The sequence below is a fragment of the Capricornis sumatraensis genome, chromosome 1 (assembly GCF_032405125.1).
Source record: "Capricornis sumatraensis isolate serow.1 chromosome 1, serow.2, whole genome shotgun sequence".
Lineage (NCBI taxonomy): Eukaryota > Metazoa > Chordata > Mammalia > Artiodactyla > Bovidae > Capricornis > Capricornis sumatraensis.
The window spans coordinates 80,109,166-80,350,415 of record NC_091069.1 but is presented as its reverse complement, the minus strand read 5'-3'; the positions used below and the strand labels follow the sequence as shown (position 1 = coordinate 80,350,415).

At 39.8% G+C, this 241,250-nt stretch overlaps 4 protein-coding genes and 1 pseudogene across 7 annotated transcripts; 3 read left to right on the top strand and 2 right to left on the bottom strand.

The window, feature by feature from the left end:
- Nucleotides 1–1,830: 1,830 nt before the first annotated feature.
- DYNC2LI1 (dynein cytoplasmic 2 light intermediate chain 1) lies at nt 1,831–46,573 on the top strand. 2 transcript variants are annotated; one of them, XM_068977286.1, is made up of 13 exons: nt 1,831–1,900; nt 3,657–3,774; nt 13,977–14,011; nt 14,980–15,049; nt 17,155–17,243; nt 22,793–22,979; nt 23,883–23,951; nt 24,552–24,629; nt 28,263–28,339; nt 28,924–28,994; nt 32,828–32,925; nt 33,553–33,645; nt 46,526–46,573. In XM_068977286.1, exons 1-13 carry the CDS (start codon nt 1,893–1,895, stop codon nt 46,571–46,573), a joined length of 1,041 nt encoding a protein of 346 aa, XP_068833387.1. In that variant the 5' UTR covers nt 1,831–1,892. The 2 variants fall into 2 exon arrangements, with proteins under 2 accessions (XP_068833387.1, XP_068833378.1); XM_068977277.1 differs by lacking the exon at nt 46,526–46,573 and adding an exon at nt 38,625–38,764.
- Nucleotides 46,574–48,379: 1,806 nt separating this feature from the next.
- Nucleotides 48,380–80,926, bottom strand: ABCG5 (ATP binding cassette subfamily G member 5). Its single transcript, XM_068975455.1, has 13 exons — nt 80,615–80,926; nt 79,849–79,970; nt 70,554–70,690; nt 70,373–70,471; nt 65,750–65,882; nt 63,914–64,053; nt 62,767–62,896; nt 62,082–62,295; nt 61,794–61,999; nt 60,545–60,683; nt 53,715–53,900; nt 49,627–49,739; nt 48,380–48,807 (listed from the first exon to the last, which is right to left on the bottom strand). Exons 1-13 carry the CDS (start codon nt 80,749–80,751, stop codon nt 48,614–48,616), a joined length of 1,950 nt encoding a protein of 649 aa, XP_068831556.1. The 5' UTR covers nt 80,752–80,926; the 3' UTR covers nt 48,380–48,613.
- A 121-nt stretch (nt 80,927–81,047) lies between these two features.
- On the top strand, nt 81,048–99,665 carry ABCG8 (ATP binding cassette subfamily G member 8). Of its 3 annotated transcripts, none has more exons than XM_068969964.1 (13): nt 81,048–81,171; nt 86,443–86,547; nt 87,988–88,138; nt 92,084–92,322; nt 92,777–92,909; nt 93,002–93,271; nt 94,785–94,947; nt 95,037–95,114; nt 95,964–96,163; nt 96,580–96,656; nt 97,290–97,557; nt 98,715–98,842; nt 98,927–99,665. In XM_068969964.1, the coding sequence occupies exons 1-13, from the start codon at nt 81,109–81,111 to the stop codon at nt 99,062–99,064; spliced, it is 2,013 nt and encodes a 670-aa protein (XP_068826065.1). In that variant the 5' UTR covers nt 81,048–81,108; the 3' UTR covers nt 99,065–99,665. The 3 variants fall into 3 exon arrangements, with proteins under 3 accessions (XP_068826065.1, XP_068826084.1, XP_068826074.1); XM_068969973.1 differs by having other exon boundaries at nt 81,063–81,171; nt 86,446–86,547; XM_068969983.1 differs by lacking the exon at nt 86,443–86,547 and having other exon boundaries at nt 81,060–81,171; nt 98,927–99,664.
- Nucleotides 99,666–108,916: 9,251 nt separating this feature from the next.
- Nucleotides 108,917–209,411, bottom strand: LRPPRC (leucine rich pentatricopeptide repeat containing). The gene is made up of 38 exons (XM_068963900.1): nt 209,263–209,411; nt 199,849–200,048; nt 198,399–198,521; nt 194,698–194,819; nt 194,534–194,592; nt 193,768–193,854; nt 192,974–193,100; nt 192,295–192,439; nt 191,837–191,982; nt 191,463–191,568; nt 191,274–191,381; nt 183,876–183,994; nt 182,217–182,310; nt 178,987–179,053; nt 170,220–170,247; nt 167,699–167,756; nt 166,508–166,614; nt 166,210–166,287; nt 165,627–165,671; nt 165,180–165,284; nt 164,067–164,197; nt 163,286–163,371; nt 161,654–161,861; nt 154,309–154,433; nt 153,700–153,806; nt 142,545–142,613; nt 141,659–141,749; nt 135,610–135,752; nt 135,368–135,473; nt 130,625–130,751; nt 124,950–125,038; nt 121,154–121,358; nt 119,252–119,391; nt 118,997–119,112; nt 116,508–116,582; nt 115,300–115,384; nt 112,926–113,068; nt 108,917–110,827 (listed from the first exon to the last, which is right to left on the bottom strand). Exons 1-38 carry the CDS (start codon nt 209,409–209,411, stop codon nt 110,771–110,773), a joined length of 4,176 nt encoding a protein of 1,391 aa, XP_068820001.1. The 3' UTR covers nt 108,917–110,770.
- Nucleotides 132,697–133,596, top strand: LOC138090162 (heterogeneous nuclear ribonucleoprotein A1-like; annotated as a pseudogene).
- Nucleotides 209,412–241,250: the final 31,839 nt, after the last annotated feature.

The following is a 241,250-nucleotide window of genomic DNA, read 5'->3' as shown; positions in this document are numbered from 1 at the left end:
TCTCGCCGAGTCAGACACAACTGAGCAACTGAACTGAACTGATGAAGCCTCAGGAAGCAAAAAGATAGAAAACAGAATTCATCTTAATTAGATCAAGGTGAATCAAGTGACTCACTCCTGAATCAATGCTAGTGATTAGGGCCCAGCCAGATAACCTTCACCTGGTTACCATACTCACTACTTCAACCACCTGTCCCAGTTATCCAAATCGTTATAACTTTAACTTGCTAATACTGTGCCTAGTCCACAGAAAAAATGTTAGCTGCCATTATTGTTATCCATAGCAATAGGGCTTCCCAACTAACATGCAAAAGGCATATAAAGTTCCAGAACCCCAGCCATCATGATTTATCACAATTTGCCCCACATCAGTTTGTGAGTTTATAGGTGGGCTAGCTCCAGGATATATAATAGATGCTGACTCCATGATGTATCAGCCTCCCTTGCTACCATTCTTTCTCTGTTGAACTCCCCTCCATTACTTCCCTTCCTATTTGTAACTGTAGTCTTCTGTGTCTCCAAAATGCACCTAAATATTGGGAGAAGTTTGTCCCCAAAGATTTTATCAGAAGTTAATGCCTTTTATTTCCATCTGCTTCATTTCCTTGTGTTTCTTCAAAGCTGCTGATCAGCCACTTCCCTTACCATAACAGGTATTAAGCACTTAAAACAGTGTTTCAGACACACATAAGTTATGTTTTACATATATTTATCTCATTTAAAAGTCACATTTTTTTTTCTTGCTTTACCGGATTGGAAGCAAAGGCTCAGAGAAATTGAGTAATTTATCCCTAGTGGCAACTGAGTGTGGCTGAGTCAGGACTTCAAACTATCTTACTCCAAAATTCAGATTCTTGAACATCACACAATAGAGACTAAGCAAATGGCAGAACAGTAGAGGGAAATTTCTCCTTCCAACAGTCAGCTCATCTTGGGCTAGAGAGCCTGGGTCAGCATTCGAGACAGATCAAACACTGCCACTGCCGTGCAAGTTTCATCAACTCCTTTAGGCCGAGTCACTTGTAAATTGTACCTCTCTGCAATAGTTTATACCTTTGGCTTCCTTTAATTAGTGTGTCATATAGTAATATTAATAACTCAGAGTTTGTTATTGACTTGGATATAAGTAAATGAAGTATTACAGTGATGCATTTGCTTTATTAACTTATTAATAAACAATGTGCTGGGCTTCCCTTGTGCTCAGATGGTAAAGAATCCACCTGCCATGCAGGAGGCCTGGGTTTGATCCCTGAGTCAGGAAGATCCCGTGGAGAAAGGAATGGCTACCCATTCCAGTTTTCTTGCCTGGAGAATTCCATGGACAGAGGAGGCTGGCGGGCTAGAGTCCGTGGGGTCCCAAAGAGTCGAAGACGACTAAGCGACTAATATTTTCTCTCACTTTCAAACGATGTGCTATTCTACAAAATCTGAAACAACCAACCAAACAGAAGGCTGGAAAATACTAAAATGTTTGTCTCTAGTAAATCACTAGAAAACCGCTCAGGAGATTGTTTCCTCCTCCACTCCCAAATCACTGTTACTGGGGAGAGAAAAGTAATTCAAGACAGAAACCCCTGGCATATAAATAGTCGGTACTCAGGAGAATATTTTTTAAATAAAAGAACACTTCCGGCCCAGAGTTTTTTAAGTCCCAGATTTACTGCCACGAGTCTCCTCTCCCATCCAAAACGGCTGAAGCCGAGACGAGAAAAGAACGCTAAAAACTACCTTTCCCATGATGCCTCTACCCTGCACGCAACCCATGAGTGTGACGTAGCTACCATGGCAACGCAATACTCTGCTTTAACCCGGCCTGTCTCCGAGTTCGCCGTGCGGCTGATTCTAGGCTGGGCCTCACGCGGCGATCAGGACACTGGGGCGGCCAAGCCACGATGCCCAGGTATCCCTGCAACCCTGCTTGAGCCTGGTTTATTCAACCCACGAGAGCCTCCCTTCTTTCCCAACTCAGCCTGGATGGGGTGGAGGCGGGGAGCGGCGGTGGAGGGAGAGGCCGCTGGCAGTATATGTGGGGAGAGGAGTTACAGCGAGTCCCGTAGTGGGTTTGTCAAGATACTATCCTTAACAGTATGCATTCTGCCAAAAGCAAGTGGGAAAGTTCCAGAGGTGGAAAAGTTAAGAGATGTTGAAAGATGATTCAACTCCAATCATTCATTTCTTCAAAAAGTTTTTTGAGGGCCCAGAAATGTTCTAGGAACAGGGTTTCAGGCGGTGAGCCAGACCACAAACCCACTTCCTCGGGGACCTCCTGTCCGAGTGCAGGGGTTTACGACAAAGATAAAAGAGGGGAAACTAGTGAAGACACTGAAAAATCCAAGGTCACATTTTAAGGGGAGGGGGTGGGATTTTAATCACCTATCAGATACATTTTAACTCTTCTCTGATGTTTATTTTAGTTGCTTGTTCTCAAGATCATGCTTAAAACTTCCCTGAACGACTTGTAAAGACATGAGGGAGAGAGTGGGGTACTGGACTACATCACAGAGCAAGCTTTCTGGTTTTTTTTTTTTTTTGTATTGTGGATGGGCTGTGTGATCGCTGTTGAGTTTATGAACCTTAAGTTTCCCATCACCGTAAATGGTTACACCACCTTTTTCTCTTTACTGCTGGGAACTTGGAAAGGAGATAATCACCTTATGAAGAAATGGGTGTAACTGAAGAGCAAACAGGCTCAGACTGAGTTCTTAGGGGCTCGCCTGTGAAGTAAATGTGTGAATTTTAGTGCAGACCCCCCTTTTCCATTCCTAGTTCTTGAAAAATAATAATTATAAACACTCACTAATTTTAGGTGATTATATATAGGCCAGGCCCTAACCTAAATGAATTATCACATTTTACAATCATGGCAGTCCTATGAAGTTGATTGTGTTTTTTAGTCCGTAGTTAGAGGAGAAGAAAGAAAAGTGAGCCTGGGGACTAGCACAGAAATGTGAGTATACTAGGTGCTCAATAAATATCTGTTGAATGAAGGATTCAGAGAGGTTAGGTAATTTACTCAAGTTGGCATACTCTCTATGAAGAAAGTAGTAGATTCAGGTGGATAAAACATGAAATCTTACTCATATTTTCTAGCTCAGTACTCCATAATTTATTTAGACTTTACTTTAAAAAAAAATCTTATCTGTGTAGAGAGGTGAATGAAAGGATGATTTTCAAAAGGAATTTTAGGTGATTTTCTCCCTTCTTTTATATTGTAAAAAAGGAATCTTGAGCCAAAAAATGTATAATTTTAAAAAACTAAAACTATTTCAGGTAGCAAAGGTTATGTGGTAAACTAGATTTACATGTTTCCCCCTTTTGCTAGATGTTGGTGGTTTTCCAGTTGTATGTTTCCAAAAGGCATGATACCTTCATGTGTGTCTGAGAGGCTAACACATACAGCTTTCAGCCCTGGCCAGGAGTCCAAAAATAAGACAACTTCAGATCTTGGCAGTAGCTCTGTTTATCATTTTCTTCTTCCATCTAGTACACAGAAAATGACTAATCCTCCAAAGTTTTACCAGCTCATTGTCCTCCCCCACAAATGATATTGGTTTGTTTTATAAATCTGATTGAAATGAAATTTCTGTGGGCTGGAGAGAAATTTTGTAAGGATTCTTTTTGTTTTTCTGAATTTTGGTTATCTTTCTCTCATATAGTGAAACTCTCTGGGAAATTGCAAAAGCTGAAGTGGAAGAACGGAGAAGTGGTGGAAGTGAAGGTGATGGAGTTGAAATTGGAGAAAAGTCTGTATTCTTCATTGGCAGTAAAAATGGGGTAATGCATTTGCTCGTACTTTTTTCACCGCAAGCATTGTGATGATTTAATAGCCAGTGGTAACATTTACTTTAATACTTTGGTAAAAATGTAGGTATTTCAACTCTTTAACCAGATGACCAAGCTCCAGCCTGCTGGTTACTTTAAGTCTGGTTGGGCCCTGCTCATGGAAGGGTGGGAACTAACACACCCAACCTGCCTCTTCTTGTCAAGTGGTGTGTCCTGACCTGAGCCACAGGAACCCAGAGGAAGGGGTACTTGTTTCTGACTAGACAGCCCAGAGGAGTCATCTTTTCCCAGTTTGCACAAAAGCACCATAAATACTATTCTAATGGTCATATTTATAGATAACTTGTATAGCTAAAACAAGCACATATAAAAAACATGAACCATATAGAGTATAATGCATTTACTTTCACTTATCTTAAACTAGTGTCACAGAAATGGAAAGAACCCTGGAGATAGTCTGGTCTTCTGCAATAGGGATTCTTACCCTGGAATCCATGGAATTACTTTTTGGGGTCCATGAGCTCCCTAGAAATGTATGCAGAATTGTGTGTGTGCACTGGTGTTTTTTAATGGGAAATCAGGTTTCCCAAGGGTTCTAGTACCTCATCAAAATGTTGAGAGCCATTCTAGACAGTGGTTGTATAGTCTAGGTTTGAATATTTCCAACCATGGGGATGCTCTCTTTCACAAGGCAGCCTGTCTTAGGTAACCTCTCACTTTTGATCTTTCACTTTGGAGGAAGCAAGCTGCCATGTTGTATGCAGGTCCAGTCCACATGGCAAAGAACTGAAGCCTGTGGCCAAGAGCTAGCAAGGAACTGATTGCCTTTTGCCAGCAACCATGTTAAGGAGCTTGGAAAATGATTCCCCAGTTCAGTTGAGCCAAGAGATAACTTTCGTCCCAAATGACATCTTGACTACAACTTTATGAAAATTCTTAAGCCAGAACCATCCAACTAAGGTACTCTCAGATTCCAGATTCTGAGAAACTGGCTGAAATAATGGCTGTTGTTTTAAAACTTGACAAATTTGGGATTAATTTACTATGTAGCAATAGATAACTAATGCACATAAAAGCTACAGGAAATTCCCTGGCAGTCCAGTGGTTGTGACTTTCTGCTTTCACTGCCAACAGGATGAGTTAATCCCTGGGCTGGAATTGGCATCCTGCAGGCCGCATGGCTATGGCCAAAAAAAGAAAGGGGGGGGATACATATAAAGACTTAGCAAATAAAATACAAAGACGTTTTAAACTTTGGGGAAAAGTTATTTGAGAAAGGAAACGATCATACTCCTGCACTTGGCATGACAGAAAAATAAAATACACTTAACATTTTTTTTTAAAGATTATCCAAAGGTGTGTAAAGCAAAATAACCTCTGTTCACAGTTCAGAATCTCTCCTCGAAGCCACCATTTTCATATCTTTTACTGTTTCTTCTATAATTGTACTTCTTTACTTCTGAATAATGTGTTTATGGGCTATTTTCATAAACACAATGTTAGACATTACCTGTTGAGTCTCTGATAGAAGACTATATACTTCCGCATCTCTCTCACACTTGCACTTCCAGTAACGTTGTGGTTATCATTTAGGGTTAACTTAAGTATCTCTTTCACAGGTAGCTGCATGGCTACTGTCCCTCCCTAACGTCTTGGGGATTCCCTTTGCATCTTTGTGTTGGAGCTCCAATTCCCTGGATCCTGTGTCTTCTTTTTTCTTGGTTTGCTCAAGTATGTCTTTGTGGAGTACATTCTTTTGTAGTTTCCTGGGAAAGTATACATGGGAAGTAAAATTTTTGAGACCTTGCACATGTGAAATATCTTTATTTCACCCTCACCCTGGGTTGAAAGTTTATCTAGGTATAGAATTCTAGGTTGGAATGAGTCACTTAACCTCTCTCTAACCCTAGTTTCTGTGTGAGTCTGTTATTATCTCTTTTAGGAGTGACTGAAAACTCAATTCAAACTGAGTTAGACACTATCTTGAATAGTTGATGTCCCCTACACTGTTATACTTTATCTGTATTCCTCTTGTGATGTGTGCAATCAGATAGCATATGGTCAGGCTGCAGTCTCCTGTATACTGTCACAAGTTTCATGTGTTCCTTTATTTTCATCCAAATGCATTTGTTTATGCTGCCACCCCCTGCATATTTGTCAGTTACCATACAAATACACAAAGTGTGCTGCAGTTTTCCTCCTTTTTTAATTCTTTACAGTGATATATTACACTTACTCATGCCACAGGCCTTGGTAATATATATGAGGTCATTTTGTTTTTCTGTGATAATGTTGCACTTATTATTACTTGCACGGTTTTGCATCTGTGGCTGTAATGTAGTATTCTAAGGCCTTGTCTCAGCTGCTTTGTTCTGTGAATTACATGGACCCTCTTCCATTATTCTCTTAAAAACTTTTTTCTTAATGTCATACCAAATGACATCTCCGTTTATCTGGACCTTTCTCTCTTGTTTTCTCTAATCTCATTTGATTGTCAAGTTTTTAGGCATGATCTTCTGATCCTCCTGACATATGTTTCACTTCTTATCAAGGTACAGTCATTCTGTGTAAACTATTATATGCAGAATGGATCAACAAGATCCTAGTGTATCACACAGGAACTGTATTCAGTGTCCCATGATAAACCATAATGGAAAAGGAAAAAAATAAAGGTTGCAGAAAAATTTTTTTCAAAGGGTTAATCATGCTAGTATTCTTAGACTGTGGCTCAGAAAACTTTATCACTGACTAGTCTTTCACTTCCCAGAGCTTATTTTCTCACCCTAAACCTCAATCTCTAGGTGGCAGAAAAGAGGAAAGGAAGCTGTTTAGACCTCCACGCTTTTGCTTTTCCAGTTCTCCATTGTCTAAGATCTGGTTATCATCAGATCCTTTCCATGGTTCTGTAAGGGACAGAAAATAGTAGGCACACATCTTCCCCACACATTTTATCAATTATGTTCCCCTTTTCTGCTGATCCTGAAGATGACATCTGATCTATAGTATTCCAGGAAAGTGTTGGCAGTTGAGATAAAATCTGTTTGTCATTTCTTCCTCTAGCAATGTCAGTTATCTCCACACAGATTAGCAGAAGTCAGCCAAAATCCATGGGTTGATGTGTGCACAGGTTTAGCAAACTCTTAAGATCAACAGAGAGATAATTTCACATAGAATACCACATTATATCTTTTGAGAAATTTAAGTATTGTGTACCATAAGGGGAAGTTAGTTAAGAAGAATGTGGACTATAACATTAATGTTCTCACTGAGACATGATTGGAAAATACCCAGGTGAAAGAATTTTACATATAAAATAAGTTATTATTGTTTTTATCATCTAATATTACGATAATTACATTTTGAAAATAATATTTAGACATTTTGTGCAAATTCATGGCCATGGAACCATTGAACTTGAAGTTAATGAGCTAAATTTATACTTAGCTAATACCATATTTCAACATTCAGAAAACTAAGATAATGGCATCTGATCCATGGTAAATAGATGGGGAAAAAGTGGAAGCAGTGACAGATTTTATTTTCTTGGGCTCCAAAATCACTACAGATGGTGACAGCAGCCATTGAAATTAAAAGACACTTGCTCCTTGGAAGGAAAGCTATAATAAACTTAGCATATTAAAAAGCAAAGATGTCACTTTGCCTACAAAGGTCTATATAATCAAAGCTATGATTTTTGCAATAGTTGTGTATAGATGTGAGAGTTGGACCATAAAGAATGCTGAGCGCCAAAAAATTGATGCTTTCAAATTGTGGTACTGGAGAAAATCTTGAGAGTCTTTTGTACGGCAAGGAGATCCAACCAGTCAATCCTACAGGCAATCAACCCTGAATATTCATTGGAAGGACTGATACTGAAGGTCCAATACTTTGCCCATGTGATATGAAGAGCCAGCTCAGGGAACACTGAGCTGGTACTGGGAATACAGACCCTGATACTGGGAAAGATTGAGGCCAGGAGGAAAAGGGAGCAACAGAGGATGAGATGGTTGGATGGCATCACCAACTCAATGGACATGAGTTTGAGCAAACTCCAAGAGATAGTGAAGGACAGGGAAGCCTGGTACACTGCAGTCCATGGGGTCACAAGGTTGAACATGACTTAGCAACTGAACAACAATACCATATTTAGCGTGAATTGATCTAGGAAAAATTATAGTAGTAAATATAATTTAAAATATTTTAATTATATTTTTATTTCATAATTTGACAATATTAAGGTCTTCCACCTCAACTGAGTATAAAAGCCAGGATCCATTTAAATATCTAACTCAGCATCTAAGTCAATAGGCATTATCTTAAATAATATTCATTTTTTAAATTCAGTTACTTCACTTTTAGGAATTTCATTTAAGGAATAATTGAATTGTGGTAGCTCAGATGGTAAAGAATCTTCCTGCAGTCCAGGAGACCAGGGTTCAATCTCTGGATCGGGAAGATCCCCTGGTGAAGGGAATAGCAGCCCACTCCAGTATTCTTGCCTGGAGAATTCCATGGAGAGGAGCCTGGTGGGCTACAGCCTGTGGGGTTGCAAAGAGTCATACATGACTGAGCGACTAACACACGCAATGATGTCTGTCACAGGGTTTCAAAGGGTTATTTATTGTTGTGAAAAATAAGGGGGAAAAGGACAGCATATCCATCAGAACACTTTAGTAGCCAGAGACCCTGGACCACTCACTGTAAGTTTCTGTTGTTTAGCCAGGGATGCAAAAAGGGTTTGGAAGTAGCCATACAGAGCAGGAACAGATGTATCATATCTTCATGCAGCTTTGCTTGGATTACAAAGTTCTGGCCAGAGACACAGAACTGCTGGTGACACTGTCTAAAAAAGGCCAATACTTGCAGATCCAAGATGCTGATATTCATCCTATTTGGGGTTTATATTACAGACCTTCCTTGACTTATGGTGGGGTTACATCCCCATAAATACTGTCAGTCAAAAAGTGCATTTAACACATCTGACCTAACCTATGCCATAGCTCAGCTTACATGCTTGTGTGCTAAGTCACTTCAGTCATGTCCAACTTTTTGCAACCCCATGGACTATAGCCCACGAGGCTACTCTGTCCATGGGATTCTCCAGGCAAGAATACTGGAGTGAGTTGCCATGCCCTCCTCCAGGGAATCTTCCTGATAGCTTAGCCTAGCCTACCTTAAATGTGCTCAGAATATTTACCTCAGCCTACAGTTGAGCCAAGTTATCTAGCACACAGCCTATTTTATAATAAAGTGTTGAATATCTTGTGCAATTTATTGAATAACATACTGAAAGTGAAAAACAGAATGGTTATAAGTGTACTGGTGGTTCCCCTCATGATCGGGGGGCTGACTGGGAGCTGCGGCTCACTGCTGCTGCCCACCATCACAGGAGGAGTTTATTAGTACGTATCACTAGCCCGGGAAAAGTGCGGTTTCTACTGAGTGTATATCAATTTTGCACTTTCATGAAGTCAAAATATCATAAATGGAACAATCCTAAGTTGGGGACTATCTTATGATATATATAATCTTATATAATAGAGATAGTTGTTGTATATATGATACTATTTTATTTTTGTGCTTCATGTTAAGGGCATGAAGGGGCATGTTAAAGGCATGTTAACAGAAGTTAGTCAGGAACTAACTTCTGTGTCAATGAGGCCACATCTTTACCAGGCAGCGTCAGTGCCCAGGTAGCCAGAGCACCCTGCTGTGTCTGGCCTGTGTCCCAGAAGGATGCATGGACTTTGGAGGCCTCTCAGTAAAGCTGAAAAAAGTAAAGTTCTGAAAAAAGTGCTTAGAGAATGTGTTGTTTGTGCATGTGATTTTGGAAGTGGTACAGTTTCCAGGAGTGAAATGGTTCAAGATAGAACCCCGAAAGTGACATGTGGCAGAAGTGGAGTGAAGGAAAGAGTCTCTTGAGGCAAAGGGCACCTTGAGGTCGGGGTCATAGGTGGGTTGCCCATGCCCACGTAGGGGTGAGGTGAACAAGACTAATGACAGTAGCTGAGAGGGGAAGGTAGACTGAGCCGAAAGAGATGACAACCAAGAGGGTAGGCTGATACAAGCCTCTTAAGATTCCTGCAAGAGGAGAGAAGTAGAGTAATAGCCTCTAGGTGGCACTGGAGAGCAGGGAGGGCCCTGAAGTGTGTGGGGGTGATGAACAAATAGCCTTCTTTAGTAGGACGGCAGAGGAAGTGTTCAAGAGATAGTCATATGTTAGTGCAGGCCAACAGAGAGAAAGCTCTGAAGAGGAAGTTGAGGATTCAGGGCAGCTGGGTTTTAGAAGGGAGGAGATTATTATGCCCAATGAAGGGATATGTAGAGGATTATGGAATTAGAGTTGCAAGGATGACAAGTCAGAGGGAGGCTGGACTTCTGCTGTGATGGACGTAACGGAAGGGAATGTGGGATTCATTCTGATAGTCACTCAGTGAACTTGTACTATGTCAGTGCTTCTTGGACTTGGAAACCCAGGAGTCTGTGGATGCCTTCTCAAAGGGCAAGAGTTTACTAGTGAATTTTTAAAATTTGGGTTGTTATTTTAATGATAATCTAAAAGTTGATTTCAGTGCCCAGAGTTGAGTTTTGTTTTTATTTGAAATTCCACCAGGTAGTCTTATACATTAATGTGAAATTATAATGAAAATAATTTAAATCACCGCTACAGAACCATGAGAATTTGAGAAGATTAGCTAGATAGATATTATCTAAGATTCCTACCAATTCTAAAATACAGTAATTCTGTATACTTTCCTGCACATTGAATACATTTATATTTAGGTGTCACAGTCCTCATTATTTTAAAAAGTTAAAAATACACTACATGTGATACATGTAAAGTGTAGGATAATTAGAAAATCCTGATTTTCTTTAGAAAATAAATTACCTATAAAGTTGTCACCTGGAAACATTCACTATTAACATGTGATGTCTCTCTGGATTTCTGTTTTTTTCTCTGTATGTGTGTGTATATGCATCTCAAGGAAGAGGTGATTTTTAACTGAAAATAGGGTCATGGTAATCTATTATGCATGTCTTACTCTGTCAGTGTGTCTCAGTTCAATTCAGTTCAGTTCAGTTGCTCAGTGTGTCTGACTCTTCGCAGCCTCATGGACCACAGCACGCCAGGCCTCCCTGTCCATCACCAACTCCCGGAGTTTACTCAAACTCATCTCCATTAAGTTGGTGATGCCATCCAACCATCTCATCCTCTGTCATCCGCTTCTCCTCCTGCCTTCAATGTTTCCCAGCATCAGGGTCTTTTCAAATGAGTCAGTTCTTTGCATCAGGTGGCCACAGTATTGGAGTTTCAGCTTCAACATCAGTCCTCCCAGTGAACACCCAGGACTGATTTCCTTTAGGATGGACTGGTTGGATCTCCTTGCAGTACAAGGGACTCTCAAGAGTCTTCTCCAACAGTTCTAAAGCGTCAATTCTTTGGCACTCAGCTTTCTTCACAGTCCAACTCTCACATCCTACATGACCACTGGAAAAACCATAGCCTTCACTAGACAGACCTTTGTTGGCAAAGTAATGTCTCTGCTTTTTAATACATCATGTAGGTTGGTCACAACTTTTCCTCCAAGGAGCAAGCGTCTTTTAATTTCATGGCTCTAGTCATCATCTGCAGTGATTTGGAGCCCAAAAAAATAAAGTCAGCCACTGTTTCCACTGTTTCCCCATCTATTCGCCATGAAGTGATGGGACTGGATGCCATGATCTTCGTTTTCTGAATGTTGAGCTTTAAGCCAACTTTTTCACTCTCCTCTTTCACTTTCATCAAGTGCCTCTTTAGTTCTTCTTTGCTTTCTGCCATAAGGGTGGTGTCATCTGCATATCTGAGGTTATTAATATTTCTCCTGGGAATCTTGATTCCAGCTTGTGCTTCATCCAGCCAAGCGTTTCTCATGATGTACTCTGCGTATAAGTTAAATAATCATGGTGACAATATACAGCCTTGACATACTCCCTTTCCTATTTGGAACCAGTCTGTTGTTCCATGTTCAGTTCTAACTGTTGCTTCCTGACCTACATACAGATTTCTCAAGAGGCAGGTCAAGTGGTCTGGTATTCCCATCTCTTTCAGAATTTTCCACAGTTTATTGTGATCCACACAGTCAAAGGCTTTGGCATAGTCAATGAAGCAGAAATAGATGTTTTTTCTGGAACTCTCTTGCTTTTTCGATGATCCAGCAGATGTTGGCAATTTGATCTCTGGTTCCTCTGCCTTTTCTAAATCCAGCTTGAACATCTGGAAGTTCACGGTTCACATATTATTGAAGCCTGGCTTGGAGAATTTGAGCATTACTTTACTAGCGTGTGAGATGAGTGCAATTGTGCAGTAGTTTGAGCATTCTTTGGCATTGCCTTTCTTTGGGATTGGAATGAAAACTGACCTTTTCCAGTCCTGTGGCCACTGCTGAGTTTTCCAAATTTGCTGGCATATTGAGTGCAGCACTTTCACAGCATCATCTCTTAGGATTTGAGAGAGCTCAACTGGAATTCCATCACCTCCACTAGCTTTGTTCATAGTGATGCTTCCTAAGGCCCATTTGACTTCACAATCCAGGATGTCTGGCTCTAGGTGAATGATCACACCATTATGATTATCTGGGTCATGAAGATCTTTTCTGTACAGTTCTTCTGTGTATTCTTGCCACCTCTTCTTAATATCTTCTGCTTCTGTTAGGTCCATACCATTTCTGTCCTTTATTGAGTCCATCTTTGCATGAAATGTTCCCTTGGTATCTCTAATTTTCTTGAAGAGATCTCTAGTCTTTCCCATTCTGTTGTTTTCGTCTGTTTCTTTGCACTGATCACTGAGGAAGGCTTTCTTATCCCTCCATGCTATTCTTTGGAAGTCTGCATTCAAATGGGAATATCTTTCCTCTCCTCCTTTGCTTTTTGCTTCTCTTCTTTTCACAGATATTTGTAAGGCCTCCTCACACAGCCATTTTGCTTTTTTGCATTTCTTTTTCTTGGGGACGGTCTTGATCCCTGTCTCCTGTACCGTGTCACAAACGTCCACCCATAGTTCATCAGGCACTCTGTCTATCAGATCTAGTCCCTTAAATATATTTCTCACTTCCACGGTATAATCATAAGGGATTTGATTTAGGTCAATATGTCTATTCCTACATTATTCCTATGATCTGCATGTTATTCATTATATTGATGGTCATAATTTAGTCAGTTCCCTATTTGGAAAATTTAGATTGTTTCTGATCTTTCACTTTGATATAACACCTACCAGTAAATATCTTTCAATTATGTATTTTAGTACTATTCCAATTATTTATTTATATATCTTACTACCAAAAAAGTCATTCAATTTAATCATAGCCCAGATGTAATTTGGAGTCACAATTATCTTTTTGGGGGTAAGTATTGTAGGTTCCTTGGCTTTGAAAGACACATATATAGTGAAATAATCTGTGTCTTTGGTAGTCCAGAGTTTTCTAAACTGCTTTCTTTGAATCCTAAAGGTCTCCTTTGGTAAACTTTCCCTGCTGCTCTTTTATTTATATTCCTGTAAAAAATTGTCTTAAAAAAGTAAAGCTTCACTGTTAAAAAAAAAACACACACCAGTGACTTAAACCACTAAACCAGTTCCTGGCTCAGATGTGAGGTTAAGTTTCATGATTAGTGGCTGAGATGGGACCAGAACCTCTATTTCCTGACTCCTAAAAAGAAATTTGAAGTCCATCTTCTAGAAATAAGAAAAACCAAAAAAAGTATTCTAACCGTTATCTGGATTGCTTACTTGGAATATATCTTCAACATGTCCTATATTTGTGTGTTATCCTTTTTTATTTCCACTTCAACAAATTGGAATTAAAACATTTTAAAAGACACTAATCATCAGCTTAACCAGTAATTAGCATTAACGAGTAGAGAGAAAATTTAAGACAGCTGCCAAGTTGACCACTAAAATAAGGTTTGATTTTCTAGTATTTGTCATCTGTGGTACTTTATAATTATAATAATAGCAGTGTAGTTACACTCTGATGGAAAGTTGACAGTTAACTTTTTCCACTTATCAAACTTAGGAGCAATTCTGAAAGTTTCTAGTTTCCAGGTAATTTATCATTCAAGTGATTAAAAGCTATTTTGGGCCACAATTATGAACAATAATAAAATTTTACATGTGGATGACATTAACATAGTATTCTTTCTTTTTGAATTTCTAGGGAAAGACTACTATTATTCTAAGGTGTCTTGACAGGTAAGTGTCATATTAAACTTTAGAATACATTTTTGCTTATTCTTGTTGTGTAAGGCAAGTTAGAATCTAAAAGACATATTTCCATTTTGCGACCTAAACAAAATATTCTTTCTTGTGAATCCATATTATGGCTTTTCAGTCTTCCTTTAAAGATGAAACCAACAATAAGCAGAAAAAAAATTATATAGGATTAATAATGGATTTCCTTACTTGGGGGAAGAAATTAACATAATTACTCAATCTATAATAGATAGTACTTACTTGTTTTGGCTATGCTACTCTGCTATTTAAACTTTTTAATTTTATCTAGTTCATGATCATTTGAACATTATAATCTTTGAATTGCTCATGGGTATGCTTTTGAAGCACGTTATTGGTCATCAAACTGTACCTGTTGCCATTTATTTTATGTACTTCCTAGCCTTCTTTACCGTGGAAGCATGCCACCAGGTTAAGGTACATGTTTCAGGAAGCTTTGGTAAGGAAAGTCTTGTTGGTTTGCGGCTCTCATTAGCTAAATGATGCCCAGGTTTGAGCTATGATTTCAGTTGAGAACTGTATAAAAAATCTTTTATTGATGTCTCCATTAAATTGAAAGTCATTACGTTCCCAGCTCCCCACATTGAGGCTGAGCATAAGCCTATTGTCTTTGCTTCCCACGCGGCCTGGATGCCGAGCGCTTATGCCCTGACACAGCCACCAACACTGCCAGCTCCTTCTCTGCTCCCCGAGTGGTGTCGCTAGGCGCTGCCACTACATGCAGGTGCCATTACTCACCTCTGCAGTTGCTGCTAAAGTCTGTTAAGGTGTTTTTTTGAAGGCTTATTTTTGTATAAATTCTTAATCATCTTTGTCTCAATGTGTTATACACAGTGTAACTTCTTTGCTAATAGTTTTTAAGAAGCAAAAATAAGGTAAGATGATAGCTTAAGAAAATGATGGTAATAATACTTGTCTTCACTGTGCAGGGATGAGCCACCAAAACCAACCTTAGCTTTGGAATATACGTATGGAAGAAGAGCAAAAGGACATAACATAGTGAGTGTCTTTTTGGTGATGTTGCTCTACACATGTATGGAGAAGTAAGGATGCTGACATTGTTTTACATTTTCCATCTTTTCCACAATCAATAAATATATCCAGGAGTACACTTCTTAGCTATGTAATACTTTTAAAGTCAAATGCAACTCAGCACAGAGGAAGCCACCCAAACTGTGAAAATATTTTGGCCTTCTCATTTGTTATGTCTTAAGGTGCTTGAATAGGATTACTCTGTAACTTCAGTGTACAGGCTTTGGGAATATTTTCTTCTTTCAAATGAGAATAACATTGTGAGTTATCTTGTCTCCCAAAAAAATCTGCTAAAAATATACATTTGACCTGTTGGATATTTATGAAAATATACTGCTTAAAATCCAAATTATTAGCATTTTTACAAATACATCTTAAAGTTGGTAATCCTATTTGAGACCACAGGCCCTAACTGGCCATAATCCTATTTTCACTTGTGTTAGTTTATCTGTAGAGGATAGTTAGAAATTGTTCAGGATGGAGGGAGAACTTAAGAGTGTATGTTAGGAGAATAAAAAATTCTAAGTAGAATTCTCTTTTGGTGCTCCCATAAGGAAGAGGTCATTTCTTAAATAAAGTTAGGTGTGTGGAGAACAATCTAGAATAAAGAAGGTCCCGTATCTCCCATAACTCCCATAACACAGGCAAATTTTTATAGATTGATCCAGTCTAAGTGTTTGATCATTAGACAGTGTATAGAGAGTTAAAATTGTCTGTTGCTGCTTCCTGGATTCACCGGTGCAACTTGGTTATTAAAACTATGAAATTGAAAAGAAAAAACAATATATTGAGATGTGGGAGAATTTTATTTTTGTGAATCACATAAATTTTTGCATGAATGATAAGCCTAGAAATAGGCTTAACCTTGTTGTGGGAGACTCTGAGTCAACTTTCATAAGCTTAATTTTTGAGAAAAGCTCTAAAAGCTTTTCTTCATCCAGTTGTGAATCAAGGGAGATTGTCCATTGAAAACTTATTTCTCCCCACAAACATTAGAGATTCAAATACCAACTGCAAAACAGTTTCAATGGTTGAGATGATAACCTGTCAAAAAGCAAAATATATTTATCTAAAACTGCTGTAATGACATTGCCTCTTTCAAGTTCATGGTATTGGGCACATAAAAACTCATGTGGTTTCTTTTTCACCTGTTTGTTTCTGCTAAACTTTACACTATCAAGTTGGGCTTTTCTGTATTCATTCTAGAAGATTCACATCTTTCTCAGATTGAAGGTCTCCTAAGAGTTCTAAATGGAAGAACTTTATCAGCTCCTCACGCAATCATATCTTGAAGGCTCTCAGTGTCTGGTGGAAGGAGCAATGCCATCAGCTAGCCAGCAGTCTAGGACAGTTGCCGTGGAATAGATGGTCTTTTTTCCAAGCTACTTGGCTCCCCAGCCCTTTTAGTCCCCCTGTAGTTTGAGTTCTCTGCAAAGGGATGCAGTTGTAGAGAGTCCGTGTCCCCCACCTACCGCTTGTATTGCCAGTGCCAGCCGGTCACTGTCCCCATGGATGTCAGGCCCAGACCAGCTGCTTATACTTCTGCCCAGGCGATCCTGATCTGCAGGTCGGACTCCCATCTGTTCTCCCCGCTTCCTCTTGTCTTGTCTTTATGTCTGATTTGTTATGTGAGCTTCCATCTTCTCCCTCAATTAGGATGTTTTCCCGTTCAGTTGTTTTATTTCTACCTAAAATTATAACTGTTTTCACAAAGATAATTCCAAATGTGTTCAATTTGTTGATTTTATTTCTAATGTGAGTGTTTGCTGTCTGTGATGTTTACAGAGTTGGGGTGCTGTTTAATGTCTTCTATTAAATTAGGGTAGAATCAGGGCATTTAGTACCCGTGTATATTCTTAATGTTTCATCTTTGTTCTTTGGAATAGATGTTTTAGTGTATTTTGAGGGATGGGATCAATAAAGGAGAAAATTTTGACTGCCACAAAGGGTCTTGAGGACTGTAATATCTTGTATCCATAATTATTACTGGCTGGTGCTAATGAACTATAAGAACTATTTAAAATGTAAAAACATCAAAGAATATTAATATGAAAAAAACCTGTTTTTTTCAGCCAAAAGATATTGCTCACTTTTGGGAGCTAGGTGGAGGAACATCTTTACTGGATTTAATCAGCATACCAATCACAAGTGACACCTTACGGTAAGTGGGGCCAGTGAGAAATAGCGGTTAGTAAGTATCCAGTGGAGGCCACAGGATGAATGTGAGTTTTTTGCGAATCAAAATTCTCGGGGACAGTTTTATGTTGCTGAAGGTTTACCTTCACTTCCTTTCTATGTGCCTAAACTGTAATGCTCTGATTTTAAAAGAACCAAGGTTCTGGTTCCAAATCAGGAAAAGAATACATCAAGGCTGTATATTGTCACCCTGCTCATTTAACTTATATGCAGAGTACATCATAAGAAACTCTGGACTGGATGAAGCACAAGCTGGAATCAAGATTGTTGGGAGAAATACCAATAACCTCAGATATGCAGATGACACCACAAGTGAAGAAGAAGTAAAGAACCTCTTGATGTAAGTGAAAGAGGAGAGTGAAAAAGTTGGCTTAAAACTCAACTCTTAGAAAACTAAGATGATCTTGGCATCTGGTCCCATCACTTCATGGCATATAGGAAAACAGTGGAAACAGTCACAGACTGTTTTTCTGGGCTCCAAAATCACTGCAGATGGTGACTGCAGTCATGAAATTAAAAGACACTTGCTCCTTGGAAGAAAAGTTATGACCAACCTAGATAGCATATTAAAAAGCAGAGACATTACTTTGCCAACAAAGGTCTGTTTAGTCAAAGCTATGGTATTTCCAATAGTCATATATGGATGTGAGAGTTGGACTATAAAGAAATCTGAGTGCCAAAGAATGGTGCTTTTGAACTGTGGTGTTGGAGAAGACTCTTGAGAGTCCCTTGGACAGCAAGGAGATCAAACCAGTTCATCCTAAAGGAAATCAGTCCTGAATATTCATTGGAAGGACTGATGGTGAAGCTGATATTCCAATACTCTGGCCACCTGACACAAAGAACTGACCCATTGGAAAAGACCCTGATGCTGGAAAAGATTGAAGGTGGGAGAAGAAGGGGACAACAGAGGATGAGATGGTTGGATGGCATCACCTACTCAATGGACATGAGTTTGAGTAAACTTCAGGAGTTGGTGATGGACAGGGATGCCTGGCATGCTGCAGTCTGTGGGGTCGCAAAGAGTCGGATATGACTGAGTGACTGTATTGAACTGAACTGAAGGTTCTGGCCTATGCTGAAGTGAGATAGTTGGCATCTGACTAGTAACATATTTTGCAAGCCTACAAACAAAATATGTCAAATAACACTTGGGCAATATATTCACTTGGCAAAAAAAAAAAAACAAAAAAACCTTCAAAAATTAAATTTGAAAACTCAGTTCTTTTTAATACCCATCCAAGCATGAGCTGATTCAGCCCCTGAGTTTTTCCTGCAACTGGATATTATGTCTCCTTTAAATGTAATGGCTTCCTTGGTGGCTCAGGTGCCTGCAATACAGGAAACCTGAATTCAGTCCCTGGGTCAGGAAGATCCCCTGCAGAAGGGAATGGCTGCCCACTCCAGTATTCTTTCTTGCCTGGAGAATTCCATGGACAGAGGAACCTGGCAGGCTGCAGTCCATGGGGTCACAAAGAGTCAGACATGACTGAGTGACTAACTCACACTTGAATTTAATACTAATTTAATACTAATGTTAATATCACTGAGGGGCTTCCCAGGTGGCTCTTGTGGTAAAGAACCCACCTGCCAGTGTTGGAGACAGAAGAGACACGGATTAGATCCCTGGGTTAAGAAAATCCCCTGGAGAAGGGCATGGCAACCCACTCCGGTATTCTTGCCTGGAGAATCCCCATGGACAGGGGAGCCTGGAGGGCTACAGCCCATAGGGTCACAAAGAGTTGGACACAACTGAAGCGACTTAGCACGCACACACGCCAGTAAAGCCTCATGCAGTGAAAGTTTATGAGTTAGAAGAGGAAGAAAGTGTCTATTTGCTGACCTTAAAGAAAAAGAACCTGGGGGAAAACCTCAAGCTCTTTGGCGGTATTTTCCTGAGAATGATTCCAACATGTTGGCCAAATCAGATGTGGAAAATTGTGACATTTCTCACAATGTTCCTGGGAACCCATCTTAGCCAAAGAAAACAAAATTTAAAAATCTGAAATATCTTACTGTTGTCAGAGTTTAACACACACCATTGCTGCTGGACCAGATACAAAGGGCTTGACAATTATTTGTCAAATTCCAACCATTAAGATCGTTAGAATTTTTTCTTGTTAACAGGATAATTGTTTTTCCATAACTAGCTAGTAATGTTGGCTTTCTTTGTCCAGTGATTTTTTTTTTCTTTTAAAGAAATAAAATTTAGTGTCTTTTACTTATCACAAAAAAGTTTTATGCTCATAAGGAAAACTTGGAAAAATAGTGAAACGTACGTGAAAAGTAAAAGCATCTGCGATCACATGAGAAAGGACTATTCTCAACATACAGAGGTATCTCTTTCAGTGTTTTCAGTGTTGTCAATATACCTTGTACAGGTATGAGATATTGGGTATACACATTTAGAGCCTGCTTTTCACTTAAAACCACCATTTCCCCCAACATTATTTTTTAGAATCATGGGACTTAACAGCTGTGTAGTTCTCATTTGTCCTCCTTTAACAGAGACAAATAATTGAAGCTGCCTGGGAATTAGGGCAACTCATGGTCGTATGGCTGAGGGGAGATGACGGGGCGGGGAGCAGCTGAAGGAACGAGAGCTGCCGGCCAGCCTGGCCTGAGGCAGACAGGAGTGAAAAGGCTGGGAGCAGCTCTTCCCAGACTGTGAGCTGCCGCATCACCTTTCTGTATTACCTCACTTCCCTTCTCTAGACCTTATGGGCTTGTAGAAATTCTGGTTTCTGCAGGGAGCCAAATCTTTCCACAGTTTCTTCACTGCCTTGCTTTGTGAGTTTCTGGTCTTCTTTCCATGGAATCCCAGAGCAGCTGGAGCCTGCCTTAGGAAAGAGGGGTCAGGGTGATGATGAACCGAGGGCAGGGGCGCCGCAGGCCTGGGTCCAAAGCAGCTTGCTGAGTGGCTGACGAATTCATGGGAAACGTTTCACTCCTCATTAGTCGCAAATCTCAGAGTGTTTTGTGACTGGAATTAATTCGACATGTAATTTCCTTGAGTTGGACAGAGCCCAGCAACCTTACCAAATGCTGTTAGATACTGTTTTTCTTTAAAATGACTGTTCATAGAATAATTATAGATGCATTGAACATTTCCATAGACCTTAGATAATTTGTAAGAGAGCATTTCCTGTGGTCCACTTCCCTGTTTTCAGAGGTAGTATTTTATAAAAGAATTTTTTAGCTGTCATTTGCTGTGAAGGCAAAAGTAACAGAAGTATTTACAGTGCAGTGGAAACATAAATTTTAACCTTAGAAAAAAGTTGAATAATCCATTTTCCCTTTGGTTAAAACAAAGTTATTTTCATTTGGAAACAATGATACACTTATATATATATTACCACAGTAAAAAAAAAAAAAAGCTAAACCATGGTCTTTTTTTTTAACATTAATCATGCTAAAACTCTGAAAATAAAATTAGTTTCCTTTATATATATATACACACATGCACATACATTATAATTAAGAAAAGCTGTTTCCGAGCTTATTCAAATGAAAGATATGGTTGGCTAGACAATTTAATGGCATAACTTTATAGAAAATCTTAGGTAATGTCTAAAAAGACTACTTTCTGGATTTAGACCTATAGTATAGAATTTGTTTTGCTTCACACAAAATAGCTGATTTGCTCAAACTAAACAAAATAATTGTTGTTAGTCACTAATTTGTCCAACTCTTCTGCGACCCCATGGACTGCAGCCCACCAGGCACCTCTTTCCATGGGATTTCCCAGGCAAGAATACTGGAGTGGGTTGCCATTTCCTTCTCCAGGGGATCTTCCCGGCCCAGGGATTGAACCTGCATCTCCTGCCTTGACAGGCGGATTCTTTAGCTCTGAGTCACCAGGAAAGCCCAGATAGCTTGACTATATTATAGCCAGCATCTATTATAATTCCTTGCTATTTCTGCTAGCAGAATGTTGATCAAAGATATATTGGCCCATGATTATGGCTGTACAGACTTATTACAACCGTTCTCTGTAACTCTCCTAGATTTGTGTTTGTTTTTTGTAAAATAACAAAATCCACCATTTTAGCCATTTTTAAGTGTACAGTTTAGTGACATTCCATATCACTCACATTGTTTAGGCACCATCGCCACCACCCCTCTCCAGAGCGTTTCATCTTCCCAAACTGAACCCGTACCCAGTAAACGATAACTTCCTACTTGCCCCTCTGCCAACCCTTGGCAACTACCATTCTAGTTTCTGTCTCTCTGATTTGACTACTCTAGCTACCTCGTGTAAATGAAATCATCCTTTTGGGTCTAGTTTATTTCACTCAGCATAATGTCTTCAAGATTCATCCATGCTGTAGCGTGTGTCAAAATTTCCTTCCTTTTTAAGGCTGAATAATATTTCATTGTATTCATATACCCCATTTTGTTTAGCCGTTAACCTATTGATGAACACTCGGGTCATTTCCACTCTTTTGCAGTTGTGAATAATGCTGCTATGGACATTGGTATACAAATACCTGTGTGAGTCCCTGATGTCAAAACACCGAGAAGTGGAATTGCTGGACCCTCCTATAATTTTTTCAGGAACAACTGTACTGCTTTCCACATTGTCTGCTCTGCTGTTTTATATTCCCATTGGCAATGCCCCAGGGTTTCAACTTCTATTCTTTCCAACACTTATTGTTTTCTGGATTTTTTATTTTTATTTTTTATTGTAGCTATCCTAGTGGGCAAGAAGTGGTATCGCATTGTAGTTTTGATTTGCATGTCTCTAGTGATAATACCGGACATCTTTTCCTGCGTTTACTGGCCGTATGTATGTCTTTAAATACAGAAATGTGTATTGGAGTTCTTTGCCCATTTTTAAATTGGGTTGTTTGTTGCTGAGTTTAGATTTACGTTTGATATACATGAGCATGTGCGTATGGTCCCGGTGGTGGAGTGTGTGGTGGCCTGGAGGGAGATAGCAAGGCCTTTCAGAGAGGTGGCAGGGTACAAGCAGAAAACCGTGTGGCTCTGGGTCTCAATACCAGCTCTACAGTTCACTAGGTATATGAGTCTGTGCCTCAGATTTCTAACCCAGAGAATGGCCATCGTAACCTTTTCTAGGAAGTCTTGTTGGGTTAGGAAGAAATAAGCTAGATAGACTCCAGGCAAGGTCCATCAGTAAATGTTTTCTTCTCCTTCACCACATTGTTGTATTGCTGCTGCTGCTGCTGTGATTATTATTTTTGCTTCCCTTCTTTGGAACACACAGCAAAATTGAATCTAAACACGGCACTGTTGGATCCAATTGCACGTTGTATGAACTGGATTATTATTAGTTCAAACAAAAAGTTTGGTTGTAACACTTAAATATTGCTAGGGAAAAGCACTGGAATAAATAAGGCTATAATTTTGGCATATTTTTCTTAGAAGATTGCCATGTTTTTTTCTTATAGTGTTATTCTTAGAAAATACATTTCAGTATAGTAGGGTTTCAAATGGTAATTATTTTGAGTCTTTTTTTTTTTTTTCTGAAAGGTGTTTTTATTTCTTTAGGACGTTTTCTATTGTCCTTGTTTTGGATCTTTCAAAACCTAATGACCTTTGGCCCACCATGGAAAATCTGTTGCAAGCCACAAAACTGAATGTAGATAAAGTGATGATGAAACTGGGGAAGAAGAATTCTAAAGCAGCTTCTGAAATGAGACAGAAGATGTGGAGCAACATGCAGAAGGACCATCCAGTGAGTTGCTGCTGGGGTTATTCTTGGAATTCTCAGCCCCACACACAGTTAAAGATGACATCACAAACAGTTTCTTTAGGTTTTATGCATGAGTTGAAATTCACTTGATGTGGATGAACCTGTTCACTGGAAAATTACAGCAATTTAATAAAACCTCAGAGCAAAACAAGGAAAAAGATTTCATATGTCTTCTCGTTAGACATCTTCCGTGATTGTTATGGCATATTACACCAATCAAAAGGAACAGAGTTTTAAGGTAGTAGTTTGATACTGATTTTATAATCTCTGTGAAATGAAGATACAAAACCAGGTTGTACAAATGTCACCTGGCAAAGACCAGATAAGAATTCAGTTTTAAGCAAGGAATAGAGTTTCAACGGCCTTTACTGTCATTCTATGCATTCATTTATTGTCTGTCACATAATCAGTATCTTTTTATCATCTGATAATTAAACTATCAAGCTGCAGTATGGTAACACAAGTCTTTTATGTACAATCAGGAATGTCATCATCTAGAAAACTAAGAAAGGTATTTTATATTGCCCAAAGTTTATATGAGTGTGTTTTACAAAAGGAATATCAAACAAAACTGGTAGTTATGGTTCCCATATATGCAGTATAAAAGTTATTATAACAAACAGTTAATACAAGTAACTTTAAAAAAGGAAGGCAACATATAAGAAAATAACAGAACATGAAGAATAAATATGGTAGCTTAGGGAATTGTCATTTCTAGTTTTATGCTTGAGAAATGTAGCTTCAAAAATTAAACACTGGAGCAACCTCTGTCAAGCCAACAATGTTAACACTGTGGGCAGATTTAAAACGACCTAAGTCATAGAAATTGCTGAATACATAGTAGTAAACAATTACAGTGAATCAATGAAATATGTTTCTTAACAGGATCGTGAACTAATTGACCCATTTCCAATTCCTCTGGTCATAATCGGAAGTAAATACGATATTTTTCAGGTGAGCTCTTCCACTTCTAGTTGAGCTTGTGGTACACGCTTGTCTAGCCTTTATAGGAGAGAAACAAAAGTAATAATGAAATGAGAAAAATGACTCGGGGCAAGGGAGAAGTCAAGGAGTCACACTTTTTAAAGATTTTGGAAAAGAGACTATAGTTGGGAAAGAGAAAATAAGTGAAGAACAGTAAGTACAGTGGAATGATGGGGATAAGGCAGAGGATTTAGAAACTGAATCCAGTCCAGCCACCCAGGGACAGGACTTATGTCCCAACTTTTAAATTGAAGAAAGTAGAAAATTGGTTTCTTCTTATCTTTGCTTGTCAGAGAATCCCTTGGGGTATTCCACTTGATAAAATGTGTGCTTGTATCTAAATTCTGTTGGGCTAAGTGTTTAAACAAGGAAAGATCTGACAGTGTAGCTCTAGAAGGCTGCAGCTATTGTTCAGCTTCTCCAGAACCAAATGCCAAGGTAATGGAATTCTACTCAAGGTACATTTCAAAAAAGAAGAAAGAATCTATTTCTGTATTTAATAATTTGTACTTTTCTGCTACAGATACTAGTTCTCTCAACTTTTTTCTTTTTAATAACATACGTCTTTAGGATTTTGACTCTGAGAAGAGGAAGGTAATATGCAAGACACTTCGATTTGTTGCACATTATTACGGAGCATCATTAATGGTTTGTATGTTTCCTATCCTTTGGGTTTGAACAGACAGTAACAAATTTGGAAAGATTACCAGCTTCATGCACAATAATGAATGCGGTTGCTTCTACTAATGCATGTCATTCTCTCCTTTCCATTCCCATTGCCCTCAAAGCCTCTTGTTACAGAGCGTTTATAATGTATTTCTGGAACACACACTGCTAGATAGCCTACCATTTCCTTGAAGTGAAAGTTCTACATTTTTAATAGCCATAAATCCCCATCCGTCTTAGAGATAAATTGGTTATTTATCTATTCATCTTTTAGTTTTCCTTTGAGAATTAGAATCTATATTCACTTAAAAAAAAAAAGACTGACACTTTTTTTTTTTTTCAAAAAAGCTTGAAAAATGCTATTTGTTGTAGAGGTTAAAAATAATGAACTTGGGAGTCATGCTGCCTGGATTCAAATCTCAGGGCAACCATTTACTAGATATGGAGTCTCAGATAAGTCATTTAACCTCACTGAAGCCTTAGTCTCCTCCAGGGTAAAATGGACAAAAATAGTCCTACCTTCATAGGGTTGTTGTAAGGGTTAGTACCAGGAATATACCTGAAACCCTGAAACCCTTAGCACAGGGCCTGACACAAATCTCAATAAAGGCTGTTTCTTGTAACTGTTAGCATTATCTCTTCCACAGCAGGACCAAATGTTGCTAGATATCCTCTAATGCAATAAAATATTAAAAAAAGCATTTTTATTTCTTTAAAAATTCTTCCCATTTGAATGCTCTCTTTTGCCCTCTAAAGCAAAGTGCTCAGAGGAACCTGTAGACAACATGGCCCAGTCCCCAGCTTTCATGGCTAGTATATTAAGACTGAAAGTAATAAGTATGATCTGTATTTAAAATTCTTATACTTTCCAGAATACTCCAAATATGTTTTATTATGTATTTTCTTAAAAATCATCACCTTTTATGTTTGTACTGTATCTACCTATTTGCATATTAGGTTGACAAGTATTTTGGAAATATTCTTTCTTAAAAAATTATTCTTCATTTTTTTTTCCATTATGGTTTATTACAGGATAGTGAATATAGTTCCCTGTGCTATACAGTAGGACCTTGTCTATCCGTTCTGTGTATAATAGTTTGCATCTGCTATTTCCAAACTCTCAATCCAACTTTCCCTCACCCTCTCTACTCTGCCTTGGCAACGACGGAAATATTCTTTACTGTTTTGAAAAGATATGGAGAATTCAAACTAGCTTACTCATTCAGGGTACAGAAGCAAAGATCATGGACCTTGTAGTTTCTTACTTTCGCTTCGAGATAAAGCTCCGCATTTACTTCTGTTTAGTTAGCTGAGGAAAATCCCTCTCTTTGTTTAGAAACAGATCACATTTGATGACCCGTCAGTGCCCAGGCTGGCCTTATCAGTAAGAATGTAATAATAGGTGAAGTCAGATCAACCCAGGCCACAGCAGACCTGCAGTTAATCATGGCTCACAAGACCCTAGAAGTCCAGGGACTAGGGAAAGGATCTGAGAATCTTTCATCTCATCTGTCAGTAAATCAGAGGTTGGTTGTAGAAAAGCACTCTGGACCACCGTGGAAACCATACAGCTTTTCTAGCTTCCCAAATCCAGAAGAGAGCGGCCAGAGCTAACAAAGCCCCACCTTTGAGTTTCACTTCCACTCTGACCCTAGAGTCCAGACTTTGGTACTTCCTGCTTTCCAAGGTTCAGTGATATGCAGCAGTTGTGTTTTGTTTTTTTTTTAACATAGTTTATCCTTTATAATTCAGTCAAGAATACTAATTCAGTAATATGAGCAATCTGATCAAGTTAATAAAAAAGAGAAAAACATTGGTAAGTAGGACCAGATTCAGTGGAGAGACCCCAGGATGGTAGGGAACTTAAAATTATGATATATGAGGAACAGCATAAAATGATATTCTAGCATTTGGAATGTGATAACAGTCTTTAAATATTTGAAGGACTGATCCATGGGAAAGGGGTTAAATGTATGCTTTCTTAGAGTCAAGAACAAGGAATCAATGGGGTTTAATTCAAATTAAGAAATTTCTAATACTGCCATTATCTGAAAATGCAATGAGTTGCTTTTGGAGATCATTAATTCCCAGGCATTGAGTTCATAAGTAGAACTCTACATATATTTGTGGAGGATATTTTCAAGGCAATTGATGCAGCAGATAGGGGTAGGGATGGGGTTGAGTTAGGAAAACTTCTCATGTCCTCCCAGCCCTGCAGTCCTATGAAATACACTTGTGATGAGGTTTTTTTTTTCCTCACCATATAGGGAACATAATAGAGAATACAATGATGATGATAAAAAGTTGTGTTTTTAAAACTCAACTGAAGTTTTCATATTAGAATATTGTCTCAATAGAAGCATAAAATTGTTTTAATTGTTTAAATGTATCAAATCTTATATATTCACATGAGTTCTCCCTTGAATAGTTTCACCCCGGGAAGTTAAGTGTTAGTCACTCAGTCGTGTCCGACTATTTGCGATCCCATGGACTGTAACCCGCCAGGTTCCTCTGTCCATGGAATTTTCCAGATAAGAATACTGGAGTGGGTTGCCATTCCCTTCTCCAGAGGATCATCCCAATCCAGGAATTGAACCCAGGTCTCCTACATTGCAGGCAGATTCTTAACCTTCTGAGCCACCAGGGAGGCCCTTTCCCTGGGAGCCTATTCTTAATCTGAAAAGTGAAAGTGAAACTCAGTTCTGTCCGACTCTTTGCCACCACCACCCCCCCGCCATGGACTGTGGAATTTTCCAGGCCAGAATACTGGAGTGAATAGCCTTTCCCTTCTCCAGGGTATCTTCCCAACCCAGGGATCAAACCCAGGTCTTGAACGAATCTTATTCTGAACACTGATCTTTTTACCTTATAATTACATATCATTTTGGTTCAAGGTTGTTTTTCCTACTTTCATACATCTTAGTCATTCTGATTTGGCTGGGTGACCTTGGTATTTCCAAACATTCAAAATTAGTCGTAAAAGGTTTTGTAGGGTAGCCATATGTCCTGGTTTTCATCTGATTTCTCAGCTTAATGATTAATAGTACCCATGCAGTTTCATTCTTCTAAAATATTCTGGTTATGATTACTTGGTTATAGACCACCACTGAGAATAGTCGGTAGCTTACTTTGCAAATTCTAAAGGCAAATCTGAAGAGATGTTTTAAAGTTGTTTTAGTGAGTATCAGTATTGTTAGACTAGTCTGCAGCTCCCATATTAACTGCTTTGAGGACAGGACGCAGTATGCGTTTGGATGGAAAAGTTATTTATGATACACACCTCCTGTTTTTTAACCAACCAGATTGCATTTTGGTAATGATTACAGTCCATTTGTGGGAGTAGCTGAAATGATTAGTGCATAAACACAAGTACATACAATAAATATATCATGCATGTGAAATTTGAAGAGTGAGTTAAAACAAATTTATCGAGATTTCTTTCTTTTTTTCTTTATTTGGGTTTTGTTTTGCTTACTCAAACAGGAGATTTTGTTGGGCAAATAAATAGTAATTCTCTCTGCAGTCTGTACTTGTTGAAAGCCATGTTTATTTTACCTCTTTCTGTGATTTGAAAGCCGAGCATGTAATTTATTGTCCTGATTTTTTTCTTTTTAGTTTACCAGTAAATCAGAAGCTCTATTACTAAAAATACGTGGAGTTATTAACCAATTGGCATTTGGCATCAACAAAAGGTACTATTAAAATATTTTTAATTACTTTTTATTTTGGTATTCTCTCATCTGATTATTGTTCTCACACGTCTCTTGTTTCTTGACTGGGAAAAATGCCTCAGATGACTGTTCTTAGATAATTTCATATTATCTCTTATATTATATATATCTTCTTATATTAATTAAATATTTGTCATAGTTTACAACTAAAATGTTATACAATAGTTGGAAACTAGAATAAAATAATCATACTGTTATACTTGTTTCCTTGATCCTGTTACTTCTTTCCCCTTATTTTAGTAGCTCTCCCACTATTATCACTTTTTTATATTAGAAATAGAATTGATCATTTTAGTAAGTGTTTTTCTTAACCTTGCTATCTTTCTTGGTTTTGATTTGAGGTAGTTTGGGTCTTTTTTTTAAATATCTTTATTAGAGCTATACTTTATTTTTTGAATTGGTTACATTAATAATCATTCATTCATTTTGAGAAATGCTTTCTTAGGGGGTAGATATAAAACTTGGCTCTTGTATTTACAGTAGGGAATGGCAGGATATTTGATCGCTAAACTAAATTAGATTCTTTTTTCTTCTTATCCGTGTAGCAAATCAATATGTGTGGATCAGAATAAACCTCTGTTTATCACAGCAGGATTGGATTCTTTAAGTCAGATAGGTTGGTGAACTTATTAAGATTGTTCCATTTGTTTTAATTGCTTATTGATTTTATCCTACTGCCTGTTCACTTCATCTCCAACATCTCCTAACCCTAACCACCATTTCTGGTTTCATTATTATTGTCGTTATAGCTTGTGCTTATTTGTATACCTTGTATTGATGCAGAATGTATCACATTGATATATTTGTGATGAAAGGGATGTTGACATATGAGCAACTGATTTCTGATCTCTATACCACTAAAAAAAAATTGCATGTACTTTCTTTCCCTCACTGATTTCCAGGTACTTTTAAATTTTAGCTCCTTGGTTTTAGAAGAAAATCAGAAGAATAGAGTAGTCAGGAAATTCAAAGCTATATATTATAAGCAATGATGAAAAATATAAGAGATTCAAGTGTTGGAATAACTCAAAAAGAACACAGTTGCATTAACTAGGTATGCCTTAATTTTTTGTTATGTAAATACTTTATCTAATGGGATGTTTCCTATACTTATTCCTAGACTCACGAAGCAAAAGAAATTTCAAGGGTTTATATGGTCGAGCTCCCTCTCTTCTCACAGAAGTAATTTCATTGTAGAGATTTTGGGGCCTAGCAACTCTGTACTCTGGGGTTGGCATAGTTTGGTTTTAACACTAATGGACAGTGGTTTTCTTTTTTCCCACCCCCCATTACTCTTAAATGCTGAAGTTGACTTCAAATGTAGAGATCTTTGTCATGAGATTATAGATTGAGTTGGAATTATAGATTGAATTGTTCTTGAATGAAAAGAACAGAGGTGTTAATGAGTGATTATAAAGACTGATTTTTATAATTATAATTATTATAATTGCCAACTTAATTTCATTAGCAGTGAGAATCACTGTGTGTAATGATAGAAATGCTGATGGAAATCTTTTGCCCCTGTAAGTAGTTGGAGGTCAGAGAAGGGTCAAAAAATACTGAATTTAAAAAATCATGGAGCTTGGACCTCATCAAAGTTAAAAACTTTTGCTCTTAAAAGCCCATGTGAAAAGAATAAAAAGATATGCTACAATCTGGGAGAAATTTCGAACTACATGCTTTACAAAGGACTAGTATCTTGAATATATAACAGTAAAAAAAAATCCAATTCAAAAATATGTAAAAGATATGGCCAGATATTTCATTATGGATATACAATAATGCCAAATAAGCACACGAAAAGATATTTAATACATTTTTTACATGAAGGAAATGCAAACTGAAACTACATTGAGATATTACCACACACTTACCAGAATAGTTAAAATATAGTGGTAATACCAAATGCTGGTGAGAGGATGTGGAGAAATTGAATCACTCATACTTTGCTGGTAGGAATGTAAAATAGACACTCTTTTTTTTTTTCCTTTTGAATTTTTTATTTTGTATTTTGGAGGAAGGCATGACAACCCACTCCAGTATTCTTTCTTGGAAAATCACATGGACAGAGGAGCCTGGTGGGCTACAGTCCATGGGGTCACAACGAGTTGGACATGACTGAAGTGACTTAACATACGTTAACATACATTTTGTATTGGAGCATAGCTGATTAACAATGTTGTGATAGTTTCAGGTGAACAGCAAAGGGACTCAGCCATACATATACATGTATCCATTCTCCCCCAAACCCCACTCCCATCCAGGCTGCCACATGACACTGAGTAGAGTTCCATGTACTAGACAATAGGTCCTTGTTGGTTATCCATTTTAAATATAGCAGTGTGTACATGACCTTGCCAGACTCCCTAACTGTCCCCTTCTCCCAGCAATCATAAGTTCATTCAAGTCTGTGAGTCTCTTTCTGTTTTGTAAGTTCATTTGCATTATTTATTTTTAGATTCCACATATAAGGGATATCATACAATATTTCTCCTTCTCTGACTTACTTTACTTAGTATGACGATATTCTCTGGGTCCATCCATGTTGCTGCAAATGACCTTGTTTCATTCTTTTTAATGGCTGAGTAATATACCATTGTGTATATATATATATATATATATATATATATATATATATACACACCACATCTTTATCCATCCCTCTTTGATGGACGTTAGGTTGCTTCCATGTCTTGGCTTTTGTAAACAGTGCTGGGGTGCATGTATCCTTTCAGATCATGTTTTTCTCCAGATAAATGCCCAGGAGCGGGATTGCAGGTCATATGATAGCTCTATTTTTAGTTTTTTAAGGAACCTCCATAGCAGCTGGTCAACCACTCTTGAAAACAGTTTGATGGTTTCTTATAAAACTAATCGTGCAGCTACCATATGACCTAGAAATTGCACTACTTGACATTTATTTGGAGAAATGAAAATGTATGTTCACATAAAAATCTGTACATAAATGTTCATGATATCTTTATTTGTAATAGCCCCAAAGTGGAAACAACCCAGACATCATTCAACAGGTAAATGGATAAACTGTGGTATATCCATACCATGGAATACTTACTACTCAGCAATAAAAAGGAACAAACTATTCATATATACAGCAACTTGGTTTCCTCTCCAGAGAATTATACTGAGTTTTAAAAGCCAGTCAGAAAATGTTACATACGATTCTATTTATATAAAACTCTGGAATGAAGAAATTTTAGAAATAAAGGAAAGATGAATGGTTGTCAGAGGTTAGGGACAGAACTGTAGGTGGGGAGGGAGGGAGGGAGAGGGATCGAGAAGGAGGTGGGTTTGGTTATAAAAGAGCAACACGAGGGATCTTTCTGGGAATGAAACTGTTCAGTTTCTTGACTGTGGTAGTGGATATATGAACCTACAAAGGTGATAAACTTGTGCACAACTTACTACACACACAAGTGAGGACAAGGAAGAAATTGGGAAATCTGGATAAGAGGGGTGGATTTGATCACTATCTTACCCACCAAAGTCTAAGGGGGCCCTGAAAGATAGAGTGAAACAGTGAACAGTGTAGATGCTAGCATAGAAAGAATGAGAAATCTCAGACTATGCATTGAAAATGTCCAAGAAGTGGCAGCGTATTTTCAAATTTTTCACATTGATTTTTAAATTATACAGGCAATGCATAAAGACATTCTCCTTATAAATCTTGAAATAGTATATATATGATCAAGTTTAATATTCCATTTTCTATACATGTGAATGTGGTATAGAAAAAAAACTATTTGTTTTAATACAGTTGTATTATTCTGTGTCATTCTGAAGTTTTCCTTTTTCACTCAGCACACCTTAGTGCCTTCTCCACATTAATGCTACATTTGGTCTGTTTGGAACTTTGACTGCTGGATAGCGCTACAGAGCATGGCTATGCATAGGCGTTTAGTTCACTGTGCCTCTATTGATGGACATTTCAGCTGTGGCCGTTTCTTCACTAATACAAATAATGCGGCTCTGTGAAATCCTTAGTGCATGTATGCAGGTATTTCCAAGATAAACACTCAAAACTAGAATTTCTGGTTAATAGGATGTGATTTTTTTAGTATTTTAATAGTATTTACTAGTGCCCTATTACCCTCCAGTATAGCTGTTGCAATTTGCATTCTCTTCAACAGCACATAAGAACATCTGCTTCCTTAAACATTCACAAACACATGAGAATGTCATACTTTCTATTTTTCCTGAACATCTACTTAAGTGCATGGAAAGAGAATTCCAGTTTACTCATTACTCTGTCTCCTCTCCCTCTGGTACTAGACCCTGTCCCAGTGGCCTTGTTACACTGGGTTGAGGTAAATTTTAACAGTGATTATAGAAGAAAAGGAAATGAGTGATCTAAGTATCCTCTGTTTTATTGATAGTAATAGTTTATGTTTTAGTCAATGCAGTCATTTGAATTAAAACTTCCAATTCTAGGATCCCCGCCTCTTCCTGATAATGACATTGGAAAGTTTCATGCCCGTTCACCAATGGATCTATGGAAAAAAGTGTATGAAAAGCTCTTTCCACCAAAGGTATCTATTTCTCATTCTTTTAAAGCAAGAATTTTCAGCACTATTCGACAGTTGGGCTTGCCCTTGTGACTCAGCTGGTAAAGAATCTACCTGCAATGCGGGAGACCTGGGTTCGATCCCTGGGCTGGGAAGATCCCCTGGAGAAGGGAAAGGCTACTGTTCTAGCCTGGAGAATTCCATGAACCAAATAGTCTATGGGGTTGCAGAGAGTTGGACATGACTGAGCAACTTTCGCTTTTTCGCTTTGCTGTTATTCATCAGTTATTGGGAAATGTTCAAACAGGCCTATTATAGTAACTTTGTTTCCTACTTACATGCTCAAATCAATTAAACACTTGCTTAAAATCTCCTGTATGTCTGACCCCATGGGGCTGAAACATGGGTAAGACACTTTTCTCACTCTGCTTCCAAACAGAGCTCTTTCTGGTTGTTAGAGAAGGGAGAAACAGTATCCAAGAGGGAGAGAGAACCTGGGGAAGTTGAATTGGCCTTCAGTGGTGATGAAGGCTCAAAAGATCAGCCTTCACTGGCTGCCCAAGAAATAGGAACTTAGCTTGTGAGGTAGATGATGGTCATTGAAGGTTTTTGGTTATGGGCATGAAATGACATAACAAATTGTGATTTCAGAGTATCAACACACTAAAAGATGTCAAGGACCCTGCACAAGACCCTCAGTATGCTGAAAGTGAAGTTGATGAGATGAGAATTCAGAAGGATCAGGTATTATCCTAAACATTTATTTCATCTTGAGTTTTATCACAGAAATATACTTGGAATTCTGTTTTTCTCAACTTATTTACTTTTTCCTTTCAAAATTATTTAAATAGTATGTCTTCACTATATATATATATAAATTCTGATATAAATGAGGAACTAAAGATCATATAACATTCTACCACCCAGAGATGACTTAGTGTTCACATATGCTTTTTGGACTTTCCAGTATACTTTATGTTGAAGATGGGTAGTGATTCTTACCTCGCTGTTGGGAAGACACTTCCATAATATTCTTTTTTTTGTGGGATTGTTTAGAAGGTTTTGTTTTTTATTAGGACATTTAGATACATCCATACCTTTCATGGTAGCTCAGACAGTAAAGAAGCTGCCTGCAATGCAGCAGACCTGGGTTCGATCCCTGGGTTGGGAAGATCCCCTGGAGGAGGACATGGCAGCTCATTCCAGTATTCTTGCCTGAAGAATCCCCATGGACAGAGGAACCTGGCAGGTACAGTCCATGGGATTGCAAAGAGACGGACATGACTGAGCAACTAAGCACAGCAGCACACATACTTTTCTCATATCAGAAAGATGAAGGACTGCCTAATCTGAAAGCACACAGTTGACAAAACCCGGGAACTCTCAGGAAAGTGATTAAAAGTGGAGACTGCTTTCCATGTATGTGCCCAGATAGCATCATTTGTGATACACAGCCTGATATAAGAATGTAAGAGTTGGTAAATTTTTATCATGATCCAATATTGAGATTTTCCCGGATCTCCTTTTAGTTTGATAAAATGAGTCATTGTGAAGAATATAACCTTACATAAAATAAGCACAGTAAATGAAATGCCCTGACCACCTCTCAGGTGGGATTTGTAGAGCTGTGTAACTGTTGCTAGGATAAGCTGAACACAACCACCCACTGTGAGCAGGGACCAGGGTCTTTTTCTCAGCAGTCGCCTTTCACCCTCTGGAGCCCAAGAATAAGTAAGCAGAACATTTTAAGTACAGAAGACTTCTGGAAAACCATGTCATGAAAATTTAGAGGGTGTTGTAGCTGTAGCAAAGTCAGAGGCACGTTGCAGGAACACTAAAATGACCCCATGTAACCCTTATTGTGTTTTGCAGCTTGGCTATAGAGATTAGTTGGAAGTCATCTCTGAATTAATATTTATCTAGGAGTTAGTGACTAACTGCCATTGTTGATAAGATTATCTGTTTATATTATACAGTGATCCCTTTTATACACTTATTATTAAAGGGCAAGAGTATTTCTGAGCATCTTAAGGTTTCACATTCAAATCCATCATCCCTAACTGACCTAAAACCATATGAGTTTTGAGTAGAACTGGAAAGCAGCCCCACAATACCTGTATCATTCTTCCCTTGTACCTCACTAATTACCACATTCTCTGGACAAATTTTTTTTAGACTCACTTGAAAAGTTATAATGTCCTAATTTTGCCTCTAAAGCAGTTTCATTCATGGTATTTTAGTAGATGAATTGATTTTAGTCTGCACATGTAGTACCCACCTCTGCTTTAAAAGTCATGCTAATGATTAGCAGTGGATACTCAATTATTTTATAGATGTTCACTTCCAAATTTTGATGTTCTAATATCCAAAACTTTATATATTCTTTCACGTTCTTCCAAAGCCGTTTCAGGGCCTTACATTGTTTCCAGTTGTCTACTGATAAACACAGAAGCTGGCTTATGTGTGAGAAAACTCTCTGTTGATTAATTTTGAAAAACCCCTATTTCCTACTAAACATTTAACAATACATTTTCATTTTTTATATGGGCAAGATAGTCAATGCCACTTTTATTAACATAGCCTATAAAAGAATTCATCTGCCGTAGGTGAAAATCTAGTCTACAGCTCTTTCTAACAACACTGCCTTCTTGATCTTTTAATGATTATTGCTACACTGACATTTTTCAGTGAAAATAGCATTATAATCTTTAGATTTGATTTGCCTTTTAGAAGAAAAATATCCATCTAAAAGAAATGTCTCATTTAAAGTTTTCCATAATCACACAAAATTATGTCCCTACCTAAAAGCAACTGGTAAATACTTGACGTCTATACTGTGTACTATGTGTCTGCATACCTTCAACTCAAATAGTTACTGATTATTGTACTTCTTAGGAAGAGAGATGACATCCTATTTCACTGAAAATAATCCAGTTGCATATGAGTGGAGGGCTGGCCCTGGGCCTGTCTGAGACCAGATGTGATCCTCCACACCCAGTCACCAGATGTGACTCCCTCCCACCCCCATGTCTCATTATTAGTGGCTTAAATAATCAGGCATCAAACAAAGAGTTTGGTACCCTTAAGCTTTGGCAATGAAATCAGAGCACACCACTTCTAAGATAGGCTAATTCATGAGTCCCGTTCAGTTCCTCTAATACTGAGCCTTTCACAAAGCCCAAGTCATGTAGAATCATCAGGCAAGAAAGATGTGTCCCTTTAAACCACACTTTACTTAAACCATACTTCTGTTACATTATCCTGCCAGTGAGGGGGGAGGCACTGAGACACAGTATTCCGTAATGCTTCAAGTTCTTGATAGTAGAACATGGCATTGATGATCACTGTCCAGAATCCCTTTTGCTCCCAGTCCCCATTGATGCATGAAGATCCTCACAGAGACTGAAATTAGTCCCCCTGGTTTGAGGATCAACCTTAAGACCCCTTTTCACCTTTTCTGCAGACTAAATGTCTTTCCTAATTAGCTCTCTTTTGTCAGACTTCACACAAGCACCAGAAAATATTTCCTTGCTATTTACTATTTTTTAAAAGTCTTCCAGTTTTAAAGCACTCCTGATTTTAAGGGAGTCAAGTATAGAAAGCACTTGCTGAACCCTTCTACCTCTTTTCTATATTTTTATTGTCAAAGCAAAAAAAAAAAATGGAAAAGGTTTGGGTAAATAGTTGTTTTTAAGGTCTTCTTGGTTCAACCATACTTATGCATTTTGAATCCTGTTTTCAAAAAACTCTATAATCCCTAGGCCTATAATTTAAACACAGACACACACTGATTGATTTACATTGATTGATTTACATGTTGGGGGGAAATGTTTTTTACTGTCCTCTATTGAAGATGGTGTTTTAAGCATTGTATATATTTATATTTGAAAACTAGAAGCTTTTAAGAAGCAGCATGGAAACCCTTTTTGGTTTTGCTTTCTCTTTTAAAGTGACTCTAGAGTGGCCATGAAGAACTGTAGTGCAGATTGAGCCCTCTTAGTTGCTGTTCCTTTAAAACATCATCACATAATGTTGAGGTCGCATGAGAGCAGTACTGAAGAGCTAGTGAACACAGTGAGTTCTGTATCACACCAGTTACTCTCCATCCTCCTTCTGGCATGGCTGGGGTCCAGCCCAGTTCTGTCACTTTACAGCTTGCAGAAGGGAGAAACTACTAGCCCAGAATCTCAAAGCAATGCCCTCACCATTACCATTGGTAAAAAAATAATAATAATTCAGCACTTCCCATTAAAGGCAACGTTTGTGATAACTGATTACTGTTTATTCTTTATGAGCTAACAATCCTTGAAACCATAAGTTACAGGTAAGATAACTGGTGAACTGAGTTAATGTCATTAAAAATAAACCAAGCTATAAAGACTACTTTGGAGTTAATACTATGGGAAAAAAATTTCTTCAAAGTCAGTATAGTGTTTTGAAACTTTCAACATTTAAATTTTAATAACTTAGAATATACGTACGAAAGAGATTCTGAAAATGAGAATGCAGTTTTCTTTTCCTAGCAACTATGAACTTCAGTTTTACATTAGGCAAAGGGCAGGGGTTGCCTTATCTTGCAGAGTAACCACTTTTTGCTTATCTGAAACAGTGATACACTTTGTGCACTTAGACACTGAATAACATATAAGAAGCCAAGAGACAATCTCCTTAGATGGTCCCTTTTGCATGTTAGTTGTCTCATGCAGGTTTTCCCACCTCCATAAAGTTTATCTTTATTTTATGAATTATAAAAGTAACATATACTCATGGTGAAAAAAAATCAAGACATAAAACTATATAATATAGAAAATGGAAGTGTCCTGCCCTCTCTCCACCTAGTTGCCTTTCTCATTTGGCACATACAGCACTATTATTTTTGTTGGCTGCCTACAAATTCAGGCGTCAGTGAGCACTGAGGTATTTAATCAGTCCTTACCGTGAGATATCTAAGCCATTTCCAATTGCATGCCAATAGTGCAGTGAATATCCTTCTGCTCTTCTCTATTGTGCTGTATGATGAATGTCTAAAGGTATAATCACTGGGTCAAAAGATATGTACATTTTAAATATTGATACTTTGCTAACTTCAAGCACAATCTGACAAGAGCTGAACAGCAAATGTTTAAAAATAAGATCATTTTTATATTCTTAAAGCATGCATGAATGTGAAAGTCACTCAGTCATGTCTGACTCTTTGTGACCCCATGGACTATACAGTCCATGGAATTCCTCAAGCCAGAATACTGCAGTGGGTCGCTGTTCCCTTCTCCAAGGGATATGGAATTCCTCAAGCCAGAATACTGCAGTGGGTAGCTGTTCCCTTCTCCAAGGGACCTCCCAATCCAGGAATCAAACCCAGCTCTCCCGCATTGCAGGCATATTCTGTACCAGCTGAGTCACCAGGGAAGCCCAAAGCATGCATATAACAATGCCTAATTCTGTTACTTGAAAAACAATGTGTATGCACTATTTAGAATATAATTTTGCCTAAAATTTTAATTCATCTCCAAGTGCTACTTCGGCTACATAGATACTCTGAAAACTACATTTCTAGAAAATACATCCCGAGTATAGTCATTTATAAAGTAGTTGTCAAGAAATTTTGAGAGTGTTAATACTTTTATAAAGGATACACTGTTACACCCCAAAGATGCTAAGGCAGTTTTAAGGCTCCTAGTTTAAATTTTAAGGTTTTTTACCAGTAAAACATGTTTTTGTTTTAGGAACTGGAACAGTACAAAAGAAGTTCTTCCAAGTCTTGGAAACAAATTGAGCTTGATTCCTGAACCTAATTCAACTGTAATGTAACCTATTTCTTCTTTTCCAAATATAAGTACTATTTTATTAGTTACTATTACAGTAATAAGGGAGGAAAGTTTAGATGTGTAATTTATTAAAGGAAAAGTGGAATTGTTTGTCTTAGTGCAACTCCTGAGATACTTTTAAGTCTCTTAATAAAATTGTATAATTACATGTAATATTTTTTAAATAAAAAGAATCTTTCAGGACCTACCTTTAACATGTTTTTAAGTAGTGTATACTTAAAGCATCTATAAGTTTCTGCTTATGTTTTCAGGAATATGAAATTAGGAACAGTTAGTAACAGTTGTAGGTATAAGGTTAAGCATTTATATTAGACACATTCCTTCTCTAAGGCATTCTTAGCTATGTCTGGTAAGAAAGTGGAATTGGGGTCACTTTCACAGGTATCATCATTTTACTCTAATTAATGGTGAGGCACGAGAAGCATCTGAAGTATTTATTTAAAAGGCTCATACCTGAGAGCAGTTATGATGGTGGAGTGGTAGGACGTGAAGCTCCCCTTTTCCCACAAATGCAAAAATACATTTACATGTGGAAGGGTTCTTACAGAATATCTACTGAACACTGGCAGAGCACCTCAGACTGCTGAAAGAGCAAGAAAATCTCCAGGTAACCGGATAGGGAAAAAGATTAAAAGGAATCAGGATGGGACCTGCACCCCTGGGAGGGAGCTGTGGAAGAGGAAGGGTTCCTGCACCCTGGGAAGCCCTCTCACCAGCGAGATCTGCCCGGACAGAAGGGGAGCCTCAGAGCCTCAAAGGAGAATGCAGCAGCCAGAGGAGAAGAAAAACTGCATAGATGGTCATGGTGGCAACCTGAAACACCGGTCTGCTGGTGTGGGCAGGGAGGGTATTAGAACTCAGGCTTTCAGACATCAGACCTGGAGAGAGGACTAAGATTGGCTATGCAGAAACAGCCTGGGAGTTGGTGTGACCACAACTGAGGGTGTACATGGAGGAAGCCCAGGCCATCTTAGAGGCCAAGTGTCATTCTCTGGGGGCGAGATCCACCATGGTAGCCTTTTTCTTAGTGCACAGACTCACCGAGGGCAGGCCCCCCCGCCCCGCACTGGTTCCAGGATTGGTTACAAACCACCACCACCTCCCTTGCAAACTCTAGCAGTGATCATGAACTGCCTCCATGCCCGTTGCATGCTCCAGGGGTACATCTAAGCCACCACCACCACCAAGACCCCCAGGACTGGGCACCGGCTGAAGCATCTGCACACTCCCTATCAAGGTGATAACAACCAGCACATGCTGAGGAAAGGCACGACAGGCATCCACACTAAAAACAGCCCTCGTACCAAATATAGGAAATCCACACAAGCTAGACAAGGACAGGCCAACATATAAATAGCCCTTCAAGACAACAGTAGATAATTGTTTCTTCTAAACTCAGAGTAAAAGAAATACAAGTAAAATGAAGACATAGAGGAACCACTCCCAGGTGAAAGACCAAGAGAATTCTCCTGAAAGAATAAATAATGAAACAGGCCTCTGCAGTCTAATAGACACCAATTTCAAAAAGGAGATAATGAAAATACTAAAGGCACCAAGAGAAAAACAGAAAAAGAGTTACAAGGGAACCCTTATAAGGCTATTAGCTGATTTCTGTACAGAAATATTGCAAGCCAAAATCAAAGCTACAATGAACTATCATCTCACACTGGTCAGAATGCCCATCATCAAAAAGTCTACAAGCAATAAATGCTGGAGAGGATGTGGAGAAAAGGGAACCCTCTTTCACTGTTGGTGGGAATGCAGATTGATAACAACCACTGTGGAGTACATTATGGAGATTTCTTTAAAAACTAGAATAAAACTACCATATGACCCAGCAATCCCACTACTGGGCATAAACCCTGAGGAAACCATAATTGAAAAAGACACATGTACCCCAATGTTCATTCCTGCACTATTTACAATACCTAGGACATGGAAGAAATCTCGATGTCTGTGGACAGATGAATGGTTAATGAAGTTGTGGTACATATACACAATGGAATATTACCTTGCTATGAAAAGGAACACATTTGAGTCAGTTCTAGTGAGGTGGATGAACCTAGAGTCTGTTATACAAAGTGAAGTAAGTTAGAGAAAGACAAATACTGTATATTAACACATGTATATGGAATCTAGACAAGATAGTACCTATTATCCTACTTGCAGGGCAGCAAAGGAGACTCAGACATAAAGGACAGACTTCTGGATACATTGAGGGAAGGAGAGGGTGGGGTAATTTGAGAGAATAGCATTAAAACATATACATTTCATATGTAAAATAGCCAGTGGGAGTTTGATGTATGACACAGGAAACCCAAAGCTCATGCTCTGTGACAACCTAGAGGGATGGGGTGGGGAGGAAAGTGGGAGGAGGGTTCAAGAGGGAAGACACATATGGCTGATTCATGATGATGCATGGCAAAAACCATCACAATATTGTAAAGTAATTATCCTCCAATTAAAAATTTAAAAAATATTGCAGGCCAGAGGGGCATGGCAAGATACATTCAAAATACTGAAAGAGAAAAATCTGTAATCTAGAATACTCTGCTCAGCAAGATTATTATTTAAAATAGAAGGAGAGAAAGAATTTCTCAGACAAGCAAAAACTAAAAGAATACAGCAATACTAAGCCTATCTTAAAGGAAATATTGAAAGGTCTTCTTTAAATAGAAAAGAAGTAAGAATCTGTAGGAAAGAGAAAATCACAGTTGGAAAGTAAATCACTTAAATAATCCAGTACACAATTTTAAAATTCTATGAAAATAATGATAACCACAATGAACAGCAAAAGGATGAACATGAAGATATAAAAGAGGACATCAAAATCATAAAATGTGGGGAAGGAGAATAAGAACATACAGTTTTGTTCTCCCCTAGAATGTGTTTGAGTCTATATGACTACCAGTCCAAAGCAAGTAGATAGAGAAAGGGATTGACATACTTGAAGAACGGGGTAGCCACAAATTAGAAACATACAACAGATTCATAAAATACCAAAAAGAAGAGCACATAAGTATCATACAAAAGAAATAAAAGGAAAAAGGGAAAAGAAGAAATATAGTCAAGAACAGTTTTAAATGGCAATAAATACATAGCTTGAATACATATGCGTCAATAATTACCTTAAATGCCAATGGACTAAATGCTTCAATCAAATGGCACAGGGTGGCAAACTGAATAAAAAACATGAGCCTACAATATGCTGCCTATAAGAGTCCCACTTTAGGGCAACAAACACACATAGATTCAAAGTGAAGGGATGGGAAAAGACTTCATGCAAATGGAAAAGACAAGAAAACAGGGGTCTCAATACTCATATCATAATAGACTTTAAAACAAGGGCCATAAAGAAAAAGAAGGACACCAGATAATGATAAAAGGATCAGTACAACAAGAGGATTTTACACTTGTCACCCTAGATGCACCTAATGTAGGAGTACCCTAATACATAAATACTAACAGACATAATGGGAGAAATAGACATGAATACAATAAGTAGGACACTTCAACACCTCACTCACATCAATGGACAGATCTTCTAGACAGAATAAGTAATAAAGATCTTAAGTGATACAATAGAACAGTTAGACTTAATTGACATTATCAGGACATTACATCCCAAAAAACCCACAGAATATATAATCTTTTCTAGTGCACATGGAACTTTCTCTAGGACTGACCACATACTGGGCTTCCCTGGTGGCTCAGCTGGTAAAGAATCTGCCTGCAATGCAGGAGACCTGGGTTCCATTCCTGGGTTGGGAAGATCCCCTGGAGAAGGGAAAGGCTACCCACTCCAGTATTTTGGCCACATGCTAGGGCACAAAACAAGCCTCAATAAACTTAAGGGTATAGAAATTATCTCAGGCATCTTTTCTGACCACAAAAACATAGAACTAGAAATTAGCCACAGAAAAAGAAATGAGAAAAAAAGATTACATGGAGATTAAACAACATGCTACTAAAAAACCAATGGGTCGTCAATGAAAGCAATTAAAAAATATCTTGAGACAAATGACAATGAAAACACAGCTATACAAAGTCAATAGGATGCGGCAAAACCAGTTCTGAGACAAGTTCATGGTAATACAGGCCTTCCAAAGGAAAAAAAGAAAAATCTCAAGTAACCTAATCTACCATTTAAAAGGATCAAAAAGGAAGAACAAACAAAACCTAAAGTCAGAGGTAGGAAATAATAAAGATCAGAGAGGAAATAAAAGATCTTAACAAGTAGGAAAAAAAATCAATAAAACCAACAGCAAGTTCTTTGAAAGGATAAATAAGATGAATACATCTCTGGCCAGGCTCACCAAGATAAAAAGAGAGAGAACCCAAATAAGCACGTTAAGAAATCAAAAAGGAAACATAACAGCTGATTCCACAAAAACAGAAATATGGATCATTGGCACAAAATAGCCCAGAAATAAACCCATACACCTATGGCAAATTAATCTTGACAAAGGAGGCGTGTGTATATGCTAAGTCATTTTAGTCCTGTCTGACTCTTTGCAACCCTATGGACTGTAGCCCATCAGGCTCCTCTGTCCATGGAATTCTCCAGGCAAGAATACTAGAGTGGGTACTATGCTCTCCTCCAGGAGAAGCCATACAATGGGAAAAAGTGTCTTCAGCAAGTGGTGTTGAGGAAGTTGGACAACCACATGTAAGTTAACGTAGTTACAATGCACCCTCTCACCATACACACACACACGCACAAATCAAAATGGCTTAAAGACTTAAACATAAGACATGACACCATAAAACTCCTAGAAAAGATCACAGGCAAAACATTCTCTGGCATAAATCATACCAATGTTTTCTTAGGTCAGTCTCCCAAAGCAATAGAAATAAAAACAAAAATAAACAAATGGGACCTAATCAAAGTTACAAGCTTTTGAATAGTAAAAGAAACCACAAACAAAATGAAAAGACAGCCTACAAGATGGGAGAAAAATTTGCAAAAGATGTAACCAACAAGGGCCTAATTTCCAAAATATATAAACAACTCACACAACTGAACAACAACAAAAAAAAACTAATCCAAAAAATGGGCAAAAAATATAGACATTTCTCCAAAGAAAAAATACAGATGGCAAATAGGCACATAAATAGATGCTTAGTTCAGTTCAGTCGCACAGTCGCATCCGACTCTTTGCGACCCCATGGACTGCAGCACGCCACGCTTCGCTATTCATCACCAACTCCCAGAGCTTACTCAAACTCAGTTCCATTGAGTCGGTGATGCCATCCAACCATCTCATCATCTGTCGTCCACTTCTCCCACCTTCAGTCTTTCCCAGCATCCAGTCTTTTCAAATGAGTCAGTTGTTTGCATCAGGTGGCCAAAGTATTGGAGATTCAGCTTCAACATCAGCCCTTCCAATGAATATTCAGGACTGATTTCCTTTAGGATGGACTGGTTGGAGATCGCCTTGCAGTCCAAGGGACTCTCAAGAATTTTCTCCAACACCACAGTTCAAAAGCATCAATTCTTCAGTGCTCAGCTTTCTTTATAGTCCAACTCTCACATCCATACATGACTACTGGAAAAACCATAGCTTTGACTAGACAGACCTTTGTTGGCAAAGTAATGTCTCTGCTTTTTAATATACTGTCTAGGTTGGTCGTAACTTTTCTTCCAAGGAGCAAGCGTCTTTTAATTTCATGGCTGCAATCACCATCTGCAGTGATTTTGGAGCCCAAAAAAATAGTCTGTCACTGTTTCCACTGTTTCCCCATCTATTTACATGAAGTGATGGGACCAGATGCCATTTTAGTTTTCTGAATGTTGAGTTTTAAGCCAACTTTTTCACTCTTCTCTTTCCATTTCATCAAGAAGCTGTTTAGTTCTTCTTCTCTTTCTGCCATAAGTGTGACGTCATCTGCATATCTGAGGTTATTGATATTTCTCCTGGCTAGCTTGATTCCAGCTTGTGCTTCACCCAGCCCAGCATTTCTCATGATGCACTCTGCTTATAGAGTGACAATATACAGCCTTGACATACTTCTTTCCTGATTTGGAACCCATCCATTGTTCCATGTCCAGTTCTAACTGTTGCCTCTTGACCTGCACACAGATTTCTCAGGAGGCAGGCAGGTGGTTTGGTATTCCCATCTCTTTTAGAATTTTCCACAGTGTTGTGATCCACACAGTCAAAGGCTTTGGCATAGTCAATAATGCAGAAGTAGATGTTTTTCTGGAACTCTCTTGCTTTTTCGACGATCCAGTGGATGTTGGCAATTGATCTCTGGTTCCTCTGGCTTTTCTAAAACCAGCTTGAACATCTGGAAGTTCACAGTTCACGTATTGCTGAAGCCTGACTTGCAGAATTTTGAGCATTACTTTACTAGCGTGTGAGATGAGTGCAGTTGTGCAGTAGTTTGAGTGTTCTTTGGCAGTGCCTTTCTTTGGTATTGGAATGAAAACTGACCTTTTCCAGTCCTGTGGCCACTGCTGAGTTTTACAAATTTGCTGGCATATTGAGTGCAGCACTTTCACAGCATCATCTTTTAGGATTTGAAATAGCTCAACTGGAATTCCATCACCTCTGCTAGCTTTGTTCATAGTGATGCTTCCTAAGGCCCATTTGACTTCACATTCCAGGATGTCTGGCTCTAGGTGAGCAATCACACCACTGTGATTATATCTGGGTCATGAAGATCTTTTCTGTACAGTTCTTCTGTGTAATCTTGCTACCTCTTCTTAATATCTTCTGCTTCTGTTAGGTGCATACCAATTCTGTCCTTTAGTGAGCCCATCTTTGCATGAAATATTCCCTTGGTGTATCTAATTTTCTTGAAGAGATCTCTAGTCTTTCTCATTCTATTGTTTTCCTCTATTTCTTTGCACTGATCACTGAGGAAAGCTTTCTTATCTCTCCTTGCTATTGTTTTGAACTCTGCATTCAAATGGATCTATCTGTCCTTTTCTCCTTTGCTTTTCACTTCTCTTTTTCACAGCTATTTGTAAGATGCTCAATATTACAAATAATAGATGTTCAGTATTGCTAATTTTTAGAGAAATGCAAATAAAAACAATGAAGTAACATTTCACACTGATCAGAATAACCATTATTAAAAAGTCTACAAATAACAAATGCTGGAGAGGGTGTGGAGACAAGGGAACCTTCCTACACCGTTGGTGGGAATGTAAGTTGGTGCAGCCATTGTGGAGAACAGCATGGAGGTTCCTTAGAAAACTAAAAACAAAATTCCCATATGATTCAGCAATCCTATCCCTGAGCATATACCCAGACAAAACTATGATTAGGAAGATACATGCACCATATCTAATATATATATGTATATACATACACACACAACTGAATCACTTTGCTCTACAACAGAAACTAACAACATTGTAAGTCAACTATACTTCAGTCAAAAAAAAAAAAAATTGGGCTCCCTGGTAGGCCAGTGGTTAAGAATTTGCCAAACAATGCAAGGGACACAGGTTCTAGATCCTACACGCTGCAGAGCAGCTAAACCTGTGTGCCACAGCTACTGAGCCCACGTGCCCTGCAGCCCCTGCTCCGCAAGGAGAAACCTGCACACCATAATGAAGAGCAGCCCCTGCTCACCACAACTGGAGAAGGCCCGTGTGCAGCAACGAAGACCCACCCCAGCCAAAAAATGAAACAAATCTTTTTTTAAAAAAAGAAAATACATTCCTGAATCCCCACAGCCCGAGATCCTCAATCAGTGGGTCTGGAAGGCAGCTTAGTAATCTGCATTTTTCATCAGTACCTCTGGTGATTCTGACATACTTAAGAGTACAACTTTTTGAAGAACAGACAAATTTAAGGAAATATTCTATCAATAAGCAGGCCAAAACTGTATGAGTTGGTAATAACCAAGATCATTTCCAAGGTGGGATAGCCTTTAAGATGCCTTCTAACTTCTGGAGACGTATCTGCTAGCCAAGTTCAGTTGGAGTAAGCATAACTGCTGTCATTAAACAGGAAAGTAAGTTATCCCATGTTCTTCCATTTCCACTATAAAATATGTTAACTTTATTATGCTATGCACCCAGCTTTAAATGAGCATTTATTAACTTTAAGAACACAAAGATTGACAAGCGGTATCAGAGTGGATAGCAGACTACCCTGTTATAGCAATGAAATATAAGTTCCTAAACTAGTGACAGTCGGTGCATATGGTTCCAGTCCTCTGGAAAACAGAATTGTCACCATGTCTCCAAGGAACTACAGTCATAGAAACAGACAGGCGCCTTTCTTGAGTGCTGCAAAGAGCTCCCTTTAACACCGAATGTTATGATCTCAAAAATATTACTGACTTGGTGGAAGCAGGATTTTGTATTATTTGATTTTCTTACACATCACTGTCCATTTTTAACTTGAGAAACTGTCACGTGTTGAAAGTCATTGTGTTTTTCTAAGATAGTATCACTAACATTTAATAGCTTAAAGTCACGTGCTATGTCAGTTTTCCAAATGTTTCTGCGCTAGAATGAAATTCCATCTGCATATGAATAGTAGAAAAATGTTTCCACTTAGATTGTACACCCATATCTTTAGTAAGTTGAAATCAGTGATTTCAAAAGAGGTTCCTGTGGGACTCTCTTTGGACTGCTTTAATAGATTATCATCTCTAGAACTGTCTATAACTGGTGTGACATATATAATCTGTAAGGCATTATGTAACTATTATACCATAATCATCAGTGTCAAAGACCTTTTATAAAAATTGACAATACTATTTTGGTAATTTACCAATGCCTCCAGATTCTTGAATACTGTTCTGAGAAATGGAATTTTACCATGGTTTCCTGAATAAAATGATCTTTCTCACTATAATGTGAGATATTTCAAATACTATAATTTATCATTCTTTACAAGTTAGGTTACAATAACTGAACAAGTTCATGTACTCTGTAAGATAGTCTCATTCGAAGTTACCATGGTAACATGGAGACAGTTTCATTTCAGACTTGTACATGAATTACTTGAAGATCAGAAAGATAATCCATCAGTTAGTCCAGAACCCACTTTTAATAATCTATATACATCATTTGATCCTAAAAATACGTACTGATCAGCATTCTTTTAATTCAAGAACATGAATCCCTAGCATGTAACTCTGCTCTTCTTAGTGAAAATGTCATGTCAGTTGGGCATCTTTTCTATGTGGAGTTTAAATAACAGCTGCTCTCTAACCTTAAAAAGGTCATTTCTCAGTTCATGCATACACTTTATCTAGTAACATTTAATTTTGTAAGTAAACTAAGTTGACAGTGAAAAATAGCGAACTATTTTTGTCTAGTGTGCTGTTTTCAGTTCAGCCATTCCTGCCGTTTTTTATTTTTAACCCTCCATAAAGTCAGCAGATGCTCTGTGTCAGGGGTCTTCACTCACTGTCTATCCAACATCCTCTCCATGTGACTAGGTAACTTATCTGGACTTGGACACATAAATATGGGCTTTGAAATGATAGTGAAACCATTCTTACCCAATTCTGTGTGATGCTTTGCTTCAGTGAAACAACTCTTTTTCTGTTACTTACAGCTGATAATATTCAAATATTTTCTTTTTTACCAAGCCCTTTATCAAATATAAGCATAATCTTTGACCTATTTTTTTCTGTCTAGAACAAAGACAAATAGTCACACTAGTCTCCCATAACTTTATGAATTATTATTTACATCTTTGAACTTGCTCCATCACAATTTCCAAATAACACATGTCCCTCCAAGTTGGAATAGCATTCCAGGCCTGCATGGATCCAATGGGCACAGATGGCGTTCTTAATGGTTAAAAGACTTAAATGTACTACTGAGAATCATGTGGCATTCTTACTTCAGAAATTCAAAGAGGTCATGTATATCTAGGAGCTTAAGTTCCATTTTGTAGCAGTGTCCTTTACTATCTGCTAATGAGATAATCCCTTATTTTAAAAACAATTATTCCTAGGATGACAAGAGCTGGGATAAATGAATACAAAATGAGAAAGTTTGCTGTGAATCTGGATGTTGCACCTGGGCAGTTTCTCTCAATGAACTGAGCTCCTTGAGTGATGGTACACATTGGGTTAGTTGACACAGAAGCATTTGAGTTGCCTGCCAGGGAAAAGATTGACAGTGTCAGATATGGTACTTCCAAGATAATTTAATCCACATGTGTTTACCAAATGCCCACTAAATGCTTAGTATTCTGCTAAGTACCCTTCTTCATAAAGATACACAGGACTTTTTAGAGAGCCCAGAATTCATTATTAGATGAAGCAATAGTGAGTGTTCTGAGCCTTGAAGATGGAAATGTGCTTGTTCCCATTTTGGGTATATATCCATTACCCAAATGAATGAATAGTACTGATAAAAATTATGATCACTTAGCACTGAGTATCCCAAGGTTACTAATGTTATCACCTAGAGAGATTTAAAACAAGTATGACATTCTGTCTTGTTCTTTTGTTGACTTCACAGAGTGGCCTGGGATTTCCAATGGCTAAGAGGGCCTTGCTGTATTCCCACTGCCCTCTCGCAGGACTAGGGAACACTTGTGCCAAATATGGCTTCACTCAGCTACATACTCTGTACATTTGGGGGAACAGGAAGCCACTGCATCCTGTTTCAACCTGTTCAGTAGGTATAGAAACTGATTCCATCCAGAATATATTAGAGTTTACTTCAGTGTATGTTAAATCTGTCATTTTCTAAAAACATCAGAATGCCCCTAAGCTGATGGCCTTTGACAAGTGATTAGCTTGATGAATGCTTACTATTTTAAAAATCAGAGAAAATGTTAGACTCTTCAAAACAAAGTTTTAAATCTATTTTACATTTTACAATAGTTTTTTACTTAAAAAATACATTTCCCTCAAGAAATTGTATTTTCAAATGAATATATAAAAATAAATTCCAAAATAGAATACTTACCACAAGTGAAATTCTGTCCATAGAACTCATTGACTACGAGAATCTCAGAGCAATATTTTTGGAATGTAAAATAGCCAAGGATTTTAAAAGGAATGGGCATTTCTTGTATGTTTCTTAAGAAAAAGCAAAAAGAAAGAAAGAAAAACTTCAGTAGGCTTTGGTAACAGTCCTACCAAATGAAAAGAAAGGCAACCCTTATATTTCCCAAAAGGAATGTACATAGGTTTTCAACTCTCATGATAAAAATTATGCTTACTACAAAAAGTTCAAACAACATTGAAAAGTATGGAGAAATACCACTGCCCAGAAATAACTGCTGTTAACATTTTAGTGATATATGTAATACATATAGTTATGACATTTTACGTAAATGGAATCAAACTACTCATCCTCTTTCCTAACCGGCTTTTTCAAACAAACATGTATCTCAGATAGCCTTTCAAGTCAGTAAGCATAGCACTGCATCATTTTAAATCACAACTTGGTGGTCCACTATTGAAGAAACCTTAATGTAACACACCCCTGACAATGGACTCTATTTAATTTTATTGTTAGGCACCATTGATATAAACATAAAAGAAAATAACGTTAACGCATCACATTAGAGGAGGTTTGTGATTAAATAGACTTGAGCGTGCTAGAGTATGAAGTGAGAACTGGACTGTAACACAAGGGATGGGGAGAACCAGCAGACACTCATTGTGAAACCTGTTTCAGGAGGAACCTCATGCCGGCCTTGTGCCCTTCTCGGTTCACTCTATAGCTTTTATCAATCAATAAACATGCACTAAATTCTTTCTGTTTGCAAGGCACTAATTCAGGGTGCTTAAGGAATTCAAAAGAAGTACCCTACCCTTAAGGACTCATAATGGAGTTGGGAGACATAGATTATATATCCTTAAGACTATAAAAAGACACAGTGGTGAACCATTTGTGCTTAGAAAGTATAGAAAAACAGTACCAACTGTCCATGATTTTCTTGTATTTAGTATTTACGGTTTCACCACGTGATCCCAAAACTGCATGACTTTCAGTTATTGACAGTGTTCTGAGGTACAAAATTGACTTAGCCACACTGAGAGGCGGCTAACTGGAAAAGGCAGATGGGAGTCTGGGGAAGAGGAAGACCACTAGGACGGCAGAACAGTATGAGCACAGGCCTGTGCGGCTGGATGGGCCATAAAGGCTCGAGCGGAGGGTCTGATCTGGGAGCAGTGGGAGGTGAGTTGAGAATGGCAGCTGGGACCAGCTGTTTTCAGGGCCTCGTAGGGGCTTGCCATTGAAGGACCATGAAAACGATCACGTCAATCAGTGTTTTAAGGGTATTAATGTGGCACCAGCAAGTAGGATGGACCAGAGTAAGGACAGAGGAGGAACAGCAAGAAAGGGAGCAGGCTACAGCAGCAGTGCAAGGGTGAGATGACAAAGGCCTGGGGCAGGATGGTGGCCAGGAGCAGACGGCTGCCCAGCTGGCTGGAGGGTGACGAGGTAGGAACTGTGTGTCTTTGTCCCGTACTGCACCCCACAGGGCAAACACAAAGGCCCCACATGCATTTGTGATTTGACAGCGGGGAAGAAAACCAATGTGATCTGGTCACTGATCCAGTGTACAGGTAAGTCCAAGAAGAGAGCAGTCATTCATTTATTTTGTGAATTTGTTTTGTGAAGTCGCTCAGTCGTGTCCGACTCTTAGCGACCCCATGGACCGCAGCCCACCAGGCTCCTCCCTCCATGGGATTCTCCAGGCAAGAATACTGGAGTGGGTTGCTATTTCCTTCTCCAGGGGATCTTCCCGACCCAGGGAACGAACCTGGGTCTCCCGCATTGCAGGTAGACGCTTTAACCTCTGAGCCACCAGGGAAGCCCTCAGTCCAAATATTTTTTGCAAACCTAATTGGTTAAAGGCCTTGGGCCAGCCGCTGAGAGAAGCTGTAATGCTTCTCTCAAGATTCTGACAGTCTATCTAAGGAAGACTGCAACATGAGCAGTGAGACCTAACAAAGGGGCCTGTCAGAGACAGCTTGTCCTGCCAAGGCAACAGCAGGCAGGCTTTGTGCAGGCACAGAGGGGGATGAATTGATCAGTGAAAGACACAGGAGGAAAACCAGGCAGTGACACAGAAATCCTCACAATACATCCAAGAGGGAGGAACCACAGACCCAAATTTATTGACGTGGGACCTTCCACAAGGGGGAGAAAAGCATGTATACCTTACTCTTTCACAACAGTATGAGCTTATTTAAAGATTACATAAGAGTCTAGCAAAATACACAACAAAATTTAACTCTGGGATGTGATACTTCAGGTAAATAACTTACTTAATATGTTTCTACATTGTGTATATTTTTTCCCCAAAGAACCTGCATTCTTTTGTAAGGAGAAAGAACAAAGCTATTTCCACTTGAGTTTAAAGGAAGATGGACCCAAAAGGGCAAATGTTGTAGGCAGTCAGTCAGGAAACGTGAGTTGAAGGAAAAATATAAACCCAATGACTGCGACGTTGATGTGGGCTTCAGGAGTAGTTTCACCCCAGTGATAGGAATGGAACCCAGGTGAAGCCTTGGGATACTGAGGTTTTACAAAGAACCCAAGAGCATTTTGGTAATGTTGGCCACTGCCTCCCTCTTAAGGACAACCAATCCCTTCTTCCTATAAACCAAACATATAACGATTCAAATAAGAAAGAGGAAATGCTGCTGAAGGTTGGGTCCGTAAGCTGCGGTCTTGATTTCATGCCACTGGGGTGACTGGATCCTGTGCGTTTTTCATAGACGCAAACAAGCCACTTCAGCCACATAGGCCAATACAATGTCATGGTGTCACTGTACAGAAATATCTCCTTGACTGCCCAAAACCTAGCTCACTTTGCTTAATAGTATCTCACCTTTTATAAGTCACTACAGTTCATGAAGTGTTTCCCCACTGATGACCTCATTCGAGTCTCATGTTCCCTTGAGACAGAGGGGGCTGAGATCATTATCTCCATCTTATAAACGAAACTAATTAAGATGGAAAAGCGACTTGCCAATGGTCACTTGGCAGCTGAGCGGTAGGAGGAAGACTCTGACTTCAGGGAGCCACATGCTTCCTGAGAGGCTCCTCACAGTGTGAGCAGAACAAAGTCAAGTCTGAGCTTAGTTTTCTTACCTGAACATCGATTGCTCTGAGTTAAATAAGTAAACAAAGACATATGATTACATGTAATAGCTGCTCAGGAGCTTATTTGACTGGTTTTTAAGTCAAAGAAATAGCCGTCTTCACATTTTCTCAGGGACCCATAGTTTGCTTACTGGATCCAACTCACATCACCCACCAGGAACCACTTTCACCCTCCTAAAATTTTCCACCCTTCTTGCTACTACTTTTTTAAAATATATGTATGTGTGCATGTGTATTTTTTTCTTGGTTATAAAATAATGCTTGCCCATTATAGAAAGTTCACAAAATAGAGGAAAATATAAAGAGAAATGAAAATGAATGTCACCCAGAGATAATACTGTTAACATTTGGTGCATGTCCTTCTGGTCCTGATACTTTCTTCAGCAGTCTCTTACCTTCTCTTACCTCTTTTCTTATCTGACTATGCTAACTTCCTTGAAATACCCAGGAATTGAGAGCTGGAATAGAAACTCAACAGTGCCAGGGGAAGAAGTGGACTAAATGCATGCTGCTACTGCTCAGTCGCTTCAGTCGTGTCCGACTCTGTGCGACCCCATAGACGGCAGCCCACCAGGCTCCCCCGTCCCTGGGATTCTCCATGCATGCTAGTTAGCCTGTAATAGGCTGTGCTTCTGGACAATAGCTTGGCTTTTCTCCTTTTGCTGTAATGGCTTATGACATATGAATCATATTGATAACATACCTAAATCATCATTTCCTGAATCTCACTCTGAAGACCTTTTATTGAATAAACTGTAAACAGTTCAGAGTCTGAGCAATACTGATTAGTAAGCACTACAAACACTCTGGACTGTGAGGTGATAAGAGTATCACCACGCTCCTCTGGAATGCCTTACAATCATCATCCTTAGGTGATCATTAACATCAAACCACACCAGCCTAAACCTGTTGGTGTTGTTAGATCTTACCTCACGAAGCCAGAGCCCATAAGCACCCCAGCAATGGAGAGCAGGGCCACCACGCTGTTGACCACATTTGGGTTTTGGATCACGCCAAGCAGCACAAGGCTCAGAAATTCACCAATTAAGTGGGGGGCCAAGAGAGCAACCGAGAAATATGCAAATCTGGCAGCCTCGGGGTATAAGGCCAGAGTCCTAGAAAAACATAAGGTCTTTAGTTCCTCTCCAAGGTTTATCATATAAGAAAAACTGCACAGTTGCCTTCTAGGAATAAATCCATGGTAGTTAATGAGTGGGAAGAGTCTGCAAGGCAAGCCAAACCCCCCCTTTGAAAGGCCTTTTTGGAACAGGGCCCGCATTTGAGGCCATTTTGTCCTGCGAACTGTACTGTTGGCCCCAAGTCAACTGAGCCCCCTTTTCCTGTTTTACAGCTCCTCAGCTCTCCCAGAAAAATACCAACACTTAGAGGATGGTCACAACTCGCTGCAGTGAGTACGGCTGAGGTGTCCAGGCGTCTCCATAAGCAGCCACATTCTGCCTGGCCCATGCTGCTCCCACCCTAATGCCAAGGACTCACAAAACCTGGTTCTCAGCCCCTCCTCTGGGCGCCTCATTCCTATATCTTGGGGTTATTGACAGTATGAGAATCCTTCTCCGCTTTTCTAGGGAGGGAATTAGCCCTCCCCAGGCCCATTCCATTCCATTCTTGTCTTATTCTACCAAACCCTTCCACTGATTTGACCTTCATGTTCTTGTAAACAAGCTACCCTTATAACCCCTTATATTCCTTTCGCCAAATAACATTTCCCTGGTGATAGCATGTGCTCAACAGCCCTCAGACATGGCTGCTCTTTCTTCCATTTGTAAAGTAAGGAGGAGGAGTTAGCATGTCTTAACATCCCTATGCCCCAACCAGTAATGCTGAAGAAGCTGAGGTTGAACAGTTCTATGAAGACCTACAAGACCTTTTAGAACTAACACCCAAAAAAAGATATCCTTTTCATCATAGGGGACTGGAATGCAAAAGTAGGAAGTCAAGACACACTTGGCTGCTGCTGCTGCTAAGTCACTTCAGTCGTGTCCAACTCTGTGAGACCCCATAGACAGAAGCCCACCAGGCTCCTCCACTCATGGGATTTTCCACTTGGAGTAACAGGCAAATTTGGCCTTGGAGTATGGAATGAAGCAGGGCAGAGGCTAATAGAGTTTTGCCAAGAGAACGCACTGGTCGTAACAAACACTCTCTTCCAACAACACAAGAGAAGACTCTACACATGGACATCACCAGATGGTCAACACTGAAATCAGATTGATTATATTCTTTGTAGCCAAAGATGGAGAAGCTCTATACAGTCAGCAAAAGCAAGACCGGGAGCTGACTGTGGCTCAGATCATGAACTCCTTATTGCCAAATTCAGACTTAAATGGAACAAAGTGGGGGAAACCACTAGACCATTCAGGAATGACCTGAATGAATCAAATCCCTTATGATTATACAGTGGAAGTGAGGAATAGATTTAAGGGACTAGATCTGATAGAGTGACTGATGAACTATGGACAGAGGTTCGTGACATTGTACAGGAGACAGGGATCAAGACCATCCCCAAGAAAAAGAAATGCAAAAAAGCAAAATGGCTGTCTGAGGAGGCCTTACAAATAACTGTGAAAGGAGAAGTGAAAAACAAAGGAGAAAAGGAAAGATACAAGCATCTGAATACAGAGTTCCAAAGAATAGCAAGAAGAGATAAGAAAGCCTTCCTCAGTGATCAATGCAGAGAAATAGAGGAAAACAACAGAATGGGGAAGACTAGAGATCTATCTCTTCAAGAAAATTAGAGATACCAAGGAAACATTTCATGCAAAGATGGGCTCAATAAAGGACAGAAATGGTATGGATCTAACAGAAGCAGAAGATATTAAGAAGAGGTGGCAAGAATACACATAAGAATGGTACAAAAAAGAGCTTCACAACCCAGATAATCATGGTGGTGTGATCACTCACCTAGAGCCAGACATCCTGGAATGTGAAGTCAAGTGGGCCTTAGAAAGCATCACTATGAACAAAGCCAGTGGAGGTGATGGAATTCCAGTTGAGCTATTTCAAATCCTAAAAGATGATACTGTGAAAGTGCTGCACTCAATATGCCAGCAAATTTGGAAAACTCCAGTGGCCACAGGACTGGAAAAGGTCAGTTTTCATTCCAATCCCAAAGAAAGGCAATGCCAAAGAATGCTCAAACTACCTCACAATTGCACTCATCCCACATGCTAGTAAAGTAATGCTCAAAATTCTCTGAGCCAGGTTTCAGCAGTACATGAACCATGAACTTCCAGATGTTCAAGCTGATTTTAGAAAAGGCAGAGGAACCAGAGATCAAATTGCCAACATCCGCTGAATCATGGAAAAAGCAAGAGTTCCAGAAAAACATCTACTTCTGCTTCATTGACTATGCCAAAGTCTTTGACTGTGTGGATCAGAATAAACTGTGGAAAATTCTTCAAGAGATGGAAATACCAGACCACCTGACCTGCCTCTTGAGAAACCTATATGCAGGTCAGGAAGCAACAGTTAGAACTGGATATGGAACAACAGACTGGTTCCAAATAGGAAAAGGAGTACGTCAAGGCTGTATATTGTCACCCTGCTTATTTAACTTCTATGCAGAGTACATCATGAGAAATGCTGGGCTGGAAGAAGCACAAGCTGGAATCAAGATTGCCAGGAGAAACATCAATAACCTCAGATATGCAGATGACACCACCCTTATGGCAGAAAGTGGAGGAACTAAAAAGCCTCTTGTTGAAAGTGAAAGAGGAGAGTGAAAAAGTTGGCTTAAAGCTCAACATTCAGAAAACTAAGATCATGGCACCTGGGCCCATCACTTCATGGCAAATAGATGGGGAAACAGTGGAAACAGTGACAGACTTTATTTTGGGGGGCTCAAAATCACTGCAGATGGTGACTGCAGCCATGAAATTAAAAGACGCTTGCTCCTTGGAAGAAAAGTTATGAACAACCTAGACAGTATATTGAAAAGCAGAGATATTACTTACCCAACAAACGTCCATCTAGTCAAGGCTATGGTTTTTCCAGTGGTCATGTATGGATGTGAGAGTTGGACTGTGAAGAAAGCTTAGTGCCAAAGAATTGATGCTTTTGAATTGTGGTTTTGGAGAAGGCTCTTGAGAGTCCCTTGGACTGCAAGGAGATCCAACCAGTGCATCCTAAAGGAGATCAGTCCTGGGTTTTCCTTGGAAGGACTGATGCTGAAGCTGAAACTCCAATACTTTGGCCACCTCATGTGAAGAGTTGGCTTATTGGAAAAGACCCTGATGCTGGAAGGGGTTGGGGGCAGGAGGAGAAGGGGACGACAGAGGATGAGATGGCTGGATGGCATCACTGACTTGATGGACATGAGTTTAGGTGAACTCGGAGAGTTGGTGATGGACAGGGAGGCCTGGTGTGCTGTGATTCATGGGGTCGCAAAAGAGTCAGACACGACTGAGCAACTGAACTGAACATCCACACCTCCCTACCACTCTTCAAGGTCATCTGCCTTTCCTCCTATACAAATCATGAAGTTTGCTTATACTGTCACTTTTATGCCCCTTATAAGGCACTGCCTCACCTTTCATGCTTTCATAGCTTCTGGATCAGGGTCAGTTTTGCACTCCTGTCCATTATTATTATCCTCAAGGTCTTTAATCTTGATAATTCATCAACATCAGTGCCTCCTAATTACATAACCTGATCAATTACATTGACTCCACACATTTAATCTTGATCACTCACCAGGTCTTGTATTTAAATGTTACTTGTTACTTAAAACTGTTCTATGTTAACCTGATTTCCCTGTTTCTGGTCTAATCTGGAAACTTGATCTGTGAACTATCCAATTTTTCTATAGTTTCATCTACTCTCAATCTAGTGGTTTTTCTCAATGGTCTTACTTAACATGTCATAAAATAACCATTCCTTGAGTCTGCTAACCTTTTAAGCAACTTCCCCCTCTTCATTCTATCCTATACCAGCAAGCTTCTCAAACAGCATCTCCTTCCATCTCACTCCTTCTTCTCTTGTAAACCTCCCTTGCACCCCCACCACTCTGCTAAAGCTCTTCTTAGGCAGAGCACCAACACCTCCTTAATCTTATGATACGCCCCCTTGAACATCTGCAGCACTGTCAGATTTATTATATGCCCTTGAAACTCTGTCCTCTCTTGGTGTCTCTGATGCTACCTGATCCTGCTTCTCCTTCCACCTCTGACCACCTCTCTGCCTCTCTCACTGAGTCACTTGCCTCTTCCCACTCTCTGAATGATCTTCTTAAGATATTATACTCAGATTGCTTCCTCCCTTTCTAACATTCTCTCCTAAAGAATCCATTTCCAGGTCTTGACTCTTACTCCTCTCGCCTTTTTTTTTCCTACACCAACCTGTCACCCAGACCTCAGACTGACATCTCCAGTTGGGTGTCCTGTAGCATCTCAGATGTAGCAGTGTGTTCAAATCCAAATCAATTCTCTTTCCTGGCAAACTCGATAAGGAGGTTGTCACCTTCCCATGGTCTCAGGCTGAAAATGCGGCTAAAATGCAGGCATCATCCATGATTTTATTCCCCCCCCAACAAATCCATTTCATTTGAGTTCGTTCAATTCTACTTTCCCAAATTCTCAAAGTGATCCCCCCCACTTTCCATTGCCACTGATACTCTCCTTACCAGGGCCTCTGCCTTCCCAGACAGTTGCCACGGCTCCTCACTGGGCTGGCCAGTGCCGCTGCCCTAGCTCCAATCTGCAACCAAAGTGATGTGGACCTCAGCCTCCTGAGTCAACCAGATGTGAGTCACTCCCTGAGGTCTGAAATCCTCCACTATGTCCCAGTATCTCATCTGCCTCAGCCCCTCGCCTGGCATCAGCACCTCGCCAGCAGGCTCCAGGGCCTTCAGTCATATTTTCCACTACTCCTTCCAACTCTCCTTTGCCCACAGCACAGCTGAACCTTTTCTCTGAAAAGGTCTCATGTGTTTTTGCTTCTAAACTTATGCTCTTTCTCTCTCTTCCCCTGGATTACCCTTGCTCCTTTTCCATCTGTTCAAATGTTGCTCATCTCTCAAGTTCTCCTTTATAAAGCCTCCAAGAGGCCCTCTCCCTGCCCAACCAAATGGACCCTTGGTCTCCTTTGGGTAATTCCCTAGGATAATGATGGGGAAGAGACATATCCCATTGGTGCCTCAGCTTCCTCATCTTCAAACAAGAATAATGAATAATGCCATCTTTATAGAATGGTGACCAGGATTACATGAAATGATATATTTAAACCTCTTAGTGCCTGACATAAAAGCAAGCACTAAATATGTTAGTCATTATTATTGTCATTATATGCCTCAACACAGTGGGTTTTTTATAATAATAATATTTTATTAACATTGCTTATATTAATCTTATGCTTTCTTGAATTAAAGTCATGTGGAGATTTGCTTATGTCCACAATCCATCATCTGAAACACTTTAGGGGCAGATGTGTTTTGGAATGCGGCAATTGACAGATTTGTGGAAGGCGTCATACTGCATAGACCATGCTTGCCAAAGTGAGGTTCAGGATTTTACCTGCATTCAAGCACATTAGTATTTCCACGAAACAGAAGGGTTACTGTTAGGAAAGTACAAAGAACCTCATGTTGGTTCCGATCAGATTTTGCTACTGAGTGAGTTCAGGTCTGATATGCTGCTAAGAGTCAGAAAAAACTCCAGCTTTCAGTCCCCACAGAGAGTCAGACGTGACTGAGGACGCACACGTGGGTTGGGCCTGTAGTTTACATCACAGATCAGAGATTCAGCGTGTTCCTGAGTGTCAGAGGATAAAGAGGCTTCCTCAGGACCAGCAAGGAGGGCCATGTGGTCCCTGGCACACCCTCAGCTGTGAGAGGCCGCCCTCCTGCTCGCCAGAACAAGCAGCGTTGCCTCTGTCACTCTCCAGGTTGACACCGACATCTAAGAGCCTGCAGCAAGCCTTTCCAACTCCTCACCTTAGAGCTCAAGCTAACCAGGCTGTTGCTTACCCTCTGCCTATATTTCACTCGATTCGTAATAATTATTCACATGGCATATCATGGGTCTCTCTGCTAGTAGGAGCACAGCATAGGAATGCAGCGGCCTGAAGACAGTGTCTCCAGGACCGCCTGAAGCCATCTCTCGGGATGACAAGCTGGGCGCCTCTCACTGCTGGAGTCACAGAATACCACATGATTCCCCCATCTTAGGGGAAAGCCACAGGGATTAAGGAGGATACATCTCTCTGTCACACCAAATCAACAAATGACTCTCTACATACTTTCGGATTATATCTGTTAAAAGTTCTATGAAATAAAAAGCATCATCTGCAAACCATCCATCAAAAGCATCAGGGATGCTTCATGGTTTTTCAAAGCCTTCTTCCCATAGTCACTCTTGATTCCTCAAGCCCCCATCACCCCCAACCAACTGCGATGCCCCAGGTCGGTCATTGAAACCTCAGGCAGTACTGCTGCTCCAGCTCACAGCGGCCTGGGAGGCCTGGTCCCAGCTACTCCTGAGCCCTCTGCTTGGGTCAGTGAATGTGTGACAGGCTATTCCCTGGTATGTGTAGCCTTACTGGTCTGCTCTCAAATCCTATGTGGCCCCCAGAGGAGTTCTTGTATTTGCCCTGAAGGACAGAACGTTGTACAAGGCTTTAGTGGGCAAAGAGACCCTGCAGAGCGGAGAGCGGTTTATCCTTGGCCTCTTGCTCCACTGGTCCCACTGGCCATGGGAGGCATGACCTGGGAGAACTGAAGGCCTCTGGACAGCCTCTTCCTTACCAGTAGCACACACCGCAGCATATGAGGATGGCGATGACGCTGAAGGGAAGCACGTGCAGCATGTAGGCCAGCAGCATCTGCCACTTGTGGTACAGGCCATCCTGGCTCTCCTGGTCACTGACGGCACGCAGCACAGGAACTGGGCACAGAAGGCAGGTTTCAGAAGAGCTGGTCACCACACAGCTGGTGGAGCCAGGGTGGAAGGGCAGGGGGTGGTGCTAGCCCAGGCTGAACTTGAGGTCTATCAGCACTGGGTGGTGAGGACCAGCTGGAGCCCCCCAGTGATGCAGAGAAGGGACTGCCATCCATAGAACTGTGGACACCCCTCCCCACCGGAAACGTACATTCTACCTGAACTATAGTAGGACTACAGTAAGATCATTTATTTCCATGTCTCTAAAGTGGAGGAGGGGTGTCACCAATTCAAGAATACACATGCAAAAGAGACACAAACAAGTGGCGTGAGGCCCTGTGTCCTCTTTTTGTGCAGGGCCTTAGCACTGAACATCAGGCTAGGTATTGCTTCTGGACTCCCACTGAGTTTGAAAACCATATGCTGGCTGTCCTAAATAAGGCTCCATTAAAAAACGTTAACAGAGCAAAGTTGGCCAGGCATCCGGGCCCCAGTGAGCTGTGCCTCCTCATGGCTAAGATAGGATACCAGGGCTGATCTTCTAAAACCACCACCATCAGCTGCCCCATCAGCTCCTCATAACTTCCTGTTTTGCCTGGATCCTCAGAAAGCCTCAAGGAGATCCATGTGGTGACCTAATTCTCACTGCTGCTGCTGCTAAGTTGCCTCAGTTGTATCCAACTCTGTGCGACCCCATAGATGGCAGCCCACTAGGCTCCCCTGTCCCTGGGATTCTCCATGCAAGAATACTGGAGTGGGTTGCTATTTCCTTCTCCAATGTATGAAAGTGAAAAGTCAAAGTGAAGTCACTCAGTTGTGTCCGACTCTTAGCTACCTCATGGACTGCAGCCTACCAGGCTCCTCCATCCACAGGATTTTCCAGGCAAGAGTACTGGAGTGGGGTGCCACTGCCTTCTCTGAATTCTCACTGAGGTGTTAGCAATTCACAAGTTACCTTTTCCCAGAGAAAGAACCTGGAGAGGGCCAGGTTGGCTCAGAGGAATACCCTTATGTTGGTGCAGTCTCGCAAGGTGTCAGCTGGAGAAAGGAGATATTCAGGGAGAGAGAAGCCCCTATCCTCACTCTGGGGGCACACCTCCTGGGCAAGGCACTCACACAGGGTCACAGCGTTGAGCATGCCTGTGTATGGCATGGCACCCACAAACTGGTACAGGAGACCCACGCGATCCTGGATGGCACCCTTCAGCACATCCTTCCCGAGTCGTAGAAGGAAGAAAATGACGAACAGACCCATGATCAGATTCTGAGTGAGACGCATCGTCACCGCCAGCTTATTTCTCAGTAAGTTTCTCATCACTCTCCTGAAAGCCAAACAACCCCATTTCAATTGCTTTTCTTTTATGGGTGGATGTCTATCCATCTAAAATGGGGTGAGGCTCTTACCTCAAGAGAACACACAGTTTAGAAAGGGCTCCAGGAGAATCTCTGGTTTTGAAAGGAATCTTTGGTAATGTTTTCAGATGCTTTGTTCTTTCAATAGCCTCCAAGGTTTTGTGATACATTGCTGATTCTTTGTAGGCAAATTCAATCATCTGGACTCTCTTGTAGGTTTCTATTTCTCGTTCTTTGCTTTGGGTATCCACTGATGTCAGGTCCACTGAAATTTTTTTGCCACACAAAAAACACATGTGCTTTTAAATGCATATATATATACACACAATGGCTAATATATGTTTCATCATTGATTTAGGAGTTCTAGCCATAATACTTCATCTCATCAAAATAATACCTGTTATTAATGCCCACCTATAAAAATCTTTTTGAGTATTTTAAAGCTATCAGCAGGGCCATGAGGATCCCCATAAGCCTGTCTGGGAGAATCCAGAAGTTCAGCTAGTTTTCCTCTGATCAAGTAGAAGGGCGCCATTTCAAGAGAGATCCCCCACCTCATTCTGACAGGTCACCTATGGCAAGTTAATTGACTCGGCCAAATTAATATTTTGAAGAGTAAAAACACCAGAACAAAAGCAGAAATAAAATCCACTTGTACAGGTGTCATTTAAGCAGGAAGCTTAGATGAGAACGTTTTAAAAACATTTATGATCAGGAATGTGAAAGAAAAACTTACTATAAAAATCAAAAGGATTTGAATGTTCGGGACAAGGGTAACCACAGCCACTGAAGAAATCAAGCATTTCCACCGGTGTCCCACAGAAAACCAGCTCTCCGCAGCTCAGGATGGCGATTTTGTCAAAGAGCTGATCGAACGACAGACAGTCTCAGTGTGTAATCAGCTAACTTCATCCTTACGGAAAACAAGTCTCAAGCAGTCAGTCCTTCGAGCGTCTCAGCCATTCATGAGTACTCTTACTGCGGCCATCGGAGCCACTCAAAACACATCCCTACTCTTTCCAGCCTGGCTCGCCACTGTGGATCCTGCAGCCTCCCAGCTTGCACCCAGCATCATGTCTAGGATAGAAAGCAACTCATGGACCTGGTCAGACAACCAGGGTTTGAGTCCCAACCGTGCCCCTAAGTGAGAGACCTTGGACAAAGTTTTTTTAAAATCTCAGATCTTCATCTATAAAAGTCAAATAATACCTCCCTGAAAGGATCCTGAGAGATTAAGGTGAGATTTCTGGATAGGAAATCTGTATGATTTAGAGGAAAAACACAGACTTGAAAGCCAACTATTACTAGAATGTGAAGGCCAGTTCCAGCTTTTTATTAACTGTGATGTTGGCTCCATTATGTATCATTTCTAAGTCTCACTCTTTCCCTCTGTAAAGTGAAAATACCGGTATCCACCTCAAAGCGTTGTGATGTGGATTAAATGAGCTAGTGCATAGAAGCTGTCTGGAACGTGGTAGTTGTTTCAGCACCTTATGGTAGGTGCTGAAAGAACTAAGTTTCCAACCTCTGCCCTTCCCAAATCCAGAGCTATTGGCTTCAGTTGCTCTGGTTTAGGTAGATCCCTGCTTCCCGGTGACACTAGTGGTAAAGAACCTGCCTGCCAATGAAGGTAGATGTAAGAGACGTGGGTTCGATCCCTGGGGTGGGAAGATCTCCTGGAGGAGGGCATGGCCACACACTCCAGTGTTCTTGCCTGGAGAATCCCATGGACAGAGGAGCCTGGCGGGCTACAGTCCATGGGGTCGCAAAGAGTCGGACATGACTGAAGTGACTTAGCACACCTGCATGCAGGTAGATCTCAGCCCAGCACACGTATACCCACCTGTGACGAGTTGAGCTGGAACAAGAGACATTGCCCTCACCTGGAAGAGCTCAGAGCGGGGCTGGTGGATGGTGAGGATCACGATGCGGTCCCTGCGAGCCAGCTCTGCTAGGAGGACGACGATCTGATTTGCAGTCATGCAGTCCAGACCGGTGGTTGGCTCATCAAACAGCATGACCTCTGCAGGCAAAGAAAGGCCAAACATCTGAGTCACTGCCAAGCCTGCACTCTGTGCTCTAGATTCAGAAAGTTGAATAGTTTCTTACTGAGCTGTCTTGTCCCACCCAGACAAATGCAGCCAGAGCCCAAGAGAAAACAACTGATCTGGGAGGGCCCAACTCCCAACTCCTGAGCACATTTCAGCCTCAGTCCTTGTGGGGTCAAGGCAGCAACCAGATCAGTCCTCTCACCTGGCACTATGGACCGTTTTGGCTTCATCTGAGGTTAGGGTATCCCAGAAACCACAGACGGCAGCCCACCAGGCTCCCCCCTCCCTGGGATTCTCCAGGCAAGAACACTGGAGTGGGTTGCCATTTCCTTCTCCAATGCATGAAAGCGAAAAGTGAAAGTGAAGTCGCTCAGTCCTGTCTGACTTTTAACGACCCCATAGACTGCAGCCTACCAGGCTCCTCCATCCATGGGATTTTCCAGGCAAGAGTACTGGAGTGGGGTGCTATTGCCTTCTCTGAAAGGCTGAGAAGAGGCTGGTTAAAAGGACACAATCTCAAAATTATAGTAAGTGAAGTAAGTCAGAGGAAGACAGATACTATGTGGTATCACTTATACATGGAATTTAAAATATGACACAAATGCACTAATCTACAAAACAGACCCACAGATATAGACCGGTGGTTGCCAAGGGGGAGGGGATGTAAGAAGCGATGGATTGGGAGTTTGGGATGAGCAGATGCAAAGTATTATATATACATGGATAAACAACAAGGTCTACCTGTATAATACAGGGAACTATGTTCAATATCCTGTGATAAATCATAATGGAAAAGAATACAAAGAAGAATGTATATATGTAATACTGAACCATTTTCAGGTATAGCATAAATTAACATTGTAAAGCAACTATACTTGAATAAAATAAATTTTAAAAAAGACACAATCTCACTTCGTGTCTAGCACTTCCCAATACCAACTGGGTTTTTGCACTGCCAAGAAACTCTGACCCATGAAACAAAGTCCAAGATGGGGCAGGGATTTGAGTTCTTTAGAGGGTTTAATTGTAGCTTATATCTACCCAAGAAGTATGGGGGCTCTTAAGAATGTCCCTCTTATTTGCTCTGAAGAGCAGGCAGTCTTGATCTACCCCAGTGTAAAGAAAGTATGCAGATCTATTATATCTTCTTCCATGGGTACAGAAGTGACAAAGTTTCCGCAGGTATTGGGGGAAATGACCAAGGCAGGAAGGAAAGATGGCCACCTCATCTTGGTGGCCCTTCCTCCAGTACACATACTTTCTCATATATCACTCAAAGTTCTACTTTAATTCCTACCATTTCATAAATACTTCTAGTCATACCCAAACTCATTGCCTCTCCAGAGCAGACACAATGGCACTACCCTAGTAAGAAGTGAGGATGGATAGGGCAGCGTCCATATTCACGGAAGACCTTAACTGAGCATCAACACAGAAGCAGTGCTTCCAAGCAAGTCTATGAGCTGTTTTATACTTAGATGATGGAATCACCTTAGGAACTATATAGTATTTCCAAAGAAACTGGCTCCCCAGTTTGAAAACCTCAGTGGCTTCAGTTCAACACAACCCACTTTCCAAATGGAGACTTGTGAAGAAAGGGCTGAAAATGTCTGTAGACATGTGGAAGAGGCCAGGCAGCAGCCAGTAGCAGTTCTGGGTCCCACTTACTGGGATCCTGGAGGAGCTGGGCTGCAATGGAGACCCGGCGCCTCTCGCCATGGGAAATTCCCCCAAAGCTGTAGTTGCCAATCAGTTGATCTGCCACGTGGCTCAAACTCAGCTCCGTCATGACTGCCTCTACCTGTAAGACACAACATCCAGGAAGGCTGATCACTGCTGGGTTGCTGTTCCAATTCATAGGCTGAGGATGGCAGGGGAGAGGCAACACACTTCTCTTGAGTACTTGGGCCACTTTTAGACTCACCACATCCTAGGAAAAGCACCCTTAGTACAGAAGAATCCAATTTGGTTTAAATCACAATGGGTTTCCCAGTGGCTCATTAGTAAAGAATTTGCCTGTCAAGCAGGAGACGTGGGCTCACTCCTTGAGTTGGGAAGATCCCCTGGAGAAGGAAACGGCAAGCCACTCCAGTATTCTTGCCTGGGAAATCCCATGGACAGAGAAGCCTGGTAAGCTACAGTCCACGGGGTCTCAAAGAGTCAGACACAACTTATCAACTAAACAACAAAAAATTGGATTAAAATAAATAATGTGAATTTGTTTTCCCCGAAAGACCTTGGAGCAACAAAAACTGCTTCTATTAGTTTCAGGGAAATTCAGTAGGAAACAATGGAGATTTTGTTGAACTCCTGTTTTCAGATGCTACAGTTAGTCCAGCCCATAAGAAAACCCCCAAAGGCGTAGTTATGATATAGCTTAATTTTTTAATCTTTGGTTTTTGAAACTTTATTATAATAAATGTTTCATATGTTTAAGAAAAGATTCAATTTCGTTTGAACTAAACCTCACTTTTCCTCTGTAACCCAAATAAGTCCTGGAGTCCCATGTGATCCACTCTCACTGTGGCTTTGGATCAAATATAATCCAGCTATCAAAAATAATTAAAAACAAAGCCAATCTTTATTTGAATCTCTTTAAGGACTTTAAAAGGGACCTAGTTTATAATCTCCAACCACAAGGACTTTAAAAGGGACCTAGTTTATAATCTCCAGCCACACTTTAAAAAATTCCTTTTTCCCAATTCTTGTCACCCTGCTTATCTTATACCCTACAGCTCCCTGAAACCCTCTCCTTACTCAACTCCCTAAAAAAATAACCAGTAAAAAAATTCTTCACTGACTCTCAAATCAAGAAGGTTGACCTTTTCCCTCCCTCTCCCTCTTTTCTTCCTCAGCTTATCCCCTCTCCAGAGACCCTTCAAAAATCTCTATTTCTGGCTCCCCCTCGATTGAGTACCCTTTTCTGCATTAGACCCTGGGGAAAGCAGATAGAGACTGAGAATACTTATATATAAGGCAATGAGTTTTGTTCCCATACATCTGTAATGAGATTGTGTTTCTTTTACAATGAAAAAAGAAACAAAATACCACATTAAAAAATAACAACAATGAACTAAGCTGGAGTAAGGGAGGCAATAACTTATGGAACAAAGCTCCAGAGGAAACAGGGAGTCAGAGCAACACAGGAAGCTTTCACCAAAAGAAAAGACACATCTGAAACAGACACAAAGGAATAATGAGGTGGTCAAAAACGCGTAAGCAAGCCAGTATGATCTGTACTGGAAAAAAGAAGGGTGTTCTCTTGCCATCAGAGTGGAAGGATCCTGGAATTGAGTTTCACTTGACATGGCAGGGTTTACACGTGCACCTGCCAGGGCAAATTTCTGAGCATCACTTTCATCTGCTCTGCAACAGCAAGAAAGGAGTAAAGCTTGCCCCTTCTGGCTCAGAAGGGATGGAGAGAGGAGACATTTACTAAATCTGTTTCACATGTCTCTGGCTAGAAGCCTCTCCTATGTTTTGCAAACTGCACTGAGAACAGAATAATTCTCAGAGTCTTGGAAGGGACCCACGAGGATCACTGGGATCATCAATCCTCTCCATGCTACGTGATTTCACATAAACTGATTCATTCTTCATATCAGCTCCAGGAAAGATGAATCATTACTCTATCTATTACAGGGAAGAAAAGTCCATAGATTGCCAAAGGTCACAGAATTAACAAATGGGAGAGCTGGGACTGAGAGCAAACCATGTGGGTTCTCAAGTGGTCCAAGAAGTATAAGAACAGGCACAATCTGCCCACACTAATCACGGCTTTAAGTTTGGATTTGCGGAGGACAGAAGCAGATTTGTCACACTTTCTGCTCTGTCTAGTCAACGCTATGGTTTTTCCAGTGGTCATGTATGGATGTGAGAGTTGGACTATTAAGAAAGCTGAGCACCGAAGAATTGATCTTTTGAACAATGGTGTTGGAGAAGACTCTTGAGAATCCCTTGGACTGCAAGATCAAACCAGTCAATACTAACGGAAATCAGTCCTGAATATTCATTGGAAGGACTGATGCTGAAGCTGAAACTCCAATACTTTGGCCACCTGATGCGAAGAACTGACTTATCGGAAAAGACCCTCATGCTGGGAAAGATTGAAGGCAGGAGGAGAAGGGGATGACAGATGATGAGATGGTTGAGTGGCATCACCAACTCGATGGACATGAGTTTGAGCAAGCTCTTGGAGTTGGTGTTGGACAGGGAAGCCTGGCATGTTGCAGTCCATGGGGTCACAAAGAGTCAGACACAACTGAGTGACTGAACTGACTGACTGCTCTGTTTATCATAGATAATTCCTTCTCCCTAAACTACTTTGTCAAGATTTTACATCCTATAGACTGTATCTGCTTAGAAAGTAGGCTCAGGCAGGGAGAATAATACGATAGGAAAGTTTGAAGGACATTTAGGGGCTGCAAGTGCCAGGAAGAGGGACCATTCACAGGAAGTGAATTTGCCATCGACCAATTTCGGATACCCTTGAATTTTCTGAGTATCTGCGCAAGTATATGCATTTTCAGGAGGGAAAGCTCAGTGGCTTTTTCAGATTCTCTCCCTGGGGTATGTGATGTAAATGGATCACCATCTCAAAAGAACCTGCTTATGACTTCCTTTCTCCAGCTCAAATACCAATGAGATCTTCTCCTATCCGTTTTAGAGAAAAAAAATACTAAAGCAGGGAGACAAGCCTACAGAGGGCTCGTCTGCCACTGTCAGGGGGGGCTAAGTCACGGGAACATGCCTGTGGCTCCCCGTGGAGCGAACTCTAACTTCCAACTTTTCTGACCACAATGGGGCCAAGGGAGGCAGGATGGAGCCAGAGAACCTGGTTCGTGTCCCAATTCTGCCAGTCTGAGATGCCTGATCTCAGTCTCCTTGGGGATCAGTTTCTTGAGCTTAAAGACAGAGGTAATGCCTCCTTCATAGAGCTGATGCCAGAATGAAATCAGATACTGTGTGTGATCAAGGTCTGATGGATGTCAGCCGAGGGTGAGAGTACCAAGTATACGCTGGGAGAGTAACAGGAACCTTACAATGCCTTCTGAGCACTCTAATGTTCCAGGGAGGAACAGGGCTAGCCCTCACTCTGTGGGGCTGATGGCTCTTCTTGAAGGTTCCTCTGGTGTGAAAGCTATGCACCAGGACATCCGGGACAGCATGTCTAGGACTCTGAAACAGAAGAATGCCCTTTCCTGACCCAGCATTATAACAGCAAGCCTGCTGGTACTCCAGACACCATTCAGACCTAGCTCCACTCACTAAGCCCTGTCTGAGAGTCCAGCACTTGGGTCAAGAGGAGTAACTTCCTGATGACAGGTTCAAAGGGGCCTGATAAAAATGGTGTGACTGCTGCCCCTTTAGCTGAGATGGAGGATTCCCTCAGAGCCTCAATGGCATTGAAGAAAGATCAGCTTTGGCAACTTAATGTGTGTGCCCAGGGGGAACCTCGTTGAGCCTTAGGGTGGTGAAGTCTCTGAGGCAGATATCGTGGGCAGGAACCTCTTTCCCAGGGAACTGTGCCTGCTCTGCCGGTGGTGCATTGACCTGTTCTTGGTTCCCTGTATGTTTCCAGTCCAGACAGAAATGAGACAATATTGTTAGGTGAGGTCCCTGCGAGTTTACCTGCAACTGCTTCCAAACTGGGTCCACTTAAGGAAACACTGAAACCTAGGAAGAGCTGACAATTCAGTCTGGATGAGGCACATTGAAGATGTCTCAAAGAAAGCTGAGAAAAATCTCAACAGGACTGCAGGGCAGTGAATGAGGAAAACAAGCATATCCGTTCAAATAGAGAGCTCCCAGGACAGCACCATCCAATAAAAATATAATGCAAGCCACATTTAGCATTTAAACATTTTGCTGGCCATATTTTAGAGAGTGAAAAGAAACAAGAGAAATGAATTTTAGTGGTATAATTTCTTTAATCCTATACAACCAAAATAATACCATTGCAACCAATAATCAATATTTTAAAAATTACTAATGAGATATTTTATGCTCTGTGATTCCAGACTAATTTTCTAAAATCTGGTGTGTATTTTACACTCACAGTACATCTCAATTAGGTCTAGTCATGTTTCAAGTGCCCCAAAGCCACATGACTAAAGCCACCTTTCAAGTGCCACATGTGAAGCCACATTAAGTGCCCCGAAGCCACAGTGTACAGAGCAGCTCTGGACTCAGACGGTGACGACTGATGGGGAGGAATGGGCAAATGGAGGGACGAGGGGGTATGAGGCCACAGCGAGGTGATGCCCTGGGGGGCCCCAGGGCGGTACCCACCTTGTTCTGGAAGAAGCCCTGGGAACCACGGCGGATGGCCAGCAGCGCCGTGTAGTTCAGCGTCTCGCGGACAGTGAGGTTGCTCAGCAGAGTGTCGCTCTGCGGGGAGGAACCTGTCAGCATCTTCCAAGGCGCCCCCCGCCACCTCCCAACTCCTGCGGGCGGGCCAGGACGCGGGCACCTGCAGGACGTAGGAGAAGCAGTCCTGGAACTGCTCCCGGTGCAGCTCCTGGCCGTTCACGAACACCTCCCCAACCAGGGTCCCTGTGCGCCGCAGCCTCCCGGACATGGCGTCCAGCAGCGTGGTTTTCCCTGAGCCTGGGAGGCGACAAGAGAGGGCCTGGAGGAGGCCGTGCATGAGGCCTCACAGGACCTTCCCAAGACCCTCGGTGAACCCTCTGTCCAGCCCTGACTTGCTCTCCCTTTGGCTTCGTGGGCCAGACTCATGGCTGGAATGAGTCCTTCCAGCTTGTCCCCTTTCAATGAGAGGGGATGAGCTGTCTCTCTCCTCCAGGTCTGAGCTGGAGGAGCTCTGTCTGCCTGTTGATTCTCTTTAAAGCTGCTTGAGGCTGAAAAAGAAAACACAGGATCAGACTCAAATGAAAACCATGGCTCTTAGAAGCATTTGAATTCTAGGGCATTTGAATTTGTTTCTGTTTGTGACTCCCTGGGGTACTCTGCTGGTTCCTGGATGTAAAGGACTCGGCCCAGAGCCTCGCTAGTGTGGTTGAGTGCCAGCAGCATCAGCACCATCTGAGAGCTTGTCAGGAATGCAAAATCTCAGGCTCCAACTCCTAGCTCAGATTCTGCATTCTAACAAGATGCCTGGGTAGTTGTCATGCATATTCAAGTGTGAGAAGCACTAGCTTAGTGAGTCCTTCAGTAAAAACCAAGTTGGCCTCAGCCTACACTGAGAGCCTTGAGCATAACCCAGCAGGTTGTTGCTAAGAACTTTCCCACGAGATGGGATGAACTAACTTCCCTGTACTGGAGTGATTGGAAGGTGAGGTTTCTCCTGGTTTGCTTTGTCTAGGGTTAGACTGATCTCTTAGGGTAAGATGCCAGCTGGCCCTTCCCATTCTTGTTGGACACAAGCTTACATGGGCCCAGTTAATAGGGACAGGAAGAGGAGTCACCAGGCCTTTCCCGAGTAAGGCTGTTAAGAAGTTAGAATGAGTAAGAGAGGAAATTATCAGGAGGCTCTGGGCTCTCTGAGAAAACGGCAAGAGAATTCTACTGAGGATGTGACGACCTGTGCGAAACAAAAGAAAGGATCTTTTGTTCAAATATTTTAAAGAAACTGCTGGTTGCTCTGAGGGGTGCAAAGATGAAAAGCCAAGCTCCTGGAGCAGTGGTTTTCTTATCTGACCCACGACTGACAAAGCTCAGAATCAGCCCCAGGGTGCTCAGCGTGGGGAAGCGGGCAGAGTAATTGAAAAGAAACAAAACGAGACTCACTGGGGCTGTCTTTCAGAATGTGCCCTGAAGTTTCTCAGCCACAGCATTAAGCTTTGTCTGTGGTTCTTCTAACTAGGAGCTCCCTTAGCCTTACATTTCTAGCATCCCGTCTCAACCCTAATAGACCCTCCAACAGCCTACAGCCTGGATTCCAGGTCCACCACTACCTCAGAGCTAGCCTCCTCCTTGGGGCTCGTTTCTCCGTGTGTTGTTTGACCTCTCAGCTGCATGTGATGCTGTTGCTTGCCCTTTTCTGTGAATCTCTCTCGGCGCGAGTGCCACCTCATCCTCTTGGTTTGATCTTGTCCGTCTGGCTGCTCCTTCTCAGCCTCCTATGGGTGACCCTCAGGGTTCCTCTCATGTCACACATCCTCAGTGAGCAATGGTGAGCAGCTACTTGCTTCTCAGCACGTGAGGGAACCGCTTTAGGTGGAGCTTCTCCAGCTCCATTCAAGCCTTCAGATGACTGCGGCCCCAGCTGACATCCGGCTACACCTCATGAGAGAGCGCAGACAGAAGTATCCAACCAAGGCATACCAAATTTCTGACTTGTAGAAACACTGAGAGATAACACCTGATTTTTATTATTTTAAGTCACTTAGTTTGGGTATTTTTTAAACATGAAAATAGGTAACTAATACTGTCTTTTGTTTAAACATGTGTTAAATAGTTATTAACTCATTTCTGGGGGTACCAGGAGGATAACAAAGCTCAAGCAGAAAAGGGGATGAGAAAGTAACATGCATAATCAGGGAAGAAAAGAAGATTGGAGTAAATTGCAAAGTTACATGGTTAATCCCTCAGGATGTGACACCAAACGTACAGGGAACAGAAGAAGAAATAGACAAACTGGACTTCATGAAAATTTTAAACCTGCGTTTTTCAACAAAGACATTATTCACCGTGTACAAAGGTAGTCCACAGAATGACAGAAAAACATTTGCAGATCTTATATCTGATAAGGGGTTAACATTACAGAGAGAACTTCTAAAATTCAACAACAACAAACAAACCAACCAACCACCTGATTCAAGACTGGGTAAAGGACTTAGGGAAACAGAGATCAAAACTGTGAGATATCCCCTCGCACCTAATAGCTACTATCAAAACAAACAAACAAAACAGAAAATGACAAGTGTTGGCTAAGATGTGGAAAAATTGGAACCCTTGTGCACTGTGGCTGGGAATATAAGACGGTACAGCCACTGTGGGAAACAGTATGGTGCTTTCTGTAAAAACTGAAAATAGAATATGATCTAGCAATTCCACTTCTGGGTATATACCCTAAAGAACAGAAAAACAGGGTCTTGAAGAAATATTTGTACACCCTTTTTCACAGCAGCATTAATCATGATAACTAAAATGAGGAAGGAAAGTGTCCATTAATGGATGAATGGATAAGCAAACTATGGTCTGCACATACAATGGAATGTTATTCAACCTTAAAAATTAAGGAGACTCTGCAATATGCTGCAACATGGATAGACACTGCACACACTATGGTAACTGAAATAAGCTAGTCACAAAAAGATAAACATTGCATGATTCCACATATTCGAGGTACTTAGAGTAGTATGGGACATAAGTACACTTTCATAAGGACAGAAAGTGTAGTGATGGTTGCCAGGACTGAGAGAAGGGCAGAAAGGGAGTTATTCTTTAATGGGAATATAGTTTCCACTTTACAAGATGAAAAGTTGTGGGGATGGATGTCAGCGATGTTTGTACAACTATGTGAATGCATTTAATGCCACTGAACTGTATACTTAAAAATGGTTAACATGGTACACAAAAAAATACTCAAAATGGCTTAACAACTTATATATGAGACAGGACACCATAAAATTCCTAGAAGACAATATAGGCAAAACATTTCCTAACATAGATTACAACAATGTTTTCTTAGGTCAGTTTCCCAAGGCAAAAGAAAAGCAAAAATAAACAAATAAACCTAATCAAACTTATAAGCTTTTTCATGGCAAAGGAAACCATAAACAAAATGAAAAGACAATCTATTGACTAGGAGAAAATATTTGCAAACATGTGACCAACCAGGGCTTAATTTCCAAGATATACAAACAGCTCATACAGCTCAATTAAAAAAAAAAATTTTAAAATGGGTGCAAGACCTAAATAAACATTTCTCCAAAGAAAACATACAGATGGCCAACAGGCACATGGAAAGATGCTCAACATAACTAATTTTTAAAGAAATGCAACTCAAAGCTACAATGAGGTATCACCTCACACCAGTCAGAATGGCCATCATGAGAAAGTCTGTGTAATAAATGACAATCAAGGGGGTGTGGCAAAAAGGGGACCGTCCTACAATGTTGGTGGAAATGCAAATGCTACAGCTACAGTAGAAAACAGTTATGGAAGCTCATTTAAAAACTAACAACAACAACAACAACAACAAAACTAATAACAGCTATCACATAATCCAGCAGTCCCACTCTTGGGCATATGTCCAGAAAAGATGAAAACTCTAGTTCAATAAGATTTACACATCCCAATGTTCATAGTGGCACTATTTATAATAACAAAGACATGGAAGCAACCTATGTGTCCACAGACAGATGAATGGATAAAATGAGGTATGTATAGATATTTATATATGTTTACACATATCCATGTATACACACACACACAGGAATATTACTCAGCCATAAAAAATGAATGAAATAATGCCATCTGCAGCAATAGGAACTGAGAGATTATCATACTAATTAAACCAGAATTAAATACAGAATTCAGTCAGACAGAGAAAGACAAATATCATGTGATACCACTAATATGTGGAATCTAGAAAAATGACAAAAATGAACTTATTTACAAAATAGATAACAGACTCACAGACATAGAAAATTAAACTTATGGTTACCAAAGGGGAAATGGGGGCAAGGGAGGGATACATTTAGGATCTGGGATTAAACACACACTCTATACCTCATGCGAAGAGTTGACTCATTGGAAAAGACTCTGATGCTGGGAGGGATTGGGGGCAGGAGGAGAAGGGGACGACAGAGGATGAGATGGCTGGATGGCATCACTGACTCGATGGACGTGAGTCTGAGTGAACTCCGGAAGTTGGTGATGGATAGGGAGGCCTGGAGTGCTGCGATTCATGGGGTTGCAAACAGTCGGACACGACTGAGCGATTGAACTGAACTGAACTACTTATATAAAATATATAAATAACAAGAATGTACTGTATGGCACAAGAAACTATACTCAGTATCTTATAATAGCCTACAATGAAAAAGAATCTGAAAAAGAACATATATATAATTGAATCTCCTTGCTTCACTCTTGAAACTAACACAACATTGTCAACTGTACCTCAATAAAAAATTGACAAATAAAATGGATAAAATGGCAAAGTTTATATTATGCATATTTTACCACAAAAAGGAAAAGGGGAAAAAAAAGGTTAATGCCCTCCAGGGCAATAAAACCATGACCTTTGGGATTATCTCTTCTAGGACAAAAGTCATCTGTAACTAGTCTCCTGCAAAGGAGCATGCAGCCTAGAGTCTAAGAATTACATGATAGATAATAATGAGTTGAATAAAATTACCTTCCCCCAGAGAGTGGCTGACTATGGGCAGGCTTACATTAGACCATTCTCTAGTGAGACTGTGAACACCTAAGTCATCTTCTGCCTCACTAGTAAAGATTTGATAAAAATACCACTTTAGATAAGACACCAATGAAATCATGTTATGAAATACTAAAAGTAATTCATAGAATTAATTCATTTGCTTAATCATTTATTCAGCATATACTTATTAAGCACATACTATGTGGCAAGCCCTGTCCTAGATATTGAGGATCCATCAGGGGAAAAAAAAGACCAAGCTCCCACCCTCATGGAACTTGAAGTCTACCAAGAATTCATGTTTAGTACAAAAGGATGGACAGTCATAAAACCACGGTAAGCAATCATCAGAAACCAGCCCATGAGCCCCTAGAACAGAGGGTCCCACCCTGTTCTGCTGAGATGTGTATGAAGTGTGATACTGGCCTGTGGGACACACTTCCAAGAAGTGGGTTCAGTTCCTTGTTGGGCTACATGCCACCCCTTTTATCCTACACAGAAAAGGCAGCAAGTGACACAATATTATAGGGATAACTCAGCTCTTCTCTTTAAAGAAGTATGATTATCAAAAGGAAAATTAGGATGACCCTGGGTGTTATGGTACATGCACACAATTAGAAATGGTTAAAAACTGAAAAAAGAAAATGAAAGGAGGGACTTTCTTAGTGGTTCAGTAGTTAGGAGTCTGCATTTTTCAGTGCTGAGGGCAAGGGTTCAATCCCTCATTGGGGAACTAAGATCCCATGAGCTATGTGGCATGGGCCAAGAGAAAACAAAATGAACAGAAATCTCAGGAAAGTGTAACCCTTCTCATCAATGAATTCCTTTCACCTCATCTTAACAGCACTACTGCTACCATCCAGCTGTTCTCCCCAGCCCCTGACTGTAGCAGGAGAGTGGCTGTGAATGTAACTCCCTGAGTCAAAAGAGGCTGACCATGCTTAACTTCTATCACAGAATGACACTGCCCACCTCTATCGAAAAGAGCAGTGCAAGTGGAGAGTAGCTGAAAGTGTCAACAATTTGCAAGCAAGAACCCAATCAAAACAGGCTCCTGGGAAGCAAATTTGTCAGAATCTTTCAACCTTAAAATGTGCAGGAAAACCTAGTGTAGTGGAACCTGTGACGTGCCACATGGATGCCCTCTTCAGGGCCAACACACCCTTTCCCCCACAGCCGTGCATCCTCAGCTGTGACCCTCACAGCGTTGCCCCAGCCCCAAAGGGCTGCACCCTCCCCCACAGTGACTGGCTGATGCGGGGAAAGAGGAGGGGAAGAAGAAGGTAGAGAAAGGGCATGTAAATAGCCTCAGGAGAATCTGTAATGTTTAGGGTGGTTTTTTTTTCCAAAAAAAAAAAAAAAGGATTCAAAGTAAATATGGTATAAAGCTAAGATTTGATAAAGCTAGTTGTTAAGACAGAAGTATTATTAACTATCTTGTCTGTGTGTTTAAGTGAAGTGAGTGAAAGTCGCTCAGTCATGTCCGACTCCTTGCAACTCCATGGAATAGTGTATAGAATTCTCTAGGCCAGAATACTGGAGTGGGTAGCCTTTCCCCCTCTCCAGGAGATCTCCCCAATCTGTGTGTTTAAAGTACATCATAATTTTTAAAAGACCAGTGCACATGGGGGGTAAACAGCATCTTTGTGCTTATTCAATTCCTATTCCCATCTCCAGAAAGGAAAACTGTGTTTACTGAGCACTCTATATGCCAAGCATTATGTTAGGTGCTTTTCTCTGAAACAGGAATTAATTTTTTTCAAGGATCTTTCTAAAGATTCTTTAAACCTTTAGATGGTTCTCTGAAGACCTATAAGACTTTCTAGAACTAACACCAAAAAAAGATGTCCTTTTCATCATAGAGGATTGGAATGCAAAAATAGAAAGTCAGGAAATACCTGGAGTAAGAGGCAAGTTTGGCCTTGGAGTACAAAATGAAGCAGGGCAACGGCTAACAGAGTTTTGCAAACAGAATGAAATGATCATACCAAACACCCTCTTCCAACAACACAAAAGGCGACTCTACACGTGGACAGCACCAGATGGTCAATACTGAAATCAGATTGGTTGATTATATTCTTTGTAGCCAAAGATGGAGAAGCTCCTTACAGTCAGAAAAAAACAAGACCAGGAGCTAATTGTGGCTGAGATCATGAGTCCCTAATTGCAAAATTCAGGCTTAAATCAAGCTTAAATTAAAGAAAGTAGGGAGAAACACTAGACCATTAAGATACGACTAAAATCAAATCCCTTATGATCATACAGTGGAGGTGACAAATAGATTCAAGGGATTAGATCTGGTAGACAGAGTGCCTGAAGAACTACAGATGGAGATTCATAACACTGTACAGGAGGTGGTGACCAAAACCACCCCCAAGAAAAAGAAATGCAAGAAGGCAAAGCGGTTGTCTGAGGAGGCCTTACAAATAGCTGAAAAGGAAGAGAAGGGAAAGGCAAAGGAGAAAGGGAAAGATATACCCAACTGAATGCAGAGTTCCAGAGAATAGCATGGAGAGATAAAAAGCCTTCTTAAGTGAACAATGCAAAGAAATAGAGGAAAACAATAGACTAGGAAAGCCTAGAGATCTCTTCAAGAAAACTGGAGATACCAAGGGAATATTTCATGCAAAGACGGGCACAATAAAGGACAGAAATGGCAAGGACCTAACAGAAGCAGAAGAGATTAAGAAGGGATGGCAAGAATACACAGAAGAACTATAAAAAGGTCTTTATGACACAGATAACCACTATGGCGTGGTCACTTACCTAGAGCCAAACATCCTTAAATGTGAAGTCAAATGGGCCTTAGGAAGCAATACTACAAACAAAGCTAGTGGAGGTGATGGAATTCCAGCTGAGTTATTTCAAATTCTAAAAGATGATGCTGCACAACAAATTTGGAAAACTCAGAACTAGCCATAGGACTAGAAAAGGTCAGTTTTCATTCTAATCCCAAAGAAAGGCAATGCCAAAGAATGTTCAAACTACTGTACAATTGCACTCAGTTCACATTCTAGCAAGGTAATGCTCGAGAGCCTACAAGCTAGGCTTTAGCAGTATGTGAACTGAGAACTTCCAGATGTACAAGCTGGGTTTAGAAAAGTCAGAGGAACTAGAGATACAATTGCCAACATTTGTTGGGTCATACAAAAAGCAAGGGAATTCCAAAAAACATCTACTTCTGCTTCATTGACTATACTAAAGCCTTTGACTATGTGGATCACAACAAACTATGGAAAATTCTGAAAGAGACAGGAATACAAGACCACCTTTCCTGCCTCCTGAGAAACTGTATGCAGGTCAAGAAGCAACAGTTAGAATCTTACATGGAAGAACTGAGAAATTAAAAATTGAGAAAGGAGTATATTGTCACCCTGCTTATTTAACTTACATGAGAGTATATCATGCAAAATGCAAGGCTGGATAACTCACAAGCTGGAATAAAGATTTCTGGGAGAAATGTCAACAACTTCAGATATGCAAATGAGACCACTCTAATGGCAGAAAGTGAAGAGAAACTAAAGAGCCTCTTGAGGAGGGTGAAAAAGAAGAGTGAGAAATCTGGCTTAAAACTCAACATTCAAAAACTGAGATCATGGTACCTGGTCCCATCACTTCATGGCAAATAGATGGGGAAAAATGGAAACACTGAAAGACTTTATTTTCTTGGGCTCCAAAATCACTGCAGATGGTGACTACAGCCATGCAATTAACAGACACTTGCTCCTTGGAAGAAAACTTATGACAAACCTAGACAGCATATTAAAAAGCAGAGACATCACTTTGCTGGCACAGGTCAAAGCTATGGTTTTTCCAGTAGTTGTGTATGGATGTGAGAGTTGGACCATAAAGAAGACTGAAGGTTGAAGAACTGATGCTTTTGAACCATGGTGTTGGAGAAGACTCTTAAGGGTCCCTTGGACAGCAAGGAGATCCAACCAGTCCATCCTAAAGGAAATCAACCCTGAATATCCACTGGAAGGACTGAAGCTGGAGCTCCAATCCTTTGGTCACCTGATGCAAAGAGCCTACTCATTGAAAAAGACCCTACTCATTGGAAAAGACCTTGATGCTAGGAAAGATTGAGGACAGGAGGGAAAGGGGGTGTTAGTGGATGAGACGGTTGGGTGGCATCACTGACTCAATGAACATGAGTGTGAGCAAACTCCAGGAGATAACGAAGGAAAGGGCAACCTGGAGTGCTGCAGTCCGTGGGATCGCAAAGAGCTGGACATGACTTAGCAACTCAACAACAACAACCAGGTTCTATTCATAGTCAGACAGGCCATCAGATTTCATTCTAATGTCAGACTTCTGGCCATCCTGCTACAACTTAAACCCGTCTCCTTAGTGTGGTGTTCAAAACAAGCCAAAGCCTCTTCTGAGAAAAATGCAGGGCACTCCCTCTGCAGCTTACCTGAGCTCCCTAAGATGCACATGACCTGCCCGCTCTCGACGTACAAGGAGACATCTTTGAGGATCTGCCTGGTCCACTTCTGTCGGCGAGATGCGATGTCCCACCAGGGCCCCACATGGTGGCTTTGAAGGAAACCACATAGGGGAAAGGCAGCATAGAAGATTCCAGACCCTTGTCCCCCAGCACCAGTCCCAGCTCTGCCCAGCCCAAGTTCTCTCTGGACAGGCTCCTAAGTGTGGCTTAGCCTCGGTGTCCTCTGTAGAGCCTGGCAGGTAGTGACAGATCACCTCTGTAAAGACTTTTCTGGCAGCTGCTCTGAATGCCAGCTCTCTTTGACTGGATGACAGACGGCAAACAGGACACTGTGTATTCCTTCAATTGACCCTGCGTTCCTTCACCCAGTTCCCTTACAACTCGTATTCCCAGTAGCCCCATTTCCAAGCCCTGACCATCTGAATAGGGCCAGGGAGACACGAGGGGAAGGGGCAAGGGGCAAAATGCAGGGGCAGGAGGCCGAGCACAGCTTCCAGTCCCGCTGTGGGGCTGGAGGAGGGGGGGCCGTTCACAGCGGCGCCTACGTTCCCTGCGGCAGCCCTTCCCCTCTACTCTCTCCACCTCCACCCACTGAAGAGGAAGCCCGAGCCTCCGTGCATGCCCCCCATTCGTGAGGAAAGCCAGCAGAGGGCCGAGGCCCACTCCCCTCAGGCCACAGCTGCCCCTGACCACAGCTCAAAGCTCCTGGGAGATGAAAGAGGCACCTCCTTACCTGACACTGTACGAGGCATGGAAAATGCCCAGGCTGTGTCGAGGCTTTGCAGGAACCTCCTCTAGGGAGCACTGGGAGCTTCTGTTGACTTGGAGTTCTGAGGACTCCCCAAGAGTCAAAAAGGGGAGTTCGCCCATGGCCAACAAGAAGCAGAGACTGGTGGATTTTCTGGCCTGACCCTCCCTGGAGTGGCCTCCGCCAAGAAGCTAGTGGCAGACTGCCCTGCCTGCTTCTCACCTGGCCCTGGAGCCCCTCCTCAGGACTTCCCAGTGGCGGGCCTGGGCTTGGTCGTGGATGCCATTATCTGATGTACCTTTAGCCAGTGTGTGTCTGTGTGTTATCTCAGCAGCGGGCAGAACACACAGCCCGTGTTTGTGGGAGGGCTTGCCAGAGAGGAATGCTGGGAGCCAGACCAGAGGTTGCCCAGCTCTGGGAAGCAGACAACATTGGCCCTGGTCGGCAGCAGCTAAGCCCCAAGGAAACTGCAGGGCCCCATGGCAGAGGAGGCCCCAAAGAAGACAAGGCTAGAGAGACGCGCTGCTCCCCAGGATGACTTGGTGAGTGATGGTGGGTCACAAGAGTCCTGGTGGGTGGAGGGCGAATCACACGCTTCTCTCCTCCTTAAGGAACTTTCGTTCCTAACTCACCACCAGGTCGACAAGCAGCAGGACTCTGCTTCCTGGGCATCGAAGGGCTGAGGGAAGTGGGGTCAGGGGTCGGTGGGGGCCTCTGAGGTCACTTCCTGCCTGAAGGTGGCTCCTGCAGGGAAATAATGTCGTGTCTGTGACTTGGGCCGATCTGGCTCTTTTCCAACACAACAGAAGGGCTTCCCTAGTGGCTCAATTGGTAAAGAGTCTGCCTGCAATGCAAGAAAGCTGGGTTCAACCCCTGGATTGGGAAGATCCCCTGGAGAAGGAAATTGCAACCCACTCCAGTATTCCTGTCTGGAGAATTCCATGGACAGAGGAGCCTGGTGGGCTACAGTCCATGGGGTCACAAAGAGTCGAATACGACTAAGTGGCTGACACTTCCACTTTTTCCAACACAGAAACGTACTCACATGGCCTGGGACACTGCAGTGTCTCCTCTGTCCCTGTGGCTATCAAGTTCAGAGACTCAGTGGCAACAAACTGATGAGACAGGGTGGCAGAGAACCTTGTGAGAACATCAGAACGTATGCCCCAAATGCAGCTGCAGCAGGCAGTCGTAAGACCCTGGAGAGAGCTGGAAGAACAGAGGACCGCCAGGGGACCAATAGGTCCAGGGTTTCTGTCCTCATTTAACATAAGAAATGTTTGCCTAAAAAGAAAAAAAAAAAAAAATGGCCTTTGACTGAAATCAGGATGTGGGCAGGGTTTGAAGCAAGAGGTGAAATCAGAACACAGAGAGGAAGCAGGTCCCCACCTTCCATCCCCACCCACCCCACTGTTCGATCAGTCTTTGGTTGCCTGTGAAGGGGTGAGAGGTGGAGACAGAAAGACGGAAGGACTGAGGACTCCACACCACAGGAAGGGCCTCGGGCCACCCAGACTGGCCTTGAGTTGCTAGCACCTGACTTCAGCCAGGCCCCAGGAACCCACCCTCTCAGTCAGCTCTCAGCCACAGCAGGTAACCACTGTGCTCTGGGAATACCCCAGGGAGCCAACGTCTGCCAGGAAAGGATTCCTGGGAGCCGTGACTGCAGTGTGCACAGCCTGAATAGGAGACAAAATCTCCAATGATTTTGAAAAGGACACTTTCTAGAAGGTCTGATAATTCAGATACCACAGCTTGGGATGCAAAGAACTGCCCGAATATAACATCCAGGAAGTGGTACAGGCCCTGCCATTTCCAATTTCCTTCTCTTCACTCCTGTTCCTCAAGGTGCCGAGTGACAGTCTAACGTTTATGGTGCCCAGAACAAAAGGCCAAGGGCTATGTATCTTATGTCTTTGTCGTTGTTCAGTTGCTCAGTCGTGTCCAACTCTTTGCAACCCCATGGACTGCACCACGCCAGGCTTCCCTGTCCTTCACCATCTCCTGGAGCTTGCTCAAACTCACATCCATTGAGTCAGTGATGCCATCCAACCATCTCATCCTCTGTTGCCCCCTTCTCCTGCCCTCAATCTTTTGGGTCTTTTCCAGTGGAACTGTATCCTATGTCTAGATATTTAAAAATTATCAGTCAAGTTAAAATCTATTAAATAAAATAGTTTCTATCCTCCTAAGTTGACATACATTCTTCATAACATGGAAGGCCAGATGTAAACCAAGAAATTCTAGGACTTGTGGCTTCCAGCACAAGCCACAGCCTGTCTCCCTTCTCTGTCCACGCTCAGCCCACACATGATCTCACACACCCGTGCATGGCCACCCCACCCTGCCCACCCACATCACATCCACCCCTCCACAGACAAATGCCCCTCTGACCTGAGGTGCCCCAAGGGATGGGCACACAAGGTTCACACAGCCCTGGGAGTGGGCCTGAGGCCATCTGGGAATTTGGGGGTAGTGAGTACCCAGAGTGACAAGTGCCCTCGGCCCACAGACTCCTCAGTCCATGGGCAAAAGCCTGGCCAGAGGAAGACAGGAGAGCCCAGGCCTTGGTGCAGAGTCTTCAGCACATCACTGCTTTCCCAGGGCACAGCCTCTGCATCTGAGAACAAGGAACTTGGGCTCTGCACTCCCTGAGTTTCCTTCTACTCTATGCTTCTGACTCAGGAATTTGATCAGAAGTTAATACAAGGAGAAATTACAATGTAGCCCAGCAGGAGCTGAGCTGGTTACCTACAAATAAACCTGCTTTTGCTTTTTTCCATGTCACCTGTCAGAAATTCAAGTGATGATCTGACAGTCACACTGATTAAGGTGTCAGCTGAATAGATATTTAAGCATTTGAAAAATACAGAGAGTTTGTCAAAACCTCAGGAAGAGTCTAACAAATCCTTCCTAGGAGCCAAGGAAAATATTTCAAAATGGAACAGAGGCAGCCCCCGCCCAGCCACGAGTTCTCTTCTGAACGCTGAGCTGCCTGTGGTGGCTGGGACCCCGGCCTGGCCTGTGCCTGCCTACTGTGCCCAGGGTGAGAGGGGTTGGAGGAGCCCAGGAGCGGGCAGCACACGCCTCTCTCCTTTCTTTTATTTGTCTTCTCATCCTGATGCCTCTTTCCCTAGGGCCCCATCACCCTTCACCTTCTCCAAGCTCCCGCCTGGAGAGTAGAACCCCCTAGGCTTAAGGTCACCACCACAACTTGCTCCAGACTCCAACACGTCCAACCCTTTCTCAGCAACTCTTCCACCTCCAAAATCTAACCTGGTGCGCTTCTGGCCCAGGTGTTCGTTGCAGAGTTAACTCATTCCTTATACCAACTAACATCCCTTCTGCAGACATTTACCTTTTAAAAACAAGCAAGTAGGGACTTCCCTGGTGGTCCAGTGGCTAAGACTCCGCACTCCGAATTCAGGGGTGCAGGTTTGATCCCTGGTCAGAGAGCTAAGATCCCACATGCCTTGAGGCCAAAAAATATCCAAAACATGAAACAGAAGCAATATTGTCCAATAAAGACTTTTAAAAATGCTCCACATTTTAAAAAATCTGCAAAAGAAAAAAAAAAGCAGAATGCATGTTAGCCCAAGTGAGTTTCTCAGTAATGGATCAACTTTCAGATGGTTTAACCAAATAAAATGGGAAAACTAGGCGGTGGGAATGCTGGTGGCGGAGGTGAGGAGGGAGGGTCAGGACTGACCTGCCAGAACCCAGAGCTGCCGTGACTTCCCCAGGAGCTTCATTCTCCATCTCCGAGGGCACAACCCCCTCACCTCCTCCACCTCCAGCTCGGAGGACTCTGGACTTCCCCTCATGGACACCCTCTCTCAGCTTTAAAACATATTTTGAAATATTTCAGACAAAGCAGTTTAAAGAACAGTGATTTCCCACACCCATCCATAAACTTACCAAGAGCTTTGAAAGTCATCCCCCCTTCTCTCCCCCAGGACCTTCTCTCCCCGCCTCAGTGACCTCTCCCCGCTGTATTCCTTCCTATACCCCAAAAACAATCCTTCTGCTGACTTAGCTGTTCATCTTCCAATGTTTTTCTGTATAATATACGACCTTGACTGTACTGGTTCAAACATTAAACAAGGTAAGTAGATCTGGTTGGCTGTTTCCACACTCTCCCAGAACTCTGGGGGCCACTCACAGTGGGCTTGCAGCCGACCATCACCCATATTTATTTCCCTCACCTCCACTGGGCTCAATGTCATTTTTCAGGGCCTCTTACCTCTTACCTGCAGGGGTGCTTTAAAAAAGACTGTTGGGCATTATTTTCACGGAAGTCCCAAGCTATGTTATGTTCACATAAAGCACATGTGGACACTGTGTGTGCAGTGAAAATACACGTTGATCAGGCATGTCAAGGACATCATGCCTCTGTATCCGGTCCGTGTTGCTCCATCCTCAGTGTCTCGTCCTCTAAACTCTAAGCTTCCCAAAGACTGTCTTTTGCACAGTCACACCCCAAATTCCAAGCCTAAAGCATATTGTGGGCCTCCTTGTGTTTGCTGGATGCTTGATTGACTGATCGAAAGAATGTGTCAGTGGGGGAATAGCAGCCCTGAGGGGAGAAGATCAGAATCAACAGGAACTGGTTAATGCATGCATACTTTCCCTGCACGACCTCGAGGAAACAAATATTGAATGCATTTTTAAGAAGCGGAAATCTTTTAAGGCAAGTTTTCTCTTGTTTGGGCCTCAGCTATTTAAATGATTGAACTGATAAAACAGAAGGAATTCAGATCGGCAGATAGTGAGTATCATTCACATTATCAGCTGATACCATGAATCACTGATTTATTTGATATATGTTCAAATAAAGCAGGCTTCCCTGATAGCTCAGTTGGTAAAGAATCTGCCTGCGATGCAGGATACCCCAGTTCTATTCCTGGGTCAGGAAGATCCCCTGGAGAACGGATAGGCTACCCACTCCAGTATTCATGGGTTTCCCTGGTGGCTCACACAGTAAAGAATCCACCTGCAATGCAGAAGAGCTGGGTTCGATCCCTGGGTTGGGAAGATCCCCTGGAGGAGGACATGGCAACCCACTCCAGTATTCTGGCCTGGAGAATCCCATGGACAGAGGAGCCTGGCGGGCTACAGTGCGTGGGGTCGCAAAGAGTCGAACACGCCTGAGTGACTAAGCACAGCACAGCTAAAGCAGCCATGTTTATGTGAACACAACATGGCTTGTGACTTACGTAAAATAACATCATCAGCAAGATGACAACGGAGAGGATGATGGTAACAGTGACAACAGGGACTTACTCCAAAATCTCCCAACTGCATTTTGAAGAGCTTTGTTGTGCAAAATCCTTATCAAGATAAGATGCAACTTTTCTAAGAGCAATGTCTTCACAAGTATTGAGCACTAGCTTGTTGACAGCTGTTTTCCTCTCATGTTAGGTACAAAAAGTCTGTTTGGGATGAGATACTAAGCCAGATTCAGGAAAGGGAAAGTTAAAAGGCCTTTTCCGAACACAGGCTCACAGAGCTCTCTCCAGTCCAGGGTCTGGGTCTTGCTCATGACAGGTTACTTGGATCAGGTTCCAGCACCTGTGACTGAGCTTCTCTGGGTCAGGAGCTGGAGGGAAGCCCCACAGTTTTCTCTGCAGAGAAGAGAAGCCCTGCCCTCATGGGCGCTCCCGTTTCCTCAGAGCCCTTGAGCTCCTCCTGCCTAAATCCATCTTTTGCCCACTTGGGATCCCATCCACACTAGCTCCTGCTCTCACCTCTCCGGATCCCCTCCCTCCCAAGTCCTCCTTCTAAAGAAGCTCCTCACCGGCCGTATCTCCCAGCAGGGCCTCCAGGACAGCGTGTTCTCCTCCGAAAGCGACAACAGCCTGTACTTCACCTACAGTGGCCAGCCCAACACCTTGGAAGTCCGAGATCTCAGCTACCAGGTAGAGACAAAGCTGAGGACAGGTGGGAGGAGCAGAGAGGGCCAAACAATCCCCCAAGCAGAAGGGAAGGGTGAGTCCCAGCTGGGGGCCCTCCGCCCCTAAGGACAGAGTTCAGGCTGCACAGATGCCTCATGTGTTGGGTGCAAGCACCATGGAGACTTCCCTCAATGACATGTACTGGAGCTGAGGTTGACAGGCATGAAAAAGAGAATGAGACCTTTGTTAAAACACAAAGCCAACCATGTGACTCTGTGTGAAAAAAAATCTCTAAAACTTATTTTTAAACTTTATATTTTGAAATAATTTTAGACTTCTGAAAAAGCTGCAAAAATAGTGCAGAGTTCTTATATACCCTTTGTCCACCGTCCCCTAATGTTAACATCTTGCTTACCCATAGCACAGTAAGCAAAACTGAGAGATTAACCACAGTATAATACTATTAACTATTTGGAGAAGGAAATGGCAACCCACTCCAGTACTCTTGCCTGGAGAATCCCAGAACGGAGGAGCCTGGTGGGCTGCCATTTATGGGGTCGCACAGAGTCGGACACGACTGAAGCAACTTAGCAGCAGCAGCAGCAGTCTCATTTTAAGTGGTTCATTTGTCTCTGAACACGGCTCTCATCGCAGAGGAAGCCCTGGTGTGGCTTTGGGGCTAGGAATAAAGGCTGGTGGCGCTGCTTTGTCCTGTGAGCTCCCACATGTGTCACCAAGTGCAAAACACAGGAGGCCTGCAGTGTGACCATCTCCTGAGCAGGCTCGAGGCTCTTTCCCTGACACCTCGGGCACCTGACATTTAACTAGCCTCCTGGAAAATATTTTGTATCAAATATGGGCATGGAAAAATTAACCATGTTCTTTACTATTTACTGATATTTGTAAACTGTATACCAATGTTCTTTTTGACATTGATTTTCTCACCATGAGAGATATTTAAGTGAAACCTGTAAATAAAAGAGGCAAAATGAGAAAAAAACAAAAAACAAAAAATAATAATACTATTAACCAAACTACAGACTTGTAGAAGATGTTATGGAAAAGCCCAAATGAAATTTTCAGCCACTCTAATAATAGTACACGTTATAGGTCTGCAGTGAGGATTGAATGAGATAAGGGACATAATAAACAGATGAACACAATGCCTTGCACACAGTAAACACTTGATAAGTTATTAGTAAATCACTGTTGAGTGAAAACATCATTTTGCCCCATGTTGTGTTTTTATTTCTCTTCTGCTATTACACATGCTTCCCAACTGTTCTCTTCAGACTTGGAAATGGCAGCTTCAGGTTCTCAGCATGGTGGAGCCCGCCTCCATATCTGACAAAACCTGGGTGGGGGACCCCTCAAGCCTGTTGTGTTTTGGCAGGAGGATTTCTCTTGGAGGGAGCTGAACAGAAGGTGAAGCTTTCTGAGGAACCTTTCTATGTCTCCCCACAGGTGGATACGGCCTCCCAGGTACCTTGGTTTAAGCAGCTGGCTCACTTCAAGATGCCCTGGATGTCTCACAAGGACTCCTGTGAGCAGGGCATTCAAAACCTGAGCTTCAAAATGAGGAGTGGACAGATGCTGGCTGTCATAGGGAGCTCAGGTATCACTAGGGGCAAATAGTGCGGCAATGGGTTCTCTCTCTCCTGGGATGCAGGGCAGTCCCTCGAACAAATGGACGCTCCTCACAGAGCTTTGCTGAGCAACAGAACAATACAGCAGAGTTGTGAGAGCACAACTTTCAGGTCCCACACAGCTGGGCTCAAATCTCAGCTCCTCTATTTACTAGCTTTCATGAATCACAAGCAGGCTTCTTGCAGCTGCAGCCAGAGCTCTGATCCATCATTAATATAGGATGAAGGCATCAGGCAGCTTTGGAATTGAATGCTCTTTCCAGGGGACTCCTCCCCCATAAGGAACACTCATCACTGTCTTCCTCTCCCCATCAGATTCCTATTTCAGTCAGACAGTGGGTAGGCACAGCCCCTGCCACAACTCACGTCTTGGATACCCCAGGTCTTAGTTCAACCTTCTACCATTGACAAAAATTCACATTTCTGGAGTGCTTCAAAAAGTCATTTCCACAGGCCAGACTTAGAAGTGTAGAACGAGCTGGAAGGGGGCCTGGAGAATCGAGTTCTGTTCCCTTCACAGTATACCTTTCCTTCTCCTGACCACCGTGAAAACATCTTTAGATGAGGTCTGCCTGCCCCAGCATCATTCCCCGTTCATTTAACAGTGAGACCAAAGTTTAGAAAAGAGGAATGATTTACCTAAGGACATATATTTAATGCAGAATAAGAACTAGAACTCTGGTCTCCTGGTTCTCAGATGTTTAAAAAAAAATTCAACTGATTAAATTTTAAAGATCTTATTGGTTTTATTCAACAATTCATGAATTGGGCAGCATCCCACCTGGCAGAAAGTATCGTGTGGACCAGAAAGTTTATTTGGATTTTTCCATAAGATGTTAGCTCCAGCCCAATAGCTTTGGTGTGCGTGCTAAGTTGTTTCAGTCGTGTCTGACTCTTTTTGCAACGCTATGAACCACAGCCCGCCAGGCTCCTCTGTCCATTGGGTTCTCCAGGCAAGAATACTGGAGTGGGTTGCCATGCCCTCCTCCAGGGGACCTTCCCAACCCAGGGATCCAACCCACGTCTCCCATATCTCCTATATTGGCAGGTGGGTTCTTTACCACTAGTGCCACCTGGGAAGCCCAAAAGCTCTGGAGAGCTGCACAAAATGAAAGATTTTTACAGGCAGAACGAAGTAGGACGAGGAAGTTATTCTAGCAAAGGGCTGATTATTTTAGGCATGATCACCTTTCTCTGGGGGACAGTAGGGGTCTATCAGTGCTGACCAGGCAACTTCAGATGGGCTGGTTTAAGATTCTATTCCCAGGAGAGATTGAAACTATAATTAAATTAGGTATTACATCTCAGGCTGGGGACATGAGGCTTAGCACAAGCTGACTCCACTTGGGGTTTGTTTATTTTTTAAACACATATCAAAGGCATTTCTCCCTTACACAGTGTCAGAGGGAGCACTTTGTACCTTCCAATTAATCATTTCCAGAAGTAGAGATTACTCAACTTTTTGACCATCTGCTCCACACTTTTAGTCTTCTGCTGGGGAAGTTCTGTTTACTGTCTAACCAGAGATCAAATGAGAGGATATGTGCAAATGAACTTTGTCACTGAAACAACACCCACAGGTCAAGTCCTGCCAACTGCTGGCCCTGGCCCTGCAGTTCTGATCTAACAAGAAAAATGTGGAAACTTCAAGGGCCAATTTTGTTTGTTAACACCTGGTGGCTTTTCTGGTTACACCTGCTTTTTCTTCATGAACTGAGGATCTAGGGAACACATGGGCCTAACTAGGCACTTCAGGCTAAGAGTCATCACAGTTAATCCTGACCACCACAGCCCTGTAGCTGTTAGAATCCCTGATTTGTGGTTGAAGAAAGGGAAGTCAGGAAAGGCCAAGCAGGAATCACACTGAGTGTGTGATTTTCGACTCTAGGCTAGTGTTGTTTAGCTACAGGTTTACTTGGGTTCGATCCCTGGGTGGGGAAGATCCCCTGGAGAAGGAAATGGCAACCCACTCCAGTACTCTTGCCTGGAGAATCCCATGGAGGGAGGAGCCTGGTAGGCTACAGTCCATGGGGTTGCAAAGAGTTGGACACGGCTGAGCGACTTCACTTCACTTCACTTGGCTGAAATTACTTAAATGATTTTTTAGAAAGGTTATCAATTATACCACCTGTGATTTATATTCTACCATGCATGCGATTTTCCAGGCAAGAATACTGGAGAGGATTGCCATTCGCTTCTCCAGGGGATCTTCCCCACCCAGGGATCAAACCCATGTCCCCTGTATTGCAGGCAGATTTTTTACCATCTGATCCAGGAGGGAAGCATACTCTGCTCACCAAAATTATAACAGTAAAATAAAATTAATTCAAACAGCCCCAGGCATTTAAGCTTCTATAGAATCAGCAGTGGTGCTTTTCCAATGAATAGGCAAAGAGTCTTGAATGCCTGTGGGTGTTTTCTCCTAATTCACAGAGGATCTCCCCAAACATACCCTGACAATCTCCCCTAGAAAGACCACCCACACCTCTCACAGTTTTGTTCAGGAAACGTGGTCTTTCTGCCCCTTGATTGAGATTCCTAAGGTCCCTGTGTTGTGAAAGTCCCCTGTGCTTTCAGAGCCTGGATCCAATGATGTCCAAGCTGAGCCAGGAGTAGGGCCAGAACCCTCCCTCTGGCTTCCCCCCTGGCTATTTTGTGCCTCCTAAGTTCTCTTGAATGAGGTGCACCAGGAGGCAGTAGACCGGTCCCTTTCCACACTGAAAGCCTCTGGTCCATAAGCAGAAGGATGACTGAAGAGGCTACTTGATTTTTGCTTTTATGCACAAATAAAAGGGGATGTGGGGCTGTGGGCAGGGGGCTGCTTGCAGAAGGCCTGGGAATGTGGCAAGGAAGAGTCGTTACATCTGTGTGTTGGCACTTTCCCTGTTTAAAAACTACTTGGAAATTTTGCACTCCAAAAGGAATTTACAATAAGGAAACCAAAACCCTGCCTGGGGGAATTGGACTGAGCTGTTCCTGGTAGCTTTGTTTAAGAACGCCTTCCTAGACCCTAAGCCCTATTTGACTCGCAGTTTAAATGGCCATCAAAGAGTCTCACAGAATCTCATGGAACCTGATCCAATTGGACATTTCCCCAAACTGATAGCAATTACTATGTCATTCAGAAGTGGATGGTGTTAATTTGTATGTAATAGATCTATTTTTTTTTTTAAAGAGAAAGTGAAAATACTGATAAAAATAAGAGTGCAGAGAAATTCAGAACTACTGTGCTACAGTTTAAAAATCATTTCCACATCTATTACTTCTCTATTTTTTTTATCCCTTTCTGAAAACAGGTTCCAGTTTTGCCTTTTTAAAAGATACCTTATTAATTCTCCAAAACTAGTCTTTCCCACAATGCCAGCTTCTGAGCCAAATGATGAAATGTTGCTGGCAGGTTTGCCAGGCATACATAGTTAAGCTTCCTAGTGCAATCAACACCAGCCCTGCTTGGGGGAGGGGACATACACTCTGGGCACAGGCAGTCCTGTGACAACCAGGACTCCAGCCTTCTATCACGTAGCCACAGGCCAGCCTGACCTGAACACCCCAGATTCCCAAGGATGTTCAAGTTGGCTGCTCCATGCAGGTCAGAGGGCTGTGCCACCTTCCCTAGGGAAGGACAGAGCAGAAGGTGGTGGCTGGAGGGTGCGTGGGCAGCAGAAGCTTCCAACCTGGTCCCTGCAGAAGCTCCGTTCTTGGGAATATATTTTCTCTTTAATATTTATCTATTTGGCTGGGTCAGGGAGGGGGGAGGTTGTGAGGGTGGGGAGAGTGGGGAGTGTTCCTAGTTCTGGGTCAGGATTTAGTTCTCCGACCAGGGACTGAACCTGGGTCCCTTGCATTGGAAGGCAGATTCTTAACCACTGGACCACCAGGGAAGCCCCTCAGGGATATTTCTGGTGGTTTCTCAGGTTGTGGGAGAGCCTCTTTGCTGGATGTGATCACTGGGCGAGGCCCTGGCGGCAAGATTAAGTCAGGCCAAATCTGGATCAATGGGCAGCCCAGCACAGCGCAGCTGGTGAGGAAGTGTGTGGCCCACGTGCGCCAGCATGATCAGCTGCTCCCCAACCTGACCGTCCGGGAGACCCTGGCTTTCGTTGCCCAGCTGCGTCTGCCCAGAAACTTCTCCCAGGCCCAGCGCAACAAAAGGGTAACTAACTAATCCCAGTGACCCCAGGAAGCTATGACACCCTTCCTCTGCCCATCCTTCCCTTCCTCCCTCAGGGTCCAGCCATTCCAGGCCAACTGTGAGCAAGCCTTAAACTCACCATCTGTCCATCAGGAAAAGTCCACCAAATGCTCATCCCTGCCTTCCTTCCCACGTTGTCCCATCTTAGCCCCAAATGTGGGATAAATATTTGCTTGTTTTCCGGTTCTCCATGCTGGCCGGGAGCCGGGACATGGCCACAGTCCCAGCAAGTGGTGCCTTGCTCAGCAGTGGGAACTGCTCCGGATGCGTGGAAAGAATCCGGGAACAAACATTGCATCAGGGAAATGTAGGCCACAACCTTAAGCTCAGGCGTCTTTGGAGCCCGATCTGCCTGGCCCAGAGCAGGCCCGCGCAGCGTCTCTAAAGCCCCAGGACCGCCCGCCCTCTCACCCAGGTGGACGATGTGATCGCGGAGCTGCGGCTGCGACAATGCGCCAACACGCGCGTGGGCAACATCTATGTGCGGGGCGTGTCGGGGGGCGAGCGGCGCAGAGTCAGCATCGGAGTGCAGCTGCTGTGGAACCCAGGTGAGGCCGGAGGGGCCCGCGGTCAGCCGCCTGGCTTAATCCGGCCCAGCTGGAGTCCTGCCCATTAAACCAGGCTTCTCTCTGTTGGGAAGGAATCCTTATCCTGGATGAACCCACCTCTGGGCTCGACAGCTTCACGGCCCACAACCTGGTGAAAACACTGTCCAGGCTGGCCAGAGGCAACAGACTAGTGCTCATCTCCATCCACCAGCCGCGCTCCGATATCTTCGGGCTGTTCGATTTGGTCCTGCTGATGACGTCTGGAACCACCATCTACCTCGGGGCAGCCCAGCACATGGTTCAGTATTTCACCGCAGTCGGCCACCCCTGTCCCCGGTACAGCAACCCTGCCGACTACTATGGTGAGTCAGCCAGGCCAGAGGCATGGAACAGGGCTCCCCTCGACCCCAACCCTGCCAGGAGAGAAACTCTCAGGGGCTTCAGGGGAATAGGACCAAGGATGGAGGCAGGGGAGGAGATGGGGTGTATTACAGGCTTCAGTTTACCCAGCATCAAATGCTAGGAATGACACACCCTTGTGCGCATGACTATTAAGAACCTCACGAGAGCTCCAAACCAGAGGAGATACAATCCAAGAGTTTAGATCAGTTTCTGGAATTATGGTCTTTATTCAGGTTCCGTAGGAAGAACAGGAAATTTGGAGTTGGAAGCCACTAGGAAATCTTAAAGCCTCCCCCTGGTTCCCCCACAAAGGCAGGAAACCCAGAGGCTGTGGATGGGAGGCCCAAGGCACAGACCAGTTCAGTGCCTTTTGGGGGGTCTTGACCCGTGAATCTCTAGATATGAAAATTGCTGTCAGCACCAGAGATGCCTTCCTGCTTGGGGTCCTGAGACCTCAGCATATGGCCCTCAATTCTTGCGGGGACAGTTGCCTTTCCGGGTGCCCACCTTGACAGCAGGCCCTGGGTCCTGAGTGCTGAGCAGTACCATGGTTGCTGGACAGCCTGTGTGGCTGTACCAGGGCCAGAAGAGCAGCAGCTGTGGTTTGTCCCAAACATAGATCACCTGGAGCCCAGCCTTCCTCCCAGGATGGCCTGGTGTAGCGAGGCCAATACACACGTGGGTAAGGACCAGTTCCTTGAGGGCAGACACTGCAGAGGTGTCCCTTTGCCCCTTGCAGCCCTGCCAGGCCACGGTCGTCTTCGTCCTTACAGATGAGAAGACGAGTCCTTGCAGTCAGGGGCAGAATGGGCCTCCCGAGCCCAGGAGGGAACACCCTTCTCCCAGTATCCACCCTCTAAGAGGCCACTCTTTTTGGCCCACCAGCTCTCGCCCTCTGCACTCACTCACACTGTGAACTCACCTGGAGGTCATCCATCTCCCTGCGCTCAGATATCAGCTTGGCTTCCTGCCAGTGTGTCATCCTCTGGTTGGTCATCCCCAGATAAGGGGGCAGAGGGCACCTGCCAGCCTGGCCACTGAAAGCCACATACTGTAACCCTAGAGAGAAGTTGCCAGAAATCAGGTGCCCACATGTGGAAACACAAATCTTTTTCTTAATTTTGTATTATTCATGCCTCACAAATCCGAGGGCATGGCCTGGCAGTGCCCAGAGAATCTGACACTTGAAGTTATGGCCCCACACAGTGAGGGGACCCTTCATGATTTACAAGGCCCCTCTGAGATGTTTTTCTGCCTTGAGATGTGTCATGAAAATGGGGAAAGGAAAGAGGCAGAGAGGTGAAGAGTGATTTCCCCCTGGGCATCTCTCTGCCTCTGTCTGTTCTGATCATCACTTTGTGGTCCACTCTCAGAGGGTGGGGAGTGTGTCCCAGGGTCCCCTCTGACAGCATTGTGGGCCATGAGCACCTGTGGGACCCAGGTCACCCATGGCCCCGCTCCCGCTGCTTACAGTGGACTTGACCAGCATTGACAGACGAAGCAAAGAACAGGAAGTGGCCACCAGGGAGAAGGCTCGGTCCCTTGCGGCGTTGTTTAAAGAAAAAGTGTGTGGCTTTGATGACTTTCTATGGACAGCGGAGTCAGGGAAGCAGGGTGTGGACACTTGTGTACAGAGGTAAGGCAGTGGGTGGCCCTGGGGGGAGAGCACCCTGCAGAAAGTGGCCGTCCCTACACGTCCTCATGACACTCTCTATCTCCTGACAGCCCGGCTCCTGACACCAACCTATTCCAGGCTCCCACTAAGCTACCCGGCCCCCTACAGCAGTTTGCCATACTGATACGGTAATTATTTGCCATTTCATCACCCCCTTGGCCCCCAAAAGTCTTAGTTGTATCAAATTAAGCCCTTTAAAGCTAAAGTGAATTTGAAGGAGGAATTTAATTTGAAGAGGTAGGGTCATTTGAAAAAATCAGCACCAGCCCTCCATGTGATACAGAGAACTCCTGTTCCTTTGATTCTTTAAACAAAATCAACATTTCCTTGCTAGCCAGATGCTCGTAGAAGTCACCCAGAATCATTGTAAAGAATTAAATCAATACAGGAGACCCTCAAGTGGACAAGGGAAGTTTCCCTGCTATGTGAGCCCTCACAGAAAACCAGATCTGGGTGTTTGGTGTGAGTCCAAGATGTTTCCATGCACATAAATATTTTAATATATAAATGAGATCATGCTAAGTCGTGTTGGCTGTGTCTTACTCTTTGTGACCCTGTGGACTGTAGCCTGCCAGGCTCCTCTGTCCATGGGATTTTCTAGGCAAGAATACTAGAGTGGGTTGCCACTTCCTCTAAGGTATCTTCCTGACCCAGGGAGAGAAGTCTTATGTCTTATGTCTCCTTATACATACACTGTTCTACTTCTGATTGGCTATTTCCTCAGGATGACTGCTTTAAATAAAATTGCAAGGTAATACAGCGTTGGTAAAAGTCACAATCATTTCCTGAGTACCGACTCTGAGACAGATGGGCTCATCAGTCACCTCACTTGAACCTCACAGTAACTCTGAGGTGGGCACCACTCTTCCCATTTTACAGAGGAGAAAAATGAGGCTTACAGAGATTACAGGACATTGCCAAGGTCACAGGGCTGGGGTCTGGTGTTCGCTTGGCACCTCTTTCTTCTGTTTTTTAAGTCGTCAGATTTCCAACGACTTCCGAGACCTGCCAACCCTCCTCATCCACGGGGCGGAGGCCTGCCTGATGTCCCTGATCATAGGGTTCCTCTACTACGGCCACGGGGCTGTCCAGCTCTCCTTGACGGACACGGCAGCCCTCTTGTTCATGATCGGAGCTCTTGTCCCTTTCAACGTGATCCTGGATGTCATCTCCAAATGTGAGTGTGGCCTGCTCTCTGTGACCCACATGCAGAGCCGTGTCAGCCATGCTCTGAACTGGACTAGGGCTGGCCTGAGTTCCGCATAGCTCCTGGAGGAGACAGGTCTGCTGAACAATTTCACCATGACTGCTAAATCAAAGCTGAGGGTTGTTTTTAAACTTCATATATTAATATCAGTATGCAAATAAGAACAAATTACCTAGGAGTCTGAGGCTTTTCTCTCCTAGCAGGAGTTATATTGACAGCAATGCGCAAGTCACAGAATTATAAACATCTAAATTAGGATCAAAAATTGCCTTTTTTAAAAAATATATGACATTGAGGCAATAAAACTAGTTTTAATTATACAAAGAGAGACTCAAGCAGCAACACTGTAATCTCATTTTTTCATTCTCCTTTTCTCACCTTTTTAGGTCACTCAGAGAGGGCACTGCTCTACTATGAACTAGAAGATGGGCTGTACACGGCGGGGCCGTATTTCTTTGCCAAGGTGACTGGTCAGGCTTCAGAGTGCCGCATGGAAGAGTGGGCAGAAGTTACAGGGAAGCATTTTGCTCAGCAGTGGGGCTGAGCATCATCTGTGGTTGCAGATGCCACAATCCTTAGGAGAGTTTCAGAGACTTGATGAGTCTCTGATAAATTTTTCAAACGTTTATCAGAAGGCCAGGATTGTGGACCAGGAATGACATTTTTCTGGCCTTCAGAAACCTAACAGAGAAGAGGTGGGAAACACCTACACCTAGCGTCCTTCACCTCTCCAGTCTCTCCACGTCCCTGGAAAGCAGGTTGGAAGGTTTAATGGTCCTCATTTCAAAGAAGTGGAGGCTCAGAGAAGTTAAGTGGCTACCTCCAGGCCACACAGCTACCATGTCTGGGTAGGCAGAGTGGGGATTTGAAACCAGGTCTCCAGAGCTCTGAACTGCCCCAGAGGGCACATACAGCACCTGCAGGGGGAAGTCAGCAGTGAGTTCATGCTTCTGGGTCCCACACACCTGTGCCCACTAACCCTCCGGTGGCAGCCCTGGTCAGCACCAGGAGGGAAGGCTGGGGACATTGGGGGCTGCTGCCTTTGAACACTGAAAGATCAGCAGCAAATAAAGGCGCTGGCTCACATCCTTTGCAGATCCTGGGGGAGTTTCCTGAGCACTGTGTCTACATCATCACCTACGGAATGCCCATCTACTGGCTGGCCAACCTGCGCCCAGGCCTCGAGCCCTTCCTGCTGCACTTCCTGCTGGTGTGGCTGGTGGTCTTCTGCTGCCGGGTCATGGCCCTGGCCGCCGCTGCCCTGCTCCCCACTTTTCACATGTCCTCCTTCTTCGGCAACGCTCTCTACAACTCCTTCTACCTCACCGGGGGCTTCATGATAAGCTTGGACAATCTGTGGACAGGTGAGGCCGGCTCTCCTCACCTGCTCAAGCTTTTTGAGGGCTTCTGTGGCTAGATCAGTCTGCTTTCCCCTGGCATTGTGAGTTCATCCCTTCGGTCCAACTCAGAGTTGGGAGCAGATTTGAAGGAAGGGCTCCATGGCAGGGTGGGGCAGATGGCACCTTCTCATACAGCCCAGCTGACACCCAGGGGCCACCTTTGACTCTCTCTCCCTACATCACCAGTGAGCCAAATTGCTTCTTCCGCCCATGTCTTTCTGAAATGTCCTCTTGCCTTATCCCCTGCCCTGGCTCCTATCAGCTGATCTTGGGCCAACTGTGATAGTCTGGTGTCTATGACCCTGGTTCCTCCACGTCTGAACCCTCACCCCTGCAGCACTAGCTCCCCAAGGTGCAGAGCCAGTCACTGCTCTGTCCCAGTGGGCCTGGGGCTGCTCACTCCTGGCTGCCTCCACCTGACTTCTGAAACCCCCAGTACGCTCCACGCCCTCACAACTGAGCCTGTGGATCACCGCTCTTCACCTTCCATGGGCCTTTCCTGATGAGCCGGGCAGGGTTCACTGCTTCCTCCTCCTCCCTGAGCCAGGATGCCTCCATGGGGTCAGGGTACGGACTCAGTCATCTCTGTAATCTCTGGTGTGGGGCTGCTGAGACTCCAGAGTCCAGAGGTTCTGTGAAGCTGAGCACGTGCTGGACTTAATCAATTACTCTCTGGAGTTACTATAGGCCAAGCACGTGCTGGACACCTAATGAAATTACTCTCTGGGGTTACTATAGGCCAAGCACGTGCTGGACACCTAATGAAATTACTCTGTGGAGTAGTTACTATAGGCCAACCACATGCTGGACACCTAATGAAATTACCCTCTGGGGTTACTATAGGCCAAGCATGTGCTGGACACCTAATGAGGTTGCTCTGTGGAGTAGTTACTGTAGGCCAAGTGCACGGTGATCCTGCAGCCACTCAGCCCCTCTGTCCCAGCAGTCCATGTCTCCAGCTTCCCCTCTGCCCTTTCACCCTTTTGTTCTCTCCCCCGCTCTCAGCTCCCTCGGGGGACTTGCTGCCCCTGGGTCAGAGCCACCACGGCATCTCTACAGACTCATTTCCTAGGAGGCAGGTGGTTAGACCCTGTGAATAACATGAATCTCACTCTCTGCAGTGCCCGCGTTGATTTCCAAGGTGTCCTTCCTCCGATGGTGTTTTGAAGGGCTGATGAAGATCCAGTTTGGTGGGCACGCTTATTACATGGAAGCTGGCAACATCACCATCCGTATCCCGGGAGACCTGGTAAGTAGCCCAGGCCTTGGCTGTACATAGACAGCAGCGCTCTGAGCGTGTTCTTAACGAGCTCACCGATGTCTCTGTCCCCAGATCCTCAATTCCATGGGCCTGAACTCTTATCCACTCTACGCCATCTACTTCTTTGTCATTGGCATCAGTTGTGGCTTCGTGATCCTGTACTATCTGTCCTTAAGGTTCATCAAACAGAAATCAAGTCAGGACTGGTGATTCATGCCCAGACTCCTGCCTGCTGGTGAGGGACTCGAGAAGACCATTCAGCTGCTCTCCTTCCTCCCAAGGAGCCCCTTCCCAGGCACAGGGAGGATCAGGACAAAGCTCCGCTACATCCGGTCCACACTGCTGCAGTGGCACAGGCTGGCCACAGGATGGCAGTAGAATAAAGACAGTCAAAAGGGATTTCTACTCACCAGCTGGAGGTTAAGATTACTGGGAACCTGAAAACCATACCTGGGGGACACCTTCAATGTCATTAATTTATTTCCTTTTGATGTATATATTTGTATAGGCAACTAATACAAGATGGGAACAAATTAGGTATGAATCGAGGTGTTAGGCCATGTGGAAAAAGTAACGTAATAGCTAGTGGAGTATTTGGCCTCATCTTCCAGGGTCCCCAAACTCTGAGCCATTCTCAATATAGAAAATGACCTAAAACATACCAGCGAGATGCCATCTCTTCTTTTTGTGTGAGGTCATGCTCCAAAAGCTAAACTGAACAATTAAATATTTATTGAGCAATTGCTCTGCACCAGATTCAGGGCAGAACACTTTTTTATGTGGATCACGTTATTCAGTTCTCTGTCAAAACAACCCTTTGTGGTAGGCGGTATCCCATTTTATAGATGAAGAAACAGAGGCACAGACTAGCCGTTTACTAAGTAAGGTCACAGGCCTAATATGTGGTGGAGTCACGCGAGGTCAGAAAGGCCTATAGGAGTTAGCGGGCAGAAGTCAAGTCCTGGGCCACTGTAAGGCTTGGAAGCCCAGGAAGATGAAAAGGTCTAAGGACACTGTGTCAGGCTGCTCACGGTGCATCTCACCTCTCTGGCTGAGTCTCAGACCAGCCTGGAACCTTTTGCAGTGACTGGTATGGCCCTGTCATGCGTTTCCTGTCTGAGCTTTGAGGACCAGGTGACCCAAAACAGGTACACAGAAAGTACAGAGGAAGTTATCCTCAAAGGAAAACCAGAGTCTGAAACAACAAGAAGGGGGACGGTAGATGGTTAGGAGGCAAACAGTGAATGTTCTCCTCGGGTTTCCTAGACCATCACTACTTGAACTGTGAGCCCTGGGCCAGCAGCATGGGTCCTGCCTGGGAGCTGGTTAGACTGTCAGTATCTCAGGCACCATCCAGACCCACTGAATCAGAATCTGTATTGGAAAGATCCCCCGGGCTGCCCTGGTAGTCCAGTGGCTAAGAATCCTCCTGCCAATGCAGGGGACTTGCGTTTGATTCCTGGTTCAGGAAGCTCCCACATTCTGAGGGGCAGCTAAGCCCATGCGCCGCAACCACTGGGTCCACATGCTGCAACTACGGCAGACCGTGCAGCTAGAGCCCGCTCTGCAACAGGAGAAGCCGCTGCGTGAGAAAGCCTGTGCACTCCCGACAAAAGCAGTGCCTGCGCGCTGCAGCTGGAGAAGGCCCACATGTGGAAACCAAGACCCAGCGCAGCCCCAAGTAAACTAAAAAACATGTATATCGCCGGCCAAAAAGCAAGTAAGTAGATCCCCAGGTGATCTGCATGTACATCCAGGCTTGAAGAGCAGTGCCTAGCACACTTCCCTTATATAAGACATCCAACTTGGGATATTCATGTTACACTGTAACACTTCACATGCATCATTGTTACATTGCCACCATCCAAAGGGCAGACCCCACTCAAGACTCATTTACTGTTCTGACAATGTCCTGCATAGCAAAAGGAGCCAGGTCAGGATCAAGTACTGGATCTAGGCGTCAATTCACTTTGGTCTCTTTTAGTTTAGAATAATCCTCAACTTTCCTTAACACCATGACCTTGACACGTGAGCGTTTTGTAGAATGTCTTTAGATGTGGTTTGTCTGATACGTTTTTATGATTGAATTCAGGTCATGCCCCTTTGGCAGGAGTCACAGAGGACTGTGCCCTTCTCATTGCATCCTCTCAGTGGCACACAATTTCAGTTTGTCCTGAACTGATGTTAACTTTGATCACCTGATCAAAGGAGTACTTGCCAGGCTTCACATAGTCAACAGTTTTCCCTCCTTTTGTAATTATTAATAAGCATTTGTAGGTAGGTATTTTGAAACTGCTCCTCAAACTTTCCATTAATTCATTTTAAAAGTTGTATCAGTATAAACTTGTAGTTTTCTATTTTATTCAGTGGGCTTTTACTATCATTTTACAATCTTTTACTATCTTTTACTATCACTCTTAATTTAGATGTTCAAACTGTCCCTGATGTGGCCCTGAGAGCCTCTTCAAGCTGGCTTCTGCCTCCTTGTGATAAGTCCCCCTCATTCTCTGAACTCTTTTGCAACTGTTTCAGACTCATCTTGTACTTTCCCACCTCCCACCCTAATCATGGAAGCAGACATTTCTTTAAAGAATCTTGGTTCCTTTCAGGGGAAAATGGCATTTAGAAGCCAAGATATGAGTGGTAAGTATGCTCATTGCCATTGGGGCGTCACTGTTTCCAGGCCCTCTCAGTGGGAACATATACATGGGTATAGATGTGCACATGTATATGTGTGTACACACATGCACACACCAGTGAACCAGGGAAGTTGCTCAGTCGTGTCCGACTCTGCGACCCCAGGGATTGTAGCCTACCAGGCTCCATCCATGGAGTTTTCCAGGCAAGAGTACGGGGAATGGGTTGCCATTTCTTTCTCTAGGGGATTTTCCCGACCCAGTGATTGAACCCAGGTCTCCTGCATTACAGGCAGACACTTTACCGTCTGAGCCACCAGGGAAGCCTCTGTCCAAATTTTTATATATATTAATATTCTCCTCCCACACCGATACATCCAATTCCAGTCTACCACCACAGAGCGGATTCTTCTTCTCTTTTCACAATTGTAACTCCCTCCTCCTCTTGTAAGAAACCTGGCTTTCACTAACCTTAATATTTTCGCTCCTATATATAACCAGTCTCCCAACTACACTGCACTCTTTTGGCTGTGTGGATACCCTGCTAAGACTCTAAATCCCAAATCAAGCTGTCTCCAAGTCAGCAGAGATGCCCTTCTCACCCTACTCTGGCCCATCACACATCTCTCCCACCCCCATTCACAGCCCACACCCCCCAACCCCCAGGCTGTGGTCACCCAGTGGCTTTAGGCCTGACTGGAGAAGGGGGAAGACCACTGGATTTTTTCTTTAACTCCCCAATGATTGTGGCATGTAGGGAGAGTTGACAGTCACTAAGGTACATCATGTGATTTCATTCTGTAAAAGGTTTTAATAACTCAGTGGGCTATGGAGTGCAGGACTGCGGGGTCACGGAACAAGGGGCAAGGTGCCAAGGCAGGAGAGATGCAGAAACTCCAGCAGAACTTTCTTTTTTTTTCTCTCTCTCTCTCTCTGTATCCTGGAGCTTTACTAAATACCAATGTGGATGTACCTCCTCAGAGATTCGTTCCACTGGTCTGTTTTAAAAAATGCTCTTCAGGGAATGGGAGACCAGGGGGAAGAACCACTGTTCTAGAGGCATGCACCCAGTTCAGTGAGCCCTCCCTGCTCTAAAAGGGTAGAGATCTGCTTCTGTATATTATTAAAAGCAGGGGTTGTGACAAGAACATAGAAAACATTCCTGGACATAAATAGAAGCAGTATTTTCTTAGGTCAGCCTCCCAAGGCGAAAGAAAGAAAAACAAAAATAAACAAATGGGACCCAGTCAAACTTAAAACCTTTTGGACAACAAAGGAAACCATCAACAGAAGGAAAAAAACAACTTACGGGAGGAAATATTTGCAAATGATGCTATCGACAGGGTGTTAATATCCAAAATATACAAACAATTTATACAACTCACCAGCAATTTAAAAAACCCAAGCAAAAAAATAGGCTGAAGATATGCAGATGGTCAACAGGCACATGAAAATATGCTCAGTATCACTAGTTTTTAGGAAAATGCAAATAAAAAATACAATGAGGTAGCACCTCAAATCAGTCAGAATGGCTATTATCAAAAAGTCTGCAAATTATAAATGCTGGAGAGGGTGTGGAGAAGAGGGAGCCCTCCTACACTTGTTCATGGAAATGTAAATTGGTGCAGCCACTATGGAAACGTGTGGTGCCGTGTGGAGGCTTCTCAAAAAACTAAAAATAGAGCCACAGGACGGCCCACCAGTCCCACTCCTGGGCATATATCTAGAAAAGATAAAACTCTAATCTGAAAAGAGAGATCCACTCCAGTGTTCACAGCAGCACTGTTTACAACACTGAAGACATGAAAATAACTGACGTGCTCATCAACAGACCATTGGTGTAAGAATATGTGGGGTAGTGAAGAGGAGCTAAAAAGCCTCTTGATGAAAGTGAAAGAGGAGAGTGAAAAAGTTGGCTTAAAGCTCAACATTCAGAAAACGAACATCATGGCATCTGGTCCCATCACTTCATGGGAAATAGATGGGGAAACAGTGGAAACAGTGTCAGACTTTATTTTTTTGGGCTCCAAAATCACTGCAGATGGTGACTGCAGCCATGAAATTAAAAGACGCTTACTTCTTGGAAGAAAAGTTATGACCAATCTAGATAGTTATTCAAAAGCAGAGACATTACTTTGCCGACTAAGGTCCGTCTAGTCAAGGCTATGGTTTTTCCTGTGGTCATGTATGGATGTGAGAGTTGGACTGTGAAGAAGGCTGAGCACTGAAGAATTGATGCTTTTGAACTATGGTGTTGGAGAAGACTCTTGAGGGTCCCTTGGACTGCAAGGAGATCCAACCAGTCCATTCTGAAGGATATCAACCCTAGGATTTCTTTGGAAGGAATGATGCTAAAGCTGAAGCTCCAGTACTTTGGCCACCTCATGCGAAGAGTTGACTCATTGGAAAAGACTCTGATGCTGGGAGAGATTGGGGGCAGGAGGAGAAGGGGACGACCGAGGATGAGATGGCTGGATGGCATCACGGACTCGACGGACGTAAGTTTGAGTGAACTCCAGGAGATGGTGATGGACAGGGAGGCCTGGCGTGCTGCGATTCATGGGGTCGCAAAGAGTGGGACAGGACTGACTGAGCGACTGAACTGACTGAACTAACTGACATACATACACTAAACAGAATATTCAGTTCAGTTCAGCTCAGTCGCGTCCCACTCTTTGCGACCCCATGACTCGCAGCACGCCAGGCCTCCCTGTCCATCACCAACTCCCGGAGTTCACTCAAACTCACGTCCATCGAGTCGGTGATGCCATCCAGCCATCTCATCCTCTGTTGTCTCCTTCTCCTCCTGCCCCCAATCCCTCAAATCATCAGGGTCTTTTCCAATGAGCCAGCTCTTCGCATGAGGTGGCCAAAGTATTTTACTCAGCCATATAAAAGAGTGAAATACACATGTGCTAGGAAACTGTCGAGTGAAACCGCCTGGCTTGGCCAGGCATGATAATAACCACTTGCATGAGTTGTCTCACAACAGGAGGTCCTGATAAGAAACATTAGTACTACCATGAAAAACTGAGGAGAATTCAGGAGGGGCCAAAAGGAGGGAGGAGATGCCAGCCCATAATATGTCCTGCCAACCTCCCAGAAACCCTCACTCTGGAATCCATCCTGGCTGACACATGCACACACTACCAGAAAGGACCCCAAGGCACAGGACCAAATATAGGCACAGGAAGGATGATTGGCCAAGACAACTTGGAAGGCTCACCCATCACTGTCAAACCTGACACTGAGCCACACAGCAGAGCTGCCCCCTTACCCTGCTGCTCTTCACGTAGGTGCCGCTTTCCAATGAAGCCTTTTGCTTGGTCAGCCCATGTGTCTCCTCAGTTTACTTCCTAGTGTTAAACAAGAGTCCACCCTCTGGCCTTGGACAGAGTCCCACTCCAGTACCATCTGCAGCAACATGGATAGACTTAGAGAATATCATACTAAGTCAAGTCAGGCAGACAGAAAAAGATAAATATTATGTGAAAGCACACACGTGGAATCTAAAGTATGGGACTATAAGGAAGCTGAGTGCCGAAGAATTGCTGCTTTTGAACTGTGGTGTTGGAGAAGACTCTTAAGAGCCCCTTAGACTGCTAGGAGATCCAACCAGTCCATCCTAAAGGAAATCAGTCCTGAATATTCATTGGAAGCACTGGTGCTGAAGCTGAAACTCCAATACTTTGGCCACCTGATGTGAAGAACTCATTTGAAAAGATCCTGATACTGGGAAAGATTGAAGGTGGGAGGAGAAGGGGATAACAGAGGATGAGGTGGTTGGATGGCATCCCTGACTCAATGGACATGAGTTTGAATAAACTCCCAGAGTTGGTGATGGACAGGGAGGCCTGGTGTGTTGTGGTCCATGGGGTCTCAAAGAGTCGGATGTGACTGAGTGACTGAACTGAACTGATGGGATTAGCAGATACAAACTAGTACACATAAAATAGAGACGCAACAAGAATTTACTAGACAGCCCAGGGAACTATCTTTGTTATCTTGTAATAACTTACAATCCAGGTTCTATCCCTGGGTCGGGAAGTTCCCCCGGAGAAGGAAATGGCAACCCACTCCAGTACTCTTACCTGAAAAACTCCATGGACTGTCGCCTGAGGACCCTGATAGGCGACAGTCCATGGAGTTGCAGAGTTGGACACGACTGAGCGACTTCATGACGACGAATAACTTACAATGGAAAATAAACTTAAAATGTATACATGTAACTGAATCACTTTGCTGTACACCTGAAACTAACATAATATTGTAAATCAGCTATAATTAAAAAAAAATAAGCAGGGGTTGCAGTCTTTCCCCTTTAAGGGTCGGATAGCAAACAGTTGTCTTTGTGGGTCATACAGTCTGTTGCAACTACTTAAATTGGCTGTCACAGTGCAAAGGCGCCACAGACGTCTCTGAAGTCTGGGTGGTGTGGCTGTGTTCCAATGAAACTATTTACGAAAACAGGCAGCGTGCAGATTTGACCTGAGGCTGTAGTTTGCAGACCTTTGATCAAAAGGTAAAGGGTTTGAAATTTGCATTTTTTAAGCCCTCTGATTTCAACTTGTGCTATTGACAGGGAAATTTTAATTAAGCAGAAAATAATTACCTTTATATTGACTGAAATGTTTCCTGATGAGATTTGTAAAAACTGCTTTCATTCCTATAAAGATTATTTAAGAGGCAATCATTCCCTCGGTCAAGCTGATCTCCTCGGTCAGGCTCATAGAAGTAGATCTTGCATTTCTTTCCTCCCACTTTCTTCTTGTTTTGATCCCAGATTAAACAGCTAGCAGCAGTGATATTTAAATCTGTACCAAATCCAAGTGTGAACTACAAACCTGGGGCTAGGGGGTTCTACTGAGATGTAAATTAGTCACTGGGCAGAGTTTAGCACAGCTGCCCTGGGCCCCTCTCCTTTAGGCCCAGTCAGGGAGCTGGAACACCAAGCAGGCTCCGAAGGAGAGCAAGGGCTTGAGATGCTGGTATGCAGGAGTAAGGAAGCATCTTGCTGGCTGATCTCTGCTTACTTACATCCAGTTCTCATGCCTGAAATCATCCTGATTTGCAAATAGTCTAAACTAGGTAATTCAAATCTCAAATCATCTGTCATCTGTGTTGATAAAATGACTGGTTCTTCTAAAGTGGCCAGGGTATGGAGCCTGTCTTTATCCCATAGTCCACCTGGGTAGGGCAGGAAGCAGGCAGATGGAGCACAGCCCATTTTCCAGTGGGAGCCTGGAAATAGCCGTGCATGTGGTGTTAGCAGCCAATAATTTAAACAATCGTGTCTTGAGCACGGGGTTGAGATTTTTAAATACTTACCAACTCAAAGACTGGATACTTCTCAGCTTTCCAGGTGATAGTGCTGTTATCGTTGTGTCGTGTCCCCCCAAACTGCTAAAAGCTTTGTTAAAAACAAAGCTCTTTGAGTCCACTCCTGCACTGTGCTTGTGCTCAGCTGGAGATTGTCTGATTTCATCACACATTTGAGAGCTGTCTTCCTCCTGGCAGCAAACCTGGAAATGCTTACCTGCAGGCACACAGGGTTTGAGAGAATTCCTTGGGCGTCAACCCCAAGATCCTAGTTCTGAGCTAAAAGGTGGTGCCTCTATCTCCTATGAAAAGGTGTGTGAAGAATGCGCACCCCCCAGCACACTGAAACTATAAACCTCAAAAGCAACATGCCTTGGAAACGGGGACAAGTGAGGTACCCGTTGATTTCATTCAATGATGCTTACTGGGCACCTACCACTGCCAGAATGGTGATGCCCCAGAGCACTGGGAGAGGTCGAGTTCTTGGGGGGAAAAACCACAAGAACCAGTAAATGATTAAGAGAATCTCAGCAAGTGCAGGGCAGTGGCAGGGTTGGTGAGATCTGTTATTGATCTCTTGAAGATCCAACGAGTCCAAACGCATGTGCAGGGGGGTAGATCTGAAGCCGGTTAAGTGCTCTTGCTCTACTTGGACCTGATGACGTTGCTTTTCTTCATGCAAAAAAACCCTGATAAGTGCCTATGTTCAATTTGCTAATACAGCCATTTTCCTTATTAATACTAAAGCTGCATAATGTGGGCTATGTAAGTCTGCAGGCCTGAAAACAGGGTGTGTTTCTGATGCAAACACTCACATGTATGACTGCATAATAGCCAACAGATAAATGATCATGATTTGTAACCCCCTGCTGCTGTTAGTTTGACCATACTTCAGGCATGTTGCTTTCACTTACAGAAACTCTACAAGGTTGGTTTGTCAAAAAGACAAATATTAAATGAAAACTGTTTGCTTGAAGACGTGAGAAAAAGTGTGCAAAGCACACATTGCAGACTGAATAAAATGTTCCAGGAAGAATAATCTACAATATAAAGCTTAATAATTTATTGCAACGTGAAAATCTGATTAAATGGAACATTAGATGGAAGAAAACACCTTTATAGTGCAAGCTGTCCAGTCTGGGAACACTTATATGGATGTGAAAGGTTTTAAAAATATATTGAGAGATTCTGATTTGATTTTTAATTGAGTCTAAGCTGCACTGCATTTTTTTTTTGTATTCTTAGTAATAAGTACACGTCTGTCCAGGGTCCTGGCTATATATCACTGATTCCGGGCAAATTAACTTCTGTAAGCACCTCACTGTGGGTATCAGGCAGGAGGGGCGTGTGACACATGGGAGAACCCACAAAACTGACTACTGACAACTGGGGAATGTGCTAGGTTGGGGATACAGACAGGAGACAAGGCACTGACTCTCAGGGAGTTCACAACCTGTGTGCTGGCATCTGCGCTGCTTTCCAGCAGCTGCGGGGGCCCTGGAGAGCAGGGAGGCGGGCAGGGACACTGAAGCCTCCTCAGAGAGCACTCACAAACAAGGCACAGGAGAGGGAAGGCAGAAGACAGGAGTGTGCACAGCCCTGGGGGAGTGGAGCCCACTCCGCTGTACAGCTTTAAAATGCTTCATCTGACACTTAAAAGTCCCCCTTGTTTTGTCATTTACCACACATCCAACTCTAATTCTCACCAACCACGGACCTCGGAGATCTCAAGTATCTTGCTCATCCTTAAAAGAGATAAGCAGTGACTTCATACGCACAACCTGTGCATCATTTGACAAGGAAATTCCGGCCACAACAGAGGCCACCACACAATTTTTAATTAAAAATTTTAAGACTCAAGTCCTTGAAATGGCTTAAAGTGGTTATATAAAAATTTGATAAGATAAAAATGAACAAGCACACAGTTTGCTGGAATACAATTTATTCAAAGCAATTCACATTAAAATATTAGGTTTAAATACACATACAATTGTATTATAAAACACTATACTTTTCCAAGGTTTATGACATTTACTTTTTAGCATCACCTGTATGCTTCTAATTTGAGTCTAAAAGATACCAGTGAGTGTTGCTATAATTGTATTTATATTCCCATTTATTTCAACTTTCCTAATAGATTATTTAGAAAGTATTCATAAGCTCATCTAGAATATACATGGTTATATGTTAAATATTTACATTTAAAAGGGGAAGCCAATACAGTGCTACAGATACATGACTTGATAGTTAACATATGAAATATATTTAATGGTTCAGCTTGCTAGAAATGTTATTAAGCAGGAAAAGCTCATCAAGTGGTTTGTCTACGTCCTCTGCACTAGACCCCCATTCTACCAGAGTCCATATACAAGGCTGGCTTGGAGTCACTTCATGTAAATGAGATTGTACTCTGAGTTTCTGTAAAAATGACTGGGAAGTTCAGATTTTGCCCCAAGGTTGTTCCTCATCTTAGAGATCTATGTCAATCACTATTAATAAAATTTAGTTCAACTAACCTATGATTGGCGTAACTACAAAATACAGAGCCTATTTCAGTGGAATCCCAAATGGAGTGAGGCTCATGGCAAATCAGGTATCATCAAAACAACACGCATAGGTCCTGCACCTGAAAAGTGCACAAAAGGAAGCTTAGGACTAAGTTCTGGAGGCTGGGACTCAGCACTGAGCGAGCCCCACTCCTTAGGTCTAATTCTGCAGAGCAGAGATGAAGAAAAGTATGGCTGGTGCCACCATAACATTATTCCTTGGCTTCCCTCCGTCAACCCTCCCTTCTCATGACACCTGCAGGCCCTAGATGCAGGATGGTTGGTCCCAACGACACACAAGTTAGCAGCATAAACAGCGGGGGGCTGGCTTATTTCCCACCAAGGCAAGGTCCCCCTTCTTGTACATGGTGGGAACCAAGAAACCTCATGGAAACCAAAACAGTAGCTAATCACTGATTTCAAATGAACAAGGAATACACCAAATGGGAATAAGTCTCAATTAAAGCATTTTCAACTTTTAAATAATACCATAATCCCCAAGTAGGCCTTACATTACATAGTAAGATGAGACTATCTTGACTACCCTGCCTTAGAATCTTTTATAGTAATGACTTACAGTGTAGATATTAACAGGCATGAAGGCCTATTTGAGGACAACTTTGGTAAAACTGAATACAAACCAAGATTTCACTCCTTCATATACTTATTTACGTATTCATTGGGTGTGAGTATGAAGTAACAAGTCCAGCGTAGGGTAGAGCTTATGCTGATGAAGACCTGCAACTGTGATGAACAGAAATGTACTGCTCTACTTCATGATCAAACTCATGACTCAGATGCAGATTGGAGACTTCAGTGAACAGAGGTCTGTGGGAGCACCGTGGTAGAAGGCAAGGCTTGGAGGGCGCACCCTGAACCAGCAAGTCTCTTTGAGTCTTAGCGTCTCACTGGAAATGACAAGCGATGGATCTGATCACACGTCAGATGCCTTCTGGCGCCAACATTTTACAAACTGGAAAGTATGTGGGGTGTGTAAGTAAAGAATTTCATAGTATATTAAGCATCAGAGGGCCCACTGAGCATCATTTTGTCTGGCTCCAAAATTTTTCAGATAAACAATACTGACAACCAGGTCAACTAAAGGAACAAAACAGCAGAGGATCTGAAAAGTTAATGGGGAGAAGAACCCCGAAAAACTACGGCCTCCTACACCAGGAGCTTCAGAGAAAATGGCACAGATTTACAGTGTAGGCAAAACCCAGAAATGTCCAGTGACTTGATATACACAGTTATGGTCAGTAAGACGGTGAACATTATCAACATTATGAATAAATAAAAGTACATAAACAAAGTCACTTTTTATTTGTTTATTTTGTCCTCTAAAACACATTTAAAAAATAATATTTAGACACAGAATCACAAATACACACAAAATAAAATAGTGCTGGCTTGCTTCACAAATGGGTTTCCTTTGACTCCTTTAGCTGCTTTGCATAAAATTCAAAGCTCTCCTGTAGACAAGAAAAAAGCAAGGGAAGTTACAGATAAGAGTTACCAGCAAGAGATGATGGCACAAAACTTGGAAATCATAAAGTACTGCCAACGGGCAGGACAGACTGCTGGGCCCATGATAGCTGCCGTCCCCTCAAGGCTTCAGCACCCTGCTCTGTTTCATGAAATCACCTATCCAATAGCCCCCAAGTCAGAGTCAAGCACCAGGAGCCCCTCCTCTGTGTGTGCAGGTGTTAACACTTGGGAGACTCTGCAGTCTCCCTTGGGAAGGTTAAGAGGTTTGAAATAAACATGTTTTAGCCACTTCCAGTTCAGTGAAACAGTAAAAAGGAATTCTGCACATATGATTTCTCTCATTAAACAAAGCCAAGAAAACAAAATTTCCCAGGCAACCTACTGAATGGGAGAAAATATTTGCAAAGGTATTTATCTGATGAAGGTTAACTGTCATACAAAAAATTTATAACAACAGTGGAACTGAACAGACATGTTTCCAGAAATGAACTACAGATGGCCAAGAGGTATGTGAAAAGCTGCTCAACATCACCAATCAGGGAAATACAAACAAAAAACACCCTGAGATGGATCTCCCTTCATACCTGTTAGAATGGCTACTGTAAAAATATGACTAGAAATAACAAGTGTTGGTGAAGATACGGAGAAAAAGGAGCCCACGTGCACTGTTGGTGGGAACATACATGGTGTAGCCACTAAGTAAAACTATGGCGGCTCCTCACGAAATCCAAAATAAAACTAACATATGATCTAGCAATTCCACTTCTGGGTATTTATCCAAAAAAATGAAAACATTAATTTAAAAAGATATATGCTCCCCGCATATTCACTGCAGAGTTAACAGGAGCCAAGACAAGGAAACAAGCTAAACACCCATCGATGGATCGATGAATAAAGAAAATGTCACACACAGACACAGGAATATTATTCTGCCATAAAAAGAATGCAATCTTGCCACTTGCAACAACAAGCAAGGATGGACCTCGAGAGTATTGTGCTAAGTGAAATAAGCCAGACAGAAAAAGATAAAACACTGTGTGATTTCACTTATATCTAGAATCTGAAAAACACAAAGATCATGGATAGAGACTAGATTAGTGGTTGCCTAAACGTTGCCTGCGGAGAAGGCAATGGCACCCCACTCCAGTACTGTCGCCTGGAAAGTCCCATGGATGGAGGAGCCTGGTAGGCTGCAGTCCATGGGGTCGCTAAGAGTCAGACATGACTGAGCGACTTCACTTTCACTTTTCCCTTTCATGCATTGGAGAAGGAAATGGCAACCCACTCCAGTGTTTTTGCCTGGAGAATCCCAGGGATGGGGGAGCCTGATGGGCTGCCATGTATGGGGTCGCACAGAGTCAGACACAACTGATGCGACTTAGCGGCAGCAGCAGCAGCAAAGGTTGCCTGAGGCAGGCAGGGGTGTGGGTTGGGGAGGATGAAGATGGGTAAGCCATGCGGAGATAATATACATATATATATAGTTAATAATACTGTACTGCACATTCGACAGCAGCTAAGAGAGCAGATCTTGAAAGTTTTCACACGAAAAAATATTTGACTATGTATTGTGGCCAGTGTTAACTGGACTTACTGTGATGATCATTCTGCAGTATCTACAAATATCAAATTTATTTTGTACACTTGAAATTAATATAATGCTATGTCAATTATACTTCAATTAAAAACCTTAGATAAAGAAATAAAAACCAACTTATTTAAAAATGGAAATGAACAAGTAATTAACAGTGACATAATATGCTTAGTTATTGAAATGCAGGCCATTAAATCCTATTTCAAGTTGAAATGAAGAGAGAACTGCCCCAAGGACATTTGATAAATTCATACCTACAGCTGAAGGTCTGAGAGTGACCTTGTATTTTAAACCTAGGTATCAGAGGGCTGTTCTGCAGCAGCCAGACCCATAGCATAACTTTAGTTCCTGAAGCCCTCCCTGGAGGGTCCTTCACAGAGATCTAATCCTCATGTAATTAAGTATTCACCTTATTCTTCACACATTATGATGAAGCATACACAAATCTGTAGAGGTATTTTCCCCCCTCTTAATTAAGAAACACTCACAGGAGGTTCAGTGAAAGGGACAGACTCTCCAGCATTCTTCAGCAAAACTGCGTAACGCTTTAGAAACAGATCATTCAATTTTACATTCTTTGCAGTCAAACTTTCATATAGTGCTTTAGCAGATGCGACATCACTGTCGAAGACTAGAAAAAAATATATTAATCATAGATAGAGTCAACCTCTCTTCTTGATTTTCCCAAACACTTAGCCATTCATCGATACCTGGATCCCTTCATCCTAAATGAAACCAATACTCAACTACCTTCAACAAAAAAACCATACCCGGGATCTACAACCCAGTCTTCCTTCCCCACACCTCTCACTCAGCATTAACCACTATGAAAGAGAAGGGAAATGGCAACACAGCCATTTAAAAGGCCCATGCTAGTTCAACTGACCAGACAGAAGTCTTCAATCACAGAGTAAGCACGTGCCATTCAATCTTCTCTGTAAAACCACACTTTGAAATCAGGCTAATTCAGTGACTTTTGTGATGAGGGGCATGTAAGATAAGTAATGTGGAAGTCTGTATCTACATCAAGATCAGCTGCTAAGCTGCTAAACAACACCAGAAGACTTTCAATATATTCTCCTATTCTAAAATATGCAAGTGAGGCATATAGTTAGCTAGTGATCCCCCCAAATTTATATACATTATTAATATACATTAAAAAACTACATACATCTGTGTAACAAGCTACACTAATATTTCATGTAATTGGATGATGCAGCAGCCCAGGAGCTAAGTTTAGCTGGCTCTCTACTTGTGGCTGACATGCAAATATTTTTAAGTTCACTGTTGAAATTATACAGGCTCTGCTAAGAACTGTTAGTGATCTGACTCTCTGATCTTGCATTAGATTGTTAACATCTACCCTACATTGATGCTGAATAATTAACCCCAACTCTACCAGCACCAAGGTGAGCCTTCAGGATGATGTGGGATGTTCAGTGATCAATCAAGGATCTCCCTAAAGGGACTGAGGATGACTGCACCTCTCACTGAAGCTGAACAGACCTTTAGTTTGGATGAAGCCAGTTTCCTCTGTGTGAATCCTTTGCTCCCGTCCCTAAGAGACCAAAGGCTTCTCCTTCCACTGCCAAGGGCTCAACCCAAGCTCTACCATCTTCTAGGGAGCTGCTCCCAAAACACTCCTATCTTCTCTTTCCTTATTTCCCTGCTCTTCTCCCTCCCAACTGTCACGGTAGGATAGTCATGCTGTTTTACACTACTTCATCTTACATACTACTAACACCTGCCAATTCTGCAAATGTAACCTTAAGAAAGTTTATGACTATAGCACTATTTCAAAATATATCATATTCCGCTCATAACGGTGTAATAATGGAGAATTCTGATTGCTAAGTCTGGTGTCCTGCCAACAATCAAATCCACAAAGCAACTCTTTATTTACCCTTTGGCTCAAGTGAACAAAAATCAGCGGGGGTCAGATGGACAGCTGATCATAACTTACAAATGCTGACATTCATTTTAATTACTGAGGAAACTTTAGACTGGTTCCCTTCCACGTGTGGTCGCCTGGCAACCAGGGAAGAAAACTGCTTAAAAGACTACAATTTCAAAGCTGTGACTTCAGGCAAAAGCTTGGGGCCCACTTTTTAATGAAGGTGTTTGCTATTTCCAAGAGGAGGTCGGTAGGCCGCTGAGGGAGCAAACAGGCAAGTGAAGTCTTAAACATATAGCCATTCTACACTCTATTTCAGGCGCCAGGCCCTTGGAGGGGCAGGACTGGTTCCCAGAATGTACACCCAAGTGGACTTCTAAGTCTTTCCAGGAAGCTGGATTGTAACTCAACAAAGCAGGGCCCCTCAGAAGATGCTCAGAGGTGGTTTACATTAACCTGCAAGAATAATTTCAGACTTTTTTTTAAACACGGGGTTTCTTTTTTTTCTTTTTTGGCTGTGCTGGGTCTTTGCTGATGCATGGGCTTTCTTCTAGTTGTGGCGAGCAGAGGCTACTCTCCGGCGGTGGTGCCCAAGCTTCTCGTTGCAGCGGCTTCCCGTGTTGCAGAGCACGGGCCCTATGGCACATGGGCTTCAGCAGCTGCAGCTCCTGGGCTCTAGAGTACAGGCCCAACAGTTGTGGCGCATAGGGTTAATCCCCATGGCATGTGGGGAGCTTCCCAGACCTGGGATCAAACCCACACCTTCTGAACTGGCTGGCAAATCCTATACCACTGAGCCACCAGGGAACCCCCTTAAATATAGTTTTAAAACATATCCCAAGGCTAAATAATTTATACCATAAGCAATTATCTGATATTTAGGATTACTGCTTTTGAGCTGAAGACTTGTTGACTATACTACAAATATTTAAATCACTTAAATAATGCAGTTAAATGAGACTTATTACCATAGCTTTTCATGAGGCAAGTGTATGCTTCTTCCTTGTCAATTAATTCAGGAATCAATTCTAACAAAGACTTCATAACTGGTGCCTAGGAAATTAAATATAGGTAACATCACCACAACTCAAAAGAACAGTGAAATATGACACTGATATATGGACATTATATCACAGAAATTTAACAATAATATAGTAGAACTGCCTACTCAATTTAATGGACTATTTCCCTTTTGTATCTCTTAGTATAGTCAGCCCCTCTGGAACCTGTGGGTTCCAAGTCTGTGGATTTAACCAACCCTGAACAAAAAATATTCAGAAAAAAAAAAAAAAATTCTAGAAAGTCCAAAAATGCAAATGTTGAATTTTATGGGGGCCAGCAAATAGCATTTACACTGTACTAGGTATTGTCAGTAATCTAGGGATGATTTAACATTTACAGGTAATGAGTGGTAGGTTATATGTAAATATACATCATTTTATATAATCTCATAGAAAGGAAAAAAAGGGCAACTGAATACTTCCTAAATGATGCCTGATGTAAATATTTTTCTAAGTGTGTTTATGTGAAAATTAAGGAAAATTAGTTTCCAGAGTTGGAAATAACCTAAATGTTTCATATAAAACAAACATTACAATTGGTGCTCCGTTTAGAACGTCATAATGTGCCCAAATAACCTAAAAACAGGGTTTCTGGGGCCCACTCACAGGTAAAATCGAATCTAAAAGGACAGTTTTGAAATATGCTTTTATTCTTTTTTTTTTTTTAATAAACATCAATAAGATTTGGTTCTGTTTCATACACACACACACACACTTTTAGTATAAATAAGCTAAAGAGCTCCTCCACCTCGCGGTTTCTCCCTGAGTGACCTGACAGGAGGCGCTCTGGAGCAGGCAGCTCCCTCAGGCTCTGCACTCTGAAACTCACCCAGCGACCCAAGCAATGGGATTTGTATCTTACATTCCTAAGGGTCCTTTCTTGGGGCTCAATGCATTGCATGAACCTGTTTTGCATTTCCAATACAACCAAGGAGCCAGAATTGACTTTGCATCAGTATCTTAAAAAAGTAAACAAGTTCAGGCCAGCAAGTGTTCAATCTCTGTAGCATTTTTAGAAAAGGTCCTGAATCAAAAAGCTCTTCTATGATACTCAATACTTTTGAACAAGACTAGCTCATAGCATTATTGCCTTGGCAGCAAGTACAGCACCTTACCTTTCCTGGTCTCTGAGAATTCCTAATACAGAACACCAAGAGAATCGGCATTTGTTCGGCAATTGCACCACACCTCTAAAAATCGAAACATTATTCAGTAAGTGACGGTTTTGATAAACAAGGGGACCAAGGTGAATATTTCCAATTAAGAAAGTTCACAATAATATAGTAATGTATCATTACTAACGGGAAGGCCTAACAGTCAACCAATTTTTTCAAAGCAAAAAAAGAAAACAAGTGCAAGCTCTGCCAAGCTTTTGTGAATGTTGTCCTTGGCACTGCAAGTATAAAGTTTGTTTAAAAAGAAAAGGGAAAAATTAAACTAATGCTTCAACAACCACAGAATAAGGTTTAGGACTGCAAAGAAAGAGGGAAAAAAGAAACACTATGCCTCTCCAATTATACTGCCAAGCATTCACAAGTGAGCTAGGGATCATAAGGTTAATTATACATTTAATAAGGTGTCAGGGAGATAACTGCTCGTTTCTTTATAAAAATTAAAATGTACAAAGCAAGTTCTCTTTAAAGTATAATTACCTACACTTATGCATACAAAGGGACTGATTTCAATCTCTCTATTTTATAAAAGGCTTTCATTGCAACAGACAGCCAGTGCTTGAGAAAGAGACAAAAGTTAAACTCAAAAAAAAAAAGTTTATATGACAGACCAGATAAATCAAGTGTCTATCCCATCTTAGATGCTATAGTAAAATCAAATATGGCAAGACAATATTTTAGTTTACATTCATCGCAGATGTCATTCTCTTAAGTTTCTAAAAGCACATTGCTCTGTCAAAGCTTTAAAACACTGTCAATACTAAAACGACTAGCATAAAAAGAACTTTGGGGGACACACAGAACATTCACACTATAGACGGATGCTTTCAACATCTGTGAATGAGGTATTCTTCACTACACTAAGAATACTCTTTAACTGTTTGGCAAGCAGGTAAAGAATGGGTGAAGGGTTTACCATCTGAAACCACAGTCTACTGAAGGAATAAACGTGCAAAGACGATGCTGCTGCAGCAGCACTTGGCTGCCATAAAGCGCTGTGGACAGGCTGCTGCGGGCACAGGCAGCTCTGAGGGCAGCCATCACATCCCCAGTGCCTCCCACCCTGGGCCACTAAGAAGAGCCTTGATGACCATGGCTCGGAAAAAGCTTGTAAATGAAATACCAAATGCATCTTTCTAAAGAGCTATTGTAGTAATGTGTCACAGCTGAATGAATACTCAGCTAGACATGCATATACCTGAGTAGGTACACTTAGGTATGTACCATACAAAGATAAAACATGAGAATTTATTCTTTTCAAGATAAAGCTTTTAACACAGAAGGCAAGAAGATAGAACAATGAAAAGATTCCTGAATCCCCATTATAAATTGCCATTTCTGTTTCAAAAAAACATTTTTAAAGGGGAAAAAAAAGTAAACAAGAAAATTCTCAAGTAATTGGCATTTCTCTCTCTCCAGGAACAAAAGTAAAAAAAGCTTTAGAGGCAGTGCCAACTTACACTTTTCACAAAACTGTTAACACAGAGAAATTTCTCAGGAACTCCTTTTACAAATGGCTTAGATTCCACTCTCGAACTGGATGGCCTTTCAGGATCACAAGCAGGTGAATTCACTTTCCCCTCTCTATCTGCTACCTAAGATGTGTCACAGCTAGCAAAAACCTAAGTGAATGTAATACTATTTACTATCAGAAACTGGTCCCAGGCCTCAATTTGACACAGGGAGTCTACACAAACACAGCCGTTGGCGGGATCACGGTGACTGTTTGACTGCCACCTGCTGGGAAGGGGCTCCCTGGCGGTGCCTGTTTGTGTACATTACCAGTGGCAGCTCCGATCACCCACCGTTCTGTCGGCACTTGGCGCGGCTTTATATTTAGTGGTGTTAAAATGGCATGAATGCAGTTGTCTCCTTCCCTGAAGATTGCTAATTTAACTGAGAGTGCGGGCTACAGAGACCTGCATTTGTCATTTAATGTGTCTGTGACACACAGGTGAATAGAAAGCAAATCTGACTCTTAATAAATCTTGAATAAGGCACCAAGAGTGATTGAGTATTCAAGAGAAGCAGTACTTGAAAAGCAAACATTTCCTACTTTTTGTTTGCAAACTGTGTTGCCATGGTGATGCGTGGTATTTAGAGCGCTAGAGAAATTAAACTAGCAAATCAAAGGAATTGTTTGCAATACCTATTTGCACGGAAACATTGGTCTTTAAATCATTTTGGCAAAACATGTCTCTTTCCACCCCCATTTAACTCTAAAGACATTTCTAGTCCAATTTGGCATCTTTAAAACCAGCAACCTGTAACATACAATCCAGTCCTTGTCATGTAACCTTGACTTACACTGAATTTAAATGTGCTAGCAGTGCTGCCCTTGGTCTTCCACCACATACCTAACCCTAGTCATTTCTCAGCTGACTTCACACAAGTCACAAAGCCTCAGTGCTCCACATGTGGTGGGTCATTACCTGTAGGAGAGCTCTGGCAGCATCCACCTTGCCTGAATCCACAAGCTGAAGGAAAAGATCAGTTACAGGTTTGTAAACTGCAAACTGATTGGCCAATCTCTCCACCATGATGCTTACTAAAAAAAAAAAAAAAAGAAAGACAAGTAAGAAAAATCTTTCATTTAAACAACGGTATAACTAACTCACCAAAGACAGTCAGTCCACACAGGCTAGAGAAAGTGCTTCTTTGCTCTTCGACCAGAAGAGCTAACTTACTCTTTTCAAGTGCTGGTTCCAACTGTCCCTCTATGACTTTTCGGAATAAGTATGCCAAGCCAAAGTACTGAGGGTCCATAGTTTGGTTCTCTGAAGTAAGCATATTTTCAATGCTTTCTATTGCAACATCTATGTTATTACTATAAAAGAAAGTAAAATAAATTGTAAAGAAATATTTGCTTTTATATTAACATTGCAGGCAGTTTCAGTACAGGTAATTTAGTATTTATACATGCAAGCACTTTAGGGGGAAAAAAGACAATATATTTATAATTAACCAGATAAAAAACATTATACAAGTTGAACCAAATTACATTTATGTGGCAAAGGCAATCACTGGGTGCTTTATGGTGCAACAAACAACTGAAGTAGCTGCTTATTTTAAAACACTGGTCTAGAGAAAAGAACAAACAACTATATACAGAAGAATTAAAGACGGTAACTTAAAAAATTATTGTATTTCAAAATTTTGTTTTTGCAGCTGTTTGGATATAAAATGAAATCTTTTATAACTTTGGCATTATAATCTACAACTGCTCACTACTGCAGAAGTAATAAAGATAATGTTAATCTCAGGATTCTTAAAAATGCTGATAATGTCTGCAAAAAGTACATTTTCACGTCTCTCAACCCACAGTCACAACAATTTGTTCTTGTCAGGTGATATATAACATTTGAAAAATATTCAATTTATATCAAAGTTCTCTGAACAAAGTATCTTCATACTTCATTCTTAAAAAATTAATTACATGGCCTTATTAAACAACTTATGATGAAAATTATCTTTCTGACTAACTTTCTGGCTAAGGTGCTCTTTAACTGATACTTTACAGTTATGGTATGGTACTCCAAATCCAAATAATCAATTTTATGTTGGAATTATCACCTGAAACAAGAATTCTCTAAAAATGAACCCCATTACAATCAATTTTTCTTAAGGGTTTTAGTTAGAGAATTATTTAATAGTCAACCATATTTGATAGTTAATAAAAACATCTCCGTATCATATAAAACTCTGATTATATGGTAACATTTAAAATTCATCCGGATCTTTCCTGAATAATTTTCTGGAATCTCCTAACTTAAAATAATAATCACATTTTCTTACTGAAAGGGAAGTTAGAAGTTCTATATGGGGAAACAGTTTTAAAAGGGGGAAAAACCAAACAACTTCTGTCCAAAGAAAGAGGAAAAAACAAAAACCCCGTAAAAGCCAATAAGACATTTTAGTATCACAACCCATTACATGTACGTAAGAGTAATTGCTAACGAACATTTTTTTCCCTAAAAGCATGAAGAATGTCAATTTCATAATTACCAACATGAATCTTTAACTTCACCAGTGAGGCTAATAAAAATCAAGTTCTTATTTATTTCTAGAACAGTGATTCTCAATAAGGAATCTAGAAATGGGGGTAAGAGAATCACCTGTAAATACCTCCCTTTGTGTGGGTGTGTGTTGACACGGGTGGATAAACAGGAGAGTGGACAAAATAGAAAGGCGTATTTTTCACAAGCTTGTTGGGCCCCCCATTTCATGGTGTTCTGGCAAAGTGTCACCTCCAAGTGTTGCTGACATTCAAATGAACTTATTTTTCAGTTTCGTAAAGAAGTGTTTCAACAAGGGCCTGGCATGTATGAACAAGAAAAGTTATCAACTGTGGGGCAAATTTTATGAATTTGAAAACTTTGATTAAATTACGATTTAATTTGCAGCTAAAACATATTTTGCAACACAAAATTATTCCCTGACAATTATAAAATAGGCAGCAACTGGCATCACTATTTTCTCTACAGTTGATACGGTTTCTAATAGCCTGCCTAGTTTTTAAAAGGTGGTATTTGAGATAACGTTCCTTCCAGTGTGTACAGTGAAAGAAAAGCAAGTTTGAAGATACTCACTTCTTTATTTGTGCTAAAGCAATGTTATTGATGAAAACCATACGGGAAAGTCCAATTGAGTCCTCGAGTCCATTTACCAACTTCTGAATGTCATGTATGCTTTCTGTATCACCCTTCAAAGCACAGGCCTGAATAAGGCGGGTCACTGCTAATCGAGAAGGTATCTGGTCCAGATCTAAGGCTGTTTTTAGTGTTGTCAGAGCATCTATAACAGAAAAGCAGGCGACAGTTTTTCTTATATGAAATGTACTGACAATGCATTTTGAGAACTAGCTTTTAAATATGAGCACCAAATGACTATACACAAAAAGCTATGAATACTTTTATTATATATTATAGAAAATATTAATGTTTATGTGAAGCCTGAAAAAAAATTATTTATTTGACTATATCAGAGACCAGAAAAATGTCTTAGGTCACACAGAAATGCAAATGTTACTGATAGAAAGCAGGTTCCATTCAAGGACAACATAGTGACAAATTTCAACGAAGTTGACAAGTTTAGAGAAATATAAATAAGGAAGAATTTAAAAAATTAAAGACTTTCCAAAACTATGTAACTTTTACCTGCATTCATACTTCCCCAGATTTTATTACACTCAAAAGATTCATGATTATCAAAATCTTCTAATATCCCAAAGATTCTTTCTTGAAAACAGTATCTCTTTCTAATCCAAAAAGGTTTGATCATCCAAGATGAACAGCCTACCTGGAACATTCAGCTCACACAGAGACAAATTTATTTTACATGATTAAATACCATGCAGATATTTTCTTGCACTGATTTTTCAGAGAAAAGAAAGCTCATCAGGTTCCCAGAGAGACTCTCCACGGAGTTTTTTTAATATCAAACTTACAAGTATTCGATTATGGATAAATATGGAATATCCTTCTGAGTTACTGACTTAAGTGCTAGAGTAGCAAAATCATTAAACTAAATACAGTGGTGGACTGGAGGGAACATGTAACACTTAACAATCACTGCTACCAAAGAAAACTTCATGGCTCTCTAGCAATTAAGGCAATGCAACCTACACAAAACTAAGACTCTCAAAGCAGCTTTCCAAATAAGAACAGTCCATCATTAACAGAAGAACAGGGAAAGGGTAATCATTAAACACACTATTAGAAGTGATACAAAAAAGACATCACGAATTTAGTATTTATTACTGAATAAAAAATTTATTATTACTCCAAATCTACACTTTAAATGAGTGATTCTTAAATGGGGAAAAGGGAAAAAAAGGTTAAAAGGTATATTCAGTAAAATTTTACATATGAACATACAGGAAATAAAAAATTTTATCTATAGAAAATAGGCTTGATAAAATCTTCTTAACTGCTGGTCATACACAGATAATCAACTTTGGAATATTCTTATTAGCCAGCAATACTGCCAGCTAAGGAGGATCTTCCTACAAGTAGATCAAATAACAATTACGATAATCATGTTGAAGATAGTAACTAGCATTTATCAAGCTTTTACTACGTGTGTTGAGCACTTTCTACACTCCAGACACAGATTAAGCAGTCACACAACTAACCTTCTGAGGTACCAAATTTATATGAGGGAAACTAAGGTACAGATAATTTAAATAATTTCCTTCATTTTTTTAAGGTCATACTGTTAGACACCAACCCAAGAACTTAACCACACTTGCATCTACAGGCCAATGTGTGTGTCAAAGCGTGAAGGATCGAAAACAGATCACCTATGTCTACCCAAAGGAAGCAGGGGACCTTGGAACTGAAATCATATTCCCATACAGAATTTGCCTTCTGTACAATTCATGACTTATGAGACATCAAAAGTGGTTCCCACCCACACCGTCCGCCCCGAGTAATACTCATCATATGGCCAAGTTGTGATGTATCAGCTATTAATATTCCACAACAGCATAAGCTAGTTAAATTAGATTAAGAACTGAATCGGCTTTATTTTTCTTCCTGCTTCAGATGGAACTGAGAAAAAGAAACCTGAAGTTTTTTTTTTTTAATTGGGAGCTCTAGTCAGCCATGGGGCACAAACAGGGTAATATGGATAGTGCCAATACCATCTTGCCCTCGACAACGACCACCAGAGGTTACTAGTCAGTGGGAGGCATGGAAAGTGGGCTCATGACTTCTGCTCTCAATCAGTCTCCAATGAACAGATGAAAACAGATGTGAAATTAGATCAGTTTCTTGTTGTTTTCACAGGATAACCTAACATACAAGTAGGGTAGCAGTCAATTAAACAATGATCAGATTCAGCTCAAAAAGCAACCTCTTGAAATTAAAAAATCATGTAGACATGATCTCCATGTCTACAGAAATATAAGCGTTTCACAAAAATGAGCTTACTGATATGAGAAGCAAATTTAATTTTTTGATGCTTTAAAACTGTGTATCAGGGACTTTCCTGGTGGTCCAGTGGTTAAGACTCCACACTCCCACTGCAGCAGGCATGGGGTTCGATCCCTGGTTGGGAACTTAAGAGTCCACATGCTGGGTGTAAGGGCCAAAAAAATAAAATAAAAATACAAGAAGTAGAAAAAATTTGTTTATCATTTCTGCATTTAAAAAGCAACTTGCCCAAAAGCCTTTGCTACTGAAAGTGAAAGCTTTTAAAGTTTTAATAGCAAACCTTACAACACTCCGTTATGACTAAAGGCTGGGCTGTTTAATGTGCTGGTCCTGCCTATAGAATACTGAAGCAGCAATTCTGCGAAGGCGGAAATCAACACTTACATACTCAGTCCTCACTAATTAGGAAGACATCCATTGTCTACTATCTCCAGGCATTACAGGTAACATTAAAGCTGCACAATTAGCAACTTTCAGAGATGTGAAATTCTATTATAAGCATGCAAGTGAGGAATAACACCATTCTCACAGACTGAAGAAAAAACTAGGTAATATACATATTCAACAGTTAAAAAGCTGTTTCAACCTTCCTTAAAGAGTTCTTAAGTAGGTTTTGTTACATCGGCAAAAACTGTGGTGTTACTGTATTGACTAAAATTCAAATGTAAAATTAAATATGAACAGATGCTTATCTAAATTTAAGAGAATCATCATTCTTCCCCCTTGGGAGCTCATTCATAAGCCCATCCCATCCATATCCATCCCTCTGCAAACCCATAAACAGCCTCTGCCAAGCAAATGGCCCCATGTCCCAATCCTCCCCAAAGTCATCTCCAATTTCTCTGGTGTTATCCTCTTAATATTCATTTAAAAACTCCAAACTCCAAATAAACATGGCATCTTACTGCTGTTGGTATTACGAACTATTAAAAAAGTATTAGATTAAGTTTTAAAAATCAATATTATAATCATTTGGTGCACAATCCCACATATTTAACACTCAATTTAACTCATTTGCTATCTCACACACAACCAACACAATATGCAAGAAACAACTGCTGGGAATTGTTTCAGATGCTCTAAAGTATGTTAATTTCCAAAGCAAAAAATGACTTGTGCTGTGAATTTTAACGCACTTGAAAGCCTGTACTTTCTCTCGTTCTGGAACACAAATTTTGCATGTCTGAAGAGCTGTGATTCATCTTAAGAAAACCCATCTTGTGTTAAATGGAATGGAAACTGGACTAAGTGGTCAAATGACAAGTACATTCATATTCAAGCTGTATTATAAATGCATGTACAGTAATTTACGTCTCTCAGCTACCACAAAAGGCTCTTGATAAGCAGGTAATTTGCTAAATGGACTCCTTTATCCAAGTATTCGAAGGGCGTTACAAGAAAAATCTGCAGAGGCATTAATGTGACGTAAAGGTCAAGCATTGTGACATACCTTTCAAATAATCCCGCCTAACTTGCGTTATGATGAGGAGGCTGTTGGCAGCATCGTTCAGTGTGAAGCCCTTGATGTGGGTCTCAGCGCTAAAAGAAGCAGACATTTAGAAAGGAATTACTGACATGCTTCTGATACGATAATAAATGGTTGAGCACCAAGGTGAAATTATAAAAACTACTGTTCGTATGTTAAAAATATTGCTGCAAAATATCGACCTGGAGACAGCTTTTGTGTTATCCTGTCAATGGTTATAGAAGGATAATTTTTTTTTGCATTCTGACAGATGACAAAGTTGGAAATGAGCAACAAAAGAAACAAAGTACAAGATTTTTTTTAAACAATCGGTTCAGATTCTTGAATGCTGACATATTAGATGACTAAAATAACTGCATGCCCTGCATTGTTCTGCTGTATCCTAAGCGGGATACTTTTTCCTTTTTTCCCTACACTCACCGTAATTTATAAAATGTAAAACTAGTCTTTCAGCAACAAAAATGAGCATTTATTTTTAGCACTTTATATTTTAAATATAAACTAAAGCATATTACTAACACCATCTCATTCAGTTGATTAATTTTCAAATTTCTGTCATCTACACACATAGTTTTTAAAGGTGAACCTACTGCAGAACTAAACCCACGGTTACAGTAAAATGTAAAATTTCACACAATCTTGTCCCAGCCTTAAATTTGTAATCCCCCAACTTTTTAAAACTCAAGAGCAAAAACTTGCTTATGACTAAAACCTACATGATTTATTAAAAAGAAGGAAAAAAACCCTAGCCAGAGATGATCTGTTTGCTATACTGTGTATCACCTGTATTGAAATTTCAGCATCCTTAATGCCCCTGGGGTTCATTTCCTGATTAGGAAATCTCCAAAGGTCAGAAGGAACAAAAGCAATTGCTGCCATTCGCCTTCTCAAGCTCAGTGATGGTCTGGCTGCTAACAACCTTGGCCTGCCAACATGACCATCTAAGCTGAGCAGATTGCGAGAAAAGCAGGGTCACTGCTAAATTATTCTCATCAATCCCAAGAAAATCCTCCCAAACACCGTGATGTGCCCATCCTCTCAGTCACTTCCAGCCTCTGGGGATCCCCCCTGCAGTTCCCGGGTGCAGGATTTTCTTATTCCCCCGACGATCCTCTTAATCCCACCAAAGCACCCACTGCTCAGTTCTACTTGTTTCCTTTGTCCCATCTGTCAAAGCTCTTAAGTCAACAACTCATGCATGAGACTATAAACTGCAGAAAATAAAGGATTTACGTTCTCAATCTCTAGCATGATTAAATAAACAAGGAGACACTATTAAAAGTAACCTCACTTCTTATGCCCACATTATTAAATGTATTATATGATACTTACTTGAAAATATTAACTAAAATTCATTAAAACCACAAGGTAACAAAACTTCTGACACCACACTTGATGTCAAACCTTTTGAAAATTTCAAAACACAGAATATTTTTCTTTTAACAATTTCTTCCTATCTCAAGAAGGTATGTATTCAATACAGATTTGAAATTGAGGATAAACGGAAGAAAATCCTCCCCAGGTCTATTATATGCTGAATACATACACGTTTTACATATAGAAACTGACCAATCACAACCAAAATGTTTCAAACTGACAAAGGGAGAAAAGCTACAAACGGTACTGGTAACTTTGTGCTGGATTCACTAATACAATAAAACAGGAGAAGCTTACTTCTGATTCTTAACTTTGATCTTTCCTTTTGGAAAAAAAAAATCTAGTACAGAGATGTCAGATCAAACTTACTGTGATGATGTGGATATTTTTTATTCATGTCGCCCAATAGGGTAGCCACAAGCTACATGGTGGCTACCTGGCTACTGTGGTGGAGAAATGGAAACTTTAATTATATTTAATTTTAGTAATTTAAATTTAAGTGGGCAGTTATAGCTACTGGCTACTGGATTGGACAGCACAGAATTCTAGATATTTTCATTTTTAAAGCTGCCAAAATAAAGGAAAAAAAAACACAGAGAGAAAGGGGTATCAATCTTTTAACTTACAATCAACTGCAAAAGTTAATCTGTCTTAACCAAAGAAGATAATATGACAGGGAAAGTTTCATCTTAGAGATTTCAAAGCAATGACTGGTCTATGGATTGTACTTACATAACATGCACATGGGGCATTAGGCAGTGATCAGAATTTATCTTACTTCGGATAACAAAAACTGGCCAATCCAGTAAAAAGCATCAGTGATTGATTTAACATTATTTTTAGACAGAATAAATAAGCTAGTAGGAACAAAAGAAAATAAAGTGCTAGTCTCCAAAGATAAAGCAGTTATCACCACACGATTCTCAAATTTCATAACTATACAGTTCAGTGTTAACAAAGATTTAAAATAACAATTTATATAACCCTTACTGTTTTATGAATAACTAGCTCTCCTCCCCTGAAAAAATTCACTATACCTAAATTTTTTTTTTTGAAAGATGAAGAAATGTATTTCTAACTAAAAATGAAAGAACATCATTCTTTCAAAAATTTTAAAGGCATTTGTTACTTTTGAGCTTTCATTACTTGTTGGGAAGGTTAAATAACCTTCTTAACAAAACTGAAGAAATCTCATTAGTAAGTAGTCAAGTGAATCTGTAACACATTAGAGACACCAAAGGTATAGCAAAAACAATGACTGCATTAGTTCAAAGGGGAAACAACTGCTCTTAAGAATGAACAAGTGGCATCATGTAGGTAACTGTAACAGGCTGCTATTTATGGAGTAAAATGAGAGTAATAGTGCCAGAAAAATCCTAGGGGTACAGCCACTTGCTACAGTGGCTCATTTGGTCATACCGTATTAAAATAATGATGGCTCTTAAAAAAAAAGCAGCAATTATTTTTCATTCTGATCACTGATGCAGAGCTGGAAGTGGAAAAGATGACCTAGTGGAATGTTGGTAATAAACCAGGAAACCAATCGAGGGAAGTTACAGGACATTCCTTTGGTAACAGAGAACTGGAACTCTAACTTCCACTTCTGAATTCCCAGTCCAGAGGTATTTTCAAAATTACCCAATGCAGGTCTAACCCAAGATACAATTCTTACCATTATTCATAGTTAGATACAACATTTTATTGGTTCAAGGAAAAGGATGTGCGCAGATTCCTACATTAAGTGCCTCTGGGCATTCGAAAGCTTTGCACCTAGGATTCTCTTTGGCTCACACAACTACATGGGGAAGCCATCTACAAAACACTCCCCAAACGGTAACACAGGAGTACAGCAAGGCTTTGTGAAGATTGACAGAGGGACGGGAGGAAAGAAGATAAACCTACATTTTACAGGCTGTGGACATAAGTGGAAATAGATGGGTTGTGCTTATAACCACCTTCTAGGTAAACAGCTTTCACACTTGTTTGATGGAGATTCTCCGTCAGACATAGTAAACAATGATGTGTTAACACTACAAACCAGCACACTAATATACACACACACATATAACAGAGAGCAAACGTTCACAAAGTATCTTTACTACATGGAGTGCTTTGATGTTTTCTACTGGAGTGGGTTGCCATTGCCTTCTCCATTCATTAAAAAAGATGTTGATTCTGCCCCATTGAATAAAATTAATAATTTACTAACTGGTTACAAACACATTTGAAAAATGATTCTAGACCAGGGGACTTCAATAAGAGGTATGCACACTGTGAGAATGCTCTAGGGTGAGGCAAGAAAATGCTTGCTTCTATTTTCTTATCCTCTGAAAAATTTCTAATTTTGGAATATGTTTTATAACATACTTACGTATCATACAGTAGTGGAGCTCACTGAGAATGGTATGTGATCAAAATGTTTAAGACACAAGATTCTTGAATCAGCTGGGATGTCTAGTAAAATGCAGATTCTTGGGCCCTACTGTAGATCAGGTGAGTCAGAACTTCTGGGGTGGGTGGAGAGGAACCTGTGCTACCAGAATGTGAGGTTCACCATTCAAGAAGAAGCCAAATTAAAATGAAAGAATTATAATCTGTGCTTTGGGGAAGTATTGGTCCTTGTGGCCAACCTCACGATTAAAAGACTTTTGAAAAAGTTTTGTTTCCATCTCCTCAGATAATCTCAACACAAAATTCTCAATATCCAATTCTCAACACAAAATGTCCCTCTTTTTTCCCTGCTGTCCCTTCCTCCCAAATCCCTGTTGCCTCAAAAATACCTTTGATAATTGAGCATAGTGTTTAGTCAATACCTTTTTGAGAAAAGTAGGAAAAAAATCTACACCTCCTGGATGACTTCAATGGTTGTAGATGACAGGATGCTGTTCAATGTTAAATTTTTCAAGTCACTAATTGAGCATATACTGAGTATTCCTGAGATAGATAATTTAATTATTAACAGCAACTGAGTAAACACACAAATGAGACATAAAATTCATTCAGAATCTAAACTTAAGTCTTAGTGTGACTGTTCAATATCAAGATATACACATGATTCAAGATCATAGATATATATGATATATGGATATATCCATATATGAGCACTTATATGTACATATCATGAATATATATATATATACACGGCATGTGTGTATATACAGAGATATAGATATATTTCCATAGACAAGTACAATCACACACAACATATTTTTCAAAATGTATCAAAACATGAACAATAAATATGGCCCTATGGTGCATAACTTTAACGTAACACTAATGTTAACATCAGGTTTTCCAGTGAACTCCAAGAATGGCAAAGAACCATCTTCTATTCAGGAATCTGATATTCCAAAAGTGCTGCAACTTAAAAATTTTGAAGGCCAAAAATTAGCCAGGAAACATCATTTCAAAACTTACAATATACTAGGAAAATACTGACTTTTTCCATTGAAAAATAAAGCTACTGACTCATTAACAGGACAGGTCTACACGTAACCTTGATCCACTCCTTTTCCTTAACTTCTGAAGTTACCTCCTTGGGAATCAGACAACTGAGTCAGTTAACTAACACATCAGGGAAGAAAGCTTTACTTTTGTTCTGATTTTAGAAGTATTTTACTCTAGAGAACTAGTCAAGAGAGATAAAACCATTACCACAAAACAGGTTACAAAACAAGAAGGGACAGAGAAAAGGCATTTAAAATGTGCTGAGTACCATATATTTTTTCCTACTTTACCCTATGTCTTTCAATGCCTAGAAGAAACAATTAATGTAAGATTTATTATCATTTCATTACAGAGAAGAAAAACTGAGGTTCAGAGATAGGAATAAATTTTCCAAAGGGCTTTCAACTACGATTCAAAGGCTTGCCTAAGTTCAAAACCCTTGATGCCTTCACATATTAGGCTGTTTCCACCATAAAAGGTACACAGATCAAGCTGCTAAACAAGAAATAAAACAGACACCTATAAAACAAAACAGAACCCTCCCCTCGAAAAACCAGACTACTTTTCTGTCTATGAATAACATACATGAGCTGTGAAGTTCTGTAAGGTAAAATAAAACATACTGCAGTGTGCAAGACAAATAAAAGTTTTATCTTTTGTAGTTTAAAAACCCCCTTAAAACTAGAAAACCATTTCATATAATTTCTATGGGTAGTTGAAGACAATTAGGCAACCGTTACTATAATACATCATTAGAAAAATCCTAATGATAGGTTTTTCTGAGTGTGAAGTTTAATAAATGAACTGATACTTACAAATCTTTCACTTGCATTGCCTGCATAGAGTTATCCTTCATCAAAAGTAAGTTTATAAGCCTGGCATAAGCTTCATTGTCAAACACAATGTTTTGCTTTTTTGCTGTCAGGAAAATATTAAATGCATCTATGAAGGAAAACAAAAAATGAGATGACATTATTCTGAAATGGCAAAAAGGAGGGGGAAAAGCCCTGAAGCAAAGCCCCAACTCCTCATATTTCTGCTTCTTTTAATATTCACCCAGTATATCAGTCTACAGAGATACACACTGACCAACTAAGCAGATGGTATCACTGTTCTAATCTTTAAAAAAGTAAGGGACAGTTTTGGAAACTACTACTTAATTCCAGCGGATGGTAATAGAAAGGGCTTCCTTTTACAATGATTTTTTCAAACTAGCTCTCTACAAGTCAATAAATTATTTTCATGCCAATAAAAACAGAACACAGCTCTTCTGAATTTGTTTGTCAAAAGATCCCAGTTTCAAAATAAACTGTAAAATGTGTGTTAAAGTCCAAATAAACCAGGGGTATAATTTAGATTGAGGGGAGCAAAAGATTCATTTTAAAGCAATCTTTAATCTATAAGTGGGTGGTTACTATGGTTAACATTTCAACACAATAGCATTAAAGTAAATATAGCCTATAATTCTAAAATTAGGAGATCAAATTATTTGGCTACGACAGGACTTATACAAAAACATACAATTTTCAAATATACAGATATCTAACAAGTAAACTAAGCAACATTTGTTTGACTGATTAACAGTTTTATTTCACTTGTTCACAATAACTGTCAGTGAATGAAAAGATGTTACCAAAAGAGAAGTAACTACACTTTTCAGTCATTTACTTTTCTGAAATAAAATTGCCTGGCTATAAACATCCAACTGAAACTATAATCCACACTCTGTTGTGTATAAGCAAGTCACAAAAAAGGTGGGGCATAACTGAACTATCACTCAAGACCTTTTATGGATATAAAGCTCCATGTAAAGAAATACAGAACACATAACTAGGAATGAACATGATATTAAAGCTCAGAAGAATATTCTGCGCTACTCTAGACGTTTCTAAACAAGCAGGAAAAAAAGAAAACCGAAGCATAAATTATGCCTGTGTTTACAAGTTATGGGAGCATGAACTAGCCCTTCAATTAAACTGAAGAGACAATACCAAAAACTTAACCTTTCAAGTTAAATTCTGAGAAAACAAGAAAAAGAGATATGACACTAATATTTGCATCTTAACCAAAAGACAGACTCTATCATTCAGTATATAATGAATATATTTTTCTTTAAAGGAATCTTAGAAATTATGATGTATTGTAATTACTGGCTACATCCCAACAAACATATACAACAGGGTCACTACTTTGCTAAGTGAATAATTAAAGTAAGTACAGTCTGAGTATTTAAGATCAACAACGTAATATAGAAAAGCTTACTAGTTGTTTTCTAAAATTGTAGTCTTGAATTCAGTTTTCAAAGTACTCACATTTTGCCAAGCATTTCTACACAGAAATAACTAAAACCTCTTGAATTAACAGAATGAAGCCAACTAGATAAATGCATATGGTATATTAAAACTACAGCAGGGGTATATCTTTATATTTATAATGCATTATATTTAGTTAACTGGTTAGATGTTTTTACTTAAATAAAAACTAAAAAAAGGGAATATATGGAGTTTTGGAATCTTAAAATAGGAAGTATACACTAACTGTACATTCATTTCAGTTAAATCAAAATTTTATTAGAATATTTAAACAGGATCGATAATAATGAACTTTAGGTTTAAGAGATACATGGCGAAAGACTCAAGGATGTATTAGACTGAATACGCAGCAAAAGAAAGTAACTCAGAAAGAATAAAGTTACTCTGCAGGATTGAGAAAGCTTAAAAGTTTAGCTTAATTCCTACTTCAGACACTGTATATCTGTGTCACAAAATCTGTCACAAAATTTCTAGTTAGGAAATCAAGAGGGAGATATGTTCGTTAGGTTACTCCTTTCTGCCCGTGGACACCGCCCAGAAAGCATCGTTGAAGTCTCCCCGTCTCCACTGCCGTCATGTCTAAGTCAGAGTCTCCCAAAGAGCCCGAACAGCTGCGGAAGCTCTTCATCGGAGGACTGAGCTTTGAGGCATTCTGAGCAATGGGGAACGCTCACAGATTGTGGTAATGAGGGATCCAAACACCAAGTGCTCCAGAGGCTTCGGGTTTGTCACATACAGCACGGTGGAGGAGGTGGATGCGGCCCTGAGCGCAAGGCCACACAAGGTGGACGAAGAGCTGTGGAACCAGAGGGCCGTCTCAAGAGAAGATTCTCAAAGACCTGGTGCCCACTAAACTGTGAAAAAGATTTTTGTTGGCGGCATTAAAGAGGACACTGAAGAACATCACCTGAGGGGTTATTTTGAACGGTATGGGAAAACTGAAATGACTGAAATCATGACTGACCAAAGCAGTGGCAAAAAGAGAGGCTTTGCTTTTGTAACCTTTGATGACCATGACCCCGTAGATAAGATTGGTCATTTAGAAATACCACACTGTGAATGGCCGCTACTGTGAAGTGAGAAAAGCCCTCTCTAACCAAGAGATGGCTAGTGCTTCATCCAGCCTGAGAGGTCAAAGTGGTTCTGGAAACTTTGGTGGCAGTCATGGAGGAAACTTCAGTGGCCAAGGTGGCTTTGGTGCAGCCAATCGTGGTGGGGGATATGGTGGCAGTGGGGATGGTTACAAGGGATTTGGTAATGATGGAAGCAATTTTGGAGGTGGCGGAAGCTACAGTGATTTTGGCAATTACAACAATCAATCTTAAAATTTTGGACCCATGAAAGGAGGAAACTTTGGAGGCAAAACTTCTGGCCCATATGGTGGTGGAGGCCAATACTTTGCCAAACCACAAAATCGAGGTGGCTATGGTGGTTCTAGCAGTAGCAGTAACTATGGCAGTGGCAGAAGGTTCTAATTACTGCCAGGAAACAAAGCTTAGCAGGAGAGAAGAGCCAGAGAAGTGACAGGGAAGCTACAGGTTACAACAGATTTGTGAACTCAGCCAAGCACAGTGGTGGCAGGGCCTAGCTGCTACAAAGAAGACATGTTTTAGACAATACTCATGTGTATGGGCAAAAAACTCGAGGACTATATTTGTGACTAATTATATAACAGGTTATTTTAGTTTCTGTTCTGTGGAAAGTGTAAAGCATTACAACAAAGGGTTTTTTTTTTCAACAAAGGGTTTTTAATGTAGATTTTTTTTTTTGCACCCATGCTGTTGATTGCTAAATGCAATAGTCTGCTCATGCTGCTAAATAAATGTCTTTTTTTTTTTTTTTTCCCAAAGGTGCTGTGTAAAGTTAGTCTACTCTGAAGCCATTTTGGTAAACTACTCCAACAGTGTGAAGTTAGAGTTCCTTCAGGGTGATGTCAGGTTCCATTTGAAATTTATTTACAACTTGCTTTGGTGGAAAAGCTACTGTCTTCAGAACCTTGGTGTAGTTGAACGGACAGTTACTTTGTTGTAACCTGGAGTTCACTGTTAAAAGGGTCACCCATGCAAAGTCATGGAGTTTTTTGGTTATTAACGATTGTTGGCATATCCTATGCAATATATTTAAATTGAATTATAGTACTGATGAAGTTATAGATGGGAATGAAGCTTGTGTATCATCTATTATCACGTGTAATCAATAAAAAGTTTAATACCCTCTTGGAAAAAAAAAAGTTAAGAGGGTCTATAAATTTCTAAACTGATGGCTTTCTATGGAAGAGAACTCAAAACTATCAATACTAGAATGAAAACAAATCTGCTGCATAATGGTTAAATTAACATAAAGCATACTTGGAAATCTACATAAAAACTGGAGAAATTAAGAGATAACAGAAGCATTCTACGGAGAAAACTTAAGTGAAGAAAATGGAAGCAGTGTATGATCTGGGAAGAGTGCAATGAGGTCTAAATGAAAACATCTAGAATGTGAAAGGCAAGCTTGTATCAAAGGGTTCAAGACAGTCATAGAAATTTTAAAGTGGTCTTAATAGAGGTAGGCACACCTTCTGGAAATATTACCACTGAAAAAACGGAAGAAGAGCAAGAAACGGGTCTCATATCCAGCCTACAACCTTGAGATGTTAGCTTAAAGTCCTAATGGTTTTTTGCTTTCACATAAAATCAAAACATGTAACAAATACATTTGTCAAAAAATTCATGATCATGTTATATTCAAAGTGCAATTTTTGATAAAATGACATCTACTTTAGTTTTCACTGTGAAAAATTTCAAGTGTACAGAAAAATATAAGGAATAGCATAATGACCCCCACCATATACCCACTTCCTACATCTAATAAGCAACATGTTTCCTGATCTGTTTAACCTTTAAACACATGACTTCTGACTTAAATATTTTACGGCTTAAGGCTTAAATATTTTAAAATGAATTACAGAAATCTTCAGTTTTTTCAGTTCTCAATACTTCATTACTGATCTCAAAATTCAAGGACATCTATAAATCATAAGCTGTTATTCTATCTAATACAAACATGAGAGTGATTCCTTAACTACCTACTACTGAGTCGACATTTGAATCTTCCCAATTGTACCAAAATGTCTTTGTTAACTTAAATGAAAGAAAATAATGAATATATACAATTTAAGTTCCATCTCTTCCTAAGTCACTACTAACTTGCTGGGCTCAGATCCCACGTTGTCAAAAAGGAGACCCTAGTGTACACGTTTACCTTTGTTTCTCCTCCTGTGGCAGGCGTTCAACAGCCCTTGCTGAAGATTAACTTCGACAGGTGAGGGTAATGAAGTTGGGCAATCCTTTTCTTCCTCATACCACAACTTAAAAATAAAATTATTCAGTTAAAGAAAAAGTGGTAAACACAGCAACCTTTTCAATGTAAAGCTGGGTTAATCTATAACCTAAATTTATAACGACAACAGAAATCTGTTATATTTATAGTTAAAAACAAATTACCTCGGGTACATCAAATGGAACCTCTTGATTATTGTTCCTAAGGATTTCTGCTAATAACCTTAATGTTTTCTCACGAGGAATAATATTTTCTTCTTGCATTTTATTCCAGACAGCATCAGCTTTTTGCCAGTCACCATTTACTTCTGTAAAAATAAACAGAAACTAATGAACATACTAAACAGAATCCATGAAGATATTTAAAACTTTTTATTTGCTGCTAAAGCAAGTATCCCAAACACTGCCTCCAGGGAAAGGACCAGGGTAATTGTGGACCAAAAGTGAGATGACTTCTTTCTGTATACCTTTTTGTACCTTTTGAAGTTTAAACCACAGAAAGTCCTTACCTATTAAAACACAAGAAAAGAAAAACCACACTTCATTAAAAACTTCTCAACTATGAGCAGTAGACTCTGGAAAGATGACAGGATGCACATATACAGTCCAGTACACAGCTACAATGATTGAAAATGTACAAATGTACGATCTTTGTCAAAAGTGACAAATCGACAAATTTTTCTGCTTAGTTAGGGAGAATTCTGTCTCTTCTGTCGACCTTAAGAACTTCTATGTCAGTGTGTAATACATTTCTCATAATGTCAACAGACTTAAGTAAGATTACAGGGGGAGAGGAAGGTTATTGGAAAGAAACCAGCAGATTTCCTTCATAACAAAGTATCTAGTTTCTTCTGTGTGATAACCTGGTCTTCACAAATAGCAAAAACTTAAGAATCAAGACTTCATTTTTAAACATTCTATGAATTTTGAAAGAAGAGCAAGTCGAGCAAAATATGAAAAACGTATGACACTAAGTTCAATACGCCTGTTACACACAAAGGAATATTCTTTTAAAAGCGGCCTTTTGAAAATATGAATCAGAAATATCTCAGTGGTGTACGGCCAGCTCCAGGAAGAGGGTCTGTTTCAGGACACGAATGTTCCAGAAAACGTAAGAATGTTTGTTCCTCAAAAATATCAAAATACCAAAACACATGAAATTTTCCTAGATTTCCTCCCACCCTAAAATTGAAAAGCTAGTAAGCGTTTTGATAACAGACTCTTCAAAGTAAAAAAACTCAAAGAACAAAAACGAAACACATTCACACTCCATTAGAAACGTGCAATAAAGAAAAAGAAAACAAGTAGAAAATTTCCTAGGAGTCATACATAGATGGCAGCCCAAGTTTTCATACAGAATATACTAAGAGGTGAACCAAACAGTAGAAATTAACCTAAAGTTCAGAGTGATTTTATATATACTTTGATAATGAAATCAGCTTAACAATCAATTTTCAAAGCAAGATTCTCATAAGCTAATTATGCTTTTCCTTCATTAAAATGTTTTCATGTAATGTAAAATTCAACAGTAATTTTTCAAGTACGTTAATATATAAAACTTTATATACATAAAGGTTATCAAATACACTTTACTTAATTAAATAAAAACAAAAACCCAAGCCCCCAAATCTTTAATTCTGTAGAAAGGGAAAAATGGAGCACTTCTGTTTCATGCCAAAGGGCACTATGGACTGTGGAGGACACAGGCAAAGCTTCCACACATTGGGAACAGAACCGCTAAGGCACTTTTTTTAAGCTAGTAATTATTATTTCAGATAGTGAAGAGATGGATGAGGTACCATGCTTTCAGACTGGAAAGAGTATGGGAAGATAATTCACTTCAGTAGAACAGGATACAGCAGAGAGGCACCCGTTCAAATGGACTAACAGCTTACAACAAGAAAATATTTCAAAACACAGGTGAGAACTATCCAGCATGAAACTGAGGTATACGCACTTTCTATCTTGGAAATGTACCTGGATCACAGAATACAGAACAAAAATTTGAGGCAATCAAACTGGTTGGTGCCAAAATCTGTAGCCATGCTCTCACCAAGACACAGAAAGGCTAAGCCTTTCATAATATACCCTGGGGGCTTTAAATTCCTTTAACCAAAACAACAACAATCATACTTGTTATCCAAAAAATCAATCAGCCCACAGACTTGGCTGTAACCAGGGAATGGACACTGCCTCAGTAATTCCTTCACTTTCCTGGAACTCATGGTTCTTTCTTTAAAGAACAAGAGCACTGATGTACTAAATGATCTGAGAACTCTTAAACTATAAAAGCCAAGGAATTTTTGACACTGTCAGTGAATTTTACAGGAACACAGCTGTGGGACTTCACTGTGGGGCCATCTGACCAGCATGTAACAAGAGCTGGCACTTCGCACATGGCTCCTATAGTGTTAAACTAAGAGACAAAGATTTCTAGGGTTCAGAGTTTCAATTATAAAGTTGTCAAGTTTTTATGTATTACTGACAGGATGGGGTAATTTCTACATTTCCCATGTGTCAATCACCTGATTATGGTCTCTAAATATCATTCCTCTCTAAAATAAGGTTTGGACAGGAATTACGCCACATAAGCCGGGATGGTCTTGTCTGGCCTAAATATAACAACCTAATGCAGGTTGTTATATATATATATATAACAACAAAGACTAACGCAGTATGTCAAATGACACAGGGAGCTGATGTAAAGAGGTTCCCAGTGGCCAAAGACGGGACAATTTGGACTCCAAAAAGAATAATGACTGCAAGGAAATGAAACACAAATATACCAAAAAGTTCATAAACTCATTAAAAACATGTTTAATGATCAACTTAGGAGGTTCCAGGGATACCAGCATTTAAAACTGGTTAACTAAAGGGAGAAAAAGCAAGCATGTATCTTTACCTACGAATTTATTTCATAATAAAATAAGGCACAGAACACAGCACACAAAACATGTAGAGCATTAAACAATGAAAATAATAATAGGTGTATATGCAAAAAAATACATGGATACAAATGTAGAGAGAGCGATTTGGAAGGATGGCCACGGACACGTTAACTCAGGTATTGTGTGGACACAACAACGTTTGACGTTTTGCTTTGTATACTACTATACTGGCTCGACCCTTCAGTAATTCAGAATACATTCATGTTGTGCGTGTGTGTAATAACGGAGGAGGGAAGGCCATACAGCATGAAAAAGAAACGTCAATGGTCATAAGTAAAGAAAATAGCACGTAAATAACACCTTAGGATAAATACTCAGGGTGGTTTTCCTGTTTTCTTTCTCCCCCCAGTGGTGCCATGCAGCACATGGGATCTTAGTTCCCTGAATGGGGATCGAACCCAGGTCCCCTGCAGTGGAAGCATGGAGTCACAGCCAGTGGACCACTAGGGAAGTCCCATAAATGTTCATGTTTTAAATGTCGGGGTTTTAAAAATAGATTCAAAGAACTTTTATGGCAAAATTATAAATGTAAGGCAGCTCAAGTTTTGGCAAGAGTACTTTACATATACAAAGAATAAATTCTCTTCTTTGTATACGTAAAGAAACTCAGTGTTTTGAATATAATAAAACTGTAAGAAGGAGAAAAAACTGTCCTTTAGAAATAACAGAATATTCCTAATTAGTAATGTTAAAATAATAATATATATGCTGGTGAGGGAGTTGTTTCATTCATGTAATGTTTGTTGCAGGGCTTAGGAGCTAATTTCATATGACTATCACAGTGGAAAGTCAAAATATATTAGAAAGGAGAGAACTAAAGTTTGAATTATGGCAGATTCCTATAACAGATCACCTATGAACATCATATTATTAAGTAGAAAAGGAAAGCTGGTTTAGTAGAGCTAGTATTTAAAGGAATGAAGAGAGTTACGTTTTTTATTCCTTCATCTCCATTATAGCTATATGGAGGCTGGTGTCACAAAACCATGGAGCAGTGTATCTCTGCCTTGTGCATGCTTCTGCAGTATGCTGTAATTCACAACAAAGTAAGTGTGTATGTGTGTGTGAAAGGCACTGTTTTAAAATAAACAAGCAAAACTGCCCTTTAACAAATACCCCGAAATAATTAAATGAACTCCCTTCAAGGGATAAAATTATATTATGAAAAAGAATGAGTTCATAAAAAATTCCAATACACTGAACAAATTGTTTTCTCAGAAATCCAGTCTGGACTTTTCATGTGTTACAGGGCCACATTCCGCGTATCATTCCATACTACATGTTCCTTTTCAAATAAATTGTGCTTTATAAATTATTCAACGTATTTAAGTAGTGGTCCAAGTTAGAGGGCAAAAAAGGGGGGGCACACGCAGGAGGAGACAGCTTGCTTTTTCTTCAGAAAGTGGTTTAGGGTTACCACAACCACATTATTGATTCATAACATGACAGAAGCTGGGTTAAAAAGTATATACTTCCCTATGATGATTCCTCTGGCTTCCAGTCCCATGAGAGGCTGCTGTCATGCTATCTCACCCTCAGAGGCTCCTCAGCTGAGCAGAGGAGAGTTTCTTGGACTATGGGCTCAAATACAGAGCTGGGAGGGGGTATCCATCAGAACAGATAGAGGAGATTAAAGAAAACGGTAATAAACCTCAGTTTATTTGTTAGAGTTCCTGCTTATGCCTAAAGGAAATTTTAAGATGAACTTAAAACTTGTTTTTCCTTTTCTTCCTTTTTAGAAAAACAATAGCAAAAGGTCAGCTCCAGAGGGAAAAAGTCTGTAAAGCTGGCTGCCTCTCATCCTTCCCTGGATGTAACCCATGTATCCTTGCAGCTGTTCTTTCACCCCAAGGTACTGTCAGTCCTGGTTCAGGTCTAACTATTCTGAAGAACACCATTTTCTATCTGCAGTGCCGACCTCAACGCTAGCACTGTGGACTTCAGACATATTTCTGAATGAAAGTCTTCTACGGGGATGACTTTAAGGTTGAAAACTCCATTTAGATATATCACTTCGGTATTTTTAGTTTGCAAAAAATGAGAACTTAAGAAAGAAAGAATTCTCTCAAAGCAGGGGGAGTGGGGAGAATTAGCACTTTGGTACAGGTTATAATCCACTAATTAAGGATTAAATGCCTAAAACCCAAGTTTTAAAATTCTATACATTCAACAATAACCTCAGCATTGGGTGCCAGAATTTGATCCTCTTTCAAGTGAAAAGTTTTAAGAATTACATGTGAACTGTGTGTCAATGTAACCAACAAATGAAATGTAAAATTTACAGCATATTTAATATACACCATCAAGATGTAAGACAAAGCCTCCAGTGATAATAAATGCAAGTTCAAAAAGACAAATGAATCAACTTATTCATTGCTGTCTATGTTTGGTAAAGGAAAAAGAAGAATAAATCAAGATCAAATATCTTATGCAGGAAAGGAAGGAAGAAAGGTCACCGACTGTTCCATCATTCCTCTCCACAAAATACCTTAAGAGACTGCACAGGTCCAGATATGTAAACTTGCATAAACATACTAGAGAACTGTTTAACAACAGAGACCACAAGTTTCAGAAATCACTTTTAACCCTTAGTGCAAATACAAAGTCAGCTTAGGGAAACAATTAAGGTTGTGAACAAAGATTAAGGTATAAAGATGACTAATGTAATGTTTGATAGGATGGAAAACTAAAACCTATTCACACGTTTAGCAGTAGGAGACTAGTTGAGTAAACTCTAATATATCTGTTCAATACAGTCATTGGTGGGTGATAAAGTGCAAAAAAAGGTTGATAATATAGAACCGAGTCAAAACTATCTTACAATACAATCAAATTTTGAAAAGTAATTGTTTACAATGAGTCTGTATATAAATATGCATTTTTCTGGAAAAATATCTAGACACATGAATATGTCAATGATTACTTATAGAAGTGACTGATTAATTTACTAAAGAATTTAAATTAAAAGAAAAAAAGAATAGCTTCTCCTCAAAAGCTCCCATTAAATTCTGTGGCTCTGATAAAGAGTTTTCTCACTTTCTCATTATTGCAGTAAGAATGTCAGGGAAGACTGTAGGATGTCTAGTGAAACAACACAGCATTTTGTGATATAAATTCAATTTGGCCTCTCCTTGAGCCTCTGTGGAAGACTCCACAAGTGACAACCCCCAGGAGCTTCCTCAGGGCCTGATGTTCCTTTCCAGGCACTGCCTTCCACAGAATAAATGTCTCAAAATAAAAACATGAGCAAGAGTCATATTACTTACTATATAGTTTTAGCAGACTGTAGTACAGCTGGTCTCTATCACATTCAAATAGCTTCTGTGTCAGCTCCACTAATTTTTCTAGAGTTTCAACCTTAAAAATAAGATTAACAGAGGGATCTAGATTGTATAAAGGATATATTTTTATAGTTGACAAGTCACAGTTGAATAATCCTTCAAATCAGCTTTACCCAAAGGGCAGGCTAACTTTACTTCAAAGGTTAAAGGACTGAACACAAGAATGAAACTGTACTTAATGCCACCAACTGTATATGCTAAGAACGATTAAAACGATAAATGTGATGCTGTATGTATTTTATCACAATTAAAAACAATTTTAAACTAAAGAGCTAAAGGATTCTTTGGAGACAAGAATACATATGAATGATTCTCTAGTTGAGAAAACCTCCACGGAGGAGCATTTTGGAAAATTCAAAGATACTGAGGGTGGAGGACTCAGTGAGTACATCTGTATCTGTTAACAGGAATATTCTTCCACCCCAACTTTATACTCCTCTTTCCCTGTGGCTTCTTCTCGGCATGATGTGAGAGGCATCTGGGCTGGAGTAAAGTAGAAACTCCACTGGGCTCCCCTCAAGCATCTCCTCTGGCCACTAACGACTGAAGCAGGTTTCAGCCGCCAAGGAAACATCAGCCCTGCTCAAACCAACAAGTAGAATGAAGCCAGCTAAAATCTTCAGAGCCCATGTTATTATTTTCAGGGATTCTGTAGACCTCAGGAACCAGAATTAAGTGATTGCTTATTTGGAAAACAACCGAGGTAACCAAAGCTGCATCTCATGAAATCCCCAAATGCTCACAGGATATGGAAGACACTTGCTTTCTACTCACAGTTTTGGGTGAGGGAGAACAGAAATTAAACACAAACCTGATTATTTGCAATACATCTATCACAAAACCACTGAAGTCTTGTAGGCCGAGCTCTAATGCCTGGAGTCTGTAAAATAAAATAATCATACAGCACACAAGGTAAGGCTTTAGCCAAATGTTAATTTCCCCTCAATGATAGTTTTCCTTCTAATGACCCTGGCTGCCTCCCTCCCCAATGTATATACTAAAAGAAATCTATAACTTAATCCCACAGTTATCAAGGACCTTTAGGATTAGAACAACCTATACTTAACCAATGTCTAGAAGATTTGGGTTATTTCAAAATGCTACTCTGTAGGTCAATTTGAATTCCATAAATCTAAAATTATTAAAAACAGCTAAGCGTTCTGTAGCTGAAAGAGAAAGAAACCTTGAAATGATGGACTAAATCAACTCCAAAATACATCAAATTAGACACACACACACACACACACACACACACACACACTCTCTTTATAGAGATCCCAATAGACTCAGAAAGCAAAAATTATTAATACATTACATAGACTTAATAATTATCACAATGATAAACCAATGGCTTTTAAAGAGACATGCCTTGTAAAACGTAGTGATGAAAGTATTCTGATTACCACACATGCTTGCCTAGTATCGAAAACTAAATGTTTCAAGAGCTAGGTACTAAAAACAATCCAAGTACTCAGTTAGTTCATAGTCTTAGCTTATTTCAATAATTGAGATGTATGTTATAGCCTCAAATTAGGAATAACTAATAATTAGTCAATAATTCTGGTTTCAAAACAATTACAATTTTGGACACTGAATAAAAGACAAACCGCTTCATATTTAATCTCAAGGATCTGTCACTCTACCTACAGTATCTTCATCATCTACGAGGGCTTCCCTATGAAAACACTACATTATTTAACACATGATCACAGTATTATGACAAGAAAACAATGTACCCTGGCAGCTCCAGTCCAGAGGACGTACCTTTACTGCTTTCTTCACTCAGTTTTGTGGACTACACCAAGCAACCCTCAAATCTGATCTCTTATTTCTAAGTCCTCATTATGTTTTATTTCCTAAAATAATATCATACAATGTTAAATTAAAAGCTGATGCAAGAACCAACATCTCAGGGCTTTGGTAGAACAACAAAAAAAACTGGTATAGAAGTTTGTAAATTAAGTGTTCTCATTCTAACCGTGCAAATACCCAGATTTTGGGTTACAAGAAATAAATGTGGAATAAATTAACTGCTGAGATATATATATATTCTCAAACAGCACTAATATTTACTTTCGCATCCAATTTCTACTCAAGGATGTTCTCACATTATCTGTTCTGTTTCACGTGCATTACAATGAAAATGAAGCCAACATCAAATGTACACAGAAAGCCCTTGAAAAAAACACTAGATAATCCTCTTTAGAACATGGCAAAATGTAAGGGCTACATTCACTTACAACTTTCAATATTACTGCTCATCCAAATGGCAATGATCTAAATAGCACAACTTTCAAGGCCAACTCTTCCTTTTTGTGGTCGATTAATCTGCCTGTCACTGGCAGGACAACTGACTTATATGGCAGATAGTCCTATGCTTCATTATGAAATTAAGGATTGTTTTCCCAAATGAATCTCAATCATCAAAAGAACATCTAGGTCAGATTAACTAAATCTCCTAGGCTTCTGTAACAGTCTACATTTCTGGCTTATCTCTTAACATCTTATTGAATTTTAAACACTGTAAGTTGAAAGCAAAAAACAAAAAAAAAAAAAGAAAAGAAAATGTAACAAAAACATGGAGAAAAGGATTCTAATTGGGATGCTAAATATAACTTATCCAAAACCAGTTAATGCTTAATTAAAACAATAAACTCATCTCTAATTTTTCCTGTTTTTCCTATGTACAATCTAATAGACAGGATAAAGTAATTATTATAATTAAAACAAACAAACAAACAGCATGTTTGTTTCCACCTGGGTTACTGTGCTTCAAAACACACTTTGTGCAGCTGCAATTCAGAACTAGGTTCACTTGTATTAGAAAAAACTAATCCCAATTTAAAAAATAATTTGCATTAATTTCGTTACATCACTGATATAAATTTGTTATCATCATAACAGGCTTCTATGTATATTAGTAGAAACAGATATCAAGTATAATATTGATAATTATCATTTTGAAGTGAAAACAGATGAGGATTCTTCTACTTCAAACTGCACCTCAAAGGAAATCATTTTAAATTTAACTAAAATAGTGATTTTTACCTGTTCTGAGTTTTGTTACCATTACTGCCAGAAATGGAAAACAGAAAACCACCACTCTGGCTTCACGTCCTCTAGCTGAAGTAGGAGGAGGAAAATCAAATGCACAAGGAGGATGGGACAAACAAGAACAGGAAGAACCCGACTATCTATCCCCAGAGCCAAACAGCAAGGAGTAAAAGGGCATCACGGTAATCATAGAACCTTCCAACAACTGTCCTTTCTCTACACTCTCCAGAGACAGACCCAAAGACCATGTCTAGTAAGGAGGAAAATATGGCTGAGCAAGTCAAACTAATAGTCTAAGTATCATTAACTAAATATGGTCCCGCTGTTACAGAAGATACTAAGTAACTCGTGGGAGAGAGGGAGTATGAACCGGCACGAGAACTGACATCTCCTGAAATCTGGGGGACAGAAGTGGGGGAAGTGAAGAAGGAAATGGCAACCCACTCCAGCATTCCTGCCTGGGAAATCCCATGGACAGAGGAGCCTGGCGGGCTGCAATCCATGCGGCGGCAAAAGTCGAACATGACTGAGCACACACACGCACACAGTGGGGGAGCTAGCTCTAAAATCCCTTCTTTATACATGAGATTCACTTTGGCTTATTAAGGAAGGCAAATTAGAATAAAGCCCTGAATCTGATCTGTTAAATAACAAAGAAGAGGAACAAAGGTTGGGAGACTGCTATAATCCAAAATTTTTGTCCTAAAGACAAAGTCATAAAAAGAAGTGATATGCCCCCTGAGAAGATAGCAAATTTACTCTGGCTGAAATGTTATGCAAGAGTAACAGCAGAGAAACACAGAGGGAAAATTCAAGAAAGAGAAATTCTGGAGAAATTTTAAGCTGTTTTGGTGGTTCAGATATTAAAGGTTGAGAGATCATGGAGGCTGAATTGAATACACGAAAAAGAAAGTGAAAGGAAGTGTCAGTTGCTCACTCGTGTCTGATTCTTTGAGATCCCATGGACTGTAGCCCACTAGGCTTCTCTGTCCATAGAATTCCCCAGGAAAGAATACTGGAGTGGGTTGTCATTCCGTAGTCTAAGGGATTTTCCTGACCCAGGGATCGTACCCAAGTCTCCTGCATAGAAGGCAGATTCTGTACCATCTGAGCCATCAGGAAAGCCCCATATTGAATATATAAATATATCAAATCAATAGTTCCAACACCTTAATGAAACATTATAGCTTATCTCAATTTTAAAAAAAGAGTGATCATGGAAGCAGAGGCAGAAATGGTGTAAGGGAACCAACAGAAAATCTGAAATCAGGATGTAATTTCCAAGTCCATGACAACCACACTCACACCCTGAACTGAAGTTTCACCACCCTAATTACTCCTCAGAGTTGTTCTGTGAGGCTCACACAAAGATGTACATGAAAATCATTTCAGAAGTATTAAAATGTTACTAATATTGGTTATACTGCTTAGCTTGTAATCTAGGTTTGAACCGCAAGAGACGAGGTTAGAGAAAGAAATGCTATGTAAGTTTAAAGTAGACTCTTACTCATCTTTGTGTTTGTAATTACTGAGCTGCTCAAAGGGTTAAGAATAAAACTGATATAATTCTCTACAGAAACTTTGAATATAGTTATTTAACATTTCATGTCATTATTTAACTTTCTGTACTTGTTTGTACCATCTCTCCCTGGACTTAAGCTGCAATCTTAAAAATATAAAATGAATTATCTAAACAGTGTTAATTTATTTAAATGACCCACAACACTTCTTTCCTGGGAGGTGAATGAACTTGACTAAAATGAAGTCATTTTCTCTAAACAAAGAAATACCACCCTTTTTATCATAATATGTAGCAAAAGAAGTATGGGACTAAAATACTAGAACTCAGGAGGCCTGGGTTTTAGTCCAATCTTTGCTACTATGAGCCATGAAAGAGGTATCATCTATAAACACACAAAATTTTTGTCTTTATGCATCAGGGGCCTTAAAAATGGTAATAACAACATATGATCCACTTCTGAGAAATGATCCTAAATAAATAATCTGGAAAACAAATATGCTAGGAGGTAAAGATCTGAATTATGATGGCTACTTACAATAGTGAAAAATGTTCTCAAAAGAGGAATGGGCAAATAATCTTATACAAAAGAACGATGTAGTCATTAATGCTTTAGAACAGTTCTTACTGACGTTCAGAGAATGCAGAGACAGTGATGTAGGGTGAAGAAAGTATTATGTAAGCTATATGATTCAATTTCAAGTATATACAAAAGAAATATGCATTAAATAAAGGACAGAAAACCTATAAAGATGACTAGATGAGTCGTGGCACTGACAGTGAGTCTTAATAAACTTGGTGTATTTTAAACAGTAACACATGTTAAGCTTTACCTGAATCTATACATAGGCGGAGGGTTTCCCTGGTAGCTCAGCTGGTAAAGAATCCACCTGCAATGCAGGAGACCCCAGTTTGATTCCTGGGTTAGGAAGATCCCCTAGAGAAGGGATAGGCTACCCACTCCAGTATTCATGGGCTTCCCTGGTGGTTCAAGACGGTAAAGAATCCACCTGCAATGTGGGAGACCTGCGATCCCTGGTTTGAGAGGATCCCCTGGAGAAGGCAATGGCAACCCACTCCAGTATTCTTGCTTGGAGAATCCCCATGGACAGAGGAACCTCATGGGCTACAGTCCAGGGAGGCAGCAGAGAACTGGACACGACTGAAATGACTAAGCACAACACAGCATACACAGGGGGAACAATCAGGTTGACCATCATCACTGGGAAGACAAAATACAACACACAGTGTATTTATCTGATATTATTATATACATTTACAAAAATAATTGTGAACACTTCCCCAGTTGCACATTTCATTCCAGAATGTGCCAGAAGAATACTGGAAGGAACAAGGGACAGTTAGCCTACAGAGGATGAGACTGAAGACGAGAGAAAAGGGTTTGACTTCAACACAAGAAAGAACATCACAGAAAAAGCAGAGCATAAAGCTAACATGCAGTGTTTAACACTGTCCCAGACACTCTAGATGTGGTCTTAGCAGTGTTGTCTGATAGAGCCTTCAGAGAAAGAACAAGGATAAAGAAAAGAAGTCCTGTCCTGCTCTGGGGCCTTTGCACAGGGAGTGTCCTCTGAGTGAGATGTTTTTGCTTCCACTCATTACGTGCCTTGCTCCTGCTGCTGCTGCTGCTAAGTCGCTTCAGTCGTGTCCGACTCTGTGTGACCCCATAGACAGCAGCCCACCAGGCTCCCCCGTCCCTGGGATTCTCCAGGCAAGAACACTGGAGTGGGTTGCCATTTCCTTCTCCAATACATGACAGGAAAAGCGAAAGTGAAGTCGCTCAGTCATGTCTGACTCCTAGCGACCCCATGGACTGCAGCCCACCAGGCTCCTTCATCCATGGGCTTTTCCAGGCGAGAGTACTAGTTCACCCTTTAGTTCTCAGCCCAAACCTAACTTCCTCAAAAAGATCTATCTAGTCTTGAAATAGATACTTTTATAGCATGTTGTTACAATAAAACAATTACTGCACTTTCATCTTTTAAAGTCTATCTTTAGGACAGACTGTAAGATGTGGTCCATAACTGTTTACTGAAGGAAGGGAAGAGAGAAATGGAGGGGAAATTGATCACACTGAGAAGCCATGCAAATTTTATCAACCACCTTAGTTAAAGGACTTGACCCAGTTTTAAGTTATGAAATCCGCCAATGCCAACTTTATAAGGGTTCATAATGGGAGGTGCTGTTTTCAGATCTAAGTTAGAGCTCAAAGTATCTCAAGTCAGAGCTTAGATGATCTTATGCCTCTGTTAATTCATCACTGTTGTTTGGTTGCTCAGTCATGTCCAACTCTTTGCGATCCTATGGACCATAGCCCGCCAGGCTCCTCTGTCCACGGGATTTCCCAGGCAAGAATACAGGAGTGGATTGTCATTTCATTCTCCAGTGGATCTTCCCGCTTGGCAGACAAGATTCTTTACCACTGAGCCACCTGAGAAGCCCTTAATTCACCATAAGTCAGTTCAGTAGCTCACATGTGTCCAACTCTTTGCAACCCCATGGACTGCAGCACACTGGGCTTCCCTGTCCATCACCAACTCCCAGAGCTTGCTCAAACTCGTGTCCATCAAGTCAGTGATGCCATCCAACCATCTCATCCTCTGTTGTCCCCTTCTCCTCCTGCCTTCAGTCTTTCCCAGTCTCCACCATACTTTCTGCTAATTAAGGGCACTAGCATTGAGATATCTACTATTACATATCACTTAAAATGACTGAGTAAAGTGTCCTGAAAATCCCCACAACCACTATCTTAATTCAGATCCTATTAATCTTACTGTCCCAAATCTCCTTTCATCTATCACACATCCTTCTGCTAGTATAAACTTCTTTCTAACATTGCTGAGAGTTGACTGTCTTCTGAATGAACTCCAGCCTGCTTATTCAGATACTGAAGGGTCTCTGGGAACAACCTACCCTTACAAGGTATTTCTTTTAAATCCTGTACCCCAGAATGAAAGATTTATTTAGGAAATCAGGAAAAAAAAATAAAACTGGCTTTGTTTGCAGATGACAAGATCTTATATGTAGAAAATACTAAAGATTCCACCAAAAAAACTGTTAGAACTGATCAATGGATTCAATAAAGTTGCAGGATCCAAAATCAACATAAAGAAGTCAGTTTGACTGCTATCCACTAGGAACAAAATATCTGAATACAAAATTGAAACAATCCTAATTCATAAGATTATCAAAATGATTAAAAAAACAAACAAACCAACCAACCCTAGGAATAAATTTAACCAAGGCTATGAAAGATCTGTACATTGAAAATTGTAAGACTTAAGTCAGACACACAACACACATACACTCACACACATAGAAGTCCTGCCATTTGCGACAACACAGACAGACCATGAAGGCATCATGCAGAGGAAAATAAGTCAGAAAAGGGGGAGGTCTTTATCATTATCACCTATATGTGAAATCTAAAAACCCAAACTCCTAAAACCAGGGCATAAAATGGTGGTTGCCAGGGTCTTGGGGGTGGGGGGAACAGGGAGATGCTGGTCAAACAGTACAAACTCCCAGTTCTAAAATGAGTAGGTTCTGCGGATCTAACGCACAACATCGCAATTAAACCTAATAATACAGCTTATGTACACACACACTCTCATATATTTGAATGTTGCTAAGAACAGATCTTAAATGTCCTCAGCACAGAAAGGGTAATTATTACATGAGGTAACGGAGCTGTTAAATAACACTACTATGGTAATCATTCTGTAATATATAAGCATATCAAAATCAACAGGGTATACACCTTAAAGTTATACAATGTTAAGTGTTACTAATATCTCAATGAAGTTGGAGGAGAAAAGGAACTATTTAGAGATTTCCCTTTTCTACTTCTTTGCTCTACCTCTAATATCTTTAACACACTTCCAACCCCATCAGACTCACAAATGTGAAGAGTACTACCACATCCATCAATCCACACCCTAAACCCCATTATCAGTAAAGTCACCTAATTTCCTACAGTAGGAATAAGTTTCTCTCTTGAGCTCTCAAAACCATTTGTATTTTTCTTATAGCAGTTAACAATTGTCAGTCTAATACAGATGTTATCTTCATGTATTAATCTTGTGTTCAAGAAGCTTCACATTAATTCCTTGAGAATCAATCTAGGTCTGATTTACTTTTCTCTCCCTTAGCCTTTCTTATAGAGGAAAACAACACTCTTTCTGAATATATATAGAATAATATATATATATACCTTCATTACTGAAAACTCAAGAAAATACAGAAAAGTATATAGCAAAATGCCAGCTATAATTCCACTCTCCTGCAATAAATGATGGTTAGAAATATAAAACTATGTTAAAACATGATACATTTATGATATATGCAAACCAACTCATTTTAAAAACACAGGTCATATAACACACCAAATCTTGTCTTGGTCTTCATTTAATGAGAGCATTTTTATGACTGGTTGACTGGCTTATCTTATCTCCCACAGTGCTTAGGATACAAAGAAGCTTTATTGCACATTTTACTTTGGAAATTCAACCCTAGTGAATCTACCCTTGGATAACACACTATTGCATTTTGGGGAATGATAAAAATGTTGTTCAGTAATTTTTATGTTCTTTCACATGCTGGTACTGTCCTCGTTTATTAATATTCATTACTTTTAAGATTTTTAATAATCCTTAGAAAATCACAAAGGAGAACTCCAGGCCTTGAATTTTAACAATCAAAATATAGAGTTCCCCCTCCTACACTGCTGGTGAGAATATAAATTGGTACAGTAACTATGAAGAACAGTATGGAGGTTCCTTAGAAAGATAAAAACCGAGTTACCAAATAACCCTGCAATCCCACTCCTGGGTATGTACCTGAAGAAAAACACAATCCGAAAGGACACATGCACCCCGGAGCTCATTGCAGCACTGCTTACAATAGCTAAGACACGGAAGCAAGCTAAACGGCCATCGGCAGAGGAACGGACAGAGGAGACGTGGAACGTATATACACAGTGTATTACTCAGTGATTAAAGAGCATGGAAAATGCCATTTGCAGCAACATGGATGGACCAGAGAGTGCCATACTGAGTGAAGTCAGCCAGACAGAGGAGGAACATCGTATGACATCCCTTATATGTGGACTCTACAAAGAAATGATATAAATGAACTCACAAAACAAACAGACTTCAAGAACAAGCTTATGGTTGCTGATGGGGGTGGGGGAAGAATGGGGAAAAGGGACAGTTAGGGAATTTGGGATGGACATGTACACACAACCATATTTAAAATGGATAACCAGCAAGGACCTACTGAATACCACATGGAACTCTGCCACTGTTAAGTGGCAGCCTGGATAGAAGGGGGAATTTGAGGGAGAATGGATATATGTATGTGTATATATATGGCTGAGTCCCTTTGTTGTTCATCTGAAACTCTGATAACACTTTGTTAATTGGCTATACTCTAATACAAAAAAAGAAGTTAAAAAAAAAATTCAAGTTCCTACTTTAACTCAACTCCAACTAACCATTAACAAAAAAAAAACCCCTAAAAATGTGCCTCAAATATTTCCATATATTGCACACCTTGCCGTCCTACCCTAGGGTACTGCAGAAGGATTCTGTAAAGCTATTCTTTATCCTTTAAGCAGTTCTATACACTTCCACTATAAAAATTCTGCCATCAGTATACAGCCATTCCTAAATGATTACACTCAATTAACTGTCGTACACTGGCAAAACCTTATGTAATTAAGAGGCAGCCTCCTTCTCTTGCCTATTCACGTGACAAGACTGTACCTTACGCTAAGCATAATTTTGTGAATTACGTGAGGTGAAGAAGACAACAGAGTCTCTACCTTTTAGGGGCAAAGAGAATTAATATTATTGATTACTACCATAATCCAAGAAACATGTAAGCTGCTTTACATACTAAATTATGTGACTGAATCTTAAAGAAAGATACTATATTCCATTGTATAGATGAGGAAGCTTAACAAGGTTTAGTAACTTATTCTTTATCACAACAGGAAGTAGATGACAAAAGGAGAACCGTCTCTTAAGCCTTTGCTCTTCCTATTATGTCTTGCTTATTACACAAAGAGAGGCAACTGCTCTCCTGCTGTAGAACCTCTAATCGCTATTGTCTGAATACCTGAGTTTTATTTCTGCTCTGATCGGTGCCTTACTATATTGATAACATGCATACAGAGTAGCAGAACTCAACAGGCAGACAGCTCCCCTCATTTTCAGATATCTATGCTGTGTGCTTTCAAGTGAGAGAATTTATACCATTTCCCAGAAAATACAAATGAACTACTTGAGCTACGAAGGCACCTGTCTGAGACAGTACACCCTACTTCCCTCTGCTAGAAGGACAGACTGGATTAAAGAGGAAAAAAGAAGAAAAGTTCTGAATTAATTTCACAGTCCTTTTTCATGCTAGACGTTTCTCTTCTTTGAAAAATGTCAAGAGAAACTAATAATTTTCTGGGTTGTGCGCCTGTATTTTCAAATCCATTATACGTAGTCATCAACATAGAAGCAAGGAGGCCAAATACTACCTCTGTCTCATCTATCATGGGCCATCCATCATGGGCACTTTTGGGAAAAGACATGGGTAGCAGGCAGTAAGGTATATCTGAGAGAAACATGATGACTGATATATTTACAAGTTTATTTTACACACATTAAGCAGTATCTAAGATGATGTGTCCATCTTCTATGAAATGATTTTTTAGGGGACACAGGACTGTTTTAATAGTGAAATTAATCACAATTTGGACAGACTTCATAGTTGCCCTTTGACTTATCAATTTCAGTAAGCAAAATTTCAATCAAGCCTAGATAAAACATACTAATCCTAAATAGCCCAGGTTTGTCACCTACCATTTCCCATAAGCTGCTTACCATAGTGAAAAAAAAAAAAAGAAGAAATTTTAAATTAAATGCCAAACAGTTGCAGACAGCACTTGTTTGGCTGATTAACTTGTAGACAAGCTTTACAAATAAATCTGAGCATGGTCTGCAGCAAATTAAATTCCACTGCTTTTAAGAACAAAGAATTCCTTGGCAAAGAGGATTAGCAACTTTACACCCAGGAATGCCAGTTTAATTTAATTGTTCCACAATCCAAGATTTAATATGCAAATGTCATTTTGATATATAACAGTGAATTTAACAAAGTGAAGAAACAAATTCAATATACAACTAGGCTGCCTTTTCTGAACTATAATTACATACAATAAAGAAGCTGGCCGAGTCTCCCGCCCAACCCCACATTATTGGGACTGAATTATATTTAACATGAATCAAAAAAAGTGTAATTAAAGGTTAAAATTTAAAAACATATTCTAATTAAGAGTCTAAATAGCTGTACAATTAGAATACTGTAGTTAACATCATACCTCAATGATCTTCTTGGCCTCTTTGTAATTTCCTGTTTGTAGGAAGGCAAAGAAGAGATCATAGAGCATAGTCATTTCACCCTGTTCTTGGCTCACAAAGTCCATTGCTAGAGAGGAAAGAAGAAAATATATTAGAAGAAAAAATAGACAGTAACACAGTATCACTTAAGGAATTCTGAGTATCAGAAACCTTTAAAATAAATATTCAGAATAACTTAAAGCTTATAGCTATATGAAACAATTTTCTGTCACGTTCTTTACCTAACAGCATATATTTATGACATTAAGCACTTATGACTAGTTTCAAAGAGAACTGGTGAGATTAAGGATGAAAATCCCCACAAAGGCAGATCATGAAGAAGTGGAGCAAAAAAATTAACAAAGGGCAACTTTTCAAAATAAACAGTTACTAAAAACAAGGACATCTGTAATATTAAAAAAATTTACCTGATATTTTCCTCTTCAACTCAGAAGCACAACAAAAGTTTCTCTGGATGTGCCTGTCTTCCTGTTAAATTTTCTCCTCACAGCAACACATTAAGATTACACAAGCAAGAAAGAGGAGGAAAAAAAAGACTAACAACCCTAAGATATCAGAAGGTGACTAACCTTTCTGAATTAGCTCAGTCTCGCCTTTCTCTATCAGCTTACACAAGACATCATGAATCCTTGGCAGGATTTTATACTTTTCATAGCAGTCAATGGTGCTTTCAAGAGCAGCAGGTAAGTCATCCCTTGGAAACAACAAAATATTAACAATGAAAAAATATATCTAATTAATCTGAAAGATACACAGTGACCAGTCAAAAAGTACACAGGCAGCTTTTACTTAAGTAGACCACCACGAAGCCAAAATGGAAAAAACAAACAAACAAGAAATAATCCTTATATAGAAATCAATGTTCAGAGTACAGACATCATTAATGGCTCCTTGCTTCCTCTGCTAAACAGCACCTTTTTATTATTTCACTTGCTAAATGGCACTTTTTAAAGAGTCCAAAAGACGAAGGCATTTCCTCATATTATATAGAAGTTGCTATAAGGATGTATTATTTCTAAAAACAAGGGCTACTGTCAAATATTTTTTCCAACCACTTCAGTTTATGGTTCTCAATAATTTCAGATTTGGGAAACTTTACTAAACGTGCATCAATGGTCATCAAGAACTTTTCAAGCACGTTCACCTTTCTCATCATAATTTTCAAACTGTTGCCTCTCCAGATAAGGAGGAAATAACTTCAGGACTCATAGTAGATGTGTAATTAATTAAAGTAAAAAGATACTTTCATTAAGTTATTTATTAAATAAGAGTATGGAAATATATTCTGTGGGTCCTCAAAATCTATTTTATCCTTTGGGAAACAACAGTATAAGAAGTTATTAAGGCCTTGGGAAAGCTGTTTAGGTAATGTGATCCACGTCTACCTGCCACTTTCCTTTATTTTTAAGTAAATGAGGAAATCAAGGCCTCTAGAGACTGACTGATTAGCCTAAGGCCACTGGGAAGGCACTGCCACCAGGTCATTGGACTCCCCCTTTCAGAGTACATCTAATTATACACTATGCCCTATTAAAAAGCAACGTTGTTCCTTTAGCCTAATATGGTGATATAATTTGGAATAATAAATTTAAAAGATTTTTTTAAAGAAAGTACGAGATGTACTTAGAAAACAAACAAACAAACAAACATGGTTACAGGTATGGACCGAAAAGTATAGCTAGCGATAATCTTCGTGGAGAAAACATATTTCTCTCACACGTGCAACAGTTTTTGAAAGGAAAAAAAGCCTTTTAAAATTTTCCACTGAAGCCCTAACATTTTGGTTCATTATACAAATGTTATGTTGCCCTAGACTGAATTACTATTTTATCCAGATTAAGATTTTAAACTGTACTAAAAAGTACAATACCATGAAGAAGCGTTAATTTTACTGCAATAATACTGACACAGTGAAAATGAGCCGATCGGAATGGAGCTCCACCTCATCCCCTTACTGAGCCCTGTTTACAGTGCATCTTCTGGTACCCCACAGAGTCATTTGAATTTTTGTCATTTGGGGTGAAGACTAAATTACAGGTTAATTTCAAAACTGCAAGTAGATGTTGCAGGCTAGATTACTGTCATACAAGGGAAATGCTACAGAAGCTACCACATATGATATAAAGCTTTATATAATCAGTATTTTCCTTTGCTTCAGATACAAGTTCAGTTATTACCTTTCCACAATTCCATTTAAGGGAAAAACTACCAAAATATTTTCGAAAGAAAAACTTAACACATAACAGATTTTTAAAAGGCAGGATGATTTGGTTTTTCAGGTCAATTTCCAAACTAGAATAGTATTGTATCTCAATTATATTTTCCCTACATTAGGTCAAAGCTTTCAATAAATGAATGAATAACTGTTCGGTCAATCAAACAGAAATGCTAATAGTCTTTGGTCTCCAAATACATGCTTCTGAAGATTACACATGCTCAGAACAACAACAGAAAAGACAAGGATAGCAAAATGGAAATAATTCATATATATTTGCTAGTAATTTTAAATAACAATGTCATTCATCCCAGGTTGCCAACAAAATGAATTAAAAATCTGTAATGAAACATTTCATAGATAGAAATAACTAATGACTAGTCATTTCTTTTCCTATTTACATTCTGACTTGCATTTGGCTGGATCATGTAACTTTAAGAAAGAGACAAAAATGTCCATTCCTCATATAATTTGATGTCATCATTAATCTTTCCTATTTAAGGCTGAAAATTCTGGTTATGGAAATTAAAAATATGAGAAAGTATCTCAAACTGACATTGCTAAAACAGTTGTATACTCATAGGACTTTTGAATTTCAATCCTAATTGATAAGTACTACACACAGCTTGGCTATAACAATGTGACACATTTCAAGAAGTGGTGATAAAAAGTAGATTATCACAACAGTTGAACTGAAGGATCTTTGGGTCTCCTCTCAGTTCGAATACTCTAATGTGAGGTTCTATGAACTTGAGCTTAGGAGGTTCATCATCTCAAATGTTTCACACCAGCAGAGAAAACCATCACATGACTACTACTTGTATTAGGCAGGATTACATCAGGAAGTGCAGCAAAATATCAAACGGAAAAAGGCTGAAACTGCTTTACACCCAAAATGTGGGAGATTTAAGTAATCAGTGTAAGTCTATACCCTAAAACAACTTTGCTTTCCTCTGTATGCTTTAAAACACTAGAACTGATTTAAAACTCTAAATAGAAATAAAAATTTAGCCACTGCTTTCAGAAACCTCAAATAATACTAAGTGAAAACCAACTCTAACATACTATTATCTCTGAGAAAAATCCACTATGATATTTATTTTCAATGACTAGACACCCCTCAAAGTATTTCAATGATATACATAAAGTAATCTTCATAAATAAAATATATGTCAATCGAAAGTAAACAATCATTTAAAAGTATTTGTGACTGATGCAAATTAACTCAATATGACTAATCAAAATTCTACAAGCCGATGAAATAAAAGCAGAATGGAAGAAAGATTTTATAATGATACCAGAAAAGAAAGCCCTCCTAAATCAAACTTCTTTATAAATAAACTAAAATTCACAAATGTGTCTCATACAAACTTGAACTGTTAGAACAAGAACAATTAGTGATAACTATCTATTTACCTATCGATAGCTTTAAACTTAGTCTGCTTACCCATAACTTCCAATTCAGAGAGCATACTTAATTTAATCAAAATTTTAAATGACAAATATTGATTTTTTAATTGGAATAAAGTGCTTCAACATTATGCATAAAGTGCTGGTGAAGTGGCAATTTACCGTAAGAGCTTACTGACTGAAAAGCTCTCAAAATCTGAAATCACTAGAGAAAAGAAGGTCATTGGGGAGGAAAAAAGTTCAAAACAAGGGAGAGGGGGAGAAAACACCTTAACACTCTTAAACACCGACTATTCTATAAATCTTAAGCAGATGTTCAGTGTGGAAAGAAATCATTCCAGGAGAAACCACAGACTTTGCAAAAATTATTCTGTTAAGAGAACCAGTCCCTGAAAGAGCTAAATGTTTTTTTTTTTCTGTTCATCATCTATAAATGAGGAATCTTCAAGGAGACTGGTGTTGCAATTACAACTAATCCTCCCCAAAAAATTAACTGTGTTGAAGGCTTTGTAATTTCCCTAGGTACAATTTAGCTGTCACTTACTTTAAAATTTACTCAAACATGCGTTCGGAACAGCACTAACTTCACATGTCAAGTGCTTTCCAGCCAATTGAGTCTAAACTGGAAGTCGGTGTTAAACAACTGAATGATTAGACAAGATAGCTCATTTCCCTGCTCTTTTGTTCAGAATAAAATGCCACATTTACATTATCAGGCTCAACAGGATTTTCTGACAGAGGGAGAAAAAACCCTACTGAACACTGTCCGTACTAAGCACATGAAGCCTGTCATTTACCAATCATCCTTCAAAAAGCAATAGCCATGAATGTAACTTAATTACGACCCAATGATCCTTGACGAAAAATCATCTTATCACTGTCCTGTTCCCCTAGGGCAAATGAACCACTTTTGTCCTTTGGCACGGATGATGCTAAATTCTTAATTGCAATAATGGAGTAAAAGAGCCAAACCTCCTTAATTTCCTTTCAGCACATAAAGAGTTTTACTCTAGAAGGCAAGCATTCCCATAAATAATAAAAGTATCCAGTACAAATGAAGATGCCAAAATTAAAGGGGAGTGTATATGACAGAATAACCACCATCCTAAAAAAGTATATTTCCACTTCTGCAACACACTGAAGTGTTACAGTGTGTGAGTTTTAAAATGTACTGGCATAGGTTCATCTTACAGAAACTGTGACCTTTATGAAGAACTAAAGATTAACATAGCAAGAATTCTGGGAGGATTATATGCACAAAGTCCATGATTCACTAAAATGAAATGCATGTGGGTATATACAGCTTATAGCACAAATCAGCATAGAAAAATCCTTAATGGAAAGCAGAAATTAAAGTTTCTTTGATCATTTGCACTAAATAATCCAGTTAAACAGCTTCAAATATTTTTCATATGCAATGAAACCAAAGTGGATCAGCTATACAAGAAGTGAATCTGAAACTGCATCATACAAATTCTTAGGCTTTTCAAACTAATGGCCAGATTTCATTAATTTTATTTCCTTTACCATAGCATAAAGACTAATCGAAAGCTCTTTTAACCTACTTTCAAACATTTTTCTTTCTTTCTTAATATGGAGTATCCAGGTCATCTTTCTGAATCCAGCATGATTTCAATTAAAAAAATATTTTTAAGTAGTTACAAAGGAAAATGTTTAATGTTCACGTGGACTACATGTAGACATGTGGCTTATAGAACCCCAATGTAAACGAAACACATGAAAATTTTGTTCAATTCAGCATGTTTCTTTTCTGTCCGGTACACGCATTATTTTGACAATACAAATCAGATTAAACAACTTCTTCAAAATTTTGCAAACCCATCATTATTTTGGATTTCCCTGAGCAAACGAATAAAACAAAATGTATTATTTTTCATAACAATAAGGATTTTATACACTATTCCAGTAACAGATACAATTAAATTTCTCCTGTGTTTTATCCAATGCTGGAAAAAAATCAGTTCAAAATTAAAATCTACTGAATCTTAAAGATCACCTTTCTAAGGAATTCAACCTCATAGATTTGTTCCAGAATTACAGTATGTAAGTGACAGCCTTCTTCACAGTCTGGCAATGATTTTCCAAAGAGGAAAGGATGAAGATTTTGTACATGCTTTGAAATGTTTCTCTTAATTTTACCTCAAGTTTGAATAAAAGGCTCATTATCCAGATGAGCTTATACCTGCTGAGGCCAGTTACATGATATTATTGAAGACCTAACATATTTAATCAAATCAAATATATGTATACTTTTGGGGAGGCCAGTGTAGTTAATCCTAGTACTGCACTTGTCATGATTCTAAATAATTAGCTATCTTCCATCATTTGGGAGAAAACAATTGAAAATAAGTTTCAAAATCAATTGTTTTCCTGCAACTTAGCCCCAACTAGGAGTGCTACTACTGTTCTCTGCAAAACATGAAATTTCCTTTATCTCCTTAATTTCTTCTTTCTGACTCTTAAAAGAGTCGACAGAAAGTTTTTATCATGACAGATGAAACTGAAAGATCTTGTCAGGGAAAAAGCCTCTGAAAAGCACAGACAGCAAAAAAACAAAAAAAAAAGGTAGGCAAATAAAAATAGAAGGTAACAATTTCTCTTTATATCTGAAAGCAGTAAAAAAAAAATCATAAAAGGTACTAATTTACATTTCTCTAGCCCAATTAACAGGGACAGTCAAATTTAACTGAGACAAACAAATCTCTGTACTATTAAATCAGAAGCACAAAGTATGCTCCATGTTAACATCTGAATCCCATGCTTTTTCCATTTTCCTTGGGGGAAGTTCTCCTTGGTTCATGAGCCCCATCTGCAGACCTTTCTGGGAAAACTTCATCTTCTGTCTCACGGTATTTCTGTTTGTAAGATACTTCTCTACCATGGCCTCATTTTCATTGTTAATTATTTTATTTTTGCCCACTGATGGAGGAGGGTCTAATTCTTCTGGGCACTGGGCCCATTTCTTTCAAACCCCTATGCAGAGCTCCACATGCAATCTGCAGAGATGGGTCTTTTGAGATCATCAAAAAAATTCTTGGAGGAAGCATATTAATTACAGGATTTCTATATAAAGTTGGCTGTGAACACGAGAACTCAATAACACAGTAATTGTTTGAATCACTATTCTTTAAAAAGATGTAATGCTGAGATTGTGGAGGTTAAAGACTTAGTCAAATCAGCTAAGTTGATAAACTGTTTTTTGATTGGATGTCAAAGAAATTATTTCACAAAACATTTGTGTGTACGAACGTGTGTGCACATATATACATATGTATAAACATAACATAGTTAGATGTTTTTTATTCCACACCTTCAATTCAATATTAAATCATTCATTATATTCAATTAATTGTGCTCTTAGCAAATAAAGAAAAACTACCAGAAATTTGGGAAGAATATGAATACACTAAGATTTATCATTTACATTGATACAGCAACATCCTGGCATTGATACAGCAACATCCAAACTAAATGAGAAAACCTCAATCACAAAATAAGCAGATTAGAAAACTGCGCTAAGTCATGGAAGGGAATGGCAAAGGGGTAAGATCTGAGAAATTTTTAAAAACAGAAAAGAAAAACAAATGCTAGAGGAAAAGAAGGTAATAAAGGATGCTTTATTATCTTACTAAAATGTTTCACTCTGTACTAGAACGTAGGTTGACTTTATGATTTACACTTGAAAAAAATACCTTAAATTGGGCACTAACATGAACATTCCAAATACAGACATTTTCAAACTCAGTAAACCTTACCCTATTAACAAAATTCATCTTCTTGCCACAAGACACAGAGACATCTTCTACAATAACTTAGCAAAGCTACAGTGACTCCTGTGTCGGTGTACGCAGTTAAAACACTACACGGAAAAAAGGATCCCTCAAGAGACACTGCCACATCACAACCTGAACAACAGTGATGAAGCATAACCAAAAGCCCCAGAGAATCCTTTCTTATATTTATTATAATTGACAGTTATAAGGCTCAAAACTGGGGAAAACTAGATTCGGTTCCATGTAGTATCATCACATACCCCACCAAAAAAAACCCCCCCAAAAAACCAACATAGATCTTTCCACTGAGAAGTAATCCATAGGACCACAGGGTGGTTGGCAATTTTAAAGGTCACCTACACCATAGACATTCTCTTATTCTGTGGCAAATAAGGCTTCTGCAGCATCACAGAAAATTTACAAAATATAATCCCTGTATGATTAGATTCATTATTTCAATGCCAACATTAAAAACTGAAAATTCAATTAACTTACTTTTCCAGATATAGGGTGACCAATGGGGAACTTAAGGTGGTAGATGGTTTCGCTAACCCTAGGGTCACGATGGCTTCATGCAACTGTTTCACTGTTTCGGTTTCACCTCGTAAAGCTGCGCCATTTAGGATGTGGAAAAAGGACAAGACTGTTGCATCTTTGACAAGAACATCCTTCTCTTTCATCTCCTTTAGAATGTTAATAGCATCTACAATGAAGTAGCACAAAAGACCCTTAGGTAATTTCATGTAGGGAAAACAAACTGCTATTAAAACAGCATTTCAAGCCCAGCAGGAATGTAAATTCTAGTGTATAATGCCGATTTCAAGTTAATTACTACTTGCATTTCTAAACGAGACTACAATTATAAATCCACAATAGCATGGTTTTATCATTTCCCTGCAACTTTGACTACAAATTATAGATAGGGACTGTGTGCCCACTCTGCACCACATAACCCTGTACGGTCTGCCCTATAGCTGTAAGATCCTCCTAAATGGATGCTTTTATCGTTCAGAGCTAACATCTGCTAAATCACACCATTGTTTCTTCAGCAGATGGCTTGTCAGGAGGCCAGATAATAAAGATGTGTTTACACTGTATATACAGCCAGACTAATGGTCTGATACCGATAGGGCCTGTTTGCTATGTCGATACTAATTAGCCGAGCAGAGCCAATGAAAGCTTTCCAAAAGACTGCATGTTAATACATTAGATTCATTAAGCTTCATTAGGAAGGCAGAAACAAACATTTTAGGATATGGAATAAGTGCATTTTTATAATGTTGTTATTAATTATTGCACAGACAAAATGTTTTGACCGCTTTATAGAAAGTGATTTTAAAAAGCAGGCTAATCTTCATAAAGGACTGTCTGTGTTAGAAAAATTTCCTAGGGAAAAATTCTACGATCAAGTCAAATACTTTTTCCATACATTTTTCACTATAATGATTTAAAAACAAATAATCTTCTTTAGAAATTAAAGGAAGACAGGGAGTTTTTTTTAAAAGCTTCCAAATATAGCCTAATGAGAAAGTTAAGAAATAAATAGTTAAGAATAAATTATTAAGTATAATTATATTAGGCTTAGCATTATCCCCCCCAACTGTAAGAAAGTTAGAGGATACACATCGACTATATAATCAGTTAGGCGCTTCCTGCAAACTTCTATGTGAAACCTTATTGAAGTATACATTTTGTTAATGTTATTAGAAGTGAAGACAAAGACACCTGCAAAATTCATATTCTTAAATAAAGGTTATATTTACAGGATTTATGTTCAGCCTTCCAGTGTTCTTAAGCAAAAACAAAGCCATTAGTGCAGGCATATAGGCAAACTGTGCCATAAGTCATGATCTTCAAACTCAACCCAAACAGCAATGCTAATAAAAACTAGCTGCAGAAATGCAAAAAGCACTGAGCTGTGCAAATGTAAATGACAAGCTTGCCAATCCATTAAAACTAATGGCCTACACTGTCCATGCAGCTCTGGTTGGATTCACATGCAAATTTGTATGCAAAGTGTTCAAGCACTTTGCAGGATGGACATGATATACCATTAATATCAATTCACATGTTATTCCAGTGGCAAGATACTTGCATCACACATTTCCTTTATGTGCTGATGCTTACCTTGGAGCTTGCCATGTTTTCCCAATACTTTAACGAGTCTTACATACTTGCCGGTGTCAAGGACAGCAGAAGAATCTAAACGGTCACTAAAAATTAAAGCCATATTTATATAATGTTAGAAGTTGTTTAACTGTTAATAGCAGTGCAGTTATCTACTTGATCACTTTTCCAAAAATCTCAGAATCTGAATTTTTATTAACACTGGCTTCTACCTTTTAGTTCAGGTTTATTTTGGGGGCCATATACAAATCTACATGCAATTATATTCAAAGAAGTAAAAATGTAATACTACATTTATACTATATCTTTCCATCTGCAAACGATACGAATAAGGAATGCTTCTGTTTCATGGCACTTAAGGTGATTCTCACTTTGTTGCAAATACTGAAATACTCCCAAGAGACATTTTTATTTGGTAAATCTATAGCCAAGGATACCTGAGAAACGGACAGAATTCTGTTCACACTACAGTACAGAAAGGGGAATATTTAACAAGCCTTATATCATAGTTACATCACTGTTGTGATATGCAGTTGTATAATCAAGAGGAAAAAATCTTGACTTCAGGAAATAGAATGTCTTATCACACTTAAACAAAGACTTCTTGCTGAAAACAAGCCATAATTAATCAGAGTATTACAGTATGAAATTTCAAAAGCACTCACAAAAGAGAATTTTTAAAATTTACATTATATCAGAGCGGTCTTCACTCTACGTGAGCCACCAAGGACTGTAGAGCAGCATAAATGCTGATGATTTGTTTCAGTGCCAGGGTACTCACAATTCTCGTTTCAGGTTCAATGCATCTTCTGCATTATCATGTCGACAGCACAAATTTATTAAAGCTGCATAGCCACCGACAACCATATCTGATTCATATTTTGCCTTCAATTCAAGAGCTTTTTGCATGTTCTAAAATAAAGGAAGGAAATGAAAAAAGTAAGAAATTAATATAAGACTGTAAAATTTCTAGTTTCCATGTTCAGAGTGTAAAAAAAGTTAACACTACTTTTAAAATAAATGGATACACATTATTAACTTCATCTTGCTCCCTGATATTTTTAATCCACCTTCTAAAAAGCAGGAAAGACATATATGAAGGATTCAAAAGATTTGTTATCTGTGCTGCAAAACTGACCACTATGCTAAATTTGATGTTTTAGGTTTGGATACTGTATTATGAAAAAAGACTTCCAGATTAAATATGTACCAAGTGAGTCCAATTTCCATGCACAGAAATATATATCACTGCCAAGTTCCTCACAGTCCGTAATGTGCAGGAAATATTTTAGAATTTAATAGTGCCATATTATAACCTTAAAGTCAGCTGTATTTTTTTCCCCTTAAAACACAGGCATATGACCAAATGACACTGAACTAGAAACTGAAAAAGTCTAGTGATATACCCCAATTGCAGACACACACTAAAATGAACACAAAGTACAGCTGGACGCCTGCTGAAAAAAGGCAAGAGACCCTTTATCTCAGAAAGAGCTTTCTTCCAGCAGGAAAATGGAATTTCAATCCCTGCATTAACAACCTAGTAATATTTGACTTGCAAATGACTACTGCATGTATCAGTTGCTTGACAATCTAGATATGAGAGACCGGAGCCATGGCTTGAAAGGACATTTGGCATGTATGATAAACCTATCACGGCTGTTACTATCATTCACTTTGCAGATTATCGTAAACAAACTACGGCAACCCGAAAACATGCCATTCAAGGTGTAACTGAAGTTAGTTAACCTCTCATTTAATTGCATTCTTCACAGACATGATGTATAATAACCAATTTAAAAAATAACAAATTTCATATTGGGCTTTGCTTACTTTTATCTATAAAGAATTTTTTACCTTAATAGCACATTTAAAGTATTTAAACAAACGTTACCTCTTCTGAACATAGCATTAATATGAGCTGCTTTAGGATATCACCTATAGGTTGATTTTCAGCTTTTAGCTTTTCAAGTTTAGACTCCAAATCAGATGATGAAGGCTGCGAAGCAGAAATGGGAAGAAAAAAGAAAAAAAGAAATTTACTACAAAGAAAATGCACCCTTTGTCACTCTTCTCTTTGAACTGCCCTTTCCTAAATGTCATAAATGCTATCAAGGATATTAATGTGGGATCTGGGATGGACTCGAGGGGTTTATAAAGCTCCTGATATTATATGCAGATTTCTTAGATATAATTTCTGGTAAATGGCTTTTACCAACTTCTTAGAACTATGCTAGAGGCAAAAATGTTAGGAACCACCGGTTTTAAAAGGACATAATCTAGAACTCTCATTAAATGAGGTTATTACAGCATGGAGAATCTACTCAAAAAACATACTTACTTTTCTAGAGTCTGTCTTCTCTCTTTCAACCAATATATTAACATCCTAAAATCAGGATTTAAATTAGGATTAGAAAACATATGGAAAATATACTAGCAAATGTCAAAAGCAAATTTTGGAAGTCTCATTTCTTTTTATTTTTCCATTTCCCAAAATATTCCTGAAATTGTCTTCAGACTTCATAACCACTGTAAAAAACACTTTTAAATACATTCTTCAATATATAAACAGCATTCACTAATAATCAATAAAAAGCCTTGTTTTAAAGGCTATCATTTAAATAAACTTTGGCCAAAAGCAATATATTTAAATAAAACTTTGACATGCCTCTATGCTTGGGGCTGGTGCATGGGGATGACCCAGAGAGATGTTATGGGGAGGGAGGTGGGAGGGGGGTTCATATTTGGGAATGCATGTACACCCGTGGTGGATTCATGTCAATGTATGGCAAAACCCATACAGTATTGTAAAGTAAAATAAAGTAAAAATAAAAATTTAAAAAAACAAACAAACAAAAAACTTTTGACATGCCTCTATTTATAAATTGAGCATTTTAAGAAGTTGATTATTATTTCACACACACCTTAATCAATTCAGGAACATGGTAGCTATCCAGCAGATTACGAATGCCTCTGTAGATATTTTCAGGAATTTTTACATGCTGTGCAAAGGGGAGGGAGGAGAAGAAAAAAAAAAACAAACAAGTTTTAGACAACCAAACTGAAATTTGTCTAACAGAAATTATCTTGGATATAATTTAAGTCTCCAAGTCATGTATGTCATTGAGAAGTGGTCTGGTTGTACTAAAAAGCAGCAATTTCAAATCTAATAGATACATGTCAGACAGGACAGGCATTATATAGCAAAAAATGAAATGGTACCATCTCCTTTAGCTGATGGAAGTATTGTCTCAAATGCTCCTCCTTGGCCTGTACCTCTGAGTCACTCATGCTGTCAATCAAGTTATAAAGAAAATAGCCAACAGCTTCTGTGGAAAAAAACAAGAGAAAGCATTCCACTAAAATTACTGAGACTGTCATGTTATCAAGATTAATTTATAAGAAATCATTTTGGTGTGAGATGTCACCCTGATGAGAGGCTCTGAAATGGCAACAATGATCACTGAGGCATAGAGATTATGTGGTTTGGGAGCACACATCTAACTGGTGAGTGAAAGGAATATTAATTATTTTCAGACCAAGTGACAGCTTTTCGGTACTGAATCTTACTTCAATCTATTTTTTTCTACCACTCTGTGACAGAAGTGGTCCTGCCCAAGGCCTTACCCCTTTCCTGTACAAATCACAGTAAGAATAAATAAATGCCTCGTATATATTTCTATATTAATTTTTTGTGGGCAATATTTAGGGAAACATAAAATTAGAGGATTGGTAAATGTTGAGTATAGAAAGTTAAATAATTTTAATAAGACGTAACATTCCTGTGGAGAGCTGCCTATTAGCCAATGAAAAACCGAGATTAACAAAGATGTTTTGTAACAACAGTAATTTTCCTATGCATCCAAGCATAAAATGTATAGGGCCATGTGTTAATACACAGGATAGAAAAATACGAACTTTCAAGAAAGATACCATATGGTTTTGTGTGTGTGTGTGTTTTAACAGAAAACCACATATGCTAGGCTTTATCACATGAAAACAAAAATCATTACATGTCAAAATAATGTATTTTTGGTAATAAATAGTGGAAAAATCTACAAGACCTCTTTACTATTCTATATGTCTAAATTATACCTGCAAAACATTAAAATCACATAAACACTACAGATTACTGATTTTTAAGGCTATTTTGATGGATGCTATCAGAAGCATTTCCTCAATATCTGAAAATAAAAACCCTCCCAACCCTGTCTTTAGAAAAACAATTATGGTAATACCAAACACCTCACAGATCTCAAAATGATGCGGTTATCAATGTAAAGATTTATAAACAAATGTTTTCAAATTCCACTTTCAAAAACAAAATGTTTACTGCTGTAATCCTTCTAGCCCATCATTACACAGAAGAATGGATTTGTGGATAAGTTACAATCATCAAAATTGAAACGCTACCCGTTGGTCCTGGAGGCTCCTGGCAATAACGTCCATCCTTGTACAACAGTTCTGTTATCTGGTAAGACAGAAAATGCGTGCATTGCAGCAACAGAAGCAAATTAGAACAAACACAATCTGAAATTGAATTCTTGAAATAATAAATCCTCTCCCTAGTAAGGTATTACTCTATGTCACAGTAATTCAACACCACCCCAACTTGCCAAGGAGATTGTTTCGTTTTTAAATAACAGGTTAGTCTTTTAAAAACAAAACAAACCCATGTTGAAGGAAAACTGCAGTATTTCATGATACATCACTAAGAAAACCTCTAAACTGTTCTGGTTATATATTGTTTTAAATAAATTGTTACTGTAGAAAACAGCTTACAGGAAGCATCAACCAATGTTATTTGCCATTGTACTGTTTTTGGTCTTGCTGAAATTCAACCAGTTTCCTCCTTTTAAATGAAGTTTTACAGCAGTAAGAAAGTAAAATATCCTGAAACACTAAATAATCTTTTCTTTTAAGTTTTTCAACATTTTGCCAGTCATTTTAATGGCATTAAAACAAAATGGGGGCTTTCCTGGTGGCTCAGATGATAAAGAATCCGCCTGCTATGCAGAAGACCTGGGTTCAATCCCTGGGTCAGGAAGATTCCCTGGAGAAAAGGGAATAGCAACTCACTCCAGGAACTGCTTCCTAGGGAATTCCACGGACAGAGGAGCCTGGCAGGCTGTAGTCCACAGGGTCACAAAGAGTCGGATAGGGCTGAGCAACTAACTCTTACTTACTTAAAACGAAAGGAGGTCAAAAGTTGTAATATGTTTGTTCTCACTGATTCTTATCAACTGAATACACAGAAATTTAAAGACTTACTCAACATTAACTCTACCCACAAAATTTCAATTAAAAAAATCCAAACGTATTTGATGACAAAAACCTACGATACTGATGTGTAACTTTTGAACACAGTATTTAGATTATATATCAACAGCCTGGAGATAGTAAGAAAGGAAGCATAGGTTTCTGAAGTGATATGAGCAATTACTTCATGTGTATACTACGACTGAACTTATTCGCTCTTTAGATAGTGTCTGCTCGACTGCTAAGTCGTGTCCGACTCTTTGTGACCCCATGGACTGAAGCCACAAAGCTCCTCTGTCCAGGGGATTCTCTAGGCAAGAATACTGGAGTGGGTTGCCATTTCTTTCTTCAAGATAGTGTCTGGCCATAGCATAAGTATTAACAACTCAAACTACAGTTACTTCTTTAACTATGTATTTTCTAATATGGAAAATTAGGTAAACCTGATCATATGCCACTTCATTCAACAATGAAAGCATGATGTGGTAATAACAATCCAAAGGAAAGTTAAGGTAGAAACTATTAAAAAGCAAAGCAAAACAATCCTATCTACAATTTTTTTTTTAACCAGCCCAGACGTGTAAAAGATAGACAATAAATTCTACATACATTAGACATATGACAGCCACATTAAAACCTAATTTTGAACAAAGACACATTTAATAAGCCAATGAAAAAGTCTTTATAGCCAAAAAAATTACTTATAAATATCTTAACCACCTAACTGACCTACATAGCGTGAATGGCAGTTTAATACTAAAAACAGAACTGAATGAAAATAAGATTTTAAGAAATATTTAAATTTTCCCATCAACAATGTGCATTCTGATAGTGTTGTTTATTCGCCAAGTCATGTCTGACTCTTTTGCGACCCCATGGACCTTAGCCCAACCAGAATCCTCTGTCCATGGGATTTTCCAGGGAAGAAAACTTGAGTGGGTTGCCATTTCCTTCTCCAGGGGATCTTCCCAACGCAGGGATCAAACTTACACCTCCTGCATTACAGGCAGATATCTTGTAATTCAACATAAGGATTGTTGTACTTCCTGCATAAAAGCAGTTAATTTCTTAAAAAGACAGTAGTTTAAAAACTGATCTGTTTATCATTCATATACAGATATACATACAGATACACTTGATGCTTCCTAAGTGACGCTAGTGGTAAAGAACACACCTGCCAATGTAGGAAACGTTAAGAGACATGGGTTTGATCCCTAGGCCAGGAAGATCCCTTGGAGGAGGGCATGGCAACCCACTCCAGTATTCTTGCCTGGAGAATCTCTTGGACAGAGGAGCCTAGCAGGCTACAGTCCATAGGGTCACAAAGAGTCGGATACGACTGAAGCAACTTAGCACATACAGATAGGTCTTACACAAACATGTATAACATCTATAACATGCATATATTTTTAAAAATAATTATTAAATACGTATGATCACTGCCATAATGTTAACAGTTATTTTTTTAGAAAAGTTGAAAACTTAAGAATTTAGGACTAACTCAAGGTCACTTCAACAATAAATTTCATGATCCAGGAAGGTAGTTTTAAAACTAAAAGTACCAATTCAAGATTCTAAATTCATTAACTTATAGTGATGCATGATAAATGTATAAAGCTATTATAACTTGCTTTTTACCTATCACACTATGATTTGCAATATTAGGAATACTTACCTTGCTCCAAAGATTTATATTCATAGACCTGCAGGGGGCAGCAAAGGATTAAAAATAAACCCAGAGGTTTAAAAAACATTAAAATACACTAGCAATCATTATATGCAATACATACAGATCAAAGCCTTAAAAAAAAAAATTTCAGAAAGATTGATTCACTTATTTTGAACCCTCAAAATAAAGAGTGCTTTGGACACGAATCACTAAGAACCATCTCTAAACCTTGGGGTCCCAGTTTGATGGAACAGGGTATCTGCATGGTCTCAAAGGATCTGCCTGAGACTTCTTATTACTTTTCATGGTAAAGAGAGTAACAACACAGTGGAGAAACCGAACCAATATCTTCACTGAGTGATCAAACTTAACATCACTAATGAGGTGCTGGCAGACACATTTTAGATTTAATTCCCTGAGAAAAACAGAACAGCATTCCTGTGGTATTCCAGTCAGAAACGTAACATGAAGTTACACATGAGGAACCATCATGAGGAACGTTCTAGAAAATAACTGGCCTGTATTCTCCAAATCTGTTATATGTCATAAAAGACAAAGGCTGAAGAACTGTTCCAGATTAGAGAAAATTAAAGAGAAAAGATGACTAACATCTACTCCTTGACTGGATTCTGTATAGTGAGTGAGGTCGCTCAGCCGTGTCCAACTCTGCAACCCCATGGACTGTAGCTTACCACACTCCTCCCTCCACGGAATTTTCCAGGCAAGAGTACTGGAGTGGATTGCCATTTCCTCCTCCAGGGGAATCTTCCCAACCCAGGGACCAAACCCAGGTCTCCCGCATTGCAGGCAGATGCTTTACCATCTGAGCCACCAGGGGTTCTGTATAAGAGGGAGGAAAATATGGGCTCCTCCAAAATGAGAGTGAAAATACTTGACAGAACTAGTATATGAGCTCTATTAGATAAAAATATTCCATCAATGTTAAATATCCTGAGTTTGTCAACTGTGATGTGGTTGTATAAGGGAAAACCCTTTTTCTGTGGAATTGTGTGTATCTGTACATGGTTATACACGTGCCTGACTCTCTGTGACCCCATGAACTGTAGCCTGCCATGCTCCTCTGTCCATGGGATTCTCCAGGCAATACTGGAATGGGTTGCCATTTCCTTCTCCAGGGCATCTTCCCGACCCAGAGATCGAACCCATGTCTCTTCCATCTCCTGCACTGGCAGGTGGATTCTTTACCACTGAACCACCTGGTTGTGTAAGGGAATATCCTTGTTCTATGGATATTTAAAGATATTTAAAGATAAAGCATCATGACATATGCAACCTAAGCCCAAATAGCTCCAAAAAATTAACATTTATTTATATGTGTGTGTGTGTGCGTGTGTGTGTAAATAAATGGAAAGTAAAAGGATAATTTCACAAAATGCTAAAAGTTAATAAATGGGGTATGTAAAAAATCTCTGTACTACTCTTATAATTTTCTATAAATCTGAAATTATTTCAGGAAAGCAAATAGAATAGCTCACTCAAATTGTGACTGTTTAAAGGAAAAACTATTTACAAAACTGGGTAACCAATGAACACTAGGTCTTAGGCTATTTGTAAGCTTAGTAAACTTAATGTCTATAAGCTTTGTATATTTAATTCAAACATGGAATCTACTTTCAGAAGATTAGTTATGTGTTTTAATGATAATATTACAATGCAAATAGAATGTATATATTTACCATAATTATGTATATTACACACTGTAAAAATACCCACAAAACTTACAGACCTCTTAAAATCGGCACCCACAAAAATTCACAGGCCTCTTTAAACTCGAGATTGAGCAGTTTAGAGTGAACTGTTTTGGTACAGTGAGTTAAGAAGGCACCTGTTTTTACTTTAAAAACATTCCAAACGAACTACTGACACAAGGCAGCTAGGGTGGATCTGGGGGCACTACACTGACTGGAAAAAGGCCAATCTCAATATCTGATTTATCTAACTTTTTTTCCCATTTATGTAACTTTTGCAAACTAAAATTATAAAAACCGAGAACAAATCAGTGGTTGTCACAGATTAAGGATGGTGAATGGAAGCTTAAGAGGTAATGGCAGGGAGGTGGGGAATTTGTCGTGATGGCATAGTTCTGTATCTTCACGGCAGTAATGGTTACTCAAGTCTATGTATGTGATAAACTGTCAGAACTGCACACATACATTGTACGAATGTAAAATTTCCAGTTTTGGTAATGCACTGTAGTTACGTAAGATGCAACCACTGGGGGAAAATGGGTACAGTGTATATAGGCCGTTTGTGTCTTATCCTTGCAACTTTCTGTAACTCTAAAATTATTTCAGAACAAAAAATAAAACGTGTTCCATGCCCTGCTAGAATCCTCTGCCTTACGATAAAATCATTCCTCCTACTAAAATACATTCAGAAAAAGTTTTTAAAAAGATGAACCTGTATTTTGTAAGTGGAGAAAAATGTTTACAAAGTCCTGCATTGTACACATATTCTTTTTCATTATAGTTTATCACAGGATATTGAATATAGCTCCCTGTGCTATACAGTAGGACCTCACTGTTTCTACAGTAGTTACAATCTGCTACTCCCAAACTCCTAATTTATTCCTCCCCCCTTTTCCCCTTTGGTAAATCTTAACACTCTTATGATAGAAAGCGAGGAACTAAAGAGTCTCTTGATGAAAATGAAAGAGAAGAGTGAAAAAGTTGGCTTAAAGCTCAACATTCAGAAAACTAAGATCATGGCATCTGGTCCCATCACTTCATGGGAACTAGATGGGGAAACAGTGGAAACAGGGGCAGACTTTATTTTTGGGGGCTCCAAAAATCACTGCAGATGGTGACTGAAGCCATGAAATTAAAAGATACTTGCTCCTTGGAAGAAAAGTTATGACCAACCTAGACAGCATATTAAAAAGCAGAGACATTACTTTGCCAACAAAGGTCCATCTAGTCAAGGCTATGGTTTTCCAGTGATCATATACAGATGTGAGAGTTGTACTATAAAGAAACCTGAGTGCCGAAGAATTGATGCTTTTGAACTGTGGTGCTGGAAAAGACTCTTGAGAGTCCCTTGGACTGCAAGGAGATCCAACCAATCCATCCTAAAGGAAATCAGTCCTGGGTGTTCACTGGAAGGACTGATGTTGAAGCTGAAACCAACACTTTGGTCACCTGATGCGAAGAGCTGACTCATTTGAAAAGACCCTGACACTGGGAAAGATTGAGGGCAAGAGGAGAAGGGGACGACAGAGGTTGAGATGGTTGGATGGCATCACCGACTCAATGGACATGGGTTTGGGTGGACTCCGGGAGTTGGTGATGGACAGGGAGGCCTGGAGTGCTGCGGTTCATGGGGTCGCAAAGAGTCGGACACGACTAAATGTCTGAAGTCTGTTTCTGTTTAGTAAATAAGTTCCTTTGTAACATATTTTAGATTCCACATATAATATTGTCTTTCTAACTTACTTCACGTACGCAAGCATGATAATCTCTAGGTCTATCCATGTTGCTGCAAATGGCACAGTTTCATTCTTTTTTATGGCTGAGTAATATTCATGTGTAGGTGTATGTGTGTGTACACACTACATCATCTTTATCCATTCGGAGATAGCATCTTCTCCTCTACACATTCGTAAGTATCAAGACTAGTTTGCAATTGCTTTCTTACTTTCTGGTCTGTAACTAGTTAACAAGTTGAAGCCAAGAAGATTCCTGTTCATCCTTGAATTACCTATTATCTCGCAGTCTAGACCTAAGCACACACTAAAAAGAGTTAGATTTCCTGAGTACTCACAAACTATAGTCCATGAAGTATTTTCCTTCTCCTTATAAAAACATCATGAGTGGGAGCCTCACTGACTGACTGAAAAGAGGAACTTAACATCTGGCACTTAACTTGGTTGATTTCAATTGGAGAATCCCAGGGATGGCGGAGCCTGGTGGGCTGCTGTCTACGGGGTCGCAGAGTCGGACATGACTGGAGCGACTTAGCGGCAGCAGCAGCAGCAAATGTCAGAAACTTGATTTTTTTTAACATGTGAAAGGCCCCACTGTTCAGTGGTGCAGAGTCCCACTTCTCAAGCTCAAACTGTTGCCACCAGGTCAGAAAATCTCCTTATATCACAGAACTCTATCTATGGACTATAAAGCCTTAAATGCCTCCAAGGCAATTCTTCAAAAAAATAATAATAATTTATCTTAATTGGAGGATAATTACAATATTCTGGTGGTTTTTGCCATACATCAACATGAACCAGCCATGGGTGCACATGTGCCCCCCATCCTAACCACCCCCACCCTCCACCCTCCCCACCCCATCCTTCTGGGTTGTCCCAGAGCACTGGCTTTGACTGCCCAGCTTCGTGCATTGAACTTACACTGGTCATCTATTTTACATATGGTAATATACATGTTTCAATGCTCTGAAACATTTGTTTTTGGTATGTTGCATTGTCAACAGAAGTTTGAACTATCTTCAATGACATTTTGTCTCTCAGAAGTAACTCAATATTTTGGTGGTAGAGTTTTCAGTAATATAGAAAATATACACGGCCTTGTTTCTCATTTGAACTTTGTTCAGTTAGGGGTATTGTTAAGAGGAAAGAAAGTCTTATACTAAACATCCTCTTGCCTTGGATTTGACAGAAGAATTCACTAAGTTTATCAGTCAGAAGTAAATATCCTTTAAAATACTTAAAAAATAGTTAAAAAAAAAACTTAATAGTAAAAACTCCCTAGTAACCTTGAATAATCCCTAACTAATAAGCAGTACTGAATTTTAAACATTTTTATATAGGTGACTTCACATTCATAGGTAAACAGACAATTTAGTTTATATATTGGGAAACTTTGGGAATGCATTACACTTGACTGGTATTCAATGACCATCTCCTGAGCTTATCAACTTACAGAAATACTAGCTTGCTATTTAAACACCGCTCTAAGAATATATGTACAGAAGTGCTGGTCTTCCCCAAATACTGTGGGATGGCATCAAAAAATCAATCTGTGCCCAAACAGGTGACAGAACACATGGAAGGAACTACTGCCACTTGGGCCAAGGGTTCTGCCACTAGGGCAGGTAATACTAAAGGGAGATAACTGCTCCAAACCCTGCATTCCACTATGGAACTGCACATCCATGTTTCCCTTCAGTTCAGTCCAGTCGCTCAGTCGTGTCCGCCTCTTTGCAACCCCATGAATCGCAGCATGCCAGGCCTCCCTGTCCATCACCAACTCCCGGAGTTCACTCAAACTCATGTCCATTGAGTCGGTGATGCCATCCAGCCATCTCATCCTCTGTCATCCCCTTTTCCTCCTGCCCCCAATCCCTCCCAGCCTCAGAGTCTTTTCCAATGAGTCAACTCTTCACATGAGGTGGCCAAAGTATTGGAGTTTCAGCTTCAGCATCAGTCCTTCCAATGAACACCCAGGACTGATCTCCTTTAGGATGGACTGGCTGGATCTCCTTGCAGTCCAAGGGACTCTCAAGAGCCTTCTCCAACACCAGTTCAAAAGCATCAATTCTTTGGCGCTCAGCTTTCTTCACGGTCCAACTCTCACATCCATACATAACTACTGGGAAAACCATAGCCTTGACTAGATGGACCTTTGTTGGCAAAGTAATATCTCTGCTTTTTACTATGCTATCTAGGTTGATCATAACTTTCCTTCCAAAGAGTAAGCGTCTTTTAATTTCATGGCTGCAATCACCATCTGCAGTGATTTTGGAGCCCCCAAAAATAAAGTCTGCCACTGTTTCCCCATCTATTTTCCATAAAGTGATGGGACCAGATGCCATGATCTTCGTTTTCTGAATGTTGCTGACTGTGACTCAGATCATGAACTCCTTATTGCCAAATTCAGACTTAAGTTGAAGAAAGAGGGGAAAACCACGAGACCATTCAGGTATGACCTAAATCAAATCCCTTATGATTATACAGTGGAAGTGAGAAATAGATTTAAGGGACTAGAGCTGATAGATAGAGTGCCTGATGAACTATGGACGGAGGTTCGTGACATTGTACAGGAGACAGGGATCAAGACCATCCCCATAGAAAAGAAATGCAAAAAGCAAAATGGCTGTCTGGGGAGGCCTTACAAATAACTGTGAAAAGAAGAGAAGCAAGAAGCAAAGGAGAAAAGGAAAGATATAAGCATCTGAATGCAGAGTTCCAAAGAAGAGATAAGAAAGCCTTCTTCAGTGATCAATGCAAAGAAATAGAGGAAAACAACAGAATGGGAAAGACTAGAGGTCTCTTCAAGAAAATTAGAGATACCAACGGAACATTTCATGCAAAGATGGGCTCAATAAAGCACAGAAATGGTATGGACCTAACAGAAGCAGAAGATATTAAGAAGAGGTGGCAAGAATACACAGAAGAACTGTACAGAAAAGAGCTTCACGACCCAGATAATCACGATGGTGTGATCACTCACCTCGAGCCAGACATCTTGGAATGTGAAGTCAAGTGGGCCTTAGAAAGCATCACTATGAACAAAGCTAGTGGAGGTGATGGAATTCCAGTTGAGCTATTTCCAATCCTGAAAGATGATGTCCCTTAGGGGACTAGCTAAAATGACTAGGGTATCTCACTTACTGTTCTGTAATTCACTACATTTCTGTAAAATATGAGTAATTATTTCCGCTCAAGAGTAACTCTTAAGTAACTTTAAGTGAATCTCTTACGTGCTAATCCTTAAGGAGCTGCAGGGCTCTACTGCTAATATCCGTCAGTTCTGTTTTCAGAACGGCTTTCAATCAGTCAATTCTAAAGTTGCTAGATTCTTAGAACTCACACATGGACTGGAATAGTTACATTTCCAATAATCTCAAAATACATGGGCTAGCAGGTAAAGTATCAGGAGCAGGGAGATACTACCTTAATAGCAGGGCTCAACTCATTTAGTGGGAATAATACTAGTCTAACTGGCAACCCACTCCAGTACTCTTGCCTGGAGAATCCCACGGAGGGAGGAGCCTGGTAGGCTACAGTCTATGGGGTCGCAAAGAGTCGGACACGACTGAGCAACTTCAGGCAATACTAGTCTAAAAGCTGCTCAAGTCCTACCTACAAAGCATAGAATGCAAGAGATGTGGGTTGGATCCCTGGGTTAGGAAGATCCTCAGGAGGAAGAAACAGCAACTGACACCAGTATTTTTGCCTGGAAAATGCCATGAACAGAGCAGCCTAATGGGCTACAGTCTGTGGGGTCAAAAAGAGTATGACACGACAGTGCGTGCACACACACACACAAAGCATAGAAGCATGCACTAAGAAAACTGTTTCAAGTAACTTAATTCAAGATCATCTCAGAACAAAGCTCAAAAATATTTAGAGGAATTGAAAAAAAAAAATTCCACACCATAAAATTCACAACTAGCATCCAGTCAGAAATTGTAAACAAGCACAAATGTATGATGCATAGTAAGAACAAAAATTTAAGAAAATTAGTAGGCAAGGACATCAAAACATCTGTCATTAATATCTCCACACAGAGAAGAGGGAATAAAGAAGCATGAACATATTAAGGAGACATGGCATATTTTGAAAAAATAAAAAACCCAAAATGAAAAATATAATGTCTGAGATTCAAATACATTCTAGATGTATCTTTGCCTTAGCCAAAGCTCTGCACAGTATAAGTTAGTCTACTTTCTTCAGAATAAAAGACAAGCTCCTCCATGTTTTTTAAAATATTTTACAATCTGATCCTAATCAATGTCTCCAATCTCAACAATAAATACTTGTTGAATAAAAGGGATTGCTCAAAAACAGAGGCAGAAACACAGAATAAATAAGGCCTCAGTAATTAAGTCAACAGTGTTGATTATGTGCCAGGTATTAATATCTATGTGCTGAACATAGGGCAATACACCAAACATGGAGCTTATGTTCTAATAATCAAAACAGCTATCACAAAATCTTTGTCACAAAATAAGAGCAAAAAATAAAAACTAAAAAGATATAGTATGCCCTTATTTAGAGGCTTTCATTTTTCCAAACTACAATGACTTTGGTTATCTAACTTCCCAGCCCACCACAAACCAGAAGCAACCTACATGTCCATCGACAGATGGATAAAGATGTGGTATGTGTCTATATGCACACATATATACAATGAAATAATACTTAAGCCACTAAACAGAATGAAATATTGCCATCTGTGGCAACATGGATGGACCTGGAGATTATACTAAGTGAAGTAAGTCAGAGAGAAAAACAAGTATCGTATGATCTTGCTTGCATGTGAAACGTAAAAAAAAACAGATACAAATGAACTTATTTACAAAACAGAACAAGACCCACAGAGAATGAATTTATGGTTGGTTACCAGCAGGGGAGAGGGGAGGGAGAAACAGATTGGGAATTTGAGAATGATATGTACAAACTGCTATATTTAAAATAGATAACCAACAAAGACTTACAGTTAAAAAAAAAAAGTCATCCTGTAATTAAACACTCAAAGCATAAATCAAATATACATGCAAATTTGTCTATACCTTCTACTCGCCATTTTCAGAGTGCTTTCTTTTTCGAAACAAGACCTTTATCAGATCAGTATGCATTTCTTGGAAATGTCTGATATAAAAGGCAGCCTAAACTCAATTCAACTACTTAGTAAGAATAAAACAGATCCAAACAAACAAACAAAAGCAGATAAGGTTATTTCAGGTAACTAACATATTGCAAGGTAAGAGTATCTGCTTCTTTCCTTGAATAGTAGGTCAAAAAGAAGAAATCAGTCCATATTTAGACAAAGATCATATAAGGTGATCATCTTACCTCCTAAAGCCTAGAATGAGGCTGCCTCTCAATGAAGAAAATGAGAAAGGCAATGTATTTGATTCCACTGCAAAAGAAAATTATCATCATAAAATTCCAGACAAAAAACAAAACTTGCATTATCAATATATTTGGAAACACATTTATACCAATATCTTTCAGTTTTCATTTGGGAACTATTATTTTAAAAATGGAAAATTTTTGATACAAAGTTAATTAGAAAATTACAATAATACATATTGGCAATATAAGCCATCTTTTAAAAACATTTTACTTCATTTACATAAATTTATACAACTAATGAATTTATAAATATTCTTCTGTATAACTACATTAACTAATCTAACAGCGTACTCAAAGTCAGCCTGGTACATATACCAAAGGTGTATGTTATTGGACAACACGGCACTACGAAGGGAGAGAGTGTAACTACCTTTTAAAAACAGAAGATGTGCAGGGGAGGGGAAGCGCTTTCTTGAGAGTTGTGTAGGATTAGGTTGAACCATTCACATTTCCTCATTCTACTTTTCACTATCATCTATAATCTGCATTCACCCAAGAGTGACAACCTAAAGTCATAATAACCTCTTGATCTCTGTTAAATAACTGATTTATATCGATCTTTCACGTTTCTGATGATTTTATTTCCTCCACTATTCATTTTGGCATTTAACAGTCATGTTTCAGTGAAACCTTGCATGTTTCAATGCTGACAGTCTAAGCCTAATTTGCCTTAGTGTAAGAATCAAGCTTTAATGCCTAAGACCTGACGCCCCACATAACCCTTGTCATAACAAGCATGGGACAGAATCATGGTGAGCATCTCCTGAAGTTATTTTATATAAAATAAGTATATAAAATGGTGCCATGTTATAAGTAATTGTTTTCATCTTTTCAGTACATATGTAAAGTGGCTACTAACAGATTAAACAGGGACAGAATTATAATAGGTAGGAACCCACTGTGGAGGCAAATTCTGAAGACAGAATTAATAAATACAGTTTAGATACCTGGTTAAGTTTTTTTTTTAATTCATGGGAAAAGTCATCATAAGTTTTAGTATTATTTATTCATCTCCCTAAATATGAAAAAAAATTTAACCTACACACATAAGCAGAATTACTTGAGACCAACCGTCAGATCCCTTGAACATGAAGCCTAAGTTTCTCAGTGGTTTCACGAGACATTAACTCTAAAATCTGTTTCTGAAATGACCTGAATTTACTCGCTCCAGGAATTTTAAAGTGGATGCACCACATGCTTTTTGGTAACCTTGAATTTCGCTTGATCACATTAATTTCCATGCCTACAAACTCAAATGGAGAAATGGTTCTTACTATTCCACAAACTTGATCAAGATTAGCTATTTCATAAGTCAGGGGGTTGGAATATACAGCATGGTGACTAAAGTTGGTAATAATGTATTTCGTATGTGAAAGTTGCTAAGAGAAGATCTTAAGTCCTCATCACAAGAAAAAAAAAATTTCATAACCATGTATGGGGATGGATGTTAACTAGACTCATTCTGGTGATCACTTTCCAATACATACAAATATTGAATTACTCTATTATATGCCTGAAATTAATATTTTATGTCAATTACATCTCAATTAAAAAAAAGACAATCCATTTACTTTTCACTACTACTTGCCATTCCTTGTAGTAACCAAAAGTGCCTCTCTATAAGGAGCCTACAAGCAAATACCAGCAATTACAGAAGTAACTGCTCTTCAAAGACCTGTAATCCAAGGGAAAGGGAGGACACTGATGGGAGTGAGCTGACATCTTCTGTCTTTAAGTTCATGGCAATTTTCTTTTTCACATTTAATAAACAACCTCTTGAAAACTTATTTCTAAACTATTCAAATTAATATTTTATAGAATATTATCAAGTTTTTATTAATTAAAAAGGTCACCAGAAACATTTCAGCCAGCTGGAAGGCTGCTGACAGAAAGCATCTAGTTTCCGTAGCAACAAACAAGTCTGAAAAAAATCAAGAGGTTGACAATGAAGTGGAATGGATGATATGATAAAGGGAAAGGCATCTCTCTTGTATTCACCTTATGTGCCCAGATTCCTATTAATGCTTCTCTGTTTTCAACTTGTCAGTATGAAAAATCTATATATTATACAGAGTGGGAGGCAAAATCAATACACTCGGATAGCAGCCTGCATTAATACCCAACCTTACACTCAAATAACTACACCCAACAATCACCATTTTTCATACTGACATTTCACCTTTCCCTTTACAATAATACAATAAAATAAATCTAATTAGTGCATATTTTGAATTAGAGGCTCTATTTTAAATAATGTAGACACAGGTAATATGTACCAACAATCTGGTTTTCACAAAGCTTCCATTTATACAATTTAAATACATGTTAATCAAAGCTTAGCTTTTAACATTTTAGTGGGCTAGATATTGACGTTTGTATGTTTGTTTTTAAATGGTGTCTTTTCACAAGACCTGAAACACTGTCAAGTTAATGCCACAGATAATGTTAAAAATTTTTAATTAAAAAATGTCTAATTTACTAAAATTAAAATGTCTGATAGTAAAAAAAAAAAAATAAGGTTAAAGTTAGATGATCTTGGTCTGTCTCAGTCACCAGCTTTGGCCAAATCATACAATCTTTCTAAGCCTCTCTTCATCTATCAGTGGATGAATTTATTAATATGTGATGAACACTGTAAAGCACTCTATCATTTGTAAGTGTTTAGTAAACATTTGCTGTGTTTCATTAACGAGAACTGGGAGCTGGCTTCACGTAACCTAGGGCCATAATAGCATTAGTTTAGAAAACACTTTCAGAAACCACATCTCATAGGATTTTCATAGCTCCCACAAGGTAGAGAGACAGGCAATACAATCCCATTTCATGAACTGAAGCAAAAGAATGGTAGAGAGATTTGTTTCCGATCCCATAATCAGCAGTTTATCATAGATAAGATCCAAGCCTTTCAGGTCCCCATTCCAACCTTACACCATGCTACTTCCAAGGTCCTTTAAATCTTAAAACTACTTCCAAATTATTTATAAATTTCAATTCATAAACCGTCTTATCAGGACAATTTTTTTTTAACTTATAAAAACTTCCTCCCTTTCACGGAAATTACTTTGAACTACCTGAGGCAGGGAGTGAGGGCATGGACTACCCTGTATGCTCTCAAAAGTCACAGAAATTAACACCTGCCAAGTCTACTACTTATGTTGCATACTTACGAAATGATAAAATATAATCTAAGTTTCCATTTACTGCTTTACTTCTCAATTCAGCTTGTGAAAATACATTATCATCATGTGGACATCCATTTTCCTAGGAATAAAGCATATTTCAATGATAATATACCTCAGCTAAAAATATGCAAATTTCTTCATATCAGAAACTCTAATAATCTTTCATTTTAAAAGATCATTTTCTAAAATACAAATAAACTGAATAAACAAACTTTAGCAAAAGCTATGAGATGGAGTTTCGACATCCTAAATTAAATGTTTATCTTCAAATTCATATAATCTGTTACTATTAGAGTGCTTTCCTTCTAGGGAGAGTTTACTACTGAAGACATTAGAACTGCTCTCTCATTTACAACAATGTACTAATTCAAAACAAAGAATGTATTGATCCAAAATGATATTTTCAGGCATACAATGAGGTACAGGTCAAATTTATTTTTACTTAACTCCAAATGGTAATTACTTGTCTCAACATCATATTTAATAATTTAAGTAAATGAGCTGAAATTCAGCTGAACATATTTACTGAACCACTTTATAATAACAGCACAATATTAAAAATCAACTAATCAATAATAAGAAATAAATAAAGATATATTTTGGTATAATATACAATAAGACATACAGAGATGTTATGGGGAGGGAGGTGGGAGGGGGTTTCATGTTTGGGAACACATGTAAGAATTAAAGATTTTAAAATTTAATAAAAAAAAAAAAAGAATTACTATCAAAAAAAAAAAAAAAAAAAAAAGTAATTTGTGGAATTACATACTATAATGTAAAGGTGCCAAGTGAGAAGAGTAAGTTTTAGGGAAATAAGATGTGAGGAAATTACCTTTTTAAATGCATTTTTTAACAGATAAATATGGATAGCATAGTCTCAAAATACACTGTTAAGGACTCAGGGAAGAAAGCTAAAGACACTCAAGACATAAATTGTATCTTTAAGAGGAATGTAATTATGAAATTATTTAAAAGACAAGACACTCTAATAATATAGAAAAATAAAGGCATTATGTGAATAACCACCTAACAGGTCTTCTGAGCAAAATATTACTTCTTAAAGTATGTGGTACTCTACAGAGTTGTTCCTAATTGCCTAGTGCTTTATTCTGAAAATCAAAGTGCAACCATTTGCTGAGCCAGTGCACTATCCAAGTCAATTTTTCATAGGCCCTTTTATAAATGTCTTGCTTATTCTGGTGAGGACAGGAAGTATCTGGGAGGAAAAATAAAGCTTTGGGGTCAAACAAAAAATTATTCAAAAAAAAAAAGGAATAGTAAATTTATTAAGAGTTTATTATGAAAATTCAGAGAGAAGTGAAAAGTACTACTCAAAACATAGGTACAGTTACATTGTAGAGTGGGGTGAGAGTGAAATTGTTTTATTTAAATTTTGTGTGATATTGGCACGTTCTCTCTTCAACACAAGACAAATGTTACTTTCCCTTTTAAAGTTATTTTGGGGTTTAACAACTTTACAGGTGTTACACTCACCAATATTTTTACAAAGCTTTAGAAAGTTATATACCAACATAACCATTTTAGTCCTCAGCTCAGTGACTTTTTTCCTTCGTTACCACAAAACACTAGGGAAGGAAGATGCTCTCTTCAGTTATTAAATTAAAGCCACACTGTGCTCACCTGCAAAACAGCACGAACCGACTTTATACTATCAAAGCACGGAAACACGTAATTAACGTATGTCTCCTGATCAGGAGTTACTCCTATTTCATGCATTCCTTTGAGGACTTCCACTATACCTGTAAGATCAAATTTAAGAACACAGAGATGAAGAACTTAGAATACATTAACAAAAGATGAAAAGTTCAGTTCATCTATTTAAATGGTAATGTAGGAAAAGTACTCGGCATTTTGTCTGAAAGAGAAAGAACAAAACTGGGTGATAAGATGCTAAACAAAAAAAATTAAACTACTCCTTCCTTCATCTCTCCCTATTAATTCAGGAGTAAACAGAAAGGAAATACTCCAGAATTTATAAGAAAAATGAAAACAATTAAGCCAGATGCGTAATAATTTCCAGTATCCCAACTGAACAGAGATCATAAAACATCACTGCTATCACACAGCATTGATGGATCTACAAAATGAAACTTGACATGAATAAATATCACAGAGACAAGGGATTAGAGGAGTGGGGTGAGAGAAGATCTGTTCAAGACAAAAGTTTTTAAGTTAAGCACGTATGTAAAGAATTCCCTTATTGTATTAATAACTACCTTGTGAATTCTTATTTAATAACACAAGAAAGAATAATTGATTCTAATGAGCTAGTCTCATTGTATTTTACACTGTAAGAGTCTAGTAAATTGTTCATTCTTTCATTTCCCCCATTCATAAAAACATCTTTTATTAACTTCTCAAAAGGACAGTTCATGTTTTCAAAAGCTATGGTTAGCTTCAAATAGTACAAACTGATTTCTTTAAATTAGACCAATTAGTTCTAGAATATTGTCAAACTACTCAGGTGCTACCTACTTTGACAGAAGCAATCGTTTAAGAAAGACCTCATTTGTTTTTCTCTTTAGAATTTACTTCTTTAGCTTCATTACTTTCACATTATTGAAACTTCCCCTAAAAATAATTCCCTGTTTTTGATCTATGGTATTATCTACATAAAAGCTATATTTCTTTGTTTCTTATGTAATAGATTCTAGTACAAAAACTTGACTATAAATTCTCACTGAATACAAAATTCCAAGTCAGAAGACAAGTCTGACTACATTATGAATATTGAACATTTTTTAGATAAAATTCAGATTATGGATCAAAACCTTTTAAATTTAAACAGTTCATTATATTTAAAATTACCCAGTATTTTCAAAACCTTAGTTAATTAGATCTATTTTTCAAGATGTGAAAATAATACAGGGAAAAAACCCCAAAAGACAAAGCATGTGCTTACATATGAAGAGAATATGCATGTCCAGTTAGTCCATACAGCACACACAAGCCTAAACAATAACTGCAAGAAAAATCTGAAGCTATTCCTCCAACAACTCCCTGAGAATTGTAATAACCTTTATCTCTATCATAAAAATGGCAAGTCACACTGGGCTTTTCTTCATACGCAAAAATTACTAAGCACTTGGCACAGTACATAGCTGCTTTTCAATTACTAGTAATAGACCTGTGCTAATCTGTGCTAATCTAATGTCCTCAATGTATCTTCTGGCTAGTAATGACTGCTTTCATGACCACGGTTAAAGTAAATTTCTAAATTTCAGGTACGACATTACAGTGAAGTGACAAAACAAAAGCAAGGTTTGCAGTTGAAAGAGACTTAGCTTTCAACTCTGGTTCTGGCACTTAATGGCAGAGTAAATGTGAGTAACTCCACTTTCAGTTCAGTTCAGTCGCTTAGTCGTGTCCGACTCTTTGCGACCCCATGAACTGCAGCACGCCAGGCCTCCCTGTCCATCACTAACTCCCAAAGTTTACCCAAACTCATGTCCATCGAATCAGTGATGCCATCCAGCCATCTCATTCTCTGTCGTCCCCTTCTCCTCCTGCCCCCAATCCCTCCCAGCATCAGGTCTTTTCCAATGAGTCAACTCTTTGCATGAGGTGGCCAAAGTATTAGAGTTTCAGCTTCAGCATCAGTCCTTCCAATGAATACCCAGGACTGATCTCCTTTAGGATAGACTGGTTGGATCTCCTTGCAGTCCAAGGGACTCTCAAGAGTCTTCTCCAACACCACAGTTCAAAAGCGTCAATTCTTCAGTGCTCAGCTTTCTTCACAGTCCAACTCTCACATCCATACATGACCACTGGAAAAACCATAGCCTTTTCTAGACAGACCTTTGTCGGCAAAGTAATATCTCTGCTTTTGAATATGCCATCTAGGTTGGTCATAACTTTCCTTCCAAGGAGTAAGCGTCTTTTAATTTCATGGCTGTAATCACCATCTGCAGTGATTTTGGAGCCCAAAACAATAAAGTCTGACACTGTTTCCACTGTTTCCCCATCTATTTCCCATGAAGTGATGGGACCAGATACCATGATCTTAGTTTTCTATTTCTTCTTTATTGACTATGCCAAAGCCTTTGACTGTGTGGATCACAATAAACTGTGGAAAATTCTGAAAGAGATGGGTATACCAGACCATCTGACCTGCCTCTTGAGAAACCTATATGCATGTCAGGAAGCAACAGCTAGAACTGGACATGGAATAACAGAGTGGTTTCAAATAGGAAAAGGAGTATGTCAAAGCTGTATATTGTCACCTTACTTATTTAACTTATATGAAGAGTACCTCATGAGAAACGCTGGGCTGGAAGAAGCACAAGCTGGAATCAAGAGTGCCAAGAGAAATATCAAAAAGCTCAGATATGCAGATGATACCACCCTTATGGCAGAAAGTGAAGAGGAACTAAAAAGCCTCTTGATGAAAGTGAAAGAGGAGAGTGAGAAAGTTGGCTTAAAGCTCAACATTCAGAAAAACTCCACTTTACTGGGCCATAATTTCTTAGCTTACACACTAGAAATGGCAATATACCCAAACTGTGCCTTCTAGACATTTTAACACATAACAACAATTTAACACGTAACATTTGACTTGATCCTTCTACCCACCATCCATGTAATAAGAAAGGCAATACATCAAGGCACTCAATAAACGGAACAATTTTCTGACCCGTAAGAGTCCATGCCTATTAAATGGATGGAAGCAAAGTATCAAAACTGCAAATATTACCCACAGGTAACGGAACAAATTCTTGTGGTCTAGGCCTACAGGAAGATGGAGGACAACTGAAAAAACAGAATGAACAAAAAGAATCCCATCAGTAAATAAAGTTCTATATTAAGAAGGCTTTCATCTCAGCCTACTCGGGGGAAGAGTATAGATTTTTCTACTTAAATAAAGTTGGAAATGCCTCCAGAAGTCCAATAATCTTTATTTTAACAAAAATGTTAAAGTAAGCATTTTCTTCAAGGTCAAAGACATGTCCTAAAATAGAAACATTGTTTCCTAATGCAGGTAGGTGCTTGAAACACTACAAAGATGGAAAAACCTACACTTTCCCCTCCAATCAGAAGGACCGAAGATCAAGTCCTTTTGGACTCAAGAATGATAATAAAGCTCCATATTTACTTCTCAGGGTGGTCACTAAAACTAAAATCTGTGTGAAACCCTAAAATCACTAAACAAATGTTAATAGTAACAACAACTAAAATTTTTTTAGCTGTCTTAAAATACTCTAATAGCATAACTATTTCATTTTCTTGCAAACAGGTCAACAAACTGACTACAGAAAGAAGAGTCCTACACAAACACTTCTCATCATCAATGCCTCTAATATATTTTAATCTCTTAATTCTTCAATCTTCTAATAATGCTTTTCAGGTCAGGAAGAGTGCACTCTGCCTGTTTAGATGAGCTGCACTGGTACCATTTTTAACTTATGCATCTTTCCAACTGAAACTAAAGCAGTTTTATGAAAACCTGGATTCCCATCATTGCTCAGATGAGTTCAGTCAAGGATATTCACTTCAGTAACTATAGTCGGACAGGAAGATGCAAACACTTCTCAATAAGAAGAAAGAAAGGTGACTGATCTGACATACCTACATTTATCTTCCTTAAAAATACAATCCACATTTTTAAAAAATATTCATATATTCACTTAGATACACAAGGTTCCCAAGCCTCTGCGAACTTAGAAAATCTAAACGATCTAGTGAACAGCATTTCAAATGTAAGCACAATATAGTTTATAAAGCGAAAGGGAAGTCGCCATTCAAAAGTTTAAAGGAGTTAAAGTACTACAAACTACTGGGAAAGATACATAGATTTTCTGAACAAATCCCACTGACTAGGGCTGTTTACGCCACATGATTTTAGACTCTACCTAGAGAACTCACTTTACAAGGAGGGAATTTATTTTTTAAAAAGTACCACCTAAAATAAGGATTCTTTTTTATTCTACTTGTTTTGAGTTAGTATGAATAGAAAGCCAGATTTCTAATTTATATTCACTCAAAACTTAGATATAGTTCCATGTATTTTGGCATCAAGTATTACTGCTAAAAGTCTACAAAATTTATTACCTTAGTGATCTTTAAAACCAAAAAAACTGAACAAGGCTTGAAGCTTCTAATCCAATTCTGAGAATATAGAGAAAATACTTTAAAAATTTTTTTTAAAAAAACAGGAAATTAATGTGTGATACAGTATTGTTAACTAAAGTACAGATTTTGTTCAAATTAAAAAAAAAAAACTTACTGTAAGCCATTTGGGAGAAAAAGGTAGATTGCTTCCAATGAAACCAGACATAGATGCATTTCCATTTGTTTGTTTAGATTTTCAATAAAAAAACATTTTACTAAGAAAAATAAAAAGTACCTCCTACTCAACCATTTTACTCAACTGGTATTTAAGCTTTCATACCAGCTTTTCCTTTCATATTTTATTTCTTTTATATTCTCATTTTCAGGTTTCTAAACAGATACCAAGGCATGTAGATCTTCATCATTCTGCATTATTTCCTCTCACTTGGGCCAGTCCACTAAAATTCTAAGAGAGGATTTTTCCATTTGCGCCACAGAGAAACACCAGCAAGATAAGCCATGAGGAAGTCGTTGTAAGAATCTTTTTTAGGGCTTGGTGATGGCCAAATTTGCAGCCAGAAGAATTCTATTCAATAAACATTTGATCATGCTACAGTTGAAAACTTGGTTCAGTCTGATCTGAGCTCTGAATACCTTTCTTTGATTTCCTAGTTTTTATTTTCTCCTCATGAAAAATACTCCTCTACATCCTCCATCTCTGTAGCCATTACTGTCTTCTATTTTATTTCTACCAGTTTACATATGACATTCCCCAAAAGATATAGTCACTGCACTAGTAAGAATGTTACTTCTTTATCTTACAGGGTGCTGGAGAATTGATGCTTTTCAACTGTGGTGCTGCAGAAGACTCTTCAGAGTCCCTTGGACTGCAAGGAGATCAAACTAGTCAATCCTAAAAAGAAGTCAGTCCTGAATATTCATCGGAGGAACTAAAGCTCCAATACTTTGGCCAACTGATGCAAAGAACTGACTCACTAGAAAGACCCTGATGTTGGGAAAGATTAAGGGCAGGAGGAGAAGGGGACAATGGAGGCTGAGACGGTTGGATGGCATCACCAACTTGATGGACATGAGTTTGAGCAAGATCTGGGAGTCGGTGATGGACTGGGAAGCCTGGCATGCTGCAGTTGGACCCGACTGAGCAACTGAACTGAACGAAACTATATGAAATATACACAGTCATTGACCTGTTACATGAAGAAAAGTCTGTAGAATACATACTTTATTTTCAGGATTACTTGCAAGGGAGAAATGAGTTTTTAAAAACTATAAACCAGCTGACAATCTCTTGTATTCTCAGGCTAACTTCCTCAGTTTTCCTATTTTTCCAGTTAAAAATCTTCATTGATTAAAATAACTTGGTACCACTTTTTTTAAATGTCCTTAATTCAAAAATCAATACCTAATTTTTAACCAATAGCTAAGAATTTTTAGAAAACAAATACAGTATATTTATCAATGTCTGAATATGGAGTTGTTAATGTATTAACAATGAGTATTTAAAACAGCAGGACAAAGTGTGTTCTAATCCAAGCACTACTGACAACTGCATGTAGAACCTAAGACCATTCACTGGCTCTCTCTGGGCTTGCAGTTCCTTCATTAATACAATGTGAACTTTCAAAAAGGTACCTTTGATCCTAAGAGTCTAAGAAAAGAGGGCCAGGAGATAAGAGTCCACTTTTCTACTAGTCTGAGATACAATTACGGAAAGAAATTATCTGAATTCTTTCATGTTTACTAAGTAGTAAAATGTGGTTAACAATTCAAGTCTAGATACTCTGATAGGCTGAGAAAAAAAAATTGACCTGATGAACAAACAAAGGTTTCAATGGGAGTACTCAAACTATTTTCATATCTGTGTACAGTGGACAATACTCATATGCCCAAGGATTTTCATGGAATGATGTAGATTTTCTGTGGTTCAAAAATACTAGGTTAAAGGTTACCTCTTGGAGCTTTCAGAACTGGAGGATACGCAAAGAGTTAATCAACTAACATATTGTTTTCCCAAAGATTTTTCTAAAAAGGATTTAGATACTTTTAGAGCCAGAAACAATTAGGGAATACTTGTTTCACTATTTCCTTTAAACCAGAAGACAGCTATATATTTAAAACAAAATTGCAATATGAAAGTCGCTAAAAGCACTTTTTGGTTGTTTGTGCACTTTGTTTGTCACCCAATGTCACACTAACAACCCTGCATCTCATTCTAAAGCACATTATACAGCAAGATAAAATGAAAAAGACCATTTTTTGTTTCCCCAAGGGGGAAGTACTTCTGTTAAAAGCATCTTTTCATGAGACTACTCTTTCTGAATTACCAATAATGCAAACCAAGGAATTAGATACTGTACTCTAAAATTTAATATTTGTTCAATTCTTATTCATATCCTATAGACATCCCATGTGTACAGGGAAAAGTATGCTAAATGCTTAAACGTACTTAAGAACCTGAAAGAATGAACATTTCTGTCCTTCAATCAGTAGGCTGTCAGGCCATGAGCACTTATTTTGCAATAAAAGTTCTCTTGCCTTTCCTATTATTGTAACAGCTCAGTAAAGGAAAAACAGACTGGTCCAGAAAGAAAATGGTCCGGTTGTATGGTACATTAACTTTGACTTTAATAAGGTTAGATAAACTAATTTCAAACACTATATGTATGTAAAATCAAGAACTGAAGAGTTTTTTGAAGAACTTAAAAATGATGAACTATTTAAAGCCACAATCACAAGTTTGAATATCAAGATTAGAGATGAAATAAGAAATGAAATTAAGATCAAAGAAATCCATTATGTTTATCTTTTAGGCTTTTACCTAATACTTTACCACGACTTAAACCAATTCTATTTCCTCATAAGGTTTAATAAGTATATTTCCTCAAATAACTCAATTAAATGGGTACAGAAACACCTGAACCACTGTATCTGTAAAAGGTAAAACCAAACCTTGAACATTTTTCTCCTTCTGATGTCCAACTAGCAACGGCCAAAAATAATGAGTTCTAACAGGAAAACCTTCTTCCTTCAGAGCCTTCATCAGAACTTTTGCCAAATCTGAAAGAGATACCATAAAATGTATCAAAGCTACCTCAGCAAAACTTACTTATGTGAGTTCTAATTATGAGAATATAGTACCGAGTTTTTGAGCCACTAAAGCACACTGGAGTGTGAACTGCAAAGGCGATGTGTGCAGCTGGGCTTCCTTTAACTTCTTACAGTAGTCTTTCAGCTTCTCTGCAGGCTAGAAAAGAAAGGCACTACACATCAGTTCAATCTGCAAAAATCCTACCATTTGACCTTCTGCAAATATTCTACTGCTTTTGAGACAAAAGAAAAATGGGAACCCCTCATCCTCTTTCTGCCCAAAACTTTTCCAACCCAAAAACAAAGCTTTCTTAATATTTATATTAATAGTTGATCTGGTCTCATAATATGTTCTTCTATTTTAAACAATCTTATTTCACTGCCGATTACACTGTCTACAAAGTAAAAATGGACTATTTGAATACCGTATTCATAGTCACACAATGTCGTAAAAAGAAACTGCCAAAGTCATTCTGACCGCTTTCCCTTGATATAGGACATGCTAATAAAATCTGCAAGGCCGTATCTTCCAATTTTTCAGTGACTAAAAGCAAAATGAGGTTCATTGTATCTGGAAAGAAAACAAAGACATCTTTTGTTACTGATTTAAACAAAATCTGTTACTGTTTTCCCATTGATATCAACATCAAAGACAAACTTATGAACTGTAAATACCAAAAAAGGACTTATCTGCCTAAATAACAAATACCTCCAAATCAAAATATTCCCATGTGTTCATTAATTCAATTTTTTCAGTTTATTAAAGCTTTAAAAGAATCCTATGTTCAACTACCACAATACCCTATTGCTAGAGAATGTCCATTCCGTCATGTAAAAAGTTTTATTTTTAGAAAAATTATGAAAATAAAAACTTTAAAACTACCTGGAATATATCTTCTTTCATATGTAATTTTTTCCAAAATTTCTGGGACATACTGAGGATACCCAGCTTTACTGAAGCTCAAGATAATTTGCAATAAATCACGATCCATAAGGTAAAGATCAGACTTCTCCACTTTCTCCAGGGTCTGAAGGAAGGTCCAGAAATTAAAAGAACAAGTGAGATGCAAAATTTTTTTAATTAAATCTAAATAAATTAAAATGCCAATATTTTTAAAATTTATATATATGGTACAGTGGCAAAGAACCTGCCTGCCAATGCAGGAGACTCAAAGAGGCATGGGTTTAATCCCTGGGTCGGGAAGATCCCCTAGAGTAGGAAATGGCAACTCGCTCTAGTATTCTTGCCTGGAAAATCCCATGGACAGAGGCGCCTATCAGGCTACAGTCCATGGGGTTACAAAGAGTCAGAAACGACTGAGAGACTGAGGACACACACCATCTCAAGGTTTAAGACTTCTTTTGTATAACAGAAAATATTCTGTTTCAGCAATAATTGTTACATCAGCAGCAAAGTACTGAACTATAGTAAGAATTCTCCTTCAAGACTGTCTATAAGAGATATCATTAAAAACAGATATATACTACACTTTTCCATATTGCATAAAATTGAAGAGTTTATACAAATGATTTAAATGTATGTTTATTTATGTAAGTCACACCTGTTTAACATGGTCAATATCACCCTTCTCGGCATATGCATTCAACAGTGCTAGGTATGTGTCTGGACCAGGCTCAATTCCAGCCTCTTTCATTACTGTGAGAATATTTTCTGCATTCTCCATATCTCTGTACATTAATTCAAAGAAAACAAAACAGGTTACTATAATACTGCCAAATGTCATACCATTTAATCTAGAATATATTTCCTCTACTTATTAAAAATTCTTAAGTACAAACATTTGGAAGCATAACATCAGAAAAGGAAAAATACATATTAGATATATATTATAAAAATGTATATGTATTAACATGTATTAAAAATACATATTAAACTAGTAATAGGTTTCCAAAATAATAAAGATCCGTAACATCTCAAATTTTTATAGGTAACTTTTCCAAAAAAGAAACCAAATTATACAATAATTACAGACATTAAATAATGTGCCCTCTTCCACTGGGTATGTTATACTCAAATTTATCTTTTTAGGAAAGAATAACATTTAGTAAAATATTCTTCAAAAATAAAAATATTTTCTAGGGCACTAGCAAAACAGTTAATAAACTCTACAAAGTCAGTTACTTTGGATCAAGTTCAGTTTTTAAAACTGAAAACCTTCAAATAAAAATTTAATGAAACAGATAATTTAAGAATAACTTATATTAAGATGTGCATATTCTACCACATAGACTCAAAAGAGTTTTTTGAGAGTTAAACATAGTTTTAAGAATTTTCTACAATAGCTTCCTATAAATTAAACCTCACTTGAGAGGAAATCCCTAGGTTGAGCATTACCCAGATCTTGCATGCCCTGTGACAAGAGCACTGAAAACTGCCTCTGTGACTGGAAGATCCTTAGTTTTCATAAACCCAAGAATCATGCTGCAAGAAAAGAGAAATAAAAATACTTCTTGGAAATACATGAAAAACACTTTTTACATTATGTGAATACAAAAATCCCATTCCCTGAAGTTGTATCGATAGTTTTCAAGTACACTTGTTAAAGACAGAGGGCAAATTTTAAAAATCTGATTTCTGTACTACTAATTAACCTTCAAAAAGCATAAAGTTTAACAAGATTCATTTCATTAAAAATGAGATTGTACATTTCAATTTATTCCTTATTTCCTAAACCCTCCATCTAAAAGTAGGAATAAACTATACATGAACAATGTCACAACTGATTTTATATAAAACATTTGTGAAATAAAGAGAGTATTATCAGTTTTATAAATGAATACAATGTAAATAGTTACCAACATTTGTTTTTGGAAACAGCAATTTAATGAACAAAAAAAGTAAAACCAGCTTTTAACCCAACAATTTTAAACTTCTGTTCCAATAAATTATACTTTTAATTAAAATAGTAATTTTCAATTATCCTTCCCCTTTTACACAATTTAGTATTTAATCTAAGTCATATGACCAAATTCGCTAGGATAAAATCCTTCTGAAACAATTTTCTTACTAAGTAAAAAAATTTTTTTTAAAGTGACTATATTCTAGGTCTACAAGACTTACATATTTGTTTGCTTAAACATACATTTATAAAACTACATACCTGGCACCTTCAATATCTCCCATATTACAGTAAGCAGCAATCAACCTTTGGTATGTCACCTGTCAAAGAAATGGGCCAGTAAACACTTTTAAATAATTTTTTTTCTTGGTTAAAAACAAAAGTTGATATGACCAATAAACACACCTGTAATAGCAACTACTTACTCTATTTGGTTGAATGTTTCCTTTTTCCATTTTTGCCAAGAAGTCAGTTGGTGAAAATTTATGGTCATTTTGAAGGTAGACTTTAAGCAAAGCATTATAGTGACTTACATCATACACAGTTCCTACAAGTGAAATTTATATAAAATTTTTAGAAGAGTAAAGTCATACCCTTTATCACAACTAAAATATGTGCACTTAAATGTAACAAGGATAAAATGATCAATTCAGAATTTTAGAATTTTACCCCATATTTAGACTCATCTATGTAGAAATCCTATCAGAACAGAGCAAACTAAGTATACAAGAGTAACTATTGAATTAATGGACAGTTACATGCAACCATCTACTCAAGCATTAAAAGGTCTCTTACTTATGAAGCATAGTATTCCCTTCCGGTCAGAAATTGCTTCCCCTAGTGTGCATCTTCCTCTAATATTCCTCTAGAAAAAATATTTCGTCATGGAAGTTGGAAAAGCTGAGAACACTGCTCAAAATCCAGGTAACTGACATCTACTGTGGTTTTTCAGGAAGATTTTATGGTCAAGATAAAGGTTAACATAACTCTACTAGGTTTCATTTTTTTATTTCTGTCACAATAATAGTTCTGCAGATGACAAAAATATTTCTGTGAATTTCATTAAAAATGTTATCCCCATATTTACTGTTATGTCTAGTTAATTTCATGGGTCATTTCTCGAAGAGAATTTTTTTAAAAAAATAAGTACTGTTATCTTTCATAGAGTGAATTGAGAAAGTCTTCAACTGTCTAAAATTAACACTAAAAACTCAGGACAACATCCTAAAGCATCCTACTTTAATAATAAAAAGCTATGAAACAGCTTGTCCTTATGTGTCTTACCATGTACCTGTGTACCTTTAATTCCATCTCTTGGCTCTGGCTGTACTGCCCATTACTTTTAATGTCACAGTATCATGTTCTTGTTCAATCTCACTATGTAATAATTTTACAAATTAGCATCAATTTACTTTGGTCAAACTCAAAAGAATATTCTAAAACGTTACTATTTTAGATAGAAGCCAGGTTTCTTGCTAGATCTGCACTCACTCATCCATCGGTGTAATCTGGACGATTACTTTCTGCTCCATGTACTCCCTTGTGCTTGCCCACAGTAAACGTCTGACACTTTTCTGTCACCTCACAGGGCTTTTATGTGCAGTTATGTTTATTAGCTTGGCATTCTACTATCCAAGAAAGACACAGAGACTTGAAGATGGCATTATACAGTTCCCTTCATCAAGATTATGTAACTGTATTAAATGTGGACCTGCCCTAATACTTATACTTAAAAACATGTTTGTGCTTTTTTGTGCAGAGCAGTTTTTATCCCTACTTTTGTCTCTAAATCAGAGCTCTAGTAAGCAAAGTTTTTTTTGCAGTTTCAAATAAATAGCCTTTGTAAGAAAATAGTTTTATTTAAAAAAAAATTACATCTATCCTTTTCCAAAATGTGATTATTATCTTAAGAGAATTTTTTTTGAGTTAAGATTTGACTGACTGACAAGAGTGGACCTGGGTGCCTGGGGAACATCGGTCCAAGCCTTTCACTATAAACTTTACTGAGCCTTTCAAAATTGAACCATGTTAAAGTCTCACTATTTAATGAAGTAAAATTTAAATTTTTTTGAAGTTCATTTTCTATAATTTCAATTACTATCACTTTAGTACCCAACATATGCAAAACACTGGAAGGTTCATGACGAAGATTCAAATATGAGTAAGACCATCAGCCGCCAAGAGAAGAGTATTTATTGATATTAAAAAGACAAATTGACAACTCTAATGCAGGCAACCGATGAGACACAAATTGGGACTGCAAGTAAAACTCCAGATTGGAGGGATTTAAATTATAGCTTGAAAAATGGATTGCTTTCAAGAGTAAGAAACAAAGAACACTCTAAAAGAGATGAAACAACTTGAACAAAAAAACTTAAGGAGACAGATTAACAGAATGGGGCCAAGAATACACCAGAAGTAATTCTATTTTAAAAAAATTTAACATGTGGCATTGAAATGAGAGCCTATCATTTCCAGTGTTTCCCCCAGAATCCCCTTTACTCTAGAAAACTCAGTTCCAGTCTCAGCTCTTTCACAGCTCATTTTGTAACTTTGGACATGTTATCTAAGCTTAAAAAGTCTCTTATAGCTTGGGACTTCCCTGGTGATGCAGTGGTTACGATGCCGTACTCCAAGGCAACAGGCGTAGGCTCTATCCCTGGCAGGCTCTACCCCTGGTCAAGGAACTAAGATGCCACATGCTGTGTGACGAGGCAAAAAAAAAATCTCTTACAGCTTTAAAAGTCTGCCAACAAGTCACAGTTGCAACTACCAGGTTTCTAACAATATTAATTCAACAACTATTTAACAAGTATAGTAAGTTCAAAGCACTGGTCTACTGGCAAAGAGAAAAAGATACTATGAATTTTACTCTCACAAAGGATATACAGTGTAGAGGAAAAGTATTTGTGAAAAGTTAAATTAGAAAACACTACATGTCTTTCTATTGAAGTATTAAATGTCATGACTATGGCGTAAGGGCTCTTTTCTATTCAAGAATATAACCCATTCTCGCAAATACTTCTAGTTCAACATGCATCTTTAAATTATGTGACTGACATATAGACATATATAGTTTGTGAAGATTTTCTTAAATCAGGAATGAACACTGAATTTTATCAAATTATCTTTTACACTATTTTATTTTTTGAATAGGTACTATGTTCACAGTCCCAAACTGAAAAAGCATAAAAAGATACTGGAATTCCCAGGCAAGAATACTGGAGTAGGTTGCCATTTCCTCCTCCAGGGGAATCCCCACCCAGGGATCGAATCCATGTCTCCTACATTGCCAGGCAGATTCTTTACCACTGAGCCACGTGGGAAGCCAGAGTAATCAACTATTGTTTAAAAGAAAAAAGTAGAGTAAAAATTATAGCTAGTGTATACTACCCTTCCAGAAACATTTTATTATATGCACAGACACATGTAAATACTTTTCTTCAGAACAGTAGCCAACTATACACCCTGTTCTGCATCTTAATTTTTAACTATATTTTGGAGAACACCCCACATTAGTATATGAAGAACTCCATTTTTTTTTTTTTTACGGTTGCACCATATTCCGTTTTATGGACAGTCTAATTTATTTAACCAATGCCCCTAGTCAGGGACGTTAGAGTTGGTTCCAAATTCTTACCACTACAAACAAGCTACAATGAAGAATATCCTTTTGCACATGTAAGTATAACTATCTAAATTCTAACAAATGGTCTATGTTGTATACCTGAAGTTAAAATAATCTGTAAACCAAGTATACCTCAAAAGACATTTTCTAAAATAAGACATATTAAAACACTGAAATGCTTGATATGTCAATAATTTTAACAAACTGAACTACTTGGTCAAACAGTATGTGCATTTGTAACTTTGACAGACCAAATGTTTTTCTATTTTGTTCTTTTTAACTTACCTGTAAAGTATTACTTGTTAGGAAAAATTACTTTATTCTTAATGCCCCTAGATGTCACTGTAACTCACCAAATAAGTCATATCACACACAAAAAATATGAATCAAGTAAACCCCTCCATAAAACTGAATGACATTTATGCAAAGAAATTCTTTTTCACTATAAGAAAAAAAACCCACACCCTTTATACATATCATATATTCAAACAATCATACCCAATTTCTGAAGTTCATCCCATATCTTATGAGCAAATTCTGTTCTCTCAGAGAGCTTTAGCTCAGGCAAGAGAGACCCACAGCTGCGCAGTAGAAGCAAGGCTTGATTACCACCTGGGCTACCTATGAAAACAGGTTAATGGTTAATATTTAACACAGTACCCAGTATCATACAGATAAACCTAAACTGAAATCTGTAAACACTTAAAAATTTCCTGCCTCACTAAAGGTAATACTAAAAGGGTCCTAATAAATTAGAAAAATCCTATCTCAATCATCAGGTATTTAAAATGTCAGTAAAAGTTTTAAAAATTGGTCTGCTTTCTTAGGGATAAGGTTAGAGATCTATACAATCTGCAAGATTACAGAGTACATGAATACAAAAGAGCTAATTTATATGCACTACTTCTTACAACTGAAAGGCTATGGTTCTCAGTATTTTATGCAAATAGTACAAAGCAGCCCAATTAAAATCCATGAATATTCAATTCAGGTTTACAATCCCTTACAAACACTAACTTCCTTCTCCCTTAAGCCGCATGTCCCTAAAAGCTGATTTCAAAACAAAAATAAACCACTTACTGCCAAGATTCTGTTCATATAAAGTATCCAGAATAAGCAAACCTTTAAGAAAGTACACTAGCGGTGGTCTAGGGCTAGAAGGGATGCGGGTTTGAGGGCTGATGTTTAGGGGTGTGGAGGTTTCTTTTGGGGGTGATAGAAATGTTCTAAAATTGACTGCTGTGATAGCCATGTAACTCAATAAATCAAAGGCAGAAAATGATAAAAACTGTCTTTAAATGCCAGTTATTACTGATACTTCTTTGGTATTCCTCATCATTAGATTCTACAGCTTCTTAATGTGACTGAAATCATGGATGAGCTTTGGGAAGCTGGTGAACGGTCTCAAAACTATACACAAAATTATACGTGTGGCTTGAATGCAGGATTTTGTGTGAGCCTGTGTGGTCCGGTTTTTTTGGGGGGATTGGGGGGAGGGGACTTGAGGGCCTATAAGTTTCTATCAGATTATCAAAGTTGCATAAGTGACTTGAATGTTAACAGCTAAGTGAAAATGAAAGTGAAATAATGATTATCAGTCTTCAGTCTTTCTGGAAATTTTCACACATGACCATCTTAGGGAAAGCAGACACTATGCAAGAGAGGATAAAAACTAGCATCTTCCAAGAAAATTTACCACTGAAAGTGATTCTTTTATAAACTGTGGGAAAAGGCAATTTTTATTTGCTGATTTTGAAATAAACATGCAAAACAAAATGCTTCACTCAAAACTTTGCTCTGTTGAATTGGAAAAAAAAAAACACAACCATAACTTAAAATCACAAATAGAAATGACAAAATTTAAAGTACCAAACAATGTGCTCTGTAATGAGCTTACCATCAAACCAGAATTTAAGTTCAACTTTTTGAATAGAAAATTTTGAAATACCTGAATGACAGGTGTTATCAAAGACTTTTTGTAGAAGAGTCTTAGGGATGCGGCCAGTTCTTCGGACAGAATTATCTAGCCTCATTAAAGCCCAATCAAATTGGCTGGCATTCCTTCTATGAGAAGAGGTGGGCTCCTCCTGAAGATAATTCTTTTTTTCAGCAGCAATGGAATGTAGCCTAGCTTGGCTCAGTAGACCTCTACAAAATGAGACACGATTAGTAATAAACTACGTCAACTACTATCTACATAGGTCATCTTTGTGAGTAAAATTTATACAAAGCTTTTTTATTAGTTACTAAATACCTAAATTCATAGCATAATAGCAAAAATGTCCAGAACTATAAATTGGTAGGGAAGAAAGTTTTGACCTTTGCTTTAAATAAAATCACAAGCACATAAATTGTATGCAAAGTAACCTCTTGAATAACTGTCTCACAATGTCTCTTGATAACCTCCCACATGGAATCATCTCAAACTATGACAATAATATGGTATGTTTTTAAATCTCACTTACCCAAAACCAAGTTAATGAAGAAAAATGAAGATTATGCTACAAAGCTTTTCTAACCTCTACAAATGAACAAGAGATCTAAAATATACCTAACATTGTGAAGAATTCTAAAGCACTCTTTGAACATTTTCTAGGTGTAGATATTGAATTATTAATAAGACCCATTTCCAAATATGTAGTTTTTTAAAGGATCATTAATGATAAAAGTATTCCCCATCCTTCTAAATAAATCTGAAACATTTAAGTAAAAAAAAAAAAAGTTAATAAAGGTCAGACCAGCATATGTATTTACAAAAAGCAAACAACCCTTAAACCATTTATTTTAATAAAGCAGGTCTAACATGCAGGCCAAAACATGAAATCAGAGGTATTTCACACTGTAGAAATACAGGCTAGGCTGTACCTGATTTACAAACATGAAACAGAAATAACCCTTACGTGTGAAGGAAGCCCTGTCATATATCTTTAAATCTGAACTTCCTATACATTCCAATCTCACATAAAATCATCTAATTTGCAGAGATTTACACATTTACCCCCAAATATCTTAGACTTTTCAGAAGTAGCCAGTAAGTATAACTAAAGAATACACACTAAGTATATATTAACTAAGTAATAATGTAAAAACACTCTACTTATTAATTCAAGAAAGCCCTTACGATGACAATCACGTTTTTTTAACATGTTACTTTTTTTTTTTTTAACCACAGTCAATTAGAGGATGAGACAGTTGGATGGCATCACCAACTCAATGGACATGAGTTTGAGGAAGCTCTAGGAAGTGGGTGATGGACAGGGAAGCCTGGCATGCTCCAGTCCATGGGGTTGCAAAGAGTCAGACATGACTGAGCATCTGAACTGAACAGTCAATTACCAAAGTAAATACATGCTCATGAGTTTAAAAATAAAATTGTTGACTTCTTATGCTACTAACCTGAAAAACCAATCACAAAACTTAATGTTACATAATGTTACATTAAAGAAAGTAACACCAGTAGTTTCACAAGTTTACGCAAAACACAGAGGCAGTAATCAATATCCAACTAGAAATTCTACCACCAGGACCCAGGACAAAACACAACCACTCTGGCCATCAATGATTCCACCAATGTAAAACAGCAGACTGGAAAACAACGGAAAATATCAGAATACTAACTAAAAACAATGTCATCTTGCTTAATTAGGAAATCTAATGATCAGCACTTGTAGATGGCTAATTGATTAAAGCTAGTTAAATGAACTGAATACTAGGTTTTTACCTATGAACCATAGAAGATACACTGCTACATACTGCTACATGTATTTATCCCTTCTAGGAGATCAGTTATTAATAACCTATCCCCAAGTTAGGCAAACACAAAATATTTTAAATCACTCAGAACAATGTGTCAGGTTCAGATGAGTGTAAAATACTGCTCACCAGTGAAAGCTAAATAAGAGAGATTTCAAAATCATAGTGAAGGGACTTCCTTGCTGGCTCAGTGGCTAAGACTCTGTTCCCAAAGCAGGGAACCTGGGTTCGCTCCCTGGTCAAGGGAACTAGATCCCACAAGCTGCAACTAAGATCAAAGACCCTGTCTGTGTGCCCCAAGTAGACAAATAAATAAAAATAAATCTTTTAAAAATTGGGGCTTTCCCTGGTGGTCCAGTGGCAAACACTCCGTGCTCCCAAGGCAGGGGGCCTGGGTTCGATCCCTGGTCAGGGAACTAGACCACACATGTCACAACTAAAGACCCAGAGTGCTGCAACCAAGACCTGGAACAGCCAAATAAATAAAAATAAACAGTTTTTAAAAACCATAGTGAAGTGTAGTATTTGTCGATGTTTTTTTTATACAAGCCAAATCTGATAAACTGTGGAGGAGGATAAAAATAAAACCTCTACTCAAAATGCAGTTTTAACATGTAACATCGAACAAACAAAATTCAGGCAGAAAACAGAGATGTTAATAAACCAGCACAGTAGACCGAACGTTCTTTCTTTTTTTTTTGAACGTTCTAAAGCTATTTTTTTTCTCACAAATCTTTAATGCTGTCAAATCTCTTTCACGTGTAAAGGTGTTTAGCTTTATTTAGTTAAGTCAAAATATGTCTCTGCTATAAAATAAACGGGGGAGAAGGGTTACATATTTAAACCGAAGGATTCTTCATTCTTCAAAAGGATTCTCCAGTGTTTCCTCGTAGGACTGCGTTTTCTACCTTTTTTTATTTGAGTCACAATTTCTTTTTAAATTCACTTGAACACACCCTGAAAGAAAAAGAATTCTGTAGCTAGGGCTTCCAGGTGGTGCAGTGGTAAAGAACCTATATGCAACACAGAAGATGCAAGAGACACAGGTTTGATCCCTGGGCTGGGAAGATCCCCTGGAGGAGGAACGGTAACCCACTCCAGTATTCTTGCCTGGAAAACTCCATGGAGAGAGAAGCCTGGCAGTCCATCATGGGGTCGCAGAGTCAGACATGACTGTGCAACTGGGCATGCATGCAGTCTAGAACAGGTATGTTGTAACAGAAAGGAAAGAACACGCGCAGGGATTAAGGTGGGTCCATGGCAAGGCAGGAACCTATACATCAGGCCTGCACCAGCTGAAATGCACTGCTCCCAAATCCTGACGACCCAGTGACATAAACACCTAAAGGAAAAGTATTTCATCACGCCACTTATGTCATATATGGCTCCTTTCTATTTTTTAAGTTAAACTTCTCAGGTTCCCTCCTGAGATTCCAGCACTCACTACTAACATCCAGGTTACCCCTGAATTTTCTGACAAAATCTGGCACTTAAAAAGTAATTTTTCTCAGGTTTTTTTTTTTTTTTTGCCTTTGTTTTTTAATAATTGCTGCTAGCGATTTTTGACCCTTTAGTGCAAAACCATAATGATTTTATAGTTGAAGAACCATATTTCAAAAACGTAGAAGGGCTAGATTATTATTAGACTGATTACTATTAGCCTATTATATATAGGCTTCCATTGGACTCCCTTATTAAGCCTGTCACTTTTTAAAATATCTTACTTTTTCACAGCATTTTTAAGTTTACAGAAAAACTGTTCAGAAAGTACAGAGTTACCATATATTATATCCTCTTTCCCCTCGACCCGATATCCTCTATTAGCATTCTGTATTAGTGTGATACATTTGTTACAAATGACAGACCAATAGTTTACAACAGGGTTCACTCTGTGTGTGTACATATCCATGCTATGGGTTTTGACAAATACATGACATGCATTACAGAACCACAAAATAGTTTCACTGTATTAAAAATGCCCTGTGTCTAACCTGTTCATTCTCTCCCCCTCCTCCTGAACAAGCAAGCAACCACTTTTCACTTGTCCTGTTTCGCCTTTTCTGAAACGTCATACAGTGGATCGTCTTTTCCAGATTGGCCTCTTTCACCTAGCAACATACATTTAAGGTTCCTCTGTGTGTTTTCACGGCTTGATAGTTCATTTCTTTTTAGTGCTGGGTAACATTTCCTTGTACGGCTATACTACCATTTGTTTATCAGTTCACCTACAGAAGGACACATTAAGTTGCTTTCAATTTGGGGCCACTATATTGGGCTTCCCTGGTGGTTCAGACAGTAAAGAATCTGCCTGCAATGCAGGAGACCAGGGTTTGATCCCTGGGTCAGGAAGATCCCCTCGAGAAGGGAATGGCTACCCAACTCCAGGATTCTTGCCTGGAAAATCCTAAGGACAGAGAACCCTGGCCAGCTACAGTCCCAGAGTTGGGCACAACTTCCACTTTCACGAACAAAGCTACTGTAAACATTTGTGTGCAGGTTTTGTGTGGACAGGGATCGAACCCTGGTCTCCTGATTGCAGACGGATTCTTTACCGTCTGAGCCACCGGGGAAGCCAAGTAAGTATTAATAAACCTGATAATCAATTAAACTTAAAAAAAAAAAACCTCACCAGTCGTGTTAAGTTCTACTAAGGAAATAAACAAGGGACTTTCATGAAAGAATAACGGCACAGTTCTACTTCGGATTAAATGTACCAAGATGACATTCAAATTTATAAACTAAGGATGAAAAAAAACCACCATACAGACAGGAGAGGATGAGTATTCTCAGTAAACGAGAATAGTCGGCAGACCAAGCAAGTGAACAACTGATGGAATGATACTGGAGAGGCAGGCTGGCCTAGACATGGAGGATGAGTATTCTCAGCAAATGAGAATAGTTGGCAGACCAAACAAGTGAACAATAGATGGAATGATACTGGAGAGGCAGGCTGGGCTAGACATGGAAGACTGTGAAAGTAAGGGGTCTGGATTTTATTCTAAGTACAGATGTCATCCCAAGTACAAAACTGTATCAGAACCCTACTGAAGGTTTGTAAGCAGGGGTTGTGGCATGATCTACATCTGTTTTGAAAAGATCAGTCTAGCTGTGGGGTGGAGAATAAATTAAAGGGCAGTAAGAATAAACAGATACCATTTTAGGATGTTGTTACAGTAGTCCAGGTGAGAGACTGACAGAAACTTAGGGTGAGCAGTGGAGATGGGAAAGAAGTACATACCACTGACACCCCCACCTAATTTCACTACAAATTTGTTAATTCTCACTCCCATGTAAGAGAGAAAACTTCAGGTATTAATAAAAGTACCCTAGAGAGACTTAATTTATCCTCTGCCTATTATGTATCAATTTTAGAGACAAAAACAGAAGCCTTCATGGCATAGTGGAAACACCAGCTTTAAGAGCATGGGCTTGAGTCCTACAGACTGACCTGAATTCAGGCTCTGCCATTTCTAAGACGTGTAACTTTGGCCAAGTTATCACAACTCTAAGCCTGTAGAATCTCAGAGAATAGGAGCATTTACCAAACAGGAATCGATGTAAAAAGACAGAGATAATGCAATGTTTCCCAAAATATTGCACTTCTGTTAGGAAAATGTTTTTGGATACCAAGTAGACAAAGACCTATTTCTGCAGCTTTATTTACTTAAGTAAATATTCTGAAATAACTATTGCATCAAGCTCTTTATTTTTCTAACATTCTTGCTGAGAACAAAATTAAGTTATAGCAAGGAGATCAAACCAGTCGATCCTAAAGGAAATCAACCCTGAATGTTCACTGGAAGGACTGATGCTGAAGTGAAGCTCCAATCCTTTGGCCACCTGATGTGAAGAGCAGACTTACTGGAAAAAGACCCTGATGCTGGGAAAGACTGAGGGCAGGAGGAGACGAGAACAACAGAGGATGAGATGGTTGGATGGCATCACCGACTCAATGGACATGAGTTTGGGCAAACTCCAGACCATAAGGACAGGGAAGCCTGGCGTGCTGCAGTTCATGGGGTCAAAAAGAGTCGGACACAATTTAGTGACTGAACAACAACTCAATTTATCTGACTGATCTTTTAAAAAATCTTTTGTACAGCTGTCGCAATGAACTTTCTCCCCGCACTATTTTCTCCCTGAATTTTTCAAGACCTAATTTCTCTAGAAAGTCTTGTCCAGTTAAGCTGTTCCCCCAAATACTGCTTTATGTTTTACGGTAAGTCACAGAATTTCAGAATAAAAAAGTCACTTGCAGCCCTTCTACACTTGATAACAGTCTGCTGGCTTGAAACACCAATGCCATTCCCATCCACCTATCCAGATGTCCCCTCCATCTCTGGCTCCTCCAGTCCAGAGGGAGGTCTCCTTTGTCTCAACTTTGATAGGAAGTGATAAATCAGTTAACCAGGCTGGGACCTACGATGTGAGGTGGAGCAAGATACTCTGTAGAATCTATAAAAGAGTGGGACAGATTAGATTATTCTCCATATTTCCTCCAGAGTTTACACTCTGAGATCATATGCTTACTTGTGATCGCCTTTAATTCCTCAATTTATAATATATTATGTATTGCCTTTTAAAAAGTCTTTTTATGTCCATAAGTAATCCCTTCAGTACCTAAAACACAACATATTTAGAACATTTGGGAACTGAGAATCACAGCATCTGGGGATGAATCCCAGCTGTGGGGATTCTAGATAAATCACTTCACCCTTCAAAGCCTCAGTTTCCTAATTTGTAATACAACAATGCACAGAAGATGAAATGCACATGTGATACAGTTACACACGCACAATTTGACAATGGTAAAGATCTACACCAAAGGTATTATCCTTTACCCTCATCTTCAACTCGATTCTTCCTAACTCTAACATCCCTGCCAAGCTCCTGTTCTCTCAGAAAAGAAATCTATCTTCTCCTCCGTTCTGCACCACCTAGCTGAGGCCCCATTAACCCTGATCTGCAGCATAAACGTTGTTCCTCACTGGTCTATCCATTCCCAGTCCCTATCTCTCCCAGAGTCTATGGAAACTGTCAAGACCTGTACCTCTCAAAACCCTCCAATGGCTTCCAACCAACTTTCTAATCAACTGACTGGCCTTTGCAGTGTCAACTTCCACTACATCCCACCCCACAGAGACACATAGGATAAAAGTACAACCTCCCAATTTCTTCCTCTGTTAACACTGACTACTCATTGCCAGTGTTCTCTTAAACACGAGCAATACGCTACCGCCAAATGACTCTCGCCAAACATATTTCAAACATTTCAATCACGACTCTCTGGCCTCTGAAATGCCGTATTACTTTCCTCTCTTACGGATAGCACATATATCAATATAATGAGCCACACACATGCCCATCATTGCCCTCTGTAACTGATAAAAGGAGTAGAGGCTGAACTGCAACTCCAAGGGACCAAGACAAACTTTTGACATTTGCAGAAAAAGCATTTTTTAATGAGAGGTAAACAAGGAAAACTTTTCTTTCCTTTCGATTTTAGAAGTCACAACAGTCTGTCATAAGGCAATATGTGCTCTTCACCTTTAAGATAATGCTCAATCCAGACCTGCCACCCAAACTGATTTAGCTCAACGCTTATCCTTCCTCTGATAAGCACATAAGGACTGATGAATAAATCCTATAATTTCACTCAATAATACTCATCTGTCCTTCTCAGACATTCCTGGAAATCAAGATCAAGGTGAAATTGTGGCGATCCAATGGATTACATGAATGGGAGTACCCCTTCAAACTCCTCTGCCTCTCACAAATATTCCTTCCTCAATGTCTAAGATTTTCACTGATTTACTCAACAAACATTTGACATCTACTATATGCCACAAAGTTAAAAACAAGAGGGGACATAAAAAGAGTAAGACAAAGAAAAAAAAGCCCCTGCTTTCAAGGAACTTACAATGAAGTCTGCGACGCTGGTGGGTACAAACTCAACAGTGTTGACTGATGCTTTAGTAATTCCACACAAGGGAGTGGTCAACAGTGAGAAGCCAGCAACAGAGATTTAACAGAGGAGACATATTTCAAGAGTGAAATCACCATCAGAGGCAAGAAGAGGTGCAACGTGGCCCATCAAAGCCTTGCTGGTTCCCAGGTCAGCAGCACCTTTATCATCCGGGGGCTTGTTAAAAAGGTGGAATCTTGTCTCCTGCCTATACCTACAAAACCAGAATCCACATTTTCACAAGATCCCCCAAGAATTCCTGCACTCATTATAGTTTCAGAAGCCCTGCTGTCAAGGACTCTGAAGCAGAGTCTGGATGCCATGGGAATGAACTCACAAGAAGGGCAGCTCCACAGGCATCTCCAGATCACGAAGCACCTTACCCTGGAACTACCACCAAGGAGCCACCACCATGTCCCACTCTAAGCAGGACAATGACATGATCAAATTATCATGGGAACTACAGAATAATGTGGGGAGAAGGTGAGGAATTATTCCAAATGAAGCAGATCTAACAGGACATCATTTCTGCGATCAATACACAGGGGTAGAGGTGGGGACTGGAGAAGGCAATGGCAACCCATTCCAGGACTCTTGCCTGGAAAATCCCATGTATAGAGGAGCCTGGTAGCCTGCAGTCCATGGGGTCACATAGAGTCGGACATGACTGAGAGACTTCACTTTCACTTTTCACTGTCATGCATTGGAGAAGGAAATGGCAACCCACTCCAGTGTTCTTGCCTGGTGAATCCCAGGGACGAGGGAGCCTGGTGGGCTGCCATCTATGAGGTCGCAGAGTCGGACACGACTGAAGCGACTTAGCAGCAGCAGCAGAGGTGGGGACAGGGAGGTGTCAAGGAAACGTGAATGAAAAATCTTTTAGAAAATTGATAGAAATAGCAAAGTTCACTAAAACAGCAAACACAAGAGGAACAGATACAATAGGAAAGATGAATCCAGCTTGATATATATTTTTTTAATTTTCTAAATTGAAATGTAGTTGACTTAGAAGGGTGTATTAGTTTCTGGTGTACAGTAAAGTGATGAATCCAGTTTGAGATGGATGGGTTTGAAGTACCGTGAAAACTCCAACCCACCTCACATCCTCGTAAACACTGAGGTAAACACCACTCAAAACGCAGGGAAAATCCCTAAGGGGTCATAATTAAACTTCCACCTTTAAGCTATCCCTAGCTTACCCAGAATTCCCAACCTACCCTCCCTCCCAAAAACAAAGCTCTAGAAACCTAAGTCCTAGCTGGTGCAATACGGCTTGCACGTGGGACAGCACCCAACCTACTCAATGATTAAGTAGTAACACCTGACCCCCAGCAACAGCCTTCAAAGCCCCCCTCAACTTCCTAGGCTGTCCGTAGCCCGAGAGCAAATAGACCAAGTGCAAGACGGAGAAGGTTAGGACCCATGCCGGAAGCATGCCGTGCCCGTGACCTTCTCAAGGCGATCAAGCCCGCCACCCCAAACTCCGCCCCTCCGGGATCGGGACTGTGGTCGGAGGCCCGGGGACACCAGGCCCAGGAGCCGGGAAAAGGGTGTGGACAGAGTACAGGCAGGACCCGGCCCTCGCCCCCGGGAGGACGGCCGAGCTGCATACAGGAAGGCCGGGGGAAGCTGCCGGGAACTCACCCGGCAACAGGCCTGGCTCGAGCGGCGCGCAGACAGAGAGCGGCATGAGGCCGGCCCGGGCCGCCCGCGAGGAGGCGCAGGGAGAGTGGGAGGTACGGGGCCGCTGCGGTCCGAAGGAGCCAGCGGGCAGGTCTCAGCAGAGCTGCCATGGCTCGGTCGTCCCCAAAGCAGGATGCACGCTGAGCGAGAAGGACAGGAGGGGCACGTGACCGCTAGGTTGCCCGGCGCGGAAGAGACCAACGACTGGGCGTGCTAGACGTAGGGGGAAGCATCTGTTGTTATAAATCAGGAGATGGAAGACCTTGCTTCTCCCAGGACATACGTCCCCATGAGATATTTATATAGTAAAATAGATTGATTTATAATTTTAGGGGGCGTCTCTTTTGGTCCTCTTTCCTTCATGTCGGCATGTTCAGTCCCTCCACCCCTACACTTTTCAGTTGGTAGAGTCGGAAAAGGTCGACTCCGCCCAGGTTAGCGCAAGGGCTTGCGGCTGGGCCAACTAGCCAGAAACCCCGGGAATTCTCCAGACGGGCCGATTATGAAGATCCAGGAGTGTGGGACAATTCTCTGCACGCTCCAAGCACAGGTTGCCGCGCCTACCGAAGGGAACGTTCTATACTCTCCGAGTGTGGGACAGGAAAACGTTAAAGACTTTTGCACTGTGCTGGAAGTGAACGTATTATATTCCCCAACTCCCACCCGCCCCTTCCTTCAGTAAATGCACTAGCATCGGAGGTCAGATCACAGTATAATTGAGTCTTGGAAGAAAAAAAAAAAAGAGTCCTGCGCCAAATCTGGGGAAAGAAGAGTCTCCCGGCCTTACGACCTTGAAGGGTCCCCTGCGCACATATATCAGCTTAATATTTTGCGTATTGTATATGTAAACTTTGGTTACAAGTTTCTAAGTTACCCAAAGGTTTCCACTCAAACAACTCTTTTAAAACAGTACTATGCTATCATGCCATCTTAGTTTGTAAAAACGCTTAGGTGACAGTTAAGTTATGTATTTTCCAACACAATTCGGAATAGCTTTCTCAGCAAAGTTTTGCCCTTTTCAGTATCTGTTGGGGGAAATAGGAATATCTGGGAAGCCAAGAACTAGCTTCAGGTGTAACCAGCTCTCCAACACCCTCTTCACCTAGCTGCGTTCTAAGCATCCCCAACTGAATGCTCAGAAAATTTCTCTGGGAGCCCTGGAGGATCATTTCCCTTCAGCACTCGAGCTCCTTGAAAGCAGGAACTGTGTGACTTTTTCCAGTAGTAGAAGCGCCTACCTGATGTGAAGCATTAATCACTGAATAAATGTGTTTGGAGGTATTCGAGCTCATTTCTCCTTTGAGAGGTAAGAACAAGAAGATCCAAAAACGAAAAAGTTAAATGATTTACTCTGGGTTATACTACACTGGAATGTGAAGTCAAGTGGGCCTTACGAAGCCTCACTACAAACAAAGCTAGTGGAGGTGATGGAATTCCAGTTGAGCTATTTCACATCCTAAAAGATGATGCTGTGAGAGTGCTGCACTCAATTTGCCAACAGATTTGGAAAACTCAGCAGTGGCCACAGGACTGGAAAAGGTCAGTTTTCATTCCAATCCCAAAGAAAGGCGATGCCAAAAAATGCTCAAACTACCACACAATTGCACTCATCTCACATGCTAGCAAAGTAATCCTCAAAATTCTCCAAGCCAGGCTTCAGCAATACGTGAACCGTGAACTTCCAGATGTTCAAGCTGGTTTTAGAAAAGGCAAAGGAGCCGAAGATCAAATTGCCAACATCCGCTGGATCATTGAAAAAGCAAGAGGGTTCCAGAAAAACATCTATTTCTGCTTTATTGACTATGCCAAAGCCTTTGACTGTGTGGATCACAAGAAACTGTAGAAAATTCTGAGAGAGACGGGAATACCAGACCACCTGACCTGCCTCTTGAGAAATCTGTATGCAGGCCAGGAAGCAACAGTTATTACTGGACATGGAACAACAGACTGGTTCCAAATAGGAAAAGGAGTACGTCAAGGCTGTATATTGTCACCCTGCTTATTTAACATATGCAGAGTCCATCATGAGAAATGCTAGGCTGGATGAAGCACAAGCTGGAATCAAGATTGCTGAGACAAATATCAATAACCTCAGATATGCAGATGACACCACCATTATGGCAGAAAGTGAAGAAGAACTAAAAAGCCTCTTGATGAAAATGAAAGAGGAGTGTGAAAAAGTTGGCTTAAAACTCAACATTCAGAAAACTAAGATCATGGCATCTGGTCCCATCACTTCATGGGAAATAGATGGGGAAACAGTGGAAACAGTGTCAGACTTTATTTTGAGGGGCTCCAAAATCACTGCAGATGGTGATTGCAGCCATGAAATTAAAAGACGCTTACTCCTTGGAAGGAAGGTTATGACCAAGCTAGACAGCATATTCAAAAGCAGAGACATTACTTTGCCGACTAAGGTCCGTCTAGTCAAGGCTATGGTTTTTCCAGTGGTCATGTATGGATGTGAGAGTTGGACTATAATGAAAGCTGAGTGGCCAAAAATTGATGTTTTTGAGCTGTGGTACTAGGGAAGACTCTTGAGAGTCCCTTGGACTACTAGGAGATCCAACCAGTCCATCCTAGAGGAATTCAGTCCTGGGTGTTCATTGGAAGGACTGATGTTGAAGCTGAAACTCCAATCCTTTGGCCACCTGATGTGAAGAGCTGACTCATTTGAAAAGACCCTGATGCTGGTAAAGATTGAGGACGTGAGGAGAAGGGGATGACAGAGGATGAGATGGTTAGAGGGCGTCACTGACTCAATGGACATGAGTTTGGGTAAACTCTGGGATTTGGTGATGGACAGGAAGGCCTGGTGTCCTGCAGTCCATGGAGTCGCAGAGTCGGACACGACTGAGTGACTGAACTGAACTGATGCTACTAGGCATTAGCATGAGATTTACTCACTCATTGAACACATATTCAGTGCCAGGCACTATTTGAGATGCGGATATAGTAGAGAACAATAGAGACCAAGTTTGGACTTTGATTTGATTCGCTCCAAAGTTTAGTTTTGGAAGACAGAGGAAAACTGTGATGTGAAATAAATATGGGTAAAGGAATTAAGGGTGGTATGCTTAACCCACTCGGAGAACAGTGAGGATAGTGAGGATGAGAAGAAAGAGCCAAGAGGTAGTGGAGGGGATGGTGGGCTTGAGGATCTGAGAGGCAGCTGGGGCCCTGATCATGCAGAGTGTTGTAAGTGGCTATAAGGACTTTGATTTTTATTCAGAATGAGGTAGGAAACCTTGGAAAGTTTAGTATGTTGTTGTGATATGAGTCCATTTGCATTTTTAAAGGATCACACACATTGCTGTTTGTAAAGGTGATTTTGAGGGAATGAGGATAAATGAAAGGGAGACCAGTGAGAAGGCTCTTGCAATAATACAAAGTAGAGATGGTAGTGACTTGGACTAGGGGGTTGGCAGGTCAGATAATAAGAGTCAAATTCTCACTCTATTTAAATAATGGAACCAAGAGGCTTTACTGATGGATTGACTGTGGGATGTAAGTCAAAAATGACCCCAATATTTTTGGCCTGAATAATTAGAAAGATGGAGATGACACTGATTAAGAAGGAGAGGACTGAGGGGAAAACAAATTTAAAAGTTGAAATCAGAGTTGAAGTCAGAAAGAGAAAGACAAATACTGTATATTAACACGTATATATGGAATTTGGAAAGACGGTGCCAATGATCCTTCCTGCAGGGCAGCAAAGGAGACAGGTGTAAAGAACAGGCTTTTGGACTCAGTGGGAGAAGGCAAGAGTGGGGTGATTTGAGAGAACAGCATTGAGACATGTACGTTACCATATGGAAAATAGATGACCAGTGCAAGTTTGATGCATGGAGCAGGGCACCCAAAGCCATCCTCTGGGACATCCCAGAGGGATAGAGTGGGGAGGGAGATGGAAGGGGGGGTTAGGATGAGGGGGAACACATGTATACCTGTGGCCAATTCATGTTGATGTACGGCAAAACCATCACAATATTGTAAAGTAATTCTCCAATCAGATTAATTTTTTAATATTAAAATCAAAAGTAATCTTCTTGAGGTGCCTGTTAGACATCTAAATGTCAAGTTTGAGCAGGGGTTTGGCTGTTTGACATACAAGTCTGGAGTTCAGAGCTAGAGATACACTTGGAGTCTAAGGTCTGCATCTAATATTTGAAGCCACAGAAATGGGTGAAAGCACCTAGGAAGAAAATATGGATAGATAAAAGATGCTGTCAAAGGTCTGAGACTTGTGACATTTCAGTATTTAGAGAATGCAAAGATGAAAATCCAGCACAGGAGACTGAGAGAGAATAGCCAGAGAAGAAGAACTGAGTGATGAGTTCACAAATAACAGAAGTCTTCCAATCATGGGAATTATCAGCCATGTAAAACGCAGCTGTTCTGGTAAAATGAGCACTCATCACTGACCACAGGATTTCTCAACTCAGAGGTCCGTGGTGATGTTTAGAAGAGCTATTTTTGTAACATGTTGAGTCAAACGATTGTTTGAAGTGAGTTTAAGAATACATGAAGGATGGGGGAGTGAAGATTTAAATTAAATTTTAAAGATTTTAAGATTTTCAATCAAAAATTTAAAAATTAAGTTTCATAGTAATTAACCACATTCAAGTACTCAGTAGTCACATATTAGCTATCATTTTCATCATCATAGAAAATTCTACTGGACAGTGCTCCAGTAAGGTGTGAAAAATTGCTAATATAGAAGAGGGAGAAAGTACATTGAATATCCAAGATGGGATGGAATCCAATACAAAAGGGAAGGGGTCGACTTTAGGTAAGAATCCAGACAATCCAGCCATTGTCACAGAAGGAAAGACAAGGCATATGGTTGCAGAATCGGGGAAGCTGGTAGAGGTGGTGGTGAAAATAAATGGATATTCTCTCCTACTTGCTTTTAGCTCTAAAACCTTTAGTCCGCAACCAGCATTCTCTCTCTCTATTCTTGTGTGAGTCATCCTCTTGAAGTGTGAGGCAATACTGATGAAATTTGTCTAAGCGTTCACTTATTCAATCATGAATGTATCCACTGTTTAATAAATACCTAAGTTCTGTGAGGCAGCAAGTTAAGTGCTAGAAAATATAGGATGGGCAAAAGCAGGCATGGTTCTTACAGCTATAGAGATTATATTCTAAGAGGCAAGGCAGGTGTTAAATAATCACAGTCAAGGAGTTACACACTGAAACGGGTGCTGAAGAAAGAGACATGTTTCCTTGAGAGAAGGTGCCTCATTGGGGACTTTTAAACGTTTCCTTTAAAAGGGATCTTTAAGTGGAGATCTGAGGCATGAATAGTTGTTAATGCACTCAAGATAGGTGCACACATGTTGTATGTGTAAGTGAGAATGAGGGATTTTTCCTTGTTTACCAGTTCAGACTTCCCAAATCGTTCTTAGCTTTCTTTAGTCTCTAGAAGCTGTGGAAGAGAAGTCCAGGTGGATCATCCTCGTTTTCTCCCTTAGCTTATTCTGAACTATAAAATGCATTTGACTGTTAGTTAGAGGATGAGATGATTTGAGAGAGTAGCATTGAAACATATACATTACCATATAGAAAATAGATGGCCAGTGGAAATTTGCCGTATGACGCAGCAAACCCTAAGCCTCTGCTTTGTGATAACCTAGAGGGGTGGGAGATGGGAGGGAGGTCCCAAAGGGAGGGGACATATGTATACCTATGACCAGCCAATTCATGTTGATGTATGGCAGAAATCATCACAGTATTGTAATTATCCTCTAATTAAAAATAAAATTTAAGGAAAAAAATTAGGGGTCCCCATCCCCAGTTAATAGAATTGCCTTGGAACAGAATCTTAACAGTTTGAAAAATTACTTAACTGTTTGTTTTGTGTGTGTGTGTAAAAAAAAAAGAAGTGTAAAACTGGTGATATCTATTCTTTCCTCCCAGGATTTTTGGGGAATGTTAGAACTTGCATAGGAAACTGTGAAAAATTATTGTTGCTTTTCGTAATCAAGTATAAACCTCATGAATTTGGGTTCTTCTCCAGTATCTCCTTGGGGTCCAGTTTTTGACACCAGCATCTTTACTGCCTAATAATCTATAGCTATTGTCCCGAATTCCTATCTCAGTTTATTCAGCTGTTAAATGCTTAGTGTAAGCAGATCATGGGGCAGTTTACATCTCAGGGCAAAGAAATCTTCTGTCCTACACGTGAGGGGCTTAACTTATAGGCGATGATAAAACACATACTGTACATAAATAACCACCACATTACGCAGTATGGCGAGGAGAATGAAGAAGAGGCAAGCCAAATGACAGCCAGGCAGGAGAACAGAAGAAGGATTCGTAGTGGGAACGACATTTCAGCCCTCGGAGCCTGGGTAGGATGTGAAATAGTAGACACAGTGGCGAGAGGACTTCTAGGCAGGGGAAACAGCAAAAATAAAGAGCTCTCCTTTCTGTACATACATCCCGCTTTAAACTGCACAGAATGTTTTTGGACACAGAGGTCTGCCCAGAGCCTGCTGAATAAAGGAGCGGATCACTAAGCCGACAGTGTTTATGCCTCTGTGGCTATGAACAATGATAAGAAAATTCATTTCATAAATGACCCTAATACATATATAACCAAAAAATTTCATGAAATAATAACTAACCTTGCTACATGTGATGCTGTTAGATATCTATTTTACTAATCTATCTTCTGTTTCATTTTTAAAATGTTGTTGTTGTTGTTGTTGTTTAAATTTTGTTGTTTTTTGATGTGGGACATTTTAAAAGTCTTATTGAATCTGTTTCTGTATTGCTTCTGTTTTATGGTTTGGTTTTTTGGCCATGAGCCATGTGGGATCTTAGCTCCTCGAGGAGGGATCAGCCTCCTCCTGCACTGGAAGGCAATATCTTAATCACTGGCCACCAGGGAGTCCCTCTATTTTATTTTTTTAAATCCTGATTGATCCTAATTCAAACTAGCTATAAGAAGACATTTTTCAGACACTTGAGGTATAGTGAGTAATTCAAGAATTGTTGCTTTTTTAGTGTAGTAATGGACTTTGTTTTTATGTAAGAAAATATTTATATGTTTTTTAAAGTTAACATGCTGGCATGCGTGCATGTTAAGTCACTTCAGTCGTGTCTGACTCTTTGCCACCCCAGATACTGTAGCCCACCAGGCTCGTCTGTCCACAGGATTCTCCAGGCAAAAACACTGGAGTGGGTTGCCATGCCCTCCTCCAGGGGATCTTCCCAGGACTGAACCCATGTCTCTTTCATCCCCTACATTGGCAGGCAGCTTCTTCACCACTAGTGCCATCTGGGAAGCCACATGCTGATGTATGTAGAAGTAAATTAACATTCTGTTTGGAATTTTCTCGAAAATACCTCCCAAGGAGTAAAAGTTGGAACAACAGGACATAAGAAGCAGGTGTGAACATCTTGCTGTTGTTAAAACTGGGTGATGGGTATATGGGAGTTCATTTTACTATTCTGTCTACTTTGTAGATGATATTGTGTTCATAAAGAAAAAGATCTTAAATTCTGGTTATATTTTGATTTCATTCTTCACCTGTATCATGAGTTGGAGTTTGAAAAGCACTGTACTCAATCATGTCAATATAAATGCAAGGTAAACAACAGGAGACAGGCAAATGTATCAGGCTGTACCTCTTGAGCTGGAGATTTGTTCACAGGAACAAGAGTTGATTGACTTCTCCAACAAATAGTTGCTCCAACAAATAGTTGCTCCAACACCAAAACTACCTGTTGTTGCTAAGTCATTTTACACAAAATATGAAATATCTGAGATTGTTGCCAATACAATCTAAGACAGAGATTTTCATTTAAAACCAAAGTTTAAAAAAAAAAGTGTCTTCAAAATTCTGAGCTAAAAGTATGGTACTCAATGCTTTGAATGGAAAATTTAAAAGGCAGTGGACATTAATCTCCTTTCACTTAGGTCAAATTAACCTTTTCTTGGCCTCATATAATTTATGAGGAATCACAAAGAATCAAAAAATGGAACTGATCATTCATAATTGTTTGTTGGCCTTTTTGGAGACACCTTCAATTTTCACACAGATACATCCAAACTAGCATGAGCAAAGAAACAAGTGATTGCCTTGAGTTTAAAAGCCTGTTTTGCTTAAAAGCCTTAACATATTTTAACCAGCAGATTTGTTTAGTTATTGTATTTTCTCTTAAGGCAACTTGTCTGATGAATCAAGGGCTAAATCCATCTGTGACTACATTCTTCATAGCCAAATTTATTCATTTATGTAATTCCCAATTATTCAAAAAATATTCTGCTCAGACCTTTATTTGCACACAGCCTGAGATTCTCATTATAAGTAGAGGTCCAATTTGTCATTGTTACACCCTTCAGCAACAGTTCTGTCAAACAACAGTTCTTTCATAAGCATATAAACCAGGAAGACAGATGCAGGGTCACTTACTATAAGAAAGTAACCACCACTGGCAACAAGGGGTTATTGCTGATATTTTCCCAGTGTTACCATGTGTGACGGCTGAAAGTTTATGTGTTTCCCATAGGGCGGATAGTGTCTGGATAAATCAATATAGCATAGTGGTCAAACATAATTGTCATTTCAATGTACTCTACAACTGAGTCCCTTCAAGACAGAAAACAGTTACCCTCCTCGTATTAGCTGAACATGAACTTTAGAAAGTCTTTATTAAACAGTCATTGGTAATTCCTAAAATGTAACATGGGTCTCTTAAATTTCCTGTATAACTGTTTTTGTTTGTTTTTAAGGAACTAGAAAATATAATTTCTAAGAGCAAGAGGTACTGAGAAATTTTGTTTTAGCATGTGTCTAAAGGTTGGAAAATAATTTCTTTTGCAAGTTGGACACTTTTATGCAACCAACCTTCTAATAACTTCAGCTTAATTTGGAGAGAAAAATTACTACAGTTAACTTGTGCTTAGTAGAGAATTTATGGATTTTTCATTGCATTAAGGTGCAAAGATATTGATATGGTTGTTGTTCTCGGCTACCCATTTTGCTTTCCAGGCCTGACCAGGAAGAATGAAGATCGCCTGGAAATGTGGTACAGCAAGCAAGATGTAGAAATAGTGTGTGTCCTGGGGTTGTCTCCCACTGGAGAGTGAGTGGCGTGTTTTCAGTTAAGTGTGGAACAGTTGAATGATGTTAGATTAAAGTACTTTTTAAAATTATATGTGGGAAGAAAGATACTTGTGTATCACTGCATGTTTAGAAGGAAGAGACTGGCAGCATTTGTTGTTGTTTCACAATGTTTCCCCTACATTCAAACTTCTGATTTCCAGTATCACCCCCACTAGTGGTAAACGGATCTGCACATGAGCCAAGCCTAGAATATGAGAGAATCCCATCCTTTGGGCTATAGCGAGAGGGACCCAAACTAAGGCAGTTGGCATAATTCATTGATTTTACTAACTGCAAATGGTAGGAAAGACATCTTATCCTAGAGTTATCAGCCATGAAAATGGGAAGCAGTAATTGCTGATGGTCATTCTCCCTGCCCCACAAAGCCATGTGTATGTAGAAGGAGAGAATGAGAACAACACAGAGAAGCACAGCCAAGGTCCAGAGAGAAATCTGATGACTTCATTGGTGTTTCTGTATCCAGGTGTGCTTGAAGCCACATTTACCCCTGGACTCCCCAGGTACATGAGCCAATAAATCACCTTTGTCCTTAGGCTGATTTGAAAGAGGTTTTTGCTGTTGCACTGGAAAAAGGCCCACTTAATACAAACTGAGTTTGGATGGGATCATTATCCATGATAGTTTTAGGTTTAATTCTTTAATAGCATGCTTCCTGCAAGCATCAATAACTTGACTTTTTAAATTATTTTTAATGTTTTAATTCATTCTCTGTGTTCTCATTTTTCATTTTGTTGATTATAATTTCATTACATTAAAAAAAGATAATGCCCTGAAATTAAAGATAATGCCCTAAGATTAAAACATAACCAAGCTATACTCCAAAGTTTCAACAAAAGGGAAGAAGTCAAAAAATGGATTTTTAAAAAAAAATCAGATATAATCCAAATTGAAACTAACACACCAAAAATATTCCACAGCAAAATAGTGCAAGAAGTTGAAGAGAAACACCCTAGAACAAAGGTGAAATGGTCTGCTGATCAAGTGGCTTGTACATAAGACAAAGAAGAGAAATCTCCATACACTTCTCCCACCATCTCCCCAAATATAATTAACTGCACTAGGGAGCTTAATGTCTTTAACTTCTACAGACTCCATGTTTTACATAAACTCCCCAGGTAATTCTGATGCGCACAAATTTTAAATTCGTTGTGTGAAATACATACTTTAACTCATTCAACATTCTTAACGGTTCTGTAAGATGGGATCTATTAGTAACTACATTTTATAAATGAGAAACTGAGGCATAGAAAAGCTAATTTGCCCAAGATCACACAGCTGTTTGGAGAAGGAAATGGCCACCCACTCCAGTATTCTTACCTGGAGAATCCCATGGACAGAGGAGCCTGGCAGGCTACAGTCCATGGCGTTGCAAAGAGTCGGATATGACTAAGCGACTGTCTCACAACTGAGCCTATCTCACTATCTGTCACTCACTCACAGAGCTGTTAATAGTAAGTGGTTGAGTCAGGTTTGAAACTCAAGCAAGTGGGTTCCAAAGCCAGTGTGTATCTAACCACTACCCTACACTGTTTTAAAACAGTAATCACAAGGCAGAGACCCAGCAGCAGTGGCGACAATGGCAGGCAGGCCTGTAGAAGAATATGTCTGGGTTCATCTGGGGTCTTTCGCTACTCTGCCCCCCAGGAACTCTTCCGCCCAAGCCAACACTGATTTCTCTTATTTCTGAACTTATATTCAACTTAAAATCAGTATCGCACAATTTGGCATTTGATCATGCCCCTTTCATTCTGTTAGTCTGGCCTTCTCAACTGGATGAGAAATTTAGATCTCAGGTCCAGTTTTTCATCTCCCCTTGCTTGTGGCACCTAGTACAGGGCATCAGAAAGTTGTTTGTTGCCAGATTTGGAAATGCTAAGTTGACTTTAGAAACCTGTGAATTTTAGACTCACTTAGGACTGAATTCATGAGACTGACATTTCATTTTATCGGTCCCTACCCATTTGCAGTTTTAGATGTATAACCAGAGATTTCCTTCCTTGAATCACACCAGATATCCTTTTGTTGATCTACACTGTTCAAAGCCCCCATTTATTTTGCTAATCACATTGGTGTGGGAACGTTCCCTTCCTGCAGCTGAGAGCAGTTCTTGAAAGATTTTCTTTTTAAGAAAGCTTCCAGCAAGCTCTTTCGTTTTTGACTTTTGTTTGCTTCCTAGAAATGCCCATGCTGGGACAAAATTACTTTATCCAGATGCCAGTGATTGAAAAGACATTCTAATTATCTGCCGATGGCAAATCATAAAACTTGTTTGGAAACCCTTTTGTCAAGCCTGTGAACCTTCAGAGGAAATCATGTTTTACCTGGGACCGCTAAAATAAGCATGGTATTTGGAAATGCCGTAGGCTTGATTGCATTGAATTATAAATTGAATCATTACTAAACTTCACCTCTGAGAGGTTTTCAGTGATTGTTTTATTCAGCTTTGCTGACTACCCTGCCCATAGCAACTCTGGCAATGATTCCCCTAGCGGCACGATGGGGCTGCCCAGCTGCAGAAATTCATGACGGCTGCATTTGCCTGCAGAGTTTGGAAAGATCTAAGGTCTTTGGAGACCAGAAATGTGTTTTCCCCTTGTCTTAACTGGCAGTATGAGCCTCTGGCATTTCAAAGTGCAAGTCATTAGTGTCCACTGGGGTGATGTTAATCTATCTGTGTTTCAGTCCCAGGACATTTTCCAGTTGCTCCTGCCACAACGATCTCTGCCATGTCAGTGCCTTTGATGCCCCTCGTGAATTCAGGAAGCTCTGCAGTGCCAGCAGGGCTTCACAAAACCCAGTCGCTACCCGATCCTCTTTCTCTTCTACCTCTCTGTCATCTTTGAAGAAATCTCAAAGCTTATTTAAAAGGTGGGGCTTCTGCTGGGCATTTTCAAACTTGAATTGAGAGAAACCTGTTATTGTTAGGGTTTTTTTTACACACCTCAATAGGAAGAAGACTTTCTTTTATTTTGAACTTAGGGCTTGAGTCACATAGTCTGGGGAATTTAAGCCGACATTGATCACATTCAGGAGAAACAGAAGACTAGTGTATGGAGAGGAGCCAGACATGAGAATTGCCAGAAAGCAAGCAAAAACAGGGCCCTTGAGTGGTTGGAAGGGACTCAGGAAAGCCAGAGTACCCAGGTGATGCTGGAAGTGGGTGTGTGCGGTTGGAATTGGCAGGACAGCCTATCCTCCTCCATCTTTCCGGAAGGACTCAGCTGAACCCCTGCTGTCTGAGCTACAGTTTGGGGGAGGGCTGAAAAGGAGCAGGGGTGCTCCTTTCATCAGATTGTTCCAAACTTCCTAGTGGGTTAATGTGACATGGAGCCAAACCACACCGAACAGCCTGTTTACTGTTGTTAAGAGCCTTGGCCTTTTATTTAATCATCAGAAAAAAACCAAGGCTGTAGGTGCTGGTAAAGTGCCAGATTAATTATTCAGAAAGAAAGGCCTGGGATTGGACCAAATGTTGTCTCATTAGCATGCAGTGTCCATGCTGGAGTCTGGTTAGACAACCAGGAGAGGTCGATGGAAGGGAAACAGGAGAAAAACAAAGTTCCCTTTCCCTGTGTTGTGCTGTGGAATATCACACTGTAGAATGCCCAGTATAGGGTATTCTCCAGCAATGTGCTTTGGCCCAGGCCTTGTTCAGGGATATGCAAGACAATTATTCTGCCAGCCCCCTGAATCTCTGCCCATAAACTTGGCTTTCTTTCCTCTTACAATCCATTGTGTCTAAGGGCAACCCTCCCACTTTTCTTCAGATCTCACCTCCTCTGACCTACTCAAGGACTTCAATCCTGAAATTTTCTCTTCTTTTTCCTGTGCCATTAATTTCCCCTCTCTACTAAATGATTCCCATCAGCATGCATTCTAGTATATTTTTCATCTTGGAAAAAAAAAACACCTCAAGACTCTACTTCTCCCTCCAGCTTCTCTCTCTTTTTTTCCCTTTACAGTAAAATTCCTGAAGAGTTGCCTATACTATTTTTTTTTCCCTTTACTCCATTCATTCTGGAACTTATTCATATCAGGTTTTGTTCCCACCCTTTCACTTACCAGTATGGTTGAGTAGCCAAATCCAGGGGTGACTGTCCCTGCGAAGTGTTATTTTATTGGATTTCCTCCTTTTTCCAGCCTCTGAGCAAAGCAGTGTCCTGGGCCTCAGATTCCTTCTGTCTCTACCTTGTCAATCTCCTCCAGTCTCATGGCTCTGTATACCAATCTTTAGGATGATGACACCCAAATTCATATCTCACCTCTCCTCTGAGGTCCAGACTCCAATTCCCCCTTGATGTTTAATAGATGTTACAAACCTCACATATCTAAAGCAGAACTCTTCATGCCCTGTTCTCTCTGACCCAAATTGCTTCTCCCACAGTCTTCCCTGTCTCACAGCTATTCCATTCTTCTAACTCCTCAGTACAAAATCCTAAATATCATATTTTTCCTCCCCTCTATCGTATTTTTGCCTCCAGCCTATCAGCAAGTTCTGTCAGCTCCACCATCATGTCATACTGCACGTCCAAACACTCGCTGCCATCTGCCTCATCACCTCTCACAATTATCAGCTCTCACCTAGACCGCTACAGCAGTCTGCTAACCACTCACCCACAGTCTGTTTTCTACATAGCAACCAGAGAAATATTTTAAAAACATAATTGAATAATTTTATTCCCCTAATCAAATTCTTTATGGCTTCTCCATCGCACTGAGAACAAAAATCCAAAGTCCTTCCTCTGGCCACATGAGCTCCTCTCTGATGTAGCCCCTGCCTGTTTTCACAGCTTCATCAACTGCTCTCTGTTGGTGCCTCTTTGTACTCAAACTAGCCTGCCTGTGACGCCTCCAACAGTGTAGTTTGTCTCTCAGACATTGTAGTCCAGGTTTCATTTATAGTAATAGCATACCACTTATGGAGCGCCTACTACAGGCAAGCCAATACCTAAGGCATTTTACATACATAATTTTTAAATTCTAACCACAGGTGTTATTATTATCTCCTCTTTACAAATAAAGAAACTGAGGCTCGGAGAGTAATTTGCTTAGGGTAGCAGAGCCAGACAGTAGTAGGAACTGGGATTCACAGCCAGGTGTGTCTGGTTTTAAAGTCTAGGCTCTTCCCACTGCATTCTGCTGCTTCTTTGTGATCACAACAAACTAGTGTGGATTTAATGCCCTCAGTAAAATGTTACTTTGAGGGGTGTGTTGTGTGTGTATATGCTCATCTCCTGATATTCATTATAAAGTTAACTTAAAGCTTTTCAAAGAAGTTGCTAAGGAAATTGATCCTGTTTTAAACTCCTTGGATTTCCAGAAAAAGAGTGTGCATGTGTGTGTGTGTGTGTGATAGGGATACAGCATCTTCCCACCTGAGGGATGGAGCCTGTAGGGCTGGGGAACAAGCCCCAAGGTATCAGCTGCAGTGAAGGCTCTCTTTTGTCTCCAAATGCTAATAGTTCTGGATTCAAAATCTTTTCTCTCTTTGACTGGACCCAGAGATAATAAAAAACTTACAGCATATAATTTGGCATTTTACAGGTATGGTAGGCTCACAAAAATTTTGTTCTCCCTGACAAGGCTCAGATAATTCTATCAAAATAAATCTCTGAAGGAAAAAAGCTTTCTTTTAAAGTCTATGAGAAGCCTTTTCAAGAACAAAAATAACACTTAAAATGGATATTCTATGTATCTTCTTTTTCTTCTCTTTTTCAGAAGAAATTCTACCCTTTCTGATAAGAGAAAATAAAAATGTCAGGGGAAGAAATGTCAAAATTTGGCAATTGTAGAGAGGGGAAATTTCCTCCAACACTGTACTTTGAATTTTAGAGTTTTGGGCACAGGTTGTGCAGGAGTCAGATTTCCACAACTACAGGTATCCTTCTTCAGTGCCCACGTCCATGAGTTTTGCACTCAGTCATCAGATGTTGACTAAGAACATGACTGTGTTAGGGCTCTCCAAAGAAAGAACCAATAGGGTGTATATATATATACATATACATATAGTCGTTTAGTTACTAAGTTGTGTCTGACTCTTTGTGACCCCACAGATTGTAGCCTGCCAGGTTTCTGTGTCCACGGGAATATACATATGTATATTCTTGCCTGGGAAGTAGCAAGTCAGCAACAGCAACAAAGGAGACAATATTATAGGATTTGGCTCGCAGGATTATGGAAGGCAAGAATTCCCCATATCTGCCATGCACAAACTAGAGGACCAGGGAAACTAGTGGAATAATTCAGTCTGAGTCTGAAGGCTTGAGAACCAGGAGTGTTGATGTACAAGGGCAGGAAAAGATGAATGTCCCAGCTCAGATAGAGAGCTACTTTGCCCTTCTTCCACATTTTTTGTTCTATTCAGGCCCTTAATGGAATGGGTCATTCCCACCTACACTGATGAAATCAATTTCTTTACTCAGTCTACCCATTCAAACGCTAATCTCATCTGGAAATACTCACAAACAGAAATATCTAACCAGCTATCTGGGCATCCTTCAGCCCAGTCAAACTGACACGTAAAATTAACCATCATAGTAGCTATTTCAAGAGCCACATAATTTAACATTTCCTCTAATAGTCTCTCTGATGTCTGCTTTCTCAAGTTTTGTGGACACTTCTCTGTCCAAAATGTGCTTGATGAGAGATGGCCAGTATCTTGCAGCTCGACCTCACAGGAAGGTTGAGTAGACAAACTGAATTTTGTATGATTTCAGTAAAGTCATATTTACCATATGTTCAACATTGTGCTGGGGAGTGTGATGGCTACAGTGGGGAGGAAGAAGAGAGTAAAAACTCACTTATTGAGAGCCTATTGTGTGCCAAATAATTTATAATGCATATATAATTTCATGATATATAGGTTAAACATTTTTCTTCATGGGTGAAGAAGAAATGAGGTTTTAAAAGGTTAAGTACCTCAACTCAAGCTAGGGAATGAGAGAGTTAGAATTGAGATTGAGAATTGTCTGATACTAAAACACATGCCCATTTCATTGTGCTACATTGGCATAGGCACAACTAAAGTTGAGATTCCCTTCTAAATGTGCTATGATCCAAGATGAAATACCAAATTTTTCAAATAACAAATTCTGAAGGAATTTGGAGAAGAGGAAAGTGAAAGTTGCTCGGTCATGTCTGATTCTTTGCAACCCCGTGGACTGTATCCTGCCAGGCTCTTCTGTCCATGGAATTCTCCAGGCCAGAATACTGGAGTGGGTAGCCATTCCCTTCTCCAGGGGAGCTTTACAACCCAGGTCTCCTGCATTGCAGGTGTATTCTTTACTGTCTCAGCTACCAGGGAAGCCTGGAGAAGAGGAAGAAGGAGGTAATCAGATTATCAAAGAAGATTACATGGAGGAGGCAGTGTAGGAGCTGGAACCTTGAAATCTGGGTAGAGTTTTTATGAGAAAGTAGGAAACTCAGAGGGGAATTACAGCCTGGGAATCAGAATGAACTGAGAACTAGAGGAGATTGATAGTCACGTGTGAGGAGTGAAAAGGCAGTTGCTCTCTGCTGCTGAGAGTGTATGCTGAAAGGAGATTGGGCTAGGCAAGTATTGTGACCAGGTTATAGAGTACTTTCAAAGCCAGGTAGAGTTTTAACTAGAGAGGTATGAGGGGAGAGTGGATAGCCAATTTGCCTTCCAGAGGGAGATCTTTCATCATCAACTGAAACATGGTAGAACTTGCAGTGTCCATAAATACTACATTGAAATATAAGCCATAATTTTTTCTGCAATATTGTAAAAACTAAAATTGCTCTTAAAATAGAAGATAAATACAACTATGACCATTTCGACACAGTGTACAGAAGGACCTTCAACTCATCATCATCAGTGTCTCAGAAATAAGAGGAACAGTTATGTCTACTTATGGCTCAGACAGTAAAGAATTTGCCTGCAATGCAGGAGACCTGGGTTCAGTCTTTGGGTTGGGAAGATCCCCTGGAGAAGGGAATGGCAACCCACTCCAGTATTCTTGCCTGGAGAATCCCATGGACAGAGAAGCCTGGCACGCTACAGTCCATGGGATTGAAAAGAGCCAAAGACCACTGAGCGACGAAGCAAAGTGAAACACTGGTGGTCAGCACCACGGACAGCGATGGAGGAATTTAGCCTTGGTGAAGTGTATGTGTCGTACTAAACCAGTGAGTGGAAAGCAGTCTTTCGGGAGTTTCAAAGATGAATCTTTTTACCAAGCTTCTCTTTCTTTGGACTCCCACCTGGGAGAGGAGAGCCCCACGTGTGCTTTCTATAGAAATTTGATGTATAGATGTGTACAGATGTACAGAAAACTCAGAGCTTTCAGAAAATGGAAACTAATTATTTTCACAAAGATTAAGAACCCTGGAATAAGAAAATGGCTAGTGGCACTTTTTATAGTTCTGAACTCAGTTTTCCCTTATTACCAAGACATGGAACTCAGTTATCCTTCATATTCAGCTCCCTAAGACCAGTCAATCCTTTCTGGTCTGAGGTCCCCAGCTTGCCTCCTACTGAGGCCCAGAATAGAAAAGGACAAGAAAACTGCAGAAGCTGCATGGCCTCATTCTAAGAGTGTATTTTGAGGTTATTTCTAGTTTCTTAATTCTTATCTACAAACTTCTCAATCAGACTTAGCTTGAGGTTAGACATCTGAAGCTGGACTCAGGATAGTATTCTTTGCTTAAGAGAGGAAGGAAAGGTAAGTGTAAATGGATTTAGACTCTATAAAAAGCATCTGAATCATAACTGCTCTTTTTTAAAGGGGCAGTTCTGTCACTGAGGGACATTATCAGGTTTGCTCTTACTGGAGATGCTAGACTCGGATAGGACTTCTTCCTGATCTAACAGATCTTCAATGCATAAAGCAATCTTACTGTTCCAAGTCTTTACCATGATACCCATTGAGTCTTCTTCCATTCTTTTGCTCTGGGCTGACCTTATGCTAATGCCTATCACCCACTGGACTTCTCTTGTCTAATGCTTTGCCCACATCAGAACTTTAGGGCCTCCACACCATAGTTCTTTTTTTTTTTTTTCACACCATAGTTCTTACTGTCCCCTCTGCCTGCCATGCCCTAAACACTCCTCACCTTTATCTCTTCTCGAAGATTTTGCCTATTGTTTAAGCCCTTACTATTCAGAGGCTTTTCCTAACCTCCCAACTAAATAAGGAGCCTTAAGGCCCCATGGTATCTAAAGTGCATAGCTTTGCATGTTGGTGCTTCATGCATCTGGATTCTCTCTCTTCCACTAGATGGTAGATTCCTTGAGAGCAGGAACTGTGATTTATATTGTATGTACCACAAGCTTTCCTGGTAGCTTAGTTGGTAAAGAATCCACCTGCAATTCAGGAGACCCTGGTTTGATTCCTAGGTTGGGAAGATCCACCAGGGAAAGGAGAGGCTACCCACTCCTGTATTCTTGGGCTTCCCTGGTGGTTCAGCTCATAAAGAATCTGCGTGCAATATGGGAGACCTGGGTTTGATCCCTGTGTTGGGAAGAGCCCCTGGAGAATAGAAAGGCTACCCACTCCAGTATTCTGGCCTGGAGAATTCCATGGACTGTTTAGTCCATGGAGTTGCAAAGAGTTGGACATGACTGAGCAACTTTCACTTTCACCACAAGCCATCCATAGGTATATGTCAGGTTTAATTATTTGGAAAACTTCTGTCAGGCTACACTTGTGTACCAGTCCTTAAATTAGACCTTCGAAATAGACTCTGAAGGCTGAGAACCTCTTAGAAGAGAAGGAAAAACAGACAGGATTTAAGTAGATTGCCACCAGTCACCTCCCCTTGCCTCTCTTGAATTCCTTTGTAGCAAAGAGAAAACAGTGTTGGCTTCCTCATTTAATCATTACTGTGACTTTTGAGGCTCTTAAAAATTAACTTAATGCTTTTCTAAAATGCCACTTGACAACAGTGTACAGGTATTTTACATAACTACTGTATACCAGAGGTGTCTTCAATAGAATGTAGTGATCAAAATCCAGATCATAATAATTATATCCCGTCAGGGTTTCCATTATAAGCTCCTCTCCAGAAGGGTTTGTTACCCATTTGTTTAATTTGTATCAGGCTTCAGCCTGACATGCGAGTTCTCAGTCTGACTACAATGTAGGAAATCTTTTTTTGCCTCAAAACACACATTTTAATCAGTAGAGCAGCTCTCTATGCAGAATACTGAGTTTCTCTGCTGGGGAAGCAGACTCAGTTATTTACACTTGACATTCCTGTCAACACTGGGTATTCATATCATACCTGGAGCAACTCTGATGGTCAAGGCTGCAACACTGCTCAAGGTCCCCTGTTAGCCATCCTGTGGATTGGGTGTCAGTCGTGAACACAGTGATCCAAGGGCTCTCGGGAACATGAGTCGCTTGTGAATGTTTATCACCCTGAATTTAACTGTTAAAGAGAGGGGGAACTCGAGGCTTTCCTCAGCCAGGATGCCTGGCCTCCTGTTATCTGCTGACCTCGGCTAGCAGTGGATCCTCAGGAAAACTAAAGGCTCCCTGATCCCCTCCCCAGGAATCAGTCTTATTCTCTTTCCTCTGGGTTTTGCCTCAGCTGTTGGAGACCCAAGTTTACCGCTCCTTCACCCCTCCTAATTCTGAGTAGGTTATGCCTGCCAGGGTCAGGGGTTAAAGGAGGGAAGTTCTTGCTCCTCACAGATCTATTCTGAATGGAGGACATTCCTGGTCTTCTTTCCCTCAAGTCCTATTCCTCTTGATATTCTCTTTGTTTTTAGACATATCTTCTTATCTTTACATTGAATTTTCCTGGGGAACTTCTGTGAAATTAAAGCATAGATAAAGGCAGGGACTGGAAGAATAGAGGAAAGGTAAAACCGAAGGTGGCTCATTTTGAGTCTCACAAGTTGGTTGTGGGAATTGCTCCCAGAAAACTTTCTATTTAGAAACTTCCTGCTTTGGGAATTCTACCAAAAGACTTGCTGAGTAGCTCAGGCCGATTGCTTATTTGCTCTGTTTCCTTAGCCGTCAGGGGAGGGGGATTCATTATTTAATGCACTCAGCAAACATTTATTGAGCAAACAGGAAAAATACAAGCCCTATCCTTATGCTGCTCACAAGCTAACTGAAGTCAAAAACAGTGAAACAAGCACTGACAATATGAAAAAGGAAATATAGCTCCAGAGGGGAAAATACAAAAACTCCTGACTTGGGGAAGGTTTAAAGTTGTTTTTTTCCAGAACATTTTTGCTGAGGCCCGAGAATGAGTAAAGCTTACCCGGGAAGAGGAAGAGAAAGAGAAAGTGCAATCTAGGCTGAGATTCCAAAACAGAGGGCCTGGTCTGCAGTGGCACCCCTCGTACGTTGGATACTCAGAGCAGATTCTTGTTAAATACTCCCTTCTGTATTCAACACAGTTATTCAGTAATAACTGTAGATGAAACAAGGGAATAATAAAATTCATCACATGAACAAGATTTTCGTGACTCTGTATGGGGGCCAGATGTTAACTAGACTTTCTGTGGTGACCATTTAGAAATATATACATGTATTAAGTCATGTTGTACACCTAAAATGAATGTTATATATTAATTATACCTCAGTAGACACACACACACAGGAAAAATGGCCAGTAAAAAGGATACAAAGTGAAAACCTTATATTGAATTATCAGATGTATAATCATGCCTGTAAAACTTTAAATGAAACAAAAATATATTATTACACGAAAAAGAAAAAGGTAATAAAATAGCACTTAAAATGTGATAAGTATGTTTCTTGAAAAAGAGGAAAAACTTATACCTATTTATTGGTCTGTAGCTGAATTAATGCTAATATTATAGTTTCTGGTTTTGAAATATAACTTCTGTGTCTTTGTCAATGAGTATATCAAAATGGCTCTTCTTTGCACATTACCACTCAATAGTCAGCATAGCCAGATTTGTCGGCATTTCTTCACTTGTAGATGATCAGAAAATTTTTTTCAGTAATCTTATCTCTTTCTTTTTGGCTGTGCTGGGTGTTCGTTGCTGCACAGGCTGTTCTCCAGCTGTGGGGAGCAGGGGCTCCTCTCTAGTTATGGCGAGCAGGCTTCTCACCACCGTGGCTTCTCTCGCTGCAGAGCACCAGCTCTAGGTGTCTGGGCTTCAGAAGTAGTGGCACGTGGGCTAAGTTGCTCCAGCCTTCGGAATCTTCCTGGACCAGGGATTGAACCTGTGTCCCCTGCATTGGCAGGCAGATTCTTAACCACTGGATCACCAAGAAAGTCCTACAAACTTATTCTTGAGACAAATGTGCATGCGCAAGTTGAATTCATATGCACGGGACACAACGGTGTAATTGAGCATTCCAAATTAACTTTCATGAATAATAAAATCCTTGTCAAAAGAAAAGTAATAAAAATGGCTTAATATGAAGGTAGCATGTTTTATTAAAATCCAACAGATACCCCAGCAATTATTTAGAAGTTAGACCTACCGAAGAGGCTTTGTAATTTATCAGTGCCTTTCAGCCTAACATGACCAGAAACACGCCTGTATTGTAGTTGAAGAAGTTGGGTTTATCGTTGCAGTGAAGATGTCTCAGTAAGAGGGTGTTGAAAAGAACCTATTTGAGGGAATTCCCTGGTGGTCCTGTGGTTAGGACTCGGGACTTTTACTGCTGGGACCCATGTTCCATCCCTGGTTGGGGAATTAAAATCCCTCAAGACACACGGCACAGCAAATGAAAACGAAAAACCTTATTTGGTTTGGATTTAAGCTGTGGTTGGGTAATTTGGGGGAGGGTCTAAGGAAGCAGGGGCTCACTCTGAATCAGGTTCTGTTAGAAAGTGGGGCAGTTCTGTAATGGGGCATCTCAATAAATCTTATCTATAGGGACAGTCAATCATGTTAGCCAGGAGACTGGGAGAGATGGTGCTTCATGTCGTATAGCGACCTTGTCTGAAGTGGACATTCTGCAGGATGTTTATGTTTGACAAGAGAACAGTATGGGCTAGCAGTAGCAGATCAGTGTGTCAGACGTTGAGCCCACTGTGTCGTCTTTTCCTGGAAATCAGGGGCTGTTTTTTTTTCTCTTTCCCTCCCTGTAATCATCTAGAATTGCAAGTATACTGAAAGGTTTCAGAACACGCCACCCCTGAATCTTCCACTTTGGCATATTGATTATTTTAAGCTGAGTCACTTGAGAAAAGAACAGATGCAGGAAGGGCTCTCTGACCGCTCCCTTCGCATCTACAAGCAAGTCGTAACATCACTCTTGAGAGAGATGTCCTCCCTGTACCGAGAAGAGAACATTCTTATCCCAGGAGACAGGGAGCCAGTGCCGAAATGGATCTATACAAACAAGCTACTAAGATAACTCTGGTCTTCCATTAGTTTCTCTCATATACTTCCTAGTCACTCTCCCACAATTTACTGGCCATAGCCCAAACCTCTTTGTCTTGTCATCTCTCCACAAATGTATCATTTATTTGTTTAAAAGGTGTATAAGATTTCAGTTCTAACTGCTTCTGTGAGTCTTCATTTTACTTATAAAAACTCCTGTGTGCACATAAAAAATATTAAATAAAATATGTATGCGTTCCTCCTGTTAATCTGTCTTAGGTCAGTTTAGTTCTTAGGCCTAGCCACAGAACCAAAGAGGAGGATAGAAAGGAGTTTTTCTTCAGTATTTTTTATTTCTCAAAAATTGATTTTCAAACAATACCTGGGTAGGGGCCTGTGAACCTATATTTTAATATGTACCTTAGGGAATTCTTGCCAGAAATTCTGGGAAATAATGATCTCTTCCTTTTCCTTAAAAGGGAAGCTTCATAGTAGATAATTTAATAAAGCTTACAGGTACCTGGTTATTATTTGGAGGAAAGACTACAGTTGGATCATTCTGTATAGCATGATAAAGTTTGGACGAATGCCTTGATAGCTCTATACAGGAGTTAGAGTGTATTCAAAAATGTTACATAGATACATGCATATATACATAGGCTCTGCTGGGTCTTCGTTGCTATGCGTGGACTTTCTCAAGCTGTGGCGAGCAGGGGCTCCTCTTCATTGTGGTGCTCAGGCTTCTCATTGCAGTGGCTTCTCTCATTGAGGAGCACAGGCTCTGGGACACGAGGGCTGAGGCTCTAGAGCGTGAGTTCAGTATTCGTGGCGCATGGGATTAGTTGCTTCGAAGCCTATGGGATCCTGCCAGACCAGGGACTGAATCTGCATTGGCAGGCAGATTCTTAACCACTGGAAGTCCCCTCAAAACTACGTTTTGAGGACATTACATACATGTCAGTGGGTAGCCACCTTGGAGGTTTCCCTAGGTTTCTTTAAGAACAGTAGTTCTCAAAGGGTGGTACCCAGACTAGCAGTATCAGCATCACCCAGGAATTTGTGAGATACACAAATTTTCAGACTCCTTCTCAGACCTACTAAGTCAGAAATTCTGTAGGTGGAGAGTATCAGTCTGTTTTAACAAGCCTCCAGGTGACTCTGATACCTGACTTAAGTTTGAGAACCACTGCCTAAGAGAATCTTGATCCTGTCTTCAACTTGGCCAATCATTTCATCATGTGAATCTGTCCTTAAATTGCAACTTAGAATACTTACATATATTTGGGAATATAACCTTGAACTCACTATGACTTATTGCTACTTTTTAAAAATATTGCCAAACTGTCTTCCAAAATAGTCACGCTAATTTGCTTAGTATATTGATGAATAATTGTTGCCCCATGTTCTTAGTCAATGCTGATCCAAAGTTTAGCCTCAGGGTATAATTACGGAGAACTGTCTAAAGCTCTTCATTCAAGATGAATTTACCCTTGAATCTAAGTCAGGATGGTGGCTTCCAGAAGTTCTGCTGAACCTCAGAGGCTGTCAGGCAGGAGGGGGTAGACAGAAGATGGAGGGAATGGGTCTCTGCTTGCTCTTTCAATCAGAACTGTTCCAACCGAATTGGTTTTAAGTGTTGGTACTCCAAATCAGATTTCCTTTCTAACAAAGAAGTCTGTTGTTAAAATATTTAAAAAACTAGCCTTGGTTATCACAGACAAGAGTACCTGGACTATATCATTTTGGCCTCCATATGTTTACTTTAAAAAAAATCAAATTCATCAATATTGAGAGGCATTAAAAAAAAAGCAGCTTGTAGAAAAACATTGTTGTACTTACTATACTAATACATTGTAAGAACATACCATAAGCCAGTGCAATGTCCCCTTAAATGAGGACTTTAGGGGACCAAATGCTTGTGTCTCAGAACTGTAAATTCTGTACTACTATTGAGCAAATAGTGAAACACATGTTATTCTGTTTTCCTTTTTTGCACTGGCTACAGGAAATCTTTGAGCCAGATTTTCTGTTCAACCTTATTTTTAGCACCTCCCCCCTCCACCTCTACCCTTTGCCTAGATTTTCTCCTTTAATCTTTTCACTATATATCTTGGTGAGATGTCTTAAGTTCATTTTTTAATAAGGGGAGAGGTGGAAATCTTCCAGCCCAGGGATCAAACCTGCATCTCTTATGTCTTCTGCATCGGCAGGCAGGTTCTTTACCACTAGCACTACCTGGGAAACCCAGATAAGTAAATAAGTAAGTAGTAAATAGGAAGTGATTAACATTTGAGTGGTAGTGGAAACTGAGGCAGTGAATGGGATCACCCAGGGAGGGCATACAATATGAGAATGGACCAGGGTCAATGATGGAATCCCTAGAACAGCAAATTTCTGTGGTTGGCTGAGGAACGAGAAACCGAAGAAAGCAAGCTAGCAAAGGAGAGCATTCAGGAAAGAGGAAGTGCTCAGTGATGTCTGAGAGTAAATAGAGCTCATGTAAGATAAAAACTGAAAAAAGATAATTGGATTTAACAGCCAGGAAATTAACAGTAGTAACTAAGTGTTAGTCGCTCAGTCGTGCCCGACTCTTTGCGACCCCATGGACTGCAGCACACCAGGCTCCTCTGTCCATGAGATTTTCCAGGCAAGGATACTGGAGTGGGTGGCCATTTCCTTCTCTGGGGGATCTTCCCAATCCAGGGATCGAACTTGGGTCTCCTGCACTGCAGGGAGATTCTTTACTGACTGAGCTACAAGGGAAGCCCACAGTTTATCTTACTTTTTAAAAATAAAGGGTGTTAGTTGCTCAGTTGTACCCAACTCTTTGCAACCCACCAGGCTCCCCTTTTCACCTCCGAACTAAAGCTACTTAGAAAAATATGCTCATGAATGAAAAACAGGTCCTAATATTTCAAACAAGCTAAAAGAAAAATTCAAAACTGATAGAAGGTATAAAAGAATGACAATTTATAATCCAAAATTCCAAAATCAGAAAATTTTGGAAATGAGGTAATAAACCCAGGAAATTTTTCAAATTAAAGGGAAATTTTTATTTCAGAAATAAAGACTAAATTAGGAAAACACAAAAGAGAATAATAAGCACTATAGATAACTGAGTGAAGAGAAAGAGAGAGTGAAAAGGAAGAAAGATTTTTTAAAAGATATAGGCCACAACAAAGGAAACACCTGAACATGTTTCTTAGGGGAGAGAGAGAGAATGGAATAGGAGGATCAGGGATAGTTAGAATTCTTTGAGTACACATTGTTTTGCAGATTTGACTTTGAAACCACATGACTGTGTTGCATAGCTATAAAACAAAATTTTAAAAAGCAATCTTGTGTGTAAAAATAGAACAAAGTGAAGTCACTCAGTCACGTCCAACTCTTTGAGACCCCATGGACTATAGCCTACCAGGCTTCTCCGTTCATGGGATTTTCCAGGCAAGAATACTGGAGTGGGTTGCCATTTCCTTCTCCAGGGGATCTTCCCAACCCAAGGATTGAACCCAGGTTCTCCCGCAATGCAAGCAGACGCTTTACCCTCACACTCATATACCATAGCCTGATTTAATCTCTAAAGATTTCAGTGTTCTTCAGTAATTCCAGCCAAAGTTCTTCCAGGTTCAGTCTTGTTTGTTCCTATGAAAAGTCACGAAAGACTTAGTATCCTCACAATCGACTTTTTCATTGGAAGGGAATTAGTAGAACTTTTAAAATGATCCTTGACATCTCCTATAGCACCTGTTGGTAGGAATACTCTTGCTGGAGGAGCAATATAGAGCTCGGAGGCAGCTGATTTGGGAACTTGCCTGATTTATTTTTCCCGCCTGCTTTTATTGGGTTAATAGTCATTATTAGTTGTAAATCAATAGTCATAAATTAATAAATAAATTAATTTTTAAGAAGAAAGAGTAACATTACAAAAAAATAAAGATGACTGTAGACCCTGGTAGAGAGATGAATTGTATATGGCCAATACTAGTCTCAAACTTAAAATGGAATTTATGGAATTAGTTTTTAAAGCACAGTGGTTCTAACAACTTTGGAGTTGATTCTTGGCTCTTATTAGTTGAGAGACCTTGGGGGAAGTCATCAGAGATCTCCATCTCACGGGTGAAACCTCTTCTGTTATGGTTGGGGCCTCTAAGGAAGCAGATTCTGAGAAGCAGTTTGGCAGTCAGTTTATTTATTAGGGAGTCCTCTTGTGATTAGTCCTTATAGAAGGGAGAAGAAGAATTAGGATTGGATAAGGGAGAAATTGGGCTATGTTACTCTCCCAACAAAGGCCTTAGCCAACCCCACAGGGAACCCTGGTATCAGGATGACCCTTGGAGTTGTCCCAAGTCAGGCTGGTCTTTATACCACCACCTTGATCAGAATTAATAGTTGCCAGCTGTCCCTGGAAGGAAGCATGACCTTGGAGGGGCAGTTTTCTCACTCAAGGCTAATAACTGAGGGCCAAATTCCAGCAGCACTCCCAGCAGCTGGAGAAATAAGTTCTTCCTGAAGTGGGCCTGGACCATACATCACAGCATCACTAAAATCCCCAAAGGCTATGGAGGCTCAGCCAAAGTGAAGACTATATCCCAAAGGATTGTTGTCCCCTGCTGTCCATTCCCCATGATTTCTTAGTTCAGGTTTACCCATCTCAGTTTATTTCTGAGTACAGCAAATCTGTCACAGTAATTGCAATGCAAGATGAAAAGGTGTTGTATGGAAGAATAAGCCATCTGACCAGAGAGAAGGGCAAAAGGGGAAGTTATACAAGAGTGACCCTGTCGTCGTGGTTGGTCGGCTCACAGTGGGAGAGAAGTCAGAATGGGTGGTAGATGTACCAGAGGTCATAGAGAATGGCTGGTAAGCTGCTGCCGTACTAGTTCCAAATCAGATTTAAAGGTCACGATGCAAGGTTCCTTTTCCATCCACTGTATGACTTCCTTAGATACACTGAAAAATCATAGGAGGAGAAAGCTTGGTCAGCCTCATTCTCCCCAGCTGCTCCTCTGGATCCCACTGTTCTCATCCAGGACCTCCAGTGCAAACCCAGAGAGGAGAATGAGGAAGAAAATATCTTTTAAAAGTGATGATAACATTCCCATTCTCTGCTCACCCTGGAGGCTTATTTTGAATATCACAGTGATTTAAATTGTTAGCAGTTTAATTCATTTTTAAAAGATTAACCAGACCAATTATTCATCAGATTTCACCGTCTTTGTCAGCCTCAATAAGGGTCCTTTGTTACAGTGATTAATGTGTTTTAATTGTAGCTTCTCTCAGAGCAATAATTCGATCGCACAGTATTTGCCGAATCTATGGAAATCTTGGAAATGCTTTGACAGCTGAGCTATTCTTGGGAAATGAAAGTAAAGGAATATATGTAACTAACAAAAAGTGTTTTATAGCATATCATTAATATGGATTTTCCCTCTCTGATAGACTTTGCTCAACTTCAGAAGTCCATGAGGCTGCTTGCTGCGCATGTCAGTTTGCCATCCAGGAACAATCAGGAGGTAGAGCTCAGTTAACACAGGTGACTGCACTTTCTGCAGTTAGTGTCCTCAAGCATATGCTAATCATAATAATAATCATTGCAAATGCACATGGGTCACAGGGAAAGTTAATCAACTAGCCAGTGCCTATAGATAATCATCCAGTTAAGAGGGTGGATTCTGTGTTGATCATTCTATTTTCTACCCAGTGCTTCATCTTTATTCATTTAACTGGTGGCCACTGTCCATGTTAAGGATTTTATAATATCAGAAAGAAGTCTGTATGGGACTTGCCTGGTGGTCCAATGGTTAGGACTCTGATTCCCAGTGCAGGGGGTGCCAGTTGGATCCTTGATTGGGGAACTAAATCCACATGCCCCATGGCATGTCCTCAAGTAAATAAATTAATTTTTTAAAAGAAAAAATCGTATTTTTATTAAAAGAAAGATGACTGTATAACCTGGTAGAGAGATGAATTGTATATGGCCAATACTAGTCTCAAACTTAAAATGTATTTTAATGGAATTAGTTTTTAAAGCACAGTGGTTCTAAGACCTTTGGAGTTGATTCTTAGCTCTTATTAGCTATGAGACCTTGGGGGAATTAGCAATGCCTGGCCTCCCAGGCTTCAGTTTCCTCATCTCTAAAATAGGTATAATAATATTCACCTGATAGTGAGTATTAAAATAAGGTATTACAAGTAAGACCCAGTACACAGCCTGGACCATAGCATCCAATAAATTATTTTTGAAAGAGCTATAAGCCTGGATAACATACAAGGACTACTGTATAGCAGCTGGAACTCTGCTCAATGTTATATGGCAGCCTGGATGGGAGAACAGTTGTGAGGAGAATGGATACATGTATATATATGGCTGAGTCCCTTCGCTTTTGACCTGAAACTATCAGAACATTGTTTGTTAATCAGCTTGTAAATAAAAAGTTTAAGAGTTGGGGTGGGGGGGAAGCTATAAGCCTTTTTACTTTAAGAAAATCTATGGACATGAGAACAGGGATCTGATCTCACAGTGATCCAGAGACAGGTAGGAAAAGTGTGCTACTGTTGTTTCTCACAGAAGAACCATGCCACTGCACAGGGATGTGTGGTGATATTAGTAAACACATCATATGTCCATCAGCAAACTTCTTAGTCAAGCACAAAGGATGCTCTAAAGTCCACAGGTGCTGATTCCCATTGCAGAACTTCTGCTCCAACCTGGGAGGCACCAAGGTCTCTTAATGAGTGGAGGGGTTGAGAATAGAATAACTAAGTCATTATTTGTTGACAGACATTAGCGCCTCTGTTGGGATATATGCATCAGTCAGACATCACCTTGTTTAATTCATGTAGCAAGCCTAGGAGGTAAATATCTCTATTGCCTCCACTTCACAGCTGAAGACACTGAGGCTCAGAGACAGTAAATAACTTGTTTGATAGATTTAAACCCAGGTCTTGCAAAGAGTTGGGCACGACTGAGCGACTTCACTTCGCTTCACTTCTGTTCAACTGTAGTGTCTGTGTTTTTAATCGTGCACAGTTCTGCCTCCTGCCAATCCCACTTGATAACGTGCTGTTTTGAGGTTTCCCTGTAGCTCAGTGGTAAAGAATCCACCTACCAATGCAGGAGGTATGGGTTCAATCCCTGGTCTGGGAAGATCCTACATGCCAAGGAGCAACTAAGCCTGTGCGCCACAACTATTGAGCCCATGTTCTTGAGCGCTGGAACTGCAACTACTGAGCCCACTCATGGAAACTCCTGAAACCTGTATGCCTAGAGCCCGTGCTCTGCAACAAGAGAAGCCACTGCAATGAGCCCCCACTTGACGCAACTGTGTGGATCACAACAAACTGGAAAATTCCTAAAGAGATGGGAATACCAGACCATCTTACTAAACATGTCTCCTGAGAACATGTATCTGGGTCAAGAAGCAACATTTAGAACTGGACATGGAACAACTGACTAGTTCCAAATTGGGAAAGGAATATGACAAGGAGATATATCGTCACCCCACTTATTTAACTTATATGCAGAGTACATCATGTGAAATGTTGGGCTGGATGAATCACAAGCTGGGACAAGATTGCTAGGAGAAATATCAACAACCTCAGATATGCAGATGACACCACTCTAATGGCAGAAAGTGAAGAGGAACTAAAGAGCCTCTTAATGAGGGTGAAAGAGGAGAATGAAAAAGCTGGCTTAAAAACTCTACATTCAAAAACTAAGATCATGGCATCCGTTCCCATAACTTCATGGCAAATAGATGGGGAAAAAGTGGAAGCTGTGATAGATTTTATTTTATTAGATGGTGACTGCAGCTATGAAATTAAAAGACGCTTGCTCCTTGGAAGACATACCTAGGATATTAAAAAGCAGAGGCATCACTTTGCCGACAAAGGTCTGTGTAATCAAAACTATGATTTTTCCAGTAGTCACGTACGGATGTGAGAGTTGAACCATAAAGAAGGCTGAGTGCTGAAGAACTGATGCTTTCAAATGGTGGTGCTGGAGAAGATTCTTGAGAGTCCCTCAGACTGCAAGGAGATCCAACCAGTCAATCCCAAGGGAAATTAACCCTGAACATTCATTGGAAGGACTGATACTGAAGCTCTGTTACCTTGGCCATCTGAAGCAAAGAGCTGACTCACTGAAAAGACCCTGATGCTGGGAAAGATTGAGGGCAAGAGGAGAAGGGGATGGGAGAAGGTGAGATTGTTAGATGGCATCACCGACTCAATGGACATTAATTTGTGCAAACTCCAGGAGGTAGTGAAGGACAGGGAAGCTTGGCATGCTGCAGTCCATGGGGTCACAAAGAGCTGGACACGACTGAGAGGCTGAACAACAACAACTCAGAACAGCTCATAGAATGACGAAGCTTAAGACTCACTCAACTGAAGGTACCCCAGCCTAGAAGAAGGACCAAGAGAAAAGTCAATGGCCCTGAAGGTGCAGAAAGCCCAAGAAAAGCTTCCAAGTACTACACTTGCCTTCTTTTCCTTTTGATCCTCTCTCTCCATAAGGGTGGGATTTTTTTTTTAAGCATACTTTTCCAAGTTGTTACATTAACAAATTTGCACTGATTTCTTTATCCTTGTCATCTAAAGACCACCTTGTCAGCGGATGGTGAACTTTCCCTTTATGCCAGGCCTGCTGCACTGTCTAATGTCACAAGTGTCTGCTCGTATTAGCTCCCAGAGACTGGAGAGGGTTCCGCACGGGGCCTTTGCAGCAAGCTGATTTGACAGAATGAGTCCCCGTGCTCGCTCATGGCACTTATCAGTTAGTCAGCCCTCCTCGAGGAGGAGAATTTAGAGTGCACCATATTCAGTTTCCAAATCAACTGCTGTCCCCTCAGGAAGCTGTGTGTTGCATTATTAAAAGAGTTGCCTTCAACCACAGCACCATACTTAAACATTCATCCACATTAAAAAAAAAAAAAAGCAGGCGTGAGGAGGGGGCAGCACCACAGTGCCCCACACCCTTCACTGTTAACTCTTTCTCCCCGGCTTTCAATCTCCCTCCTGATGAACAGTCCCGTAACCTTTACTGGTAACCACGAACAGTGTGATTTTCTGAATCTGACTTTTACATAAAGTGGGGTGCTTTTGCATTCCTTGGGCTGGCTCTAATCCCTGAGCTCCCATAGCAAAGTTAAATCCAAAAAAATCTAGTTGCCACATATGGTAACATCTTTGATTTATCTGTTACCTACCTGTCCCACGAGTTCACATGAAAAGCAGGAATTAGTTCTGAGTCAAAGATGAACAATCTGAAGCTCACTCTTTCCTAATTATAACTTCAGATATTTCTAACTTTTAAAAAGTAAAATTGATGTCCAGTTTACCTTTATCGTTCCAAACAAGAAATGGACAAGATTGCTGGAGGAAAGGAGGGATCCTTTCTAAAGCTGCATGTTGATATAAATATGAAAATGGATTAAACTCTGCTTCCAATTTCCAAACACGTGTACTCCAATGAATATTAAATGGCAGGCCCCTATCATCATCATGACTTATTTACTCACCAGCAT

Bases quoted from the DNA above. Each gene is read 5' to 3' on its own strand.
- DYNC2LI1 (XM_068977277.1), top strand. The intron at 3,775-13,976 runs GTAATGCATTTG...TTGAATTTCTAG, and splicing joins TCATTGGCAGTAAAAATGGG to GGAAAGACTACTATTATTCT. The intron at 17,244-22,792 runs GTAAGTGGGGCC...TTATTTCTTTAG, and splicing joins ATCACAAGTGACACCTTACG to GACGTTTTCTATTGTCCTTG.
- ABCG5 (XM_068975455.1), bottom strand. From the start codon at position 80,751: ATGGGCGAACTCCCCTTTTTGACTCTTGGGGAGTCCTCAGAACTCCAA. The intron at 70,691-79,848 runs GTAAGCTGCAGA...GTCGCCTCCCAG, and splicing joins GTGCATCTTAGGGAGCTCAG to GCTCAGGGAAAACCACGCTG. The intron at 60,684-61,793 runs GTGAGTGCCTTG...TTCTGTGCCCAG, and splicing joins GCTCAACGCTGTGACCCTGT to TTCCTGTGCTGCGTGCCGTC.
- ABCG8 (XM_068969964.1), top strand. From the start codon at position 81,109: ATGGCAGAGGAGGCCCCAAAGAAGACAAGGCTAGAGAGACGCGCTGCT. The intron at 94,948-95,036 runs GTAAGGCAGTGG...ATCTCCTGACAG, and splicing joins GTGGACACTTGTGTACAGAG to CCCGGCTCCTGACACCAACC. The intron at 96,657-97,289 runs GTGACTGGTCAG...CATCCTTTGCAG, and splicing joins GGCCGTATTTCTTTGCCAAG to ATCCTGGGGGAGTTTCCTGA.
- LRPPRC (XM_068963900.1), bottom strand. From the start codon at position 209,411: ATGGCAGCTCTGCTGAGACCTGCCCGCTGGCTCCTTCGGACCGCAGCG. The intron at 142,614-153,699 runs GTATGATGTTAA...TTTATTTTACAG, and splicing joins AGGCCAAGAAGATCATTGAG to ACTCCAGGCATTAGAGCTCG. The intron at 130,752-135,367 runs GTAAACGTGTAC...TTTCCTTCATAG, and splicing joins CCACAGGAGGAGAAACAAAG to ATGCATTTAATATTTTCCTG.